The 288,358-nt window shown below is 43.8% G+C and overlaps 2 protein-coding genes across 3 annotated transcripts; both read left to right on the plus strand.

Moving 5' to 3' along the window:
- The first annotated feature begins 100,970 nt into the window (after positions 1–100,970).
- ACVR2B (activin A receptor type 2B) lies at positions 100,971–190,821 on the plus strand. Of its 2 annotated transcripts, none has more exons than XM_072329351.1 (11): positions 100,971–101,453; positions 170,234–170,441; positions 174,134–174,243; positions 175,521–175,672; positions 177,526–177,669; positions 178,684–178,827; positions 179,706–179,854; positions 184,191–184,305; positions 185,339–185,477; positions 187,109–187,239; positions 189,030–190,821. In XM_072329351.1, the coding sequence occupies exons 1-11, from the start codon at positions 101,402–101,404 to the stop codon at positions 189,222–189,224; spliced, it is 1,539 nt and encodes a 512-aa protein (XP_072185452.1). In that variant the 5' UTR covers positions 100,971–101,401; the 3' UTR covers positions 189,225–190,821. The 2 variants fall into 2 exon arrangements, with proteins under 2 accessions (XP_072185452.1, XP_072185451.1); XM_072329350.1 differs by lacking the exon at positions 100,971–101,453 and adding an exon at positions 135,014–135,352.
- An 8,471-nt stretch (positions 190,822–199,292) lies between these two features.
- EXOG (exo/endonuclease G) lies at positions 199,293–218,671 on the plus strand. The gene is made up of 6 exons (XM_072329259.1): positions 199,293–199,507; positions 199,775–199,924; positions 201,701–201,840; positions 203,171–203,247; positions 206,031–206,145; positions 216,745–218,671. The coding sequence occupies exons 1-6, from the start codon at positions 199,303–199,305 to the stop codon at positions 217,204–217,206; spliced, it is 1,149 nt and encodes a 382-aa protein (XP_072185360.1). The 5' UTR covers positions 199,293–199,302; the 3' UTR covers positions 217,207–218,671.
- Positions 218,672–288,358: the final 69,687 nt, after the last annotated feature.

The raw sequence follows: 288,358 nt of genomic DNA on the forward strand, positions 1-288,358 counted from the left end.
CTGGCCTGGCTGTTGATGAGCAGGAAGATAACACTCATTTGGCCTTAATCTATCCCATCTCGGGAGAAGGAATAAAGCAAGCCTCTAAAATACAAGCTGCTCACTTTCATGCAAAGGATGAGTGCTGTGTAAAGACCATCCGCATAAAAATGCCAGTCGATGACAGTCCACATTATTTCTTGGTATTACTTCGAAGTAATTGGACTCTTTCTATTTAAGTGGTGGCTGAGTCTTAAGATGCTATCAGGACAGCGTGTCTATCGAGTGGTGGTATTTAAATACTGCAGTTTGAGTGCCTCCATGCTTAGAGCTGAGGCCAGGAGATGTGTGCCTGGTCCTAAGGTAGGAGCTCCTCAGTTCTTTGGTTGACAGCAGAGATACCTCTGCCATGCAAAGAAGAGAATGAGACTGTTGTGTAGCAAAGGCTCTGAACAGCCTTTCTTTTTTTTAAAGTAAAGCACGAGAATTATAGTAATTAATAAAGCCTTGTTAATGTGAGGGGAGGGATAGAGTTAAGAGTTCATAGAAGTGTTAGTATCTTATTCCAGTTATTATGGGATGCAGCACACTTGCTATATGCTTTCTGCAGCTCTGTGATACCATTAAATAGGGCGGCAGGTTCCCACCTGCAGTGCTGTGAGCACAATATCAGGTTTTCTTCAACCAAACAGTCTCTTCACTCAAGGAACTGCTTTATCCCCACCTTAGTGGAAGCCTTGAATAGTCTGATCCTTCTCAGGCAAACTTGTTCCTTGAGAGTATGAATTTACTTCCGTTTATTCCTTTTCCTTTGTTTCAAGGAAAGAGAATGAGAGACTGGTTCTAAAACCTGGCTGCTTTGGGAGGCTTTTATCTGCTCCCTGTAGGCACAGCAGTGGGTGCAGCTCCCCTGGAGAGATGTTTACCATTGTGTGGGTGCCAGATGCCTGCCAGGTGTAAGCAGCCCCAGCTGGGAGTACTGCTGGGGGAAGATTAGATGATAGGAGGAATTTTTTCCCTGAGAGGGTGGTGAGGTGTTGGAACAGAGAAGGTATGGGTGCTCCATCCCCAGATGTCTTCAAGGCCAGGCTCGATGGGGTCTTAGCAGCTTGATCTGGTGCTTGGCAACCCTGCCCATGGCAGGGCAGTTGGAATTGGATGGGATTTGAGGTCCTTTCCAACCCAAGTCATTCTCTAACTGGATTATTCTATGATTCTAAGATGTAAGGACCTGTGCAGGGACGTTGACCCAATCTGCAGACGGAGATGGGAGGCAAGTGTTTGCCTCCACTCCACATCCACAACAGCTCCTTCATGTATGGAGGCAAAGATGGGCCAGAATGAAGCCCGTCCAACTCTCCGTGAGCCATCTTGTGATTTCAGCTGCCACAGAAAGCCCGCATCCTGGTTAGTTGCTCAGCTTTGTGCAGGAACAGCGAGAGAGCAGAGCCTCCTCAGCAGCACCTTTTCAAAGTGGGCGAGACAGAGCACCGCTCGCCTGAGCAGCTGCTTTTTGGAGCTGTCTCTGGCTGTCATTTTTGGGGAGGGACGGGGGCAGGAAAATTGGGTTGGGTGGCAGATGGTGTTAAACAGGAAGAGAGTCGGTGTTTGTTTGCAAACATGCTGAGGTGTCGTTCCATTATTGCCCGGCGCTCTGACAAAATCAGTGTGGGAGCTTTCTGCCAGCTCCTGTAGCCCCAAACACTGTGGCAGATGAATCATCTCCAACCCAGGAGTAGGTCCCTGTCCCAGAAGTCCTCCCTTAGAGTGCAGTGAGTCTGAGATCTAGGTGGGTATTTACTGCAGGGCCACTGGTGCCACGTATTTTGAGGTTTCAGCCGGCCTGCATCTCTAGATGCCTGTTTCCTCTTTCCCATCCTAAGAGATGCAGAGACATCCACACAGAGATAGCTTGCTGCCCACCAACGCGCTATGTCTCGCGGCACCCACGCAGCACCTTCCATGCACCAAGGACCAGCACTCAGCTCCTGTATTTCACCCCATCCCTGCTGGTGTGATGTCTCACCCCCGGGATGTCACAGTGATAGCACATGGGGGCTCGTATCTGCAGCTGTGGCAGATGTCCCCGTGGGCATCAGGCCACACTGGGGGATGCTGATAGTAACCCTAGTTGCATGGGAAGATGCCTGTATCTTTAGCACCCATCCAAACACGTGGCTACTTCCACAGCCTATGCACTCTTTATACATTGCATCCCATGCTGGCATCTCAAGAGTTGGAGGGGACCTTAAAGTCCATCCAGTTCAATGCCCTTGCCATGGACTGGGTCACCATCCACTAAACCAAGTTGCTCAAAGCCCCATCCTGCCTTGCCTTGTTCAGCATGTTTAGGAAATTTTTTGGCATGTTTAGTCAATTTTTGGCATAATCACTGACTGATGGTAGGGTTGGGAGTGATTCTGGGGATTCTAGCTTCTGGGTCATACTCAACCTACCATAGTATCAATGGGTTTTGTCCCACCACCCCTGCGGGCAGCATGAGACCTGTGGAACTGTGTTAAGTCCCAGGCATTTGGCACCTCCCTGGCCCCAGTCTCGCAGAGTGGTGGTCACGAGGGTGGTAGCACTCTGCCAACCTGCCTGTCCCTGCTGTGGGAGGCTATGTGGGTCAAGGACCAAAAAAAGAGATGGTGGTTTTTAAGAACAACCTCCTAAGCCATCCCAGGCCCTCTGTTTGGTTGTTGTTGTTTTGAGTTTCTGAAAATGTGGTGTTTTAGGATATTGTTGCTTTGCTTCTCCTTTCTCCTGCTGGGAGAGCCAGGACTGATGACTCAGAAATTGCTAAAAACATCACGCTCAGCACTGCCACAATCAGGAGACTGGCTTAAAAATCATGAGATTTCTACAAAACAGAAATCAATTCTTTTCCCCTTGTCCTCTGGTGTTTTTGACACAGAGGTCAACTCTTCAGCCCTCAGCTCTGAGGAACATATTTCTTATATTTTGTTTGTTCTTAATGAAAAATAAGGTTGCTGGCTTGCCTCCAGCATGCTTGGCGTGAGCACTGCACTGAGTCCTCTGCCTCTCCCATGGAAAATGTGCAAGCTACCCACATCTAAGCATGGGGAAATCAAGGAAGAGTGGATGCAAGCAATCAGCTCTGCACCATTAGCACTTCCCAGTAACCAGGCAGTGCTGTAGCGTGTCCACATCTGAGGAGCCAGGCTGCTTCCAGGTCCCATGACTGCTTGCCAACAGGAAAAATGAGTGAACGTTCCCTGGCTGTTTTTCAGGGCTGGATATTGTACTTTAATGAACAATCAGAAGGCAACTAGCTGGAAAATAACTGGACCTTTAACAGCCTTGGTGCTTAATTTACCATGTACTTTTTCTTACGTTCTCCCTCTCATTGCTGACATTATATCAGCATGGCCGCCTCTCTGACACCAGTTTTATTCAAATATTGCTGTTTCATCTTGCCTTTGTTTCCCCAGGCTATTTGGCCATCCCTGCCTCACCTGTCAGAGCAGCCCATTGCTGCCGCCTCCATCCCAACCCATTAGCAGGGACAACTCCATCTCTGTGCTTACATCCCATCACACAAAGCAGCTCCTCCATGGGATCCAGGGCTGCTCACCACAGTGGCGGCTGCTCAGATGGAGTCATTTGAATCCATGATTTATGTGTTCTTCACACTTTAATTGCATGGCGGAATCTCTCACTCTGGCAGTGTCTAATCTCCCGACATTTCACATGCTCTGCCTGTGCAGTGGTGGAAGATGAATAGCCCATTCATGTGGGGAGTGCTTCACATCCAGATACGCTGACTTACAATGCTGATAGACTGGAGCGTGAGATGAAGGATAGCAGCAGGGACTGGGTAACTTGTTGTGCCTGGCAAACCTCATTGATTCCAAAATAAAACGCACTCTGTGTTTATCTGTAAATGATGGCATTTTCACTCGCATGACTTTTTACTTCCAGCAGATCTCTTCCCTGTCTCTAAAGGAGCTGCAAAGCATGTCTTTGCCTTTAGGGATTGTAGGGTGGCGCTCCCAGAGCTAGCTTTGGCAGAACAGGCTATTGAGAGAACCTGAAAGCTCTCTTTAGAATATGTATGTGAATATTATTGCTGTTTGGCACTGAATCCGTCACCTGAAATGCCTGAGATTTTCTTAATGGGGCGTGCACATTTTGCTGTCTTTTTCTCTCTGATCTCCTTAAAATATGTGTGTTCTTGAAGGGCTGTGGGCCTTGATTTATTTATTTATTTATTTTGCATTGTAAAAAGTAGAAAGATCATACCCATCAGACAGAGTGGGTGGGAAGAAGTGACCTTATCCTCATCTGAGGAGCTAATGCATTGGATAACTTGCCCAAGGTCATGCAGTAAGTCTGTGTCATCAGATCAGAGAATTGAAATCAGGTCTTTTTTTCAGAATTCTGATCGTAGAACAAGTTTTACCATTCATGATTGCTTCTATTTTCGTACTGAAATCTATTATTTACCCCTACAACAGATGAAACTTCCCAACAAAGCTTAACTGTAAGGGACATCTTCCTATCTAGTCAGCAAATCCTCCTAGAGTAACCATAGAATCATTAAGGTTGGAAAAGATCGTCTAGTCCAACCATCCCCCTACTGCCAATATCACCCACTGTCCATGTCCCTCAGTGCCATCTCCTTGGTCTGGAACACCTCCAGGGGCATTGACTCTACCACCTCCCTGGACAGCCTGTGCCAGTGCATCACCACTCTTTCTGAGAAGAAATTTTCCCTAATATCCAAACTGAACCCCTTGATTTCCTTTGGTACTTTGTGCATTTGCATTTATGTTGGAATAAATAGAGGACTTCATCAATGCTGTGATATGAAACAGCACCTGCAAATACAGTCATATCACATCAGCTCAAATTAGTAATTAGATTTTTAGAGGCATAAATCTGAACTTGGCTGTGCTGAAATCCTAAGGTGTGGAAATCAACAAGCATGAAGACTCAACCGAGGAAGGAATATGTATGGGAGATTGGTAATCACAGCCTGAACCTCTGATTAATCAGCTGAGGCAAGTATGGGGTCAGCTGTGGGAGCACAGGTGAGAGTGATGTAGCTGTGCTCCCGGAAGGGGTGGAGCTTGACTCCATCCCCTCTGAGACCTCATTTAAGGGCTGACTCCCACTGGAGCAGTATCTCTTGGAGATCGCTCACCAGGGAGGACTGCCTCAGCTGCTTCAGTCAAGGCACCACCGTTGGTGAGTTTTCCCTTTACTCATTCACTTATATACCTTCTGTACATTTTGTTTCCATCTGTACATTTAAAACCAATACATTTGGCGAGCCAGGCAGGAGCCTGCAAATATCGGAAAAAAAAAAAAATGTCTTTCCTATGGAATGTGTTTAGTTGGTTCAAGGGGGAGAAGATCACCCCCTTAGGGAAAATCCTCCCTGGACAAATACCAGGGTTTGAGGCGTCCCCATATTTTCAATTAGCGACGATTATCGAACAATGGGGGCCCTTACGGGTAACGGGCAATATGTCCCCTTACCATCTAACTGAATACTTTCAGGGGTTGCAAAAAGATATTTTGACAACCAAAGAAAGGCAAATGGCTGCATCCATGGCTGCTTGGCCTTTATTGAATGCTTTAAATCAGGCAGAGGTTAAATCAGATAAGATTGAACATGAAAATCAATTATTAAAAGCCCGCATTGAAAAATTGGAGGGCGAAATTAATCTATTAACGGGGAAAAATTCATCATTTTTTTCAAACACCCCCCAAATTAGATATATTACAATGGATGATAGTAAGGATCCTGAAACATCGGATCAAACTAAGGTCACTAAATCTGACCTGGAAGAGCCACTTAAGACGGACTTATTAGAAGTCCGTCCTATGGTAACTCAAAAAACAAAAAAAGTCCAGGAGCGACCAGCAGGGGTGCCTCCTGATCAATGGACCCCTGCTGACTCCTATTTACACGTAACAGCACGTCCATACACACCCACCGAACTTATGGATCTAGTACAGCGCTTCAGGCAAAGACCGAGGGAAAGTGTCCCAGCCTGGCTACTACGATTATGGGACTCGGGAGCAGAAAGTGTAATAGTTAACGGCTCCGAGGTATCTAAGCTAGCAACAATAACAGTCCATCCTGCCCTGAGGCAGAGATTGTACTCAGGGTCCCAGTTCCCTGAAGAGAATCATTCAATCGTAGATTGGATAATGGCTGCCTGCCGTATGGTATGGTCAAATAAAACAGACATGCCAATACATACAGGAATGTGGTCTTCTATGGAAGACCTACAAAATTATATCCGGGAACTAGGCATGCGAGAGGCTGTCTATGAAGATGTATCTGTTAGTCCGGACATGGTGAAGTTTTCCGCGGGAATGAGGGACCTAATCTTACAACAGGCTCCCTCACATATGTATGGAACATTGGTTTCTATATTGAATCCTTTAGTGGCCGCAGAGGCAGCAGTCCAGCATGCTGCCCAATTGGTAGCGGACCTGGGGGAAACGGAGCGCCTGAGAACCAAGCGCAATATTAGAGTAATTGAAGATTCTGAAGTTTTTCCAATAGCCCGAGCCAGGAGATCGGCTCCACGAACCCCTCGGGCGGGACCCATTAGGGTGTCCCGAAAACAAATGTTTAATGATCTACTCCGAGCAGGTGTTCAATTTGCCAAAATTGATGGGCAGCCCAATCACGTTCTGCTTCAGTTGTGGAAACAGCTGAAGGATGAACAAAAATTTCAAAACCGCCCCAAAAGACCGGGGATAAGGCTTATAGAACGACGACCAACAACAGTTTGGAATCTAGAAGACTTTATCGTGCCAAATAGGAAAAAGAGGCCACCTCAGGTGCCTCGGGTCACAGTACCAGAGGCATCAGAGGTAAAAGACTTGAATCTGGCCCAGTTTATGGCGTGATGAGGGACGTCAGTCACCCTAGGGCCTCTAGACGGGACCGGAGGCCCTATGTGGAATTGACAATATATTGGTCCCGAGAAAATGTGCAGAAGGTTATGGCCCTCGTTGATACTGGGGCGGAAACATCTATAATATATGGAGACCCAACGAAATTCAGAGGGAACAAAGTAATGATTGGAGGCTTTGGGGGACAGACCGTTCCAGTCACCCAAACTTGGGTAAAATTGGGGGTCGGGCGCCTCCCACCACGGGAGTACAAGGTATCTATTGCTCCAATTCCGGAGTACATATTGGGAATTGATATCTTGTGGGGTCTGGCTCTCCACACAACAGTGGGAGAGTTCCGGTTGCGGCAGAGATGCATTAGTATCCGGGCAATTCAGACAATATTGAGAGGCCATGCAAAACATGAGCCTATTTGTCTGCCTAAGCCACGTCGGATTACTAATGTAAAACAGTACAGACTCCCAGGTGGGCAGGATGAAATAACAAAAACAGTGCAGGAATTAGAAAGAGTGGGTATTATAAGGCCTGCACATAGCCCGTACAACTCCCCAATATGGCCAGTGCGAAAATCGGATGGAACATGGAGGATGACAGTGGATTACAGGGAATTAAACAAGGTCACGCCGCCCGTTCATGCAGCCGTACCCAATATTGCCTCCCTAATGGACACACTAAGTAGAGAAATTAAAACGTATCACTGTGTCCTAGACTTAGCGAATGCATTCTTCAGTATTCCAATTAGTGAAGAATCACAAGACCAGTTTGCATTCACATGGGAAGGCAGGCAGTGGACTTTTCAGGTTCTGCCGCAAGGGTACGTGCATTCACCTACTTTTTGTCATAATTTGGTGGCGCGTGATCTGGCTAAGTGGCAGAAGCCACATAATGTAAATTTATATCATTATATTGATGACCTCCTGTTAACATCCGATTCATTAGAGGCGGTGAGACAAGCAGCAGATTTATTGATAGCTTATCTGCAAAAGAGAGGGTGGGCTATAAACCCACAGAAGGTGCAAGGTCCGGGGCTATCTGTAAAATTCCTGGGAGTAATTTGGTCCGGAAAAACCAAAGTACTACCCAGTGCAGTAGTGGATAAAGTCCAAGCGTTCCCAGTCCCTACAACATCAAAACAGCTACAAGAGTTCTTAGGTATATTGGGGTATTGGCGCTCCTTTATACCTCACTTAGCTCAGTTGTTGAGGCCATTGTATAAGCTTACCAAGAAGGGTCAATCGTGGAACTGGGGGAAGGTAGAACAAGATGCTTTCCAACAGGCAAAGCTGGCAGTTAAACAAGCCCAGGCATTGGGTATATTTGATCCGACCCTCCCAGCTGAACTAGACGTTCATGTTACCCAGGATGGTTTTGGCTGGGGCCTGTGGCAACGCCAGAGTTCTGTTCGAACCCCCATTGGATTCTGGTCTCAGGTTTGGCACGGAGCAGAAGAAAGATACAGCATGATTGAAAAACAGTTATTGGCTGCCTATTCAGCGTTACAAGCGGTAGAGCCAATAACGCAAACAGCAGAGGTTATAGTTAAAACTACATTACCGATCCAGGGGTGGGTAAGAGATCTAACTCACCTTCCTAAGACAGGGGTGGCCCAAGCACAGACGGTAGCACGATGGGTCGCCTATCTAAGTCAAAGAAGCAGCCTGTCTTCGTCTCCACTCAAGGAGGAATTACAGAAGATCCTAGGCCCAGTGACATATCGCAGTGATACGCCGAAAGAACCAATGGTCGCTCCACCAGAGAAGAGCCCTGTTCAGGAAGGAAGATATCCTATTCCTGAAGATGCCTGGTATACGGATGGGTCCAGCAGAGGCAACCCGAGCAAGTGGCGAGCTATAGCATACCATCCCTCTACTGAGACAATCTGGTTTGATGAGGGGGATGGTCAGAGCAGCCAATGGGCAGAATTACGAGCCGTGTGGATGGTTATAACTAAAGAACCTGGTGATGGCATCCTGAACATCTGTACGGATAGCTGGGCCGTGTACCGGGGGCTTACTCTGTGGATTACGCAGTGGGCTACCCAGGAATGGACTATCCACGCCCGACCGATCTGGGGGAAAGACATGTGGGTAGACATTTGGAATACAGTCAAACACAGGACGGTATGTGTCTACCATGTCTCTGGTCATCAACCCCTGCAGTCACCAGGAAACGATGAAGCGGACACACTGGCCCGAGTTCGATGGATTGGGAATTCACAATCCGAAAATATTGCCCGATGGTTACATCAGAAGCTACGGCATGCTGGACAAAAGATAATGTGGGCAGCTGCTAAAGCATGGGGGCTGCCTGTACAGCTATCTGATATCGTTCAAGCATGTCAGGACTGTGACGCTTGCTCGAAGATGAGACCAAGACCGTTGCCTGAAACAACATCCCACATTGCTAGAGGATATAGTCCTCTTCAGAGATGGCAGGTTGATTACATTGGGCCCCTCCCTCGGTCTGAGGGGGCGAGATATGCCCTGACCTGCGTTGATACTGTAAGTGGACTGCTGCAAGCCTATCCCGTACCAAAGGCAAATCAAGCATATACAATTAAGGCACTCACTAAACTGATGTCTGCATATGGGACACCTCAAGTCATCGAGAGCGACCAAGGGACTCACTTTACTGGAGCGATGATACAGCGCTGGGCAGAAGAGAACAACATTGAATGGCGATTCCATCTGCCATATAATCCAACAGGGGCAGGCCTTATTGAACGCTACAATGGTATTCTTAAGGCTGCCCTGAAGACAGACTCCCAGTCCCTGCAGGGGTGGACAAAAAGATTATACGAAACCCTGCGGGACTTGAACGAAAGACCTCGGGATGGCAGACCCAGTGCTCTGAAAATGTTACACACTATATGGGCCTCCCCTCTTAGGATTCAAATTACAGGTGCTGATAATGAGGTAAAACCGCAGGTTGGTAATGACAATAATCTTCTGCTCCCTGCCCCTGAGAATCTAAAACCAGGAATCCATAAGATAAATTGGCCCTGGAAGGTGCAAGTAGGACCCAAGTGGTGTGGCCTACTTGCACCTTGGGGGAGACTATTGGAGGTGGGAGGTTCAGTTACCCCCTCGGTGATAGGTACATGGCCTACTGACATCGTGGTCAATACTCCGGTCTTTATTGCTAAAGGGACACCCATCATGTCCCTATGGCAGATCAGGACTCCTCCTCTGGTGCCAGATATAGTTATACAGCCACAGATATCTGGCCAGAGGGTATGGTATCGGAGGCCGGGACATAATCCGGTGCGAGCAGAAGTATTGACCCAAGACAAGAATACGGCCTGTATCTTGCCCTGGAGGGCAGACCTTCCTCTCCTGGTACCCTTGAAACATCTGTATTACTCTCCCTAAGATTCTAAGCCTCTAGGACCATCAGAGAACAATTTGTGTGGACTGATGAAACGCAAATGGACCTGCACCTCGAGATGGCTTGTCTCCAGTAACATCTATCAAGCACTGGCCCACGGAAGATCGTGAATACCCATCCAATCATCATTTGAATAACATCAGCATTCGGTGCGACGGGAAATTGTATCAGCGTCGCGTTGGGTCTCTGTGATAAGGGAAAACTCACCTAATCATTGGTTCACGCTGTGAAGGGGTGGAGTGTATGGGAGATTGGTAATCACAGCCTGAACCTCTGATTAATCAGCTGAGGCAAGTATGGGGTCAGCTGTGGGAGCACAGGTGAGAGTGATGTAGCTGTGCTCCCGGAAGGGGTGGAGCTTGACTCCATCCCCTCTGAGACCTCATTTAAGGGCTGACTCCCACTGGAGCAGTATCTCTTGGAGATCGCTCACCAGGGAGGACTGCCTCAGCTGCTTCAGTCAAGGCACCACCGTTGGTGAGTTTTCCCTTTACTCATTCACTTATATACCTTCTGTACATTTTGTTTCCATCTGTACATTTAAAACCAATACAGAATAGAAGGGAATGCGTCTCCAATCCTGAAATTATGATGTCCTGTTTATTCCGACCACCCATTTGATAAAATGTAAATCTTATTTGATTGACTGATAAATGCTAAGTTACTTGTGCAAAAGAGGAGCAGCTTTGGCAGAGCTTGAGGCTTAGCTCTGAGCAGCCGCCAGTCTGGCCGGCACTGGGTAGAGGAGTCTCCTATGTGACCGTTCCCTGGTGTTGTAACACCTCTTTCAGTCTGGAAACTTCCTATCACGTTCATATGAACGTTTTTGGAAACATTTCTGATAGTGGGAAGATCAGTTTTGGGGCATATAAAATCCTGAAGTTTGCGGTCAAGAAACTGTACAGAATGATAAAATCACTTGAGTTGGAAGGGGAGACCATCTAGTTCAACTGCCCTGCAATGATCAGGGACAACTACAGCTCCATCAAGTGCTCAGAGCCCCATCCAACCTGAATGTCTCCAAGGACAGGCACCCACCACCTTGCTGGCCATCCTGCTCCAGTGCCTTCCCAGTGGTTTCTTCCATTTCTGTTGAAATCCCTGAAGTGCTTACAATGTGTGAAAGTAACATAATGATGTATGTTTGAGCAGGTGGAAGGCAGGAAGAGAGGCCTGCCTGATGCAACCCAGGGCTGGACCAGGAGAGGATGCATGGGTTCATCTGGCAGAGATAGAAAGAACTCTTCGCTTTAACCCGCCGCAGTTATGTTCCCAATGTTCATTGGGCTGACATTTCCTGGCAGTGTTTCTCTGCCATTATCTGTGACTAGATGAACTGTCCTGGAAATGTTGAGCAAATATAGCTAAAATGATGTCTTCTCTTCCTCTGAGAGCACATGAAGACATGAAAATATGGATTATTTTTTTAAACATGGGAATCACAGTTGGAAGTATTGGCCTGCGCTTGAATAGACCAGCAAACAACTGCTTTGGGAAGAGGGTTGAGTCTTGGAAGTGGATCTAACTCCTGTTAGAGACTGTGCATTTATCATTGCAATGAGTAACATGATGAGAGGCTGTCTACTTTAATTTCCACTAATTTGGCAAGTTACTAGAGCAACTCCAGATCCAGATTTCCACAAGATCTTGGAGGCTTTTGAGCATGTCTGAAAATCTGATTTTTATTTTAGGTGTCTAAATGGGAATCAAACACTTGTAAAATAATCTAGCCCAGTTGTGGGTGCCAAGCACTTAAAAATCTGACCTTCAGTTCTTGAGAAAATCTGGCTGCTTACATGTTTTAAAGCTGAGAAAAGCATGGCTAGAGCATCAAGCCAAAGGAAACAATTTGTCTTGTAATGACAGGGTTGAGAGGTAGATGATATTCTTTTAAATAAGTACAGCACCTAGGTCTGGATGATCTCTGCTTCCAACTAGATGAGGATATAAAGACACTGATAATGAGATTCATTACAGCAGCTTTCTAATCTCTTTCACTACAAAATACATTACATTTGGAATTTAACTGTGTGTGCAGCACGCCAGGTGGCCAAGCTGCTTTTACTGGGAGAAAATAAAGAAGCTGAAATGCACTGCTATAGAGTGCTCTTAATGCCTAATAATGTCATAGAGGAAGAAGTATGTTCTTGCTCTCTGTTGCTGATGACTGCCGAGCGAAGCACATGTTATACAAAGTCACATATGCTGGAGGATAACGCTGCTGCGGGAGCCCTTAGCTCACTGGTATGTGACACTGCAATGTGATTAGGAAAGAAATTACATGCTGGCAAAGAGCTTTCCCCCATTTTGAGAGTGAGAGAGAAGAATTACCCCCTTGGAAATGTTATATCTAAGTGAATTTACTTTTCCATGGGCTGGTATCCTTCTAAGGAAGAAGGATGTTCTAGCTGCTGCTCAGCAGAATGGGTATTTTTTACTTTATTGGCTCAGGATGGACATGGTGCTATTGGCCAAATTCCACCTTGGGTGAAGCAAAGGAGCCTTTCATCACAGTCAGGGGAATTTGAGTCTGAGGTTTATGTTGCTTTGAATCTGAATATGGAGACTTAAAAATAGGGCTTCTAGTTCACATCCCAGTCTCTGAGGTGTTCTTGCTAACGGTGGAGGTGTGTTGACATGGCAACTCCCTAAATCTAGCCCTGAATGCCGTAAGCTTAGATCCTGGCCTACTAGGACTTGTAACTCTTCAGAATGAAAGACTAAGTTAAGGCTTGTTGTCCACTGAGAGTGATGCTTCTGATTCACATGTGAAGTTGGCCTAGGTGCTTTTCCCCCCACTCTCATAAAAGCTTTCAATAATTTGCATTTAATTTTAATAAGAAGTGAGTGGAACTGCTCGTCTGTAGTATACAGTCAAAATAAAACTGTGGCAAAAACCTTTTTTTCCCCTAATAGTCAGTAAGCTTCCTATGCAACATAATTCTACCTTTTCTCCACCTCCTTTATTATGTTACAGAGTAGAAGTTCTGGTTGGCTTTGGTAGGGAACTGCAGACAGGCTGTGAAGTACAGTGCAAGTATTGAGAGCTCTTCCCAGCTGTTTGTCACAGATCAGATTCACTCTTTGTCATGGGCTGGGATCCAGTTGCAAGACAGATGCTTACAGTTTTGTTTACTGGGCTTGCTACACAAAGGGTTGTGCTCCGCACTGACAGGCAGCAGGTGGCTTGCAGAAAGAAAGAAAATGTGTTTTTGTATTTTTTTTTTTTACTTTTATTTTTTTTTTTCTTACTGTTTACAGATTTTTGTGACATACTGATTGCAGCTGGATGTGCAAAAAGGCAGGGCTGGAGGTATCCACACAGCCTGCCAGCTCGTATCACTCAGACACAAACACTGATGTACCAGGACTTAAACTTTCTCCATTGCTTGGGGATGCTCATGCCATACCTGCGTTCCTGTACTCTTCTCCCATGACTTCTTACCCCTCTCAAAGCTGTGAGCTTTGTGAGTGTCTCTGGCAGTTTACTTTGTTAGGATTTGGTAAGGCATTACAATAGACTGCCGAGGGATAGGAATCACTGTCCCTGGAGGTGTTCAAGAACTGTAGAGATAGGGCACTGAGAAACATGGTCAGTGGGCCTGGTGGGGATGGGTTGGGATTGGACCTGGGTACCTCAGTGGTCTTTTCCAATCTTAATGATTCTATGATTACCCAAGGAGACCCCTTAGGTGTAAACCCACCCCTAAGCAGGTAGTACATTTCAGGTCTCATTTCATGACGTCCTCCATCTCCTGTTGCTTTATGAGGCATCTGCCTGTCAGGGAATGCAGGCAACTGTCCTTTGAGTGACATTCATATTGGATGTCTCTGTCTGTCTTCACTGATATCATGAATGTTGCTTAGAACAAAATTAAAGTTGAAGTTGCTGAAAGACATAGGTAAATGGAGCATAGATTCACTTGAAAAGAGAACAAGAAAATGATAGTACGTTGGAGCTCAATGGCCATGCTCCCTTCATGCCTTCCTGCTTCCTCCATTGTGCCACCACATGTGAGCCTTTGTGTAGCCACAATTTAGGTGCGTCTGACCATAAGTGACTTTAATGAAACACACAAGATGTTCCTCTCATAGGATTTTGAACCAGTACTGAGGTATCTGTGAAAAGCCATAGCCTTGGGGACTCCAAAGGAAAGTGGAAAAGCAGCCAAAAAACAGACATGTTTGCATAGCGATCTACTGAATATCTCCACCATAAAATTTTAAGGTAAAATCCCAGTGTTTGGGGTAGAAATAACCATACAAAATACCAAGAAGTCATTTCTGTCAACGTATTTCCAAGTCTGTATGATTCCCCCATGCTACACAGGCTGTGCAGAGCACATCAGAACTGATTTTCAGCATTCAGTGATCTCTCAGGGACTTTTCCAAGCCATTCCAGCCAGTCGTTCAGAAATGTCCTAAATAGTGGGGCTGCCATATAAACGTGTACTGGAAAACTGCTTTGCTATGTAGTATAACTGCTGTTCTGGTGTGTTTAGCCATGCAATTATTTCTGCATACTGAAGCATGAATAAGTGCATTTTCAATCACGTGTTCTTGCAAAGGGCACTGGTGTAGCCATATGAAATCAACTTGTCCTGTTCTCATCTGATGTAGTTGAAGGTTAGGTTGGGAATCTCGTTCTGGCAGCATGACAGCAGATGAGGATCTGGGATCCTTGACTCATAGTGGTGATGATCAGTGTGCAAGCAATCCTGATGTCAGCACAGGTTTGTATAAAGCAGTTAAACTAATGGACTGTGAATAGGTGTGGATTTGGGAGAAATCCGCCTGGCCAAATCACAAGCAAGAAAATGAGCTGACTTTGTGAAGCTGCTCACAGCCAGTGGGTTGTCCAGCTCTGGGCATGACTGAAGAGCTTCTGTAGAAATTTAGGAACTAAGCAGAGAAGTTGTTTTACTTTAGTATCCAGGGGGGTTAACAGGAGCCCACTGGAACCCTTTTAATTGGCAAGTAGCCCCATGGAGGCTGAGACATGTTAAACAATTGTCCTGGTAATCTAAAGCACAGCGAGACTGAAAGTGTTCACATCTATCTGGTGAATTCCTCAAATAATAAACACTGGACAAAGTTCAATAAACGACCAGATCAGATCTCAGTGAGAAGGCACTAGGAAAGCATCTAGACAGAAGCATGTATGGGGTAATGTTCTGCAAGGAAGGAAAAATCACACAGAGACACAGGCTGGAACTGATGTCTGCTCTGAAAGGATTTCTGGCAACGTGAGGTGAACTGTTCTGGGCAGGGCAGGTGCTTTTTGTTCATGTTCTGAAGAAACAGTTAGAAAACTTTTCCAAAGGTTGACTCAGTTCTGTTGGACTCTTTTGGAGGAACCCAAAATGAATGTCAGCCCATAACATTGCCAAGAAACAGTATGTCCATGAGCTGCATGAAATGGAATTGTGGCTTGTAGAAAGGCAACGTGTTCTCCATTCCTGTCACTAAAGTGCGTGGGATTTGGTTCAGCTGATCTCTTTTAAACAGCCTTCCTCATTGTCCATGAATTTTCTCTGTTGAGAAAGTTTAAGGTTCCTAAATCCCCATTAATACAATGTGTGCCTTTCCTGAATTCTTGATATTGAAAATATGTTAAGCTCCTGGCATTGATCTTACACATGGTGCCTTCTAGAAACCCCACAGGCAGAGTGACCAGGCCAGTGTCTGGTCTCAGGTGAGTTGTTGGGGTTGGATGCTGAGGCAGTATGAGCTCAAGCAGAGACAGCTTTGGAGCACTCATGGGAAGCAGCTGTAATCTATCCCATCCCTCCCTCTCAATAAATCTCAAGCATTGGTGATAGGGCTTCTGGGATGACATGCAGGGATAGGAAGATGTAATTTGTGGGATTTTGCAGGTAGGAGGTAATTTGGATGGGGGGATGTGAGGAATGTAGACCACAAGGGGATCTGTGGGGTCTCATGTAGGAGGACAGTGGTACTGTGCATTGAATTTGGGAAGGTCAGCAGTTCACAGAGAAAACTGTGGAGTTGTGTGGAAAGGTCATGGCCATGGAGAGATTTTGTATGGACACGATGCATCCTGTCCTTGAAATGGAACAGCCTTTAATATCTCTTTTTTAACCAAAATGTAGATCTCTAGGCTTTGTGAATGCAACACACCTGTCATGTTTAACAAGATATGTGTGAAATGCTGGCTTTCCTACAGCCTACCTGCGCTTTCGCCTAAGCCGTGATGCCAGGCCCCTGATCATGCAACACCTTGTTGTTTGCACCTTGCTGATGGGTTGTCAAGTCAGTGCACAGGAATGTCAATGTGCAGTTTATCACTGTGTCATCAGTGTGGAAGCAGGTGGCATTGATGTGCAAGTCTCCTTCCCTGCCCACCTCGCCCTGCTTTGCTGCTCCTCAAGCCTATGACAAACTCCCCATGACTTCTTCCAGTTTCTTTCTCATCCTCTGCAGCAGGAAGATGTGACTGAGGTGAGCTCTGAGTGCTCCAGGTCAATACCACAGCTTGGAGGATAGGATTCAGCCACTCCGTGTCATGGCAATCTGATTCCCAGAGCAGGGAATGGATACCACTTCTCCTGCTCCTGTTCATCCCCCCAAGGCACTCCAGCATGAACAAGGGAGTATTTTGATGTTTCACATGAGCTCGGAAAGGTGAGTCAGCAATGAGCTGTAGGTATTTATGGTAGTGCTTTGTTGGAGGAGTAGTACTCATCCAATCCATAAGGTAGCTGGCAAGGCTGATTGTAAACAAGCTAATGCTGAATTGCTATTGAATCTTGAAAGGACAATATTGTGAGTAAAACACTAGTTTATAGCCGTGCTGGGCTTTGAATGAGGTGACCTCCACAGTGGGCATCCAGGAAATGAGATGAAGAAGATGGATGGTAGATGGGTGAGGCAAGTTTCAGTTATGCCTCTTGAACACAGACAACAAACTGAAAAAAAGACACTAGAAAGGTGAAAGTTAATACCTGCCTTGATTTAAAGCACTCTTTCACTTGCCTCCTAATTCTTTTTAAAACCGAAGGAGAATGTCAGGCCTTTGTCTTGCATGAAGGATGAGTGAATTTCCTACAGGAGTATGAACATTTAACATGACCAGCACAGCCAGCCAAGAAAGCACAGGGCTCTCTGTGCAGGAGTGGATAGGCATGCTCTACCATAGACCCTCAGAATTCATCCTCTAAAAACTTTGGACGAGTTTCTAGCTGCTTCCCAAAATTTGGTCCTTTCCTACTGCATTCGGGGCAATGAAGATTCATGCTGAGGTCCACTTCTCCCTGGGTCCAGCTCTGCAGAGTGTGCTTGGCTGTCTCACAGAGCAGGCAGAAGAGTGGTCATCTGTAGGGGATGGGAATGGGGAGCAAGTTCCTTCTTTAAACGGGATTTACACCCATATAATGTCAGATGAGATACATCTCACATAGTTTCTGTATCTAAAAGACAGAGTCTGAGTTTGAAGCAGTAAGTCTAGATATGGTCTACAATTGAGAGGGAAAAAAGGAGAGTCAGCTCCTCTAAGAAAGTGCCTGCAGAGCCCCTGAACCATTTGTGCTCATGTTTGGCCACCATAAAAGGGAAGCACTGGCCTAGATATCTAATAATTTGTGATTAGACTCAGATCAAGTCTACTCTTCTTGCCTAGTTAAGGGTACAAATCTAAGAATAAAGCAATGTGTTGGCATTTTAATAATAATGCCAGCAGGTTTTCTTCATTTCCTGTGTTTTTTAGCTCCAGGGGGGACAATGAACTGCATGGGTAATGAGTCAAGGTTTCAGTCGTTATCTTCCCATGTCAGCATGAATCCAGTCAAGTAAAGATCTGGTTCAGATTGCTAGGAGGGTCAGAGAGACCTGGAGGAGACCTTGCTTAAAGAAACAAAATTGAGTCACTGCTGGGGGTGTGAGCTTCTTTACTATGAGCTTCTTGACTATTTTTGATCTGGATGTGGCCATTTGGAATCTTTGCATCACCACAGGTAGGTCCCATCTTCCTGTACAGTGTAGCTCAGCTGAAGCAAACTGTGAGCTCACAGGGACAAACTAATACTCTACAGGCACTAGTTGCTGGCCCAATATATTTATGTAAAAGTTTTGCCCTCTGTGGGATTGTGTAAATGTGTCTTTCTCAAGTTGCCCTTGAAAACTAGCCAGACTCCTGGATTCAATTTGCCCAGATCTAGTAGACAATGGGATGACAACATGAAGGATTGATGGGATGTGCCTGGCACATCTCTGGAGTCAGCATCCTCACGATATGGGGACAAAAAGTGGTCCTGGTTGCAGAAACCTCAGACGTGTCTCTGTATCTTGTACCACCATCAGAGCCACACAATGTAAATGTTTATTGCCTTCTTTTCATGGGTCTGTGGTTTGTGCTTTGAGTTTCATGCAATGCTGTAAGGAGGGCCTCTGGAGTGCAGTGCTATAAAAGAGCCAGAGGCCAGAAGCCACATATGAGTCTGTAGCCTGGAGAAAAGCCCCACAGTTTGACTCCTCTGGGGCACTGGGGTATTGAGAACAAGGGAAAACTAAGTTGGCCGTAGGATACCATCCAGTCTGTAGGGTGGACAAATCCATGCAGCCTTGGTGGGGGCTTTAAAAGCAGCATTGCTAGGCTGGAGGGAAGGAATGTTCAGCCGGGGAGCTGCTATAATGGAAGGAGGAGCCTGGAAGAAAGAGAGGAGAGCAGCAGCATTTGCTTTCCCTATTTGTGAACTTGATGCAGGGAGACATTTGTAGTTTCCAATAAGCAGTTCATTTATCTTAACTTAATACCTTTTTACTCCATCGCTAGAAGAGTGATGGCAATTAAGGCAGCACAGCAGGGCTTCCTGTACAAACCTCCGAACACTGCAAGTTACGTTATTTGCTACAAGCAACCAGAGTTATGATCACCAGTGAAAAATAAGCTTCCTCTCTGGCAGCTGGCCAGCATCATCCCAGCAAAGCAAAGGGCTGGGAGAGGGAACGCATTGAAATGTAAAGCAGTTAACATTTCTACAATATGTGTCAGCATCCACCAAGCAGTGTGGGCAATTAAGTAATGTTACATTGTACACTTCACCTTGGAAGAAAAGCTCATTTTGATGGACTAAAACACCCCAATGCCACAGACTCTACTGCTGATTTCACATCTAAAGCAGTGTTTTCCCTTCTATGTACGGCGCTTAGCACAGAATTAAGGGGGAGAAAAAAGCAGCGTGATTTTAGACTTAGAAGATAAGTAAAAGTGTGGGCCCTCTGCCAAGTTTCTCACCATTTAGCAGCACTGGGATGGGATAAAGAGCAGATTTCTGACTGCTTCCCACAGCCACTTCTCCGGTTTTGCAGAGCTGTTTTATATTAGAAAAATGCTGAAGATCTTTCATTACCTCTTTTCCCCCGATTTAGAGGATCTTTGGGTCTCCTCCTCCCCCACTGCCCTTGACCTTGCATCACTGGGAGCTGTTTTCTTGCAGGAGCCATTAACGCTGTTCAGCAATGACCAAGGAAATTGGTTGTTAGTCCCACTGCAGTGATGATTATTTTTTTTAAGGCAGGGATATCCCAAAATTAAGCATGGTAAGACTGCTGGAAATCTTCCACATCACCCCATGGGCTGCCTTGGAACTAGCAGGTGACTGCTGAAAAATAAAAGTGGTATATGCGCAACAGGGCCATTAGTCAGGGGTAGGTGAACTCCTTGAGAGACGAATGGAAATTGCCTGTTGCTTGAGAAGGGAAAACCTGTCTTTCAAAAACATAAAAAAAGAAAAGAAAAAAAAAAAGGATATAAGCCAAAAAAAAAACCTTAGTCTCTGAATTCCTGTGGGTTCTATTAAAATTCTTTCCCTGCTGGCATGTTATTGGAGAGCCTTTAGCATTGAGAACTGATTGTCCGGTACTGCTGGCTTGTCTTTTTTAAAACCTGGATGCTGACTGGAACCAGATGAAAAAATTGAACTGAAATGTCTATTAGGGAACTAATTCCAAGAGGAATTCGACAGTCTTTCAGGCTCGTTTCTGATACACTCGGATGTTGAATTGGTAAAGGCGTACTGATCATGCTGCAGAGCAATAGAAGGAAAGGAATGGTGGAGAACAAAACAGAAAGAACGTGGATAAACCCTTTGCTTGTGAGGTAGTGGCAGCACTTTGACCAAATCTTCTTTTGTCTTTGGTCTGTCAATATATTGAAAGTTATCATTATCTGATTTGTAGTCATTAAACTTATTAGGGTTGTGAGATTTAAGGAACAAAGTTCTATTTTGCAGCTATGCCGAAGCTTCCAAGAGATGCTTTGGATACGCCCATTTTTGGTGTGCAAATGTATATTTTTTTTCCTTTTTCCTAGATCTCTCTGTTCTGCGTAGTGATAGATGGTTCACTATTACCCTTTGGTGTGGTATTGTGGACATTTTTTTACCCAGAGCCTGAACGCTGGCTCAGCTCTCGCCTCTTGGAGGGAACAGGAGACTTGCCTTGATCTCTTACAGAGGTTCTGAACCTATTTCAGGCTGCAGTTTACACAAGAAAATAGCTTGAAGAAAGTGACATTTAAAACTTGATTGTGAACTGCCAAGCCCAGGAGAAATTCTATGTAATGGGAGAGCTGTGAATCCCAGCTTTGTAGAAATTCCCTGCTGGTTGTGCATGTTACACTTCCGAATAGTCTCTGGTCATTCACACTGAAGAGGAAATAGGTCTTTCAGACCTCCCAGAATAGCCTGAAGAGCAAAACTGGATTTCTCAAGCAATCAGGACCGAATCATTCCCATCAATGTCAGTTCTAACAATGGGACAATTATTCAAAGGCAATAGAAAATCACCCTAGAAAAGGACACTGGGACATGAAGAACATCAGAGCCATGGGGACAGCATTGTCTTTAACTGACAAATACAAAATGTCCTCCTGCCACCACTTCAACATGGGTTATGTTTCTTCATCCCTCTAAAGGCCTTGCTGTGATGGACATGGGTGGACATTACTTTCTGGGTTTTGTCTCACATTTTATCTCAGTTTAACCCAATAACATAAAACCTCCTGCTCCTTGCTGGAGATATAGTTATGTCACAAAAAGAATGTCTGGGAGATCCAAGGAACAATCCTGCAAGCCTCCTGGACACAGTGACTTGGTTGAGATGACTCAAGTTTATTGTTAAGCATTCTCCCATGCCTTTCCTGAGATGAGAGCTGGATTAGTAACCAAGACAATAAATTGCTGGTGGTGACTTGGAATGCCAAGTAGCTGGTTTAAAATATTTAGAGGTCTGGGACCTGAATCCAAAGAAAATTGATTTGCTATTTCCATATTCTGAACTGACCTGTATGACACCAGGTTTTTTAACATTCCCTCAATACTCTCTTAATACCTATTCCTTGTATTAAGTGGAAAATGAATGTACTGCCTGGGGGGAACAGCTTGGTTCACCTTCATGGCATGGCTCTGGTTGCATGTCAACTCAGATGATGGGCTAACAGGGTCTACATTTTACCTTGGTCATATTCTGCTGCATTCACAGTTACCTTATTTATCTTTTTGTCTTTTTAATATTAGCAGTGTTCATGCTACTTTGACACAACATTCAAAGACCACTATATCTTTCCAAAAGTCTGTTAAATGAATGTTGCTGTTGTCAATGTGTCCTGCTAAACCAAAAATATCAGTATCATGGGTTAAAAAGGATGATACAGCCCTCTTCTAAACTTCTCTATGTCCAGCTAATTCTCTCCTAATGCCTTTTGAACCATCTGAAATTAATAACAGGAGCAAATCCAAGTACCTTCTCCAACCATTTTTTCCCATAACGCTTCTGAAATAGGGTCTAGGAACATGAACAATGTCTATTATAGAATCACAGAATAGCTTAGGTTGGAAAGGACCTTAAAGATTATTGAGCTACAATAAAAGATTATTGAGCTAACAACTAAATCAGACTGCCAGGGCTCCATCCAACCTGACTTTGAATGCCTCCACGAAAATCTGCCCTGTACCAACTGAGAATTGCTCTAAGAATGAGATGAACCAAGGACCTGTAGTTAGAAGCATGGATATGGTGGACTGGGGGATACATGATCAGCTACTGTGTTTGAAAGAATGTTCTGCTCCCCTAGAAAGCAATTCACATGCTGTCCCTCTGTAAGATTCTTGGTCCATTTAATAGGACCATCCTCTGCCTGACTTCGGTGAGCTTTGTACCAGCACTGTGTAACTCTTAGTGCTCTGTCACAATGGCTGTGGGTTAGGCCAGCAGTGGAAGGAACCACTTTGACATTTTGCTATGGATCACCACTACACAGACAAAACACTACCAGCAAAATGTTCTTAGCTCACAGTGGTCACCCACCACCAAATCCGTATTGCCCTCAATAGGACAGGAGTGTATCCCAGATATGGAGAGATTCCATTCCTTCTATCCTAGTTTCAGCAAGAGGCAACACGAGGCTTGAAGCCTGTATTTGTGCTCACTAATTCTAATTCTCTGGGATAGATGGGTAAAATTCATCTCCACTATAAACATTTTCAAATATTTACATACAATAACAATTATGGACATTTTGATTTAAATGATTAAAACACCAGGCTTGACTAGACACTAATTGCTATTGATTGTTTAATGATATTGTGGAATGGTAATGCAGGCTTCATATTGACGGTCAAAAGCAATTGACCGAAAAGTCATTATCCATTTTTAGCCTTACAAGTAAACTGCCTGAATTTTGATTAAAAAATATCATACTGGTGTAGAAAACCTCCTAAAGAGAAGGGATGAAAATCCTAACCTCTGTATTATTGAAAGCATTTAAATTACTCTTCTGACCACAGTGCGGGAATGCAAGAAGAAATTTAACCTTCATTTCCAGAAGGAAGCTTTGACTACAGTCAGTGGTTAGAGCACTAATCTTTTGGTTCTGGGACTGGGATTTAAGTTCCTTCTCTGATTTTTATGTGCAGTATGTTTATGGCCTCATCTCACTCCTATAATTGGCATTGCATTTCATCACAAAACCATTATACATAATTTAGCTGCATTCTTCATAGGTCAAACCTGAGTAGAAGGTCACAATGGAGCTACCTAAACCATATATACATTCTGAAGATAAACACCAAATCTTGATTTTCATTTTGCTGCCAATTTTTTTTTTCCCCCTTTTTTAATGGGAAAAGAGGAAGGGAAGATGTGAGGAAAACCCTGAAAAAAGCTGAATTTTATCACTAGCAGTATATTTTTAGTGTTCTCTCTGTATATTATTACGCATGCCACTTGCAGCTTAGTATAGAAACCTACTAGGTCAAATCAAGGGTCCACAAACTCACTCTCATCTCTGATCACAACCAGTGTGGGAATTGGGATGATACTTTTAGAGCTAATGTCTCCTCTAATAGGTATGTGAATTAATGTAGAACTGTAGACCTACAGACACGGGGATGATCAGCATTGGACACCGAAAGAGTCAAAATCTGGCCATGTGAATAGCAGTACTAAGACCCACGGTCAGAGCCAAGAGAAAATCTTGCTGTGCATACAGCACAAAGCTTGGCAACCAGAGGGATATCTCCTGAGTATTTCTTTGTCTTTTAGTTGTTTGCACTGGAGTGAGGCTGTCTCCCATACTTAGGCTGATTTGCCTACAGTCAATAGGGAAAGAACTGCTCCACCACTAAACTCAGGGGAGAGAAGCGCAATTTATTCACTTCAAATCATTAGCAAAAACACACCTTTTCTTTATCATTTATTTTGATATTCAGAAATCTTTTTGAGGGAACTGAAACCAGTCACTATGCTAATTAATACACTGAATTATATACTTCAATCCTTGTTCAAAGTATGAAGCTATTTCGTTACAACTCCAAGAGGATGGGCTGCTTAAATAGGATGCCTCAATCAATATTAAATCACAAGTCCTTTTCAAGGCTGTAAGAACAAAAATATACACTTTGATAATTGTGCTGTGACCCCATTATATGACAGCTATAAACCACTGCTGCTAATGAGTTGTTGTGAAATAATATGAAAGCAACCAAATTAATTTATAAATAGCAATTTTGTTTTGAAACAATTCTAAACATATTTTTTTTCCTACACAAAATCATCAGAAATGGTTCTCAAAGACTTTTCCAATGGAAATGTGGAAGATATTTGCATAAGTCGCAATTAAGAAGGAAAATAAATGTTGTAATGACCCACCCAACACAAAACATGACATTTCAGGCTATGTATACCATGAAGCTTACTTTCAGGAAAGACCAAGATTTTCATACATCACTTTCCTCTGGCGGACCTATGAAGTTTAAACCTATTCAACTACAACTAGCCTTTTTATAAGACTGATGAACTTCCAGTGATAATAGAAATTGAGATCAAATATCATAGATTTTAAAGACAGCAAACCTTCAGAAACAAGAAATCAAGCCAAAAATTCTTTGTCAGAAAGACATCTAATTTTGACATGGATAACTAAGTGAGCATATTTATTTATTCTGATAAATTTCTGCACTAATTGAGTTTTAATTGCAGTATTAGAGTCAGACCTAAAAGGAGGAAAATGTTACTGCTCATTTCACAGCAATTACTGTGAGGACTCTGACTGTGGACGCTCTTACTAACCTATGTGCAGCCCTGTGCCAAGGTGGCTATATGATCCCTGGAAAAGAGCTGGCCTGAAGGGCGAGTGGAAAGAAGTTGTTCACCCATCTATGTAGACATGCCCTTAGTCATGCTGAGTGAATCACATTTTAAAGGAAAAAAAAGGAAAAGAAAAAAGGAATTCCTGGATGAGAACAACCAGTTCTTTTGGATTTATGATAGCATAGTCTGAAGTTACATCCAAAATTCACGGCTGACTCTTCCCTCCAATGAATTAAGCCAAAATTCTGGACAGGAATAAATATTCTGGAACTGTTGGAGACTTTGGAATCCAGACCAAAGTTCTGCAACTCACACTCCTCTCCAAGACATTGCAAGGTATTTTTAATTAAAAAGTTGTTTTCTTCAAATAGTACGAGGCCTCAGAATTTATCCTTTAGCCTTCAACTCTGTTTTGTCACTTGAGAACAATCCAGGCTTATACCTTCAGGTCAGGCATTTAAGGTTTCCAAACCCTGCTTTGCAACACTTGCAGGAGAGCTCGTAGCACATGGGAGAAATATATATGTATTTTTTTCCAAGTAAAACTGAAAAAAGAAAAAAATCCCAGGATTTGTATCTGCTAAAGCCTGGCCAGACACCACTACCAAGACAAAAGGCATGTTAACAATTAACAACATAGGTGATTAAAGGTCCAGCGCCTGGGCTTCCTCCCTGACCCGCTTCTGATTTGCTGTGTAGATTTTAAGACTCTGATCCAACATTATGCAATTTTGTTGAATTCTCATGTGGAAACTTGAATGTAGAAATTTGCACAGGGTTAGGTTCTGAATGAATGGTGAGAGAATTACAATGACAGAGCAGCTTTCTCATGGTCAAAATCAGTCCAGAAAAAGTACCAGGAAGAAAATTACATTCTTCTTTCTATCGAAGCCCTCACAAGTGATTCCTTCTCTCCAACAGAGAGGCTACAAGTAGTTCTTTACACCTGGAGATGTGCAAAGAGAATCTCTTAAGGAAGACAAGCAGCTAATTCAGGGACCATCTGGACAACAAGAGAGACAGAAGATGATCAGACCAGAGAGCAGGAAAGCCATCTTCTTGTGTCTCCAGAAGAAAATCCTGCAAGACCTCACTGAGTCCCCTAATTCTTCAGCAAAGGGTTAAGCTCTATAATGACTCCAGCCTAATGGTTACACTCACTGTGAGTAGTTAGGAACTCTTCGGCCCATTCTTCACACTTCAGGAGGTCCCCCTCAAAGCAAATATACGTCAATAGTTTAGAGGCAGAAACTATCAAGTCATGCTGTGTTATTCAGAAACCGAGAGAAGAAACCGGTATAATGGGAAAAAGAAATGATCTCACCTGCTTGGTGGTAGAGAGGCATTTCTCACAACATTTAATCTAAGGACTAGTCTTAGCCGCTGGCCATATCTATCATTCATCATGACTTAATGAGAGAGGAGTTGTCTTGCACTGGGTGCAGAGCTCTGAAACAATAGCAACAATAAACATTTTTGCAGTTAGAGTGGAATTCTCTCATCTTCCTTTTTTTTCTCTTTCTTTTGACATATTCAGCACCACACAGCAGGGAATGGTTTGGCTTTATGTAGAGCTGTACGCTCTCTGTATGCTTTGCAAAGTAATTGATTGGTATAGAGGTAGCGGTACAGTTGTACTGCTTGGACTGTCAGCTCAGCAAGGGCTCAGTTGTGGATGTGGAGCTTATGGAGATGAGGAGTGTTGGCCCCAGAATCAGAGTTATTCTTCTCCTTCAAGCTTTTCTGCAGTAATTTACCAGTGGAATAAAAATATGAGTTGCAAAAATCCCTCTGAACCTCTGTAATCCTTTACATTTGAATGCTGTTCCTGAGGCTGCAGGGTGATGAACAGATGATCCATTGTCAAACAAGCTGCTTGAGGTCCTGGATTCATCTTAGCGGGAGCAGTATGAGTGTCCATGCAGACCTGTAACTATCTGCCTCGCAGTCCTATGGCACTGTGTGTGCCTGCCAAGAGTTCTGGTGTTCTTTTTCTGCTGAGATGCAAATGGTCTTGAGAGATAAGGCAAAACGTCATACTTTGGTCACTTCTCGTTTTTCCTATCTTTCCTGCTCCTATCAGGTGAGCATGGAGGTGTCACTTCATTCTTCCTGCAGTACACAATGTAGCTTCCACAATGCTTTCTCTGTCCAGCCCTCCTGGTACAGGAAAATGGGTAGTCATAACTAAACCTTGATGCAAAGGTCTGGTGTTGCAAAGGCAATGAGAGCCATGCTACCACACAGATACAGTAGACCAGAACCAAAGAGGTATCAGAATATGTTGTTTGCTCTTCAGCAATCTCTAATGCAGCTCTCCAGAGCTTGTACTTTCTGTTTTCTCCACACAGAATGGCAGCCTGAAGTTTTGATAGATATGCCAAAATAGTAGCACCCTGAGTGCTTTTCAAAACATGCAGCCCATCCCTGGGAAGAGAAAGGAATCCAGACCATTCACAAGCTTTGGGTAAGATGGCCTTACCTGCCTGTGCTGCCAATTTGGGTCACAGGGATCACAGTATTTGCCAATGTTCTGGTCCACTTAGACCAAAATGCAAAACAGAAGTTAAATAAACAAAGCAAAAAGAAAAAATGGAAAAGACTCTTGACTTTTTTTATTTTATTTATTGTTTATTTTTATTATTTATTGCATTTTATGTCTCTTCCACAACAGAGAGATTTAAAATACCGAATTTATATATATTTAAAAAATAGACTATCTTAAAAAATCTCAAAAACTTATAAAATAAAGAAAAAAAATGCTATGAAAAATGCCACCTTTAATCCAAAGTGTGAGGTCAGTCTTCCCGAGGAAAGGAGTAGTGTAGAGTGTTGGAAAACAAGAGTGCCAATATTTAATATTAGCATACTGGACTCTTTCCCACCTTTTTCCCAGGTGTGTTTTCAGAAATGTCTGGGCTGCTTTTGATTATATTGAAGAGAATTGACCTGAGGCAACACTTAGTGTGGAAAACCTCTTCTTATTCAACCAGAAGTCTAAGAAATGAAAAGCAGAACATTTTAATGAAAAGCATTGGCTTAGATCAGTAGTATACAGAGTTAGCATCCTAAATGATGATATTGTTCATCCATGCATGAGATTACAAATAACAATCTTTCTACTTAGTAATTATGGCGTATGCATAGGGACTGGTCCAAAATCCCTTGAAGTCCACAGAATTCTTTCTACTGATTTCAGTGGATTTTCACTCGGATTAAGCTCAAGGGGTTGAATTTGTTAAAACAGCTTAAGACAGGAGAATGTTACTTCAAACTAAAATTTGCAAGGTAATTATAAAAATAGTTGCTCGTTGAAGTAATGTACAGGGAAACCACTGTTTGTTAATGAGAATAGCAATATGTGTAACATGTCTAACTGGAGGTATAAAAGAAAACAGCCTCAGATTGAGAGTCTGGGTTACGTAAAGCCAAGGTTAAAGAAGCTCTAATATTCTTACATATGATGTGTAATGAGAATGTATAATATTACAGGTACCATAGGTACATTTGTGAACAAAATATTGGATTTTAAAAAAGAAATTCCATCAAGACTGCAGTCTCATATTATTTAACACAAACATCAAAATTCAGATCTCTTTATGCCCTATTATTACACATCTTGTATAACTCTTTGAGCATTTTGGTGATTTTAATCCAATTCAAACATCTTGCTTTCACCACCCTGTAAATTTCAATCTGTTTCAATTATGCTTGTGGTATAGGTTTCTTCCAATGGATAAAAAAAAATAATCCTTTAAATTTTTGTGGGTGTTAAATGTCTACAGCCCCAGTGCTAGCTGTATAAAAGTTAATGCTATTTTCCGCCCCAAAATTCTTTCATTTGAAATTTCTTCAGGTCTTTTTATTGTGAGCAACTTATTTGGATTTTTTTCCTTTGTTCCCCATATAAATTCATAGACTGTGTGTCTAATTCCTGTCTAAAGGCAGGTGCAGGTCTCAGTCTGATGGTGTCTGGAAATGATTGTTTAGAGCATCAGCTAAGGCAGAGATGAAGACTTGGTTTGCTTGTACGTGGATTACCAGAGGGAATTCTTCACCACAGATTATGCAGTGGCAGATTCCTGACTCACATTTTTCTGTAACTTGGCAAACAGATGAAAAACGGCATTAAACAATGACCAAAATATTGAGTAGCAGTTTAGCTACATAGACCTAAGGCAGGAGAAGGAACAGACTGGGAACAGTTGGTCTTTCTGGAATGCTGAGAGAAATGTGTGTCCAGTGGGTTCCTCTGCCCTTGCTCTTATCAGGAGCTAGGATTCAGACCTGCCTGCCCCGAGATGAACCTGAAAACAACTTTCCTTTCTTCTCCTCCAGCAATCTTGGCTCAAAAAAAGAGTAGAAGGTGTACGAGTGCTCATAACTTGGAGCTGTCTTTTCCATTTGTGAGCTCTACAAACACTCCTACAGGCAGAAACACAGAGAAGACTAAATCAGGAACGTTCTTGCTTTGTAGGTGGGAGATGGGAAGGAAGAAGATGTACCTGGAGAGGTGTTGGAGGGGAAGCTACAAAGCTAATTTAGGAAAGATTACTTATTTAGCGCAGCGTACAAGCACTTAGAGGTCCACACATAGAAACATTTTACCAGTGCCTGGGGTGGAGGAAAAAGCTCCTTCAAAAGAGCATTTTCAGATCATGAAATCATAGAACCATAGAATGGCTTGGGTCGGAAGGGGCCACCCAGTTCCAAGCCCCCTGCCTAGATCAGCCTGCACAGGGCTCCATTTAACCCGACCTTGAATGCCTCCAGAGATGGGGCATTAACAGCTTCTCTGGGTAACCTGTGCCAGTGCCTCAGCAATAAAATCATATAATGGAAGACAGGCAAAAGTGTCAGTGAGTCAGCAGATGGAAACAGTGGGTTCCTCAGGGCTTTCCAGGTGATGGTGGAAGCCTATGCAATAAGAAGAGTCACTACTTAGAAACTGCAGAATGACCTTTGATATCTGGCCAGACTTCCCTGTGCCAAGTGGTCCATTCCACAGCATATATTGGACTTTGAAAGACAACAGCTGAAGTCCACCACTGTTGAGGGGCATATAGCTCAGCATGAAGTACAGTACAACTACAGCAAGGGAAGCACAGAAGATTGTTCTGACCAAGGCAGCTGAGACATCTGCAGCCTTTCAGATGGGCAGAGTCGCTGAGAAAACAGCAAAGATGTGGTTGAGCCAAAGATTTGAAGTTCTAGGAGTAAAGAGAAAGACATTCATGAAGATAGGTCTGACCTGAACGTTTCTGAGCAGCTGAAGCACAGAGGCACCCGCATAAAGAGAGCATCTCTGAACACTGAGCTTTCCCCTTTCTCCTCCAAGCTCTGTGAGCACAGTTCACATCTGAAGAGACAGGAAGCCCTTCCAGCTGTCAGCCTGGCACGTTCACAGCAAAACAGAAATCGTTTGGGCTTCTACATTCTGCATAATCTTCACACTTCTTCAATAAATAGAAAAGACCCTTTTGTAGCTGAGCAACGTGGGAAACACAATTCCCATTGTTTCAGCTATCCCTATGAATAAGTAAAAATACTAATGGCCTGAATGTGGAGAAGGTCGGTGTTGTTCTGTGTCATCACCTTGCTGATGTTAAAAGGACTCAGGAAGGGACAGTGATGCAATACTGCATCCAGCAGACTCTGGTATGATGAATATTGAAATTGTGAGAGGATTTTATAAGCTCGATTAGAGCTGGAGGGGCAGTAAGGCCAGGAAATGTTTGCACATTATCAATACAATAATAATTATGTAACTGTGTCCCAGAACTATGCTGTCATTAAAGTGGACTCTGAGATACAGGAAATCCAGCAGCAGTTGAATTCCAAAGAAACGAATTTGGCTAAAGTCCCTCTCATCGGTAACCTATTCTTCTGACTATTGAGAAAAGACACCGATGATTTTCCTTCTCTTTAAGGATCACCTCCAAAATAATGCCCTTTACGAAACATTTCAATCAGGTTTCAGGCCTTATCATAATGCAGAGGCAGCTTTTCTCAGGGTCAGCAATGATTTACATATGTATGGTGTGCTGATCACAACTTACAGTCAGCTATTTTATTTTTGGATTTCTCATCTACTTTTCACAGGGCAGACCATACAGTCTTGAGCTCAGCCTGGTGAGAAGTGACTGCACAACTTCCAGCAAGGCTTTCGGTGGGTTCAAGCCCTTGCATTACCGCTTCCACCAACAGATTTAGCAAACAAGATGTTTTTGGGTGCTGTTGTTTTTTTTTGCTTCCTCCCACAGCTTTGCCTACCAATTTCCTGAAAATCTAAGCTTTGGGTTCATGCTTCAGTAGAGATAGTATCTTTTATATTGGCAGCTAAACAGCAGTAGGACTGAGATGTGTGTGAAGTTCAGCTGCGTGTCTCAGACCACTGACACTGAGGCTAATGGTAGCACTGAAATCCTCTCTTTCCAACCTAAAGCAGTGTATTCACTGAATCTTTCACTTAAAAGCTGTAGAAATGGGGCTGAATTTTCCTATTGGCTTGTTCACTTTTCTCCTTTTGTTTCATGGTTCAATTGGAAGAAAGACAGACACTTCAGCACTGAAGCTCCTGTTTATAGTCATTTCTGTGTTTTTTGAGGAATGTACTCTAATGTCTGTGACGTAACCATGACTGCAAACAGCCCAGAACCCCAAGAGCCTTACCTATGCCTGAACACATTCACCACCATGGAACATGAGTTTTTGAAATGTAGATATTTTCAAGCCATTCACCCAATCTGCATGGACTCCTATCCCCCAAGCTCCAGGCAGGGAGGGAACATGGCTCCTGCTAAGGACTTTAACTGTGCTACTGTCACTGTCTTTGGGAGAAAATGGTCATAAACTGCTTTATTTTTGAGGGGCTGAGTCTTGTCAGTGTGAGCTACGTATGATCAGTCTTGTGAACAAGGAACACCAAGCATAGGATAGTGCTTGTTGGCACGAGAAGGGATGGGACAAATATTTCCTATGAAGATGTCTTCACTGTATCTGGATCTTTGCTTTATCTTTTGTCTCATTTACAACTCTGAAAAGGAGATGATGAATGTGAAAAGCACTTTAGGATTTAAACAAATCAGGAGTGTTGCTTTTCCCCTGATGCAACGAAAAGATACCTGATGGAAAAGTTTTCTCTCAGAAAGGCTTATAGCTGGGACATTTTAGAGTGATATCTAGAAATACATGTTTTGTATGGCCCAGTGTATACAACCTCTGATTAATCCCAATACTTCAAGATCTTATGTAAACACATGCGTAAGTATCATGCCAAAAGTGGGACTGTGCGCTCTACTTCTTTAAAGCTAAAATGGTTTTAGGGCAAGGTTACCTGAGCTCCTTGAAACCATTTGGAAAACACCAGCCTCACTCTCCCTTCTGTTTCTTACTCATCTGTATCAGAATAGCACCTCAAGGCTTCAGCTATGACTGAGGTCTCTCCTACTTACCTAAATCCAAATAGGAGATTTCTGCTTTGAAGAGATATGGCCTAATGGAAGATGATGTAGAGAAGATTCTGCAGAGAAAGAAGGAAAGAAAATGAAGCTGCACAGAGAGGATGAGGAGAACACATGGCTTAGCAGGACCATTAGCTGCATGTAAAAAAAGCCATAACAAACAAGTATAAATAGTATAGAAGCTCACGGATCTGTTACATCTTTTTCTGTTCTTTCAGTATGTGTTCCAGTTTTTCAAGAGGTGTTGAAGTGAGGTTTGGAGGATGGAATAGGTTGAAGTTTTGAAGAGCAGCATGCTGTTGATCTTTTTTTTTTCCCCGCTTTTATCTTTATAACACCTCTCCAGGTGTCTGGGATTTCTAACAAAAATAAGTCAGTAGGACAGTAAATTCACGGGTAAAGCTCCCTTTGATCACCTTGGAATGGATGTCTGCAGATATTCCCTCAAGTCCCCCGTCCACTTCCCACTGACAGATTTGACTGCAAGTAGACTGTAGGAAGTCAGCATAATCTGCCAAAACTCTTCTTGTTTTTTTTTTTTTGTTTTTTTTTTTTCTTTTCTTTTTTTTTTTTTTTTTAATTTATATTTCAGTAGACACAACTCTTTAGGGATAACATCTGCTTCCCAAAGAAGACTTCCACTTCAGAAGAAAAGCACAAATATTTACAGGCAAAGTCCTTTTCCCTTCCTCCTTTCCTTTCCTTTCCTTTCCTTTCCTTTCCTTTCCTTTCCTTTCCTTTCCTTTCCTTTCCTTTCCTTTCCTTTCCTTTCCTTTCCTTTCCTTTCCTTTCCTTTCCTTTCCTTTCCTTTCCTTTCCTTTCCTTTCCTTTCCTTTCCTTTCCTTTCTCCGTCCCTTTTTCCTCCCTTACTCTTCCTTGCCTTGTCTTCCCTTCAAGACTTTTTCTCCTGCTGTCCTCATGGAGCTGCTGCTGTTGCCCGTAACCTGTAACTCCATCCATGCATGACATTTAGCTGCCAAATGAAGCAATGCAGAAGAGAGCACAGGTCCACTGCGCTGGCTTTACAGTGGGATAAAAAATGGTGTTCACTGTTATACAGCCTCTCAGATAAACAAAGTTTGGGGGCTGTAATTCTTCCCTTCTTTTAAATTAGTAACAGCTGTTTTCTTTTACAAAGTATGTTTTCAAGGTAGGTTATTATGCCTGTATTCATCTAACTAAGCACCTGAATCTCAGCAAGTCTCCCTCAGCTGCCCCTGCAGACAGTGGAGATCTAGTCCAGGGAGGCAGTGATTCATTTCATCCAAAATTAGATACTTTAAGTGGATGAGAGAATCGTGCCTTAGGTGCCTGTTTGTCTCCATTGACTATGTGGGAATGACTGGCAGAGTGACTAACTCACCTGCAGCCATCCATTTACAAGTATCTGAAGTTCGGTGAGACAAACCCTGCCTTCTCCAATTGATTCCTGAGTTTTAATTTTAATTCCATCTGGTTTTGTGACACTTCATTCATTCTTTGTTAGCTTATGAACCTACATTCTGTCTTCTGATGCTGTGAGATGGGCCTTGGAGGATTGGGTTTAATTACTACAAAAATGGCAAATATTTACATTTCTACTAGTGTATACTGGCAGGTGTGCCTTTTCTTGTGGAAATACATCATTGCATTTTTGATAGAGACATCAAAAAATCTGTTTCCTATCCAAATGGTTTTATTTATATCAACTATTGAGAAAACAATCATTTACTGGAGAAATAGTTTCTATTAATATTCATTATCATATGCCTTGAGAACCCATACACAAAATGTAATCACAGCCTCTATTAGTCCTGTAATTTGTGCACCTGACATGCAGTTATTTGAGAATGCATTGGCACTAGTATTGACAGAAGCTCTACGTTTGTATTGTTGCACAGTAAGTGGAAAAGAAAGGGAAAAAAATGGTAGAAGAATATGCAATATTTCCAACGGAGCCTAAGAGATACCCAGATCCGTTTGCAATAATGGAGATCTGCAAAAGCTTTATGTGGGCACTGGAGGAAGAAGAAAGCTCTGATGTGCTGGTGAGGTATGTAGGTACTGAAGGGCTTGATGGAAGCAGAGGAAAGTTGGAAGATTTTACTTCAAGTTTGGAAATGAAGTTTGGAAAATGAACATGAAAATGTGTTAGTTTGTTATGGTTCTGCTGGGGATGGAGGGAAGGTGGAATGATAGCTAGCTTGAGCAATTGATTTAGTGTAATAGCACGTTGGAAACTTAGCAGCAGATACAAAAAGGAGGGGAAAGACTTCAGGGTGAGATTCATCTCTCCTAACTTCAGGGATAGGATCCATCTCACTGAAATGTAGGCGTATAGAGAGTGATTCACTGACCAAACGTAGGAGTCTGCTTTACAGTGAGACACATCGCTTCCTGGGCTCTGCCGACCACGTTGACTAGATCCCCAGCGTCGGCAGTGGGAGTGCAGACTTCCAGCTCACATGTAGACTCTTGCATTGCACCGTCCCACACTACCTCCTACCCAGACTGGCTTTAGGGATGGGATTCGCTTCGTCTAATTTCAGACATCTCCACAGCTCACTTCTACATCAAGCTGGTCACCCTGGGCTCCCTGCGCAGTCAATGGAGAGACACAGGTATTTTTAGGGAATGAGTCATGACAATGCAGATCTCTTCTTCCCAAATGTTGAGCTACAAAACCAAACCCCCTGTTGCTTTCTCTTCTGGTCCCATGATTCCTGCACACTTGTATGTGTTTAAGAAGAAGGAGAATGAGGGCCCTTCACCCCGCTTTTGCTGTAACCTGAAGAACAGGGATCTGCAGGCTCAACTTTGCAGAGGAAAACATGGAAGCCATCTTTTCTCCCTCCTGCCTTTTCCCATCAGCTCAGTTCCTGTATGTCCAGCTCTGTTCAAACAGCCCAGGGGGTGAACTTGCTGCAAACTCTTCCACAGCCCTAATTAAGGCCCCAAAAACTGCAGCCATGTGCGATGTCAGACTGTCATCTGTGATGCTCTGTTCAGCCCATTCAGACCATGAAGAACCTCTGGGCTCAATCTGGTTGACTCTGGACTCAGCCCTGTGCAGTGGCTTCCATGAAATGTGTCCCTGTGTACCTCTGCTGTGGGCACACGTATTTTCTGGGACTTGGAGCTCATCTGGGTCCCACTCTTGCTGAAATGATTACTTTAGCAAAGTATTTGCTTGAGGGAATTGTATGGAAAAACTTACTGTGATTTGAGCTTTATTTCCGTAGAGTTATTAATTTGGGGAAAAGCTGCTTCTACCTGTTCTCAGCTTCTAAGATCTTGTGCCAATAGTGCTCCCAGTTGTGAGACCAATAAAAATGAAAACAAAACCCATCACTTTGTATATCTCTTCTCTCTTCCCCCAGTTCATAAGGTCCCAAGGTGCCTCGCAAAGTGCACATAATTATGCACAGAAGAGCCATTTAGCCATCATTCAAAAGATGGTGACTATTCAGCAGCCAGCTGGACTGCTAAACTGCTGTTTTGGAAAGGAAGCGAAGAAAATTACTAAATGCCAGGGAAAACTGAGGAAGAAATTTAGATAAGTGGGATGTAATTACCTGAGCAGTGACTGAGCCAGGATACTGGAGCAACATGTCTTTATTGTTTGGGTTTGCAGGTGCCATCAAATCTTTCTGGATCGTGACTCTGGTCTTTTGGTATTCATGAGAGGGGTCAGTTCTCTTTGGGCAATGGCACTGTTGGTGGGCTACAGTCTAAGCCACCAACATCACCAATATGGTTCCTTGTAGGATTTCTGTTGCCACCCTCACCCCAAATTTGCTTAGTTCTATTAGAAGTTTGAAATCTATTCTTCTGAACAAGCAGCTGTTGATTTAGTACCAAGCCACAGCATTTTTCCAAGTGCAAAATGCAGAATATAACAAGCTACACATTTGTCTCTACATGGAAACATGCAGTCTAAAGCCACTGGAGATGGAAAGAGCTTATTCAGCACTTTCACTGAGCTCCATTAATCCACATATTTAATACAAACGCAACAGTAGAACTAATTCCAGCTCTGATGTAGAAAGCAGATGTAAAGGGTGTATGTCAGAAAATCCAGCTTTTCATATTACCCATCATTTGTGGTTTGGATGTTAATACGGTTGTCAGACCTCTTAGGATTATCTACCTGTCAAGAAGAGAAAAGTAGTAGTACTTTCTGTTAGGCAAATGTTAAACCACATAAATGGAGTTAGTCCATTGCCAAAGACCTTAGAGGATTGTCTAAAGATCCAGCATGCTTATCCTGTTGTAGAACTAAAACTTGTTTAGTTAAGTGAATCTAATTATTTTGATTATGCATGGAGAGGGAGATCATCAAGGGTGGCTCCATTTTCTGTGCTTTGGTTTCTGATGCTCAGTGAGGTTATACCAGAGGAGGCCAACATTCAGAGGCTGGCAGTGTACCCAGGAGCTCACCCCCACTGAGTACTTCATAGGCTCAAAAAGCTCATGCAGATGTCTAAAGAAAAAGACCCAGAAATGGGAGGCAAAGACCTATAAATCTATTTCCCATCCTTTGGGGCCTGACCTCTTGAATTCTTGTTGTGCCTCAAAGCATAAGTCCTTGCTGCAACAGATTTCTATTTGCTTCGGAAGCAAAAACGTGACAGCAAGATGTAGAAGTGTAGAGATTTGTCTATTGATGGCAAAGCTGGGGCTAGTAGCTGAGAGATGATGGGATGAAAAATACAGCTGGTTATTTCAAGGGCACAGAGTTCCCTGAAAAAAAAAAAAAACAGTCAGAAAGCTCTTCCTCTGGCTCAGTCCTAACCAAAATCTGTGAAACACTCCTCACGTGGAGTCAGCCACCATAGCCTGGGCTGGCTGGGGGCAGTAGATGAATCCCTGTGCTCTGTAGCACGCTCCTCTGCTCCTGGGAAAGCCAGAGAAAACAAAGAGCAGCATTACCATAAGGTAAAAATTCTAGTGGGGGAGGGATATTTAGTGCTGGTTCTTGTGATCTTTACCATCTGTAGAACAGATGGAGCTTCATTATGAGGAAGGGAACACCTTGAGAAGCATTATAATCTCACACCAGCCTGGAGAGAAGCAAATCCTGACTGTAGTCGAGATCTCAGGAAGGATTTTGACTTGTTTTTATGAAGGTTTAAGGAGCAGTGAGAAGAGGTTAATGAATTGTTGGCCAGAAATGAAGCAGGCATTTATTTTGTTACCATCTGAGACAAGAAGAGCAGAAAAAGCTTTATTTAGATCTCTGTCTGAAATAGCGAAGTATGTATTTTTTTAATCCTCATAGTTGCATCTCAGAGCTGAAGTCAGCTGGGTGGTTTTTGTTTGCAGGGTTTGGTGCAAATGCTTTTATTTTTGTTTGTTTAACCTTTGTGTCTGCACCCTTGATCTGCCCTTTGGAGCATCTCCGAATCTGGCATTCTAACAAATCCCCAACTCACAGCAAATCTTAACTCTGCCCTCTGTGTTCTTCCTGCATTGCCATGCAAATAAGAAGGAAATTGCAGAATTCATCCAGCTCAAGAGAGGTGGATGAAGAGCAGATCTGAAGGGAGGCTGTACAGGCATTCCTGCTTCACGTAGAGGGAGGGATCCTGCTGCAACAAGCCTTGTAATGGGGGACTGGCAACCCCTTACCCCCCTGGCAAGTCTGCACCTGGCTTCTGCACTGTAAAGCCATAAATCAGCTGCGGGACACACCACAGGCCCTTGGGTTCCTCCACCCTCCTGATAAAACAACAAAACCCAGCTGAACTTCAAGTGTGAAATGAAATCCAGGTGAGTTGAAGGGCTGCAGAGACAACAGCATAAAGTTCCAGATCCCTAAAAGGGTGATGAAATGAAGCTTTGGAAAAGCAGCCTTCACACTTGATGATTTCCTAAGATTCCCTTTGGGTGGTTCACAGATATTCCTGAACCCCCAAACTGGTGCCGTTTGCATAACTCAGTTTATTCTTCTTGCTGTTGTATATTCGCTTTGTTTTCTGAGAAGCTGTTTATGGTCTGCTAGATACACAGTAAGGGACTGAGTATCAGGAGCCCAGCTATGGGTATTCTCTGGCTTTTCCCTGTGACTCAGTTCCTTACAACTCTTTAGCTCTCCTGTCTCTTCCTCTGTGTTTATGCACTGCCTAGCACAACAGAGCTTGGGGCTCAGCACAGCCTCTAGGAAGCAGCACCACAATACAATAAAGACATGCTCCTTTCAAAACTCTCCCACCTCCATGAATAGATGTGAGCTTGGTTCTGATCCAAGCAACCTTATCCGCAAAGTACAGAGAGAACCTGTCATGGTGTGAAATACTGAACTCTGCCTCTATTTGGAGGAAAGCCACAATTTATCAAACTAGCACCACTAGGAGCAGATCCGTCTGCCTACCTAAATCCTCCTTTCTAGCTAATAGCAAGGCAGGGAGTTTTGTCTCATATATTTTTTAGAACTGAGATGATTATTTATTCAAAGTGTAATGACTGCAATAGATGGGACTTGTAACAGATTCAGGATTAACATAATGATATTTGATAATAATCATAACATTTCACAATATTGATTGCAAGAGAGAACTGACAGCACAAGAATATACCAGCTGTCTGTACGTGTTGCATCTCCCAGCTTTTAACTTTTTGTCTCCCAAAGAAAGTTATTGATTGAGAACTTTTTTTATTAGTTCATTTTCTTATTACTTTATATATTTATATAGATTGGATTCAGACCCCCTTGGATGTATGTTGGTGTCCCACAGGCTCCAAGAGTCTGTCCCCAACCTCATGGGTGGTTGCCCAGTGAGGTTATGGATGTTATCACACTGGAGGTGTTCAAGGCCAAGCTGGATGGGGCTTTGAGAAACCTGGTCTAGTGGAAGGTGTACCTGCCTATAGTGGGAAGTTTGAAATAGATGACCTTAAGGGTCCCTTCCAACCCAAACAATTCTATGCTTCAATGACTGTGGTCCTGCGTGGTGCCAGGGGTTGGACACCTTGTGAATCCCTTCCAACTCAGGATATTCTATCACTCTGACTTTAGCTATAGCCCCAAGAGGCCTGGCATGGCTTGTATCCACATTGCTACCTTTTTTTTTCCTCCCTTCTTTTTCTCTTTTCTCACCATCATCGTGGCTGTGTGCACCCGGCCTCCTGCCCACAGCCAGGGAAATGAGCTCCTGAGCCATGCCTGGGAGAGAGCCAATGAGGATGAACCTAAATCCAGTCCAGGGCTTGCGCTCCTGTTGCAACCATGTGGGTCACCACAGGCTACCACGTGAACCTAGGCTCACTTTATGCATACACGTGGAGCCTGGATATCTCACCAGTCCTGATTCAATGGCCCATGTAATCCTTTGCTGGACAGAGCTGCTGCAGTAGTGGGAGACATTTTGTGACCTGTGGCTTCCTCACAGGGAGCAGAGGGGCAGCTGGGGTTGAGAGAAAGGCTTTGCCCCAGAGAGCGGTGGGCATAAAGTGGGCTGCCCTGGCTCAAGAAATGTCTCAGAGCTCTGAGACATATGGTCTGATTTTTGGGTGTGGAGCCAGGGGATGGATTCAATAACCCTTATAGGTCACTTCCAACTCAGGGTATTCTGTAATTCCTTCATTCATTTTTACCATGCATGTCTGGGGATGCCAGGTAGGGGTTTAAGTTTTCAGGTTCTCAGCAGCTTGTGAAAATGTATGTGCATCAAAAAAAACTTTCTGAATCACTGATCACATCCATTGAAGGGCCACTATAATGATGATGGGGTCCTGGGGCATTTGTGCTGTAGGAAACCACTGCCACTTCTATCACGGCATAGAGGTAGAAGTACTTCCCAATGCTGAGAAACAACTCTCTGTGAGCAGAGACATATGTGTATCAGAGAGCTCCCTGGAACTGTCAGCCCCTTGTTTCAACACTTTACCTACATTCTGTCCTAAGTTACATTGCAACCCTGGAAATTATCAATGAGGAGTTAGTTATGTTCATGGAACATAAGGATGTTGTGGCAACATCTGCGGTTGGCACTTTCTACCATACGATGGAGTTTAACAGCAATGTGAAATTGGGTTGAGATGCATTACTTGGGAGAGAGAATGGGAAGAAAGCAAGGGGGGGAGAGTCTGTTGACTTAAGAATCCCTCCAAAGAGCATGGGATAAGAAAATAAGGAGGCTGGTGGGACAGTCAGTCCCTGTTTGGCTAGCTGACTGCAGATTGAAAAGATCAAATATTTACCTGTACTCCCAGTGCAGAGGAATTGCTGGATCTCTGGCTGAATGGGAGGAAAATGATTCCGAGAGCTGTTAAAATAACTTAATGCTTAATGCATAATACAGTTTTTCAGTCCATACTCTAGTATTCAGCTACACCTACACTGGGGAAAACTGTTTGTCATTGTAATAATTTCCCTCCTTGGAGAAAGGTGAGCTGGGGAAGAAGATATACATTGGGATGCTTGGCTTCTTGGGCTGGTGGATGTAAAACAAGCAGGACTGCATCAAGCATTGCGGGTGAAAGAAGAACGAAGCTCAAAAGACATGCTGTGCTTGAGCGTGGTATGCTCTGGCCTTTTAGAGTCCGGGTGAAATCCTGAAGCTTTCACCTAATGTTGATTTGTCCTTGCTCAGGGAAAACATTCTCTTATTGCGGTGGATAAGTTGCCAGAGGAAATTCTTAAGGATTTGCCTGATAATGAAAAGATGATCGGAATGGCTGTGTAAAAAGCCTAAAATGGTGAGAAAGTAGCAGCAGAGTGCTTTGAGAATAATGCATTCGCTTCTCTCTATGTGTAGCTCCACAGCATCTTTTGTGTAGATTCTCAGCATTCCTGGAAAAGGAGAATATCAAGCAAAGGTGACATTTCCAGGAATCTCTTTGAAAAGAATCATCCTCGTATTCATTCACTGGAGACTGCCAGTATACTTGTGTGTGAAATTGTAAAGCCTTTTGAGAGAGCAATTGAATTAAAGTTTGCAGTTGTTGGTCTGCGAGACAGGGAACTCTCCTAAATATGTTGCGCTATAGTCGCTACCTCTCCTTTTCCCCATTGGTCCAAAAGTTGCTGCTAGAATTGGTAACACTCAGTATTAATTAAATAGTTGTTGATTTTAAGGAATTGGTCTCTGCCCTACGTAGTTTCTATTAGAAACTAGAGCTGAACTAGCTTCTAAACACAAGAAATGGCTGATGTTGAGCAGAAATGGCTAAAATATTATGTAGTGAAGACATAAAAATGTTTAATGCAGTGTTGTTTTTTTTTCTTTTATCTATCTTTCTGTCTATTTATTTATTTTGGACGTTCAAATATGCAAAGCAGTATATTAAACACACCCTCTGGTTATTTCTTTGTGGATCCAATAATTTAATATGTGACCCAGTGGTGGCAGAACACAAAAATGGAGGGTTCATGACTGAGAATGAGGGGGGAGTTTTTTGCTCTCAGCAAACTCTTCCAGGCTTAAATTCCTGCAGCAGGCCATCGGGTCACGGTCCCCACCAATGAGCTACAGCCTACAGTTTTTCATGCAAAGTACTTTTAAGTCCCGTGTGTTTCAGTTCTCTTGAGGGACTATGGAGAAGGCAGTTGATCTGTTGCCATTCAGCCTGCGTACAGCTGCAAAGTTCAGTTGGAATCAGCCCTCCAGTAGGCACTGATTTATTGAAGAGGACTGAGTACACTAGAGATAGTCTGTTGGAGAAGAGAGAATACATAAAAACAGAGAGAAACACTAGAGAAACCACAGTCAAAATGGAAACCAGGGCTGGTCTTAGCTAATATCCTGAGCATTGTAAGAATGGCAGGAGAAAAGGTGATTTGGGGATCTTTCTAAGCATGCAGACTCAGTAGGATGGTCAAAGTGCTTTAGATACCCTTGATAAATATCAGAGAGATAAATGCACTTGTGAGGACAAAAGTTTGGTGTATGTGAGATCTGAATGCCTTGTTGGAGAGCTCTGCCTCCCTTGGTTACAGAAGCAGCCTGAGTTGATCAAGCTTCCAACTTGGATGCCTAGAGGAGAAGCCTAGTGAGGAATCCTGAAATTGCTTTGTTCCAATACTGGTTCCAGGAGAGGATGAGTTGAGATCCTTGCTCTTCCATATAGAGATAGATCCCCAGGAGCAGGAGAAGTAAAGCAAAAGCAATGCAGAGGGAAGGGAGGTTAAGTGAGCGGCTGAATGCACCCTGGTCTCTGCTTCTCATGCTAAGAAGCAATTGAAATATTAAAGGTAATAAAACATGATTTAGTTCATGCTGTGAACTTCAGTTATTTACTTCAGTTCACGCTTTGCATTTTATCTGCTGGGCCTCAGACTGTCTATGTTGATAAATCACAGTGTTCCAAGTACAGAAGGGGGGGGGGGGTCGGGGGTGGGAGGGGGAGTAGAACTATTTATTTTATAAGTATTCAATTATGAAAGTAGGGGAGGAGGGGAAAATGCATGAATCAAATATATATATATATATATACATATATATATATGGAGTTATAAATAATTCTAATGCCATCCTTATTTTACCCTTTCTCAGCCAGAGATCCTTATCACCATTTTAAGGACAGAAATAGTAACTTGTCCAAGAAGGTAAGAATAAAAATGAGGTTTCTGACTGTTGTTGAGTTTGTCCCCTCAGTAAAGTATTTTCTGGAAGGCTCTCAGCTAACTCAGATGCTCAAAGAGAAGCTGCTGCTGCATCTTTAGGGGGCTACCCTTAAAATGATGAATGGTGACACTAATTGACGGAGGCCCTGATAATTAAATGGAAGGTTGAAAGTGATATCCTTTTTTTCTTGTATTTCTGTCTTTTTGCCACCCCCAACAAAGGACAAAATGTCACTCATAAGTTCTGCTCTGCAGAGCTTCATCAATTTATCTCTGTTTTAAATGTTACTTGAATGTTAGATCTTTACATTTGCTTTTCTTCGTTTAAGAAAAGAAGACAAACCAATCATAATAGGCATGAAACTGTCATGAGGTCATAACTTGCATATTGCTTACTGAAAGAAAAGGGACATCTCCCGTCCTATCTGTTAAATAAATACTGAAGGAAGTCTATCTTGCTGGTGTTTATACATTCTCAAGTGTGCTCAGACTGGTACAAAGAGCCAGACTGACAACTCTGCTTGTTGCTGAAACAGTGACAGCATAGACTGAAGGCAGGGTGAGACACCATCATGCTAATACCTTTCAACCCTATTTTGGACCAGGTTGGGATGAAAGGCAATTTGCGCAGTGGAAGAACCAATGTGTGGCCCGCAGAATTGTTTGTCTCTCTTTAGCCTAACATAGATGGTGATGGTATGTGCCAGATTACAGGGGGAAGAAAAGGAAAAGGAAATGAAAATAGGAAAACAGAAAAGGAAAAGGAAAAATGAAAAAGAGTAAGAAAAAAAAAAAAGAGATAAAGAAAAAGAGAAAAATAAGAAAAGAGAAAAAAGAGAAAGAGGAAAAGGAAAACAATGTAAAGAAAAAGGAAAAAGAAAAGGAAGAGAAAGAGAAAAGGAAAAAGAAAATGAAAAGAGAAATGGAGAAAGAGAAAGGAAAAATAAAAGTCTTCATTAGAATAATTACTAAGCTAAGGCTTGGCCAAGACTTACAAATACAACCATTGGATGCCACAATTTGTGTGTGCAAACTGAAACACCTTAGAGATCTAATTTTCCAAAGCACAGAACACTCCTTTTCTATGAAAGTCATGCTCCTTACACAGCATGCCTCTCCCTCAAAACCTAAATAACCCTTCTGGATATCCAGCTTACATACAAACAAGACAAGAAAAAGCCAATAGCCTGTGGGAAGTACGAAGTTTCTCTCTGTAAATTGCCTTTGGATCGTACCCAACTAAACATTAATTAAAGAGGAACGAAATCCCTAGATCCACAGCTTTCTAGAAAGTCCTTTTGGAACCTGAATGTCTGCTTGGGGCTGAAAAATATTCCCAGCTCCTTAGTGAGTGAAATAGGTAGCTTAGTTGGTTTTCCTGCTGCTCCTGCTTTTGTCAGAGTGAGGGATTTAAAACTGTCCAGAAACTTATTAGTTCTACTGAACCGAGGTCCAGTCCATTATGCTGCCATGTGAATGTTTCCACAGACATGAGTGTATGCACAGGGGATGCACTCCTGTGAGATCTTTACCAGTCAAAGCACCTTCAGAAAGGGGATCTCAAATGTGTTGCTTCATCAGCTCTTGCAATTAGTTGCATCTAAATGTCGGGGAAAGCAATAGCAACTACTGAATAAATGAACTGGCAAGAGGTGATCAAAGAGATAATGCAGCTTTCAAACCCTAACAACTTTGTGATATGAAAGGAAAGAAAATGAGGAATGAGCAAATATCCATACCTTCACAGCTTACCTTCCCATCCTCAGAACTGAAACAGTTGGAGCGTTCAGAGGAGAGTTCCTACAGAAAGTGTAGATCACATTTAGCTCTACTTGCAAGGCAAGAGTCTAACTAGAGTTAGACCAAACAGTCTAAAGTTAGACCAGACTGTTGCATGTGCCTAAGTTCCCTTTGAATGCTTAAGAGTTAGTCTAGGAATTCATGATCACCAAATACAGTCCCCTACCTTTTAAATGACCTGTTTCCAAGCCATCTTCAAACCACAGGATATTTTGCTTAATTCTATTCTTGCTCATTACTGACCAGCTGCTTTCACATCAGGAATGCCTCCAGCTTACCCTTTCCTGAGTTGCAACATTATGGCCAATGATTATCACAAAATCTTCTCTCAGGTTCTTTTGTGGCCTTCTCTTTTACATGTTCTTTTTGTTCCTGCTGATGATAAGTAAGTCTATGCTTCTGGGAAGCAAAACACATTCATATGGCATGATGTCTCCTTTCTTCTTTGTGATGGAAAGAGGCAAAAAAAACCCCAAAACTTGGGTGCACAAATGAGCCTGAAATGAAAAACTGTAGATTGAAATGCTGTAGACAAAATGCTACCCATCCAAAAGCTATGAGCTCTAGAGACCATCTTACAAAGCACATGCTCTTGGGGAGGAATAAGTATTGATATCTTTCCTGGCAGATATACAGGCAATTTCAGTTCAGATGTTGTGTTTGTACCCACCAGACACTTTGCCAAGTTCCAGTGAGCCAAGGAAATGCTTGGCTGAATATACGAGTTATTTGGGGTTTGAGTCATGGTGGAAATGAACCTCCCTGAACCTTGAGGCTCAAGCCAGGATTGTGAAATCGCTGTGTGTCTGGAGATCTCTCCTCTTCCATGAATAACAGCTTTGCTCAGTTGACTTTTGGAATCCATCTTTTTTGTCCTAATAATTCTACAGCAACTTCTTGGGGGAATTTATCTTAATCCACAACATGCTCATGTTTCTGTTTGTCCTAATCTAAATTTAGGCTAAGAGAAAGCTACAATCCATCCCTACTGAAAGAAAAGCTAAGAGGGAGCTTTTACTATTTGCACAGGCTAATGGAGATACATCTCCTAATTCCCTCTTTGCCTCACAGATTGAAGCTGCTTCTTGCTTGCTGTTAAAGCTGGTAACTGATTATAAAGGTAGCAATTATTTTTACATCCCTGGATGCCCAGAACAGAGGCTAGGCAGGGAGCCTCATTACTAAACAGTTTTAAATATTTATTCATGTATGTAAATTCCACCGGTCAAAATCTTGACACATTCACAGCGTCACGTATTTCATTCAGTTTATCCTCTGTAATTGTTAGCAACTGCTCAACAGCTCTGAACGATGAGTCCCATTGAGAGCAGGAGGTACAATAAGTGTAGTGACTGTTGCTACATAAATTACCTGCGAAGCCTGAGGACTGCAAAAGTCCTTCCTAGATTTGAGCCTGGAGCTCAGAGAGTGCTGCTGGAAAGTAGTTTGGTGGTTTTGGCTTTCACACCCAGTGTTTACATGTGTGTTTTGTTACCCAGTCTTCTTGAGGCAAAGATGAATGACATAAAGAGGTACAGAGTACACAAGGTAGAAGAGGTCTATGAGACTCATTGCTATAATCAATAAATTTGATGTTATGATTCCTCTTTTTATTTTGAAAATTTACAATACAAAATCACAATGTGCAGCTAGCAGGAGCTGATCTAGAAAGCCATATGAGCATCGTATTTTAGGAGCAAAAATTTTCATAGGGACATACACAAGAATGGGAAGAGACTGAAAAGTAACAGATTAACATAACTTATGGGGTTTTTTTTGGTTAAAATTTATCTCCTGATTCTTCATCTCTGGAAACAATTTTGTCATGACAGACTACAATCAAAAGGAATATTTCCATGAAACTTCAAGGCCTTATTAGTTCAGAATCTGAAACGGTGGGCATTGCAGCACCCATAATTTTCCTTAGGCTATGCTCGCATCAATGGCCCTGGCATCATTGGAAACACCTGGCAGCTAACCCTGAACTGCGTGGCACTGGTGCTGCAGAGCCGGCAGTCCTCTGCAGTGTGCAGCCAAACATAAGCCCATGAAAATGGTGTTTTTGCATGTAACTGGGGCCGTGTGCTGTTTACTTCTTGGATATATCAGTGGTGAAATTACCCACTGTGTTCTCAGTGCTGTGCCCCAACATGCTGCCTGCCTCTTACAGCATCAGCCAGTTCAGCCAAGGGAGAGAGAACCCTTGGAGAGATCTGAGCATTAATAAGACTCAGATTATGCCTTCCACCTTCACACAGGGCAATTTGGAAGACACTACCAAACATGTTGATAGATGAAATAAAGAGTTGAGTTTTTTCACGAGGCCAATCAACACCAGAACAGGAAAGAAGAGCAAAACACCCAAGGTTTTTTAACATATCTACAACTTGCTTGTTGCTTTAAGCAAGACACAAGCGTTGAATTGAAGCCCAGAGAGGAGGTGGAAGAATTCAAACATTATTACTATGTGCCACAAGTAATCACAGACTAGAGACTTACACCGTGGAACCAAAAAGTGAATGGCTGGAGTCCCAAGTCCAGACAAGTGAAAAGTAATCAGGAGGCTGGATCTCACAGAAAGAAAATAGTGAAGAGACTTGCACTCCCATTGAAAAACAAACAAAACTGATCTTGGCACAAATTTTATCTTGGCCTTATTATTACTGCCTAAAGTTTAAGAACTGCACGCTAGTGATTATCATTTCATTGTGGAAGGAGAATGACTGCTTCGGGCTCTGGCTGAAATTATGGCATCTTGTCTCCACATAGCACTCCTCTGCATCTCCAGGCATGTTGCTTATGTGGCAAGAGGCTATCGCTGAGACCTTGACACAGCCACCATTTGCTAGAGACAAGACATGCTTGTTGTGCTGATATTCATGGTTCTTTGACATTTGTTCTTTTTTTATTGTTTTCTTTGAACTTGGTGATGTTAGAGTGAAAGCATATGTTGTCTGTTTTTATAAAGAAAATCATGACCAACCAGCTCATATAAATTAGAGCTGGTCTCGTAACTTCTCATTAGCGCGAGTGAATTTGAGAGCATGTGGCTTGTGCTCACTCTGACGAGGTTCTTACATCGTGTCTGTCTCCAGAACAGGCTTCCAAACTAACGAACGAGTTTTGTCCTTCTGCTCTCCCATGATGTAACCTGGCCTGTCCACTGAGTTCAGGCTGCATCACAAGCTTAGCAGAAATTACTGCAAAGAAAAGAGTGCATAAATGATTAAAAGGAGACTTCACCAGATAAGATGTGAAAGCATTTGACAAAAAAAGTCCATGTTGCTGTCATAGTAATTAATGGTGAAGAGCATTTTGGTGCCATGAGTATTGTACTTAAGGAATTATATCAACATGTTAAAAAATGCATCATGAGAGGGCACATTTCCTTTGACTTACTTTCAAATAGTAACAACTAATAGTACAGAGACATAAAAGTGTGTCAGCAAGGAAAATCATCCTTTCTTCTTGTAGTTTGCTGTAACCAGACACAATTATCAGAGGTCTGAGGGTGTGCCCTGTGGTTAAATTTAAGCTTATCAAGATTTTAGCAGTACTGTTTGGTGTTGCAAACAACATACTGGATGTCACAGAGGGGCACGCTCAACAGAAAAATCAAACCTTTGCAAAGATTTCACATGGAAGTGATGGCGTTTGGCCACATCTTTCACATGAACGGTTATTAGGAAAAAAAATCATCTCCAGAAGAGCAGACAAGCACTGGCACAGGCTGCTCAGGGCAGTGGCAGAGTTACCATCCCTGGAAGTGCTTATGGACCATGGAAATGTGGCACTGAGTGACATGATTTAGCGGGCAATATTGTTGGTAGGTGCGTGGTTAAACTATACAATCTTAGAGGTCCTTTCCAACCTTAATACTTTATAATTCTATGATTCTGTGATACTATGTGCTGTCCAGTTCTCATCCTCCAACTCAATCTCAGAAAGTCTTCAGAAGAACTATAAATAAATGGTGATAAAAACGTGAGTAGGTTGTTTAAACTATATTAATTTTTATTTTATTTTATTTTATTTTATTTTATTTGTACAAGGAGGCTCCATCTGCACTAGTAAATGAAATGGTCCAAATCTCTAGGGACAGGCAGCCCAGCTCTCCTGTGTGTAGCTAAGCACTTCCACCACAAAACAGCCAGATCTGCTCTCTGCTGCCTCTTGCCAGTTCCTGCTTTGATGTGTCCTGGTGGAGGCTTAACATCTTCACTAAGGGAGAAGTTAGAGGACAGGTGAAAAAAGTCAGTTGTAGTTCAGCTTAACCTGAGCCTGCATTAGGACTGAGCATCTTTCTTCCAGCCCCAGAGTTTTCATTTCTGTCGGTTTATAAATACATCGCCACTTACTCTAAGACATGCTGCAGTTTTTCTCAGTATTTTTCAAGTTTTACCTTTAACCCACTTCTGAAGTGGCTGCAGGAGGTGGTGAAGTAATCCTTGTTCATAACAATCTTTGTATTGTATGTCTGCACACAGTGTCCCTTGGGATCCAGCCCCGGTGTTGGATATGTACTAGACATGACTATTTTAGCCATCACTTTTCTATTCAGGCTGTAGGATGCTGCTCTGCCCTCTCTTTCATTTGATGGCATCACCTTCTTCCAGATTTTTTGTTTTGTGTTGAGGAATGTTCCTTGTTTCTGAACTGAATACAGAGGTCACTAATGGAAACTCTGCATCGAAATGCTGGAGGTGAGAGAAAAACTAGCCAGCTTTGAGTGACAACTTCTGGTTGTTAGGATATGTTATGAAACTAGCAAGGGAGACCACCATGTAAATACAGTGATAAGACAAGCCCAGTCTGTGCACATCAGCTTTCTGTCTAATTCTCCAGTGACCTGTTGCTTGAGCAGTGAGTTACACTAACCACGGTGTGCTGGCATTTAACATCTACTCTGTGCGGCTATTGATCTTCACAGGACATCAGCCCACTGCCTGCACAGTATCATGAAATCATTAAGGTTGGAAAGACCACTAAGATCATCTAGTCCAACACAGCATATTAGAAAAGAAGTTGAGAAAGGAGTATGAGTGACACCAGGGGACAAAGCTGCCATCTGGGGGCTGAGGCCCTGAAAGAACAAACATTCTAGTTGAGCTTTGTGTGCTTCCCCACTAAGTGTTAGATGCTAAGTCTGATTAATACAGTCTTCTCTTGCTTTGTCATCAAAACCTTTGGTGGTGTCTAAATTCATGAAAAACATGTTTCTTTTACCAACAAATTGATTTGATTTTCTTTGATAAATTATGAGTTACCATAAAAGAAGAAGCACTCTGTGTGCCTGGTGACAACTTCCTTTGAGGTAGAGTGTATTAATCTACATACCACATGTGCTTTGAAGTCAGAACAAAATCCTGAATCGTGATGTGTGTGCATGATAAAGAGACAGACGGCGAGGTCAATTCTGCTCTGCTGTATCTGTGTAAATTCAAATCAATGCCAAGGCTGCAACTATGATCAAGATTGGGCCCACTGTGTTATCTCCAGGCATACCCCATGCTCAGCAGGATGCAAGAGGAAAGAGAGAAGTGAAAATTCCCCATTTTAGCTGTATGCCATCTCCTTGGTGAAATGTGCTTTGACCAAAGGATGGTCTTGTACTTTAAAGGTAATATTGCATATCTGTGTAGAACAGCTTAAAGCGAACTGGAAATAAAGAAACTCAAACAAAGCAGTTATGATTGAAAATATCAGTGTGACACAGGTGAAATAACTCATAATCCTTTTTACTGACAAAGCGTCAGCAAGATATAGAGCCTATTTCTCCACTCATACCAGTTTAGCAACCTCATAACTCACTAGATGGCAACAGAAAAAATCTTGATTTGTGCTGGCTCAAGATGCAGTTACCCAAATTTCTCTGTCCAGCTCCTTCATTTGCTTTTACCATAATCTATCCTTCCCAATGCTGCTGTTGCTGAAGCCTGTTGCTCCTGCTGACAGGTCCAGTGCTGCACACAGAAGCTGTGGATGTCCCATCCCTTAAGGTGTTAAAGGCCCTGGGCAATCTGATGTAGTGGGTAACAACCCTGACCACAGTAGAGTGGTTGGAACCAAATGATCTTTAAGGCCCTTTCCAACCCAAGCCATTCTATGTTTCCACTACTCATTCATTATTCCTCACTTTTCTTGCTGTGATCTCACACTCTCTCTCCTTTGGCCAAAGCATGTACCTCATGTACAGCACTACTGAATTGGGATATAATTTGCCTTACGATTTATACTTCCCAGGTGTCTCCTAGCACACCTTGGTCAAGTAAAGCTACTGGGGTAGAAGGAGGTGGAAAAATGATTACAAGTATATGCTTGGATAAGATGAGAAAACCACAGAATAAAATGCAGAGGTGGGGAAATCATTGGAAAGAACTGTTTTTGTTACTGTCATTGCTGGGATCCATACAACAGCCCATAATACTCAAAGCCACAGAAGCAATAAATCCATGTGCAGTGTGCAGGCTCTCACATGCAGCCTGGTGAGGATGTGCTTTGGGATGGATGGAGGCATTGTATCTCTACCCAGCACAGAATCACTGGGGCTGGAAGATGTCTTTGGAGATCACTTGGTCCTATCCCCCTGCTCAGAGCAGGGTCAGCAAAGGCAAGATATGCAGGGCCTTGTCTGCTGGACTTTTGAGTATCTCCAAAGAAGGAGATGCTACCAACTCTCTGGGCAACCTGAGCCAGTGTTTGATCAACCTTAATGTAAAAAGGACTCCTTTGAGTTTAATGGAATTTCCTGATTTAAATTTATGCCCATTGCCTCTTGTCCTGTCATTGGATATCACTGAGTTGAATTTGGCTTTATCTTCTTTACACCCCAGTAGGTATTCATACACATTGATACAAAGTCCCTGCTCTTCTCAAGGTTGAGCAATCCTAACTCTTGCAGTCTCTCCTCTTCAATTCCTTAATCGCTTTTATAGCCCTTCAGTAGGCTCACTCTAGTACGTTCCTTTCATACTGATGAGACCAGAAGTGGACCCAGCCCTGCAGATATGTCTGAGTAGTGCAGAGGAGAAGGATCACCTCCTTCAGCCTGCTGTTGTTACAGGAAGATGTTGGCTTTCCTTGTGGCAATGGAGCACTGCTGACTTATGTTGGATTTAGAACCCCAGATCAGTTTCCACCATGATGCCTTCCAGCTGGCTGGCTCTCAGCATTTAGTGGTATATGAGTTTGTTCCTCTTCAGATGCAGGAGCTGAAATGTCTCTTTGTTGAAGTTCATGACATTCCTACTGGTCATTTCTGTAGCCTGTTGATGTCTCTCTAAATAGCAGCAGAGCCATCAGCTAATTCTCCCTGTTTTCTGTCATCTGCAACTTTGCTGATGGTCCAGTCTGTCCAAACATTTGGGTAATTATTGAAGCTGCTGAACAGTATGGTCTCCGCTAGTATCTGGCCTCCATTTTGTGCTGCTGATCACAACTGCTTGGCTTTAGGTGCACTGCCAGGTCTACCTGTCAGTCTACCTCACTATACACTTACCTAGCCTATACTTCATCAGTTTGTCAGTATGGATGTTATATGAGTCACCATCACAGGCCTTGTTAAAATGGCAATTAACAACATCCACTGCTCTCTCCTCAACCACCAAGCCAGTCACCTCATGATAAATGACTATTAGTTTGGTCAGACAGGATTTCCTCTTCACAAGTCCAAGCTACCTTCCCCCAGTCATTTTTTCATCCTTCTTATGGAAATGGCTCCATGAAGATTTGTGCCATCATCATCTCAAAGTTCAAGGTGAACCCAAATGGCCAATGGCTTCCAAGATCCTTCTTTCCTTTCTTGGATTCAAGAATGACATTTGTTTTCTTCCACTCCTCAGGAACCTCTCTCAGTCACCAATGACTTTTCAAAGATAATGGAGTTGATGCTCAGTGTCATTGATCAGATCCTTCAGCACTCATGAGTGTGTTCCATAAAGTTTTATGGACTTCATTTTAAGTGTTTCCTAACCTGATCTTTCTGTATAGAGGATGGGTCTTGGTATCTCATCAGTCCACACTTTCCTACTGGTCTCATGGTCCTGGGATTCCTGAAGACATGACTTAACAGGTAAGAACCAGTAAAGATCCTTCAGCACTATATCCATCTATGAATGAAAACTCAGATTCCCTTTTTTTTCTTTATAAATAGTAAAAATAAAAAAAGAAAAAGAAAAAAAGTATATAAACGGGGATTAAACTAAGTAGCACATAGAAGCCAATTTTAAGAAGATAATTATTCAGTTAGATCCTCCCTAGTGCTTGTGAGATTGCCAAATAAATTCTTTTCTTATTAGAATAGGAATCTCTTTGACTTATCAAGAATGTTTCAATGACACAGTCTAGTCTTCTGCATTTTCCTTCCATGCCTATAAATACTGTAGAGTCTCGTTTATAAATACTGCAAAGGCTTGCCTATAAATACTGTAATCTTACTTACGCAGAAGTCAGTTGGGGTCTTCAAATAGTTTCCCTTTATACATACCTCATGGTATTATTTGGGGTTCTTCTCAGCATGTGATAGCAAGAGAAGCAACCAGGAAGGCAAAGATGCAATCTGTACGTTGGATCTATTTCAGCAATTATTTTGGTGTGTGTTATATGTAAGAGATCGTTTGCATCTACACCATCTTTGGCTTTTCATTTATTTATTTTTTAATATAAATATATATATATATATATATACATATATATATATTTGAAGGGTGGGTGAGAGAGGAAAGAATTTGTTTGGGATCTTATCAAGAAATAAAAGAACACACAATACATCTTATGAAAGAAGAAGCATACTGTGCCTCTTTTTTTTCTTTCCACTGGCCTACTGCCTAAGGGAAACATTCACTGGCAAATCTAAAACTTGTTCAAAACCTTTTGGAGAAGCAGACTATTATTAAATTATTTATTTTATCTTTGAAGTGCTTCCATTTTTACACTGTTAAGGATTTCTCTGTAAAAAGCCAGGGTGCCTGAGAATGTTTGGCCTGTAGTGATCTTTGAAACATAAGCCTCTTTTTTTTTTTAACTTTTCTTTTTCTCCCCCCCTCTCTGTCTGTTCTTCTCCCCCAGTTTCTCAGTATGAATGATGATCTGTCTGATGTCGAGTGCCTCTACCCACTGGGGAAATTTTAGGAGACCTTTAGTAGCTGGAGACAAACAGCTCCTGATTTGGTCCGTGTTTGCTTAATTTTTTTTATTTTTTTTTTTAAGAGAAACAAACCTGGCAGAATCAAAAGGGTAGGAGACATATTCAAATGCTCTCAAGCGATTATTAAAATGTTATGCAATTAACTGTTAAGATCATGCCTGTAGCAGCATCTTTTGAAATACCTGTTCTAGCAGCGCCTTCTGAAAACAGCACAGGAAAATAATCCATTTGCAAGGCTACCTGCCATTGAGGCATGCACATCGAAGACCCCATTTAATGGGAGAACTCCCGCTGACTTGCGTGGGCTTAGATGGAGCCTGAGGAGAGCTCTGCTGTAGTTCCTCAATGTGATCTTTGCAGACTCAAAGAATGGAGAATCACACTGCTATATGATGAGTGTAGTGCTTCATGCTGGAGTTACTCTGAGGTGACTGCAGCAGAGCTAATGGGGCTGAGCCCTCTGCGGGTGATGTGTATGGGGAGGGATGCTAAGCTGGATGCTGGATGTGGTGCTGCTGCCAACAGGAGCTGCACTGCTTGAATACACCAGGACCATCACTGGTTCAGCAGGGTTTCTTACCAGGCTGAAGAAAAAAGATGACACAATGTGCAGGCTAGTGCGGGAGCCTGATAGAAAAATGTCTTTTATAGCAATATTATGGGATAAAGCTGCCCTCAACAGTGAGAAATTAGCACACTGGTAATCACAGGATAGATTTGGTTGGAAGGGATCTCAAAGATCAGCCAATTCCAGTCCTTCTGCCATGGGCTGACCGCCCCCCATAGGCTCAGGCTGCACAGGGCTCCGTCCAACCTGGCCTTGAGCATCTCCAAGGATGGGGCACCCACAGCTCTCTGGGCAGCCTGTGCCAGTGCCTCACCACTCTCTCAGTGAAAAATATCCCTCTGACATCTAATCGAAACCTCCCTTCTTTTAATTTAAAACCATTCCCCCTTGTCCTATCACTATCTACCTGTGTAAAAAAATTTCAGTTCTGCTTATAAGCTCCCTTTATGCATTGGCAGGTCATAATGGGAGAGGTAGGACATCCCACAGCAAAGGGGTTGCTGAAGCAGTTGATGTTGCTGCCTGCAGTGTGTAACATGCCAGCTTGTACCAACCCATAATGCTCACTGGTCTTCACTGAGATGCGTTGTGGGGAATTTCTAGCTCCCAAGATTACTGGTAGTGAGATGCTTTCCCTCTTATCTAGCTCTCTGATTGAAGGGCACAGCTAAAATGCACTGAAAGCTTGTACATTTATATCTCTGAACTTCATTTCACAAGGGAGAGCTTCGGCCTTGTTCTGTTTTGTCTTGTGCAACCTCCTTCTTGCCGTCTTAACTGCATATGATGATTAGGTAAATGAGTCTCTTCTTTCCTGTAAGTAATGGGCGTTTTCACTCTTCAGAGCAGACTGGGTTGCACTGGATCATCTCACGCTTTTTGCACTCAGCATATTGCCTGTCATTAGAAATCTGCTCATCTTCTCTTCATTTCTAAGGCCAGTTAAGTGCACACGGCTGTAAATGCCTTCCAGGTGCTGTCTCTTCTCCCATAGCTCTACTTCTTCAAAATATTCAGAAAGTAACATACTGGAAGCTCAGCTTAGGATGGCTTGCCCTAAGTCCAAAGCCATGCTTTCAGGTCAGATCAGTCACCTCTGCAGATCTGAATTTGAGCAGATATTTGTCACATAACAGCCAGGATGGAAATTATCTTCGCCGTTATGGGAAGCCTAAATCCATGGTCTGGCAGAACAATCTTTGATATGAGGTTAATCTGTGAATAGTTCTGAACAGCTGTCGAGCCCCTGGCAGACCAATGCTGCATGTCCTGTGGTCTTAAATCCAGCACTTTGACCCCAAAGCCAGAAGGGGCCAATCATCTAACCAAGGCTTAAGGCTGCTACAGATTCTGTATTATCTGGGAGTTGGACTAGATGACCTTTAATGGTACCTTCCAACTCAAGCGATTCTACGGTTCTGTGACTATGACGAGAAAGCAGGGGCCTGCAGTGCTAGGTGTCCACGTCTTATTTCTCATGACATAACTTCAGCAAGTGCAAATAACAACTGTGGGACAGAAAAAGCAATATTGAAACGTTAATAATTCAGAGGTTTGTGTTACTGTGAGCAGCCAAGACAACAGGCCAGCCTGTGGTTTCTGAGAAAGCAGTGAGAATTGGCGAGGTCACATTTCAGCCCTTAAAAAGGACGAGTTTGGAAAAGTCCTGCTAAAATCGTAGGAATTGCATGTGCTTGTGGGTGTCCCTAAGGCAGCTGCTTCTGATAGACTGAGAGGTTGACAGAGCAGAGTACAAGGAGAGAAAAGCCATTTTCCTCATGTACAACATAAAACCCAGAGCCAATAAACAGCATTATATTTATGTTCCCCAAATAACGTGTTTTTTGTTTTTTTTTTCTTTCAGGTTTTTAGCATTTTCATCTGCTACTTGCAGAGCTCGACACTCAAGTTCCCTCTTAGCAGATGGAAATTGAAGGAAAAAAAAAATTAAAAAAAAAAAAAAGAAAAAAAAGAAAAAAAAAGACGGTATGTGCTGGCATATCCATATGGCATTCAAGTGAGAAATCACTTGGAACACAGGGCCTCTTGTGGGTCACAGCCTCCATACGTTCTTTGATGGGTGCAAAGGGTCCAGAAACTTGTTGCTGCCATAGCAGCGGGGGAAAAGGTTTGGTTCAGCACAGGCTGAAAATCACTGCTGGAGGAGGAGGAGAAGGCATGAACTATGAACAGCCCTCAAGGTATTTAGATCCCTACCTGCCCTTGAAATCTTGGGCACCATTGAGAATCTGGACCTGAGTGCTTTTGAATGATTTCCAGCCTCATGCTGAAAGACGATAATTACAACAGAGCAGATATACTCTGGCTTTATCATGTGTGATAAATCCGATCTGAGTAAGGCTCTCCAGCACAGAGGATCTGCAGAGGATGCTGCGTGCCGTGTGGGGAGAGTTTGGGCGATTCGGGAGCTTCATGTGGGCTTTCTGTCTTATTAGGAGGACGTGTGAAGACTGCATGTGCTACAGAAAGAGAATGAGTGGATAAAAGACACCTTCACACATTGTTCTGAGAAGCTCAGCACTCTGTTCGAGTCTTCTGAGCAGCTACATGAATGCCAAAGACTGACTTTGAGCAGTCTCTTTTCTCTTGTCCCCCTGTGTTATATAAACTTGCTCTACAGTCATCTGGTACATCCATCTTCAGAATTTCATTGACTCCAGCAGGTTTGGCATCAGTCCTGCGTACGTATAGATCTGTCTGTGTAACTCTCCTATCTGTTTACATATCTGTCTTATGTATTTATTTTCCCTAGTACCCACCACTGCAATGTCTAAGGCAGGAATCATCCTCCACAATGCCAATTTCTTTTGGCTTCTTTCCTGTACGTGTTTGGCTTTGCACTTTTCCTCTGAAATTGTGGCTGGGATTCTCAGCTATCCTGAGATGTTGCTCAGGCTCTACTTCAAGGCTCTACCGCCATCTTCCATGGGAGTAGACCCAAAGTCAGGATGAGCTTTTCTGGGTATTCTGCCCTATAGCAGAGTTTGGGGTTACAGTGTGCCCTCTGATCCTGTAACAAGCAAAAATAAGTGGAATGTGATTTTTCCAGAAAATCAGAGAGGCTTCAGAGACTGCAGATGCTATTCCTATCTGGCCAGGCTTAGTATCAGTTGTTGCTTCTCTTCTCAGGAGTTAAAATAGCTGTGAGGAATACATATTTTTTGAAGACAGAATAGAACAGAATTTGCAGAAAGAAAACTGTGCTCAAAACTTTGTTCTACATCATAAACACAACCCTAACCTGCCAAGCATATAAATGTGATGAGGGAAAAAATCCATTTGTTCACATTCAGAGTGCCAAGGGGAGGTTGTGAAGTCCCAGGCTGTGGAGAGTCCAAGGCTCTTCAGGAGGCTCAGCCTCTCAGCAGCAGATTGCTATGATCCTTCCCAAGCTTCTTCACAGCCAAAACCCACCACTACCAATGCCCCAAGCCCACTCATGCAATGGGAAGCCTTGGGCTGACCTCCAGATCCATGGAAAGCTTCCAGGAATTCAGCATTGGCCATTCAGCTCCAGGACAGCTGAGAGACATAACTCCGTGCCCCTCAGAACTCCCTCCCAAAAAGCTGCTTGTTTACATGCCATTATGTTAAAGACTAATCTTTGTTACAAGTGCTGACACAGACTTTTCATTATTAAGCACCTCTGAACTTGAGTGGCTCCAGGTCAAGTCAGTTGTTACTTCTAATTTTTCAAGAGGAAAGAGCTTTTTGAAATAGTGCCCTTCTCTATTTCTTTGTTTCTACCCTTTACTCATGTCTAACTGGCCTTTAAAGAGCCTTATCAGAGATGTGCACTTATAAAGATGAGGGGCTTTTTTTGTGATAACTATGCAAAAGACAGCAAAATCCAAATGCAGCTAACACTTGTTTGTGCATTGGAAGTCCAAAGAGCCAGTCATTATATATGGACAGATTTATACCAGACGTAAGTATTGCTTGGCATGGGTCCTTCTTTAATTGCATTATACAAACATAACAGAAAATTGACCCAAAGGGGGAAAACAATTTTATCCTTAGAACACTCTTCTGACTAAGTACAGAGCTTTTAATTAAATTCCCTATACAAAGTGACTGCCTGTCTCTCATGTTGAGCCTAATTGATATCAAAGCCATCCTTAAAATCGATATTTTTTCTGGAAAAAAAAGAGCAACTACCCTCTCCACCCCAACAGAATTCAATAAATAATTTGATAGTACTTGACTCCTAACTGTAATCTTTGTCTCATTTGAGCAGAATATAAAGTGAAAATTTGTCCCCACTGCCCCCCCAGCATTCCCATTGCATTGCAAATCAGTCACCGCAAAATGTCCGTATCCCAGATCTGCTGCTTCCATTTATTTGCACGAACCACGCTGAGCAAGGGAGGAATTTAAAACCTTCAAGTGGCAACACATTTACGCCACTTTTGTTACCTATTTTATGTTTTTCACTTATTTGTGATTACGGTTGCAATTGGATCCCATTAGAAGGCTCTGTAAGATCAAAGGCTTGTTAGGGCGGGCGGTAGACAAATCCATGCTCTTTCAAGCCTGCTAACGGAGAGTTTGCAGTGCACCATACCCTGCTGCAAACCCATAAGCAGGTGCTTAACTGTGCTAGGAATAAAGGCATGTGGGGCTCCAAAAGACGAGTATCAGCTTTGATGAGGCAAACACAAATCAAAGAAGCGAGCCTTGTTCATTACCTTTGCTTTCTAAACAGCCTCTTTCATCTGTCCTTCTACCCTGTCAATCTGTCCCACCATAGCTGGCAAAAAAAGCTGGTCCCCTTCAACAGGAGTGGGTTAGAAAATGGATGGAGGAGAGCAAAAATAAAAATGAAGGCAAACATTGGTATTTCTTGGGCTTCTTTTCTACCTTTTTTTCCAACAAGAATAGCGCAGTGCAGTGGGGAGCTGAAAGTCTGGCCTTGCCTACTGCCCCACCAAAAAATGATTGAAAGTCAAGGCAGAATTAATGTGTGCAGCCCTTTTGCATTGCCTATTCCTGATAAAAGCAGGAGACATCTCTGCAGAGACCATTGCTGAGTGAGGGAGCACGTACTTGAAAGCTCAGCCCTGATTCTTCGTTTTCTGCTCTGTAATGTCTCTCTGTTGATATTGGCCCTTGGGGACTCTTGCTACAAGCACAATTTTCTTTCAAGAGCGTATGCTAATTGTGGCATTAGGGGTGTATTTATGATCCCTAGCTGGCTGTGGCAGGTAAGATGGAGAGGGAAGTGATACTGAGTCTGCAGGCAGACCGTACTCATAAAGCATGATTTTGTGCTTCCCATGCTCTGTGACATCCTGAAGCGCGAGGGATTAGCATAACGAGTAACCTGCCTCAGTGGAATAAAAATTCATCCATGATTTAGGCAGGTGAACCAGCTCCTCAGACCTCAGTGTGCTTGTGCTCCAGTATAATGATTTGAGAGATGGTTTTCATAGGCAGACAGCAAAGCCTATCTTCTGTACTGGGCTTTGGGAAAGAGGGGAAACTGTGGGAAGGTTGAGGGGATGGAATAATTTTACTCTTTTGCTATGATGTCTGTAATCTTTTATTATAAATATATATATATGTATATCATTTATTTAGTCCTGGAAATAATTTCGTTTCTTTCTAGAGTGGTCTTGTGCCCTCATACCTACTCTGTGGTCTACCTCAGAAGAAAAACGCCATGGCCAGAGAGATAGCAGCCAATCAGCCCTCTTTAATGGCTTTCAGTTGCACCACAAGAGATTCAGGTTAGGTATTATGAAAAAATTCATCACAGAAAGAGTGGTGATGCATTGGCACAGGCTGCCCAGAGACGTGATGGGGTCATTATCCCTAGAGGTGTTCCAGAACTGTGGACATGTGGCACTGAGGGACGTGGTTAGTAGGCATGGTGGGGATGTATTGGTGATTAGACTAGATATTTTAGTGGTCTTTTCCAACCTTAATGATTCTGTGATTCTATGACATGCCTCATTTGGGGTCTGCATCTCAGAGACCTTTTAAAGATTGGCTGCCAGCTTTGCCAGACAGATGGGATCAACACTTTATTGCCCACCTGGTATGGCAGCCAACCCTAGAAAGCAAAACCAACCCCACCACAATGCAAAGGCCCTTGTGAATGGCATGTGTTCACACACACCACTATTTTCCATTTAAGATAAACTTTTTCAGCTACGTGCAATACAACTAAAATATTCAGCAGAGGTTGTCCATACGTCTGAATGCCATGAGAAAGAGAGAAGGGCTGGAAATAAATACTGATGTGAAGGCTCAGTGTACCTCAGGTGTATGTGTCACTATTTTATATGCTCTGCTAAAGGTTTACATCCTGATTCTGCTCCCAGCAGCACTGATGGAAATCTGTTTATAATGATGGGCCTGATGTCTGAATCCTACCACTCCAAACATGATGCGTATTTCTGTCCAGTAGGCCGAGCATTTCAGTGCTGTCAGGAAGATCTCTCTTCCTATTAAGCTGGATTTCTTAGGTATCCTCATAAAGATTGCCACAGAATTTCTATCAATGATCTGGGCCTTAAAGTAACAATTTTCAGGCTATTGTTATCATTAGTAGACATGGTGTCTGAATTAGTAACTTAATTGTTATTACAACCAATAAATCTTGCCCTTCTTGGTCCCGTAAAATGCAGCCAGTGGAAAACCCCTTAATAAGAATGATCTCAGTTTGGAGGCAGATCTTGGAAAATCCCTGCAGTGATGGAGGTACTAAAGGGAACATCCATACCCACCCAGAAGGCAGTTCCTGCACTCTCTAACATACTGCAGAAAATGCCTTTTCTGAGACGTATTCTGAGCATGGGCACAGGTTGCCCAGAGAGCTGGTGGATGCCCCATTGCTGGAGACACTCAAGGTCAGGCTGGATGGGGCTCTGAGCACCTGATGGAGCTGTGGGTGTCCCTGTTCATCGCAGAGGGGCTGGACTAGATGGCCTTTAAGGATCCCTCCCAACTCAAACAATTCTATGATTCTCTGGTATTTCGATTTAGAGAAGAATTAAACTGTCATTTAAAATTGTTGAGATGTATATGGATATACAATAAATTTTGTTTTGTTAAATGTATGGCACAGAGGCCTCCAGCATAACTGGTTAATTTTACCATGGATAAGTTGCTTTGAGTTAAGAGAAACACTTACTGGAAGAGTCTCTGTTGTCACAGCAGCACAGGTGGAAAGAAGAGTGCATCTTGGCCAGCCCTTAACATGAGCCCAAGAGATAAGTGTTTCCAGTGCTGCATGCCAGTGATGTAGGGAGATTTGTCTCCTGCCCAAGCTAATGGCAGAGCCATGTCACCATATGTGTGGTTAGTTTCCAGCAGCTCCTCACTTTTTCAGCATGAAGGGAGGATGACAGATTGTGTATTAGACAAATTACTCCTCTCTTGAAAGCAGCAGTCATGGTGATATCCAAGTGCCTTCTTCACTCTCTCTTCACCGAACAATTTCTGCACCATCACTCAAAGCTCTCTGCTTTGCAATGAAGAGGTGGATAGTAAACAACAATTATAGCCCAGCTCCTTTGCTCCCAGCCAGCACAGCCCAAGGCGATGCCTGTATCAGTGAAGGCAGAAGGCTGCAGTCCATTCTGTGATTCTCAGTCCAGCTGGCATGGCACGATGGCCATGGACCAATCATTTTCTGGAAAACAGGGTGGCCACATCCCAGCTGCCTGCTGAGAGCAGCCACAGACAAATACCTGCTAGGGAAGATGGTCATAGGGACAGTGACCGTGTAACCTTACTGCACTTTGAGCTTGTATCCTCCTGACAGAAGTGACTCTGAGGGTCTGCATGGATAACAGGGAGGAAAGCAGTCATTCTCTGCCTGTTGAGGGCTCCCAGGAAAGCCTCCAAACAAGCAGATTCATCAGAATGATAGGCAGGAGGCAGGAACTGATGTCCTCAGGGGAAGCTGAGATGACTAAATATCAGGGTGGACATTAGGAAAAATTTCTTCTCAGAAAGAGTGGTGATGCAATGGCACAGGCTGCCCAGAGAGGTTGTGGAGTCACCGTCCCTGAAGGTGTTCAAGGAACGTGGAGATGTGGCTCTGAGGGATGTGGTCAGTGGGCATGGTGGGATGGATTGGTTGCATGTGGGGATCACAGTGGTTTTATCCATCCTTAATGATTCTGTGTTTCCATAATGACCGGTGTGTCAGGAATAACCCTCTTGAGCTGTTCTCCTCTGAGGACAAACCCACAGTTCCCATCAGCCACATATTGCCAGGGTTTCAGCGCTCCATGTAACCCTGCTCTTTTGTGTTTGCTGTTGCCTCATATCATGCATCTTCCAGCATATCCTTTAGGCACCACCCCAGTCACAGAACTGATTCTTGGATTACCTCTTTAGCTATCATTTCTGCCCTTCTGTTTGCCCCCTCCTCAAACTCCTGCTGCTACTCTGTCACTGTGGATTGTGCATTGCCCTCTAATGGATAGATTTCAGACTGAGTTCCTCACCCAAACTAAACTGTGGGCAGAGTCCTTTGACCCACGAATGAGACACATTACCCATGTCTAAGCCACTTTCTATTCCCTGCTCCTCTTGAATCAAAATAATATTTATATATATATATATATATTAGTGCAGACATCAGTCTGAATGTTGCAGCTATTTTTAAGAGCAGGCCATTATGAATCCTCATTCCTTCGTGTTCATGTATGCTTTAATTGGCTTCAGATGGGAAAGCATTAACAAAGCTGATTTCTGTGATTCCGTGGATCTGGATTTCAGGGTGGTTTTTTTGTTCTTTTTTTATTTTATTTTATTCTTTTTTAGCTTGCTTAATCCTGCTTAAAGTCTTAAGATTTATTTGTATGTTTACAAGATGCTGCTTTTCTCATTATATGTGCATTATAGTCACCATTAAAATAATACAAACAAAAGGAAAAACAGAATGGACTTCCAAGCAGCTAATAATTAATTATGAAGAACTTTTGAAAGGGTGGCTTAGCATCTTAAGCTATTCCTTCTGCTGCCAGATGCATGGGCTTGTTTTATAAACTACAATCAATCTGCCACCGGGGGAAAAACTGCAAAATGAACTCAGTCATCTCTGCTCATTTTCAGTTTCAAAAACTGAAAGGCTTTGGAATATAAAGTATCCTCTTCTTTTAATGTCAGTAAATAAGTTGATCTGTTTATATGGTTTTCAATACAAGTAAACTGCTTGCCATTTAAACAGGCTCAATCAGCTGTGAAAATTGACATTTTTAACCATAAAATCAGACTTCATCCTACCATGATATTAAATATTAAGGAATCATTTAAAGGACAGTATACATTTCAGAGACCTGCCTGGAGAGATGAATGCAGACACATACACACAAAAACAGCCCGCTGGCTTGGGCCCTGCTGCTCCGTAAAAGCCACCTACCAGACTCATTCTGGCATGGTACATCCATATTGCTTTGAGTAGACATTCAACCTTCAAGTTCAACCCTTGGATGGCAAAACCACATCCCTGAGACCAAAGTCCAGGAGGCGCCTGCCTGCCCATGCAGGAGGTCTCTGAGGTTTCCAGTTGGAAACAGGGCATTCCTGCTATCATTTAGACTTCACGACGTCTGTGCACAGTCCTCTGAACCCTGCCTTTTTTTCTTTTTTTTCCCTTTTCCTTCCTTTTCTTCCCGTTTCTATCCAATTTTGGGGACAAAAAAACCCGCATTGCTTCTGAGCAGACTTACAGCTGGCACATCTCTTCACAGCTCAGCACCTCCAATGTTCTCCCTTTGCCAAAGGGGTCTTATTGTGTAAGGGGTTTCTCTCTGAATAGGGTAAAGCAAAACGGCAAAGCAGTGGGATTACTGGGCTGCTGAAGGCAGACAATGGGGAAACAAAGCTCAGAGCAGTTAAACATTTATTTTTCAGAGGGGCACGGATGCCTTTGCACAATCCCTTCTCAAGCACTGTGAAGTTTCTCTAAAACAACCCAGTCCTGCAGCTAGATGCAAACCCAGTGCATCCAAAACCCTTCCATTTCATTTTTAATTCAGAAATCGCACACCTATTTACTGCCACAAAGTTTAGAGGTATTAAGAATCTCACAACAGGCTTTGATGCTTCCCTGCTACAGCTCCTCTGGGCATCTCAAACAACAATTGGTGTAGGTAGTGGATCACAGAATCATAGAACCATAGATTGGCCTGGGTTAGAAGAGAATTTAAAGATCATTGAACTCCAATTCCCTGCCATGGGCTGGCTGCCACCCACCAAATCAGGCTGCCCAGGGCCCCATCCAACCTGGATTTGGTTGCCTCCTGAGATGTGATACTTTCAGTGCTGAGCAGCTGTGGAAATTCAAGTGGGTGCAGTTTGCAGTGATGTGCTTCCATGCTGACCAAACACATCTTCTCTCCACTGTCCCAGACTGACTTGCTTTTGGTTTCCTCAATTCTATCCCTATGCCTGCTCAAAGAGCCTGTGGCTTTTCCTCTAGGGAGCAAGGAAAAGGAATAGTCTCCTGTTTATGGCTTTGGGAGCGATCCATATCCATGGTGGAGTGTGACTCAAAAGAAATAGTCATGTCTGGGAAGCTGGCAGTGCCTGAGTTTGCTTTCTATCAATAAGGTGGCTGTGACTGTGGTTGTTTCCCTTGTAGAAATTTGCACTAGAGTCCCCATGCTGAAAGTTGGCCTGAGCATCACTCACTGATCAAAGAATCATTAAGGTTGGAAAAGACCTTTAAGATCACAAAGTCCAACCATCAATCTATCACCACCATGACCACTAAACCATGTCCCTCAGTATCACATCTACCCTAATGTCTCACTTTTCACAAGCATAGCCCCGCACATCAGGCCTTGGCTTCCTGTTTGCCAAGCTTCCCCACTCTAAGGGTAGGAAAAATGCTAGAGAGAGGGCACTAACGTGTCCCACAGGATCATTTGCTATAAGGCTAGCTCTTGGCGGTCCTTTGTTCCACTACAAAGGCATGTGAGATGGGGTGAAGCCAGTCCCATCACAAGCAAATAAATGTACTGAGTGAATTTTTTTTTAATGGAGTCATAAATAAAGAGCTGTCACTGGAGAAGTCCCTAAAGACACTATTTATACTCTATTTTTTATTTTTTTAATGTTGCCAGCTTCCACAACTTCTACAGAGATGTTAGAGTAAATAGCCTGTGATCCTAAAGATCTTGTAATTGTCTTTAACAACAAGAAGATTTTTATACTTTCATATCAGATGAGTTCCCAATAGACATTCTATTCTGTCTCCTTATTTTATGTAGTGTAGAAAAAAAAATAATCCCTGTCCACAGTATATCTTAAAATGTACATCTTTAGCAATTTCTGACTTAAGGAAGAAACAACTAGATGCCTTTGGGACAGAAAACAATCAGGGTTACCTGGGATTTGGAGCATCCCATAATTCCTGTGCTAGCCACAAGTGAGGAGGGAGGGAAAGAAATGATTATTCTGTTTAATTTAACAAACAGAAATTTAAGCAAAACTTAATCACAGTGTGCAGGTAAATTTCCTGATATGCTATGAGAAGGCTCTTTCATCTTGCAGATTAAAGGCTACCTGGGGAAGCTGTTGCTCAGGAACTTAAAGTGTGCATTAACAATCCTAGCTCAGTGTGGAATGAACCATTTTCACTTTCAGACTGGAGCAAATTTTCTCTCAAGAGAAGAGTTACTACAAGGAGCATTTGTACAGTGTGCTATATGTTTACATCTTGCATTTGGGGCAGAGTGGATTACTTCTCATGCAGTGAGATCCATTAGTGAAAGCTAAATCTCTCAAAATTCAATCCAGAAACAAGTATACGCTCTGAACCATAAGGACTTTAAGCTCCTGGAACAACTTGCTTAAATTCCTCATCATTTGACATCTTTAAATCAAGTCTGGAAATGTTTGTAGAAAATATGCTCTAAATCAGCTCAGAGTTAAGAGCCTGGTGCTCGATTCCCACTGTGGGGATCTCTAGCCTTTGTTATATTAGAGGGAGCACCAAGTGAGCAGAATGGTTCCTCTTGTCTTAAAGCTGCTGAAACCAATGCATCCCACACCACTCTTGACCACCTGCATCAGCCTGTGGAGTATTTTTGATTAATTATGGTTTCTTTATTTCTTAATCAACCTCTGGTTTCAACTCTTAAGTTTTCCCCAGATTCCACCCTTTCCTAAATCTACTTCCAAGCGAATATGACTTCCATTCAAAGTATCTTTGCTGTTGTCTGCACTGTTGATACTCCCCTGATCCAGTCAACTATGCACTGTGGAAGGGAGAGAAACACATCTTTAGATATTGCGACCCTTCTGATGAACATTAGGATGATGTGAAGAGTGCCCTGGAATCCACTGTCTCTACTACCTGGCAACTGGGAGTGTCAAGACGTGCCCACTTCTTAGGATCACAGTTTCCTGCAGGAGCTGTATGGGCAACTCTGTGCTTCCCCTAGCAACAGCTACCACCACTCCTCTCTGAAAACTGGCTTTCTCTCCTCCTTTCCATGTATGTGAACCATCATCAGAACCTCAGTGTTTCATTCTATGCTGTAAATAGATATCCTGCTATTTTCACGTCTGTGTTTAGCCTGTATACTTTTAAACCACCGCTTTTGTGGATCTCTGTTCTCTTTATTTCAGGCTATTATCAAATCAGTGCAAACTCACCATGGAGATGCACACAACACTTCACAATGAGGTAGGAACCATTCAAGCTCTAATTGCTTCTGTTTCTGCTGGAGGTCTATACAAAGACACAAAAGGAAAAAGAAAAAAGAAAAAGGTGTGCTAAGATATGTTCTTTGTTCTGTCTCTCTACTGATAACCTTGGAGGTTATTAAAACAGAGAGTAGAAGTTTAGAAGAGAGTCTGTAGCAAATTTGGAGAAGGGTTTGCAACTCAGATGGAGACCTGAAGAGCCTGGGCAGTCCACCGTACTCCTGGGGGGACTGTAAACTTAACTCGGACTGGTGCATCAATGTGTTTTGCCCAGTGCTGTGTAGTGTAGCCAGATTGTGCAGAAGTACATTAGGCATCTCACTTTACACAGCATGCCCACACCTTGGTGTTTATAAGACTATTTAACAAGGGCAAGCCTGGGCCAAAGGAATGGCAGTCAAGAAATCTCCTGACAGGCAGATCTCTTATGCTAGAGAATGATTTCCAGTGGTTGGTAGCTCTTTTTCTTGGGATATTTAAATCTAAATTTGAAAACAATAAAAATCAGCAGTGGAATATGTCCACCCAAACTATCATAGAAGCACAGAATCTGCTGAGTTGGAAGGGACCCTTAAAGGCCATCTGGTCCAACTCCCTGCAATGAATGGGACACCCACAGTTCCATCAGGTGCTCAGAACTCCAGCCAACCTGACTTTGGGTGTCTACAAGGATTGGGCATCCACTGCCTCTCTGGGATGTTGTAAATCTTCCATCTGTACTGCTATCAAAACCACATGTGGAAAAATGGTAATAGATTTTACATCCCAAGCTATTCTGAAGCTGGCAGATGGCACTGGGTCTGATGGGCAAGGATCTACACAGCCACCTTCCTCCTTACTCCACTACGGGACAGTGGCTTATGGCTGCTACCATAGGAAGAAGCATTTGTTGAACAAGGTGAACAAAGCTGCCTGGATCTTCAGCTAAGCCACTAGGATGTCATTGTGATGCCATCACTGCTTTATATTATCCTGTGCCTATCTCTGTTGACACCTGGAACTGTGACATCCAAGGGTAATTCTGTTGACACCTGGAACTGTGACATCCAAGGGTAATTCAGTATCAGACATTTTAGGTATATAATGGGGTAACAGGTTTTATTAGCAGCATCTAAAGCCTCTATATACAAATTTAATTCTTTTGTGCATAAAACTTCAAGAGTGATCTTGCTGGTTATTGTATCTTTGAAGCACAGAATAGCCTGAATACCAAACTCAAAAGGCAAGTACCAACTGGAAGCAGATGGAATTAGAGCTGCTTCATCGCATGGAGATGTGAAGTGAGGCTGGGTTCAGACAAGGACCTTCTTGTTTACGCTGTTCAGTGTTACTTCTTTTTGAGCCAGCCAATCCATTGTAGTCAGGTCATGTGAGCTCCTGATTATAACAGTAGTCAAAAGCAGAATTGAGAGACTCCAAACAGTAAACGAGGGCACCTTTATCTCTTGACCACTCCTAGAATGGTTATTTCTATGGAATATGCAGATGGAGAGTTATAATGGGGTCCCATCTTACATTTCCAGTTCAAAGCAATTTTTGTTTATCTTAAGCCAGGTCCTAGAAGTTACAGTCTGAAGATGATGGCAGCTGCAGTGGGTCTATAAAGTTACAGATCTTTTTAAAACAGAGGAGAACCTTTGAAGAAAGCAGAAACAAAGAGGCTGAATATAGGTCGACTTCCTGATCTGTCTCCCTCCTACTTATCAGGGCTCACACCCTGTCTCATTCCCTTCATGCTCTCTATGCTTCAAATGGCTGAATAGTTACAGTGAGTAAATCTGTCGTTATGGCTTTACTCAGCATTCATCTCAGCTTTCCTGTGGATACCACTTGTGGGATCCTAACACTGCAGACCTGAGACGACTTGCATAATTTGTGTTCATATGAACAGAAGCTTTTGAAATGTTACAGAATCAGAATGCATTTTGAAATGTTACAATCAAATAATCCCATCTGTGGTTGGGAGCTTGTAGCCGGCTGACTTACAGTTGCCTTTTTGCAGCAATTACAGAATTTCCGTGGTAGGAAGGATTTTGGCTGAGCTACACCTCCATCCTCTCAGCTTTCAGCGTACTCACAAGACGAGATTCATAAAGACAATGGGAAATTCTGCATTTTGCATTTTAATTATCTCCAGGAAGACTTAGTGACAGCATCTCCTACTGCCTTCAGAACCTCTCCAATCTCCCATACTTCAAAATCTCTGTGAACTTCCAAGGTGACAGGATGGGATTTTTATCTCTAGACTTTCCTTTACTTTTGGGCAATTCAATTGCTTCATTAAATACAGTGAAGACTCAGAAAAAAAAATCCTCCTCTTCTTCCAATTCAAGCTTTGCTCATCCTGCTGATAATGAAATACGCTGTTGTCTGGTTCCTGCGATGAGTGGCATTTTTGACTGTAAGTGGGACACAATGAAGCCTTCATCAGCATGGCCAATTAAGATAGAAATGTCCCGCTGTGTATCTGGACTGTATTTTGGAAGTATAGGTAAAATTTTTTTTACAAAATAGGTTTCCGTGGATCTGGCTTTGAGATCTGAATACAGGTTAATAAGGGCTTCCTGAATGCTGGTCTCCTCCTCCTGACACTGGTGAGGGCTGCAAAGTGTTTCTGAAAATCAGACCCATTGCTGAAATGTGCTGCCAGACAGAATTTGATAGCTATTGTAAAAGTTCATTAGACTGAAGCCAAAAAAAATCCCCGTCTGGTTTGGTGCAAAGCTCCTGTTCCCCTGAGTGCCTTTGGCTACAAATTCTGCATATTCTAATTTTAAAGTACCATTCATTTTGTATTTGGTGATAAATGCTTTCCTGCATAAGAGCCTTTTGATTGCTCTGCTAATTAAAGTGGGTAGTTTCCTTTTATGCTAGGTGGCTGGGTTTCTGGGTAACTGCGGTGCACAGGGAACAGAGAAGGTTATCTGGCAGCGTTTATTACCTTCCCTCTCATCTCCAACAGGTACTTGTTCTGGAGCTCCACATTCTCAGTAAGGAAATGAATCAGGGAAATGAGGAATTTACCACCCATCCCTCCATGCCCACTAACCATGTTCCTCAGTGCCATATCTCCACGGCTCTGGAACACCTGCAGGGACTGTGACTCCACCATCTCCCTGGGCAGCTGTGCCACTGAATCACTGCTCTATCAGCATTTTCCTTAATATCTAACCTAAACCTCCCCAGACACAATGTAAGGCCATCACCTCTCATCCTATCACTGTCACCTAGGAGCAGAAGCCAACCCTCACCTCACCACAACCTCCTCTCAGGCACTTTAGAGAGTGATGAGGTCTCCCCTGAACCTCTTATTCTCCAGGCTGAACAACCCCCAGTACCAAACAAAGCACCAAGGTGCAGCCTCACCAGTGCCAGTACAGAGGAACAGTCACCTCCTGCTCCTGCTGACTGCACTCTCTCTGACACAAGCCAGGATGCCACTGGCTTTCTTGTTCCTCTTGGCTAGTAAATGGTTTAAAAGCCATTTGATGGCTTTGAAGTCCTGGAGACAGAAGTAAGAATGGAATTTCCACATTGTTCTTTTTTTGCCTTGAGTATCTATTGTGGTCAGCATTAATATTAGTGGTTGTGGCATGCAAACGTGATAAGAAACTCATTCTGAATTCTGCTTTAATTGCCAAGCTATAACATATCTTCACTTCTGCAAAAAAATGACTCTCTCTTGATCTGAAATATTAAGGAAAACATAAAGGAATACCCAGAACAGAAATAACCATAGCCAGCCAGGGCAATCTCTTAAGAAAGTCTCTGGGGATGGAGGTGTTGCTACCGCCCATTGTTCTTCTAGGCTGGACTTCTCTCATAGGTATGAGGGCAAGCTATCAAAGAAGGGCCTTGAAACATCTCAGGTGGTTATCTGATAAAGGGCACTTCTGTAAGCAAAGGGAAATACTATGACTAAAACTTTCAAGCGAATGGGGCCTACAGAAGGCAGAACAAACTGTCAAGGAGAACATGTGATAGTGCTTGGGTCTCTCTGGAAGGACACGGCTTACATCTTCAGCATGCTCTGCATGTGAAACCATGTTCCTGCAGGTCTCTTAGTCTGTTCTGTAATCTGTGTAAGGTGTTCACGTGGCTCAGGAGTGTTGTTATAATGCAGCATTACCATCTTGATCCAAAAAAGCTAAATATCATGCTCAGAACCCAGTTTCCCACCCTGAGCAGCAACAGAAAGCGTGAGCCTTGCAGGCAGCGAGGGAGAGCAACCATGGATGCAGTATCTGTATATAGGGTAACTTCTTTTGGTCAGATCCCTAAAGCTAGAGAGGCCATAAAGTGAAATTTTTATAACAGTGCCATTTCAGGCTCCAAAGGAACAGAGGGAACCCAAACTGAAACTCTTTATATCTTAAATGCTTTGATCTTCCCAGGACTCTACATACATAAACTGGGAACATTTAAATCTTCCTCCCCAATTGAACAGATTCTTTGAGCCTGGATGTCGGTGTGTGCTGATACTCCATAACTGTGTCTGCTTGAGATCATGTAAAAGAAGAAAAAAAAAGGAAAAATATTGCCCTGTTATTGGAGACATCATTCCCTGCTTGATGTACGAGATGGAATCAGTCCTACACGCCATGCAACATACTTTAGAACTAATGCAGGCTGCATAGCATGCTGCATTAGTTCTAAAGCCATACCACATGCACTGCACTGACTTGCCCATAGTAATCAGGTTTTTTCTTTTATAACCAACACACCACAGATTGTCTGTATTATTTCCCCAGCACTATCTCTCCTGTTGGTTCTGGGGCAGAGCATCATCTGATGGAGAGTGGCTCATCCCTAAAGACTTTGATACCGTAGATGTGATGCCAAGAGGGTTAAATACCAGGTTCTGAAACCTCCTGTAAAACGGAGAAGGAACCAGGGAAAAAGAAGAGAGTGTGAATCTAACAGTGTGAGTCTAACCCTTGACCATTGTGGTCATGATGGCTGTAGCAATTCATCATTACCAGACAATCTTACATAGGACATAAATGTTGCTCACTTTCCACGGACATGATGCTACCTGCTCTGTGGAGGTGAATGAGCTATTTTAAAGCTGCACTTCCGAGTAACATGTTGCTAATAGGTAGCCAGCAGGCCCGGGATAATAAATATTCTGCCAAATAATTCCAGAAAGCAGAATTTCTAGGATATTGTGGAATCATCACAAATCCTCCTAATAACGCGTTTCAAATCTGGCTGCATTTGTTCTCTGTAACAGTAATTTCAGAGCACCCGCAGAGCTGATGTGGATCTGGGGAGCTGTTTAACACATGGCTCCTTTCAAAAGCTGGGTGAGAAGAGCTGCCTGTTGGATACTGGACAAGAAGTCATGTAAGGATGTGTTGGGTGTTCAGGCAGCCTTCCAACCCAGCACACTTCTGGATTGAGTTCCTGAGCCTGATCAACTAAAGGTAATGGTTAATATGGAAATATGTAGATCAGAAAATGCTACAGTTTTGGTTCAGGCAGGTTTCTAACCATAGGAAGAGGAATGGACAGAGGGCTTTTTTAAGTCTAAGACAGCAAGATTGGGCATGCACCCTTCTAGTACCTAAAGGGAGCCTATAAACAGGAGGAGAGTCAACTCTTAGAAAGGGTAGTTAATGGCAGGACAAGGGGAAATGGTTTTAAGTTGAAGGAGGGAAGATTTAGGTTGGATGTCAGGGGGAAGTTCTTTACTATGAGAGTGGTGTGTTGCTGGAACAGCTGCACAGAGAGGCTGTGGATGCCCGGTCCCTGGAGGTGTTCAAGTCCAGGTTGGATAGGGCCCTGGGGGGACTGGAGATTCATGATCCTTGAGGTCCCTTACAACCCAGGCCATTCTGTGATTCTGTGAGAGATGAGTCACAGGCCAAAACTCTGCTACTAAGGTGTAAAGTAGAAGTAGTCGCAGGCTCTGGGGACAGTGCTATTGTCTGGATTAGAAGAAAGTTCACTTCTCTGATTACCTAATCGAATCGTGTAAGCATTATTGTATATTTTAGGGAAAGAACAATATCATTCTGTATTTCTTTTATAATTCAGTCAACGTCTGCATCCCATTATGTTGATTTTCCATGACTGGGTACTGAGGTCACCGGGAAAGCCATTACAATCATCTGCAGCTCTGCTAAAGCCAGGAAAGTTGGACTCGCTTAAAATAGGTTCAAGATTTCTTAGCCTTCTAATGACTGTAAGGATGTGGTAAGGATGTGGATCCCCATAGGACCTTGTTACTTAGATACTCAACAGAGGTGATGTGAAGACTTTTGGTCTATTCCTCCCTTGTGAAGTTTGAGCATTGTTCTTCACCTGCATACAGCTTAGCCCTTATAACATCTAGTCCTTGTAAACACATCTCATTGGCAGTGAAACCCTTATGCCATAATGGTTTTTTGCCTTTTGAATGTGAAGGTAAGCTCATTGAAATACTCATAGCCACATCTTCGAGATTAAGTAGAAAAAGTTCTCCTTGGCTTTGATGGACAGTAGTTTGTGATTCATGTCATGCAGTCCAAACAGGGAGGCTAATTTTGGAAGAAATGGTTCTTTCTGTTCAGATCCCACTGGTCATTTCTCATAATGACAAGCACAAGTGAGTTGGGTGCCTTTCCTAGACATGGACACATTTCCTGTAGGATGCTTAATGATGCCCTAGTCAGAAATCAGACAGACCCCTTAATTCTATTGCTAGTACTGTGAACAGGGAAATTTGCTGTACTAAGAATGTAACGGTAAAGAAATACAAATCAATATACATCTAATCTAAGTTAAACGGAGCTTTAGGGATTAATCAAATCTTAATGATAGTCCAAACCACACAGCTATAGCTATTTCTAAATTCACAGGCTGAGCATTCAGAAGGGTACTGGGAACCAAATATCACCTTTTTGTATTACTGTAATTAAATATTACACATTCATAACCCTTTCAGATGTAAATTATTAATGTGTGTAGTTGTACCTTTAATGAGGACAAACTCTTAGGGACAGACTCTACTGCTGTTATTTATCTTGTCCCATTTTCCACCAGGAGTTCTCTTAACTAAAGTGGGATGGTTCATCTGAGAAGATGCTATTCATTTGTATTTATTTTTGGAAGAGTGCATAACATGTTAGAGTATGCATTCAGTGAGGGAACAGAGAGGTCTGAAACAGCTTGGAGCCCAAGATCAACAGGCAAGAAAATATAAAATAAAAGAGAAGAAATGGTGGTGCAGGGAAAAAAAATAAAAAAAATAAAAAAAATTAAAAAAAAAAATGGAGAAGCATAGTGGTAAAATTTACAGCTCACATCACTCCTATGTCCAGAATAGGTGACAAAGAATTTCTGAAGGTCGTAACTGAATTAGGTGACTGGACACCGTGAAGGTACATGACAAGTTAGTGTTAGCAGTAGTATTATTTTGTGGGCTTAGCTGTGGATCAAGGTCTTACTTTGCTAGGCACCATATAAACCCAGCTCAAGGTGAGAGTCCTTGCACTGTTATCCTTCAGTTAAACCAGTGGTGAATGTAAAACCATCCATATAAAAAGTGAAAAGGAATTTCAGTACATTGCTTATTTACAGGTGCAGCCCTAACATAGGAGTTGCAATGATAAGTGGCAGGGGATCTAGAGCTAATTCAAAGATTGACTTGATGAGGTTTAAAAATCTTCTATTAATTAAAAAGCATTAATTAAAAAGCATTAATTAAGGCAAAACAAACTGAGCTATGTTGACTTACACTGGCTCAGTACAAGTCCTCTGCAGGGGCTAGTGAATGTTTATCCCTACAGCCACTAATTACAGGTGCCTCATCCTCTCCCACCTGGAGAATCAGAGCTGCTGTCAGCGATGAAAGGGAGCTAACAGCTCCCTGGTTGAAATAATGCACAAGGAAAGATTTGTTAAAAAAGGGAATGCAGAAAGCTTCAGAAACAATGAAGCATCCTAGTCACAACACTGACCAGAAAAAAATATAAATATCTGAACTATTATTGTACTAATCTCTCTCACCCTTCCATCAAACAGCCCAACAGAAGGTTAGGATATGTTAGAAATAGGATGGAGTAAATTTCAGTGTGGTATAAAACCAAGGCTCCTCTCTCATCTGGAATGCTATATGTCACTGCCAAGGGAATTAAAGGATGTTCAGATAAGGATGACAAGAATAATTTGAGACCTGAGGAAAAAAAAAAAAAATCTTATATGGTGAGAGATTGAAAAGATAAGTGGTGTTTACAGTAGAAGGGAGCTAAATAAGAAGGGCTGTGATAAAAGCTCATGCTGTCAGGGCTGTGGGAGGGGAATGGGGAAGAGGAACCCAGGAGATATGGGCAGTGGTGCCACCAAGCCTGCTTGGAAAGGAGTGAGAAAGGGTGGAGAAAAGAGTAAAAGAGTACACTATCAGAAGCAGTAAAAAAGGTATTTAGTGGTCTCATTATTTTTTCAATAACTTCCAAACAAAGTCAAGAAATAAAAGAGTAGAAGGCAAGAAATGAAAGGTTAACGAGAAATCATAGAAAGGTTTGAGTTGGAAGGGACCTCCAAGATCCTCTAGTTGCACCTCCTCTGCTGTGGGTAGGATGTAACTGTGAGAAATATGATGGATTTGTGAAGTTCAGTTCCACTGAGTGTTGTAGATATCTAACAAGATTGATAGAGAAACTGACCATTCTTGAAAGTTGGGTGACATACTATAAAAAAGTCCCCCAGAAGTGCTAACTACCTGTATTCTTTTGTCACACAATGCATGCTGATCTTCCCAAGAGGAGCCAGCCTCCAGCATGAGTCTCATGCTGCCTTTGGTGCCATCCTTGCTCTGGTCAGGAGCTCAGTATTTCCACTTCCCCACTTCATTCAGGAAAACATTCCAGCAAGAGGCTAAATTAAGTTTAGCTAAAAGCATTTCATTCAGATCCACTAAAGACAGTTATCCTATGTTGGATAAATACCCACTGGGTTTTAAGAACATATTTATCTGAAGATTAAGTACAAGACGGAGCTGTTTATCCAGTGGGGCAAGTGGATTAACAAAGGTGAAAACTGAAGCATCTATCCTATTATACTAGAGCTGATGACCTAATTTTGTTACTTTTCTGTCTCAATTTATTCTAAATCACCATTCACCTGCTTCTCCTGTCTAAGCGAAGCTGCTGACCTGAGTCTGCCCAGTTTAAGAAAGGGGAACTCAGTTTAAAATTGGTCACTAGGGTCAGTGATATTAAAAATGCCTTGAGAATGTGAGCTGGGGTCTCTCTCACCTTTCCTTCTTTTTGGTCTGCTCCCAGAACCCCATCTTTCTCCCTGTATTACAGACTCTGTAGCCCTTAAATCTTTAGTCTTGCCCTCCCACTGAAACTTAGGTATATATCCATTTGTCCAAAAAGATTCCTTCAAAGTTCCTCCATTCCATTAGCCAGTAGAAGCAAGTGGTTCACAGCTGTTCAGTTGCTTGAAGAAAGGTGTCCACTGCCATCTGAGATGGTCTAACATCTCCTACATTCCACTGAGGAGAATGAGTAGATTTTATATTGTATCTACCAGCTCCATCCTGTTGTCGTGGATGTCTTGGGTATGAGTAAAAGAAATGGGGATGTGGAAGCATTCTGGATGCAAATTTAGACTTTCAAAGCAAAGGAGCTAAGTGTCAACTCCATCAACTTTCAGCTTATTTATCTGAGTTCGTTTGAAGGCAACAGACATATTTCTTCCAAATCCCCATTTGAGGTAATATTATTACACATACCATCAATGGCATGGCATCCCAAACTGGCCACAACAGTCTCACCTGCTTTAATCACAAGTCTAGCAAAAAATCTCACCTTTGTGTATCACTGAGAAGATAATCAACATCTCTAATTTGTCTCTAACCAGGAAAAAGCTTCTTTGTTGTTGTTGTTACTTTCATGGAAGACAACTGGTATCCTAGAATAAGGATTAATTCTTCTAGGCATTAGTAAAATGCATCCAATCCTGAATTTGTTATTGAGTGGGGCTTTGATCAGAAGACCTCCAGTGTTTCCCCATCAACCTAAACTGCCCTCTCATTTTGCTTTTTGTGCAATGATGTTGAAAATGATGAATTAGCTGGAGAAAACAAGAATGAGAAGCAGACTCTAAGGCCAGGGAACTGTTCTGAGGAGGAATCAGAATCATTAAGGTTGAAAAAGATATCTAAGATCATCTAGTCTGACAATCTACCTACCACAAGTATTGCTCCACTAACCACACCCCTAAATACCACAGATACTCATTTCTTGAACAACTAATGAATGATCATCAACTCTGCTGATGGAAACTTCTTCCATGGGGCAGAAGATACAAAGGGTAAAAAGGGGAAAATAAAATATCCCAGTGGCCTAAAGTTGAGAAGCATTGTCAGTAACAATAGGGCTCCAGATATCCATCAGGAAAGCCTGGATTACCTCACAAGTTGAAACTGCGTGGAAATGGGATGAAACTGTAATATCCTGGCTGTATGACCTTGCACATTCCACTAATTCCTGCCATAATCAAAAATTCTACGGATTCACTGAGGCTGCAGAGGATAAATACTTGAATGTTGTGTTTAATCATGTCTGAGCTACCAACGTCATGTCACGTCATGTCAGACTAATGCAATGCTGACATGTATCAAGAGACACATTGCTAGCAAAGATACAGCTGTATTAATGCCATCATACAGGCAGCTGATGAGCCTCTCCTGGAACAGCATGTACAATTCCCGTTGCTGGTGTTCACATCTGATGAATTAAGATTGAAACAGGAAGGACCACTGATCAGGGAAACGAGCAAACTGCTTTAGCAGAGGAGATTGCAAATTCCACTTCTTCAGCCTGGGAAAGACAAATGTATTTAATGGCTGCTTATAAATGTATCAGGGAGGTAAGCATCAAGGGGGATGGACCTATTAGCCTGCAGGACAGCATTACCAAAGGAATAAACAGGAAGGAATTGGCCATAAATATAAACTAGTAAGTAGGAAGAAGCGTGCAAGTGGCAGGAGAAGTAAGTCCCTGTAGCAGCATCTTGGAACTGTGAAGGGGAAAAATCTGGTTAGATGGAAGCTGGAGCATGACCATTTCTGAAAGGGGAGATGAGGAATCTGACACAGCAGGAACTTGTTTAGAAAATAAAATGCAAAAAAAAAAAAAACAAAAAACAAAACAAAACAAAACAAAACAAAAAAAACCACAGAGGTACCTTTTAACCTGGTGTAACCCTATTCCAAGTTTGTTGGAGGCCTAGGCAGCCCTGCCCACAGCAGGGGTTGGAACTCAATGATCTTTAAGGTCCCTTCCAACTCAAGCCGTTCTATGATTCTGTTTATTTGTTTTAGTAGTTCCATTGCTCACAGTAGCACTGCATGGACATGAAAGGGGAAAAGTTAGCTGTAGGATGTCTTCTAGGCAAATCTCCAGCATCTAGGTTAAAACAAAACAAAAAATTCCTCCCAAACGTGTAGCGCTACTTTTGCTTATCTATTTTTAAGTTCCAAACCCGTATGGAGCCCAAGTCCCCAGAAAGCCCCAAAGGTTACAAACTAAGGCAGGGCCTCTTTTTATGTTAGATGCATTTTATGATGTCTCGGGATACTTTGCAAACAGGGCCAAGTCACAGAATTAAATTCACAATATGCTTTTAGCGTTTGGTTGATATATTAAACTGGATTATAGACTTGTATCATAGGAAATTATACTCGCGCTTTAGTTCCATTAGCCTACTTTAAACATTGGTATTAAAAGCGGATACTTACTTAAATACCAAACTGTGCCGGGTTATAATCTGTTTCTCTGATATCGTAGATCATTTGCAAACCACAAAGCCCCTTTGATCTTGTAGAATGCTCAACTGAACTTAAAAGGAAATTAAACGCAGAGCTCAATTTTTCATTAAATTGTCACCCACTGTTTTAGAGTTATGACTCTTCAGATCTCTTTCTTCTAACAGGTGGACAAACAGAATGTTAATACTGTGGTATCTGTGGAGTTATAAAATCTGTACTGTGCAAGACGTTTTCTAATTATTGCCACTTCTTTATTAGCGCCTTTAGCTCTCTTTTTTTTTTTTTTTTTTTTTTTTTTTTTTTTTTTTTTTTTGGCATAAAGTCTTGGGACACAAAAACGCCGCTGAAAAATCAGGTCTTCAAAAAACTGGGGACAATTCTGAAGCCTCAGATGGCTCCAGGCAATAAGAGCTAAAAAGACTTTTATAAAAGTGGAGCTGCAAAAATCAGGACTTATGTGCAATTAAAGAAGTTCGTGATGGGAGCTGTGACTTTGTAAAACAAGATATGCTCCTTAAGATCGGCAACAGAGATGCAGACTTTGATTATGAATCTCAAACTGCCACATTAAATCTTGATAGTACTCCTGCCAGTATCCATCTCACTGAGCCTCACCGAGAAGGATCACAGCAATCATTGTGAACCCAGCACCCCAGCTCCCCAAAACCTGTGCCGTGCCTTCAAGAGCCTGTATCAGGAAGATGGGTGGTAGGAAACATAGGTGTGTGTTTCTTTAGTTTCTTGCTATCTCATCCTCAGAGAAATGATCTGTTGCTGCTCCATCCAGACTGCCTTTGGTGTCTTTAATCCCAAAAGTGGCAGTGCACCATTTTAGGCTTTAAAGCTTCCAGCTTTGGCAAAGATCGTGGTCACAATGGATAAACTTACCAAGCTGCCTATTAAGAACACAGCCTGATGCTGAAGATATGGCAAAGAATGGCTGGAGGGGAAAGAGGGAGAGCAGGAAGAGGGCGAGAAAGAGATCGGGAAGCTGTTTAATGCTTTTGTTTTACTAACATCCATTTGCCTAGACCAGGATTAGAGCTGAGTTTTGCTAAGAGGTAGGCAGATTTAAAAGCTGACTTGGATCTGAGAACTACCCACAATTCAAACTCTTATTTATTCAAACCAGAATGTTTCTGGTGGTGGGGAATGGTTGTGGTGAGCAAGGCTGATCTGTATCTGTAGCATTTTGTCTGAATCAAGCTCATTTCTCTGCTTCTCATTTCTCTGCTGTGTTGCTGGATTTTGCTTGCAACTGCGATTTTTTAACATTATTATCTTTCCTTTTCATTTACAGCAGTTGAGTAGATGGAGGAGTTTTGATGGGTTCTGCCAAGTCCAGTGAGTCTTGTCCTTGGAAATCTTCACTTTTTTTTGGTTGAGATTTTGGATAAATCTCACTCTGGTTACAGAAAACCTCCTCCTTTGAGAAGTTGGATGAGCTCTTGTTTGCTTGCATGGCCCCTCCTCTCTCCCAGGAAATACATTCAGCTCTAAGATTTTACTCTGTGAGCAGCCTCGTTGCCTCTCTGGGCTGCTAGGAACAGCATGCTGGCTGTGTTTAAAACCATAAAATCAGAATCATTAAGGTTGGAAAAGACCACTAAGATCCTCTAGTCCACCCATCAACCCATCAGCTCACTTACTGCTCTTCTGCCAGAGCCCCAGTGCTCTGACAGGTTGAGAAATGGAGAGCAGGAGATGTCTTTGAACTGTGCAAAGAAAGAAACCTAGATGGGGAGACACTCCTTTCATCTCGAATTTCAATGAGTCTGAGAAAGCACAGCTATTACTTCCCCAAAGATTTCCAAAGTACTGGACAGATGCATTTATTGTATCAATACAGTCAATGTTAGTACAATATCAATTACAGGCAACTATTACCTCTGAGTTTGGAAGTGAAAGAAGACATTTTGTGTGCCCTCCTTCCACAATGTGGGAAGGAGTGGTACTTTAGTACTTCAAAAAGAGATGGATTAAGGCGAAAGGGTCTGAATCTCTATGTCCAAGGCCTAGTGATGAAGAGAATTATAAGAGACTGCAAGTAATGATGTCAGCCTAGGCTTGTTTTATCTGAGCCCTGAAGAAACTACAGGTTTTAGCTGTAGCCCAGTGGAAGAAGGCCAAAAGAGGTGCCTTCTCAAGGTAGTAGCTGATCTGAGAAACATTCCAAACCAAATCATTACAATCGTCACAAATCTGTGGATCACAGAATCATAGGATCATGAAATCGTTAAGGTTAGAAAAGATCACTAAGATCATCGAGTCCAATCATTAACCCGTTCCTACCATGCCCACTGACCACATCCCTCAGTGCCGCATCTCCATGGTTCTGGAACGACCCCAGGAATTATGACCCCAACACATCTCTGAGCAGCCTGTGCCACTGCATCACCACTATTCTTAATATCCAGCCTGAGATCAATTCTAACAAATGTCCTTTCCATGCTCTCCACACCTGAGTGAGAGCAATCCTACTGATATGGGCTTTGTTGATCCTGAACAATTTGTCTACCTGGTTGGTTTGAAAACCTTCCATTAAAGGCATATAAAGGAATAACTGTCTTTCTTTTGAGGTTATTATGCCTTGGGTCAGACTCCCATTGACACTCTTTCCCAGTGGAAGATGGAACAAGATGAGGAATTTCTGTTGAGATCTTGCTCATTGAAGAGCCACTGGGCTTCGTCATGCCAGGAACTTGCATTGTGTACAAAGACGCCATCCCTGACTATAAATTACCTATAAGATGAGGCTGAAACCACCTGTGGTTTACCTGTGGGTGCAAACACAGAAGAGAAGCACAAGGCAACAGCATAATACTTATAACTAGTTTGAAACAGCCACAAGTCTCTTGGCCACATCTTCCCCACTGTAGTGTTTTAGCTATTGTGTGCAAATAAAGAGCAGGGAAGAGAAGCTTCTCAAATGGCACTGCAGAAATAATAATAATAATAATAATAATAATCTAAAAAATCTCTACACTTAGCCTCCATTAGTCTTTAGTGTTAATTAGATCTCCTGGGAACTCAAACAGTCTTCCAGAACAGACTTCTGCTGGGAGACAGAGTATGGATTGGAGAGAAGATGATCATTCTTTGGGAACAGAAGGCTCAGAAGCCTCCTCAGATAATTGGCAGGTCTGGTTTACTTACAGGTTCCCTGAAATATACCTGTCGGACTAGGTGGGAGATCCAAAATTCAGAAAATCCAATACAGAGGGTTACCTTTTCCTTTGTGACAAGATTTTTTAGCTTGGAAAACAAAGGCTCTGTACAAACTAACACTTAGCCTCTGTGAGTTAGTTCTTGAAGTCTCATTAGGGCTCTGACTACTATCGATGACGTGTCTGATATGCCTCATGCTTAGGTTCAGCTAATGACCAACAGTTAGGCCTTAACCAGCACTACTGAGACTTTGAAGTGAGATGAGACACCCAGTGCACAGAGGTGCAGCAAGTTTCCTGATACGTTTCTAGGTACTTCAAAACTTGTTATAGCAGGAAATACTCTCTTCAGAGGGATGACCATTTGCATCATGGTGCTTAAAGGGTCTCGACCCATTTAAGCAAGGGGAACAGTTTACTGACAAGTATAAAACTTTACCCAGTCTTCCAGTCATAAGAGAACAAGGCTACCAGTATATTATGCAACTACACCACATAACATCCAGACAGAATATGTTATTAGGATTTATTAGGTTTTAATCCTTTTTTGATTAAAAATTATAAATCAGCTCATGTTTGATGTTAACCTATAAATGCAGAGCACATGTTAAGCAAGGCGCAGTGTACACAGCCCCTGGGCACGCACGGAGAAACCCACCATGCCACTTCTATTGCTTTGCAAAGAATAATGGACCCCATCAAAGAGTGTGGCCCACCCTGTGCTGGGGACATGGCTTTCAAGAGGTTAACTCTGAGAGATGGAGTGCGCTAAGCTGTTGTGTTTGATTTATTGTCCCTCCTTTCTTTTTGTTTCTCCTTGAAACATAAAAGCGTGCAGCCCACAGACTCTTGACATTTCTTTTAAATGCTCTTGTCATTCAGAAATTGCCACAGTCATCTCCCGTAACTTTGCACTTAGTGTTTCCAGCTTGCTTGGGGTTACTTGCAGAAATTGAAAAGGAAATAAGAATAGATTAAAGGGCTCAATCCTGAAAGGTAGAGAGTCTTCTAGCTCTGAACCACCACCGCACTTAACCATTTACTTAACTTCAAGGGTGCGAGAACTGCGGTACCACCAAGTGAATTATAATCTTGAGAATCGAATTGTGAAGATGTCTGCAAAATAAACAACCACTCTAGATGCTGAGGGCAGGTGACACGGTGGGATTTTTAAAGGATCTTGTTGATTTACAAGCACGGTTCTGACTTGCACTGGAACCTGCCACTTAAAAGCTTTTCTAAAAATCTCCCTCCAGATTATTTGGGTTAGGTCCCTGGGATCCTTGAATTCTCTTTTGCAGAGCAGGACTGTTTTTCTGCTCATCCTGACCCATAGGCATCCTTATCTTTGATGGATATTAATGACAGATGAAGAGTCTTCTGGCGCTTGAGGCAGCTGAAGAGGTTTACAGCTTGTTATCCCAGGTCCAGACATCTCAGCTGGTAACTCACACTCTGGTCTTTGTAGTCACTAAGGGTTAAGAATAAAAGTTGAGGGTTAAGAAAATCACAGGCTTTGGGGAAAGCATCTTTATTTACTTCAACACAGAGCAGGAATGCCAGGTGAAGCTTTCATCCATTTATGAGCCATTGAAGTAACAAAACATCCTTTAGCTCTGTTAGCTACACATACGGACAGGGACAAAGGCCATCAACTTGGAAATAGCACTACATGCAATATGAAAGCAAGAATAATATCACCCACAATGTTGACTTCTGAAAGATTGCCTGAGGGAAGACACCTATTGATAAGACAAGAGGTGATGGCCTCAAGCTGCAGCAAGGGAGGTTCAGGATTGGATATTAAGAAACATTTGTTCTCAGAAAGAGTGGTGATGCAGTGGCACAGGCTGCCCAAGGAGATGGTGGAGTCACCATCCCTGGGGGTGTTCAAGAAATGTGGAGATGTGGCACTGAGGGATGTGGTCAGTGGGCATGGTGGGGATGGGTTTCTGATTAGATGATTTTAGTGGTCTTTTCCAACCTTCATGTCTCTATGATTCTACTGGGACCTGCCCCAGTTGCTGCCAGTAAAGGTCCTACTGTTCTGACCAAGTGATGATAATGCTTCGTTTGACTTATCACCTGCTTTCAATCTTATCTTCAACTCATCTCCATGAAACATTCCCAGTGCCCCAGTATCTTTTTTGGTGGAATTTATTTTATGTGACTTCTTCTTCCAAAATCCTTTCTTTTCAGCCATGATCGCTATGAAAACTGAATATTAGCCAGCTCTTCCAAGGACATGTGGAACTCATATTTCCTAGCACAATCCTGACAGTTCACTGGGCAAGAATTTTTATTTTTTCTCAAACATGTCATAAATTGGAATCAAAATCTTAAGTTTTTAAAGTTCCTTGTGGCTGAAAGCAGCAGTTACTCCAATATAAAGGCCATGCAGGAAGAGCATGACAGAGTGGTGGCAGACAGATGGAGGTTTCAGACCTCCTCATGCTAAGGGAAAGGACCCAAGCCTTCAGTTTCTTGGGTAAGTGCCTGAAGACAAAGTTACAACAGAAAATGTGGTCCCTTCTCTTTTCACTGTACTCTTCCAAATGCTGTGCTTCTGGAGTCCAGAGCATTCCTTGCCTTCTGTCTAGGACATTTTGGGCCAAGCATCAGTGCTTGTGGAGGTCACATTTTATGACCCAAATTAACTTAATGAAAACAAGATATGCCCAGACACAGGGAACGGCAAGACTTCAAGGAGTCTCCTAGGAAGCTTTGCCATGGAGATCAAGACTCTTACAACTTTACAGGCACCCATGTGGGATGGCATCATTTCTTCTCACAGATCGCTCGGTTCAACTGAGGCGTCTCTATTCAGTGCAATTGCTGTTTTAAATGCTGCCCTTTGTGATTTGCAAGATGAGGTCTCAGGTGGCTTCAGGAAGCTGTGCTGCAGTGAGGAGGCACAGTTTTCTCTCAGCAATCCCAGGTAAGATAGCAGTGACAAGTGACATGAAAGGTGCATTTTGCATGACGTATGTGGAAAAGCCAATTACATGTAATTAATGTTGGTTAAATGCTTTGAAGATGAAAAGCTTTTATGTAAGTGTGATTAACATCAATTCTGTTGAAATGATTGTCTTTCTAATGTTTTAAGAAGCTTAATAGCATGCTTCAGTTCCTCAGTGTTTGTCTCTGAGATATGATGACCCCATACAAAGCATTCACTGGAAAACTGTACAAGAAATACCTTCAGTGGGAGTTGATGTTGGCCACAGACCAAGAATCAAGACTGAGACACTGTGGTGCAGAGATGATTCACTTGTCAATAGCTCAATCTCTTGCAAAAGTTCCTAATCAGCACTCCAGTTAAGTGATGCTTGAGTGTTGCATTCATACCAGGTCTTAAATTTTGAGTGCTCACTGCAGGATGGCTTATGAAGCCTGCAGAAAGAGTCTGTGCAGATTGGGTTCAGCTTTAGAAGGGGCATGATGAGGAACACCAGCTTACACTTAGCAGGTACCTGGGATCTGGCACAAGACCCAACAGGCAACTCCAAATGGGATTTTCGCCACCAATTTCAATGAACTACATTGCAGCGTGCTCAAAAATAAATGGTTATTGACTGAAAGCTTACAGTCAATTGTCTAACTCTGATATACTTTGCTTTCCACAGTAAATAAAGCGGATTTCATCGTAAACCACTTGCAAGGGATGAGAAACAATGTGGGTCAGACACCGAACAATAGATGTTCTGAGAAAATAGTGATTTCATACATTGGCAGTTGTTGTTATTTTCTGAAAACGAGTGCAGATGTTTTAGTATGCTGAAATCACTCAAGACTTTTATGGCAGAAAGAGGCCATGGAGTAAATAAACTGGTGACAGGTATAATGAAAGGCATTCAGTTTATTTGCTTGTTCAGAGCAGTTTTATTCGAGAGAGCTCTGCTATGCCTACCACAGGCAAAAACTCGAGACCATCTTGAAGAGGTATTTCATTGGAAAAAAAGAATCATGCAAGACCATGTAGCAAACCTAGGGCTTCTGGATGACAATCAAATAGGTTACTTACTTTGCACCTTGTATGGAATTCCTAGAAAGCATCAATTTTTCCCATTTATGAACACTTCACTCCTTATTTGCTTGGGGGAAAACATAAGGGCTGCATTTCCAGAAGTGAGGGAAATGCCATTTAAACCGTTCATGGGGCTGTTGCCAAGAAAAATATCCAGATGTCACCAAACATCATGCTGCTATTAAATCAGCAAGCTAAATGTCGGTGAGGTCTGAAGGGTTACAGGTGTAGGAATAGATCATGCTCCTTCTCCCCATCAGCCAGGTTCCCAGATGAGGTGATCGCCAGCTGGGTTAGGACCTTAAGGGAAGGTGCCCTGAGTTGAGGAATTCAAGTCAGTCTCTTGAGTTTTCCCTGCATGGTGGAGGCTGCAGGACAGCTCAGATCACCTTGCAGGGATAGAGTTCAACCAGCCCTGGAAAGACCCTTCCCTCTTGGCATTGATGGGGACAGTGGGTGCTGAATTAAGTGTGTGCTCACCAAAGCAGGGGAGATGCCCCCAGCTTCACTTGGACCTGCTGGCACACGGAAGATGGATGAGGTCCTCAGGGCTTATCTCTGTCAGCTCACATGTGTTAATGCTATGGCTGCTTTGCCTTTGCTGAGATTTTACCTCTGGCTAATTACTTTGTATTTGCTAATGCCATGTAGGGACATGTATTTTTCCCCCCTGGTGAAACTGCTTCCAGAAAATGCTCACCTTCTATGCAGCTTGCAAAGCCAAGCTACTTTGTCTGTCAAAGATACCTTGGGTACAAATGTTAGCATCAGATTTTCACCCTTCACAAACACTAAATTCCCCGAGAAAAGAATTTTAGAGGAGAGAGCTGCAGCAAAGCCAACCTTTCCCTCCTAGAGAGACGTGTGATAACTTCAGCTTTTGTTCCTCTGACCTGCCCTTGCCAGACTGAAAAGAGCTTTGAGCACACACCCAGGAGAGCAGGAAATCTCCCCTATGGATCACTTGTAAAATGGCCCAGATTGAAAAACATGCTGCAGAAAGAATGAAGCCTGACTGCAAAGGAGAGTGTTGTGGGTTTCTTTTTTTTTTTTTTCCCCTTCTCATGAATAGGATTTCAAACTAGCAGCCAAAGTGAATCATTATACATCCTTTCCATATGCCACTTTCAATCAATAAGGCCTTATGCTCTGCTAACAATCATCCTAAACTATACCTATTAACAAGAACGCACATTTTCATAGTAATATTCCACGCACGTCACTGCACACAGACTGCAAACAGTCAGGAGTGATCACAGCTGAAGGGAGATGGAGTTTCTGGAACAACGGGCTGTGTGTGGACATACACCGCAATGTAGGGGCTGCCGCTCTTTCGCGTGTAGGCTGGTTTTTGTTTTTAGCAGCACATGAGTCTATAGATGGACTTTTTTTTTACTCTCTTTCAAGCTTAGGTTTACTTGCTGACCCTGCCAGTGTCCCTCTGGCAGGTGAGGTGACCCAAGGGTTCCACAGTGGTGGTTGATGTGGCGCAGCGGCAGCCACAGGAGCATTACATCTGGCTTCAACAGGATCATAAAGTGGCTTAGGTTGGAAGGGACATTAAAGATCATCTAATTCCAATCCATGGGAAGGAACACCTCTCATCAGATCAGGCTGCCCAGGGACCCATCCAACCTGCCCTTCAGCATCTCCAGCATATCCACAGTTTCACTGGGCAGCCTTTGCCAGGACTTCACCACCCTCCGAGCAAGTAATTCCTTCCTACATCAAACCTACATTTCTCCTCTTTTTAGTTTAAAGCCATTCCTCCTTAACCTATCACTATCTACCTGTCAGTGCCCCTCCTGTTTATAAACTCCCTTCAGGTACTGGAAGGCCACAATGAGATCTTCCCACAACCTTCTTTTCTCTAGTCTAAACAAGTCCAGCTCCCTCAACCTTTCTTCATAGGAAAGGTACTTCAGCCCTTTGATCATCTTCACAGCCCTCCTTTGAACCCAGTGCAACAGCTCCACATCCCTCCTGTACTGAAGACCCCAGGTCTGGATGCTGTGCTGCAGATACAGCCTCACAGCGGTAGAAGGGGGCAATCACCTTCCTGCCCTGTTAGATATCCCTCCAGTCTGGACAGAATGTACTGACTGCAAAATTCAGCACATATCTGAACTAGCCTCTCTGTGAATATATAGAAAACTGCAATAAAAGAGGTGCAGAGCTTCAGAGGTGTGGTACAGGAGGTGTAGGCTGTGTTTCCTACTGCCTAACCTTGATCACAGAGCACCTCAGTTAGCTAACTACTATTTCGTTTATCTGTTTACATTGCAAACTCTTCATGATTGGTGTTGCTTCTCCAGAAATACTGTGCTTGCTGCGGAAGTTATTGACTGAAATGCCACAGCTCAAGCAGCCAACTCTTACACCATGGCGTAAAGAACTGGGTAGATTCACCCAACTAAAGCAAAAATCTGTATTTAAGTCGGCCACCCATGGCTTCTCTGCTAGTCATTGGAGAGCCACTCAATACAGTCAATGGAGTCTACAGTGATTCATCTCACCCTGAAGTAGATAGTTAAAACAGAGCATCTGAATTGCACAATAAAAAGACTTATTTCTTCTTACTTCCTGAAAGCCCAGTGGCAGCCTGATGGAAATGTCTTCTCTGTGGATTCCCAAAATGAGATAAGTTTAATCTCACCACTGCCCTTGTGACGTTCTTCTGTTCTGATGTTCCACATTCATCTCAAGCATTTATCATTATACCTCTGTACCCTGAGGTGTTCATGGAGTTAGCTGAGGGATGTCAGAGCAAGGAGAGGTGCCAGACCTACATTTGCTTGGCTAAAAGATACAATCCCCAATTGCTCTGGAGCTCCCATGACCTGCTCACGTGTTGTGGACACATGGCACAAAAAGCAACTTCTGAGTTTTGTATGGGGATCTCATCAGCCCTGGGTTCTGGTCATGCAGGAGCTCAGTGTTTTTATGTCCATATATCCTGTATGTCCTCTTCTTCCAGGTAACAGCGACAGGATGAGAGGTAATGGACTCATGTTAAGCTAAGGCAGGTTCAGGTGAGATATTAGGACAAATTTCTTCTCAGAAGGAGTGGCAGTGCATTGAAACAGGCTGCCCTGGAGGTGTTCCAGAACTGTGGAGGTGTGGCACTGAGGGATGTGGTCAGTGGATGATACTGGTGGTAGGTGGGCAGTTGGAATAGACGATCTTAGTTGTCTTTTCCTGTCTTAATGATTCTATGGTTCTATGATCCCAATGCAGCCAAGGCCTGTGGATACTACTGCATTAAAACAGAAACAACTTTTATCTTTCTCTCAGATGTGAATTTAATCTTCGCTTATTTTTATGTTTCATAACTAGAGGCTGTTTCTGTAACCCCTGTGTTGATTCCTCACACATAGTCTATGTGATACCTACCCTTCATGAGTAATCCTTGTGTGTTTTGCACGATTTGACATAAAAGTTCTCTGCTAATCAAAAGCTATTGCTGCTGTGATGTTTCTGTGCTGTGAAATGACCCCCAGTCAATGAAAGCCCCCACCAAAACATCCCTGCCTACACCTACTGCTTTGTGACCTTGTTTCCTGCGGGTGAAGGTGGGAAAGAAGAACATGCTTACCTTTGAGCAAAGAGTTGTGTGACTGTGGGTGTCAATAATATCACCAGAACCTAGCTGTGGTGTTGCAGTGCCCTTTTGCTGGCTTTCTGTGCAAGCGCATATCTGTAATAGCATCATTTGTCGCAAACATTTCACTTAGTTTCTTCCTCTCAGGCATGGTACGTGATCATTGAATCTTGAAGTCATTCCTCAGACAAGTCATCTTGCCTTTGATGAAGATTTGTAATCCTTGAAGGGCTGTTCAAAATCTATGCCAGTAATTTTTCATATTTGGAGGTATTAATGATTTACAAATTCCTGGGTTCAGTACTGGCCAAGCTGCTACAGTCTATTTTATATGTGGAGTAAATACAAATGATCAAAGAAGAACTAGCTTGAAAATGTGCAAATGCTACCATTATCAGTTGAAGTAATTACATGGCATGTACTTGTTTAAATACTCAGTGTAGCTGCTGACCCTATGGCATCATCTCCCTCTTTTGTAACATCCATGGACATTTTGACAGGTTTGCATTTGCCAATGGAGCTCCATCCATCCCGTGTCTCCAGGCATGATGTACTACATGGTTTGGGACATGGGACTGATTTCTTACATCTGTCCTCTCTGACTCTTTAGGAAGGATAGCAGCTATTGAGGTTATTATGTTGCTACCCATATTCTACCCATGATTGCAGCGCAATCTCATGCTCTTGGCTGCTGTTTCAGAAACTGCCAGTGGGGCTGTATCTGCATGGATACACTGAGCAGAATTTGGAACAAACACCAGTGCTTGTGCTGCATGTAATTAGAAGATGCTTCCAGTGGGTGAGATACTGGAGGAGTCCTTTGGCTATGGCAAACCACAGTCTCTTTCCAGATTCAAATCCACGCCCCCAGCAACTACTGAGGGATATTTTCTCTCCTGCACTGGCCACATCTATTAGCATTTGTGTCTTCATTTTTTTCATCCTTCATTTTACTTCACATAGTCTTATTTTTCCCAGTCAATAAAAATGACTTCACTCTTCTTAATTAGATTTTTTTTATTATTTTTTATTTTTTTTTAGGTTTCCCATAGTAATTAATGCACTTTTCTTCAGCACTATAACCTATTACAGTAGTTAAAATATTAAATCATGACAGCTGCCAGATCTAAGGGACCAAGAAGCATAGGTTCTTCAATAGTCACTTTGTCTTTATCTTTTAAATTAGTTTGCAGACTGCTTTACATTTTTGGGTAAGTAATAACATTTGTTGATTTGAATGAGGAGCGATATAAAAATAAATTGCATTGTACTTTTAATTACACAGTCTTAATTTTTGTGGTGACACTCCAGGCTCTCATATAATGTTGTTTAATGTTTGCGTCTCTTTATTGATTTGATAATTTAAATACAAAAAAAGATTGTTTAATTTGCAAATTTCTGCATTCAGCCTTGGGGTACTTTGTTGATTAAGGAATCAGAGGAGTGCTGTCTTTTCCCCCATCTCCACCATGCACATGGAGGCATGTACGTTCCACACTTGCTTTTTTTCAGGCCCCAAATCCCAGCTACCAAGATGGTTTTCTCCACTGCTCTGAGAATGCAGTTCTCCCCCTACTTGACATTTCAAGCAAAAGTATGAAATAAGCTGCTGCTCGAAAGGGCCCTGGTTTTGGTAATCCTTGATGTGGCTGAAGATTGCAGTGGGAAGATCAAGAGCTCCCATTGGATGAGGGGGCCTTGGCAGGTTCTCTCTTCACCCAGCAAGTCAAAGGGCCTCACTGGTCCAAGAATGGTGAGAGACCATCCATCCTCTGTGGAGGACACGGTGGAAAGAAGACCTCAAAAAAGCCAGCAAAATGAGTGGGAAGAGTCCAGTTTGATGGGCTCCTTCTGTTTCTGATTTTCTGCTCTCTAATTATTCAGACCTTCCTTTCTCCAACCAAAATGACTTCTCTAACCTAACTCTTCCATCCACCTTTGCTCCCTTGGAGAGAAGTCATGAGAACTCCTCCATGTTACCCTCAGCACTGCAAGTCACTGTGTCAAAACCCACCTATGGGGGCTGCTTTTGTGATGTTTGTCTTTCCCTTTCAGAACTGCAGGTATATTACAGACCTCCTAGGAGTTTAGCAAAATTCAACTCTTCTTTCAAAATCTATCACCATAACACTGATTTTCAATCTCTCTTCATTAATGATTTACTTTCCGTGGAACAAATGCACCAACTGAGGACAGAATCATTATTAAAATCTCAGTTAACAACACAGTATCATTTTCGTCCTTTCATTTCCTCCATTATTATAAAATTCAAGACTCATTTCATCTATTAATATTAGCAATCTTTTTTTTTTTTTTTTTTTTTTTTTTTTTTTTTTTTTTTTTTTTTGACCAGGCACAAATTAAAGAGGGAATGATATTATGGAATTGACACTAGAACTTAATCCTTTTTCTGTGAAATCTGTGTGTGTTTTTTTCCCTTCCATCACTTCTCTCCTAGCATCTAACATTGGCTTCTTTTGCATCCCAGCGGCTTCATTTGATACCTGGCACTACTCCCACGCAAGTCAACTGGAAGAGGCCAACAGACTTCCCTGGAAGGTGATTAAAATCTAGTGTCAGTGAAGAGCTGAAGGCTGGAATATGGGTTTGGGAATGAGGGAGGTGGGTTCTGGTCTTAGCCCTGTCACAGAATTGCTCTGTGACCCTGAACAAGTCATTTCATTTCTCTGTACTGCAGTTACCGTGTGTTTAAAATAGGGACAAGAGTGTTTGCTATTTATTGTTCAAGTCTCCAAGCAAATAAAATGTGGTATTTAAGAGCTAACGAAGCAAGAAGGCACAAGGCACAGATCCGACTCTCTGGAAATCTGTCCTAGAGTAGCAGCAGACTGTGAGAATGGGGCAGAACAGAGATGCATTTTTCATAGAGCTTACAAATTGCTTCTGTTCCTTTTATAGCAGATCATTGTCACTGCGTTCTAATGAGATTTTCTTTGTGCCACTGTAACACTAAACATAACTGATATATATATTTTTTTTTGCAGCATTTCACACAGAAAAGCTCTGCTTTCGTGCAGTGTTTGCTTGTCAGAGATAGGTTGGATTTGTAATGCCATAGAATAACCAATTTCTGTGGTTATGGCACACGTATTTGCCAGCCTGTGTCTGTACCGCTAGCCATAAGAGCTGCACATAGGCTAAGTATGCGCAGGACTGCTCTTGCAATCTCCTTCATTGCAGGTCTTCACAAACACTCAAGCAGTGAATTCTAATGATTCCATTTGCAACTGGAAGAAACAAAACAAGGAAATCTGACAAAGCTCTCCAGGAGGCCCCTGGTACCAATGGCACACAAACCATCTTGCAAGCCCTTTGACTAAAGCTTTCTGCAGTGAAAACAGCGATGGGTTCTTGTGCTAAACTATTCATAGCACTGGGAAGTTTCTCCTGATGTTGTCTGTTGAAGACTAAGCCCTTTACCCACCCTACTTGCAGAAGATCATAGAATCATAGAATTGTTTGAGTTGGAAGGGACCCTTAAAAGTCTTCTAATCCAAATCCCCTGCAATGAACAGGGACACCCACAGCTCCATCAGGTGCTCAGAGCCCCATCCAGCCTGACCTTGGGTGTATCCAGGGACAGGGAACCGACCACCTACCTTCTCTGGGCAGCCTGTGCCTGTGATTCACTACCCTCACATCCAGTTTTCCTTACATCCAATCTAAATCTCCCCTCTTAAGGACACATTGTACCACTCCTCTTTGCATTTGCCTCACATGTGTTTGGCAGCTTGTTTTGGTCCCTTGGTCCCTTCCTCAGACCACACACTTCTCTCCCTGTCAGCCTTTCCTCAAAGCCAGATTTTCTACACCTCCAGTTTTTTCTCTTTGCACCTCTCTGGGCTTTTCCCAGCTGAGCCATATTTTTCCTGAGGTGTGGAAATTGTTCTTGAGCCAAGGCTCTACTATTGCCAAGCTGAATGGAGAGACTGTCCTGTGCCTCCTGCAGGGTTCCTCTCTGCACAGGCATCCCAGCACCACTGTGACATTTTGGCAGAGCTGGATTCCCACAGAACTCGTAAACATCATGGATCCTTTCTGCCTGGCAGCAGCCCGGCCAATTGCTCCTCATCTTGTATTGGAGAAATTGATTTTAACTCCCCTGCCAAGGAGTGCAACATTTTAATTACTTCTGTGGATAAAGCCCATTGTTCCCATTCTGATCAGGACTTAAGAGATAAGTAAAGCAAAGCCTATAAGAGATCCTGGAGAACCTTGAGCAGGAACCCAGGCCACCCGAACAATTCCATTCTGTACTTCTACCATACGTCCCTCACCTTCCTTGTCCTTGTCCCGTTCCACCGCTGGCATAATTCTTATATCTTTCTCCTCTGTCCCTTATTATTGATTTATATTCAGATCTGGTGTTAGTAGTTGCAATCTATTTAATCTCTGACAGGAGAATAATTAAGTGTCTGTGCACTATCCCTCAGCACAGTTAGGATACAACTGGGAAACATTGGTCACTTGCTGGATTAGTGGTAACTTCCCTGCTGCCAGTTCCTGTTTCCCAACACAAATGAGTGACATTTGGTGGCAAAACCAAGGAATAAGATCGGTGGCCTTTGGAAGCAAGAGAAGCTGGGGGGATATAGGGCCAGCAAAGCTGAGAAATGAAGTGCAACATTCTTTCTGAAGAACAAAATCCCAATTTATTGTACACCAAGATACCTACAAGTAGATAAAACCTTTAGACTGACTGCAAAATAACTTGTTTGGTTCTTCCGAAATCCATGGAGAAAATTATATAATCATGAAGGTCGAAAAGACCCACCAAGTTCACCAAGTCCAACCATTGACCCACCCCCACCATGTCCACTGACCACATCCCTCAGTTCCACAGCTTCACAGTTCTTAAACACCTTTAATGACAGTGACTCCACCACCTCCCTGGGCAACTTGTTCCAACACCTCACCACTCTTTCAGAGAAGTTCTTCCTAATATCCAACCTAAACCTCCCCTGGCACAGCTTAAAGCAATTACTTCTCGTCCCATTGAGAGAGAGGCACTACTCATACCCACCATTTCCATCGTGACCAGCAGGGCTGGTTGCTCTCACTTCTGAATGTATTTCTCCTTGATAACATACCAACATATTCAAGAGCTGAAGGCTGGGAAGCAGACTGGATTCATTTTACAGGCAGCAGTACCTTACCTGCACTCATATCAGTGATGTGTCTCTCTGAAGGATTGATGGAATAGTGATGGAGAACTTAACAGAACAGTTTTTACACCTGGTACTCTTATGACACACAGTATGCTCTGTGCTAGGAAGCTAAGTAAACCACTGCAGAGAGCGTATAAGGACATCTGAGTGCAAAGCAGCTGATAGGAGGGTGAACCAGTAAGACCAAGGTGGGTGCCTGTGAAACTTGTTTGGATGAGCTTATAAGGGAGCCCTGCAGTATTCCAAGGTCTGGCAGTGTAACCAGGAGGGCTGAACAGAGAGAGAGGATAGATGAATTGGCCCACTTTGGCTGAGGGAGACTAAAGAGAGCTCTGATATGCACTACCAAAGGGAGGAGGATGGACAGGGTGACACCTGAAGATCCCTTTCAATGCCACCTCTCCATTCGCACTTCACCAGCTGCCAGCACATGGAGATGGGTCTCCTCCAGACAACTTAGCTCCCAGGAAGCAAAGACTATCATCTATCTCTAAGGTCCCTTCCAACTTGCACGATACTATGATACTATGATACTATGATGATCTATGGTGTAAAAGAAAAAACCTGGACCCAAAACAAACAAAAGAAAAATCACTGCACCAGTGATGCCCAGTTCATTACTCAGTACAACGTAACAGAGCAGTGTTGCAGTTTGAAGCTCAGTGCATCTGCCTTGCTCTATATATACTTGAATGCTTATCACCTCCTGCTAATGGCAGTAGAGTATTTGCCACAAAAACTTCATTATTTACCTTCTCTGGGAGAGTGTTTTTCCTGATTCAAGACTTCAGGAGTGCAATCTAGGATGCATTTGGCCCCACTGGGCATTCTTATACTCTTACCACTGAAATCCAGGACAAAGGCCAATAATCTGGGACAAGTTTTATCGGTCCTTCTACGTGTGCTTCGAGTGTGTCAGAAAGCACAAGGTAAGAGCTGAAAGCCAAAGCTGCAGTGTGGTCCAGCTGGCTGCAGAGAGGTTGGATGGCAGCAAGAAGGATGGGGTTGGTTGAAATATCCCTGCTGGCATGGAGAATTTCAGTGGCACGATGATTCCATATGAACCTTCTCACTGCTCAATTGCTGATGGTTTAAATGGGCCAAGTCCAGCTTTTTAAATAAAACTTGGAATTTGAAGGATGATGCTCTTCTGCCAGCTGAACATCAAGGGAAAGAGGAAGGCGAGGGAGCTGGAGAGATGAGCGTTTGGCTCTGTGTTGCTGTAGTCACCATACACACTGTAGAGTAGCTGTATTTTCAGATCAAATATCAACAAGACAATGTGGGCAAATCTAAGGTCTGACAGCGATAGGACAAGGGGGGAATGTTCTTGAACTCAAAAGAGGGCAGATTTAGGATAGATGGTAGTAATTCTTTATTCAGAGAGCACTGAGGTGCTGGCACAGGCAGCCAGAAGCTGTGGAGGCAGCACCCATCTCTGGAGGTGCTCACAGCAGGGATGGAACTGGACGGGCTTTGAGGTCCCTTCCAACATACGCCATTCTATGATTCTATACTCATTTACAGAGGATGGTAACTGAAGTGGGTGACAGGACATGCAACCAAATGTGTTCTTCTGATTGAAGGAAGGATGCACTCCTGGGCTTCATAAACTGCAAAACCCCATGGGATCTGCTGGCAGGCACTCATTAATGCTGCCCTGACCTGATCCAAGCACACACTGAGCCCCGGCGATGCTTCATGCCTTGCCCTCCACCTCAGCTGTGTCAGCATCATCACAGAATCACAGAATCATAGAACGGATTGAATTGGAAGGGACACATTCAGTTCCAACCCTTCCATGGGCAGATAACTTTAACCACATCAGGTTATCCACAGCCCCATCCAACTTGACCTTGAGCACCTCCAGGGACGGGGTATTCACAGCTCTCATAGTAAAGTACAGCGAAGAAAACACCTGAAAGGAACCTTGTGCACGAGGCAGCCTGCTGGCTTTTTGTCCTGTGTTAAAGATAGAAAACACAGCCCTTCACCAATTGGGCACACACCGTCATTGCAGTCAGTCATATGATGCCCATAATCCCCCTTGTCTGAGCACAGAAGTCTCCATGCTGAGCACGGACGTGCTCTGGTTCCTGGTTGCTGGCAGGGTTGGGGTGTGGATTAAGGCCGGGACTCTGCTTTTTTTGGGAGGCTTTGTCGTGTGGCACTGATGCTGCCTGCTGCTATTGAAAATACAACCAAAAGAAAAACCCCAAAGAAAACAGCAAATTATGGCAAGTCACAAAACTATTGGTCTAAGGGCATCTCAGGAGCAGACCCCTTTTGCCTGCTGTATCCCCCCCCCCCACCCCATCGAGCTGTCAGCACCTGATGCCTTGCTCTGTAGCCCAGAGCTAAGAAAAGCCCTAAAAGCAGCAGTGTGTCTGCCCCATCCCTCACTATTTTTACTGGCCTTGCTGAAGCCAGACTGCAAAGGGCAGATTTATCAGCACAGGGTGGGCTTTTTTAGTGCAAAACCCGCAGGCTTATTCAGACAGCAGCAGGGATGGTGCACAGCAGCGTCTGGAGGTCCTGGCTCTCATTTAGAGCTGCTGCAAATATAGAAATTCCAGTGAAGTTAATTGTAGCTCCTGACTGACAACTTAGGACGCTGTTATACAAGGGCTGCACTGAAAGTAATGCCTCCTGTTTTGTGATGTTGGCCCACGATGTCAGAGGTGAATGTTGGTAGGATGGCAAAAGAGGTTGAACCTTCCCAACCATATTCCATTACATTTTGTTTCCACGTCACAGCTGGACAGAATTGTGTCTGATACAGGAGAGCCTGTGAAACAGAGGTGTGGAATTCAATTCCTCCATGCAGAAAAAAATGGCAGCCATTGACATTCATCAATGCTTGCTGAATGGTTATGGAGGTCTAACAGTAGATGTGAGCACAGTGAAAGTTAGACTCCCTGCAATAACCCCACCATAGCAACTGTGAAACAGTGGGTGCAGATTTGCACAAGTGTGGCATGCAAACTTGTTCACGGCTGGTCAAAATGCATGGCTAATGGTGGTGCCTACGCTGAAGAAAAATAGTGTTTTGTAGCTGAGGATTTGCACTATCAAATAATATTATCGCGCTCTTTATATCAGTTGTAGTTTCCAAGGGAATAAATAAGAGGCATTACTTTTGGAGCAACCGACGTGTTATTAAGACCCCACTCCATAGAATGGGAAGGACTTGATGATGACACAACAGGGAAAGTGAGAATTTATTTGCTCAGGGTTAATCACATAAAGTCATACACACGTATTCATATACACGTTTCTGTTTCTCTTACCCAGAATGGTGCATGCCTCCTATCCTACCCACAGCAATGCATTAGGAACCAGTATGGGAAATGCAGCCAGAACACCATTTTGCTGCCTCGAGTCCCCCAGTCTGTGCTCCTCACTTGTTGCAGGCAATGTGGGTTTTGCTTCACAAGGCTGCAGAGAGATCAGAGGGGTTGCAACATTGCCCTGCAACATGCAAAATAAATCCACATCAGCGCATACAGGAGGAGGTAAAGGAAACACCGGGTCCCTTCCCTCTATATTTTCCATGTTTTATAACACCCCTGTCAGCATACATGGCCATGCACTGCAGAAATTACATCTCACCAGCACTACAATAGGATTTGAAGATAAATGACACACGAGCAGCGCAGCTCTGTGCTGGCTTAAGTGATCCCAGTACCTTCATCATCAGGACCTCCCATGCAGGGTATTGGGATGCAAGGAGCCCCACTTGTTCCAATCCGTCACACGACAAAGATTGAGTGTCATATGACCGTGTGCAGCACAAAACCATCCTGGACATTTGGCTTTCAGAGGGCTTTCAGACCGCGACGTGCGATGATGGCACCTAACCTTAACCCTAATCGCTAAACCCCTCCAGCCCCATTTCCAAAACTCCTGATGGTTGATGCAAGTTTTCAAGTGTCCTCGTGCCCAGGCTGTAACATTCCCATCCGCCGTACAGCTCCTGTCCTTTCACGTTGCAAGAGGTGAAAACATTTTAGCTTTTCAGGCGGGTAAACACCTCCCTGTGAAACAATGTAAGCAAGGCGGGCTGCCGCCCAGGTGCTCAGGAGATAAAGGAGAATCAGGGTGATTGCTTACACGGGGGCAAAACTCACCTTAGGGGCCACAGAGCACAAATTGGGGTGCTGGGAAAGGGGCTCCGTTATGGTGCTGTGATTGAAAACAGGAGGAGTGTTGGTGGGGGAGTGCTTGGGGAGCCTGACCGGAGGGCTGCATTTCTCTTGGTCAGAGCTTAAGGATGAATGCTGATGGGTGTCAGCTTGTTTATATTTTACTGTCTCACCCATTTCTCTATTCTTCAGCTACTTTAGAGTTTATCCTCCAATGAAACAAGCAGCCCTGTAGCAGATGTTGGCTCACGTTTTTTCTTCTCTTGAAGCCGTGACACTCCCTGAGCGTCAGCCAGGAACCCCCTTCTCTCCATGTCCAGCCCCACTGCACTTGTGTGTAGTCACACGATAGAACCATTAAGGTCCAAAAGACTTCTAAGATCATCTGGTCTAACCACCAACCCATCCCACCATGCCCACTATGTTCCCCAGCGCCACATCTTCACGGTTCTTGAGGTCTTCCATGGTCAGTGACCCCACTGCCTCCATGAGCAGACTGTGTCAATGCAAAGAGCAGGGATCAACCTCCAGTTCTGATCTCCCACAAACACATCTCCATCTCATTTCCCAGCCACGCTTTAACTTACCCAGGTGCCATGACACACCTTGCTTTCTCCTGACTCCCCATGGGCTTTGGTTTCAGTGCCTTTTGCTCCATATCTGTATTATTTTGGATGCTTTCCTGCAGCTATACCGGCTGCACAGTCCCCATGACCTCCCCATGCCATGCATGTAAGTTTCCGTGGGTGCCCTCCCTTTCCACCCAGCACACACTTGAGGAGGCTTGGCAGCATGAAGGATACCGGTTATCAGTACCCAGCAGCTCCACTTGGGATCCTGCTCACAGCACAGAGCACGTTCCATGGCTGTTATATACATACACAAAAACCACCTTCCCAGAGGTTACAACCTCTCCCTAAGGTGAAGTTGTTTCCCAAAGGTGAAAAAAAAAACAACAACAACACCCAAACCACCCGAATTTCTCCTCGGAGCAAAGCGCTTCTTAAAGTTTGCAGAGAACGATTTCCATTTCCTTTTATCACCCTGCAGGGCAAAATCCCCGAAGCTCTGGGCACCCAAACTGACCATCCGGTTTATCCACCCCCCCCTTCCCCTTAAGACCCCTCCGGTCTCCCCATGTCCGCACGATCCGTATTATAATTGCAATAAATCGCGGGCGGAGCTCAGCATCCGCAGCGCTGCCGATGGAGAGAAGCCCGCTAACAGCAGAAGGGCCCTAACAAGGACATCGCAGGGGCTCCCCCAGCCCCGCACCTCCCGGCGCAGCGCGGCCGCAGGAGCCGCGGGCGGTACGCGGAGCACCGCGGGGTTGACGGGCAGCGCCGCGCCCCATTCAGAACTGCGGAGCCCCCGCTCCGCTCCGCCCCTCTCCAGCCCTCTTTGTATCAAACATCCGGGTTTCCCCCTCGCTGGCTCCGCTTTGGCTTCTCTCTCTCTCTTTTTTTTTTTTTTTTAGAAGCCATTTTGGACTCGGTTCAGGTTTTTTTTTTTCTTTTTTTTTTTTTTTTTAATAATTAAAAAAAAATCTCCTTTTCTTCCCCCCCGATATATTTTTGTCCCCCCCCCCCTCCCCCAATTTATTAATTGATTTTTAATTAATTTCCCCCTATAGAACTCCCCGCCCCAATCTCTCTCCTCCTTCGCGATGCCGCGCCCCGCGCCCCCTCCTCGGGCTCTTGCCTGGACGCGGATCCCCTCGCAAAGTTTCTCCTTCAAAGAGGGGGGAGGTTATGGAGGGGGGGGGGGGGGGGGGGGAAATGAAAAAAGGAGGGGAAAAAAACCACAATAAATATATAGAGGGAAATAATAATAATAATAAAGAGAAAGGGGTGGCGGTGCGTTGCGCGTGAATTGCGCGGAAAGCCGAGCGGAGGGGGGCGTGTGCGCTCGGCCTTTACTGCTGGGGGAGCCGGAGGGGCTGGGTTGGGTTGGGAGGAGGAGAAGAGAGGAGGAGGAGGAGGAGGAGGAGGAGGAGGAGTGGGGGGAGGCGGTGTGCGGTGCACGCCGCGCTCCCAGCACAAAAGCGCAGCGAAAAGAAACTCTTGGAAAGCGCGGAGCGAGCGGCGGGGCCGGGCGGAGCGGGTCGGGCTCTTCCTCTCCACTGGATACATTTTGCAACTGCGAAGGAATTAAATCCGATTTTTCAGGATTTTTTTTTTCCCTCCCATTTATTTTTCTTTTTTTTTTTTTCTTTATTTTTTTTCTTTTATTATTATTATTTTTCTCGAGAAGAAGCACCGCGTCGTTTCCCTCCTCCTTTTTCCCCCCCCGTCTGCTTCCAGCTCTTTATTTTGAATACGTTTTATATTTCCCCTTGGGAAAGAGGGGCACGCGAGGAGAGAGAGAGAAACAAACAAAAAACCAAAACGCAAAACCACACCGAGTGAAGGAATATGAGCGCTTCGTGGCTGACTTTGGCCGTGCTCTGTGCAACTTTGGGCGCAGGTAAGCGCGTTCCGCCGTGTTTACCTCTACGCTCGGCTTCCCGACCTCACCATTGAATGGGCCGGTGAGGTTCTGGATAGCCTTAAAAGCGGAGCGGAACCCCAAGACCCGTCGGGTTGAACCCTATCCCTCCTTCCCCCCCCCCCAAAGCTGTGAGATGTTTGTTTTCTTGCCCCCCTTTCCCCCTCTTTCACCCCCTCCCCCCCAATCCGTTTTTCCCCAAGCTCTGTGCTGGCAGGACGGAGCCTTGCCGTGCTGCCGCCGCTTTTTTTTTGTTCCCTTCGCTGCCGGTGGGAATTAGAGGCGATGTAAACACGGCGAGAGATCGAGGAAACTTTGCGGCGATGGGCATTGACTCGTGGGGGGGGGAGGGCTGGAACGGGTTGGAGAATGGGGTACACACACACACACACACACAGAAGTTGGGGAGCCGGGGGTGGCTCCGCTCAGGTATTGGGGCCGCGTGTGTGTGTGTGTGCACCCCGTTCCTACCGGGGAGCTTAACCCTGAGTGGAGACCTCCCCCCTCTAAAAGAAACCACATGGGGACCCCTCTCCCTTCCCCTCAGCCCTACAGGGCTTTGCTTGTTTGCACCAACCGAGCCCCATGGGGCTGCTCGGCGCTGCTGGGAGAAAGTTGGGCAAAAGGGGGTGTGTGTGTGTGGTGGTGGTGGGGAGCATCCATCCAAGAGGGGTTTCTGTTGCATTGAGGGGCAAGGGGGGGGGGGGGGGGGGAGAGCGTTAGTTTGTTTTTCATTCATTTTAATTCATTGGATTAATTCCGCCTTAATCGAACCGCTTTGCCCCCAAAGTTCAGCCGGAGGGGGGTGGGGGCAAGGGGTGAAGTTCCCGAAGCGGCCGTGGGGGCAGGGGGGGCAGCGCAGTTGGGAAAGGCAGGGGGAAGGGGGAGCATCCCGCAGCCCTTTGGGGAGGCAGAACCCTGTATGCTCCCCCCACCCCAATAACAACTGCAAGCACGACCACATTTGAAACCCCCTTGCCCTCCCTCCCTCCTCTCCTGTTTCCCCCTTCTCTTATTTATCGTTTTTTATGACTGCTGTATATTCTCCATGTGCAGCGGCTATTTTTTTGTGCCCCCCCCCCCAACCTTGATTCCCACTCAGAGCCCCCTCATTAACCTGGGTGCTGGGCAGTAACTTGTTACGTTCTCTGCAGCCCCAGGGGGGTCACATACGCAGGGATGGGGGACGCGTATATATATAAAATATGTAATGGGAGGGGGGACACATATAAGGGGAATACGTATAATGGGGGGGGGGGGGGGGAAGCACCTTTGAAGCTGAGCGGGTGCAGCGTGTGGGTGGGAGGCAGCGATGCTGCGGCCGTGCCCATCGCGGAGCGGGGAGTTCCCCTCCATCCTATAGCAAAGAAGGATTTGGGGGCAGGGAGGGAGGCGGGGGTGGGGGGTTCCTCGTGCCCCTCACCCACCCCACGCCCCCCCGGTTCGGCTCTTCGCTCGCGGGGGGAGCGGTGCCGGCCCCGGGGCGCTCCCGCTGCCGCTTCCTTTGTTCCGAGTGCCCATTAAATATGCGCTGCCACCGCCTGACTGTGGCACGGCGAGCGGTGCCACGCCGCTTAATTGTCATTATCAGCGTCGTTATGGCTTTATTTCTTAAGGCGCGCCGAAACCTGGAAGGAGGGTGGGAAAGGCGAAAGGAGGGGGTTAAAAAATGAAAGATTAGCGGGGAGCCAAGGCAGCTCGGGTTTTTATCGCATCGCCGGGACACTTGTGTGCAGCTTTGTTTCCATGTGCATGGAATGGGGGTGAGGGCATTTACGTAGCAGGTACTGGGAAGGTGCTCTCCCGGCTGCAGGATTCTATTACATGCAGCAAAGAGATGGATGGACGATGTGTTTTCTTTCTGTAGGTCTCGGAATCCTTTCATCTGGTGTGGTTCGATACAAGGGATGGCTTCCGGGTTGGTTGGTTTGTTGTTGTTTGGGGTGGGTTGGGTTGGTTGGTTGGGTTGGGGTTGGTTTTCAGCACGTTCCTATGGCTGTGCGGAGATCGGAGTTGGAAGAGAAAAGTGGTTGATGGCAAAAAATAATAACTAACCCTGAAAGGTTCCTTAATGGATCAGGTTATAGAAAGGATAATGTGATGGAGCATACCTACACTGACCACCCCCCGAAAATATGATAAAGAAAACCCCGAAAACGATCGCAATTCAGTTTGTTTGGAAGGATCCCCGCGGATCGCTCAATCAGAGCTGGAGCAATTCCCTAAACCCCTCCCTCTCTTTTAAAGCCCTTTCTGCATTTCTTGTGCTATCGACTAGCATTTATTGACACGATCCTCGTTGTCCGGTTTTTCCCTTTCCTAAACTAAGAAGAAAGGCACCGAGTCGCCGTGCCCCAGGTTGGAGCACGTTGTTGGGTTGCACAGCCGGGCTTTGTGTGTGTGTGTGTGTGTGTGTGTGTGTGTGTGTATGGGGCTGTGCAAAAGTGGTGGGCTTTTCGAAATCCACTTTGACCTCCATTGTTGGTGCTCCCTTGGCTGCCCATGACAAAGCCAGCGCAGCCCGCTCTTCTTTGATCTAAATAAAGAAACAAATAAGTAAAAAAAAAACCACAAAAACATAAAGGAAAAGAAATCTGTTACGCTTAATTTTTTTCTCTTTTTTTTTGGAATACTGAGGATTCATTGAGGAAAACATTATGTTCATTTTTAGCCCTTTGTTTGCAAATTTTCTGCAGCCCAAATGTTCCCAAATCGTGTTTGAATCTCGGAGCTGTAGAAAATACAGAAGGTGTAAAAGGATTTGTCTTGCAGAATGCATTGCTAAGGCGCTTTTCCGAGCCATTACATTACTTTTATTTTGGTGCAAGTTTAAGTAATGCCGTGCAGCAATGAACTGTGCTGCAAATGGATCTGCCCTGCTCTTTCACTGTCTCGTACTTATCCTCTTGTGCTCGAGAAAGGGAATAAAACTGGCTTCATTAGCTTGCTAATTAAACACAATGAAGTGCGTGGCCCAAGGTTAATGGCGATGGCCTTTAAAAACACAAAACTCTTGAACAGGTGTTGGGATCTATATATTTTTTTTTAATCTGTCATCAAATCCAGATAATTATACCACAGAGATAACCATTGTCACAGCTCCGTGGAGAAGAAAATGCCGCGGTAAAGATGCGAGCAGGCATTATTTTCAGGGGTGTTATTCATACAGTGCAGCCCCTTTCCCCCCCCCCCCCCCCCCCCTCCTCCTTCCCCATTTCAGAGCATCTTCTGCACTCTGCCCTCGGTGCTGAACACAGATTCCGGATCCATGGACCCGAAGGAGCTGAAGTATTTACACACTGAAATTTCTGCCATTTCTCGTGGCTCTGAGCAGCCCATCCTTGGCCAATTAAAGCAGCCAGCTCCTGCTCCCTGTGTTAAAGCTGTCACCAACCTCCTGTCCGGTCTGCTCTCCATCAGCTCAAACACGCTTGTCAGGTTTTTTTATGCTTGGTGTGACGCAACAGTTGTAGACCTCCCCTGCTGCCTCTGAATAGATGCTGGAGAAGAAAGAAAGAAACTGACCAGCCTGATTTGTGGGTTTTTGTTTGTTTGTTTTTTAATACTTTTTTTTTTCTTCTTTTTATTTATTTTTCCTTTCTCTCCCTACCATCTTCCATTCCCTGGCACTCCCCATGTCAGCAGGGACCAGTGCAGTGCCATGGAACAGGTTGCCCAATGAGGCTGTGGATGCCCCATCCCTGGAGGCATTCAAGGCCAGGCTAAATGTAGCTCTGGGCAGCCTGATCTGGTGGTTGGTGACCCTGCACATAGCAGGAGGTTGAAACCAGATGAGCACTGAGGTCCTTTTCAACCCAGGCTATTCTATGATTCTGTGATTCGTTCTGTGGATGGATGGGTGGCAGCCAGTGACAGTGCTGGGGTTTGCAGGGCTGGTTTCCCCACAGGAGTGTTGTGGGTGAAAAGGAACTAATATCCTTGTTTTAACTGATTGAGACCTAAAGGGACAGCAGGGAGGTTTGAGGCTGGGCACCCAGTGAAAAGGTAGATGCGGCACTGAGAGACGTGGGGCAGCAGGCTGAATGGGAACTATTGAGTCATGGCCTGAATGATTGAGCACCTGGGGGAAGGACTGGGTCAGCCCTGAGAGCACAGGTGAAGGCAATTCACCTGTGTCACTGGAAGGGGTGGAGCCTTGGCTTAGACCTCTTTTCAGAGCTGACTGCCACTGAGGAAGGATCTCTTCCTGGAGATCTCTCCCTGGTGAAGCTTTCCCCTGCAAACCTGTGATCTTCTGATATAGGTGAGCAATCTTCTTCCCTTCTTTTATAGCACTTTTCTGTTGTGCTGATCCTTCCCTCATTATATACCTCCAGTGAAACACCATTTCCCATTGTATATCAAATATCCAATTGCTACACAGGTGTAGTGGTGAAGAGTTGATGGTTGAACTGGATGATTTTAGTGTTCTTTTCCAGCCTTTATGATTCCATGAAGGTGGCCTTGTGTGCACATGGTGTTGCTCATAGGAAGCCTGGACATCAGGAAATTGAGATCTGTAAATGAATAAAAGGAAGAAGTCCAAGTTGCTGTGCTTCTAGGTGCTGGAGTGACAAGTGATTTGGCTGTCACGTTTCAGGGCCTAGTTGCAGAAGTATGTGTGAAACATCCTGTTAATAGCAGTCCACACCTGGAGCCACACTAGAGTAGAATTATGTTTAGGTGGGGCTCCAGCAGCACTACATCTCTCAGGCCTGCCAGAATCCAACACCTCCCAACCCAACGTGCTCAGGAGCATTATTTTTAGCTCAGCATAATAACTGCACAGTAAAAGCTGCAGAAGTTGATAAACTGAGGGGTCTGGAGCAGAAGTTTGATGAGGAGCGGATGAGGGAGATGGGGTTGTTCAGTCTGGGGAAAAGGAGGCTCAGGGGAGATCTCAGTGCTCTGTACAGCTCTTTGAAGGGAGGTTGTGGTGGGGTGAGGTTAGCCTCTGCTGCTGCTAAGCAGTGATAGGATGAGAGGTGATGGCCTAAAGTTGTGTCAGGGGAGGTTCAGGTTGGACATTAGGAGAAATATATTCTGAGTGGTGATGCACTGACAGTGGCTGCCCAGGGAGGTGGTGGAGTCACTGTCTCTTAGAGGCATTCAAGAGACGTGGAGATGTGGCACTGAGGGATGTGGCTTAATGGACAGTATTGGTGGTGGGTGGGCAGTTGGACTAGGTGATCTTAGAGGTTGTTTCCAACCATAATGATTGTATGAATTTATGATGCAGGGCAATTTGCTGGAAATACTTCTACAGGGAGCAGGGAGGGAGGGAGCTCATCCCCATGGGCTGGAGTAATGCACTGTGATTTGGGAGGGATGGAAGCCAGGAGGTGACAACCCATTGTGTTTAGGTGTAACCAAGACTCAAATGAGGGCCTTTTTGGGGCTTTGACTTCAGCCTTTGGAGTGTGATTTACATGTAAAAGCTTTACAGCCTCAGATCTGCTTTGGGAGGGCTTTCTTTTGCTTTTGGGGTGAGGAATGGTGTCGGGAGGAAGACAGCACACTATAAAGGTTCCTGCAGCACCCGCTGTCCCAAAGCGTGCTGGGAAGTGGGAACCACAGTGCAAAATCTCTGCTTTAAAGAGGTGTTGTCTTTCCCTTTTATCCCTCCTTGGCCTTTGATTTTAAAGCTAGCAGGGGGGTGTGATTTCCTTGCCTGGCCAATGGTGCTGCCTGGACTTGAATTATTCAGTGCAGCACTTGGCTTTCTGCGCCCTGCTCCCACTTAAGCTCTTTTTCACTCGTTCCTTCATGTGGAGATTTTCACATCAGTGCAATTGGATGTGTTTAAGAGAGGTGCTGGTGGCCGCAGCCTGCACTGATGCAAGCTCTTCCTTCCCCTTGCCTTTCCCCTCCATTAACCACTGAGGATCAGCTGATGTCTAGTATCTTCGTTATTCCTTCACTCTGAAATACTTCTGGTTCTCATTAGTCATTTGTTCCTTTAAGGTCTATTAAACAAAAAAAAATCACTTTCTTCCCTGCTTTCCTAAATCTTTCTTGTAAGTCTTCTTGGAGCCGCTGAAGTCAAAGGGGGCAGAGAAGTAAATTAAAGATGAAGCACCGCCCACATTCTGCAGACTCAGCACGTTTTATGCTTAGATTTGAATATGTGTTGGTTTTTGTTTTTTTGGTTTTTTTTATAACCAATTTCGTGTTCTTTTCTCTCTTGTCATCATCCTCCTTCAGTGCAGCACAGTTTCAATTCAAACTAAAAGTTAAGAGCACCAATTGTCAGTGTACGCTGTAAAATAATAATATACTCCCTTCCAGCACACAAGTGCCTCTTATTTTGCCAGTATTTGAGTTTTGCTGCTCTGATTATGTTACTGTGTATGGCATCCATCCATCGTGGTACTTAAGGAGAAATACATGTTCCTGATGTCTAGGTGCTCTGGAGAAATACAGCTCCTCTTTCAGGAAGTGATGCTCATGTGGAGAGTGGGTCCTTGCTCTCAAAACACTGAGTTAAGGGGGAGGCAGAAGCACAGGGAGAGGTTGCTGGGCAGTCTGATCTGACAGGGGGCAACCCTGCTCATGGCAGAGGGTTGGAGCTGGGTGATCTTCAAGGTCCCTTCCAACCCAGCAGTGCTATGATTCCATGAAAGGGTGAGCTGCCTGCTCTCATGAATAATTCCCAGCCTGGTGATGTTTCAAGCAGGTCAGATTTCTGCTGGGAGGGGAAAAAGTCTTTGAGTGGGAGGTTTCTTGGATGGGGCTGCAGTGGCTTGACCCAAAGACTTGATTTTGGCTCACTGATGGGTTAAGGGGAGAGATAGAGTTATAGAATCATAGGATGGTTTGTGTTGGAAAGGACTTCAAACCCATCCAGTTTCAATCCCCTGCCATGGGCAGAGCTGCCTCTCCCCACCAGGTCAGGCTGCTCAGGGCCCCATCCAACCTGGCCTTAAGCACCTCCAGGAGTGGGGCAGAGGGAACTGAACTGTTGTTGCAGGCGCTGCTAGGAAATAAATCTGCAGATGTGTGTGTCGTGTTGCTGTATCTCAGTTTATGACACATCCAGAGTTTACCAAATAGTCATGCATTTGTTGTTTTGATACCTTGGACCTTGTAACACCACATTCATATATGTGGTCCTCTTTATTTAAAAATAACAAAGTGATTCCATGAAGAGATGCAGTACTTTGCAGTCTGAGCTATGTTAATCTCCCGTCTAAATGGATGCTTGATCAAATCAAGGCTTAGATTTTGAACTCTGCTCCTCACGGCTGATTCCTTCCCTTGTGTTATAATGGAAGAAGAAGGGGCTCACAGCAACACAGGCAGTGAACGAATCCTTCTCCCGTAGAGCTGCAAGCAGAACGTATTGCTGTTGTCTCATAGAGAAAGTAACAAAATTGGGAGAGAAGAGTGTGTCTGTGGCACTTGTCAGAGCAATCCGACATCCCAGGGCTGTGCTGAATTATCCACCACCACAGCAGCAAAATCTCTCCTTGTAACAAATGTACATAGCTGCCACTGCACAGTAGCATCCAAGGACTTGTGACTGTCTTGACTTTTCTTCTTTTTAATTTAAAGCTTTTCCAGTCATATAACCTGCTTTTGAGCTTTTCTATGCGGAGCCTGCAGTGCTAATGCAATGCTTACTCCTAATTTATTGCTCCAAGGTGTGAGATTATAAGCCTCTTGAGTGGATGAGAGGGATAAAGTTAGCTCCAGTTGTTCCTGATTTATCAAATGGTCAATCTGGGCTGCTCACCCTTCCTCCCTCTGGCATTATCTATTTAAAATGCGTTGTATAATGTGTGCAACTTTTCAGTTTGGCTTTTAGGAATAGCATGCGTGCACCTCATTTACCTCTGCAGATGAGTTTAAGTTCCTGGGAAGGCAAATGCGGGTCAGAAGCGAGGAGACTTTCAATCGAGCTCCATTTCCTTTTTAAAAAGTGATGTATAAAATGAGGGCATTTCAGGCTTTTTGAGCCCTGTTCGTGCTCTGCTGGTGTTTTGCAATTTGCGGGTCACTCCTATGGGCTCGTGCTCTCTGCAGTTCTGCTGAGCCTGGGAAACTGCGCTGCTCTCCAGTGGCTCTATTTGCCATTGATGCTTTCTTTTTTATTTAACCCAGTGCATTCAAGCTTTACAAAATTGATGCTGAGGCAGAAAACTGAGCATCCCTCCAGTGAAGTTGCGAGGAGACTGGTACCAGTGTTGGGATAGCTGATAAGGTGAGCTTGAGGCAGTGACAACAGGCATCAGTGCAGAGATGGAGGCTCTAAGGAATGCCCTGGTGTGGAATTTCTATGCGTGTGTACAGCTTAGCGAAGAGGAGGAGAGCAGATGGTGCAACTGATAGCTGGGGAGGGAGCTCTGTGGGGTGTGGTGGTACTGGGGCATCTCTGTCTGGACTGCCGCATGTGCCTTTGGGTGAGGATGGATCTGGGGATGCTGGGTGAACATGAGCCAGCAGTGTGCCCAGGTGGCCAAGAAGGCCAACAACATCCTGGCTTGTATCAGAGAGAATGTAGCCAGGAGGAGCAGGAGGTGATTGTTGCTCTGCACCAGCACTGGTGAGGCTGCATATCAAGTGCGATGTTCTGTGTTTGGCCCCTTGCTAAAAGGAGACGTTGAGGCCCTGGTCCCTGTCCAGAGAAGGGCAATGGAGCTGTGAAGGGTCTGGAGCACAAGTGTGATGGGAGCAGCTGAGGGAGCTGGGGTTGTTCAGTCTGGAAAAGAAGAGGCTTTTTCCTGAGAAGAGATTGTGGCAAGGTGGGAGTTGCTTTCTTCTCTCAGGTAACAGTGATAGGATGAGAAGCGATGGCCTTAATTTGTGATGGGGGAAGTTCAGGTTGGATATTAGGAAAAATATGTGCTCATAAAGAATGATGCACTGGCTGGAGCTGCTCAGGGAGGTGATGGAGTTATTGTCTCTGGAGATGTTCAGGGACCATGCAGATGTGGCACTGAGGGACATGGTTAGTGGGTATGGTGGGTTGGGTTGATGGTTGGACTTGGTGATCTTAGAGGTCTTTCCAACCTTAATGATTCTGTGATCTTTCTGCCGTTGTTCTATCTGTAATAATAGTCATGAATCCATTCCTTAGGCTTCTGGTGCACCTTTTTCAAGTGCAAGCACAAAGCTGCAGGAAGGGCAGGCTCAGCATGCTTAGCTCTATCAGAGAATTCCCATGTAATTCCCATTTAACCACCTTTCAGCATCTTGAAATTCAGCCTCAATTGCCAAGCTCTGTCCTGTTGGCAATAAAAATGCTCAGGTTAGATGGGATCTTGGGCAGTGTGATCTAGGTAGTGACATTGCCCATGGCAGAGAGGTTGGAACTCAATGATCGTTAAAGTCACCCTCCAACACAGGCCATTCTGTGATACTATGTTAGGAAAAGCAATGTATTAAGACACAGGTCTGATGGACAGACTTGCTGTTGCAGTGTAGCTCAGTTCCCCTCCGGGCTAAAACAGGTGGCACAAAGATCCATCCGCCTTTGTGGGGAGGTGATAGGTGTCAAAAAAGAATTAGAATAGAAATAAACGCTTTCACCAATGGTACCATTGGCTGCCTGGCACTGTGCCTGCTAGCATCAGCAGGGAGTTTATCCCCATGTGTCCCTTCCCCTGGGGCCTTTTAACATTTGTATTGTACCTGAAATAGCTGGGGAATTCCTTTATAGATAATTTTAATGGCTGTAGATAATTTTCCATAGGTAGCTTCTGCTGTTGTCTAATGAGATGGAGGTAGTGCTGCTGAAAGCAAACATGAAAAACCTTTTTTGACTGGCAGTAGAGTTTCCTTTCCCATGCAACCCTGTATGGATTGATTATTTATTCTGTAAATAACAGCCACAAGAAGGCCTTCAAAGGTAACTGTAAACCCTGGAGCTGAGACCAGTCCTACCCTGATGGGTAAGTTGGATGCCAATACATCTTGCCATCTGTCTGTAGTCTACATCTCACCACGTGCAGGCTCCTCCAATGTGAATGCTGATGAAAGAAGAAACCTGTAGGAGAACCAGGCTGGTTATTGCCCGGCCCTTTTTGTGCACGGAAATGATTTCGAAAGAGCCAACGTGCAAAACTTTGAAGAGCAGTGCGATGAGATAAAGTCAGCTAAAAATAGGCCTGGATCTGAAAGGCAGTTGAAAACTGGGAGGGAGGCGAGAGTCGTTTTACAGGCATTGTTGGTCGAGTTTCAGGGTCCTGAGAAGGGAAGATGAATGTCTTTCTGTTATAGTAACAGCTGTTCTCTGTCCATCGGGATCCAGTGTTTGCCCATCCAGCTCATAATAATTAAACAAAAGAGTTATTTCATAGCAGCCGCGGTGGAGGATTATGGTGGAATTTTATCTTTCTCCATTTAGACTTCACTCCGTCTATTAAAGAAAAATACAAAGTTAACCTCTCACCTGGACTGGCTCTGGCTAATTACTACTGGGAGGAAGCCAGCACTTAACTGGGCAGCCAGAGTTATCTTTAAAGAAAAAAAAGAAGTCTCCAAGTGTCGCTAATGCACTTGTCCTTAAAGAACACTTGAGCTTTTTTTGTTTTCTGAGCTCTCAAGCCCCTGTGTAACTCTGCTGGGCCCTTAGTGACTTCCTAGTCTGGCCATTTAGATTTTGGTATCTCATGCAGATTGCTTTATTTTTGAGGGGTTATTAATGTTATTCCCCCATTGCTGTTCGTTCTGAGAGCTAGCAGCTAGTGTGAATAAGCGAGCAGCCCCCCAAGAAGTCCCATAGGTTAAGTGTAGTGGACTGCTTCCCACATCTACAACAGAGCAGAACCATTAAGGTTAGAAAAGACCTCTAAGATAATCTAGTTCAATCATCCATCTACCAGTATTGCCAAGTCAATGGGTACATCCCTCTGCACAGCGGCCTCATGAGACCTGCACGGTAATTCTGTGCCTCTTACCCTTTTCTGAAGGAGAAGAGGCCCAGTAGGACTGCGAGGTTTAAAGCTGAACGGCGCTATGTTTATATTAATAATTTCCACTGGTGAAATATGGATCTGAGATTTTCCTCATTCATTTAAACCTCGTAGTTAATAGGCAAGAGTGGAAATGTACCATGTACGTGATTATCGCAGCGACCTGGTTTCACATGTATTTCTGATCTGACTTCTGTTAAAGGGGAAAAAAAAAAAGGGAAGGAAAGGGAAAAAAAAAAAGAATTATATATAAAATTGATTTTGGGAGCCCTGGGAAGGAGAAGGAAACCATTTATTTCAACCCCCAAATTCCTTTGAGCTGTAGAAACATTGTCAAAGTAATTGTAGCCTTTTCAATTTTTCTGTGTGGATTTCTTTCTGTGTAGTCTAAGAAAAACTGTGCTCTGTTGATGGATGTCACTGGTTTTTTTCCTCTTGACAAATATCTCCCAAGGTATTGTTTGAGTGATGTAAAATTGGTTCGTGTGTAAAACTTGAGCTTTTCATGAATACTTTATTGTGGATACGCGCATGCCAGTTTCTTCTGGATTAAGGTGTTATAGCTTTAGTGGTTTGCTGCGGGATATCATCTTAATCATTTTTTTTTTTTGCTGTAATTGAATCATCTTAATTAAAACTGCATTGAGTTGTGGAAAGTAATTTGGGTCTGGAGAGCAGTGGGTTTTATATTTGTAGGTTGTTTTGTTTTTTTTTTTCCCCCTTGTTAGGAAATGGTCTTGGCAAGATTCTGCTTAAAAATTAGCACAGTGTACAAAAACTCATGTTGCCAAGTTAGTACAGTATTTCTCTGGCTAATTGTGGCCTTGACGGGTATAATATAAAAGGTCATCTTTGTTAGTGAACTGCAGGCTTCTCCTGCGAGACAGAAATCCATGTCCTTATCAGGGATGAAATCTTGGCTCCTTGGTTACACAATTGAGCTCCGCTGTAATTTGGACATCATTAGGCTCTTTATTAAAGCAGCGGAACACTCTAATCAATCTTGGTGCTTAGCTTTCTTAAATGTATGACTGTATGTGAATTTCTGTCAGAGCTTTCCTTTCTTCACATCCGTGGATCCTGCAGAGGGGAAGGGTCTGAAGATGGGATTGGTTGCTGGTATCTCCCATTTGTGAGGCTCTTTGTGGAGAATGTTCCCATTCATGGCTGTGTTTTTTTTAGAGCTGGGACACTCATAGAATCATAGAATGCCTTGGGTTGGTAGGGATATCAAGGATCACGAAGCTCCCACCCCCTTGCTGCATGCAGGGCCGCTAACCTCCACATTTAATACCAGCCTAGGGTCCCATCCAACCTGGCCTTGAACACCTCCAGGGATGGGGCATCCACAGCCTCTCTGGGCAGCCTTTGCCAGCACCTCACCACTCCTTGTGAAGAACTTCCCCGTGACATCCAGCCTAAATCTTCCCTCCTTCAACTTAAATCCATTTCCCCTTGTCCTGTCTTTATATACCCTTGTAAAGAGTTGATTCAGCCACCTCTTTCTCTTCTATTGTAAAGACCTCAGGGGTGGCTGTTCTAGAGGGATCGGTGCTGCTTCTGGTTGTGCTGTTGGGTGGAGACAGAGAACAAAACCTCTATTTGGGTATGTGATGCTGTGGAAGTGGCTGTCCTTGAGATATTCACATGGCTTAGAAATTTGCAGAAGCAGAACCAGCACTTTTGGATCATCCCTGTAATGAATTGCTTTTCTGCAGTGTGTGCCAGTTTCATTGCTGGACATCCTGAAGATGGTGATCCCAGAGTACTACACCAGTGGGGTATGGATGTGCTGTTTTCTGCCTGCACAGATAGGATCACAGCAGAGATGTGCTCTGTGGGAGTGGTGCCCACTTGCTGGTGTTTGGGCAAACTGAAGTCCATGGTCTGATGGCTTAAAGCAGGGATTTGTTCCCTCTAGATCACCTCAATGTTCCCACTGCATGCTAGGACAGGAAAAGCATTTGAGAGGTAAATGCCTACACTTGTTATTGTTTTAATAAGTCTCCATGTAGGTAGCCTCAGTTCCAGCTCAGGTTCAGTGGCAAGCTCCTGTTTTTTGCAGTGGGTTAGGTTGCATGCCATGGCTTCTCTCTGTGTTTTATAGAATCATGGAATGGTTTGGATTGGAAGGGACCTTAAAGATCATCTAGTTTTTTAAAGGTAAAAATACCATCACCTGGAGAAGTGACTGCATTGAACCTACAAGTAAAGAAATGTTGCACAGGGGTGTGTGGCATCAGCATCTCCTTTTCAGGAACCCTTTTTCCCACACTGGCTTTCAGAGGGCTCCCAACTTCACACTCATACCACCGTTAGCAGCTCCTTGCCACGTGGATTCATCCCAAAGTGTTGAGTGGTGGTCGAAATATTTTGTGTATTGCCTCATTTACAGCCCCCCTGCCTGGTGTTTCCCTGCTTTGTGGAGCAGATCTTTGTGCTTTTTCACGGGAGCTCTCCCCAGGCATTGCTGGTTCATACAAAAAATTTGCTCTTCAAGTATTTAGGAGAAGCAAATATTTCATAGAATCATAGAATTACCCAGGTTGGAAAAGACCTTGAAGATCATCAAGTCCAACCACAGCCTAACCATAGTACCCTAACTCTAACAACCCTCTGCTAAATCATATCCCTGAGCACCACTATCTCTGAGCACCTGTTTTGCTCAGAACAGGAGAGCTTTCTCAGGCTGCATGTTTTTAATGAAAGCTTTAGGTTATGAACGTGTCATCATCTCATTACTGTCCTTTACCACTTGGTGTCCTATTGGTCTGAGCTTGTTTTACTGTCTCCAGCCTAAATTGAGTGCTGCTTTCAGTATTTATAAACTCTACAACTGTTGAAACAAATGGAACTTCCAGTTTCAGCAGTGGTATTGGGGTTGAAGACAAGGAGTTGTCTCTAAGGAATAGAGTCTATTATATGTTGGGTATAAATCTACCTCTGACGTGTGGGTGTTGGGAGGAAAATTTCCTTGGGGACTTGTAATCCAGGAGCAGCCTCCTATAAATCTCGTTGGGCCTTCTTCTGAAGTGTGTGATGGTACTGGAGAGATGATTATAGATGGAGACCATGGGTCTGGGAACGTAAAATACTGCCGCTCCTTCCCATCCCACTGCTGTGCTGGACATACGGGTCTGACCAGAAGATTATTGTCAGTGTTAAAAACGATGAGTTTGTTGTCCTGTTCTTTCCCTCCCTCCTGCTAAAACCCACCGACTTGGCTTTAGATATTGGCAACTGCAAACAGAGACCAATGTATGTGGCCTGTGTTTTATTTGCTTTTGTGGTTTCAGGTGTGAGAACGTGCATTGGTGGCCAGGGACAGGCTGGCTGCTGTCAGATGGACACAGCAACACATCAAGCTTGTCCTTGCATGCTTTCTTCAAACAGCTTTTGTTTGGTTTTGCTTTTTTTGGGGGGGGGTGCAGCCCAGTTGCTAGCAGCTTCTTATTGCTGTGGGTTAAACATGCTGATTGAAGGATGGGTGATTATGGGCAGCTTTGGTCCATTTGGGCCTTTCAATGAAGGGCATGGTTTCCATGAAGGAACATAGTCGATGTCCCTGAGCCAATGAGAGATTCCCAGTCATCATCCCTATTTTCTACCAGAAAAATACCTGCAAGTAGGGTGGTTCTGGGTGGAGTTTATAGGTCTTCTGCAGGATCAGGCACCTCCTACACAATGTGGGACTCTACCTCGTGTTGGTCACCTCCTCCACACGTCCAGTTTGAGCGCTGCTTATTGGGGTTTCGCAGCAGGTTTTTTCCTAATGGGAAATGCAGCCACTAACAAATGATAGATAGATGGATGGATGGCTCAGGTTGTGTTTATTTTTAATTTAATTAACCTTTTTTCCTTTTAACATTTCTCATGCAGCTTGTCTGTTTTTTATTTCTCACTGCTTCTCTTTGGATGTGTTCTCTCCACCTTCCTCTGTCTTTGGAAGAAATTTTCTGTTCTGATTTCAGTAAACATTTTCTCACTTGTCAGAACAAAAGCAGGTGAGCCTGGTGGTTGTTTTTTTTTTGTGTGTGTGTGTGTTGGGAACGTGTCAGGCTGTTTTTATGGGCAGCGCTGCGGAGCTTGTCAGCAGAAGCAGAACCGGGAGATCCAGGCTCCTTTACAGATTACATATCTCTGCAGATGTTTATTTCCATTTTGCAGTGTAGGATAGCCTGAAGTCAGTCCGGTACAGATGACAGCTGTAACAACTGTTGTACCTTTGACAATGGACCCGTCCTCCTGCCTATTAGAGGAGGTGATGGGTGCTGTGGGTAGGGATGCTCTCACAGCTTCTCCATTGCAAGAGTTGAGTTGTGTAGTGGTGGTTATATCTGTCCCTCTGCTTGTGCAATGAAAGCTGCTCCTTTGTCCTTCCTGCTATGGATGCACACTTGTTGCTCCTCATGGCTGGAGGAGCCCAACTGGGAATGGAGGAACTTCTCAAACAGGGGAGCCCTTCCATCCCTGTCCTTATGAAGGGAAGACCCTCTCTGAGTCTGCTCCTTGGAGTCTGAGTGACAAATTGCTTGCTGTTAGTCAGGAGTCCCTAAGACTATGTGTGCTGAAGGCATTTTATTTATCTTACTCCTGAATGGCTGTTCGGAGGCAGATGCTTGCAATTCTTTGTGCATATTTCTTCTTCTCCTTCTAATGTTCAAAGGGCCCTGGAAAGGAGCTTTACCAACCCTATGGGGCCAGAGCATCTGTGTCCCTGGAGCAGTTCCCCCATTCACCTTGACGTGTTTCTGCACAGTCTAGGCATTGCCTGCTGTGATTCCATGCACTTCATCTGCAGTTTACAGGTGCTGCAGGACCTGCTCACACATACAGACACTGACACTAATTGCTCCCTGCTCTTCCCCTGTGGTATCTGACACATGGTTATCCACAGCAGTTTGCTGTTTTGGGGAGGATGAGCTATCAGGAGTTAAACCACAAGCAGGCAGAAGGTAACTGCACTAAATTAAGCTGGCAGTGCCCTACCGACGTTCTCTCTTACCTTCGTGTCTTTGGAAGTGCCTTTTATCCAGGCTGCAAATTAAATTATTGTTGTTGATGTCGCTTCAGAGAAGTTGGAGGAGTGAGTTAATGGGAGCTTCTCAGGGAGGTCTCCCAAGGAAATCTCCTCTTAATGAAATGTTAAGGCATCTCTTTTCCTCTCTTCTGTTCTATCATTGGAAAATGAGGGAAATAATCGCTCTGTCTTTTCCACTTGAACTTTTGTGTTATGTTTATAAAGCCCTACAAAAGTCTCAAGTATCATCTTTTCTTGCAAGTTTCATGTTAAAAAAAAATATATTTACCGAGGCCTTGTGGGCTCAAAGTGTCACAAAAGTGACGTTTTTGGTTTTATTTTTAAATGATTCTTCAAGAAAAGCAAAAGGCATAGCCTGGAAATAGATGTTTGTCTGACTGTTTTGCATTTCTCTTATCAGATAGGAATCTGAAAGGGGAAAAGAGCTGTTCCTTTCCGTTGCCAAAGCTGGCCGAGTGGCAGCAAGTGAATGTTTACAATGAAATTGCAGTTTAGTAGCATACAAAGGTCCTCAAATAATAAATAAATAAATAGCCTTCTTGTTTTGTTTTCGTTTTGCTTAATTGCCCTCTTTGTGGGTTCCCAGGGGGAGACAGGAAGGGGGCCATTAGGAATTCCAAACATCAGTGTGATTTGCAGAGGAAGGAGTGGAGTAGTCGAAAGGTTTGCAGGAAGAGAGATGAGGCAGGCTGTTGATGTTTCCTTTCTCCTCTTCCCTTGCTTTTTTGTTTCTGCACCTCTTCTGCTTCTTCATCTTGGTATCATCACGCAACTTACTGCTTTTGATAGCTGCACCTTCTGCAAGTTTGTTTGCTCATCTGTTAAATTCCTGTTAAAAGCATGTAGCGTTTTGGTTGGGCAAACAAGCCAACCGTTAGGTTTATGGAGAAGCAGGAAGGCTGGTGGCATGGATAGCCCTTTGCTGAGCACCTGGGGACCCATTTGCACAGAATTTCTTGCAGATTTTAATGTACAAGCTCTGCAGGGGATAGATTTGATGCAATGGGACCAAAGCTGGGAGGAATTTAGGTGTTAGTATACTGTAATAGAGAAAAAAGTTCCAGGACATTGATGCCCCCTTTGATGTTTCCATGGGTAAATTCATGTCTGTGCTCAGACATAGTGGAAAATCTACACTAGCTGTAGGGTACTGACAGCCTGGAGGATCCCCAAGCACCACATGGGAATCCCTGGCTCAGAAAAGCATGGGGAGAAGTTATCTTTAAAGGTGTTTAGATGTCTCAGGCTGGTATCTTAGCATGAGGAGTAGCTATCTAAATGATTTTTACTATTTCCATCTGCAGCCATAAAGACATGGGGCTCACTACCATCATGAGCTCTGATGGCTTCTAGCCAGGGCTGTAAGTTGGACTTGCGCTGACCCTGAAAATGTTTGATGAGCTAATTCCCTCATTTGTCATTGGAAGTGCAAACTTTGGAAATCTTGCCTTCGAGTCGGCCAAGAAAAGACGAAAACCAGGTGTGGAGAAGGTCTCTGCAATGGAGATGTTGCTCCAAAACTCAGCAACAGCTACTTTCCTTCCCAAGCACCCTGCAACCTCCCTCCCTCCTTTTCAAGTAAAAAATCATCTTTTTGCTGAACGCAAAGGTCAGGGTGTGTGTGTTCAGAGCTGCTGCCTGGGAAGGGAATAGTGTAGCCTTTGTCCTGTCAGGCCTCACCTCAGCTGATCTGTGCTGCATGTCCTTTGAGGTAAGCCGGGTAAGTGGCTCGCAGTCAGAGCAGGGAAAGAGAAATCCCATTTGAGGCTGACCTGATGTTACCTGACGTTTTGCTTCTTTGAAAAGAGGAGGTTCTGTATGGGAAGGACTAGTTCTGGGTTGCCACATTCTCTTGCGACATCTTAATCTTGAGGGTGAATGACAGGTTTATAAAACGAGGCTATTTTTACTCTACAGGAAAGACTTGCACTGTCCACCTACGTCTGCTTCCATTGACCTTGCTCCAGGAAGAGAGTTGCTCCTGCCCACCTCAGAAACTGGCTTGGGAGACGGCTGCTGCCCTATCCCTTCCACATCCTGTGGGAAACCCTTCCCAGTGTGCTGCTGGTGTGGCTTGGTTTAAAATCTCTGCGTGGAAAAGCTGCTGTTGTCCTTACAGGGTCATGTTTTAGAATGCCCTCTAATTTGAAGTTGTAGCTGAACTGAACTTGCTTCTATTCTGTAAGCTCGCATTCATAAAATTCATCCAGATTTTTCTTCCTTTTTGAAAGCGGTGCTACCAGCTTTTCCAACTGTCATTAAAAAATGAATGGGTTGCTCTAGATCCAGTGAGTAGATTGGCTTGGAAGCACCTTCAGAGTTTTACCTGCTGTTGTCCTCCCTGCTTTGTGAGTTGACTTTGCTGTGTTCAATGGCTGGTCCAGCAGGAGAGTGAAAAAGGGGGAAAATTTACTGTAACAGATATAAATCTGATGAGGATGGAATGGGGAGAAGAAAGACCCCATTGGAGACAGGTAGGCTTGTGCTGATCTTCATCCAGGCAGGCACAACTCTGTTTCATCTTGAGGTTTCCTCATGTCTGTCTCAATCTGATGCTCCTGGGCTCTATCTAGCTTCTTTAAATGTTCTGCCTTCCCAAGAGTGTATCTTGGGCACTCTTCAATCATTATGCACAGATGATGATGAACTGCTTGGAGCCTTTGCTGCCTGAGCAGTGGGGACCAACTGTGTGGGTCAGGACCAAGTGTAGAGCAGATGGTGGCTTCAGAATTGTTTTTCAGCCAAACTCTGATTTGTAAACTACAGGTCCTTTTTGACTCCCTTCTTAAACCGTCTTCCTTCAAGTTTGGGTCACCTCTTAATCCCTACATTTATTATTATTATTATTATTTTTTTTTGATAAGGCAAACACAGATGGGAGTGTTGTTTTCCCTTTCTTCCTGTATTAGCTTTTTGTGCTGCACTAGCTTTTTGTCTGCGGTCATAGAATCACAGAATGGCTTAGGTTGGAAGGGACCTCAGTGATCATTCAGCTCTTGCCATGGACAAGGTTGCCAACCACTGGATCAGGCAGTAAATTAGGTTGTCATGTCTCCTACCTGAGATGTATTCACTTGTCTGCAACTTTGTGCAACCAAGTGATGGTGAGGTTAGCAGAGCTGGTGGGATGCTTCTGGATGCATCTTACCCATTACCAAGATATGGAATAAGTTGCTCTCTAGGAACAACTTGAGTTAGTCTTGGAGTGTTGAGAACATTCCTGCTTTGTGTTGAACCCAGCATTTAAAACAAAGCTAAACAAAATCTTCCCCTCATCTGAAAGAAACAAAACAACAACAAAACAAGAAAACCATAACCCCAACAACAGCAAAACAAAAGCAAAGAGGAATTAAGATCAAGTAGAGTGTTGTGAAGTTTGTACCTTCCACAATCGAAAGTAAGCTGTTGCTCAGAGCCAGGGACAGCATTACTGAAGTGAAGGCTTAAGCTCTATTATGAGATACTGGTTCTAGCAGTAAGACCAATGTTACATACCTAGAGTTTAAACCACTAAGTCCTCTAGCTTGTGAAGAGGCATATCTTCTCCCCAGAGACCTCTCCATGCGTGGGGAACAGCAGGTGGGTCTTTGGTCTCTCTTCCTATGGAAAACCTTTATCATGCTCAGGAGGAGCTGCTATCTCCAGCTCCTTGCAGCCTGCCAAAGACATCCTTTGCCTTCAACACTTGTTAGCAAAAGTGAAACTTTGGGGAGTGTTGGTCATTCATTTCTTTTTGCTGAGAGGTCACTGTGTGGTGTAACCTCCTGCAGCTAACACTGCAACACCAAGGTGAATTGTTGAGATGTTGCTTTTGGACTGGCAGTAGGAGGCTTTGGACAACAGCTTTAAACTGGGTCATGCTGGGTTTTTGGAGAAGGCAAGGCAAGTGGGAGCCATGGCTCTGCAGCTGAACAAACATGTTGTTTCAGTGCGACAGGCTTCCACATCCTCCCCTTCTAGAAATGCTCCTGGAGATGAGAACACCAGTGATGTTCATGAGGACGTGGTTAGGCACCTCCTGAGGTATCACATAACTGTGGAGAAAGCTTTCCTTGTATGATTTTAGAGTGGTTTATAGCCATTGTGCAGTGGTTACCTTATGGAAGAAAATACAGGTTTGGGGCAGATTTTACTTGTTAGCTGCTTTAACTTAGCTCCAGTTATAGGTTGAGAGAAAACATCAATTTCTTCCCACAGCATGCAAGGTCAGAGACCCTGCATACTTTGTCTGAAACCTGAAAGCACCCGGGGAACTACATAGCTGGTTCTACTAGGTGTGCTCCAGATTGTGTTATGCTGATACAATGCTGAAAGGGCTGTGTGTACTGTTTGACTGCAGCTCTCGGTTGCATAGTCTGCATACCCAGAAAAGCACTGCTGTCTTGTAGGCTTGGAAAAGGAGGGTTGGGGAAGGGGGGGGGGGCCGCTCAAGTGGCCTTGGAAATCCTCGCCCTGCCTGCACGGAGCCTGGCTCCAGTGGGAGGGACCCTTTGGAAGCGGTTCATAAGCGTGAAATTCTGCCCTGGCAGCATGAATTTCCCCCCTGCCCCTCCAGTGTAAGTTCTGCTCGTGCAAAAATCATGCAACAACTTTTCCGTGCAGTTTTAAAGTGTGCCTTGCAAGCACAAACCAAACTCCCTTCTCTTAGCTGTAAAACATTCTGAATGGGCAGCCTGCTTTCAGAGGAGTTATTTAAGCGTGGAGAGCTTGGTGCTGTAGGTCATCAATGTATTGCACATACTATGGCCATGCCTTGGCATTTGTTTTTCGTTTGTAATCCAACACCCAGCTGCTCCAGCCTCCAACTACAAGCAGCTATTTAGCGGTTCAGCTAGTGTTGAGGAATGCATTGTGGTGCTGTTTACTTCATTACGTGGAAGGCTTGTGTGTAGTACAGAGAGGTTCAATTAAAAAACACAAAAGATGAAAACTCTGGCCGGGAAATGAAAGCTTAAAATAGATGTTAGTGCAAGACAGAGGAGGGGGACTTGAAGGAGAAAAGCAGGTTTCTGTTCTGCAGTCATTGCAAGCATTCTTAATGATGAGAGCAGAGATTACTTACACTATGATAGGGAACTGGACCAAAAGGAGGAGGGGGGGGAAATGTATCCATCTCCTTTCTGCTGCAGCTGTTCTGTTGCTTCTCCATCTCTGGCTGGGGGAAAATAGTGGAGAAGCCACACCCCGAGCAGCACATGGAGCCTTCCACTGGTGCCCTCTGCCAAGCCAGTCTCAGGGCGGCCTGGCTTCTTGTTGGTCCTGATCCAGGTTAATGTTTCAGTTGTGGATATGGCAGTGCAGATGCTCTCACTGAGTGTTTCCACTCCTAGTGCCCCAACTCTGGTTTTCTTGCAGTGATGTCGGACCGGATGCCCCTCGATTTCTGTCCAGCGTGTGAATCACAGAATCATTAAGGTTGGAAAAGGCATCTAAGATCACCAAGTCCAAGCCATCCCACCATGCCTACTGACAGTGTACCTCAGTGCCACATCTCCGTGGTCTTGGATCTTATGAGAATATAAGGTACCAGAATGGTACTGCTGCAGGGCAGGTCTCTTCCCACACGTAAAGAATGCTGTGATGGTGTCTTCTAGGTTGCAAAATGGATTCTCAGAGCGTCATGGAGTGGTAGACATCGGCAGGACCACAGAGTACAATTCACGTGTATTGCGTGTTGCCAGGAAAAAGAGGAAAAATTGGCTTCTTTCTTTTACTGAAAGTGCAGCATATGGTTGTAGCCTCTTTGAAGAGGCACTGCAGTGATACCTGCGAATCCTCCAGTAAATGGGTTCTGGTGCCTAGCAATAGGGCTTAAGGGGCTGGGCTTGAGTGCTAGTATCTGCCTGGGTCACTTTGAGGTTCTGGTGGAACAAGAGCAGAGTGACAGCCTTCCCCCATAAATTGTGGGACCACAGAATTGTGATTTCATTAGAGAATAGTGCAAGTTTAAATTAAGACGTTCAGTTGGAGAGCAGTCATTCCAGGTCTATGCTTGTTTTTTCCATGTTGCCTACTTGTCACTGGGCTTTCTGAGCATGCTGTTGGCCTGGTTAACTTCTCAACGCTTGTGTGTGGAGCAAACAAGGGACCTTTTCTTTTTGCATGGCAGGACTCTGCTCCCAGGTAGGCAGTGGAGAGGCCCCAAGTGCCAGGTGGACATAACTATCCAGTGAAGCAGTTTTAAAATGTGTTTGGTTTTATTTGAGCAAAATATCCCTCAGTATATTCTGCCTCATCTGACGTGGCATTTATTGTGTTAAGTTCAACAATGGACTTTAAAGCCCGTGTATCACTGACGTGGTTTTGGGGATGCTGCTATATCCACCAAGCAAACTATGCTGGGCTCTAGGAAGGGTTTAATGGGAAAAGGTTGGAGAGCTGACCTTTTCCACATCTGTTGTTCTTGATGTGATCCTGCCGTCTGACTGCCCCGCGCTGCTGGCTGGAGTCAGGGTTTTATCAGCCTAACTCAGCACTGCTTATCAAATCCCTGGACGGGAGTTCAGTTTCAACGCCAAAAGGAGAAACTCCTTTTTTGCAGAGGAATGAATTTGAGAGAAACTGGAGAGATGGTAGTTGGTTCCTGCTCTCATTCCCAGGGCAGGGAGCTGATGGAGGCTGGGCAACAGGCGTGGTGCCTCCCAAAAATCAGAATCCTTTAGAAACGTACCACGCTCCTGTGTTAGAAAGAAAGAAAACTGGAAGCCTATTTGTAACAAAGCAAATAGGAAGGAGTGTTTTATTGAGAAGGGACTGAGACATCCCTTAATTCCAGTAAGCTCTTTGTCCTTTACAGTGGCAGTGGAGAAGGATCTTCCTGCCTCAAAGCTGATGCTTCCAGAAGGGCTTCTCCCCACACCACAACAGTCTTTACATCCAGAGAGGTGTCAGATCCTTCAAACATATTCAGCTGCAAAATGGTTATTATCCAGCTATTTTTATAGCGGAGGACACGTAAAAGTGGCTGTGTGGATTTCATTTCCCTGTTTCCTCTGTCAGCACAGGTTAGGTACCTTGTCATATTCTGCAGCGACTTTCATTAAAGTGGTTTCCAGGCAATAGCACTTCAGTGTTTTTTTTTGTTTTGTTTCTTCCTCTCCTCACTTTTCTGGCAGCATGTTTCAGGCAGTTGAAGAAAGCTGGATGTGTTTTCAGTGCTTTCTCTGAGCAAGCAAATCCTTCTGGGTGCATTGGGACCAGCTCCTGCCTGCACCCCATTGCTACAGGCTCCTGAAGCTTCCCAGTATCAGAATTAAAGACTAGCAGATGCCTTCTTATAGGATGGTCTAAAAATAAAGCACTGCCCCTTTCTAACAGAAGCATGTATTATTAAAGGAAGAAGGAATAGATGGCTGAAATGGAATAAAATTGTAGAATCATAGGATCATTTGAGTTGGAAGGGACCCTTAAAGATCATTTGGTCCAACTCTGCTGCAATGAACAGAAACACCCACAGCTCCATCAGATGCTCAGAGCCCCATCCAACATGACCTTGAGTTCTCCAGGGATGGGACATCCAACACCTCTCTGGGCAACCCGTGCCAGTGTCTCACCACCCTCAGCATAAAAGCCTTCTTCCTTTCATCCAATCTAAATCTCCCCGCTTTTAGTTTAACACTCTTTTCCCTTGTCCTATCAGTGCCTGTTCTTGTTGGAGATGAGCATTTAAAAGCCTTAAGCCAAAATATTCATACCTTTTTGAAAATATAAACATTCCTCTTCTGGAACTGCAGTATAAACTGGGACTTTCTCAGATGGGGACAAGGCTGTTGTCTGCCTCTGTGAAGTAGTTACCAGGTGATGGGTGCTGTTCTCCAAGAGGAGCAGCAAGGTTGGAGCCAACATTTTGCTCCCTACTACGTGCCCTTGTGTTTCTGCCAGGGACTCATGGGTGGTTTATATGCAGTGATAACAGGGCCAATTGCATTTGTCTTGGAGCAGTATAAAATGCACCTAAATGGGACTGGTAGCAGCTAACGCTGCACAGTCATTCACACGGTGCTGTAAAACAATACTGAGCTGCTGCAGTAGCATCTTGTAGTGTCTGCTGGTAGAAATGAACATGATGCTCTGTGCCTTTTCTTGTCTGAATGACCGGTCAGGACACATTATTGAAGGGTGTTTGTAAGCTGTAGGCTCTTCTCTTTGGCTCGGTTTTCTGCGTGTTGCTGGTTGAATAACAGTGTGTATAATAAGCAATTAATGCCTATACATTTAACTTTAAAGGACACTGTAAATAACAGGTTTTACTTCCCTCCCTCCCCCAACTGTTGCATTGAATTTCCTTCCCTTTAATTATACTAACAAATGTGGAAAAAATTATAAATATTTATAGTGGACTTAGTGGCTTTATTCCATCAGCGAGTGAACGTCCCAAGGTTGATTATAATCTTCCGTTCAATTACGAATCAAAAGTATCTATTAGGCAACTTCAAGAAGGAAACTCCAAACTTCTGCCAAAGGGAGAATGAAACATAATCGGATGTCAGGAATGCTGCTAGCTCGAGCCGTGGTGTGGCTGACAAACACACGCATGTCGTACTTGATCTGAGCAGCTAAAAAGTGAATTCCGTGGTTGTAATTCTTGTCAGAGCTATTAGCTGGGGTGGCACAGTGCGTTTTAGATGCTGCCAATAACTAATATTTTGGAGAACAAATGCCAAGCGTTGCGCTTTGATGTCGACCTTGATTCGGCGTCTCTTGCAGGGTTTTAGATTAACAGAGGATATTTGGACAGGTGAATGAAATGGTTGGGGTACACAACTATTTCTTCTCCATCTTTTATTGTAAAGCTTCCAGTTTTAGTACTACAGTTACATCTCGTATTTCTTCCCAGCAACCTGAGTTTCTTTCTGTATCCTTTCCACGTATGCTGCTCACAGCAATCCTGGCAGAGCAGGTGGGGGGAACACTGTGCACCCATTTGTCTTGAAGAATATCAGCAGCAAAACCCCTTGCGTTTCCTCAAGAAGCATTTTTAGGGGTTTTCTGCCTTTTTCTCCTCACTCAAGAAGTGCCCTGCTGTTTCAGAGTGCATTCTGCTGCTGCATTGAGAATGTGCAGTACTAAGCAAAGCTGTGGAAGGATTTGAGCATTGATCCCGTGGTGGGATACGGGAGCTAAAAGCATGATACTGGGGGTTTTGCTTAAACGTGGTTTTAAACAAGTTGGTTTGCATTAGCATTTTGCACATCCTTGCTTTATGGCTGCGTCCATCTATGAAAGTAATCTCTGCTAAACTGCTGGGGCTGCTTCTGTGAGCTCTGGTTCCATACCTACAGCAAACAGCTCCACACAGACCTGCTGAGCTTTCTGCAGATGAGAAAAGAGAGAAAATCTAGTTTAATGTGGTACGCTCAGCCTACGTGTGTATTTATTAGCATTGCAGATATAGCCACTGAGTAATAGTCTGTTTGATTAAAATTTTCTTTAAAAGAAAATAGAAGACTTTCAAACCTCCTTTCAGTCCTTTATTAGCTATTCCTCTTTGTGTCAAGCAGCTGCTGTAAGGCAGCCAGGTAGACTTTTAATGGTACAGATTGTATTTTATAAAGAGTCCAGTATAATAGAGTCCTAACTGGAGCCCTTAATAGAGACAGTAATCATTACTGGCAATAAAAACTGGCAAAAACACTGGGAACGTCATGTGATTTTATAACTTTAGATGCCTTTCTTACAGTAGGCTTAAATAAATGGATCTCAAATTAGTAATCGAAGGCTTAAATTAGACTAATGTTCCCACAACTTTCACAATGTTTGTTTTGACTCTGAAGAGCTGAAATAAAACCACTTCAGCCTATCGCTCTTCCCTCTTGCCTTTTTATTAGTGAAGAGGACTGTAACGTCAGCTTTGAAATGTTTTAAATGTGTTTGGATGACATGTTGGTACTGTTGGCTTTCTAATATGTGCTTTCAACAGCAAATAGCTTTCAGCAGAGGCTTGAGTGGAAGACACATCAAACATAGATTTACAGCCTTTTTTATTATTTTATTTTATTGGTTGTTGTTTTGTTTTTTAAGGGCAAACTGTAGTGATGCTGCATGCTCCCCTATGTTGCAGCCCTTGGCGTTTACTCCTTAGGCCTCTCCAAAGCCCTCTGCATCCCTGCTGCAGCCCCCTCCATGGCATTGCTTCTCCAAGCATCCTCTCCATACTCCTTCGCCTTTCAACGTGATTCCTCCACCTCTAACACTACACCGTCTTTCTTTAATCTCCTTTTCCTTGTCTTTAAAGATTTTCTGCGGCTCCATTCCTGGTTGCTGAAGTCATGGGGTACTTTGCCCATTGCTTGTGTGATGCTGGCCTTCACCATCCCTTTGTCTGGCTCTTCTAGGCTGCTCTCTCAGTGTGCTTCTTAAATGAATTTGTGAAGCTGCTTTTTCTTCCTCCAAATTGTTCTTTAAGACTCCCTGCTACCCCAGGAGAGCTGGTATTCACTCATGTCAGGAGAAAGGTCCATTGGGTTTGCTGAAGTAGATCATATAGGGAATTCTGGAGAGATGGTTCCAACATGAAGCTGGGGGCACTGACTTGCCAAACGCCATGAATTTTAGGTGGTGCCTATGTAAAATCACATTAGCTGTGTGTCTTGTTTTGGATTTCTCTTCTTGTCTATAGTGCTGTCCTTTCCCATTATTTTTTCTTCAAGTGAAATTGCAAATTACATGCAGTGCAAAGCAGGAGCAAGGGCAAGAATCTTTTCTTGCGTGCTTAAATGATTCCCACCACAGGGAGGGCTGGATCCTCTTCATATCTTCATATCTTCGGCCCTTCCCATTCAGTGCCATGTGTGATTCCCCAACTGCGCCGTCCATTGGCTGCCTCCTGGAGCTTTCATCTGGCCTTTGCATAGACCACAATGACCTTGTGGTACTGAGAAATAGCTCAATTTATTTTCTTCAGGGCCCTTCCTAAAGATGGAATAGATTACTTAGTACCGATGTTGGCAAGGACCAAGCTGGTAGGGCATATTGTTGCCCAACTCCATGAGTCAAACCAAATCAGTTGAACAACACTCCCTCATACTTAACTGCAGCCTTCCAAAATCACATTGTGCTGGATCTCAACTGTTGTATTGGTGCTGTCTGCTGTGGATGTTCACCATGGAGCTGTTGCTGTCTGCTCTAAAAGCTATATTTCCACCTAGGCAGGCCCAGGAGCCACCCAAGTATGGGCCCTGTGAGAGTGGTTGGGGCCAAGCAGGAGCCAAGTACAAGGAGGAGGAGGAGTGGGGAGAAAGCAAGGTTCTAATTTTTCCAAAGGGAAGCATGGCTGAACACCTGCTGTTCCCCAACAGAATAATATGAATTTGCATCAAAATGAGGTCCCAATCAGTTGTGCTGGCTGCTTTTGAGGAGAGCAGTTGTGTCTGGAGGCATTCTGTTGGGGGAGATGTCTTCCAGTGAAAGCATTTTCCACACAAGGGCAGTGGGGCCCACCCTGCGGCTGGCATTTAGAGAGGGGTGGAAATGCTATTTAAATTTCAAATGGCCTCAAGTTTTCACAGTTGCCATGTCAATAGATCAAGTTCCTTGAAATACATTTTAAGCAGAGTTTACACAGAGCCGCAGGAGCTCGCATTGACTCCCAGGCCTGCCTTTATTGTGCCTCCAGCAGCGGTAAGTCAATATGGCACATTGAAAGCAGCTCTGCTCCGCTGTCGAGTGAAAGTTAGCAAATTCCCCCATCTCTTTCCAGCTCTTTTCCTGGGCAGCAGCATGTTTAACTAGAGCCATTTTGCTTATGCTACACTGAGATGGTCTCAGTTTTTTGTGTTTTTTTTTTTTTTTTTTTTCCCTTTTTTCCTTCTTTTTGACTTATTTTTGGGAGGAGGTGATTAGATCAGGCTATGGAACTCATCACACCTTCCAAAACTCCCATCTAGGCAAAGGGAGAAAAAAAATCAGTGCACACAAGGAAAGGTGACAGGAAAACACAAGGGCCCAGGGCAGCAATGATAAGGGCTGACAGTTGCTTAGTACTGAGCAATAGAAAATAATACTGGGAAAACAAAAGGGGTCAGAAGAGTGGTTGCGTTTCGTTGTGGGAGATGGTAAAGGTTGCGAACCATAACTGCGTGGGTTCCAGGAACAACATCCTCTGGGAGTGACCTGATCTGACCTTCCCTGCAATGTCACTCTTTTCTAATTGTAGATCTTGTTCATTTATCTTTGCTCCGAACCCCAAATACCTTCAAGCTGTATACATCTAGGGCTCGCAATAGTTGTGGTTTGGAGGTGCCTCTGGAGAGCACTGCAGTGGGACCTCTAAGTGTGGCTGGGGGTGGCTGCTCTGGACTATGTCGTTGACTTCCCTAGTCAATGTCAGAGTATGAATGTGTCTGACATAAATGTCATGGGCCAAAACTGCCTGATGTTTATCTGCTTTCTTTTTCCCGTGCAAATGATGTATGGAGAGTTGTACTTCTGTGAGCAATTGCTTATGGCTGATGCTGGAGTGTGCGTAGTGATTCTCTTGTGTCTCTAAACGTACTTCATTTTCCATCATCTGTGCATCCATGGAAGATAGTCTTCTCTCCTTGGTACAACATCTGCCTTATGTGCTGACACAGGTAGAGGTGCTCAACAACCACCTCTTGATGTGCTTTCATGGTCAGTACATGAATTTAAACATCCCCATCTACGGTGAGCAAATGCCACCAACTACTTCTGATTTGTAGTTTGACCTGCTTTGTTGTTTGGCGATGCGACACGTTGCTGACTGGCTGCAGTCCTAGTCTTTCTGCTGTTGTAATGTGAGGAAGCTGGTGCAGTACACAAGCTGGCACCTAGACTTTGAATTTTAAGTGCACAGGGACGAGTTGTTTTGTTTCTACTTGGATTGTGCCTGCCACTTTTAAACACTGGTGCTATTCTACCAGGATAAATTACTCTTGAGGTGACCGTGCATTTCCTGAGAAATACAATCAACTTAAGCAAGCAAACAAATGACCTGGCAAATCATTGTGTGATATTGGACACTGATGATGGAGCCTTTTGTTTTGCAGCCCAGTATATCCATCCCTATCACAGAGCTGCGTAAAATTCTGTGATGCCCCAAAAAAGGTACTAAGGATGGCTAGATTTGCATTCTACTAGAAACAGAGGGTGGCATAGGAGAAACATATGGCTTCATTCCTAAAAGGGGAAAAAAGAAAATATTTAGGAAGAAAAACAGTTCTGTGACTAATTATTTTTAATTGTTTTCTTTATTTAAAAAAAAAAAATAAAAAAAATCAAGATTGTTAAGAGTGTTTCTTCCCCTCTAAAACATCTACAAGTGATCAGGCTACCAAACAGACTAATTAGATGTCAAATAGACTTCAGCTCTTAAATTGGTTTAGTTACACAATGCAAAACATCGCGTTTGGAAGCAGATGGCGTGTCATATTTAATATGTCTAGTAACTTGCCTGAAACCACTTCTAAGTTTTCTTAAAGAAAATGTTGCTGCTACTGACCAAGAGAGATGCCTCTGAGTATCTCTCATCCTAACAGGAAGATGTAGGGCCACTGTCTGGCAAATATTGTGGGTGACTTCAGGGCCTTTGAGGTTTCTTTTAATAAGGAGTTTCTATTCAGAAGATAAGGAGGTAGAACTCTTAGAAAATTGGATCCCTTAAAGGTTGGATGAATTGGACTCCTGGAAAAATCAAGGCTTTAAATATAAATAGTTTTGAAAAGTCTTGATCTATTCCCTGACTGTGCAGGGAGCTAAGTTCCACTGTAAGGCCTTCTGGGCCATGCCTCCATTGCACTGGAATCTAGAAGTTATTTTGAATGGCACTATGGAGAAACAAAAACCCAGAAGCAGCATGGGGAACCGTTAACCTAATTTGCAGAAACATGAAAATGACTCAGTATCTTGTAACTTGAGTCATTACAGCATTAATAAAAACATCATTAACGCTGCCCAACCATTCCATTGCAACTTTAATTACTGAAAAAGTAGTAAATGAGTGCTTGGGTGACAAACAGGTTCAGGATTGTGGTGGAGATTAATACAGGAGTGGAGGGAGAGCTGTGCTTGAGTAATCAAAACTAGGAGATAACCTCAATGGTATTTTGAATCCGTGCCCAAAGCTGTGCTTCAGTGGCCTTGGAGGGTGTATTTGTTGCATAGGTGGAAAAGTCTATGACATGTTGACAGTGGCAATGAAAACAAAGTTAGTAACAGGTGAAGAGATGAGATTTGGTGATGGGCTCTAGGATATATAAAAGGTCAGAGTATCCTCCGAAGATTTAACGCTTGAAGAAACACAGCTCCCCATTGTGGGTTTCATTAAATGTTATTAGAAGAACATCACTTTGAGTTGGGGTTAAAAACAGAAAATAAATCAGTGTAGACGAAATAAGGTTGATGGTTTAATTTTTTCTAATCTTTATTCGTGCACAGCATTAGTTTTGTTATTTAAAATTCGTATTTCTAAAGAAAAGCATAAGTGAAAAGGATTATTTCCAATTTAATATTCTAACCTGCTGTGCAAACTTTAGACGTGTGTTCTTCTCTGATCAAAACCTAATCCGAAATGCTGGAATTTCTTCCTTCCCTTCTTTCCTGTCATTTCTGTGCTCACATACAGCAGGAGGATGGTAAGCTTTGCCACAGGGCGTCCTCTTGTCAGGGATGCTTAATTGCCTCCGAGTCTACTAATCTAATATATGTACAAATACCAAAACAATTAATTGTGTGAATTGAAAACCTATTTCCCCTCCATTCCTCTCATCTTCCCCTCCCCAGATCTCTAGCCACACTCATCCTGTTGGCGACAGACTATCTGTAGTTAAATTGGGCAGCAAATGGATGTTTTTTGGGACCTGGAGGAGATTCTTTGCAGGGTGACAGCTGGCTCAGGAGGGAGCAGGAGATAGAGGAGTTGGTTTGCCTGTGCAGGTGAAGGGTATGAACTGAGGTTTCATCTGAACCCAGTGTTGGATGTGGGACCTTTGGTCATCACCATGGGGAGAGAGGAAAACCAAGTCCAGTTACATCTTCTTTGGGGAAAGAAAAGGGAAGCTGGCCCTTTCAAGTTGTTTTCTCACTCTTTGGTCCCCCTGCTGGTAACGGAGTTTATAATTAGCCTCATTAACATGGTACATGAGGACTCAATCAATCTCCAGGCAATCTCTCCCAAGGATATCGTGCTAAAGGAGTATATGATGAGTGCGTTTGGCACCAGGGCATACTGAAGATTTTTTGTCCATGCCGCCAATTGCTTGTGTCAGCCTTTCTCTGCTGCCAGTGTCACACCAAGCTGGAAATTTTCCTGAGCAGCACTAGGTATCCTTGAAATACGTAGTCTTGCCTATTTTTTAGATCATTTTCTACAGCAATGATCATTTTGTCAGTGCTACTGGGGAGATGTGAGATGGTGCTGTGGGAGAGCCAGGAGGTTAAAGCTGTTTCTCGCCAGGAGTGCTTTAGCAAAATCTGTTTCAAAAAGCAGAGCAAAACCAAAAGTGTAAAACAATAACAACAACAAACAAACAAAGAGTGGCATCACTATCCCTTATTTTCTTTTCTGGCTGCCCCAAAATGGGAGTGTATGACAGCATCATGGTGCACAGAGTTCAAGATACAGAGTAACACCCAGGTGGAGGAGAAGATGTAAATGTATGCAGAAAGAGTGGGATTAGTTTGAGGTTTTCAAAGAAACAAGCATGATAGTGTGATTGACTCTTTCTGCCACATGCATATGAAGTCACTTTCTTTGGCTCCTGATGTGGCTTTTCCTTTGGCACCCAATGGGTTTCATCCTGTGTGGCTTTGTGGAAACTTTCCACATTTTTCCTGCAGATTTACAGGTCTCATGGAACATCTTTAATTATGTTGACAACAGGCCTGCTTTGTGAGATTGTTTCCTTCATCAGTAGTCCCTGTTTCCTTCAGATTCCATGCATCAAAAGTTTGAAACTCCTAATTCTTTGAGGTACCTCAAAGGTGGTGTCTCAGCTGGGTTTTTCTTTTAAATGCAGAGGAAAACTGGAAACTTCATTTTGTTACAGAGGTGTTGTGGCAACTTTCAGCATGACCACACTTGTTATCTCACAGTGGGAGCAAAGATGCTGGACCATTTAAGAGAAATCTGAGGACAAAGTGGGTTCTCAGGTGCCTTGGCTGGATGAAGATCCTGGTTGTTTGCTTGCTGTTGGCTCTTCTGCCTGTCTTCTCTGTAGCTGTGTATTAAGAAAAACTGTTAGGAGGTGGTTCAAGTCTCTGAAGTAATCATGCTGTTTAGAGAAAGTGAGAAAAGTAGACAGTAAGCTAGAAGGTGGAAGACAATGTAATGAAGCACTGGGCACAGCATGGTCTGACAGAAGACTTCGAATTCTTCCTTGCTCATTGCTTTAATTACAAATATTTTACCAATTCTCTCATTTACAATGGGGCAGGACTCTTCCAGAAGCCTTTTGACCATTTGTTGGAATGAACGAGAGCAACCCAAGAAATGTGACCTACCGTCACCTTTTGTTCTCGAAGATATTTTCAGCAAGTGTAGGTTTTGTTTGCACCATGTCTCAAAAACCCCTGCAGCAGCCTCAACTGGTGGGCTCCTGGAGGATGGGAAGGCCTTGTAACCATTTCCCCTATTTTATTTTCTATAAAAGTGCAAGCATTTTAAAGAGAAAACCTGACAAGTCGTTTCCTATCATGCATTGTAATTATCTATTATAATAGGGAATAAAGGATTAATTAGTTTTCAAGCTGCAGATATGATTTAATTAGTTTTCAAGCTGTATCTGAAACACCTGTCTTGGCAAAATCAAAGTTATTTCAGTTAGGGGAATAAAAGAATAAGGGGAGAAGGAGAGGAAGAGAGGGGGAGTCCAAGTCCAGCAGCACTCACCCACTTTAGTGCTGACCACAGCTCCATCATGGGCAGCACTTCTCCATTAGAATTAATTGTGACTTGGGAGAAAAATGGATATAAAAGGGAGGTAGGTTTTACCATGGCATCACCATGAGCATCTGACCCTTGGGGGAAGATTATTGCCCACCGCAGCTTTGCTCTGCATTGAGTGTAGTTGCATCTTTCATCCATAATAATAATAATGCAATTATCCTGCAAGAAAATAAGCTACTTATACAATTATAGAATCATTAAGATTGGAAAGACCTCTAAAACTATCTAGTCCAACCATCAGCCTGTCCCCACCATACCTGCTAACCATGTAGCTCAGTGCCACATCTTCACTTTTCTAGATGGTGACTCCACAGCCTCCTTGGGCAGCCTGTGCCAGTAGGGCATTACCAAGTCTATCTAAGAAGGATTTTTTTCCTATTATCCAACCTACTTCTTCCCATTCTCCCCCCCCCCGGAAATCAAATTTCTGATAGAGATTTCCAAAGGAACGAGAGTTTTGCATTGGAGATGGGGAAGAAATGGACCGATTCTATTCTGGGGGCAATATCAAAAGATTTTTTTTTTTTTTCATGCACCTTTTTACCTTTTTCCCCCTGTTTCTCCCCTATGCATTTATACTGAACGCTGCCTTGCAGAGCTGCCGGCCGTGCTGCAGCGCGTTCTCTTCCTGTAGTAGTAGTAAAGGTCGCTCTTCCCCGCGGTGATTTTTTTTTTGGCCGGGTTATTTTTATCTGGGAGCAGCCCAGCCGTGCTTCTCCCCTCCCTGCAATCACACCCGCACGCCACGCGGCCGATACGAGCCGAACCACAGCCCGGCTCCGTTTGTTTTGCTCTCGCTGTTGTTATTATTCTTCTTATTATTTTATTTATTCCTCTGGAACCGCTGGGGCTCTGCGGTGGAGTTGCGCCTGGTTGCTCGCCAGCAGCTATAAATAGCGTTGTGTACAAGCAAGAAGCGCCTGAATGAGGTTGAGCGGCAGGAAAGGAAAAGCCCCTTTTGGCTTCCAGCTGGCTGTTGGCCAAGCAGCGCATTGCTTCAGCAGCCGAGCGCTCAGAGGTAGCGTGGGAAGGAGAAAGATGGTCGTTCTCCGGTTAGAGGTGCTGGGCTAGATTTAGGAATAATGCAACTATGGGGTGAGGGTAAGGGGGGAGGGGGGGAGGTTCCTGTTTGCCACCTGGCTGGATGTCCTGAAGGCTTTGGAAATGGTGGGGAGGGTTTCTGGCATTGCTGGGAGGATGCTGGTGTGAGTGGGGCTGTGCAAATGCACTGCAAGGAAGCACTCAAAGCCTAAATATTTACATATTTTTCCTTTAAAGCATTGATATTTCTTACTTTAAAAATCTTATATGAATGGATATATATATATATATATTTAAAAAGGTAACTTTAAGTGCATGGATTAAATGACACTGTTAATATAACTGAGGGAGCTGGGCTTGTTCAGCTGGAGAAGAGATGGCTCTGGGGATACTTTATTGCGGCCTTCTGATACTTAAAGGGAGCTTATCAACAGGAGGAACATCAACTTTTTACATGGGTAGATAGTGGCAGGACAAGGGGGAATGGCTTTAAACTGAAAGATAGAAATTTAGGTTATTTGTTAGAATGTCTTTTTAGGTTGTCTATACTCAGAGGGCAATAAGGCAGTGGCACAGATTGCCCAGAGAGCTGTGGATGCCCCAGAGGAGCTCAAGACCAGGTTGGACGGGGCCCTTGGCAACCTAAGCTGGTTTCTGTTCATTGGCAACCCTGACCTGTTCTGGGTAAATCCTGACCTTTTCATGTGCCATTCTTAAGGCCATCCCAATGGGCTTTTAGGAATGGTTGCCATCAGTACGGGTTAGATTCATGGGAGGGAAGCAGGTTGAAGGGAGAGGTTGCTGACTTGTAAGCTATTACAAATAGTGATGAGAAGTAGAAATATCTAGGGAATTGATTAATTCTTCCTTTTCCCTATTATCTCCTTATTATCAGCAAACATAATGAGGAATGTTTCTGCTGAAAAAAAAATAATTACATCCTTCAAGAAGCATGGCCAATGGTTTACTTAACTGGGTAAGATTTCCTAAAACTTCAAAACTGATCAATTAGCACTTCAAGGAAGCTATCAGGACATGAGGGATTGGCTGATACGCTGATGAAGGCAGCATGAGCTTTTAATAGTGCTGGCAATGCATTAATAACTGCTTATATGGCAGCCCAATCCATTGCAATGCTTATGGTCATCTTTGCTGTGCGATGACAGAGATGTCACTGGAACTATTCCCACTCCAAATATTCCCAGATCCTATGGAGTTTGCTTCAGAGGAGTCACATGCTGTGGTGTTTACTCTGTCGCGAGGACTTTTTCCTTTTGAGTGCTTTGTGCTATTACATTGACGATCCCACAGTATAGATAGTGCAGCAGTAATTTAGTTAATAAATAAATCTCCCTCTTTCTGGTTTCATACCTATTCACATGCTATCGCTGCATTATAGTGCTGGATAATTTTTTCTTCCATAATTGAATAGTCTCAAAACGCAGAAATGGCATGCTATTTATTTGAAATGTTTAGAGGGAAATTAATCGGCCTGTTTTTATGACTGGCCCTTTGTGTCACAGTCATATTTTTAATGGGCTGATTTATGAAGCCAGAGTAAGTGGACCAAAAACAACAAAAGTCTCCCTTGCATGGATTGCTGAGGCTTATTTTATGGATCTCTAGGTTTGGGTTTTGTAGTTTCTGCTTTTGTAGCAGGAGGTGGAAAGTTTTCCCTTGTGCTGCAGCCATGTCTGCATGTTCTGGTGGGGCAGAATGTGAAATATCCATGTTTTCCCTTGTGCTGCTGTGACATGCTTTGATCTCCCACAGTGAAACGTGAGATGCTGCAAGAAGAAGGGATACCTGGGAGACAGGGGGTCTTCTCCAGCCCCTTGTATTCCTTGTGCTGGCCATTTCAGGGGGGATCCTCTGGAGGCAGGGGCCAGGTTTGGAGCTGCAGCTGGAAATGCCATTAGGGACATAAAAGCAACGGAGGGCAGCAGAACTGCAGGAGCCCTCCAGGATGATGCCGAGAAGTGTGGATGAGGACTTTTCCCTTGTTCAAAGCAGGCAATTTGTTCGGCTTGTTGGGATTTGCTCTCTGAGATCAGAGACCAAATGCAGAGGGAGTCTGCTAGCAATAGTTCATGGTGCCCGCAAAGAAGTGGAGGTGGAGGCACTACTTGAAGTCCCAGGGCAGCTTCGAAGACTTGTGAGCTGTGGTTTCTAGCACCATGTGTGGCTATGGGAGTTTTCCACCCACGCTGCGGGGGAGCCTCTCCACGCCAAGACCTTGCTACCCAGGGAAACTCTCTTATCTCTCTGATGAAATTCTGCTTCTGTTGTTTTTGGCAAGCAGCCCTCTCCCCTTGCACCAGTTAAACTGTTTGGAGCAGGACAGATGTTTCAAAGAGCCTGAGCAAAGCAAGGTGGTTGGAGTGTTGCTGCTCTGCTCCCTGGGCGCTCCTTCCTTGGGGCATCTGCATGTTTGTGGCAGTGTGGGTTGTTGATGGGGAGGTGTTGCCCTCTAATAACTGAGAGATAACAGATAAGGATGTTTAAGTGGTGGAAGGTGCTGCATGAGAATCCAGCACCGAAAGCGCTCTAGGGGCTGCTGGCTTCACGCGGAGCTCAGCGCACTCCTGGGCTGTGCAGTTCATGGAAAATATGGGATGGTAGGAGTTAGTTCTAGCTCTGAGGTTGGAATTTGGCTTATTATGTTGCAATACCTCTTAAATTTTATATATAAATATATATATGTATATATATATTTCCCGGACTGTATGGATTGCTCCCAGTTTGTATGCATAGAAAGTGCTGCACTGGAAGGCTGAAAATAATACAATATTCAGACTATAACGTGGAGATTATGTATGCATCCAGCAGGTGCTCCTTGAAATTAGCTCCTGGTTATGTGTACAAGAAATTTCTATTGTGCTGCAACCACACGTATATAAGGTGCTCATTTCCTTAGGCGATCAGGTTTTATCACTTTGGGCAGGTCTGAAGGACTGCCAGGTCATGACAAGCATGTTCAGTATGCAAAGGACAAGATTCATCATCCCCGATCAGCAAGTCTTCTTCATTACTACTGTTCTTCTACCTCACTACTGTACTTCTTGTGTATATTTATATGTACATGCATTGCAATCCTGGAAAAGGTGTTAGAGGAAGTTCTTCACACGGTTTTGCAGGGTTATTTCAGGAACAGAGCAGCATGAGTTCACTGAAGAATGCCTATAGTCACTGGAGAGAGTGGGCTGCAAGCATTCCTACAGCATGTTTGCTTTCTCTATTCGAAACTCATACTGTAGCGTGAGATGTACCACGTTGTCTTTCTGAGAGATGCATGGCAGTGTATTTAGGTGTGCAGTGTAATTAGCAGTGTAATTACCCTCCTAATTAATGAAAGCCTTGGTTTTGACATCAGAAATAATGGTCAGAAAGAGTGTGTGTCAGTGTGCTGTTTCCACAGTGTCCCTGCTGCCTGCTTTGAGCTCTGATGGCAGGGGGGGGCTGGAGCTGAGCTGATGTGAATCCCCAATGAGATGTGTAGAGCAGGGCCAGCAGCCATTAGGAGAGCGGAGATGGAGGTGAAAGCATGCTGGCCTCATGCAGATTGGCACTAAACCCTGCCAAATTAAATGTTCAACCTCTCCCTCTGTCAGGGGTTGCATTAACCAGTGGTGTAATTAAGAAAAAAACTAGTAATTTTGCTTTCAGAGACAGTTGAAGGGGGGGGGGGGGGGTCTTGTGCCTTGAGTTGCGAAAGCAAGTAACAGCGGTGTTGATTGGATTGAAGCGCTCCTGCTAACAGGTTTCTACCAGAAATGAGGCAGTAGGGAGGGAGTTAATTCCAGTGCCAAGCAGAATTCTAGATCCTGCTGGAAGAAAAACATAAAATAATAATAAAATAAAATAAAGAAATAAAAAGAAATGGAAAAGAGAAGACAGAGTATGGTTAAAAGGAAAAGGAAAAAAAAACACTTTCCATTAGTGGAATGGCGATAAAAATAGGTTGCTCGCTGCTGATCAGAGCTTTGGCTGTATTAAATGGGCACAGGTTCAGACTGTGCTTTCTTGTTATTTATTTTTATAAATTATAACAAAAAGTTCCCCCCTTTCCTCCCCTCCCCACAAATTAGCACAGCACACATTTTAATAAACAGAATTGTGGAATGGCTTTAGGTTGGAAGGGACCTTAAAGACCATCCAGTTCCATACTCCCTGCTGTAAGCGGGCCTTCCATAGGCTGTACCTCCTGCAGGCTACGTCCACTGCTGCACTGTGGTCTCCTCCATGGATGCATGTGGAGATCTGCTTTGTGTAGTGCCCATGGACTGTATGGGGACATCCTGCACCTCCATGGGCCTCTCCTGGGCTGCAGCCTCTTTCTTCAGTCTGTTCTCCTAGAGGCACAAGTATCACTCATGGCTCAGCTCTGCCCAGCGGTGCATCCCTTTTGGGATATCTGCAGCTGGCTCTGATCTGACCAGGAGCAGCTACTGGGTTTTGCTCACAGAGACCACCCTCACAACTGAAACCTTGTATTGTAAGCTTGAAGCAGTGACAGGTCGCCTGATATCACAGTCCTCCCCTAGTTTACCACCTCAAGTTCTGTGTTCAGTGTTAGGCCCTTTGCTACAAGAAGACACTGAGGCCTTGGAAAGCGTCCAGAGAAGGGCAACAGAGCTGTGAGGAGTCTGGAGCACAAGTGTGATGGGGAGATGGGATTGTTCAGTCTGGAGAAGAGGAGACTTGAGGAGATCTCAGTCCTCTCTACCTCTCCTCTGCTCCCAGATAACAGCGATAGGATGAGAGGTGATGGTCTTAATTTGTGTTGGGGGAGGTTCAAGTTGGATATTAAGGAAAACTTTGAAAGAGTGGTGATGTAGTGGCACAGACCGTACAAGGAGGTGGTGGTGTCACTGTGCCTGTTAGTATTCTCAAGTGTGAAGATGAAGTACTGAGGGACAAGGCATAATGGGCATGGTGGGATGGGTCGGTGGTTGGCATTGGTGATCTTAGTAGTCTTCTCCAGCCTTACTGATTCTGTGATTCTATGATAAGGCCACAGCACCCAGCAAAGCCTTTCCATGAGCAGCCTAGCAGTGCTGAGCAACTTGTGAAGGGCCAAAGTCACTCCCTGTAGCATTGCTGCATCACGATTCACTTGCAGCAAGCAGAAGGTGTCAGCAGTTCTGTTTACGAGCGGAGCCGCTGTCCTCTCCCCTGTAAGTCCTTCCTGACAAAAGGAAGTTTAAAAGCTCGCATTGATTCCTGGCTGGGAGTGCAAAACATCCACACACAGGAGCGGTGCTGAGATTTTTCAAAGCAGTTTGAAGGATTTAAAGTGTTTTTAACATCTCCAGCACAGTGCTCCCAGGCCTTGGACCTTTGCTTTTAAGCATCTGTAAGTCACAAGTAGATTTAGGAGATAAAATGCTGGAGGCTGTTAGTCATCGCAGTGCATATTTTTGTTATTATTTCTTATAGGGAGAGCAGGCATGCTAAATTTACTCTTTCTAATGTTTGGAGATTGATGGTTACAGATTTGGCCTTTCTGCAAGCACGTTGAGTTTTGTCAACAACGCGATGACTTAGAAGCGAGATATCTGGAGACTTTTTTGTGAGTCTCCTCTTTGTCACTGAATAAACTAACCAAAGCGTAGTCCTTCTAGTTTAACACATGCAAGAAACTGAGATGCTTTTAAGACTTTCTATTGACACTGTTCTATATGTCAGATGTTTGGGCATTACTTACCTCTTGTTGTCGTGTTCATCTGCAGAGCATCTACCTAAATAGTGATTGCTGCTCTGCCTGGTTGTTAGTTGGCTCCATGCAATACCCCCATGTCATGCTACTGTGAAAGAGCTCATGGGAGTTTCTCATGGGTCAGCTCTGTTGCATGTTACCAGCTTGTCAAGGACTCGCTTGACAAATTGAAAATTAGCCAAGTGCTTTTCCAAGCCAAAAGTAGCCTGAGATGATGCGCTTGCTTCATACCAAAGAGCTGGTTTTGGTTCTTTAGGTCATTGACTCCAATACACATCAGATTATTAATTGGGCCCTAATAAACCTGGACAGCGATCCTATAAATTTCTACATGTTAGGGGTCAAGCAGTGAAGTCAATATTAATTAATAGTCAAATGCAGTGTTTTATGTCACGTAATCAGCCGCCTGACAGCCTGAGCATCCTCAGAGGTTCGTTATGCTTGAAGAGTGGGAGCGGTGCCAGAGCATCCCATTCTCCATTGTTATAAAACAGGAGATAATCTCAAACTGTTCCAGGTAATTGCTGCAGATTTAATATATCACCCCTGTGGTATGTGCCTCTAGTCTCTTTCATGAGGGTAGATGTTCTGTCAGACCTCATGGAGGCTTCTCCTTGCCCTCCCACCAGCTCGCATCTCACCTACTTAAAGCCACAGACCAGTGCAATGGAGCAAAGTGATGAGGCATCACTGGAAGCTCATACAGTGACTGCAGAATGTTGCTATAGAGGTTATGCATCCTCACGTTGGGCAAGTTGAAGAAGCAATATAGTCATACTGGAGAGAGTAAGAGGGAGAAGCAGGCTTGTATTCTTGGGCATAAGGATGGATTGCAGAGCATGGTGGGCTAACAGGTATAAGCTAAGGATGTTTTTTCTGCCTTTTTGTTCCCTTTATTTCCTGCCTCATTTTTCTCATGGAAGATGCCAAAATTTCTGAGGAGAAAGCAGTAGGAGCAGGAGGAAGGAGAAGGGTAAGGAGTGGCTAGGATCAAGTGGGACAAAGCAGCCACAAAATGTTGGCTTTACCAGGACAGGGAAGGAGTGCAAAGACCTGGGTGTCAAGCCGGGTGGTTGGTGGTTTCAATGACTTTGTGGTGGCAACACTAAGGCAGAAGGGTGCAGGAAGAAATAAAGGGCATATCATGATACTATGAAAGGGCATATCATGATACTATGAAAGGGCATATGGAGAAGCACAGGTGGAAAAGAAGAGGGTCTCCAGAGAGACTGAAGGGAATGACCCTTGTGGAAACACACCAGTTCTGCTACAAACTAAATGACTTCAGAACTGTTTAACATCCACTGTAGAAGATACATTAAGGATTTAAGGTCTTTTTTAAGGAGTGGTGATGTTTGTGTACAAAAATTATCAGATCACTGAGATTAAAAGTAAATCTATTTATTTGGAGCAATATATAGATTTTTCTGCCTTTCAGTAGTTTATCTGCAGCTCCCGGACCTTCCCCATAAACTTTCCTCCTGTAAAAATACCTGTAGGTACCTCAAATGCACACCTTCATTCCCTCCCCCTCCTTGTACCGCTCAAAAGAAAGGGTGAAGGTAAAGAAAGAGGAATAGAAAAGGCAGAATCATTTCCAGGTAGATGTGCAGATGCCTCTTGGCAAAAGATATTTGACAGCTCCAAGATTAACGTTTCATGCAGGTATTTGTGTTTTCTCTCTAATCCGTTATTACAGTGAATTAGGATACCTTTTGGCTGCCGTCTCTTCTCTAAGTGGCAGGCTTCTCATAAGTTATTTATGTGGGAGATGTCACCTTACTAATCGTGTTCCTGTATAACCTTATGGTGCTGATGCAAAGCTTTCCTCAGCTTGGAGGGTGCATATGTGATGGAGCCAGGCTGGATCCACAGCCCTCATCTCTGAACGTGCACCATACTTCATTCGTGCTAAAGAAAAGATTTGCAGAGATTTGTGGCCAGTTAACCAGAGCAGTGTTTCATTTTTGTTGGGAAAAAAGAAAGATATTTGTGGCCACCTGAAGGTATACTATTGGATTTTAAAAAGATTGCCTATATACACATGCGTGCATAAATACAATATGTGCATATAAAATAAACACATTCTCACTGCCAGCGCTACTTACGGTACGTTAGTGTTTTAATTCAGCTGAAATATGTTGTGCCTGTCGTGCTGCTGCAGTCAGAGTTGCATTTTTGGGATCACAGCATCCTCGGTGAAGGATGATCATTCCCTGCAGGGCTGCCTGGTGGTACATCCTCCAAGGAGTCAAGCATTTACTTTTTCCAAGTCAAAATTTCTTTCTCCCCCCTTTTTTTTTCCCTCTCCACCATTGAAGCCAGTTATTTTATTCAAAGAAAATGAGATTTTGATTGAAAACTTCCCATGTCCTGGTTTTGGCCCCAGTTCAATGGAGCACATCTTGCAATTCCAGTTTAGACTCATCGTACGCTTATATATATTGTCCGAATGTCATGTTTAAGGCCTTTACCTGAAAGATATGGGCTAACACATGTCTGAATGTTCTTCTGAATCTGACTATTTTAACATCAGCCAGATGTTCAGCAGGCTGTTTTTGAGGTGCGTGTGCAGATGGAGCGTAGGAGAGAAAAGCTCTTCCTATCATTCCCTGCTTTTCTAATGCTTACGGACATGGTTTTTCATCTTCCACATTTGTGTATCCAGAAGCAGGTGACAATAAATGTTCTGAAAAATCACAATTTTTTGACAAAACTGTTGAAATAATTTCTTGATGGTTTGAGGTTTCTCACCATGAGCGCTTCTTATCCCAAGAGGTTTCCTAACGGGGATGTTGGATGGTAGTGCTGTGTGTCCACTTGCTCTGGTCTCAGTGGATGAATTTTATGAAGGCACCAAGCCTTTCTACATTAACCCTGTGGAAGTAAAAAAAACACACCAACCCCAAAACTCTCTGGGCATGCTGGGTTTGGTGTGTTTTAAGAGACAAATGGATGAGCTTCACTTGAAGGTGCCCACTGATGGGCTCTCCCCATGGCAGCAGTGCTTTCTGCCTCTGAGCTGGGTGATGTTTAGCTGCAGCATACAGGTTATGAGTGTATTTTGTTGAGCACGTTGAAGATCTTTCTGGTTGGCAAAGCGTTTGTGCCTGAAGTACAAATTCCCCAGCACTGCAGTGGATTTTCTTTTTTAGCCAACTGCATCAAAAGAGCTCGGCTGGGACTCTTCTTGCTGCATTAGTGCAAAAGCAGGAGAAAATATCCTAAGATTGATCCATTTGTTTGGGAGCATGGTTTGGGCCAAAAATGGCACGCATGTTCAGGAAGATGTGTTCCTGCAGCATGGCTTTAGCTTCAGCTGCAATCTGGTATGTCTTTCCCTAATAGGAAAGCTGTCTGCCTCCTCTCCCCCATAGCATTTCTTGATCTGTTTCTTGTTGGTTTTGCTCTCTTTCAGCATGCTACTTCCACTAAGCCCAGCAGCTGAGCATCTCTGAGTCTCAGTTGAGCATGTGCTTATGTAGTGCCTTGGAGAGGGGAGGATTTTGGTCCTTCTGAATTGTTGTGTCACTTCCCACACTACGCTGATGTTCCTGGAATTCCACTTGTAGCAGGCACATAAACCTTTCTGTCCCATCTGTGCTTATGTGGCCAAGGAGATGTGCTCTGTCCCTACTAAGCTGCACAAATTCAGTTGGTTAAGTAGCTGCTTTATGAACTAATTTCTTTGTTATGGGGTACGTCTGAATGGTTGGAAGTGAATCGATGCCTGCTCTTGGCTTTGGATGTTTATGCTTATTCATTTTTATGAAATATCTGGCTTAACTGGTGATATGTTGGGGTTGGTGAGAGCAAGAAGCAGTGACTGGGGTCCATAGGGTTCCCCCTTCAGTTGTCCCCTGTACTCCACAATGGGAAAGATGCTGTGGACATCCATCCCCAAAAAATCATGTAAACATTGTGTTGTCTTGGCAGATGTGAGCCTTCCAGCTGGCTTTTCAAAGTGTGTTGCTGATAATTGGCTTTGGTGATATCTGCCCAGGTACATCCACATTTGAGTTTGGTTCTCCATCTAGCTGTAGATGTCCCTGTTCTTTGCAGGGGAGTTGGACTTGATAACCTTTAAAGGTTTATTCCAATTCGAATGATCTTATGATTCTATGATCTTCATGTTTGCTTTTTACTGAGTGCTGAGAGGCTTGGGATGTGACATGTCTTTGTGTTGGTTTGTATTGTATCTGAGGAGAGGAGCTCAGCAGTCACACAGGCAGAGACAGGATTCAGCTTGAAACCTGTCCTAAATGCAGATGGGGCTCACTGGACTCTTTGGCTTTCTTTTTTTTTTGTGGCAGAGCAATGGAGACGTTTTGCCCTACTTTGAAGTGAGAGAAAGGGAATGTGTGACGGGAAGCAGGAGCTGAAGTTGCTAAGGAAACACGAGCAGGGATGCTTCCAGGGCTCTCACCTGATCCCTGCTGCAATCGCTCCTTGGCGCAGGTTGCCTTTCATGCAAGTGTCATGTAGCCTTCTGGGTGAATTCACGGTCACACAACCTGCTGCAGGTGTCCACCTGGGGCTGCTGGGACAGCCCAGCACCCAGCAGGATCCCAGGAAGATGTGGTCAGCGCCTGGACTGTTACAAGGATGCAATTCCTTCTTGCAGCACCCTGGTACCCTGTGGGCTGCTCCCCAAGGGCTGCCTAGAGAATGAGACAAGGGGGATTTTCTCCTCCTGGGATGTCTTCAGGGGAACCGTCAGCTTTTCTTCTATGGGAAAAAGGGCAACAGGTTGGATGGTTTCCATTGTCGTTCCCATAGCACAGAACGTGGGAACACTGCTAAACCCATCCCAGTTGCCCCCACTTCCATTGCTCTCACAGTTGTAGTTCCCACGTCTCCCTCCAGACTACAAATCCCAGCATATTTTGCTATTTGAATAATCTCTGCCTGGTGGCCTGCCTGATGCTTAGCACCATCCATAACAAGAAAGATGACTTTCATCGAATTTATCATTATGCAGGTATTTTCCTTCCTGCAAGTGTTTTATTTATTGCGGTGATTATTGATAGCTGCACTTAGCAATTCTGGTGAGGCAAAACAACCTTCTGCAGCTTGGGTTGTTGGTTTTTTTTTGTTGTTTGTTTGTGCAGAATAAAAATCAATCCTGGCTAAATTTGAATATCTGGATTCCTCTCAGCTTGTTTTATTTTTTCCTTCCCTGTAAAATTTAATAATGCCTTGTAAACGTGTTCATCAGCTTCTCCCGTGTTCTTTAATTGAGCGCAGATGAATCTCGAATGACTGGGTTCTGCGCAGCTGTGTTGCTCGTGTTTCAGCAGCAATCCATTCAGTTTGAGCACGGAGCGCTTTCGGATGGTGGATGTGGGACTGTTTGCAGTGTGATCATTTTCTTGCATTTAGAATTAAACAGTTGAAGAGTGCAGCAATTGAAACTTTCTCTTACCGTCTGGCTCCTCGGGAAGCAGCCTTCTCCGTGTAGGAATTGGAAGCAGCTGGCTTTGCTTTATAATTAATCAAGGGAGTAATTATCTTGCGATAATCTTGCCCCCCTTCATCTCCTGTTGCATAAGTAAAGAGAACTTCAGCTTGTATAAATTGGGTTTTGGCCTTCCACCTTTTGCTACCAGGGGCAAAAATTCAGGCGTGCTGAGCCACCTCCAGCAGCTCTGCCCAGCTGTGCCCATCTCGGTATCCACACTGTGCTGGGTCAGAGCAGGGCTCTGCTAGGAGCATGCAATTGACCACGTCGCAGCCCAGAAGGCATGTGAGATAGGTGTGTGTGGTTGCTGTAAGAGCTGGGCTTTCCAAAGCATTCAGGGCACCCATTTTTTTGACAAAGGCTTTGAGATGCACCTGCTCTGCATGGGACAGAGCCCTGGTAAAAGCTGCACAGAGACGATATGGGGTCTTTGCCATGGAGATCTCCAGAAGCCACATGAATGTGGGCCTGGGCACTCTGCTCTGGGTGGCCCTGCTGGGGCAAGTTGGGACCAGAAGGACTCATAGGTCCTGCCCGCCTCAGAGAGTCACTGTGATGTTGTGCCCTGTGCTTGGATGCTCCAGCATCTTATTCACCTTGCTCGTAGGTTGAGTTCATTAGGGTGATGAGCCTGGATTAGCTGAACTCGTGTCCTTAAGAGCCTTAGCTATGGCTGAATTCCAAGCACAGCTGGCACGCAAGTGGCTGTCAGGCTCCTGGCTCTGCCTGGAGCAGCCCTTTGGTTGGCTGGCCCTGGTGCTACAGGAGACATGTGATGCCAGGGGTGGCATTGCCACCTCTTACGGTCTTTCTGTGTTGCTTTCATAGAATCATTAAAGTTTAAAAGACCATCCAGTCCAACCATCAGCCCATCCCCACCTTGCCCACTAACCATGTAGAGAAAAGGCATATCTAAATACCAAACAGAACAGCTCATCTCTGCTTTTACTCCTTGCCTTTCTCTTGCTGTATCATCCCGGGGATAGGTGAAACCATGAGCTGGAAGGAAGCAGCTCCATGCTGGTTACTCAGCAGCACTGGCACAGCCCATGTGCTGGCCCGGAGATGCTCACTGCTCACTCCTGTTCAAACACACTTGGTTTCTAAATTAAGAGAGGGATTCTGCAGAAATACTTGGCATAAGTGAGTTGGAAGAAGGTTTTAAGGGTAAGCAGGTTATTTATACTCTGCCTTGCGTGCCCAGCCTGCATTTGTGCTGCTAAGTCATTTGTGTGTATTTTATGGAGGAAAATCTCTGCTGTAAATACTCCTTAACCATCATCAGCTGCAGGGCATGGTGGGCAGCGGGGTCACAGGAGTGGCTGTGGAAGGAGCTGACATGGGATACAGCCAAGGACTGCATAGAAACATAGAATCATTAAGGTTGGAAAGGACTACTAAGACTATCTAGTTCAACCATCAGCCCATCCCCACCATGCCCACTAACCCTGCCCCTCCATGCCATACCTACATGTTTTTGGAACACCTCCAAGGACATTGACTCCACCACTCCCTGGGCAGCCTGTGCCAAAGGCTTACCACTCTTCTGAGAAGAAAGTTTTCCAACCTAAACAGTGTAGCCTGCACAGTTCCCATCCATACAGCTGCTAGGAGAGCGAGCTGGGCAGAGTGGTGCGTGGATGGGAAACCTGGAGCAGGGTTAGAGGTTAGGGCATCTGTGTGCCTCCTCTCACCCATTCTAACTTGATTTTGAAGAGGTCTGTTTAATGCAGATTTACCTCCTGGGAGCGTGGGGATGAACTGGCCAATTGGGCACTGAAACAAGTGAAAGGGGTTTGGAGGTACTTCTCTTTAAAGGGTGGAGGAAGAAGGATTACAGGAGCTGAAGCCTGTGAGGCATAAAAAGGAAATCCCCATCTTTCCATGAAATGTCTGCAGTGATATTTATCCTCACATTTGTTTCATGAAAGGTGTTAAATACCAGCTTAAATACCTGCTGCTGCAAACCTCCATTGTGGAGGGCAAGCAGAGGAATCTCTTCAAGGCTTCTTATGCCTGCAGGTAATTTCAGTTTAGTGTTTCCTTTATTCTCCTTAAATCTATAGTGGGGGGAGGGGTTACTGCTGTCATGACAGAGAGAACATTCATCCCTCATTTGTCTCACTGAGGCAGTGGGAAGTTGTATGCGAGGATGGGGATGCCATGTGCTGGCTGCTCCCAGTCCCAGACAGATATTTTAAATAGTGCTTTACTTTGCATTGTAAAAGTAACCCTCCCCTCCTCTCTGTTGTATTTTTTCCCCCCTTTTTTCTTTCTTTTTTTTTTCCTTCTTTTTCTTTTTGCATTGCTGGTTGGTCATTCGCCCACCGCCCCATTCCCAATTGAGACCTGGTGCTGAGGGGCAGATGAGGCAGTGAATGCATTCAGCCCGATGATTTCCACATGAGAAGGGCTCTGTGCTGGTGAAAGACGTGAACTCATTGCAGAAACCTCCCAAGAACAAAGCTTTGGAGAAAGGATCAACCTTATTAGCACATTTCAGGAGAAAAGGGGGTTTGTCACTGTATCAGTTTATGCTTCAGCACATTAGCGCTGTAAATCTCTTTGTGGAAGGATTGGTTGAAAAACAGCAACAACAACAACAACAAAAAAAACCCACCCATATTTGCTTTGCTCCTTAAATACCCAGGAAGCAAATAATAATAATAATAATGCAATTCTCATCACCTCAGTTGCTGTAAATCTTTTCGACAAAGTTTATGGGGTTTGATGGTTTGAAGCCTCCTGTAGTTAAAGTGATTTTTCTTCTTCTTTTTTTTCCAAGGGATCTTTTGGTTTCCCAAGTATTCTTCTGGCCTTTTCACTTGAAAAGGAAAGGCAAACTTTCATGAATTGAGCAGGGGCACTCTTTGAATGAAGCGTGGGTCAGTGCTTCTCCGGGCTTTTCTTTCTATTGTTTGAAGAATACATTGAGGATGGTAGGAGCAGATGTGCTGCTTCTATCCCCGTATATTCTCCCCCTGTTATGGGTATGAGCTGCCTTTGCATTAATTTCTCCAATACTTGCTGCAGTTTAATCTACCTTACCCAATGCATTGAGCCTGTTTGTTAGCAAGGACTAAGGCTCTCCTGGTAGGAGTCAGTGCTTTCCAGTGACACCATCCCGTTTACAGTGACAAAAATAGGATGAGAAGTATTTATGGAAGCAAAAACCTCTTGGTTTGTCGATTTATGCTGCCAGATGTATACCCTGCACGTGTGACCTGTCCTAGCGAGGTGTGTCTGCATATTGTCCTGACACAGCTGGAATGGGAAAACAGCCAGCTGTGTTAGCGCTGAGAGCTGAACTAATGCAGCATGCAGTCATTGCCTACTGAACCTGAAATACTCATAGTACCTGCCACTGGAATTTAGTTACAGCAAAAAAGAAAAGAAGAAAAGGGGGGGGGGGGGGGGAAGACAAAGACCCAAACAAACAAAAAAACAATGTGGAAAGTGAAGGAGATTGCTTTTAAAATAAGTCTATGGGAATGATTTCTCTGTATTTGATAATATAGAGAAAGATTAGCCCTGCCAGTGCTTTGAGCACTAGACTGTTAATGGCTTTTGTTTGGTTAGAGACTCTCAGTCTAAGTGTGCTCTAAATGAAATGGAGAACGGATGCTTGTGGTCACAAACGTTTGATTGTTAGTGAGAAAAAAGATATGGTGTTGTTTTTATTATTATTATTATTATTATTTGGGTAGAGGTAAAGCAGAGCCTGGCTTTGGAGCATCCAGTGCAGGCAGTCAGCAACCTGGAAGGTTTTTTGCTTATGGGTTGAAATCTGTCTTCAGGATAAGAGCCTGTGAGCGTGATGCCTCTTGTAGTGAATCAAAAAGGCCTCCTATAGTACAGCCCGACCACCAGATGCCCTTTATCGGGTCCTGAATTTTAACCCTCACACTCTTATCTGGTCATGGTATATTTTTCATAGGCAGATCTTTGCAGTCTATCCACTTCTTAACATAGAGGGCAACTCCCCCACTCCTCTGGTCTTGCCTACCCACTATAAAAGGCTTGTAACAGTGTCATAGTATTCCAGGTGTGTGATTCGTCCCCATGTTTCTGTGATAACAGCTGGATCATAGTTTTCTAATTGCACCACATTTTCAGTCTCCTCCTGCTTATCTCCCATGGAGTCTACTCCCATTGGAGTAGATTCCTGCTTGTCTCCCATGCATTCATTGGAGTAGATTCTTTCTCCTCCTGGTCAACTGTGTCCCATTTAACATCAACATACCCAGTCTCTCAAAAGTGAATCTTTGGTTATTGATCACCATCAATGCTTCTGTTCATTCAGCTGGTCTATTCCTTCTGCCTGGGTCCCATTCTCCAATCAGGAGAATCAAGGAGAACACTACCTGTGCTCCTGATCCCTTCAACATTTTCCCTAGGGATGTAAAATCTTTTAAAATCTTTTGTAATTTCCTAGTCGTAACCTTGTGTGACCCAGCTTAAAAGAGATGGAGGAGACAGTAGTCCTCTGGTTTTATCATACCTGGTAGCCTCCTCTGTTGTCCCAGATGCCGTCCCCAGGCAGGCAGCAAACTTCTAGAGAGGTCAGCTGAGTGGCAGATGGGTGCCTCAGTACCCCTCAGCATAGAGCCCTCAATTGGACCAAAGGCATGGTTGTCCCTTTGTCACTGCATGGATGTGTGTGTGTTCCTGCTGTTACGATATCCCTCAAGGTAGGTTTTGTCTCAAAGACACACTTCATTGCAGCCATCGTTTCAAGGACAGTATCTCTTTCACAAGGACTGTATCTCTTTCACCCTCTGCATCTCTCATCCTCTCGAAACTGAGCAGTTGTTCGGGTGAGAATGAAGAGTACATGATCATCCTTCCCTGCCAATAGTGATGGAGGTGGATTGTTCTGGTTGGAAAAAAAGGACAGAAAGAGTAAAGATTACTCATCCACTCCCTTTCTACTCCTTTCTCTTTCTTTGTTCACACACACAGTGGGATGTGCCCTCACTTTGGAGAGAAGGATGTGTATTTCTCACTTACTTTACGGTAAGTACATTTTAAAAACAGAGCTAAAATGCAATCAATCAAATCCATCCTCTGGCCAACCTCAGTAAGGAGAATCTTAAGCAGGATTTGTGGTGCATTTGTGTGCTTGGAAGACTCCATGGGATCCTAAGCTATAGGCTGACCATTTGGGGAATGCATTCAGATGATAAAAGGAGAAACTTAGTAAAACAGACTTGAGATTCTGTAGTCTTAAGGTTGTCCAGGAAGGCTGTGATGTGTTAATTGAACCTTCTACATAGCATGAAGGATTTTATCATTGGATACCTTCAGACAGCCTGTTTTCTGCAGGGTACTCTTCGGGTTTAAAATCTGTTCCAAGATAGCGATCTTCTTAAGCCTCTAAGATTGCTTAGCATTCAGTAGAGCTACAAACAGCACGGTTGGCTGAGGAGCAAAATGATACTTGGTGTATCGGTTCCAAATCCTGTGGGGATACCCATGATGTGGCAGAGGCAGTTGTTGCCGAGGCGAAGCTTTGCTGAAGGAGTGGGACCAAGAAATCTGACTGCAGTGAAATCTAATATCCGTGCTGGCGTTTGAGTTAAAAACCGTCTGCTTGAGCTCTCCTGCTATTCCAGCAAGATAAGTCTGTGTGCTTCCAAGAGGAACCGTGCAGGGGTTGTATCATGCATCTATAAATGGAGAATGGAAACAAAGATCGGGAGGTAGCAGTCTTAGGGTAATGGGGAAAAGATGAGTGCTGCAGTTGGAGGGGATGCCTGGAAGTCATATCTAACTGCTGCATATGACTTCTTTAGGGAAAAAAAAAAGGCAATTCCTAATCTCCTACTGAGGATGCACTGAGTTTGGGATTCCTGCTGTGCTGTAGAAATCACTTTGTGCCTTCACCGAGCTTTACTGAGCATTGAAATGCATGAGGAAGAGTCGCTTGCTTTCCAGCACTGCTGTGCCATGCTCTCTACTCCCTGTCCCTTAGGCAGAAGACTTACAAGGTGGGATTTCCCTAAAGCACTCAGGATTGAGTCAGCCCTGCTTCCAGCAGCCAGGGGAGATAGCTGCTGAGGGCCATGGGAAACCCCTCCCAGAGCTGCTCAGGTCTGCAGGGACGTGCAAGCACACTTTGATCAGGCTGCACGCTGCTCTTTGAAATCACGATTTTGTGTGTAGCAGCAGAGAGGCGGGATTCCTGGGGGCTTTGTGCTTCAGTTCTGCAGCAGCCTGTCGTTTGTTATCCTGCTGCAGTGATGATGGCTAGAAATGAAAGACTCGGTGCAACTTGGACACCATCTTGTTTGGCTGTATGGTGGAAAGATGAAGTCAGCATCCCTGGAGCTGGGGTTGAGCTTTCCTATACAGATAAGCTCTGGGTAACAGTGGGTGTTTGTATGCTAGAAGCTGGTGACCTGACACGCTCTATGTAGTTTGTTGTGATGCCTGGAAAGGCGGTAGGGTGAGTCACAAAGAATGCCTTAACCCAGGGAAACAGCACTGTTGGAAGTGTTGGAAAGACTTGGGGAAATAAAAGCCCAAGAGCTGTGTGCTTTGTTCTTAATTGGCTCTGGCCTTGATTTAGCTCAGCCTAGCTATAGAAGGTAGCCTCGAGTGATGCGCTCTATGGTGTCTCTGCGGGAGCGCTGCTGCTGCAGTGGGACCAGGCTGCTGCAGCCTCAGTGTGAGCTGCCTCCGGATTTCACCAGTGAGCTGATACTGCCTCCCTTCTCCCCATCTCACCTTGGCTTTGCTCCTGGAAGGAAAAACTTCAGCATGTTGCATGTGTCACGTAACGTGTTGCTGCCAGAAATGCTTTGGATGCTGCCCTAGGAAGAGCTCTTTGGACTGCTGTTGTAACGCTCTCATTCATGTTTGCCTACCTGGTTTAAAGTTTTACTAGTTCCTGAATACAGAAACTATTAGCAGGAACTTGTTCCATTCCCTGCTCTTGAGCACTGAAACCAATGATTTGGTCAGATGTGCTATTGAAAATAAAATGCAATGCAAAATAAATGGGTAATAGCTGCTCCTAAATGACTACGTAAATGTGGGCTTCCTATTTTTAACCTGCATTATTTCATCACATTCTACCCATGGGGGTAAACTGCAACAAAACGATGTTGTTCTCAAATAAGCATGTTTGCTAGTGGATATTCGGCTGCTGCATCAGCCCCATGTGCATAGAAGCCACCGAGTGATTGCAACCAGCAGTTGCGTGCTGTGATTTGGAGAGGGAGTCCGTGATATGGAAAATCCCTTGCAGCTGATGTGTCAGTCATATCTGAGGACTGGGAGGGAGGGATAGTAGCACCTTTGCTCTCCAGTCGAGGGCAAGCAGTTTGCAAAACACCAGCGATTTCTACATCCAGGCTGGGAGTTACCCGAGCTCAGAACTGCAGTGTTTTTCTTCTGGCTATGTAAGGAGGCACAAAACTCAGGTGCTAAAGAGCACCCATCCCAGTGCACACTGCAGAGGTCACAGCTGGAGTCAGCTGAGACTCAGGTGGCACTTCTCTTGTTTTCTTGGGGTATTTTGTATAAATTGCTTTTACAAATTGGAAGAACCCCAAGAGCTTGTTCTTCAAAACCACAACCCCACTGCTAAAGGGTGCAGTTACCCAGGCTTTGCTGTCTTGGAAAGGGAAGGTTTCAGGTGTCTATCCATCACAGTGTGAGTGGTGGGGAACGAACAGAACTGGTGGAGGTGGAAATAGAATCCAAGAATGATAAGAGTCATCACACCCCTGTGACATGTCCCTGCCATAGGGGAATGGCTAATTTTGGCTTAGTAAAACCTGCTGGGTGCTTTCACTGAGAGCTGCCTGGCTGGGCAGAGTGGCACCGTGGTGGTGGGATGATGGTTGTAGCCCACCAGGTGTATTCCTTATTTCAGTACTGAGCTGCTTCACATCCGATAGAAATCTTTGCTTTTCATCTGGCCCCAACATGATGTGCACTAAAACGGCTGCTGATCAATGTGACTTTCCCCTGAATTCAGGGAAATCTCAGCAGAAGGCTGAAGCCCAGCAGGAAGCAGCAGCAAATGCCATCTCTCCCTGCTAGAGAAAGAGCCTCCTCCTTCCTCGTTAAAAAAAAATTAATAGTCCTGAAATAACTCCTTTGTACTCATAGCTGGTCAGAAATAACTCGAGCATCTCAGGAGTCCCCTCATGCCCTGCTAAAAGCCTTGCTTAGGATACAGAGCTCACTCTGTTCTACAGCAAGGAAAGTGTTCTTTGTTGGGAACGATGCTGCAATGACCTATTGCTCAGATTGGGAAAGAGATCCAGGTGTAGTGGCTTTGTCTGACCCTGGAGGGATTTAGGAGATGTGTAAACATAGTGCTAAGAGACACAGTTCAGTGATGGGATCAGGTAGGCCAAGCTGAACGTTAGTCATCTTGAAGGTCTTCTCCATCATAGGTGATTCTGAGGTTCCATGATCTTGTGTCAAACTCTGCAGCAGGTTTACCTGCTTGGTTTAATGTGCACTGTGCCTCGACCATAATCCTTGTGAGCTCCCAGGGTTGTGGTTTGGCATCAGGTATCTGCATCCTTGCTAAAGCCACAGTGGGCGTGCATGCGTACAGCATTACAAAGAGTTTGGGGCTGTGTTTCTGTAAAGCTGCAGCTGCTCAGTTTGGAAGGATTTGAAATGAAAGTGAAGAGATTCAGGTGTAGGCAGTGTGCTGGTCCAAGGGTGATAGAAACCAGCACTGAAATGTTATATGGAGGGTGATTCCCGATCTCAGACAAATGAAAAGTGAAGGTAAGAGTTCCTCAGAGGTGTGTGCTTTAAACAAATAAGTAAAACCTCACAGAAGCGTAATGCATACCTGAAAGGTCTGAGGATTTAAAGGAAAAAAAATATGCTTAAAAAACCCCCCTCAAATCGTTTGAAAGGCAGATTTAGAAGAGCCATTGGCATGTGTGGTATGTTCTGAAATTGCCTAGGAGAGCACACTGAATTATGGGGGGGGAGGGGGGGGAGGGGTTGGTGGGGGGGAAGGGAGAAGGAATGGAAAGAGAGACTAATTATATATAATCTTAAAATGAATTAGGTGATATAAATGTAATGAAAGCAAATCCTGTTCCTGGAGAGAGTTTTCAGTTTGCATTTTGATATCCTAGGGCAATGGCATGTTGCTCTCTGACAGACAACCATTTGATTTGGAAATATGTGAATAATTGGGAAGTGGAACCTCTTTGAATTTCTTACTTTCCCCTCTAGCATCTGAAGGACTAATTATAGGAAGAGCTGCAGAATGCCCTATGCGGGCATGCATGCAGCCAATTTTATACTTTGCCGGTTGCATGAGTCATTGCACTGCATCCTGTGCTCTTTGATATGTGTCCTTGCTGAGAATATTATATATTTATTTTGAAGATGGAGAGATGACGACATTACATTCTATGTTGCTGAGCCCCTGCAAAACTCCTTACAAACCCATCAAGTTCTCTCCCAGCAGAGACGATGCTCACCTTATTCATGGGGTGATGCAAGGGCAGTTATAACGAGGGATGGATATAAAGCCAGAAATCTGTAGGCAACAGCTGTGCTTCCCAAGCCATGTTAAAGTGTCTTAAGTTAAGCTTTTGTTGACTGGATAGCATGGAAAGTTTGGGATCTTCTGACATTGACGAGTCAAATGTTCCTACTGGCTCATTCCTGATCCGATGTGTAACGTTGGGCTTGGAGCTGTGCCTTCTCCTCCCATTCTCCGCACTCGTGACACCAGCATAAGGACGTATGCTGCCCTTTGTAAAGCAGTGCTGGGACAGAGAGCTGCAAGGGGAACACGGAGGTTCAGATGGGGATGCAGGAGGCTGTGCGGAGAATCCTTTGTCTTGCTCTGTTCCAGTGATAGCCTCTTTGGAACCAGAGACCATAACTCAGTGAGGACCAGATGTAAGTTAAGCCCTTGGGGCCATATTGAAATGCAAATGGAACTGGAATAGTGTATTACATCCAAAAGCAGCCGTGATGGTGCAAAGAGGAGAACGCCATGTTGGCAGAGTGTACATCAAAAGGGGAAAGCTGGGGATTAGTTCTGACAATGCTTTGTGCTGTTGGGAAACCTGCATATAATGCAATGTTGTATTTGGGGTTCTGAGGTCATTGTTACACAGATTATTTAAGGCTGGATGCATTTTTAGCTGGACTTTGTCTAAAGAATAAACATAGCCAGGGCTGTTTTTCAGTCATCAGCTGAACAGCCAGATTGAGGGCTTGAGTCAGCTATCCTTGCTAAACGGTCCTGGCTGTCTTCAAAAACATTTCCTAACCCTTTTTTCTTTTGAAATTGTAATTGTACAATGTAAACAGATGCACGTTATTTTTACCTTATGAGTGATTCTGCTGCCTGGACTTTGCATGCATTGTGTTTCTGTTTCTCACACCTGCACATGGGGCTCTGCTTCCTACCTGCATCCATGCATGCCTGAGGCTGTAGCTTAAACATGTGACTAGTTCTCTTCTAAGAAGAAAGATCTTACTTATCTCCTCCCTAAAGTACAGTGGCACAGGGACAGGAGTTACATTTCCACTAAATGTGTGGCTTATATCAGCACAACTAACACATAGTCTTCATCCTACTGGAAAGAAAAAAGTGGGATGAAGAATATCCAATTTGAGACATTCTGAGCTCTTTTAACCCTCTTCAAGAATCAGACACCTTTTTAAGACAGCTGAGGCTGGTTACCCTGCACAAGCTTATTTTCTCCCTTTCAAACTCTTGGCCAACAACTTGACCAACTCTTGGCCAGCATCTTCTTCCAGAATATCTTAGGGCTACTAAGATGATCAGAGGGCTGGAACACCTCTCCTATGAGGAAAGGTTGAGGGAACTGGGCTTGTTTAGCTTGGAGGAGAGAAGGTTCTGGGGAGACCTCATTGTGGCCTTCCAGTACTTGAAGGGAACGTATAAACAGGATGGGGAATGGCTGTTTACAAGGGTGGATTGTGATAGGACAAGGGGGAATGGTTTTAAACTGAGACAGGGGAGGTTTAGGTTGGATATTAGGAGGAGGTTTTTCACACAGAGGGTGGTGACACACAGGAACAGGTTGCCCAAGGAGGCTGTGGATGCCCCTGGAATCCCTGGAGGCATTCAAGGCCAGGCTGGATGTGGCTCTGGGCAGCCTGGGCTGGTGGTTGGCGAACCTGCACATGGCAGGCAGGTCAAAACTGGATGATCATTGTGGTCCTTTTCTACCCAGGCCATTCTACGATTCTGTGATTGTATGAATGATGCATTCAGGTAGGCACAAGCAGCTCCCTCAGCTTCAACGTAAAGGTCATTTATGATGTGTTGCTAATGTATATTGCATTGTTGTTGATGACTGTTGCATACTTTCCTCTTCAATGAGGCAAGGACCATCCTTGCTGCATAGAACATTACAAAGTGGTTAAGATGGAAAATACCAGAGAACAGTTGAAAATCCCATGCAAAAGCTCTGCCCACTGAGAAGCTGCTCCACTCTTTATTCAGCATAAAGAAGAGTGCGTATCTTTGGGCTCACATGAAGCCCTAGGATAGCTGTAAGAATAGAACATGTTTTGCTGAGGCTGTTGTATTAAATAGTGTAAATCATGTACTAGATTATTTATATTGAAATATTTGAAGTGTGATGGATCCCCATGGGAAATGTCCACATGTGTCAATGGGCTGAAACTCTCCCATGGCGCTATCTTTCCTCTGACCTTAAAAAGAAAGATATGGAAAGCTGCAGAGCTCTCCACATGCTGCAGTGCCTGGAGCTGCTTGCTTGGGTCGGATACATTCACCTGCTTGTCCATGTGAAACAGATGCACGGTCCTGCACTCTCTGAAAAGTTATCTAATGCTTTGTTTGCTCTTCTTGGGTAGCCGCAGCGCATTACCAAAGTTCACAAAAATTGGCTGAAAAACCATACGTTCAAACCTAGCAACTGACTGCTCTTATTGCTCAACTGGCTGTTGTTGCAGGGAAACTTTTGACACTTCCTTGGAATTTTTCTTTTTTATTTAGAGAAAGCTGAATTTATTGATGTTGCGTCTTCCGTTTGTTCTCCCACTGAGTGCACAACGACATCTCATACTGTATCGTTGTATTAGAGAAGTGGGAATATTTTGCAGGGCTCTGTCCCAGGGTGTGTGTGAGCTTGGGGAGACAGTGAGGTGTTCAGGGTTGGAGTTCTCTCATCTACATGTGGCTGCCAGACCTGTGTGTACATACTCCTGCAGGCACCTTTCCCATTCATGAGAAATCAATGAGTGATGATTACATTTTGCTGATGTGATGCTGTTGAGGAGAAAGGAAAGAATTGAGCTGCACCCTAATACAAACATCTTGCATGTTCTGGAGGGAGTATTTGAATGATTTTTGCAGGAGGGTTTAAACAAGGAGGAGTTGGTCCTTGGTTGCCCTCGTATTGAATTCTGGAGAATCGAGAGGGAAAGAAATGTCAAATATCTTCGAGTTTTGAAATAGTTTGCCTTGTTAAGGTCTACTCTCTGATAGCAGGAAAGGCCTCTCCGCTGACTGTTCAGTTTAGCGGAGGGGAGATTTGTGTGTAAAACAGTAGTTTGGAAACGGAGCCACATCTTACGTAGTGCTTCACAGATTTATGCCAGTTGATTTATATACAGGTAAACCAAGGTGCGTGGCATGTTAAGAAGATGGCTTAGGGCAGCTGGTGCTTTGTGGTGAAACCAGGCAGTCGAGCAGTGCTAGTAAAGCTCAACATAAGGTAAATCACCAATGATATGAGACCTTCTCATCACTACAGCAGTTGTGCAATCAAGACTGCCAACCATATTTTGTTGTTTTCCTCTCAGAGACCCAGCTGTCTGCAACCCCTTGTTTCTCATTGCATTTCCAATGCTAAATCCTTCCAAATACTCATGGAGTTCCTTTAAGTGCCCAGACCACCTCCATTTCCTTTTTCTCGTATGTCATCATCAGTTTACATGGGAGCAGCTTCAGAGATAGGGATTGTGAAGGCTCCCAAACCTACCTGTGATTTGGAAGTCATCTGGGAGTGCACTACCGCATTGTCATTTAAGGTAATATTGGAGCTCACATCACCTTGGGAAGGGGGCAAACTGGGAGGAGGCATCTCCAGTTTCCAGGGTGGAGCTGTAGAGCTCACATCATCTAGAAAGCTTGGACACAGATGGAATGTAAATGCTCCTCCTTCCATGCCATGTGTGCACTGTGGTCCAAAGTGTTTCTGTCTTTCTTATGGCTTGAAAACACTGTAAAACAACTGGGAAGAAGAGTAACCGACCAAGAGTACACAGTTATCTTATTGCTTTCTACCTCTGGACCAGGCTGAGTTTCAGTTCTCTGGGACAACTCTGCTCAGAATATATATTTATTTCAGAGTGCAATCCAGATGGTGGTGAGTGTATAATCAAGATAAAAGCTAATAAGGTGATTTCATTTTTTTTTTTCTCTCTTTACATAATAACTCTTCAGCATCTCTTGTATAACTTGCCTTCAGAGAATCGCTGTAGTTATCCAGCCGTTTCTTCTGTGCCTCTCATTATTGTAACAGAAACAATCAGTGGAAATTGCATGATGCTATTGGATTGTGCTACATTCCTTCCTCAGGTCATTTGATGGTTGCTTTTTTTTAATAGACACAAAGGAGAAAGGTACATTTCTGTAAACACGAGACAAGTCCTAGATGTGCTTTAGTCACTCGGGAGATACTGCATTGTAAAAGAGGCTTTTGAAACTGCTGGTGTGGGATTTGCCATTAGGAGTATAAAGGCTGGAGAAACGGACTTCTGATTCAGCTGACAACTGGCTTCTCATCCTGTGAAGAATTTTAGGAATGTCTTTACTTCCTTCTGGAGGGCTTAAGGCTAGTGTGTGATTGCTAAGGCTAGAGAATCACTTTTCTTCCTGCCTCCCTTTTCTTTCTCACTAGGCTCAGCCTCCTCCTTCTTCACTTGAAGCCTGTTAACTCTTCAAATACCAGTGCGCTCAGGGAAAGAGGCTTTCAAAAGGCAGTGCATTTGCTTTCTGTCTATTTGTTTTCCTTCATGTTTATTCATTTTATTTATCCTGTTTTATTTTGCAAAGCCTGAATGATGTGAACATCTAGGAAGTAATGTAAAAGATATCGTTTGCTTCAAGTGTTTTCATACGTAATGTTATGGGCTGAACCTAGGAAATTCTGATTGGGATGTGGTAATGAATTGTTTGTCCTTCATCCTTGTAACGCCAGTTATAAATTGAACTATTGCTTGTGTCATGTTTTTACCCTTTGAGCTAACGTGTAGGAGGTCATCAGAGCATTGGTGATTTGCTCACACACTGGTGGTTGTAGGTTGGACCAGCACACCTAAAACTCTAGAACATAAGTATGAATACAGGAATTCAGTCATACTGTATGTCTTATTATATGAGAATGCTCTTTGTCCCCAAAGAGCTTAACTACCCATCAAAACAATGACCATGCAAATCCAAGCAGGCTGAGGGAGCTGTGGCCTTAGCTGCAATCCATGGCTCTACATAAAGATCCTCTGCGTGATCCTGCAGCATTTCTTCTTTCGGATGCCCTTTGTGCCTCTGAAAGAAAAGTTGGAGTTAATCTTGGAAATAAAGTAGAGACTCCAGGTGAGATCAGCCTACCAGCGTTCATCATCACAGTAGAACTGAGGCTGGAACTTATGCACAGGAAAGGGAGAGACCTGGTAAGACTTGTACTCTGCCATTCTCTGCCCTTCACCTGGATGGTGAGAAGATAAATACCTGTAAAGCAGCAGGAACCTGAGAAACCTGATTTCTAGATAAATCATGGAATGGCTTAGGTGAAAGGGACCTTAAGGATCATTCATTTCCAACCCTTGTGCAGTGGGCAGAACTGCCTTCTACCAGTTCAGGCTGCCCAGGGCCCCATCCAAGCTGACCTTGAATGCCTCCAGGGATGGGGCATCCACAGCCAGTCTGGGCAGCCTGTGCCAGTGCCTCACCACCCTGAAAATAATCTAGTGACAAAGAGTTATGAGATTAATTATTTCATGAATTCAACACTCACTCATGTCATCAGCTGGCAGAGTGAGTCATCTCTACAGTGCATTTGGATTTTGGTTGACGATGGAGTTTAAAACTGATTTTGAACCCTGTCCTGGCAGCTTAGAAAGGCTGTACTGCTTTATTTTCTTTCTTCTTCCGTCCTGCTGAGAAAACTACCCAACTCCAAGCTTTTGATTATTCAAGTGGAAGAGGGTGACAAGAAGACAAACAAACATCATTTAGTTCTTGGGGGCATGCTTTCCTGATGCCTGACCTTTTGGACTTCCAACATCATCTTGTCCATTTACATGCATTACAGTTTTTCCAATTACCAGTGAATTAAATTTGGAATTGTGGTATTTGGAAATGTCAAGCAGAATCAATACAAAAGCACTTGGGGCCCAATCTTAGTAGACTCAGCACATTTTAAAGCATATTTGAAATGTCCCTACTGATAAATCTCAGAGGACCACATGTAGATTATGAATGGAGATGCTGCTGTTTGGGTACCAAAATTCTTAGCAGGTATGCTGTTCCACCATTACTTCAGGTGCATGCATCGTGTTAGATACATCAGCCCCTGTCTGGATGAGACCTTAAAAATAAGGAGCTCTGAAAGGGCATTTCCACAGGTGACAGCACTCTCTGGTGTTTGGTCTGAATTTGGGTAGTCCTGTGTGGAGCCAAGAGTTGATCTCAATGATCCTTATGGGTCCATTCCAACTCAACATATTCTGTGATTCTATTAATCCAAGGGAGGATGAAGATGGTGGGATGGAGAAGGCACATGTGAAATGGCTTGGAAAGGTAGCACCTTGTGGTTATTGCTGCTCTTGATGTCACTGATACACCTATATCCTCATCCCTTTGCCTTGAAGGAAATGGCTTGAGCAGGGCTTGCTTTGAAAGCTTTTCAGAACTTCAGTGTGTGGGGAGAAAACATTTATGAACATACACAATTTCACTTCCTTCTTCCATGCTCTTTCAAGACCTCATGCTGTCTCCCCAGGAACACGGAAGAGAACAAATGATTATGTTTTAAATATCATTTCAGAATTTACTGCGTATTTTACTTAGTGATTTGTGCATCTGGCCAAAATCTTTTCAGGAGTATAGTTGGAAATATCTTTATATTGTCACTGAAATCTAATATTTTCTCACTTAGGCTGAAAAGTTTGAGGGCTGAGACAATGTTCTGAGTAGGTTATTTGCACAGTGCATACCCCATGAGGGTCCTTTTTCATGCCAGACAGTAGTTGTCACTATCCAAAGCCAAATAAAAGGGCTGCATAATGCACAGATTAATGCATTAATGATTAAAGTACAAATCTGGAGGAAAAAAATACCCCAAAACAATGTGCGTGTTCAAAATCTCACAGTCTGGAGGGAAAAATTGGACTAATTTTTATGGAAATCCTATAGGAAGCAAAGCATTTCCTTGGTGTGGCTGTATGGGGGAACCAAGGAGGTGTCTCCTATTGAGTGAGGTCAGCGTAGGAACAGTCAACATTCACCAGGTAGGATTTGTGGTGAGGATCCTGCATACACATTTGCTTTTGGGTGGCAGCATGCTGGGAACACGTGGCTCCATATCTGGACATGCCCAGCAGGGACGTGGGGCCAGTTTTGGTGCAAAGCTCTATGTTAATTGAGGTTGGCTTCATTTTCATGATAGAGCTGTAGGTGTCCCTGTTCATTGCAGGGGAGTTGGCTTACATGGCCTTTAAGGGTCCCTTCCAATTCAAGTGATCCTGTGATTTTGGTTTTATCCTCTTGGGCATAGCAGAGCAATGTGTGCATCTCTCTCTCTCTCTCTCTCTCTCTATATATATATATATATATATTTTTAAAAAGGGCCTTTTTTGTATATTGTTACTAATCCGATTTGAGCGCTGCTGCCCAAATTGCCTCATTTGTGACCCAGAGTGCATTTAAACATGAACTGCAGAAGCACCATGGCATTAAATGCTTCTGATTGATCTCCCTGATGGCTTTATTAAAGAACTAAAACATTTTGGGGGAGACAAATACAGTTAGCAATGCAAAGGGAGAAATCTAATTACATTTTGGCTTTGTCCTTAACTGAAATGATACAAAATAGGATTTTTCTAATGGCTAGCTAAAATATCTATTCTTTAGATAAAATATATAAGAATGACCAGCTGAGTTCTAGTGAAAAAAAAGAAAAGAAAATATACTACTTCCAAAAATTGATTAACTGCTGGTGGTGTTTCTGTCCTACTGCATGCCAGCCCTGCTTCTGTCCTGGCCAAACCTCCTTGGATCCCTCTTGGCCAGAGAAATGATTTACAGAACCTTTTTCTATCCATCCTATTCAATCTAAAGTACCAGGGAAACTATTCGGAAGAATTAAATCTTTACTGCATCCCTTCCCCGAGTTGGTGGGAATGACTCGCAAAGCACTCTATCATAGAATCACCAACGTTGGAAAAGACCTACAAGATCCAGTCCAACCATCCACCCGTCACCAAATAGCTCTCACTGAACCACGTCCGTCAGCACAACCTCTAAATGTTTCTTGAACACTTCCAGGGTCAGTGACTCCACCACCTCCCTCAGCTTCATAACACTAGCAATTTGGAGGACAATTGCAACGAAGACCTAATTCTTTGAAATGATTTCCTTGTTATCTTTTAACCGACTTAAACCCAAGTTAAAAAAGAGATATATGGGAAGGGGATTGCTACACAGATGTCCGTGGAAGCTGTGAAACGTGAGTCATGGTGTGAATATAGAAGCCCTGAGCTGTCATCCCTGGTGAGCTGGGAGGATGTATTTCTTAATATTAAAGTTCCTTTTTTAATTTTAAAAGAAAATGACTTAAAGCCTCCTGTCCTTTTGAGACTGGTTGTCAATGGCATCATTGCAGGTTACCATGGCAATAGATGCTGAGATAATAGATTAACAACCATTGATTGACTAGAAAACTCCAAGCTCTTTTATCGTGGGATATGCCAAATCTATTGACAGAAAACAGAATTCAAAGTAATATCCTCCCTTGGCGTGATGTTCTCAGTGCTTCATGGACTGGTTTTACCTGATCGGGTTTAAAAACCAAAACATTTTGGAAAAAGTTGATAATAATTATTATTTTTTTAACCAGGATATTTAATTAGCTGAGGGGCTGTCCTTTCCTGCCTTAAATGATCTCCCACATCCATGTGGCTGGAAGGGATGAGCCTGAGGTTTGTGCCTGAGTGTCCATGGCGATGTGGATGGGCTGTCAACCCAAAGGTGCAGTGAACTTTTGGCTGGAGCAGCTCATTTCTGGTACATGGGGCTGTGCTGCTTCAAAGCTTTGTGAAAGAGCCAGGGATATAAGCAGTGAGTTTTTAAATCCTCGTGCACAGTTATGTACTTAACCGCAGATGTCATCGCTGGTTTGATGCCTTGCCTAAAAACGTATTTAGGCTTATTATTTAAGTACAGCAGGAATGAAATCATTGTGCTCGGGGAATAAGCGCTGGAGCAACACGTACTAATTGTGGATTCATTATAGGCTCTGCAGAGATGCAACTGGGTGGTCTCTCTAGAGCAACGTTTCCCAAACTTTCCCAGTTGCGAACGTTCCTCTGGCTTGATTTTGCAATCTGAAATGCTATCAACAACAACTTGAATCTCTTTAAGCTGCAGTCTTACATGTAACTTTTGGGCCAGTGGGGTGGGATGAGCTGAGCATCCCTGCAGGCATGTGGCCAGTGGGTGCTGCTTGGCCAGGTGAGCACCAGCTGCCTTTCCTTCCCCAGCCCATCCGAATGCTGCTGTGGTTTGAGGGATAGTTCTTGAAAACAAAACCAAACCTCAAACAAAGGGCCCGACTTTCATAATCACACATGCAAGAATGCATCTGCAGTTGCTTAATTGCTACATGCAATTACCCTCCAAATTAGAGGGCAATTACCCCAATTCAGTGTACAATCTCTGTCATTTTATATTATAAAATTACATGTACAAATAGCTATATAGGGACATAACCAAGTGTTTGCAAATAACTTCAGTTGCATACACAGTTTTGTGTATAAAGCCCGGTGGTTTTGACAGTTAGGCAAACAGGCTGTCTGGGAAATCACTCCGTGTTTATGCAGACTATTTTGACACATCCCATCTTCTCGTATATACTTTCATTTTAGTTTTTAAAAAGGGGACAGGCAGAGATAAAGAGCCGAGATTTATAGCAGCCTTCAGCCTTGGGGAAGATATTCCCTGCGTATCTAATTATAAGCTAGGAGCTCAGCAACTGCTAACACCTAGACCCAGAGCTGCTACCTTGGATCCCGGCTATAATTTAGCAGATGTCGGATAATGACACAGCCCCGCTGATCTGTTGGCAGTTCCACGTTAGGAGAGCAGAGTTTGAGTCTCAGATCAACAGCAAGGTCCCAAGGCTGGAGTCCTGTGGTTCACGAGGACCCTTTTTAATGAGCTTCCTCTGTGCTTGCAGCTCCCAGGTGCAGGAGTGGTTGTACAGTGTTTCAGTCCTCTTCCCATCATTACCTGCCTTGATGGGTGCTGATCTTGCTCAGCAAAACCCTTGTGATGCTGCACTCTTTTGAAGCAGACCTGGACCCAAGGGAACCAACCTCACAACAGCTTCTCAGGGCTGAGTTCAAGAAGCTGGTGGTGGGTGGCTTCCCTCTGTCATCATAATGTTGGGATGATGAGTGTTGTTTTGGTTTGGTGGTACATCATCATCTCCACTCCGCAGCATCCCTAAAGCTCTTGCTTCATGCAGTGGGATGTCAGAAGCACAGCTGCTCTTGTGAAGCCTTAATTCTTCTTTGATTTCAAGAAGGATTTGGAATCATAGAATATCCTGAATTGGAAGGGACCCATAAAGATGATCAAGTCCAGCTCCTGACTCCACACAGGATGACACAGAAATCAGACTGCTTGAGACTTTATTCCTGAAATGAGTGAGTCATGGGATTAGAACCAGTTGTTGCTGCTATGCGTGGAGGGACGCCTACTCTGCTCCAAGCCAACCCTTGTTGCATTAATTCATTAGATGTGTGTGAGTGGAAGGAGAAAAGCGATTCCTGTGCCCATTTTGGGGCAATCCCATCCAATTCTTCTTGCAGACCTCATGGGGCTGCACTCTAATGGGCACATATGTCCCCATGACCCAGTGAGGGAAAAGGAGGCAAGCAGAGACCTGCTCTTTTCTTCTGAGACCATTTGAGCACAAGCAGAAGGGTTTCCTGCAGCTCTGGACACCCAGCAGACTGGGGATGCTCACCAAAAGATACGCTAAAAAATATCAGAAACCGGGTAGGAAACACACAGGGGCTCATCAAGTGTCTCCTGAAGGCAAGCATCCTTGGGAGTGGTGTTAAGGAAAACAGACATGTACTAGTCATCCAAAACTTTGTGCTTGCTTTTGTTCAACTTTGATAGTGGGAAAAGACTGTGAAAGGCCGTTTTCTTGGCGTGGTTGCTGTTTGCAGAGTTGGGTTTTTGTGTGTTTGCAAGCAGATCTTACTCTTAATCTGAAACTTGTTCCAGAAAAGACAACTGTCTTGGGGGAAGGGAGCCTGGGCTGAGCTCAGGATTTAGCAGGCTGAAATTTCTCTTTTCAAAGCACAGTGGAAACCTCAGTTCTCCCTGCAGCTTTGTGCATTGCATCAGCCCTCATCTCAGGTGAAGAAAGCAGAGGCTGCCCAATATTGCTTGAGGTTACAGATGGAGGTAGCTGAGCTGGGATTAGGTTTTGGGGCTGCTTCCCAGGCAAACGGTTCATTAAATCCCTTCCTTTCTGGGAGATTTGGTTGGGAGAGGGAGAGGAAATTTCCATGTAGTGCTGAAGCAGGATTTGGTTTGGGCTGATGGAAATGATATTAGAAAATGTGCTTCGAGGAATGAACCAGAAGGTGATCGTGAGTGTTAGGTATCAGCTGGAAGCCATGTTAAGTATTACAGTGAAGCTAAGATATTTACTTATGCCTTTATAAATAAAAAGATACCACTTCCCCATGCACGCAAGACAATGCTCCCTTGCTTTCCTGCTGATTTAACTCTTATTTAGCAAAAAACCCTAATCTGCCCTAACAAAGCGTGGTGTAAGTATCAGCAGAACAAATACGAGGGCTTTAACAAGGAGTGTCAATATTGACACTGTTCCGTGTTGAGGGATATTGGTAGGTTGTTTTTATTATAGTAAGCAACTTGTCAGAGGAAAACTCAGATGGAGCTTTGCGAGCGCCGATAAAACCTGCAGGTGCTATTGAAATTGAGCTCTTGTTCGTGTGTGCTTTGAATATAATTTCCAGTTTCTGAAACCAGCTTTATGACTTGCTTCTACCCCTCCTCCCTTCCAGTCTCTCCCACGATGCAGATGAAACATTCTTCCTGAAAAAGAGTTATTGAGGAACCAAACACCTCTTCAGAAGACAAAGAGACCTTTCTAGTCTGATGTCTTTGCTCCATACTATGAGCTACCCATCACTGAGGCCAGGTGTTGGCACCAGGAGCAGGTTGGGCACATCACCCCCAGCCTGTTCAGTAACCACGATGGCCGTTCTTGTGACAGGAAATGAGGAAAGGGTCCCAACTTACACCAGGGGAGGTTTAGATTGGATATCAGGAAGAATTTTGTCATAGAGAAGGTGGGAAGGCATTGGAATGGGCTGCCCAGGGTGGAGGTGGATTCTCCATCCCTGGAGGTATTTAAGAAGTGCGTGGACTTGGTGCTAAGGGACATAGTTAAGTGGTGGGACTTGGTGGTTGGTGGTTGGACTTGATGGCCTTGAAGGTATTTTCTACTTAAAGGATCCTGTGATCCATGGTGCCCACTCTTTCCTAGCTGCTTCTTGACAGCTGAATACTGGTGCAGTAGATGAGGCTGCATATAGTAGCTTGAGTGCATTCTTTAGCTCAAGTGGCATCTCCTAGGTGCTCTGCACACTTCTGATCCCTGCAAAACTGGAAGCTGATTCTGGGAACAGTTTGGAGATGTAGCAGCTTCAGAAAGTGCAGACAGGTCGGGCTTCCTCCCTGTTCACTTGGAACAAGTCCTTTAGTCCTCATGCTTCAGCTCTTGGGCTTACAGTAGTGCTTCCTTCTCTGGCTGGGTGTTGTGAGTATACTTAAATTGGCGGTAGATGAGTGCTCAGATAGGCTGACTGACGCTACAGTGTTCAGGGTCAGGAGCTGGTTCCCAGTCCTAGACTGAGCGTTCTCTCATTACTTGGTGTTTCCTGAAGGCCAGACTGAATCAATCACCTTTTAGAGACCTTTCAGAAATGCCTGCTTTGCTGTGTTGAGCAGTAATCAGAAAAGTTTGCATGTAGATTGTCCAGACATGGCCCCGGCTGCTTTAATCTCAACACTGAACGTTGCATACCTTTGAAGAAAGCAGAGTCAAGGAAATACTACAAAATTAACATGCCAGAAAAGTAGTTCTGTGTTTTGCAAAGGTCTGGCTCTTTTTGGAGCTCAGCACTTTCATTTTTCCATCCTGCTGAAGCCAGTCATGCTTTTTACCCACTTGTCAACACGTTCCATTGAGATACCTACATTTTCAGTGACTGCAATCCATCCATATAATGGCCAGGTCTGACCTTGCCTGATTGGTTGGGCAATCCCAAAGAGAGATGGCTGCAGGGGACCTCAGGATTCACAAAGTCATTAGCTTCATGGTGATGTTTCAGGGCATCCTGTTCCAACTCACATGTTTGGTTCCCTTCTTCTTCTCATTTTAAACAAGTCATCAAAATGTCACAAAGCAGAGTATTTCCAAATGAAGGGAGAATTTCTAAGACTTAAGACAAAATATTTCACAGGGAGATACCAGCATTGCCTTGCTTGATTCCTTTTTCAAGCTGGTAATATCTATAGTCTTATTTGTGCTGTGCAGCCTGGTGGTCATGAAAGAATTCCTTCACCTGGGGGACCTGAAGAACTTCTTGGTACAAAGTTAGCACAAGGAAAAGGCTATGGAGAGTCCCTGGTCTGTGTTGGCTAAAAGTCTACTACTGTGGCCGAAGTTGTTCAGGGAACAGAGTTGCTTTTGCTTAAGATCTTGCTTGGGTAGAAAGGGGCATGAGCCATGGCAACTGCAACTTAAAATGTGGCATTTAGCAGCGCCTTACTAAAATAAGCTTGAAACAGGATCAGAGTGAGGAATAAGCATTGGTCTGGCTTTCATCTGCAGGTTGAATATTATCTATTCCCAGTTACGTCCTATCTGCATAATAAACTGTTTATTTTTAGGCGGTGCTTCCTGAAATAGGGATGGAGAGGGAGTGTGTAACTGCATTGTGTGACAGCCCAGCGAGCAGCAAGCAGCACGCTGGGAGGCTGTTGTTCCTAAACAGGATTTCTATGGTTAAAAAACACCAGGTACGGGTTACCTTGTACCCTCCTGTACTAGGGTTCTGTGCATTGCTTGGGCCAGAGGAGACCTATGAGTCTCTGTCAGGCTCTTGGCTTCTTCACAAGGTCCTGATGTGAACTAAGGCAAACCTGATCTCTGTTCTTCACATCCACTGGCAAAGGAGAACACCCTGTGCTGAAGCTTACATCTGTGAGATGCTTATTTTATCCTGGGGAGGGAGCGATACTAACGCATGCATCACCCAAAGCCAAGCCCCTTGGAGCTGTGTCTCCTGAGATCTGTTAATGATATTGCTTGAACGTACTTAGGCTTTGAATTTTGCTTCAGGACCAGGTCACGGGGAGGCAGAGACAAGGGAATGCATTTACTACAACGCCAACTGGGAGCTGGAGAAGACCAATCAGAGTGGTGTGGAGCGCTGCGAGGGGGAGAAGGACAAGCGGCTCCACTGCTACGCCTCCTGGAGAAACAACTCGGGATCCATCGAGCTGGTGAAGAAAGGCTGCTGGTTAGATGACTTCAACTGTTATGACAGGTAATAGCCTAACTGGTTTATCTGAAAGCAGCTTTAATTGTTCCTCTTTGTGCAGAGGCTCATGGTTTTTGCATGGAGGAACCGAAAGCGAGTCCAAGTCAATTGGCCCATTCATTCCCAGTAATTACCTCTGTTGCTAATGCAGCTCTCAGAATTGTCACATTACTTTCTAAATAAAAGCTGCAAAATGCAGTTTTAGTTTTGTTGTGTTTTTCCATTTTATTTTTTCCCTTAGCAAGCTTTGATAATTCTGGCATGCTGTGAAAAACGTGTCCTGTACCATCAAATGAAGAGCAATATGTTCTTCCAAGAGCATTTGGCGATACAAAGGAAAACTTGGAATCATTTGGAGCTCTCTAGAAAAAAAAAAAAAAAAGAAAGAAAGAAAAAGGAAAAAAAAAAAGCACACAAAAAACACAGATATCTGGAGGTATTTTAGAGATTGAGATATTCTGGCATTTGTGATGTTGCAAAAAGTTTTGCTGTTTTTCGGCTGAGTTAAGAGATGAGCAGGGAGAAAGAGTGGGGCAGTGAAAGCAAAACGTGTTTGTGTGTTGCTGCCTATAGTGAGCTGAGAAGGAAAGAAGCTTTGTAGTGTGAGGCCTCCAGCCTCATTAAATAGTTGGGAGAATAAACCAGTCTTTTCTCACTCCCCTTGATGCAGTTCTACAGAGGGGAAATAACTGCACTATAGAAAATGGCTCTCTGAAGTTTCGCGGTTCAAAAGGACAATGCTCAGTGGTTCTGTGCTCAGGCAGGGGTTTCTGCTAAAAGAAAAACAAAACAACAAACACCAACCAAACAAAACCCAGCCCCATCAGTGAGGCTCAATAGAACATAACATTCAAGGGTTTACCTTGGTGTCACACCAGTATAAGATGCTGTCGCCTTTTTCCAATCGCAGCATCCTTCCCAATCAATCAGTCACCGCTGCACATTCTGATTCCAAACGTTTTAGGACAACAAGTCTTGAGTCATGGGACTTAAGCTGTCTTGAGACATGGGACTTAAGCTGTCTTGAGACATGGGACTTAAGCTGAGACCAGCTTTGTCCAAAGGCTGGAACTTTCCCTTTAGTCATTGTGCACCAGCCCTGGTTTTGTGCCTGTTGGCTTGTTCTGCCTGTGAGTAGTTTGTCCTCTTCCTTCTCTTACTAGCGCCGGGGTTACTTTCCCACCACACCTATTCCCTTGCCAGTTGTATGGTTGCGCTCTATAAATAGTGAAATTTTTATTCTTTCCTGATAAATCAATCCTTCTTGGCCTATTAGTCATCTTAATGTCAATCCTTCTGAGAACAGAAGGTCGCTCCAGTTCCCTACTTGCAAGCAGAAGTGTTTACTGTAAACAGATTTCTCCTTTCAGTGCCTGCTCTCGTAACGCAGTGACACTTGTATTGTCACTGAGTGTCTCTGCACAGGGCTGTAGTGCTTCTTAATCTTTGTCATAACGTGTTGCTCTGTTACAACGGTGCAATGTTTCCAGGGCTTCTCACCAGCCTTTTTACAACCGTGGAGTTGAGCATCCATTATCCCGCAGCCTGATTCTTCAAAGTCACAGTTTAGGGCAAAGCAAAAAGATCTGAGAATTAGGAAACGGTGAGAATGATAAAAGCAGCATTTGAAAGAAAGGTTAGCTTTAATTAAATAAAGGCAGTTTAAATTGATTTTTTTTCCTTTCTTCTTTTTTTCCCTTGAGTGCCCTCTCCAGCCATGCAGGTAGTGTTGTATCCCAACATGGTAAAAATGGCTTAAAAGTTGACTTTTGCAATCAGCAGTGCTGTGTTGATTCCTTTTACCTAGAGTACGGCTGTGTGGGATGCTGAGCTCCTTGGGTGATGCTCCTGGAGCTGTCGGGATGCAGCCCTGCTCTGTCTTCCCACAGCATTGCTGGGCTGAGCGCATCAGCAGCACTTGGTGAGATGTTCTGGCTGTTCCATCTTGTCACAGAAAGGTGACAAATGCAGGAATGCAACAGTTGGGATGCGGAGGGTGATGGCTCCTTTCTCTGCTATCTTAAGGAAACAAGAACGTGGCATGCGAGCATTTAAGGCCACAGGGAAAAAGGGACTGTTTAAAAATCAACCGTGCGCTGTTCATTTATCTACATGGGAGAGGTTGTGCTCGCATTCCCTTCAAGACAACTTGAACCAAAACATGTGCTCACTGCCACAGAATAATGTTGCATTCTCTCCCACCGTATCGTTTTTAATATTTGCTAAGTGTAACATGTCATATGTACCTGGATGGCTGCCCTGAGCGCGCACCAACTGAAGGGCAGAGATAATGAACTGCAGATGCAGAGCAGGCTGTTTTCATTCATTAGCTTGATTTCTGAACCAACAGATTTAGCAAAGGATGTCTTTGCTATTGAAGGCTCCGATACTGATGCGGTGAAATCCGAAAGACTTGTTATCTGATTTCAGGGAAAAGCATCTGGAAACGCTGCTTGACTTGTTGAAATAGCTTTGTCCATTTGAATGACTCAAATAGCTGCTTTCTTCTTTGAAGTTGAAGTAGAAAAAGCACCCCCCCAAGCCCACCAAGTGCTTCCCAACTGGGGTGTGAGCCATTTTAGCTAAAGCTGCTTCTTTTGACCCCCCCAAAAAACGTTCCTGACAGAGACCCTGCGTAATGATTGGAGAGAAAGCCCTTTCCATTCTACTTGTGGCATTATGTCAGTGATACCACAGAAAGGGAGGCTTGGCATGGGTTCATAAATGAGTAATAATGTCAAACACATATGATTGTTTTGCTGCTTCCTCTGAGTGGTTGAAGGAAGGAAGTCATGCATATAATTTAGCCGGTCTTCAGGAAATAGTTTGATACAGCTCTGTGTGGAGGGAGAGAAATAACCAAAAGCAGAGGGCAAGCTGGCAAAAAGTGTCAGGGAGGGGAAGCGGGTGCTTAAGAAGCAGAAAGAAATTACTGCCAGGGCACTGCAGAAATCACTGCATCGATCTGTGGGAGAGGGAGGACGTGTGGAAGTACAGAGGGAAACCTCAGTGCTAAGAGGGCTACCTGGAGAATGGGTAAATGAGAAACAGGAGAGCTGCAGCCTGAATTCCTTACAGGCCTTTGTGCAGGTATAGGTTTTTTTTTTAAAGGAGAAAGAGGTGGCACTGTAGATTAAACTCAGAAGGAAATATAAACATGGAAACAAAAAGCCTTGCAGCCTCCCATCTGCCTTCAGCAATCAGAGATGCGGCTGGTGTCTAGTACCCTTGTAGTGTGTGCAGATAGGGAGCTGGGGATGCTCCTGCCTGTGAGAGCAGCCTTCACGCAGCCCTCTTCGTATGTGCTTTATGGCATCAGCTTTACAGCATGCCTAAATTCCCTTCGCCCTCGGCAGCATGCGTGCAGACTGCAGGAACAACACAGCTCAGAGAACGAGGCATCTCTTCATTGCTTTTCTGTTTCTCATTCACTTAGCGGAGCCTGCTGTTATTTATTACTTGCCATCTAATGCCTTCAGTACATATGGAAGCATTTGTTTCCTTTATGGCCTTTTCGAGGGTCCTTGCTATTCACTGGGGTATTTGAGTGCCAAGTTTCCTGCAAGCAGAGCCTGTGGGGCTGTGCTGGTGGAAGGGGACATGGAGAAGACAATTAGGGGGGAACTCTGCATTTGCTCCCGAACATGAGTTGACTGACGTTGTTTTTTCTCTCCCCTTTGCTGCTGCGTGTGATGCAGGCAGGAGTGCGTAGCCACAGAAGAAAACCCTCAAGTGTTTTTCTGCTGCTGTGAGGGCAACTACTGCAATGAGAAATTCACCCACTTGCCTGAAGTAACCGGCCCAGAAGGTGAGGTGTGCTGTGGATGATAAGATGATAGGAGCCTCTTCATCTTGACCTGATTAGCGATGACTGTAGGTTGCTGGATGTTGATCACAAATGCGTATCTGACAGCACACAGGTGGTCGGTTGGTTACACAGCCCATATACTGGGGTTCCTTAAGAATAGCTTTTTAATGTCGTTTCGCTCTGGTTGAAGTGTATTGTACCACCGTCTCATGCGTCAGCAGAGAGGATTCAGTTCCCTTGGTTTGCAGTGGGCTCTTAGCAAAAGCAAGCATGCAAGGAAGAGAGCAGTGTAACTTAGACAAGGCAGATCAAGACACAAACTCATAAAGGCATTCTGACACCTTCAATAATTTTCATTTCACAAACACCCCAAACCTTGTTTTATTGGCTAAAATGCAGCACTATATTGGTCTGGGAATTAAAAGGAAATGGGTATTTTTGGATATATTTCAAGAAACAAATAGTCATAGCAGGTTCTTCTTTAGAGGCTAATAGAAAACTGATTATTCCTTTTGCTGTAGGCTCACAGAGGTATCTTTCAATGAAAATTATTAAAGCAGGTGTATCTTTTCCTTAGGATGGTTTCTTTTGCTATCAACTACCTGCATATACCAAGATATCCCCATAGACCATTATCAGATTTTCCTGGGCTTTCCTGTTAGCTTTTTAATTGTTTACATGATTTTTATTATCTCCTGTTATTAACGTACCCGTAGCAACCTAGTAGCAAATATTCTTTCTCTCATAGTTTTTTTTTGTTTTATTTGGCAAGTCTTGCTATTTTTTCCTTCCCTGTCTCCAACATAGCAACATGGCTCCATTTAGTATTCCCATTGTTTGTATCTCAACTGCACTGATGTAATTTGGAACGAGAACTACTGTGGGAATAGTGCATTTGATTGTGGCTCCTGCAGCATTTTGCTAAAAACTGACATCTTGTCAATCACTGTACAAGGCAAAGCAGCGCTGTGAGGGATTCTGTGTTTGCTTAATATCTTCAGAAGGGTTAAGAGAAGAAAATTTTATGTCTTTAAGTATCCCAGAAAAAATAAATAAAGGTCAGAGGGAAGCTCAGTTCGAAGAGTATGATTTGGACCATTGGATCATTTGTAATAGCAGTGTGGAAAAGAGTAAATGATGTGAGACATACCATTGAGCCTTATAGACTTTAGAGTAGAAGAAAGGACAGTGTTTCGTTATATTTGGACAAGCAGCTGATGGTGTGTTTGCACACCTAAGAAGTCCTTCCCCTCGTTTACCCTGTTCTTTCCTTACAGTCATATATGAGCCTCCACCACCAACACCCTCCCTGCTTAACATCCTGGTGTACTCTCTGCTGCCCATCGCTGTCCTGTCAGTGGCCATCCTCTTGGCTTTTTGGATGTATCGGCATCGCAAGCCTCCCTACGGGCACGTTGACATCAATGAGGTGAGGAAGAAATCTCTGGGTTCTCCAACTTGATCCCCTCTGTTTGGACTTTATGGAGGAGTTTATCACAGAACTATGAAGTGTTGTGGTTTGGAAGGGATGCTAAAGATCATCTACTTGCTGTAGGCAGGGACTTTCACTAGACTATGTTGCCCAAAGCCACATCCAACCTGGCCTTGAGAACATCTAGGGATAGGGAACCCACAGCCTCTCTGGGCAGCCTGTCCCACTGCCTCACCAACCCCGTAAGGATAAATTCATTTACAATGAACGCTTTTCAAGTGGCTTAACTATTCTCCTCCACCTTTTTGAAGTCAGTGCTACAGTAGGCAGTGTTATGAGGCTGATGGGTTTTAACCAGGTTATCATAATTTCCAAAATTCCAAAGGGTTGAGTTACACAACCCTGCTTGGTGATTACTCTTTCCTCAGAACTGTCGAACCCATTGCCTGATTTCAGCTAACTTTGCAGAGGAGTGGAAATTGTAGAGATAAGTAAGTTCCTACCAGTTTTATGGGGTGAGAGGAGATGTTTTCCCTGTTGAAGCTCAGCTTTTATGAGCCATCAGAGAATGCATGCAGAAGGTCATCCTTACAGCCCAAAGCTATCAAGAACTGGTCTTTACTGGCTCTGCTGTGCCTTGAGCATTCTGGTCTCTTGGGGAGGGGACCAGAAGCTACCACTGCCATCCTCCTTCCACCTTTTAGGGACCATACTGTGAGTCTTGCAGATTGCAAGCAGACAGGAGAGAGCTCCATGATCAGGTGTAGGTAGGACTTGTGTTGTTCTCCCATTCAAATGCAGAGTTTAAACAGATGCTATCTTTATTACGCTGATACACCTGTTTACTGCCCATTGCTAGGGCTATGGTAAACACTCCTGATGAAGTGCAAAGCAGCTGGAGGTTTTAGGTGTATTTTGTTGTTGGGTCTCAAAGATCAAAATATTCCTACTTTTGGCAGGAGGCAGCCTTGAGGTCATCAATGTTTTACAGCCTAAAATAGCTCTTGCTTTGAAAACAGTCGAGAATTCAGGTTTTGCCAGCGGATGACAGGCAGAAGTTTGACACACAAAGTGACACTTGGAGGCATAGACTGTTATATATGTTCCATACAAATACCTCACAAAGCAAAACAGGGAATTTTGTGCTGCTCTCACTGTGAACAGCACATCAGTAATTTGTGATAAACAGTATGGTGACCTTGCTCCCTTCCCTGAGGGACATAAAGAGCACTCTCAGACATAGGGTTTGGATTTTGGTTTGTCCTGTATAGATCCAGGAGCTGGACTCAATGATTCTTGTTGGGCCCATCCAACTTGGGATATTCCATAATCCTTCACATCTTTTGCCACACACCACCTTTCCATTCCCCTGTGAATACAGACTGAGGGAGCTGGACTTGTTCAGCCTGCAGAAAAGAAGACTGCCGGGTGACCTCATTGCAGCCTCCCAGTACCCAAAGGGAGCCTACAAACAGGAGGGGAGTCAGCTCTTTACAAGGGTAGATATTAGTAGGAAAAGGGAAAATGGTTTTAAGTTGAAGGTGGGAAGGTTTAGGTTGGATATTGGGATGAAGTTCTTTACTGCAAGAGTGGTGAGGTGCTGGCACAGGCTGCCTAGAGAGGCTGTGGATGCCCCATCCCTGGAGGTGTTCAAGGACCAGGTTGGACAGGGCCCTGGGCAGCCTGGTCTAATATTGAATGTGGAGGTTGGTGGCCCTGCATGAGGCAGGGGATTTGGAGCTTCATGATCCTTGAAGTCCCTTCCAACCCAAGTCGTTCTGTGATTCTGTGATTCCCCTGCTTTGTTTTACGGTCCTGCTACAGCTTATGACTGTTGTTCTCCTGTGCAGGACCCCGGCCCACCACCTCCTTCTCCCTTGGTTGGCCTAAAACCTCTACAGCTCCTGGAGATCAAAGCCAGGGGACGCTTCGGCTGCGTGTGGAAGGCTCAGCTGATGAATGACTACGTAGCAGTGAAAATCTTCCCAATTCAGGTGAGAAGGGCATCACCCTCAAGCTCACTCACAGGGTTGCCGTGCCAGTGTTGAGATGCTCCGAGTGCCCATAGAGGTGTTGTCACTACTATTACAAAGACTGGAGGCAATAGTTCAAGGACCTCGCCTATCCTTTTCTCTGTGATATCTCATTACCAAATACTTCCTGAAGTAGTTGTTGCAAGAAGGGCAAACAAGAACATTTTGAATTTTCAGGTTTTTAACACTGCTGCAAACGTCTGTGCAGTCAGAAATTGGACTGCAGTGCTTGAAGTGCACACAGAGGACCACGTGCTCAGCTTTGTGCGTCCTATCCAGGAAGGCTGTAAACCCAGACCCCCAACCTAGCACTTTTTTGCTCACAGAGAGGCAACCCCGGTGCTGTGCAAGCTCACTGCACTTCAAGTGTGTCTGTCAGCTCACATCTTCTACTTCAGAAAACCTTTGAATGCTCTTGGCTTGACTCTTTAGGAATTGCAAATAGAAGAAGTTGAGCAATCAAAAGTCAAATGAGAGAGGAATGACTGAAACATCTTTGTGCTCTTCCGTGGTCTCCTTATGTGTGTATTTTTTTTCTCCCTGTATTTGTTGTCATAGCATTGCTAAAGGAGATTTGCACATCTACTGTCCGTGCCAGCTGTGACCTACTAGTAAATATTCAATACAGTCTAGATTGGATTTGCAGTCGTAACAGTTTGCTGTGTGCACAGGCTTTATCCTTGACTGCTTTCTTAGAAAATCTTAAGGAAGCTTATTTCTCAGTGAGGTTGGGTTTGGATCCCACCCCCCTGCCCAAACATGAGCTTTAGGAGAATTTTGGAGAAGGGAGATTGGGAACAATGGTTTCCATTCTTCTTCTTTTAGCATCTACCCTGTAGGATAATAGCCTCATTTCAAAGGGGTGCATCACATCTTAACACTGAGGGATGTATTGAGAGGGACGCGAGCAGCTGAAGGAGCTGTTTGCTTTAAAGGGAAGTGTGATCTTCGATGGTGTGTTTCTCTCTGCTTTAGGATAAGCAATCTTGGCAGAGTGAGAGGGAGATTTTCAATACTCCTGGCATGAAGCATGAAAACCTTTTGCAATTTATCGCAGCAGAGAAAAGAGGAACAAACCTAGAGACAGAGCTCTGGCTGATCACAGCATTCCACGACAAGGTAACATATCGTTGCACATTCATTTGGGGGTGGCACAGGGGTGGCTGGCTATGAAGCACAGTATTTGGTGGCTGATATTCTCCCAGAAGCTCCCCCAGTTGGTCTCCCCTTCAGCAAAGTCCCTTCCTTTAGACTTCAAGGCTTTCCTGAACAAACATCGGATTAAGAAAGGTGGGACCTGGGGAGAGGGAGGTGGCACAATAGGCTGCACACAGCTCACGTATTCATTGCTTGTCATCTCATAACATGTGGAGATGAACCAGGGAGAGCTGGGGGCTGGGGCCACTGCATTCCCAACCCAGTCCTTGAAGATAGGCTCTGTGTTTGCTTTTGAAGCTCAGGCCATACCTCCTCTTTCTTGAATTGCTTTAGTTATCAAACATGACTAAGGCTCAAAATAAAACAAACACACAAACCAGGGGCTGAGCCAGCAGCATTATCCCTCTATTTAATCCAAGGTCTACTGAGTCAATCATTTCCACTACCAGTTGATACGATGCAACATCTTCTTGCATGCAGATATTTCCTCTTTCCTAGTTTGTATGACTTGCTCTTTTTGTGATGACTTTGTCCCTTCCTTCACCAGCCTCCCAAGCAGATGAATGGATTTGGGGCACAGTTTAGATATCCATATACTTTTTGTGCTGTCGCAGGCCAAGGATTCATGAATGCTTCTAGGTTTTAATTCTTCTTTTTCTTTTTTCTTTTCTTTTTTTTTTTTTTTTTCTTTTTTAACATTTGCTAGTTATATTTTTTGCCTGTTAAATGAAGGTTCACATTTCTCAAGCACTCATTAAAACTAAATGAAACCGATGAGTCTGCACATCTGTCACATAGCAATGGCTGTGATTAAGAATATGCAATGTCCTGTTTTGCAGGGCTCTCTCACGGATTACCTGAAGGGCAATATCATCAGCTGGAACGAGCTCTGCCATGTTGCAGAAACCATGGCCCGTGGCTTGTCTTACCTCCATGAGGACGTCCCATGGTGCAAGGGTGAAGGACACAAACCTGCTATAGCACACAGGTACAGCCTCTTTTCTTAAGGCTTTTCAGGTTCAAATGTTTATGACCTCTTTGAAATGATGCTGTTGAATAGAGAAGGAGGTTGTGCTTTGGGGAAGTAAATGCCTTTTATCCCAACAAATCCTGTGCTAAGACAGGAGGGTTTTTTACCCATATCTGAAATGGAGAAGAGCTAGTAATCGGTGTCTAGCCTGTGAAATAGTAAGTGTGGCTGGTGGTGGTTTATGGCACACATCTGAAGGGTGGGGACCTCTCTCTGCCCTCACATTGTCTTGATATGTGTTGGGGAGGGGAACCTGATTGCTGCAGAACCTCCTTGAAAGGGGCTGTGCTTCATAAATCACAACATAGAATCATAGAACAACTTCGGTTGGAAAGAACCTTAAAGATATCTGGTTCCATCCCCACTGCCCTGGACAGGGTTTCCAACCACCAGATCAGGGCCCCATTCAACCTGGCCTTGAACACCACCAGGAAGTGGGCATCCACAGCTTCTTTGAGCAACCTGACAACTTCACTGGGTAACCAATACATGTATTTATGGAATGTGTGTTCTTTCCTATGTAAGACTGATAACTCCATGTCTTACCGCAGTTTCTGAACGTGGGTTCCAATAGAGAAAATGCAGAAAATAGCAGCTGTTTGTTGATGTGGTAGTTCTGTGGTGCCTAAATCTTGCTAGGGAGTTGATTGGAGAGAGCAGGGGAAGGGACTGTGCCTCTGAGACCTCCTGGCTCGCATGTGGGGATGGCAGAATCCCAGACAGAACAATGAAACCATCCTCACTGCAACAGTGCTTGTTGTAGCCCTCTGTAACCCTGCATCCTTCTCTTGCCTTGAGGAGGGACTGAAACCCTACGCCCAGCTGCAGCAATTTGCATCCCATTGAGTGGGGCCATCTTCCTCTAAGGCAAGATAATCCTTGTTTTGGCAAGGGTGTCCCTGCCTACATTCCCCCCCCCCTCGCCCGGGACCTTGAGGCTGATGGGAGCTGTGAAAGCTGGTAGCCTGCAGCTGCCTCTGCGCTGCTCCTGGGGCTGACCCTGTGCCCCTGACATTTGTCCCCACGAAATAAAGGCAGCGGTGTATGCAGAAAAATTCCTGAGGGTGGGGAGTGGTGAAAAGCTGCAGAAAGGCTTTAAAGCAACAGATCGTGCTCATTAGTCCCCATCCATTTAGCAAATGACAAAAGATAGAGAATGGGCTACTGGGTGAGCTGAGCACATACCTACAGAAGGGGGATTTCAGGACATAGCGGATTTCCCTTGGATTACCCCACTCTTTTGCATTAAAATGCACACCGAAAACAACCCAAAAAAACAAATGCACAACACAGAATACTTTTCATAGCCAGAGATATAATCGAATGGGTTAATATAATATGTGCAAAGCTGCTGGAAGGCCAGGTGGGACACACTGAGTCGAAGCTCTGCAGACTTTGAGCAATCTCGTAGGACAGTGGCCCCGGCACAGCAGGAGGTTATGGGATCGCTCCTCGGTGCTAAAGTGCCCCCACGTGGAAGTAGAAAATAAAATCTCTAGTGTCAAAATGGGGTTAACACGCAAGCTACTTGTTGTCCGCTCACCCCTTGATTGAAGCGTGACGCTGAAAAGGGTATTTTCTCATTTTCAGGGCACTTTCCTTTATCTTTGACTGTTCTAGGAACCTTTCTAATGAGTGCCGGTGTTAGCGATGTGGGTGTGGGTTGGATCAAGCGTTTCTCCCATTCCTTGAGACATTTGTGTTGAGATCACGCTTGCCAGCTTCGGGTGGTTGTGGAAGGAAGGAAAACAGGGAAAAACGGGGAAATTTGTTGATATGAGGTTCGATATTTGGAAAAAAATCTAATCAGAAAGAGTGGTGATGCACCGGCACAGGCTGCCCAGAGAGGTGGTGGAGTGGGACATGTGTTCCAGACACATGTAGATGCGGCACTGAGGGTCAGCGGGCCTGGTGGGGTTGGGCTGATGATTGGACTTGATGATCTTAGTGGTCTTTTCCAACCTTTCTGATTCTATGTTTCTGTGGTGGGGAAAAATAGAAGCATAAAGGGAAATCCTCATATTCTGTGTCAATATGTAACTAACTGCAGTGCAGGTAGAAAGGAACAGCAAGTGCTGGTGCAGTGATTCTGGTTTCCATTTCACTTCACCTGGGAAAGGTGTGGTTCAGGCTGTGCCGTGTCATTTCTATGAGGTCCTGGCTGAGCCACAGCTTCGCAAGAATCTCGAGTGCAATCTGTACCATCCTGGAGGGCGTAATCCCCTAATGCCGACCCAGCAAAGTCGTTTATCCGTGTCATTAGGTGATGGCTGCTTTCTGAGCCTGTGGGGAAACCGCTATAGCATGGAAGCTGTCAGTCTCTGAGATAACACATATTAGGCGAGTGGTGTTTTTATGTGCAACAGAGATCTACAAATGTTTTACAGGCTCTCAAAGGCCGTCCTGTTTCCCTAGAAACCCCGTGTCCCCAGGAGGCAGTTTGCTGGGGTTCTCTTCGCAGCTGTAAGGGGACTAAACCCACTTCCCCCATGCTAATCCCCAAGCCAGAACTGCCCATCGTGCTACGTTTAGCTCACTGTGAGCAAATCCTTTCTTCTGATGTTTTAAGCTAAGAACGAGGCTTGGGTGACACAAGATGACTTTAACACATGGTGCTTTGCACTGGCATCCAAGGCTATTGCTAGCAGTCCTTCTATCTGGTCCAGCAGTTTCTCTCTTCCCAAGGAATTTTGACAGGTTGCTCTGGTGTGGAACAATTGTATCTGCCCTTGTTAATTATTTTATGCAGGCCTGCAATGTCCTGCAATCAGCAGGGTCACTGAGTGAATTGATGATAGGGAAATTATAATGCTGAGCATACAGGACAATTGCCATCTGCTGTCTAAGGTCTGTAATTTAATTATATTACCAAACATTCCTTTTGAGATGAAAATGCAGGAAGCCTAAGGAACGAAGCTGGGCTGGTCAGGCATCTCAGTGGGATCGTATCCCCCCTCACTGGATCCTGCAAGCTCACCTGAGCTGCCCTGAAATAGTAGTGCTGTAGCACAGGGCTGACACAAATGGCCCTTCATAGCCATCTTCAAGCTCAGAGCCACCATCTCCTCTAGCAGAGGAGAAATCCTGAAAAACTTTGATCCTGGCAGCTCTTCTCAGTGTGGGTTCATCCCCTCCCCTGCTCACTTTCCAGCTCAGGGCAGATCGATCCAGCAATTAAAACACAAGTATAATAGATGGCAATGGCAGAAGTCTGTAGGAGCAGCGAACAGAGTCCTACCAGCATCTGCTGATTTCCAGGAAGATGTCACAGAATCACAGAATGGCTTGGATTGGAAGGGACCTCGAGGATCATGAAGTTCCAACATCCGCCCCCCCCCCCCCCCCCCCCCCCCCGCCACATGCAGGGCCACCAACCTCCACTTTTGATATTAGACCAGGCTGCCCAGGGCGCCATCCAACCTGTCCTTGAACACCTCCAGGGATGGGGCATCCACAGCCTCTCTGGGCGGCCTGTGCCAGCACCTCACTACTCTTTCTGTAAAGAGCTTCATCCTGACATCCAACCTAAATCTCCCCTCCTTCCACTTAAAATCATTTCCACTTGTCCTGCTATTATCTACCCTTTCAGAGAGTTGACTTCTCTCCTGTTTATAGGCTCCCTTAAGGTACTGGGGGGCTGCAAAGTGGCCACCCCATAGCCTTTTCCCATTTGGAATGGAATGGGATGAACATATAGACCTTTCTTTTATTTAGCATGTACTTCTTTTGGTACCTTATGGAGAGGATGAGAGGGATACAGAGTTATCCAGTAGTTTGAAGTCTTACTCAGAGTGCAGGTGAGAAACTTGCTGACCATCCATCTTCTCATCCATATTTTGTTTTGAGAGTAATTTACCCAGGACTTCTGTCTCTTTGTCCCTCCCCGAGGCTGTGCTTTCTCTCCATCCTTTGCCCTTTTGCCATCCATGTGCCCTGTTCCAATCTGAGCTGAGAGAGGGGCAGCTCGACGGGGTTGGAATGCATTCCCCTGGTAGGCATGGCTTGAGGATGCTTGGGGTTTATGTGCTTGAAGTGCAGTGTGAGCTGCAAAGTGCAGGAACACAGACCTTCACATCACACATGGGTCCTAACCCAGCAGCACAGGGCTATCTACTTGCATCTTACATACACCAGCAGCAGGGAGCAGCTGGAGAAGGAAGGAAGGAAGGAAGGAAGGAAGGAACAGATCCACACATGGCTGCTAGACCTAGAGATTAAAGCATGGTGCACTGCACTCTGATTCAGCCTTGTGCCATAATAAACCCTCCCAAACTTGCTTCTTATCTCTCTGTAGGGACTTCAAGAGTAAAAACGTCTTGCTGAAGAACGACTTAACGGCAGTGCTAGCCGATTTTGGTCTTGCTGTACGGTTTGAACCTGGAAAACCTCCGGGGGACACTCATGGACAGGTAATCATTATCTTTCAAAATAACATTGTAAAAAGTCAGGCCTGCCACGGCTACTCCCATGTGGAAATGGTTTGTACAGGTGCAGACTGGAAGCTGAGAGATCGCCTTCATCCCAGGTTAGCTCCTTATAGCTTTCCTTATTTTTGCTCCCTTTCTTTAGATTGTTCTAGCATTTTCCACACTTTTTCACATCTAGAATTCCGCTTGTCCCCACTTCCCCAGGTAACCACAAAATCAGATGAGAAATCCCTAAAGACAAGCTTTAAAAGGCATTTCAATTCCCATGGTTAAAACGTGCTTTCTGCCACACTCTGCTCTTCCTTCTCTACATCACAGCCTACAGTTCTGCCATGTACATCACCGTGCATATCCAAGGAGTTCTATATGGCTTTTCAGCTACAATGAATGCACCCAGATGTACACGATGGTGGAGAGAGGGCATCCTTTCCAAACCAGGGCTGAGTAGACTTCACAGGGTCTCTGCTTTACCATTCCTGTGGATACAGGAGGCTGGTTTTATCCATGGCACTCATGCCTACACTTTTTCCTACCATTTCAGAATACACCGATTTTACTCTTCCTTAATATATTTTTAGTGAAAGGGGCTTGAACTTTCCATGACTTCAATAACTGAGTCTGCCTTGACCTTGAGGTGTTGTGCCTGTCTCCAAGGGCAGCGTTTTCTCAGGCAGAGTGTGCTGCTGGAGCAAGATGCAGTGGGATGCAGAGGATTTCATCCACTCTCACCATGCCTTGCTGCATCTGAATTAGACCCATAGCATACACTGAATGTATATCACACATGTAGTCATGCACTTAGGCTCTTTCCTTTACGTAGCCCATCTAGACTGAAGCGAACCTAACACAAATCGATGTTAGAAGGCACAACCCACTTTTGGTTGCTTTCCAAGCGAGGTGCAAATTTAGCAGAAGTAGCCTACAGGCAAAATGAAGGCAGCTGCCATTCATCTCTGACCAACAGAGGATGACGGGTTCAACTGGAATTTAACTCGAGCTGTTTCTTTCTCTGTAGGTGGGAACAAGGAGGTATATGGCTCCTGAAGTGTTAGAGGGAGCAATCAACTTCCAACGAGACGCCTTCCTGAGAATAGACATGTACGCAATGGGACTGGTATTGTGGGAGTTAGTCTCCAGATGTAGAGCAGTTGATGGTAAGAATAAAGATCTCCTCTGCCCCGGGGAATGGCTTTGTTTCAGCATGGTTTGCTGGCCCAGAGAATGGCCTGACTCTGTTGAAAATAAATTAAAAATCAATGCTGTGTTTTCATTAGACAGCTAAGTTGTTTTTCATTTGCTTGTTTCTTAATGTAAGCTGTTATTCTCTGTGGTTAAGAATCTTTGTAGTGTTCGAGTCTCAAAGTGCTTCTTTTAACACCGCAGTGTTCCCTTTCTCAGGGTTTTTATCCGAAAATGATGTTGCAAAATGGGACTTATTTCCTGTCTGAATGGCACTCTGGTGCCATCCTTGCCATTTGCAGGATTTTGTTCTTCGTCAGGGAGGCTGCAACTTCTTGTGTCAATATAGGTGCTCCACGCAGAATATCAAGCTCATAAATTAATAGTACCTCACCTGGACTTGAAACATTAATCTTGAGGTCTTTGTTTATGGTTAGGTTAGGATGTGTACCTCAATATGTGTTTTTTCAAAAGGTTTCTATGGATCGTATAGAATGCCAGAGGAGCAGGGATGAAGGGGAGTTAAGCTTAATCTCACAAACTCTTTTAATTCAGAAGCGGTACTGTGCAGATTGCATCACTTCACTGAGCAGATCTGTTCCATCATTGCAGTCAGAATTGTGTCTGCTGGACAAATAGTCCCTGTCTTGCAGTGAGCGTGATTTCTGAAACAGTGTTGTCAGTTCCTTTTGTTAGGAGAGGTGGTGAGCGTGGTGTGGGTATCAGTGGGTTTCTCTTGGTCATCACTGGCACAACTATAGCTTTGATTCCTCTTTGAAGATGAGGAATGGAAGGTCACAGACATTATTGTGCCGTCTGTTGGAACAAGCATTTCAGTTTGTTTCACTGACTGGCATCGTGTCAACAAGAACAACTGTAAGATGTTTCAGTGACTGGCTTTCTTGTTGTTGATGTTTTTTGTTTGTTTGTTTCCTCGTTTTAAGTACCTAAACATCATTTTCTAGGTGTCACAGTTCATGACCAGCTAAAGTGGTTGGCTCTTTGATTTTAGTCTGGAAAAGCCTCCTTGAATTATCTCCACTATTGAAAGAGGTCACTCTTTGCTGCTGAGAAACCATTTGTAATGCAACCAAGCATCCTGAGAAAGCCCATCAGTTAAGCTGGGCTGCGCTTTTTGAGAGGGCATCTACACATTGCCAAAGGCCAAATGACGTTTCGATGAGCAGAAGTTATTGCTGCAGTCTGGAGTCAGCACTGATACTCGTAACAGTTCTCACATTCTCTTGGCCCAGAGCAGTTCACAGCCATAACTGGTAGAAATAAAGCATTCCAAAATCATTTTGCACTTTGGAGCTAGTACCTGGGACAAGTACATCTGGCTCTACTTGGTAAGAGGTGACTTAAATCAAGCCAGGTCAAAAAGAGATTGCGAGTGCTGTGCATGCTTGACCTTGCTAGTCAGTGCCTGAAGTGAAATTATGCTCATGCCAAAACCTTTCTTTAGGTTGTTTTGCTGCGATGGGTTGAGGAGCCATGGCTTGTGCATGGGGAAGATGCAGCTCTGCAGAGGCTGTGGCTCCATTTCTGTACTAGCCATTCTGAACAGCTATTTCTTTACTAACCCAATTCTCCACGTGCACTGTAGGTCCAGTGGATGAGTACATGCTGCCTTTTGAAGAAGAAATAGGCCAGCACCCATCCCTTGAGGACCTACAAGAAGTGGTCGTTCACAAGAAGATGCGCCCCGTCTTCAAGGATCACTGGCTGAAACACCCTGTATGTCCCTCTTGGTCAATGGGCAAATGTTTTGTCCCGCTTGATAGGAATAAGAGAAGGGAAAAAATGCAGGAAAATGGTATTCTAGGAATCTGGCAGCCTTGAGGCACAAACTAAACTGCACGGTGACCTTCATGTCCTCACCACCACCTGGTACTGTCCTAGCACAAACTTTGGCAGAGGGAGAGTCAGGGAATGAGGGTTGCATCTTCACGCTTCCCCTTTCCCTTTGTTTCTTTCTGTGTTTAGAGGATAAACCAGCTGATTAAAATCAGCCAGAGCAAACGAACATGGAATGTGTCGTGAAGCATTTGTTTTGCAGGACTCATTGAATTTGGTGAAATAATGGAAGGGAAAGTCCCATTCATTGAGAAGGAGAGAATGACGCGTACCGTCAGAGACGTATTCCTCCCAAGCTAGATAGCATGCAAGACTTGAACCATTTCTTCAGGAAAAATTAATTAGAAGTGAAGGCAAACAGACAATGAAATAATATGCAGCGTGGGTTTCCCAGAGGTAGATCGTTTCAGATGAGCATTTTTAATAAATGAGATGATTTTTCAGACTGGAGAGAACAGATTGTGAAATCTCACAGGGCTGCAGTAGGAAGCTAAATGCCTCTGTTTGGACCAAAATCCTGCTGTTTTAGCTGGACTCAGGTGTACTAATGCATTGCTTGGAAGTCAGGGAGAGCTGCTGAGTGCAGGTAAAGACAACTGTGGTGGTTTCTGGGTGAGCGGGATTCAGAGCTATACTTTTCCAGCAGTATTCATTGAATCATAGAATCACAGAATGGTTTGGGTTGGGAGGGACCTTTAAGATCATCTGATTCCAATCCCATGCTACAGCCAGGGACACCTCCCTCTAGAACAGGTTGCCCACAGCCCCATCCAGCTTGGCCTTGAGTGCTTCCAGGGGGGGGGACATCCAGAGTCTCACTTGGGCAACCAGTTCAGTGTCTTACCACCCTCAGAGCAAAGAATTTCTTCCTCACATCTAGTCTGTGTTGTATTCAGTTATTGTGAGGATTGCTATAGAAGCAATTGCAAACAAAACTACAGTTTCATAGTAACTGATACAGTGCTGCCAGCACCGGTGGTTTTATCATGGGAATTGTAGCACTTGATGTCTTGTCTTCTAAAGCTTTAAATGCTCAATTTCATGATGTACTTTGATGTGGAAAGAAAAAAAAAAAAAAAGTACTTTGGGTCTGTGAAAAAAGGCGGATGTGAGCAAAGCCCTCAGTCTTAGAAACTGGAAGTTAAAAAAAAAAACAAAAACAAAACACCTGAAAACACACCTGTTGAGAGTACTTTGTAAAACAAATCTCGTGATAGAATCACAGAATCATTCAAGTTGGACGGGATCTTTAAGGTCCATCTGGTCCCAACTCCACTGCCATTATGAGGGTGGATAGTGATAGGACAAGAGGGAATGGTTTTAAACTAAGACAGGGGAGGTTTAGTTTAGAGATTAGGAGGAAATTTTTCACACAGAGGGTGGTGACACACTGGAACAGGTTGCCTAAGAAGGTTGTGGATGCCCCATCCATGGAGGCATTCAAGGCCAGACTGGATGTGGCTCTGGGCAGCCTGGTCTGGTGGTTGGCGACCCTGCATGTGGTGGGAGGGGGTGAAACCAGATGATCACTGTGGTCGTTTTCAACCCAGGTCATGCTGTGATCCTATGATTCTATGAACAGGGACACCCGCAGCTCCATCAGGTTACTCAGAGAACTGATCTACACGCTGTGGAGATGAGGCGCTTATCATTCCCTTCTCTCCCCGCAGGGCTTGGCGCAGCTCTGCGTGACCATTGAAGAGTGCTGGGACCACGACGCAGAGGCTCGGCTCTCAGCAGGCTGTGTCGAGGAGCGCATTGCTCAGATCCGCAAATCCGTAAACGGCACTACCTCGGACTGCCTTGTCTCTATTGTGACGTCCGTCACCAACGTGGACTTGCCACCCAAAGAGTCCAGTATCTAAGTCCTGGTTTGCTTTTGTCTTTCCAGACTCAGTGGATTTGAAAAAGAAGAAGTTTAAAAAAAAAAAAAAGAAAAGAAAAAAAAAAACAAAAAACACCACAAAAATCCAACAAACACATGAATGCAGCTGCTATTTTATCTTGACTTTTTATTATTATTGTTATTATTATTATTATTATTATTTTTTGGATTGGATCAATTTTACCAGCACATTGCTCTACTGTATTAACAAATGGACATTTCAGCAAGCATTCAGGTGCCGACTAATGAATGCAGAAAAGGTGCAGGTACCTCAGAACCTCAACAAACTCACTTCAGTTGTTTCGTTGTTGTTGTTGTTGTTGTTGTTTTTTGAATTGAGTTTTCTGGGTTTCTCTTTATCAGTCCGTCTTCTGAGCAGAGCATCTGTGACATAAAGGAAAACCGCCTATCATCTTAGAAAACGCAATGCTGCAAACTTTGGAGGAAACTTAAGACTGTTACATAAGATTACACCTTCCTCAAAAGGATTTCTTTTTTCCCCATTCTGTTTCGTTCCTGGGTTCTGTTCTGTGTTGGGTTATTTTATTTGGAAGTGAGCTTCAAACAAACAAACAAACAAACACAGCAGATGTGTCTTTTACGGATCTAACGGGTGTCATTGTAACATGGAAAAAAATAACCGGGCGGAGAATGTTAATTCTTGGTGGTAGGATTGAAGGGGGGAGCATAGAATAGGGGTGGGGAGAGCGACGTTGGACTTGGCAGCATTTGGGGAAACATCATTTGCTATGGAGCTACTTCTCAGGTAACCATTAGAGGAGGGGAAGGACATTTCTGGGCAGAGTATTAACAGCTGCAGCGTGTGGAGAAAGCAGTGTTAAAGAGCCAGTGGTTGCAAGCAAGGCACTGGTTAGTTCATCCTCCAGTATCTGGCTCTTGGGTGGTAAGAGAACAAAGCAGAACTGTAATTACCTCCTGATTCTCAAATCCATATAGTAACAGGAAGAATGCTTTTTAAGAAGTGTAATTGGGAGAGGTGGAAAAGTGTGTTCTTAGAAGGGAAAATACTGGAAGATAGGAAGAATAGGAAGACATTTGCATCTCTCTCTTCAAGTGTGAGTCAGTGCAGGAAACGTTGCCCTCGGGGTTGATTATCTGCCAGCCCAGCCACCAGCACAGATGGCAGAGGGAGAAGTGTGAACACTGGCTCTGTAATTTCTCTTTGTTCTTTAATTTGGGGTTGTAGGGAGGTGGAAATTACCTGAACCAGTGGCAGATGGTTCCTGTAGCACCCAGTTAAGGACTGCAGAGGTAGCTGAGCATCCTCAACACGGCTCAGACTGGTTTCATTGGCGCTGCTTTCTCCATACTCTACAACTAAACTCTTTTCATCTTAAAGTGGTGCATATTCTGAAATACCATTAGTTATGCCATAAACTCGCTCTAGTCAGTGAATGTTCCTAATGCTGCTGATTCAACACTGAGATATTTTTTTAATTTGCAAAAACATGCAACGTTTAAAAAAAAAAAAAAAAAAGGAAAAAGAGAAAAAAAAATAAAAAATAGAAACACACACAACACACACACAGACACACATTACGTGGCTTCCGAGGCTTAAACTGAAAGAAAAGAATTAAAAACTTCATGACCACAGACCACCTCAAACCAGAAATACCTCAGAATTTTCTACTTGTATGAGTTTTATTATATATTTTGTTAGTTGTGTTGTCTTGTAGTAAGTATATTTTAATGTAAGTTGGCTTTTATGACAAGGGAGTTTTAAAAAAAGGAAAAAAAAAAAAAAAAAAAAAGTTCCAAAATCTTTTAGGAAATGCTACTGTTGTTGTTGTTGTTGGGTTTATTTTTGTTGTTGTTGTTGTTCGTTTGTTTTATAAAGCACCGTTGTAAATAACTATACAGTTGTAGAATAACTGCCTATCTAAGGTACCTGGGCATTATTCACACTTATTTGTGAAGGCTGTTTCCATTCTGTGTTTTATTTTTATCTTTAATTTTGTCTGTTTTAGTGAAAGGACAGTACATCTTTTTCTTATTTTTTTTTTTTTTAACTGTTATTTTCTTTTAATTTTGTTGCTCTTTGAATCTAACCTGATTTCTGTGTCTTGCTAGACTGACAAAGTTATATCCATTGGGCGGCCAGAACTTTCGGATATCTCCTTCTTTTAAGCCAAAATGCAGTCCTGAGCTAATCGTCCTTTGAAAAGGAAAAAAAACAAAACAAACAGCAAAGTAAAAAGTCTGTACATGAATTGGATTTTCTTATCGCTGACAAACTGTCAGCATGGACCCTTGCACATACAATGGAATTTATTAAGCAAACAAAAATTACTAATTGGAGCAAACGTGGAGACAATGTAGAGTAAATTGAAATATATCTCTTTAAAAATATATATATAGCTTTAAAACCTAGAAATCACAAATGAGGACGCGGTCCTTTCTCTCGAAGAGACATTAAGATAGTTGCCTTAATTTGTCTATCTGAATAAAGTCTTAACCTATTCTTTCAAGTTATTGAATGTATATTGCATATTAGTGTGTACACACATGTAATTGTATTTCCGTGTGTAGATCTGGAAGTTTCTGTTTCTTAATGTGATTCTGTTCGGAACACCATGACAAAAGCAGACAGAACGGTACTGGTTGGGCCCAGCTGATGGTGCTGGAGGGGCTGATGTCTTTGGGCTGGTGCTGCAACATGCCCATGCTGAACATGAAGCGTGTAAGGAGCTCTTCTGTTGTCACATTTCGTCGCTTGCTTCATGTTAAGCATGGTCGTAAAGGTTTGCAAGGATCAGCGTTTTTCACATTCTAATACATTTCTGCACTGAGATTTATATTAAAAAAATGTGACTATGTTTTAGAAGTGAAGTGATGTAAAGGTGGGGTGGAGTCTAGAACAGAATTAAGACTGAGCGAATGCTTGTTTCGAGGTGAGCATGCTCTGTGTTCCCCAGGAATGGGAGCTGGCTCACATTGCTGCAGAAAGAAAAAAGCTGTACTGTCTTTTAACTACCAATATCTGTTTGCTGTTCTGGATTTATTATTATTATTATTATTTTCCTTCAGCATTCTGTGTAACGGCTAAAACAGGCTTATTACAGCAGTTGCTTTTTTATCGTGATTTCTTTAAGAAGCTTTAAAATATTTATTGAAAGTGCCATATGATTTTAATAGCCTATTAGACGGTGTCGTAAACCTTCTCTTTTGAGAAAGCATACACAAAAAGTCTCGCGTGTGGCTTATCTGATTGTGGGGAGCTGTGCCAACGTACAAAGCTTGACCGAATGTTGATTGTGTTACCAACTTCCCTGGTCTACTGCTTCCTTATAGATCATCTTGTCAACAGGGTTCAGCAACTGGTTCTTAAATGACTTTCCAAAATGCACGTGTGCTCAGATAGAGATGTTAAATGCGTGTTGGGTTTTGTGTCTTGCTGCCCCAGCAGAGAGGGGTATTCTGAATTTCTGCCTATTTATGAAATCCTATCGGTTTATCTACTGTGGTCCTTTCAGTTGGTTTTTATTTTTATTAATGAAGGAAAGCGCTGATGAACTCACTGGTCTTTCAATACTTGAGCTGTCAAGCAAATAGTTTCCTCACTGCTAACGTAGCATTTGAACTCACAGTGACAACATGATCTTGGTTTTGATCAGTATCACGGAGGCTTTTTCCCAGCCAGCATTGGGCACATCTGTAGGTGTGGCTGTAATAAGCAGTTGTGACTCTTTCCCCCTTAACACTCCCATGAACGTGATGGGTACAACCTGTCTTGTGTTATAAATTTCACTCCCTGTTCAGATTTTGAGGAAATTTGGCTATATGGTTTTATTGTTGACCTTCTCTTGTGTAGCAGTTTAGGTAAATAATAACCTAGAATATTGTGAGCAGTTCTGTCAGTGTTAGAAATTTTCCATGACTTCAGGAGCCAGGATTCCCCTCTCTCTGGTATAATGACCTTTAAGAGCTTATTGAGCTGCCTGTGTTGGTTTCCTTGGCGAAGGAAGTTTGAGCTCACGTTTTGAGGTTGGAAATAGCTAAAATTGCTTTCTTGAGATGACAGAGCTGTGACTTGCTAGTGCAGTTGCATTAGTACAGCAAGGCTGTTAATTGTACGTGGCTCACATTGAAACATATGTTCATGAGTGAAGGTTATAAACCAGTCTAACCATCAGTGAAATGGCATCTGCTTTACTCTTCTGTTGAAGGATTCTAGCTAGTCCTGATCATGGAGTTTTCTCAAGTGAAGACAAAAAGAAAAGCTTTTGCTTTTGCCTCATTCTTCTGCTGAAATTCTCATACAGCATAAGCTATGTTAGGTCAAGTTACACCTATGGCATGTCTTTGTGTTTACATTTGTTTCAAAGAAAAGGGATGTGAGTATCCCCCAGTATCTCCATTGCATTACTTAGGTCTTGTGATTCACAGCTGTTTCTGCTGAAAAGTTATTCATTTCAGCAGCAGCAGCATTGGGTCTGCTCAGCAGTGTTGCTGGTGGGTACTTCCAGGTTGGCTGGATAGGCCTTTCCCATTTGGAATACTGATCTCCCTTAACATTGCCACATAGAAACTGGAGAGCTCAAATTCTGTTCCTCCTGTGCTGCTTTCTGGGTAGACTGTCAGGATTTTCCTGTTCTGCAGGTGAAAGATGTGGTTTCACTTAGTACGGAAGAAACTCTTATTGCAGAGGAAGGAGCTGGTTGATAGCGTTGTGACAGTGCTGTTGTTGCAGCCCTCTACGAGCCACACTCCCCTTGAGAAGTATCTAAGCAGGAAGTGTCCCACAAACTATTATCACTTTTACATACAGAATATTGTTTGGTAACATTGTAAATAAAATAGACTATATGATAGAGGAAAATAAGGACATTTTGACTTTTTTACTTTTGGAGATAAATATATATATATATATTTTAGTTACATATACAAACAAAAATTCTACATTGTGTGAGAATTCTTTTATACCACAAATTATTTTTGTAACGTCTAATATGTTTCTGCAGGGAAAAGGGAGAAGGGCGTGTGTACGCACAGCGAATAAATATATATATATATAACGTTTAAATTAAATGTGCACTACATCAAAGTCTAGAGGATAGAACAAGTTCAGTGTGAGGAGCAAGTCTGGATGTACTTGGACGCTCTTTGAGGGCGGCACTATGTTTAACAGGTTGTCTTGCATGTCACATCCCTTCTGCTAATGATGCTTATTTCTTTCCTATGACCATCTTCAGTTCAACAAGGAAGAGTGTTTTCGTGTATTCATGCAGATATCCGTGTGTGAGCGGCATGTCTTGACATGCGCCGTGATGCTGCAGTGAGTTGTGAAGGCAGGGTGTTAGGAATTTGTGGAGGCCAAACAGGCTGATCTCGCTTGCTGCCGTATCCGTTTATAGCAGCTGCGTCTGCTGCATTGACAATATGATCTGTAAGGAGCTGTTGCCAGCAAAGTCTTGATAAAAGCATTTCCTAGAAGTTCCTTCTCTCTGAAGTGACACAAATAATCAGACTTCACCAGGACACACAGACATGTTCCCAATGGCAGATTTCACTGTTTGGCTTGGCAGCACTAAAAAACAACTCATGTCCAGAGTCCTACTTAGAAAAAGAGCATTCCTAATTTGCATAGCCAAACTATGGTATACTCAAAATATTAAAGAAAAATACTGCAAATGCTTTCAATTGGACTGACTTATCCTGTTGGACCTAAAAGGCACTCTGGTCTTTAGCTTTCCTGGTCTTGACGATACAGTGTCATGAGTGTAAGAGTTACTGAAGAAAACATAAAACCAAGCAATGCGCTGTGCTGCTTGGAAGCTTTTTTGACAGCGTGCCTTCCGAAATTGGTGCTTGAGTGATTGAAAGCAGGCTCCTGCCATTGCTGAATCCTACTTCTGTGTTCTTGGTGAAGTCCTGGCCCTGTGGAAGCTTCCATCTAATTCAGTGGGACCATGAATGTGTTTGTGTTCCTGGTCATTACCCTCACTCACTCACTCACTCACTCACTCACTCACTCACTCACTCACTCACTCACTCACTCGGGACTTCTTTTCTAATATAGTAGTTTTAGGATGAAGCTCTGTTCCCTGACTGAAGTAATAACCTCTCAGTATTCCTTTGTGTCGGGACACGTCCACCGAAAGAGATCATGCTTGTGTTACAACCATCCAGCTGTTCTGAAATGTAATGCTATTCTGTTGTGCCTTTATTTTTCCATGTAAAAGCAACTGCTGTAAGGTGTTGTTGTTGTTGTTGTTGTTTTTCCCCTTTAACTAGTTTTTATGTTTCTTTTTCTTTCTTAAAAAAAAAAAAGAAAAAAAGAAAAAAAAAGAAAAAAAAAAAGCAAACAAACCACTTTTCATTGCCCAGCTGTTATTTCTGGATGCAGTCTGTGATCCAGGTATTTCAAGAACCAATTACCTCAAACCTCATGTTAAACAGTGTTGCTATCTGGATTCTCCTTGATACTACAATATTGTAACACACACAAACAGGAACCTTGCTAATGTATGGGTGTTTATATATATGTATCATATACATATATGCGTGTATGTGTTAGATATATATAAATGGAAAGCGATCCCCAAGGACTGAAGGAAAAAAGCAAAGCTTTTGTTTTCCAACATTGGAACCAAAAGGGCTTCTCTGAAGCTCTATAATGGCATTGTGCTGGATATGTATTGAAAAAGTGTTCTCTGGAAAGTGCTTCCTTTGTCAGCCTTTTTATTTCAGTATTTTAATGGGGCAGAGGATGTGATTAAAACACCGTATCTGCATTTTTTTTGGCCAGTTTTGAAGCAGAGGCCACTTAATCTTTCCAATTGCTATAAAAACCAATCAAACTCGGTATATAACATTCCAGTAAGGTTAGTATTGCAAAACTTGAGTGTATTCTGGGAAGACTTCATTAGCTTTTGTTTTGGTGAAAGGGAAGGCACTGGTCAAACTTTATTCAACTTTTCCAATGTTTTGAGGAACTGAATTGTAACCAGTGCCATCCTGGTCATTTAAAATCCTAATTCAGTATTCAATACCAAAATAAATTGCCAATACCAAATAAAAACCAACAGCTGTAAGCAGGAGGACATTGGAGGAGTCGTAGCTTCTGAATGTGTGCTAAGCATCAGCATAATCTGTTGGATAGCAGGAAACGCATTGGCAAGACCTGGGATTTATCTGGCCCTTTCCTTTTTCTATCTCCCCTTCTCCCAATAACCTTCTCATAAAACCAGGCCTTCAACTGCAACGACTTACTTGGGCAAAACTGTCTAATGCTCCTACAGCTGTTGGTGGTTTATGATTAACTTTGGAAAATTATTGACAAAAATATTAACATCTCCCAGAAAGAAGACCTTTTGCAATGCTGTTGGCCTTCCAGTGGAATAATACTGTGATGCAAAGTTAGTGGATCAGAGTTGAAGGAGGTGGTTACTGCAAACTAAGTAACATTCTTGACCTCTATTCTATGCCATAAGTCTGCACAATGCCATTGTCAATCTACTCTAAACGATCTGCTTATGAATTCTGCATGATCCTCATGATAGAGTTGAAAGCCTGATCTTCCACCTGTTAATATTTTCACATTCGTCCTTAAGTTTGACAAATTTTATACTGTAAAGTTGACCTAAGTACGGTTTGATGTCAATTCTTGTGGAAAGAGCTTTCTGCATGTAACATTAGACACATACAGTTAAACAACACAGCATAGTACAAAACTCACAAGATAATGTTTTGGCACCAGCAGAAAGAAATCTCACCCTGACCATTTGTCATTTGAAACCATCTTATTGTAAGTTTTACCAGCTACTTCTAAATTTGTGCTTTATTTAAAGAAATAAAAATCCTAAGACTTGTCTAGCGTAGTGAAATATGTGTATATCAGTTTTAGGATAAATAGCTAAGTCTTATTACGCTGTGTTACTTAACTTGTATATATAGAGTATACATAAGAGTTTGCAGTAACCTGTTTCTCCAGGATTTCCAGTTTGAATGGATTTAAACTCAAACTATGAGATTACGTGAATGATTTAGAAGATTGCAGAATAAAACGGAGTGTAAATTACAGGAAGCTCTATCAGATGGTGAAATAATTTTTAAAGAGTCTTTTGGTCCTTGGCTCAAATTCAATAAGTACTGTTTGTATACCAAGATATGTGAAATGTAAATGTTGTAGGTTATATTTCACTCTTGTAGCTATGAAAATGTAGAACAGAGATAGCTTGTACTACTGAGTTAACAAAAGTTATACTAAAGTATCCTGTTAAAAAGTATACAGAGAGGTAAGCTCATTGCTGTAACCCCTTTTTGGATTGAAGTGTGCTGATTTTTGTACGTATATTATATATATATTCTGCAAAATAACACGTGTAGATATATATATATATATATAACGTACGTATAAAATGGCCTAATGCAGACATCCATCGTATTGCAGTTATGAAATGAAGACATTTCGGAAAGAACATTGTATCATAGTTCATGAATTTGCAGTGGATCTTTGTTCCTTTTTACTGTGGTATTTTAGAAACGAGTCTCAAGTTTGAAATTGGATCTGCCAAGTTGGAGTTTCGCTGCTTCAGCTTTGCACTGGGTGTCCGAATAAACCAGTATGAATGTAGTATTTGCCCTTTGTGAAGCAGCTACACCCCAACAGATAGGAGGAAAAAATAATAAAAAAATAATAAAAAAAAGGAAAAAAAAATAAAGAAAAAAAAAAACTAGAAAGAACTATTTCAAGTTTATCTTTTTGTATATGAAAATAAACAATAAATTACAAATAATTGCTTCTGTTGTTGGTGCGGCGTTAAAAAGAGAACCACTGCTGTTTGGTAATACTGTTGACATCTAGCTGGAGAATTTCCTTCTTGTAGAAGGACCTTTTGGTGTTTCAGTGCTGTCTGTTGCTAAATGACTGTAGAGGCCTCAGCCTCTCCTCATGGTTTGCAAAGGGAAGAAGGATTTAGCTCAGAGAGCTGTGTCCTTTCAAGCATGTTGCTTCTTGTAGCACTGTAGTAACAGTGCTTGCCATACCCAGCGAAGAACAGTTCAAACAGTATTATGTGCATGCTAAGTTGTTCCAATAGCAAGCCCAGTCGTTCAGCTACAGCTGGCAGTGATGGGAGCTAAGCTCAATGCCAGGACTTTGTATTCTAGCGTCTTCTCTCCTGCTAGCTCTCAGCAAAAGGCAAGCATTGGAGCTGAGACTGGAGCAGAGCTTCTGTTCATCACCTCTGGGCATCCAAGAAGTTTGAGTTAGACAGAGGGTGTCTAGATCTCAAAAAACATTGTAAGATGTCATTAAAAACGGAGCTTCTTAACGTTCTCCCAGCGTGGTGAGTTATGTAACTCCCAAAACATGAGGCAGAAAGGTATGACGCTTCCAATGGAAGCACAGCTGGCCTTCACTCAGCATAAGAAAGGCACGGAGCTGTTTTGGTGTGGGTTCAGAGGAGGCCATAAGGGTGCTCACAAGAACACCTGTGCTATGAAGGAAGTTTGGGGGAGCTGGGCTTGTTTAACATGGAGAAGACAAGGCCTCATTGCAGCCTTCCACTACTTGAAGGGAGTTGATAAAACAGGAGTGGGAGCAACTTTTTACATGGTCTGATAGCAACAGGACAAGGGGGAATGGCATTAAACAAAAAGAGGGGAAATTTGGGTTAGATATCAGGGGGAAATGCTTCACTCGAGGGGCAGCAAGGCACTGCTGTCAATAGGGGTAGGTGCTCGGGGCCAGGCTGGGCAGCCTGAGCAGTGGGCAGGCAGCACACAGCAGGGGTTGGAACTGGGTGGGTTTCAAGGCCCTTTCCAACCAAACCATTCTATGATCCTTCAGGCAAGCGATGGTGGGAGGTCCTAGCTGTCATATATTAGTGGTTTCCATTGCTAAACTGATCTTTTTTTCTGGCTTCTTTTTTTTTGGCTTCTTGGGATGAGCTGCTGGTAGTAGAGGAAAACCTAGCACTAATCTGTTTAATTTCCTGCTGCGTTACTCCTCTGCGTTATTTACAGCTCTCTAGGAACTCCCTTTTAAACTCGTTACCGGCGCGCTGCTGTGGTGGAGTTGAGCTGACGCTGCCATGGCGGGCAGACAGAGGGCGCTGCAGCCCAGCACCGCCTTCCTCCGTCCCTCCATCATGGCGGCCGTGCCCCGCCACCGCCGCTTCCTGGGCGGCTTCATCTGTGGGGCAGCGGCGGGTGCCGCCGCGTCGTGCTGGGCGGCGTGGCGGCTCCTCCGGAGCCAGAGCCAAGCGGAGCCGAGCTCCGAGCGAGCCCTGCCCGAGGGTAAGAGCTGTGGGCTGAAGGGAGCCCGCAGCGCTCATCTCGGAGCGGCCTTCCCCGGCTGGTGGGGCTCACCGTCCCTTGGAGGCGTTGCAGAGCCGTGGGGATGTGGCACCGAGGGGACGTGGGTGCGGTGGGGTGGGTTTGTGTTATTCTGGAAGTAATTTCAAGCAGTTTCCTGTACAGCACGTTTATAACCACGGAGATGCATCCCTTCCTGTCCCATTTCTGTTCATCTTTGCATCAGTTTCTGTTTACTTTTCTCCTTAGAGCCAGTAGAAGAGTCTCTGCTGGAAAAATACGGATTCCCTGAAGCTGGGACAGAGACCAGGTGTTACACAAATCACGCGCTGTCTTATGACCAGGCAAAACGGGTGCCTAGATGGGTGATTGAACATATTTCAAAGCAGAAGATGCTGGGTACGTGGGTCTTTATTTCTTTTCATTTATGGTGCCTGGAATGAGATTTGCCCGTGGTGGGCCCATGAATATGCTGGGAGGAATAAAAAACCTGTAGGGATCTCTGGATATGGATTTTTCTGCTCGCTCGGAATCCTACAAGAGGCAGTGGACCTGTGTGTCAGCTACTTTACAGTGTTAAGGTTGATGTTGATAGTGAAATTAAAAGCGATATGGCACTTTGTTTGCTTGTTTGCATCTGATTCAGACCTGTGAAGTTCAGTCTTGTTGCTGCAGTCCACAGCATTGCTCTCTCTTCCTTAGCGCATGTAATTAGTTCAGTGGGCCAGTCTGTGCCAGCTGAGGTAGTGCCCCGCATGAGTCAATGCCTGTAATAGCTAGGCAGCTTTGTCTACAGGTCTTAAAGAGGTTTGCTTAGAATGGAAAGAAGAGATGAATGTGTGTTTGAGATGAAAATGGAGTAGAGGGCATCAACAGCTACAATTGTTCAGAGCCAGATAATGCATACCTACTCCCTGCAGTCATTACCTACTTCCCTGCAGTTCTGCTGTGTTTTCTTATGTGCATTATCTAATACGCTCTGCCTCGTTCTTTATGCAAGACAAATGCTCAGTGATTTTTGCTGTCAGAGCTGAATGAAATATGAATGGCGTGCAGTCATTATAAATTAAGTTTATTGCATTAGTTCGGTTTTTATGCAGCAGATATTAATAATGGAGATAACTGTGTGATTGTAAAATGTTTTATGAAAGCTGTAGCTCTCTAAATATATCTTAATCATTGTCTTCAAATTACCTTTCAAAATTAAAATGGTGATCCTGAAAATATTTATGGCCACCCCCTAAGTAGCATCGATTCCACTTCTTTCTGAGAAGAAAGCAGTAATTCCAGGCTTACTTTCAAGTGGGACTTAGAATTGTTCAAATGCTTTCCTAGTGATCAGGTGCAGCAAACAGCAAATTGAAGTTAAACATCTCGAGGCGTTCAGCTCAAGATTTATATTTGATAACTATTGAAACTGAGATTCGAGGCATAACTCGATGTTGTGTTTGCCAGAAAATCATTGTGTTTTTAGATTATATGATGGGGAGAGGAAAGAAAAAAAAAAGAGAGAGAGAGGAGTGAGAGCTCCTTCCTTCTATCTCAAAAGATAGATGGCATCAAATGGCTCGGGCATAGTCATCTTTATGCATTTCATCCAGATATCTGGAGAGGCATCACAGGAATCCTGGAGAGGAATAGGAGAGCTCTTCACTTAGTTCTATACATGCGAAGAAGAAATAACAATGTTCTTTTGAGTGGGCTAATTTCTTTTGCCAGCTGTAATTGTCTTGAAACACAGCCATTTTAATTTCCAGGCTAGACTTGGAAGAAGAAGAGATGCTTGTAGTTTGTTCAGACATTAAAATGGAACTGGTGAGGGTCTGTGTGTCTTCGTGGTCCCAAAGAGAGTTTCTGTACTGGTTTATATCTTTAACGGTCTTACCTTTAGCATTCATCTGCCTTTATGGTAAGGCTAAAATATTATGCTTTTGTTTATCTCTGTAAAGCAGAAAGCATGTTAGTGAGTCTGCATTAGGGAAAATAGGGAAGAGCTGTGGCGAGGAATGTAGAACCGGAGCAGGGATCCGTGAGCAGATTCCTTCTCTTCTGTGTTTGAGGAGAAAAAATACTTCATTTAGAATCAGTTCAATGGGTTGAGTCCTTAAATGTGGGTGGTTTGGGGAGATGTTTGTTGTTAACCTAATGATAACAATTGTGTGTGCTATTCCTTAGGCAACGCAGACCGAAGGCACTGTAAATTCCGACCAGATCCTAACATCCCTCTGATGTTCAGTGCTGTCAATGAAGACTACCTTGGGAGTGGGTGGTCACGAGGACACATGGCACCAGCAGGAGATAACAAATTTTCAACAGTAGGAATTTTGTATTATTATTTTTTTAAAACTGTGGGGTTTCTTAGAAGTGATGCATCATGTTCTGTTTGTTGTGAGATGGAATATGGTCTCTTTGTTGATACACAGATGTCAACTTAGACTCTACTTGACCTGAGTGCTGTAGGATGCTCTCAGAGTACTTTGGGTGTCTAAATTGAGTGCCCTAATTGTCCTGTGTTGCCACACCTCTCTGCATTGAATCAGACCTAGGTTAGCATGTCTGGCAGAGGTGATACATGTCTCGTACTGTATAGTGTTGAACAAGTCTCCTAGTCCTCTTGAATGTCTCATTGTCAGTGTAACTAAGGTGAGAACATTCACCAGCCAAACCACAAAAGTATCCTCTGAAGCTCAGGTAAAAGGGAGACACGGAGAGATGACTTCATTCTGCCCAACAGGTGTTGAAGCATTTAAGACTAGATTGGGCAATGCAAATGTACCGCTAAGTACAATCCCACATTGACAAAAGGATTGACTGGATGATTTACGAAGCTTTTTCCTTTCTGGCAGTGTGCACGAGGTAAATTAGAACCTTCTTTTGCCATAGTTCTTTCAGTCTATAGAATGTCTTCACCTGCCATTTGTTTGAGTTGTAAGAAAGGCATGCCCTAATGCCTTGGCTGCCGAACAAAGCAACTTGGATTTATTGGGTCCTCTTGTGAAATGTGCCTAATGCAGGCAATTTGTCAATTAAGTAGCAGTTTGAATTTGTATTTCTGCTCTGCACTCTGGGGCACAGCGACAGCTCAGTGGCATTGGGTTGGATGAAAGAACCACTCGTTTTATTCCTCCTGGAAGTGTCCTTGTGTGGTTATTTGTGATACCTGGGGTTTCTAGCAGGTGAGCTAAGTGGGCAGGATGATCCTCCTCTTGCTTTGACGTGCACTGACATAATACAGTCTTCCCAATACGAGCAGTGTTATAAAACCCTAATTCCACAGTTCAATCAGTGCAGATAGAGTTTGCCTGTTACTCTAAGCAATTCTGTCAGCCCCTTTGCTTGGATGAAGAAGTATCTGAAAAACATTGACAAGCATATAGAACCTATGAAGATTTTAGGTTAAGGTTTTGGATTGTTTTCTCCCATATTTTCTTGTGTGTGTGTAGCTGTTGGACCCCCTTACTTTGCACTTAAGTTATGCACCTGTTAATCCAAATCTGTTTTTCTAGATATTCTGACTTAGGTTTTTTTATGTTGATATTGTTAAGAATGAACTACATAGAAAAGGTTTGTGATCCAGAAGCTTCTGAGATGTATTTACAGCTCAGGTGTTTCAATGAAATGATACTACTTTCTTTCTTTACGCAGAGAGCGATGGCTGAAACGTTTTATCTCTCTAACATTGTGCCTCAGAACTATGAAAATAATGCTGGATTTTGGAACAGGTGAGAAGTTAATGAGAACTAAGCGAAAAGCGTCAGGCCGAAATGTTGCATTTATAAAGCTTCCTCATGTCAAAGTATTTTAAAGCATTTTATGGGCTATCTATAGAGATCTCTGTGTATTCAGAATCCAATTTATTCTGTCTGATGTGGGTAAAGTTACCTGACTTAACTTCTGTGTCCTTAAGGAAAGCTCAGTAAAAGTGAAGAAGGGGTTTAGCTGTTTAGATCTAGTTTTAATCTCTCTCCCCTCCCTGCCCCCCAAAAAGGAGCACTTCCATTTTCAGAGTACAAGGACAGCTCAGGTGTTTCTTAGAATGCTGGCTTCCAAGGGGAGGTTCTCTGCATCTTGTGAATGCTGGCTGGATCAGCTTTGAGGTGAAGTGAGTGAAAGATAAATATTACTTTTCTTTGTGTAAGTTTTTTATTCTTCCCCAGAGCAGGAAAAAAAACACCCCACACTAATAGAACTAGAAGTCATTCTGTGCTTCTCGTGTAGGACATAGGAAGAGAAGACTTGGAAACAGGAGAGGAAAGCAATGAATTTTACAAGGTTTGCACAAGGGAAGGTTAGCAAAACTATGTGCAGCATTGTACTAGAAGTCTATTAAAAATGCATCATCATTCAACAACGCACTGCATTCTGATTTTACAAGAATGCATATAAAATCATATGAGGCATTCAGTAAGGTTATACTATTTTTATAGACAAATAAAATGCAATAACATTTTAAGAGATGTTTTTGTATTATTTTAACATCCCGAGTATTTGAGCATTACATTTCCTTATTCCAAAGCTACGTGTTTGAACCAGTTTAGGACTGGAATCGCTCTTTATTTCTCTTAAGCAGAATCGGTGCCTGGTCAGGAAATAATGGGGAGCATTTCAGAATTGCCCCTGGCACTGTCAGCCCCACAATTTAAGCTGCTGTTATCTCTTTCTGCCAACATCAGTGCCTTATCCCCGCAGTTTTAATCCACAAAACAGGCATTCCTGCCATTTGTTTTGCCAGTTGCTCTTTTTAATGCTGTGTGGTTTTAAGAATATTTTGTGCCATGTGTTGTATTCTTCCTGGCTTTAGTATGTCTTTCCTTTCTCTATTCTTAATTCCTTGCTTCTAGAATTGTCTTCTGAGGTGCAGACAGCTTAGTTTAAGTCTGTTGCTTTTTGAAGTGGTGTTTGCCCTTCAGCCATGTGTTTTTGCTGCTTTTCCCCATTCCAGCTCTGATTCTTCTCTGAGCCTATGGTGAGTTGACTCTATTTACTAACCCAGTTAAGCTGAATCACGTTTGGTTGGTTACCTTTCTACAAGATCAGTAGATAGGATCAGCTGAAGAGATGAATGCCACAGCAAACGTGCAAGATGTTGCAGGACTGTTCAGGTGGGGCAGGCAAGGGGGGAAGTGTGAAAGGAGGGAGAGCAGGACTGTGTCTTTCAGGAAGCTATCAGATAGTAAGCTGTTAAATTCATTTGATGATGTGGTCTAACTGCACCTTAGTGTTCACTCCTCATTCTTTTCTTACCAATAGGGAGATTTCTTTCTATTGTGGTGTTTCACTTTTATTTTCTGTCTTGAGTGCATTTTTATATCACTGACAGAGATATCTGATCTCTGTCCCTGTTGCTGCTAGCAGCAGCCTGTTTCCTTGTTGCATTTATTCCCTTTCTTCCCTTATTCCGGGTGGTGTTTGTATTGCCACGTGGTCAGGCAGCCAGGAGAGCTGGGTGTTTGGAAGCAAAGCTGATGACAGCAGAAAAAACGTAGCTTGTGGTCAGTGCATTTGCTTATCACTGTTTGGCAGCTCAGTGTCACCAAGGAAGGAACGTCTCATTCCTGTTCGTTCTGCTTTGTGTGAGTTCAGTTAACTTACTGTCTGGTTTTACTTAGTTATGAACAGATGAGGACTTCTGAAGGTGACCCAAGTGACACGTACGAAGAACAGGAGGGAGAAGGAGATGAAACTCTCTTAATGTGACTTCTGTAGTGTTTGGGATGTTAGATCAAAGAGAGGCTATAGCCTCCCATTTTGCAAAATACAGGTGTGATCCAGAAACACCTCTTTATTTGGAGGAGTATTTTATTCTGTAAATTATAATATAAATTAGCTGCTTTAGAAAATGAAAACAATGTTACTATTTCAGGAGAAACCACTTAATTTTTAACCATTTTTATGCAAGGAGCATTAAGTAGACTTAGCAAAAAATGTCAGGTCAGAGTTTTCATAAGTTCTTTGGAGTGGGTCCAGAGGAGGGCCACTAAGATGATCAGAGGGCTGGAGCACCTCTCCTGTGAGGAGATGTTGAGGGAACTGGGCTTGTTTAGCTTGGAGAAGGTTCCAGGGAGACCTCATTGAGGTCTTCCAGTATTTGAGGGGAGCGTATAAACAGGAGGGGGTACGACTGTTTACAAGGGTGGACAGGGATAGGACAAGGGGGAATGGTTTTAAACTGAGACAGAGGAAGTTAGGAGGAAATTTTTCACACAGAGGGTGGTCACGCACTGGAACAAGTTGTCCAAGGAGGTTGTGGATGCCCCATCCCTGCAGGCATTCAAGGCCAGGCTGGATGTGGCTCTGGGCAGCCTGGTCTGGTAGTTGGTGACCCTGCACATAGTGGGGGGTTGAAACCAGATGATCATTGTGGTCCTTTTCAACCCCGGCCAGTCTATAATTCTACAGGAAGAACTGTTGCGGGACATTGATTCCTTGGGGGCATCACAGCAATGCAGTAATGTGGTAGAACCATTTGAACTAAGAATCTCATGGTTTAACAAATGTGTTTCAGGATGGAAATGTATTGTCGGGAATTGACGGAAAGATTTGAGGATGTTTGGGTGGTTTCTGGACCTCTGACCTTGCCTCAAACAAGTAATGATGGAAAGAAGAGTGTTACATACCAGGTAGGTATGTGTGCTGCTGGGTTAGCAGCAATTACATGATGCATGTGCTCCACTAAGGACAGTTTCAAAAGCAGCCACTTGTTAATACTCCATACACATCGCTTTAAATCTCAGTTGCAGAGACCCATCTAAGAATATCAGCATCAATTACAAGACCTCATTCATTTGGGAAGCATTAGGTGAATACGGTGTAACTGCTGATGGTACCTTCCCATTTTTATTACTTGCTTTGAATACTCTGAAGGTTTGCATTTCATCATGCATGGGCTCTAGAAACCATTGCTGACAAACAGGAGAGGCTATCATGTTGATAGGTGAATTTATTGTTACTTGTCTTGATTTAGTCTTTATAAGGATGTGTTCACGCATCTGAAGAGTCTGAGCATAGTAAGGTTTTAAAAGGACCTTACTACATTCTTCTGCCCCTACTGTAATGACATATTATTGTTGTTTTCAGTTGCTAGATGCTAGCTTGCATAATGCAAATAATAAATACAGTATTTTGCACCTCTTGAACAAACACTTTGCCTTGAAAATAAGTATTCAGATTAACAGCAGCCTCAGCTTGCAAGTGATACATTTGTCCAGCCCATTTCCTAAGGAGCAATGAATGAGGCTGCTTCTGTTAAAAAAAAACAAAGAGAAAAAAAGCAAAAAACAACAACCCTGTTTCAGAGGCATGTGAGAGTTGCAAAAGGACGAGATGTTGATATTTTAATGCTGGCTTGTTCAGCTCTAAGATTTAGGCACTCTTTCTCTACTGTAAATGTACAGCTGATTTCTGTTTGACTGAGCATGGAACATGGTTGGGAAAGAATCTAATTTTTAATGCTCCCTTTTAGGTTTTTCTTTCTTTAAAAGCTATCCCATATATCACCCACACATCTGTAACCTTGACTGTGATGAAATCACAGCTTTTTTTTGTTTTGTTTTGTTGCTGTGTTTGTTTTTTTTGTCTGGCTTGCTTGTTTGTTTCTCAGCCAGTCATGTGTTACGCACATAAAAGTACAGTGGTGATAATGCATCTTTTTCATACCTGGTGGCAGTTCCAAACTTCAGCTCTTGCTTTAGCCGCGTGAGGAAGGTGACAAATGTGCTCACTGTCAGGTGGATAAATAAGTAGTAGTTAGGGGATGTGTCCAGTGTCATGTATTAAGTTAGTGGCAAAGCTGACTTCAGTCTGGCTTAAGTTCCTCGCCACCTAAAGTAGAGAAGGCTGATTTTGCTGCTGCCTACGATACTTAGCAGTCCTCGACCTTGTCTGCGCGTGTTGGTTGTCAGTTCCTTCTATAATGTGCTTAATTAACCAGTGCAGTAGAGAACTGTCCATATTCAATCATTTTCTTTGGGTTTTGGCCTTGTTTTTCTACTGCTGTTGAAAGATGCATCAGTGCACAAAGGAGCTGAAGTGAGTACTGGTAACAGAGTGAGGTACATGGCAAAAGCACAGGAGGAGATGTTCTCTTTCAGCAACACTGAGCTGAGCATTCGGCTGACTGTTGCATGGAATTATACCCTAAGAATTCCCCAGACTTGTGCAGAACTTGCTGGATTCATCTCCCTTGTAGTTGTCAGGGTTTTTATCTTTAAAAATGCATATTAGTGTTAGATTGAGATGAAAATCCTGGGCTGACTTGGAAATGTTATAGCAGAAAATGATTTTCCAGGAAGCGGTTGAATCATCTATCAACAGCACCTATTTACTTATTCGATTTAATCTTGGTCATCTTTCTCTAATTTTTCTCTGGAGAAGGTGTTTACTTAGGTTACATTCTCTGAAAAACGATCGTGGCTCTACATTTGGGCTTTGAAATGTGAATGTTAGTGTTCTGCAGGTAAAAAGAAGGGCAAGCACTACATCTTACTGCCTTTATTCATAGTAACTCGATAGTAGGATACTGTGATAGCAGTGGCACAAAATGTCCGTGCCGCTTTGATTATCGTACCGTTCCGTTCTTGTCTTCATCATCTCTGGGTTTGATGACAAAACTGATCTTTTATGAATGTTTTATCAGTTTCGGTTTTAATATAAACTACGAAGCGAAGTTCAGTGTGGAATTGAAATCGGTGGAATGATCAGATTTGTGTTTTCATTTCACCATTTGGCCGCATTCATAAATCCTTCAGTCATCTCCCGGGGGTGAAATTCATTCCTTAGATTGATTTGTGTTTGAGCAGTATTTAAGAACAGATAATGCTGTCCACAGGTGGAAAAGTGCTATGTTGAATTTTTTTGGGGGGAGGGTGTTATGTGTATGTGTATGTGTGGGGTGTTCTTTTAAAGACCCCATTATTTGAGCTGGACCCTCTTGGAGTACCCTCCTAAGTATGAATAAACACGGACTGAGAATGGTTTTGTTACTTTGGAAGTTCCTTTGTTTGACATGGGAGTTCTCTTTTAGGATGAGCTCAGGGTGGAAAGGTATGGGGTTTTTTTTCCCCTTTCTGTATCATCACACGCTCTTAGAAGAGCAAACATAACCTGTCAAAGCATTGGAGGGAAGTTCTTTTCAAGCATATCTGAGGTGTAATTGTCATTGATTTTGGTAGTCTGCCCCAAAACAAGAACCTTTGAGTGTTTCAACACAATTGGAAGGGGACGTAGCTCATAGGAGTGAACTGTGTTAGGTTTAAACAAATGACTTAGTAAAGGAAGGCTTTTAGTCCTCATTCTTTCAGCTTATGAAGCTGATGGTGGGAAGGTGTCCTTTCTCTTTGTGTGTGCTGTTTAACGAAAGTGCTGTGGTATACGTGAAAGCACTGAAATTCACAACATATAATCTGTCGATGTAACTGAAGGCTGAGCTCGTTTCTGATGTTTCTCTCCTCCTTCAGGACCAGACTTGTGGAAAAAGGAAAACTGCAGTGAATGTGTCTGCATTGATTTGTTTCAGATCCTCTGTTCAATCGCAGTTTCCTTGTTTTTGGCTAAAGAAGTGAGGAAATATGTATCCGTGGCTTTACAGGCTGGTGTTTTTCTCATCAGACATCCAAAAAGGTTATTTTTAGATCACTATAGAGGAAAAACAGAGCATCGGTCATGGCATTGTTCCCAGTTCCTGCTTGGACTCTGGTACCATTTGCTGTTTAATTCCAGAAAGGGAATTAACCTTGAACTCCATAGATGCCAGCGTTGTTCTATCTATTGGCTGAACTTGCTGTATCCTCAGATATGTTCTGTCATTTCATCTGTCATTTCATCTGTCTCCAGCAGTGGCTTTTATTGCGTAGAGTAGATTGATGACCGTGCTTGGTATCTGAGAAATACATTTTTGAGTATATATGTAAAATAGAATGCCAACAGGAAAAATCTGTTCTGTGTCATTGCAGAGGCAGATGCAGGTTTTCTGTCTTTGTCCAGATCAAATCAAAATGACAGCGTCTCATTTTATACGTTCCCCATTGACTGTCGCTTCAGTGATTTTTCTCTGTCAGCAGATTTGGAGATTGAAATACAGATTCTGCAGTAATTCTACTGGGTCGTGCTCAACTCCTTACCCTTTTCTCCCCTTGCGCCTTCATAGTAAACATTAAGAAAGGTTTTGCAATGCTTGACAAGGTGAAGTACCATTTATATGTTTATATTTACTGTTTGAAGAAGACATTTTCTTCTACTTTTCAGTGATACCCTGAGCTCATGTTAGTTTTCATAATGGAATAACTGCTTTCCTGGGCTGGACAGGGGGGTTGCACAGCAGCTTTACCAGAAGGTACACTTACTTGTCACCTATTGCTGTGGCAAATAAGTCCCTGGGAAACACAGTGCTCCTCTCCAACAGAAAATGGCACTTAGGGTTTTCCCTAGTCAAGAAGTAGCTGAGATTGTCTCCTAGCTGACATAGCATGAGAGAAGCAGTTTTTGTTAAAGGTGGAAACAAGCCTGGGGACTGTTGCCATTTGTTGGCTGCTCTAAATGGACTCAGGGCTACGCAGACCCCTTATGGATGTAGACCTGGTACACACATCCCATAAAATCAGAGGCCTGGATCTTGGGTCAGCTAATGTCAGTGACTAGAGCTCACTCAACCCTAAATTTAGACATGATGTACAAGTGAAAATAATAGACACTGGGTTAAGATGGGAGGAGCAGAGACACCAAAGGCAGGGTAGATTTACGGGGTTGCTTTCATTTACCACTGTAACCCTCCTGAAGGTTCTTTGGTTATAGGAATTGTGGTGTTAGGGGCTGTAGTGGGCTAGGTATTACTTCACGTTAGGTGTAACCCACATGGATTGTGTGGGAGCAGTAGTCTGTCATCATGTAAATATGGCATTGGAATGCCTATACACTCTATTTAAAAAGGAAGTAGAGATGAATTTTAGTGCTGTTATTAGGCACAGCTTTTCTTTTCTTTACAATCTCTTGTCTCTTTTTTGTCCTTTCTTTTTGAGATTGCTGAGTGATTTGGCAGTGGCAGTCGGAGCAGCCATAACAAGTTTTCCTGAAATGCACACATTTGAGGAACTTGGCTGTGAATTTCTCTAACAGTTTGTTAATGTGGTTTTTTTTATCTGCATTTTCTGTATTACTGGGGCTGCTTTCATACCTCTCCTCAGTGCTATCTGATGAAGTTCCGTCACATATTGAGGAAAAAACACTATCAACAGAATCAGTGCAGCCTAACACAAATCCAGAATGAATCAGAGTGAAGGCAGTTAATGCTGCAGCAACAATCAACTAAGCAGAATTGTGCTGATAGCAAAGGATTTTTATTTTATATTGCCTGATAGTCAATCTGTGTCTATGCAGAATTTAATAGCAAACTTTAGTAAAGCTCCTGTTTGTCAAACCTGAGGTGGTATCAGCAGCAGTGATGCTCCATTGCTTGGTCCGTATCATGCCATAAGTTACAGCTGAAACAAAGCAGAGCTTTATTCAGAGAGATCTGCAGTTTTGTTTTGAGCAAGAGGAATGATGCCCTTGGAATTTTTACTTGAAGAAATGTGAGGGAATCTTAATTTTGTTAATGGCCAGATGCTGTGTTCTGTGGGGAATTGAGTGCTTGCTTGTTTCCAGTCTTGTAGTAATGGTGGCTTTGTTCTAAACTCTGGTTATTAAGCAGAGAGGTGGGGGGGGGGGGGGGGGGGGGGGAGAAAGCAGTTACTGGAGTGCAGAGGGAATTTTTGGAGCTATCACTTTAATGCATTTGATGTTGGGATTCTCTGATGCAACGTCTTCCATGTGTGCTGGCAGTTAAATCATGATTGAATGTGATTTCTGTTTACCGGGTTCTACAGGAATCTCAGATAATTGCCAGCCCAGTGCTGGCGCTCGCTGATAAAAGACAAATCCCTTTGGCTAATTTTCTTCGTGGCTGATTTTCATTCTGTAGTCACTAGGTGGCAAAATACGACTTTGAAATTCATGAGTCCTTTCTTTTAAAAGAAGATAGCTGCCCAGAGTGGTGAGAAACCTGTAACAAGTGCAGTGTGAAAGGAAAATAAGGTAACTTTTGTTTTAATATTCGGAATAAGAGCCACAGTTCTGCTATTCTTATAAGTATTTGACTATTATGCTGTTTGTGTAAAATGGAATTTACTTTCCCATAAAACCCAAACTATCATTTTTAGGGACTGCTTCTTCCTGTCTGATTGCCCCCATGAAAGTGACATTATTTAACGCCATAAGCTTAAATGGTGTCATTGGCAAATGGCTTCATTCTTCATCGTGTTACCTTAGCACTTTGCAAATAGCAGGTTTTGTCCTCCTTCCCGTTTGAAAAACACATCCTACAGGCATAAACAGTTAAATGATCTGGTCAAAATTGTGCAGAAAGCCAGTCTGAGGAAGAATCCCCATCAAGAGACTTAACTATGAGGTTGAATTTACCAAAGCTTACTGAATTCTCTCTGTTCTGAGAGAAATCTTGTTCCTTCTGTCCTTATATTTGTCCCTGTGAGCTCCTTAAGCCTGTAGAACATCTAACCAACATGTTCCTTGTTTTAGCAATGTGCAAACATCTCCAGATGTCAGGAATTGCATGCATTTTAATAGCCCATTCTTGTGACCACTGTCCACACTTAATTGGGAATAACATCGAGCATAACAAATTTTTACCCACTTGCGGAATGTTAGTAATAAAAAAGAAAGAAGCACCATGCCAAATATGACATTATCATAGTGTTGCAGTGTTAGATGACACCAGTCCAGTGGGAGAGCTTCAGCCAACACGAGATCACCAAGGAAAACAAGAGCAAAGCAAAACCAAAGGGAATGAGCAGAGTGTGGCTCCAAGAGGTCAGAACAATAAACAAATAGCAAACCCTGGCCATTCTGTGATTAAAGTTTTGCAGGAATAAAGAAAACTCTCCCTGTGGCCTGTTCTCAGTGTGAAGTAAAAGCATGTGGGACAGCAGTGATTTTCAATATGCCATAGCTGTGTTTTTCTAGGCTGTATGTATTTGGTGTTTTTGAATCATGTATACTATTAAGAAAAACTGTTCTTTTCCAGCTGGAACAGATAGATGTTGTGGGCATTGATTGCTGAAAAATCATGTGCTGCCTGTGGGTAAGCAGGCACAAATGAAAGTCAACATCTGTACATGGGCAATCTTAAACTATTTTCTCTTCTGTTACAATAGGGGCATATGTTCTCTGCCTGTTTGGCATGCATCAAGATAAATGAGTGGTGTAGGTCAAGGAAGTGATTCAGACCACTGTAGATGGGTAGGAAAATCCTCTAGGTGGCAATAGGAAATGATTTGTTGAGTTTGTTTTTCTTAACTGTTGCTTCAGCTGCAAACTTCACATCTCCAGAATCACGCTGTTGGGCTGTGTATGGGGGACTTCTCTGTACTCTTCTGCACCTTCTGTGTCTACTCCAGTAGAAAAGCAGATAGTGATTTATTGCAGTGCATGGTGATGTAAATACTGCTGTGTGCTCGGCATCTATTTTAACAGGAATCATTAGCAACATAGGTTATTGGTGATGCATTCTGCGTGAAGTTCACTTAAATGTTGACCTTCCGGAAAAAGAAACCAACCAACACAATTATTCTTTGTCAGGCATCCTCTGTTTTCCTTCCTTGATGGTATCCCCTACCAGCAGGACGTGCTGGGGGCAGATTTAAACCCATTTGGGTAAGGGAAGGATGCCATTGTGGACTCCAGCCTTTGGCAGACTGGAATTTGTCTTAATCACTCTAGCAGTATTAGAACTTAGCAAAATAATGGCAGGAGTAGATTATTGCTATTCAGAGGATTGGGATAAAGCCTGTACACTATTTAAATTTTATTTAAATTCTCAAAGGAGAACTTGCATGGAACTGAAGTAGTACATAAATTACATATATGGCCATTGCCTGTGTACAGCAGAGTTGTATTTAGAGCTGCTTTTCTCCAAAGGCCAACCCTTCCTTTTTCTCAAACTAGTTCTCTTCCGTTCTTTTCTTCCTTTCTTCATATGCTGTGCATAAATGTGCATTATTTTGCATAGAATATATATATTTGCATAATATTACATAAGCATAGGGTCTGTTTTCCCTTAACACCTACTCCAGGCATTCAGCATTTCCATTTCATACCTAAGTATTCTGTGTACGACTCTATTAATTCCCCAGCCTTTCTATCCACCCACTCAGTCCTCAGACTCAATCCCCTGTTCCCTCTGCTAGTTCACTCAACACACACTCACCTGTTTGTTTTACATGTGCCACATATCCCCTAATTGGAGACACTCGCTGTAGCTCCATCTGCATGTTCTCCCTTCCTCTTGTCTTTTATGCGACAGAAGATGCTGGTTTGCATATGTGAGGTGTTGAGAGGGGAAGAGGGGGTAGCTAAGGAGGACCTAGGATGTATACACGTATTCATAGTCAGGGGGAAAAAGAAGCATGTGGGAGCCCTGGCAGTGCCACACTACACAGGGGTGCTGCTGAGGAGTAGGTGGTTGGCCCAGGGAAGCCTGGGGAGCAGGGTTTAACCTGTGTGCTCTCTTCTCCCAGGGAGCTGCAGAAGCTTCAGGGAACAGTGCAACTGAATACAGCCTCTTTCTTCTCCCCTGCCCTGCCCTGGGAGTGAGCAGCAGGTGGGAGTGTAGCACAGGCTCTACCAGCTTCAGGGAGAGAAAAGAAACCCCTGCCTTCAGCAGCATCACCCACTGCCTGTTCTTGGGTGAATAGGGAAAAACGAATCCCCTCCTCCTCACCCCCCTTGGGGCTTTTCATGCTGCTTAGTTCCCTTCTTCCCACCCCCAGTACATCACATGTACCCCCCCCCCCCCCCCCAGTTTGAATGCCAGTGCTCTCAAGTAAGTTACACACCAGCACCATTCATTTTTACAATTGTTTTAACCTACCAGGTATAACAGTGGGTTGATGCTGAATTTTCAGTGTATTTTAAAATTACCAGTACGTCAGTCAGTTTTGATTACTTATGCAGTTGATCCTGAGGAGCTGTAACCCTGGTTTCACCCACACTGAATGCTAAATGCAGAGTGCTTTGACACTCAGGAGTTCTCATTTCCCTATCAAGACATCTGTCGTTGTTGAAAAGGAGAGTAGCTTTGGCATAAGGCATTTATTTATTGCTTACCAGTTTCAGTGGCTGTTACATGTCTAAGCAGAGCTTTATTTAGGAAAAGCAAGATGATTGCTGTACAAAAGTATAAGCTACAGCAGTGCTGTTAAACAGCCTCGTATAGGGAAGTGGGGAGGAATGCTCTGTTTTTGGTAACAGAGTAAAGGAAATCTTAAGAGTATATTTGCCAGAGATGACGATAGTGAAGTTACTACTATGAGAGTATACGAGTCATGGAGTAAACACACTTAGGGGTTTGTCCTTCTTCTGAAGGTTCTTTCTCCAGTTTCAACCCAATTAGATTTCAGGAGCTGTCAGTTGTAGAACTGGCAGCAGAGGTAGGAGACACTTCGTGCACTAAAAGAATTAACAGTTGGAGTAGACTGAAGGAAACTTTTCAGTCCCACAGGCAAATTTCAGCTTTAAAAATGCATTACCTTTTACAGAAGTGCTGAACGCTTTCAAAACGAAGCGTGCATGGAAAGTGTTTCTTCTGGGTTTGAGTTATCCTGAATCCAAATGGACGGAGCACGTCTGAACTGATATACCAGCATAGTTTGCAAAGTGCTTTCAATTATTGTGATAGATTCTGGCAGTGAAATAAATTCCTGCTTTCCCTGAAATAGCATTTTAATTGTACCTAACAAAAGTTGTCACAAGAATAAGCAGCTTTTGCTCTTGCAAGTGTTGCAAATAGTACCATATTATGGGATTGCATTTAAAAACACAGTGCCTTTGTAGTTCTTGTAGAGAGCCTGCATCTTTTTCTTCTGTTGCCTTTGGAAGAAGTGAAGTGTTTAGAAAGATGATTGTACAGAAGGGTTATGCAAAGCTGAAACTTGCCATGTGTGAGCCTGTTGTACTTTATCAGCATAGCAGAATCCGTTCAGCAATACTGCAGAGGGGGGGGGGGGGGAAAGCCCAATACAGTGCATGTAAGTCTGCTGGAAAAAATTACATTTGTCATCAATATGTGTATTCCTTTGGACTATTGAGTCAGAGTGGGGTATATGCATTGTAGATATGTGAGTTCGTAGCAGGTTTCATGTGAATTCCAAGTCCTCGTCATCTCTTGTTGCTTCAGTTAAATTTCTGAATCCTGGTGTGTGTGACGCAGCAGGAAATCCAAGATGTGCAAGCCCTTACATTGAATCAGAGTGAAATGTGGGAGAAAAAGATGCATCGCATTAAGCATTTGCTTTGAATAGATTCTTCTCTTCCAATGTACATTGACAAAGTACATTCAGTATGTATATCCAGGCGCTCTCAAAACAATACTTTTTTAGGTAATGTAGCTGTTCAATACAACCTGTGTAAGGATTATAGAGGGACAAAAGGAAGAAGGTAAGCTGGAGTTGACTTGAAATGGGTGTTTAAAAAGTGCGTGACTTGGAGCTGACAGATCAGGAATTTGAAGTAAAACATATAGAGCCTTTGTTACTAAAAACAGCACTCAAAGTGTTAACGATGTGATGCAGTATGACAGGAACCTCGGCCATCCCTTTGTGTCGGTTACACTTACAGATTTGCACCAGAGGATTAAGGAGCTGGTGGTCTTGGCTGACCCCCTGTTTCCAAATATGCTTTTCGGATTCGGTTCCAGTTCGGTTTCATCTATAACTGAAGTTGCTCTGGTCTGCAGCTGAACGGAATAATTAAACTGAACTGATTTCTTCTACCAGATCTTCCAAATATATAGACAAAGGTTGGATAACCTTTTGGCCTTTTGTCTGCACTGTTTTTACCAGTACAATGGGAGGTCAGTAGTGTTACGTGACGGGCTGAGAACCTTCTGGGAATGTCTTCTGCCATCAGTGGCCAAATGGCCCTGCAATGAACCATTCTCTGCCCAGTTTCTGCTTGAAAAAGTGATTCAGATTTGGAACAGCTAGCTCAGTTCTGACCAGCTGGATGAGAAGTCGCAGTGAAATTGTGCTTTCCATCTCATCTGGTCTCACAGTGTTACATGTGATTTCGGTGTGTAGTTAGGCCTTATGACTCCTTTTGAAAGGTGGTTGCATTGGTCTCGTGTCTTTTTCTTCCCCCTTGACTGATTAGATCTGTATCTTTTCTTTTGACAGGTAATTGGAAAGGATGATGTGGCAGTGCCATCCCACCTCTACAAGGTGATCCTCGCCCGGCGGACCCGAACATCCACGGAGCCTTTGGCACTGGGGGCTTTTGTGGTGCCAAATGATCCCATAGGCTTCAGTCACCAGCTGACTGAATTCCAGGTCAATATTGAAGATCTGGAAAAAATGTCTGGTTTGGTTTTCTTCCCCCAAGTGGACAAAACTAAAGATGTTAAAGATATCTGTGAGGTGGACACCTGTAAACTGATGGGATTCAAGGAGTTTACATTGTACATTGTTACCCGAAAAGTACAGAACGCCCGGACGTTGCACCGGTTGGAAAAAGCCATGTCAGAGTTAAAGGAGGCAGGAATTGAGCCTGATGAGTATCTTCTAAAGCTTCACAAGAAGAAGGAGGAAGAATTACAGCAGGAAAAACAAATAACAGCTAGAGAGGGGAAGGCTGGCTGAGTACTTGGTTAGGAAGATGCTTTTTATGTACTTTGAGGGGGGAGCCAAGGCAAAACCATGGCTTTATAAATTACCCTTTTCTGAATTAGGAAAACAATAAAGAAACATTTGGGTGTTGTTGGATTTGGAATAATGTTCATTCTTGTGTAACGTGATGCCCGCACGTGGTTTTGCTGCAGTATTTAGATGTGGGAAATGAAAATGACCCCTTTCTGGCATGAATGGATTACAGGCACCTCCAGAAAAGGCTTTGTGCTATTTTCCAAGCCAGACGTCAGACTTGGGGGCTGTATGGAATCCCTTCTAGGAATACAATAAAAATAGATGGTAGACACCTTGGGAGTATAACTGGAACGTGTCTGAATGTAATTCAGCCAGCAATTGTCTTTCAGTGCGATGCTATGGAAACGGTAGTTTCTGGAAGTTTGTAAATTAAATCAATTAAGAAATATTTTATTTAACTTTCAACAGAGGCTTGTAAGGCATAATCTGAATCTCTTGCAATCTTTATATAGTTGTGGCATACAAAACAGATTGTCCCTTACCTCTCCTGACCTCACATTGTGTGAATGCTTCAGCATGCCAGTAGCTGTCAGCGGTTGTCATTTGCAGTGGGCTTCTTCCATTCATGCATAGCCCTCCAAATTAAAACAAAAGACAAAGAAAACCCAGAACAATTAGCACAGAATTTACACTGTAGGTTATATCTTCAGGAATTAATCTAAGCCCGTTGTTTCACTTTCATCACTAAGTTTGGATAAATGTGTGTTGTTTATTGTTTGAGAGGTGAATGCTGCTCTCTTTTGGTTTGTGGTGGTCACTCACTGTCTTGTATGCATCTTCAGACATAAATCAGCATCCTATGGGATTGCCTGGAAGGGAAGTGTGAAAGCTGGCAATATTATTTGCTCATGGTAAGAATCTATATGGGAAGAAACTTTTCATAGTTCTAAAGGTGAGAACTGACGGCTTTTGAGGAGGATCTTGTACTGGGTAGATTGGGTTGTTTTCATGCAATATGAATCGGGAGCATTATTTGGATGTTGTGAATCACTGATGTGGATGTTCTAAGAACAGTCTTGTTTCCTTTGTCTCAGCTCAGAGCACAACCCAAAAGCAGATCGCTTTAGAACATGAATATGGTTCCCATGATACTTTCGTGTTTGCAAAGAACACTTTCACAAAATCCAGACATTTTAAAACCAGGAGAGCATTCCTAGCTAAGGCTATCTTAAAAGCTTGCTACCCACATAAATTGGAGAAAAATGGGGTAAAATCCACAGAAAACATTAGCTCGTTTCAACTTTAGCCCTTCCTCTTGCATTGCACAACCTAGATGTCAGTGTATGTTGCCTGGTGTCGGCCTCTATGGAACAGGAACTTGGTCATTGCTTTTTGCTTTGTCTTTCTTTTTGCCGTGTTATCCATGTTACTTACAGTTTTAATTAAACCTTCCTGCTTCCTCTTTGTCATTCATTTTTTTTCAGCTGAGAGGACAGATGCCCAAACACTCCCAGGTGCAGCTGAAGACAGATCTTCGTACTTCAGATATGTGTCCATCCACAACAAAAACCTGTTGTTGGTAAGGCACTCCCTATCTTCCCACTACAGCAGCAGAAGCGCCAAGGGTGACTCACCTGATGGAGGCCAGCAAATGGAGAGCAGCTGCTCCCTAACAGTGCCTCCTTGGGCTTTCTTTGCCCCACTGAATTTCTGCAAGGCCCATTTGCCATAGTTGTCATACCAGGTGAGCCATCTCCACAAGAAACTGCTTCAAGATCCTTCATGAGTGGTGCTTGTGTCCCTGTACAACTTGTGTATTTGTTCTTGCTTGCATCTGTAGTCACAGTATGAACCTTCTGATGCACCTAAGCACCAGGAGTCCCTGAAATGGACTTTGTTCCTCTTTGTTCCTCTGCTGCTTCAGTGTGTTTGTTCCTAAATCTGAATAAGCTGACTAGCAAGGGAAGCTGACAACCAGTCTGGCCATGCCCCGATATGGTAATTTTGTGATGTTCCATTGTCTGCCTACTCCTGATTGTTGCTGCTAGACTTGAATCAGAGTGGAAGTGGTGTTGAACAGGACAGTGATGTCTGTAATATCACAGTGAGAGCTGCTGCTGTACCCAGGGGCTCTCAGCTCCTGCCTTCACCCCATTTCAGGGCTGCTCACGCTGCAGTCAGTCCCAACTCAGTGCGCTTTTGGGCTTTGGCCTTTTGGTGGCAGGCTGCTTCTGCAATGTCAGCCTGGGTGGCCAGAAATAGGAATCGAGAATCTCTGGCCCATGATAACAGTCTTTCTGCTTGTGATACTGAGATACCCGTTTAAAATGAATTGTTTCAAGTGTTGTACTGACCTCAGGACAGTATGGAGCTAATCATTTTTCCTGGACAAGGGTTTTGGCAGTAGTGTTTGAAAGTGCCTTTAGGTTGACCAGCCAAATAGTGTATCTGCAGAAGAGATGATTTTGAGTCCAGCTGCTTCATGAATCTCTTGCAAGGTGAGGATTTAGCCCTGCAGTGCTTCTACTCTGCATCCCTTAATGAGTTTTCAGTTGTGCTCTTGATTTTTGTGTGTTCAGCTCACTTTGGAGCACTGTTTTGTGATTTTCAGTTTGCACAACAGTGGAAAAAATGAGTCTCATTTGTTAGTTGTGCTGTGCCGACTCATGGGGAAACACTCCCTGTCCTGAGAAAAGTAATATGTGTATTAGATACGGCAGGCAACAGCTGAAAGGGGAGAACCTACATACCCAGAAACTTGAGGGTTTTGTTCATGAAAGGGTTTCTGAGGTGTTGCAGCACCCAAATTTGCGTCCTGTCCATCACTGGAATCATCTCCCCTGATGGTTGGGTGACCTGTCGAACAAGTGGCAATGTATCAATAGCAAAGCCTGGGATGTGTAGAAGCTGCCAACTTGTCCAGCAGTGAGTTCACGGGCACTGAGTTTCACAGAGGTTTTGTTGCTCACGAGCCTTTTTGTGGTATTGGTTTTCGTGGGGAAATGATCCCGTAGAGGCCCTTCTGGCAGTACACCACCCAGCTGAGATGGTGGTTGGGATTGGGCAGAGAGGATGAAGCCAAGCTCGTGTCAGTTGTGCCCAGTGCCAGGATAAAAGGCAGTGGGCACAAACTGGAGCACAGGAGGGTCTGCCTGAACACCAGGCAGCACTGTTGCTCTATGTGTGTGTGCTGAAGCCTCAGAGAGCTGTGGGCTCCCCTCCTTGGAGATGTCCAAAAGCTGCCAGGACATAGAGCTGGGAACCCTGCACTAACATGGCCCTGGTGGGACCAGATGGACCCAGAAGTCCTGCTAACATCACCCAGTCTGTGGTGCTGCGTTTTAACCGGTTGGAAGTAAACCCCAAATCCTTCCTTGCCCATCCTGTCCCCGTGTGTTTGTTACCTGGCAGTGAATGAAACTCGGGAGGAATTATGTATAAACCCCGAAGTATTCCTGCTAGTAGCCTGGCTCAGTGGGGAACCGAAGAGCAATTTTGCTGTTATTTTTGAATGTTGAATTGTCTTCTCCTGCAGTCACACAGGAAAAGCTTTTCTCACCATGCAGCGAAGCAGATCAGCAATCGGCGGCCTTGTGGGAAATGTTCCTTTTTTTTTTTCTGATTCAGGTCCATCTAATCAGCTCCACCTACGCAGTGGCGGTAGAGCCAGTTCTCTCACATCCTAACAGCTATCTGCCTGTGCAGTTAATGGCTTATCTGCTTTTGCCATGGCTTGGAAGAGAAGGCTGAACAAGAGCTGGAAGTATTTGCTTAAAATATCAGAAGCGTTTCTGTGGATGCTCTGAGGTGGATGCTACAAGCATCCCTCCCTCCCTCCCCCTTCCTGTGCTGTAAAATATTACAGAGCAATTGGCCGTTCCCGCCGTGCCCTTCAAACAGGGCAGGTTTCCCACCCGCCATGTGAAAAATTAATGACTGTGGCAACATAGTGTTCCCAAAATACCCACTTTGAGGAGCTGAATGTGAGGCTTTTGATGCTGGCTGGAAGGGCTGGTGGTTGGCCTCCCAGCTTCCCTGCTGGCGCTTCAGCGGTTGAGGACAGAAGTGGAAAGTGGAATGAAGTGCTTCCAGCTCTGCTTAAGAAACAGAGTGGAGACGGTTGGGTGATCGCAAAGGTAAGTTTGGTTGTTGCCAAGAATAACTATTTTCTAAGAGAACAAATAACAGACCCTTGCATACCTTCTCAAGCAGCTTTCAGCAGCTGATGGGGCAAGGATTGGCATCAAGCTTGGCTGGAGCTGGAAGCAGCATCCCTCCTGATGCTGCTCATAGTCCCAAGATGGAAGGGACACGTAAGGATTATTGAGTCCAACTCCTGTCTCCGCACAGGACCATGCAAAAATCGGGTCATAATAGAATCATAGAATGTCCTGTCTTGGAAGGGACCCATGAGGATCATTGAGTCCAACAGTGCCAAGTTCCATCCCAGATGCACCCTTCTAGAGTAGACCAGCCTATCTCCTTGACTGTGAGCCAGGCAGCTTGGATCAGGCCATCTAGCATCCCTGTGATCTCCCGTAGATGGGTTGGTGTTTGTGACTTCCTCACTGGGAATGCAATACTGCAGAAAAGTCACAAAAGTTGAAGGAAGAGCAAATGAGAGCCCCGTGTCTCAGTATGATTAAAATCACACATGGATTCTACTTAGTATCGCAGAACCATAGAATAGCTTGAGTTGCAAGAGACCTGAAAGATCATTGAGCTCCAATTATTTGCCATGGGCAGGGCTGCCCCCCACTGGCTCAGGCTGCCCAAGGCCTCATCCAATCTGGCCTTGAATGTCCCCAGGGATGGGGCACCCACTTCTCTCTGGGCAGCAGTGCCAGTGCCTCACCATCCCTATGATCTCCCTCACCCTCCATACACACAGCTGCCTCTTGGCTTTGTTCTCACCCTGCTGTGCTCCCCCTCTGTCGGAAGCTGCCATCACCAAAGTGAGCGCCTTGCTCTCACTAATAGCAAAGTAATCAATTTGAGTCACTGTATACATTAGTAATGACCATGTAATTCTAGTGCAAATTAGGTTTGGGCAGGCTGTGAAGCCTGAGACATCTCGTCTTCCTGAGCAGAGCTTGGATTTACAGTCCTCTGGGGAAGGCCGTGGTGAACACCCCCCCGCCCCCTCGCAAATCCTTCCTTGATTGGATACAGTATGGTTGTCTGATTAAAATTGTGCAGTGGTTCAGAAAATGATTTTCAGCCAGTGCTTCACAGTAAATTACATTTTTTTCTATCTTTCTTTCTTTTTTCTTCCCGGACAACAAATTTTTACCTCGAGGACAGACGGATGCTGAAATGCAAAGTTCAAGAGAGGCAGTGAGATGAGCAGGGAAAGAGGGCAAGGGAAGCACGATGGTGGTGGCTGCCTGCTGTGGGCCACCTACGGTATGCAGATGTGAACCTCCCATGAGCCCTAAGACTTTGGCTCCTGTATTGATGCCACCCATTCAAAACCCATCATTTTCCTTTCTTTTTCCATTAAAGTTTGCTGGTGTCATGAGTGGGTGAGTTGCATGAAGATGTCCCAGGGACTCATGTTTTCCATCTTAGCATCCTAATGACACGTTGGCATTAGGATGCTAAGGTCTAACCCGTGCTGGTTTGTACATCCTTAGCACTTCTGATGTTCTATATGGGGAGAGCTCCCTCCCTCTTGTATTGGGGGTTTAGCAGGAAGGATGTAGCAAAGCCTACATGAATCTCCCACATCTTTTTGTATCAGAAATTATGTAGCCAGCAGGAGCAGGAAGGTGATCATCCCTCTGTGTTGGCAATGGTGAAGCTGCACCTCAATCACTGTGTTCAGTGTTGGGCCCCTCGCTACAAGAAGACATTAAGGTCCTGGAGCGTGCCCGGAGAAGGGCAATGGAGCTATAAGGGGTCTGGAGCACAAGCGTGATGGGGAGCTGCTTTGAATGTGACACTGGTGCTGATGAGTGTCTCACTTTCTATGCATTTAAGTCTCATGGAACAGCGAGGTGTAAAACCCAGTCTTCCCTCATGGATTTTCACAGCCCTTGAACCCACCCAACTGATGCCAATCCAGAGAAAGGCACTGGGCATCCAGCACTGGATCCTGTCACTCACCTGGCACCATATGAGCCTGTCTCCAAGCAGCCCCCATCCCATAGCAGAGGGCTAGGAGGTAGGATAAGGAATAACAGCAACATCATAATGACCAATTTAAATGTTTGAGAAGGAGCTGGTGGAGAAGAGGAGCAAGGATTTTTAAGTTAGAGATGAGTAACTTATTGGCTGTGGGTCCCTGTGTGTATTGAAGTGTATTTGAATGTGTGCTAAGGCATTTCATCTCAGTGGTGGTCACATGCTGAGCTGAAGATCTGCATTTAAGGTCCTTTCCTTTTCCTAGAGGAACTCCAACAGCCTGCAATGAGTATAACGTACACTGTATTTATGTGTATGTCTGTGCTCAAATAAATGTAAAACTGATTTCCTCCCTTTGTTTGCATGTGGTATAGGCAAGTGGGGAAGACTTGTCCCAAACGACATCAGCTCCCCACCTTCCTCCCAACACAGTTTCTCCCCTGCACTGTATTGGCTCCTTGGGAAAAGGGTGATTACGGTGGAGGCAAAGGCTGTTATTTAAATAAGAAAATCTGTTTCACAGTGTATTGGCACTGAGACTGGAATGGTGTGGTTGCCCACTCCTCTCTCAGTCCCCACGAGTTGGTTCCTCACCGGGGATTATTGGTGCCTTTGTCTGTCTAGTTCGAAATGTCACATTTCCTCCTGCAATTAGAAGGAGCTTTTATCCGTGGGATGGATGTGTGTCTGAGGGGGGTGTTTTCATTCCCACTAGGTGAATGTTTTAGTAAGCAGTGTCCAAAACATCACACAAATACTTGAAAGGAAACGTTTTAGTAATACTAAAAGGCTGTTATTTCAGCTTGCACGACCTTTCAGAGATTGCTGAGAGCTCACAAGATGGAATGAGCTTATAAAAGGAAACGTGGTCTTATTTTTAAGCTGGGGCATAGGAGACAGTTGGTTTAAGTGTGCTCAGATCCCACAGGGAACCACTCTTGCTCTTGCAAGGCCAGTGCCACCCCTCATGAGGTCCCTCTAAGCAGCTGACCACAAACTTCTGCCACATTTTGGTGGAGAGAAAGCAAAAGATGCCAAAAGGGCACAAACCACGTGTGCAGTAGCCCATGGCAATACACCAGTTCCATGTCCAGCTCCAAGGGTGTCAGCACCCCAATGTTGGAAGAAGATCAGCCCACATATTGGGGATACTTGAGCTGGGAAAGGGACTGGAGGATTCTGTGGCAATGGAGAATGTGCTAGGAAAGTGCACAGGCCAAAGACAAGGCTTTATTTATTTACTTTATTTACACCTTTGCTTAATTGAACACCCCACTGGAGCTGTGTTAGGCCAGGGTGGATGGGTCCCTGTGCAAACTGATCTACTGCCTGGTTTAGTGGTTGGCAACCCTGCCAATGGAAGAGGGTTGGAATTCGATGATCTTTGAGGTCCTTTCCAAACCAAGACATTCTATGATTCTGTTACTACAGAAGCACCTGACTGTGCCTTGAAGTTCATGGAAGAACAGCCTTGTTAAAGGAATTTACACCTTTCTATCGGTTTCTGATTTGACAATATACCTGCAAGCACAGCATGACCTTTCCAGTCTTACTAGTACAATATTAACTATTGAGTAGACACACTCTTCTTAATGGAGCAAGGTGTAGCTCCAGGGGAGCCCACATGGCCTTGACTACAATGTGTAATTTCACAGGATTATAAATTCACTTACTGCCTTTTGTGTCTGTGTGAGAAGATGAGGCTCCAACCCAATTGGACTTAGAATTTCAAGGCATGGTCCTACAAGCCTTTATTCACACAAGTAGTCTCAATTAATTCAAAGGGGGCTCTTCACAGGAAGGAAATTTGCCTCCTCAGAGGTGAGAAGGCAGGAAATGAAAACACTGAGTCAGTCATGGGGCACCACCTATATAATTTAGGGTAGACATTTAACAATATAAGCACTAATATGTTGGGGTTGACGGACAAGGCTGAAAAATTAGAGTGCTAATACCAGCTCTCTTCAGCTGTATTTGAACTTGAAAAACCCTGAAGCACCTGGATACAACAGCATATACCTGACTTTAGGCATGTGAAAGGCATGCTGACTTTCAGGGCATTATTTGGGCTGAAAGTTCAGTATTCTGTGAAAGTCAGGGGTCTGAGAAAGTGCACTGTTTTTCATCTGTGCCATATTTTTGTCTGCTGCGGTTACTGTGTGGGCTGGTGAATTTAAGCAGTCTGTATAGGATAAAATGGATGTGCATCTTTAGTCATAAAGGTTAGGAACCATGGATAGAGAAAACATTGTATGGGTTGGGGTTAGATGCTGTTGGTCTAGCAGGGAAGGAGGGGTGCAGTTTCAATAGGAGTGTCCCTGTGGCTCACACCTGTGGCCGGGGATGATGCAGCCCTTAACATGTGGTTCCTCAGCTCAGTCGAAGCCAAAACATGAAGCCTTTGCTGCATTTAGATGGAAACCTCAATTTACATGGCTTCTGTATATCACTCTGTAAGACCAGCTCCCCACTCTCCTACTTTGTATACAAAAAGGTTGGATACCACCTTACGTGGGCAGCATTACTTCGCCTTCAGTCTTAGTGATAATGGGGCCTGAAGTGGATCTGCAGTTGACCTGATATTTATAAGTGTGCTAATTTTAAGTACTGGCACACGAAAATTCTGTCCTTTATTTCCAGAATAAAGTCGAGGTAAAAGAGGACGAGGGAGAACATAAAGAGAAAGGAATCTGTGAGGGGAGAACAGGTGAGAAAAGGGTCCAAAAATCATGAATCCACCGGCAGATGTAATTGTTTCACTTCATAGCCACTTCAGTTCAGAGCACAGGACAAAAGTTCAAAACTCAAAAGACTTTTGTGTTCAGGTCAGCATCTTTCCTACAGCTCTCATTTCATGTTGCCTGATGTGTCTGCGTGTCCTACTGCAACGTTTGGTTGCGCCATGGGGTGCGAGATGTCACATCACTTCTGGGGTGACTGCACATGTCTAAAGCAAGGCAATGACCTGAGCTGCTTGTGGCTTGCAGGTATTACCTCCCCCCCCCCGGCCCCTCCCCCAAATCTCCTTCTATCTTGTTATTTTTTCATATAGTTTTCCCTCTCTTGCTCTCATTTAATTTGCTCTTCACTTGTTCCTTGATGTTCTGGCACTGCCTTCACCACACATCTCACGAGGTTTTTGTGCAGTTCTGACAGGGTTGTTCTGCAGGGAAATATAACAGGATTTTGAATATACAAAAGAAAAAGCATGAAGCCAGACATGTTAGTAAGGGGCAGGTTTTAATTACCTAACCATTATTGGATTACTCCAGAGTAGAGGAAATATGACTAATGCTATGTCTGTGCTTCTGGCATACAACTGCTGTCAAATTCAATAAGGACTTATTAAACATCACAGAGGTGTGACTAAAGAAAACGATGAACAGAATGTGGAAAATAGCAATCATGGTCCTATTGTGTGCACTATGAATTTCTAATCTAGGAGGTGGGAATGTCTGTGGGGGAAGATCTGCGAGAAATTGCTGTATTTTATCAGCAAAGTAAAACAAAGTTAGGTTTTGGGGAAGGGAATCCTAACTGTAAAAGGATGAGCAATCATAGAGTTACAGAATCGTTTGAGTTGGAAGGCCCTTAAAGGCCATCTGGACCAACCTCCCTGCGATGGACAGGGACATCTACAGCTCTATCAGCTGTCCAGAGCCCCGTCCAACCTGACCTTGAGTGTCTCCAGTGATGGGATGTCTACCACCTCACACGACCTGTTCCTGTGTATCACCACCATTAATGTAAAGCAATGCTCTGACCCTGGTGACCATGGGGTGCTGCTGAGTCTCATCTCATAGCCTTCATGGATGCTGATCCCTCCTTCAAGCATGACTTATTCCTTTTAGATGAGACAACTGTTAGCTGAAAAACTCAGGAATGTTCTTGACATGAGAGACCACAGCAGTTCTGTCCTATTGTGTGTGCTTAGCACTTCAGTATGATGCTCTCATTTTCCATCTCTCTGGACTGGGCATCCCAACTCCAGCTGCAGACCTGGACATGGAGAAAGTCCATCTTTTGGCATAGCCGTGGCCTGTAGGAGGGCTTTCCCTCACCCAGCTGGCAGTGCTGGACCTGGTCCACCCCAGGGTATGGCTGACTCTTTTGTCTGCCAGGGCACTCTGTTGACTCGGATTCAACTTGCCATCAGCCAGAACCCCTATCTTGATCTGTCAGCACTCAGCACCAAAATATACCCAACCTACACAGGCTGGATGGTGGCTCACTGGTGGCATATTGGAGAGCTGGAGCTCCTCTTTGATAACACATGAGTGTGAAGAGGCTGAAGAATTCCAATTGGGATACCTATGCTCCAGGAGATGCAGGACTTCAGGGACATGCTTGGTGTTGCCTACCAACTTTTGACTCCTATTGGATTCTCCTCAGATTTCCAGCTTCATCCCTCAGAGGTGTCTCTCCTCCCACTGGAGGCATGGGGAGGTGCCCAGTGCAGGCAACCTCAGTCATCTGAGGAATGCAGGTCACCTGGTATTTTTGCTGTAACTGTGCTTATTCTAAAAGCTTAAACAGGTCTTCAGCATCATGCCTGGAGCCTCCCAAATCCAGCTCCTCCAAGATGCACTTTTATGTAGGAGATGGTACTGAAAACTGCTCTGTAGAGGCAGTACCTGATATAAGGCATGTAATTTACTCTTCAGAAAGTGGAGTGTTTGTAGAGCTAGACTCACTGCTGATGAAATAACTGTGGTGACCTCATCAGAAGCTTGCCAGCCCATGCCCACAGCAGCCAACTTGTCCTTGCCATGTCTCCCCTTGCATTACCAGCCCTATCTTTGAAACAAAAACAGAATTGACAAGTGTTTGTCCATTTTTGTGGATAAAACAAATGGAATGGAACATACAGGAATGCGTTTGTATGAGGCAGGTAATTGATCAAGTGCTGGCCACCAATATCCCCATAATAATAAAATGATCAATGGTGATGCTACTGATTTACTAAAGACTTAGAAATGAAATCATAATGGGGCTTGAACTCGATTGGGTGTAATGAGCAGAGCTGTTGGAGCAGGTCCAGGAGAGGGCTGTGAGGATACTTAGAGAGCTAGAGCACTTCTCCTTTGGAGAGAGGCTAAGGGAACTGAAAGAAGGAGAGGGAGAAAAAAGGCCCTGGGGGAGACCTCCCTGTGGCCTTCTAGTACTTGAAGGGAGCTTATACACAGAAGGGAGACTGACTTCTTACACAGTCTGATAGTGATAGGACAAGAGGGAGGGAAATTCAGGTTGGGTGCTAGGAAGAAATTCTGTACTCAGAGGGTGGTGAGGCACTGGAACTGCTGCCCAGATAACTGTGGGTGCCCCATCCCTGAAGGTGCTCAGTGCCAGGTTGGATGGGGTGCTAGGCAGCTTGAGCTGGTGGGGGCAGCCAGCCCATGGAAGAGGAATATAAATGGATGATCTTTAAGGTCCCTCCCAATCAAAACCATTCTATGATTCCATGATTTCCCTGTATACAATGCTACAAACCCTGTTTGTTATGTACAGGGAATACCATGCATCAGATGCTCCTTGTGGACTTAGGCAGGACAGCACATTTGCAGCTGTAAGGCAGGTTGTAATTGGGAAGGCAAATGGACAGACAGACACATCTGTTGGGTCAATGAAACGCGGAAGTCCTGGCCCTGTTTTGCAGGCTCAGCCACTTGATCATATTATCGCACTGATTTTTTTTGTTCTCCTTTTCCTGTTGTAATGCTATTATTGTCTACTTAATAAACTGCATGCATTAATGACCCATTAACATCTTCCAGAAAAATGAAATTATTTGGAAGTTTCAATCTCTTGAAACTTCAACCAGAAACCTAAAAGTAAGAACCTTAAAGACTCAAATTCCAACATAACAGAGGCCCTCTAATCTATAACTCCATTGCCAGCTAATCTGTAGGTACCCACAGTGGCCTGTTTCTTTTGATCTGTATTTATCCCTGACTTCTGAATTTATACTGAATGGGATATAATGCTTGAGTCCATCAAAAAACTAAAATCTTATAATAAAATATTTTGTTTCAGGTGCTTTCATGTGTTTCAACACAATTGGTCTGGAACTGTTTCCATCAGGATTTGGATGACAGAAGTGTGAAGATGTCTATTGAATTTGTTTTTAACTGCATCATCAGTGCTGATCAGTGACAGTTCTCTTACCAAGAACACAATGGTGGGCTGTAAAGCTGTTGCAAAACATCCAAGAAACATAAAAAAAAAGAAACCAACCCCAAAACCAACAACAAAGAATCAAATTTCTTTCAGCTAAGCCCAGGAAATACATTACACCCCGCTGTAAGGAATAGGTGTATGGCTGAATCATTGCCATCAGTGCGCCCACAGCTCAGACTCTTATTTTAGGTGTTACACTTCTCAGCTAAATACACTCTTATGTCCATCAGATGAAGTGAGAGCAGGAGCACGAAGTTCAGCTCTGTAAAGTCTTCTTTTCTTGTATGGCAGCAGCTGTGTTTCAGTGATTTTGCAAATATTCAAGCCAAATCTTTTGGATGGAAAAGAAGCGAATCAGGCACCTGTAACATGGAGATAGAGATCAAGGCGTACCTGAAATTCGTGGTTGAGTAAAGGGAAGAACCTATAGACCAGCATGACAACATCCAGAGGTAAAAGAGGCATTCATCTGAGTACCACGCTTCCCTCTGATAGTGTCTTGTTGGCAGCTGTTATAAAGTAAATTACTTTGGTCAGTGGGAGGACACCTTCCCATCTTATTTATTTTGTACAGTTTGTGCAAAAATTTCAGCAAAACTCTTGCGATTCTCCTCAGCTTGCTGAGGGGAGCCAACGTGACTGTACATTATTTTTCTTTCCAAACCTGTGTTTCCTTACTGTTCTGAAGATATTTTACGGTGGAATGTTGAAAAAAGATCATAGCAGCAAGCTAACTGAAGAAGTGCCCTTTGCTTTAGCCATCTTAAGATTTCAGGATCTGTTGAGTTCAGCCTAACACACTGAAACAAGTAGTCCCAACGCTGATATTATAAAGCAGGAGCAGATGGGTATGCTTAGAGGCTAATGCATTAGCACCGACTGACCATCTGAGATGGATGCCCCATCCCTGGAGGCATTCAAGGCCAGGATGGATGTGGCTCTGGGCAGCCTGGTCTGGTGGTTGGAGACCCTGCCCATGACAGGGGGGTTGAAACCAGATGATCTTTAAGATCCTTTTCAACCCAGGCCATTCTATGGTTCTATGAAATCTGGCACTGATACCTTGAAATATTTAGGGCCCCAGCTTATCAAGGAAACTTCACCGCTTCCCATAAAGCCATCCATGGGAAGAGATGAGGTTTCTCCTGCTTTCCTGTTTTACCCTTTCTTTTTCATACTTACACAACTTTGAGTACAGTCCTACCAGCTCACAAGAAGGGGTCTCTCACAGCTTGCTTTGAGGTTTTCAGCAATTGGGACTTGGCAGCCCACTTGTTTTGTGCTCTGGGAAGCTAACGGTTCAAATCCTTCCTAAAGAAATGTGAGATGAAAGGGTCAGCAGCCTGCATCTTTCTTTCTTATGAATACCCGCTGACTTCTGGCATTGTGGAAGGAGGAAAAAAACAAGCTGCTTGCCGTGCTGGCCCTCTTCAGACATCAGTTCACAATCTTTCTCCTGACTCGAGGACTAGCCTGAGAAGGAAAGAGAGATTTCTGAAGTGAAAAGTGCCCTGTGATGAGATACTGGAGCCAAAGAGACACAGACTGCTCCTGGACTCCCTGCCTGTGGATAAGAAACTCCAGTTGACACTTATGAGTGAGTGGGGAAAAAATGCCTTAAACCCATGTGACACTTATATAACTTCAGGCCCGGGATGTTTTTCTCACAAAGGAAGGACAAATATTGCCAGGGGCAGCTTTCATGATAAAAGCAAGCCAATAATCTCTGAAAATGGAGAGTTACTAAAAAAATAGCCTTCAGGAGAAGCCAGGACATTCCGTGTCAGGCTTGTGTCCCTCTTGACTGTAGTAGGGCAGTGAGTTTGGGCAGCTGCTGGTGAGTCCCAAAAGTGCTATAAGTCTATGATTACAAGTATTGTGGAGGATACAAGAGATGGAAAAGCAGGATTTCATAGAATCATAAAATGGCTTGGGATGGAAGGGACCTCAAAGATCATCTAATTCCAAGTCCCATGCCATGGATGGGGTTGCCAACCACTAAATCAGACAGTAGATCAAGTTGTCCAGGGCCCCATCCAGCCTGGCCTTGAACACCTCCAGGGATGAGTGTTGCTAGGGAGGATGCTGAAGACTGGATGTACATGAAAAGAAGGAGAGGAAGGTGCCATGCTAGGAATGGGAGCTGACACCTTATCTTCAGAGCAAAGGAGCCCTCACTTTGCTGAGTGAGGTGAGCCTAAGGTGGTAGTTTTGGTGGGAGCTTCCTAAAAATATCAAGTCTTCCATATTCCTTGCATAGCTTTTGCTTGACCACAAGGAGCAGACTGGGAGAGCACAGGAGGACTGTAGCAGACAACAACCTGAGGTCCCTTCCAACCTGTACTTTTCTTGTTCCTATTGGTGTGATGTAAAGAAGTAGATGCTTAGATGCAGTCATTGCAGACTTCACAGAATCAGAGAACGTCACAAGTTGGAAGGGACCCATAAGGATCATCAGGTCCAACTCCTTGAGTTGAGTCTAGGAGTTCTACAAGACTCACGTCAAAGACACATTTCCATCTCAGCATTAAAGTCCTACGTACATGCTTTCAGCTGCTTTGCAACTGCTTTCTTGCCATATTGCTATGTATGCTATCCTATGTGGAAACTGATACCAGGTGGCAGGAAACCATGCATCACGCATGTGTCCTGCACAGTGACAGCTCCCTTCCTTGGCAAGCTGCAGGCTGCCTGAGCCTGGCATCTACGTTTTAGTCACTCTTGTATTCCTCCTCTAAATCCCTACCTGAGGTCAAGCTTTGAAAGAAAGGTCAGCGCTATTTGAAAGCTGCTCAGAAAGAGACTGAATCACATAGTGATGAGTCATGTGAAAATTAAATTGATGCAAATGTTAATTTGACGACTTGAAAGTCTGGAGAGGATTCCGGCTGCACCATGAGTTTGGTGCTCATGCAGCTGTGCTTCCGTTCGTGTGGAGGAGGGTTTGCAGCAGGTAACAGGGTGGGAAAGGTGTTGTTAAGCCAGAACAACCATATTTTTTCCCCTTGAGTCTGACTCATCACAGGTTTCTTGCAGGAAGGGAAGCTCTGCAAAGAGTCTCTAGCATGCCTACATCACTGCATGGCAGCACGCTGGGTGTGTGGACTCAGTTCTGGGTTGTGTGACCTTAATTCTGGACTTTGGGTTTTTGTTATCAGCATCCAAGGTGCTGAGTATGGTGCTGCTGGCTGGGCACTTCCAGCTCTCCTTATACATCATTAACTACTCCAGAGTGATCGCTGATGCGTGCAAGGATATCAGCAATTACCTCATGCCCTAGAGGAGCAGATCCTGTTGGACAAATGAGAAAGTATCTGGGGATAACCATATAACTAGAATAATTAAATGCTCTTTTATGCTTGTTAAATTCAGGGTTATATTCATGATTTTCCCCTCACCCCAATCAAACTGGGGGTAATTAACTTGAAGGCATCATTACCAACACTGACTCACCTCAGTGATTGCATGAGCACAGTGGAGCATTGATGGGTTTTATTGCATGGGCATGGATGTAAAAGCGAGTGCAAGGAAAAAGAGAGACAGAACGTTTGCCACATAGAGAGGCAAGGGAGAATCTTCAAGTGGTGCACCGAGCTCCCACCTGTTGGGAGATGGCACCATTGAAGATACTCTGCAGCACTGTCCAATGGATGCTGACTTCTTCTCAGTGCTCTGAGAGAAATCCAGCTAAAGGTGGCCACATCAGATTGCCACATCCAGTGGCTTTTGAAATGCTCTATTTTCAGATTGGGATTTAATGCAGAAATGGGGTTGTCAGGATCAGAGTCTACTTCAAAAGCCTGAATTGTTTCTTGTTCTTTTTGAACTGGCCACCAACCCTTGGGAGTTCTGTTTGCCCTTTGGAAAGTTCTGTCCTGCTACACTTGTCTGAATTGTCTTCTTTTTCTTCTTCTTCTTTTTTAATTATTATTCTTTATTGTCTCACAGCTCAGAAAGCAGATGGAAAATACTTTCCAATAAGATTTATTATATTACTTGTATACCTAATTAGGCAATTGCTATGCATTTCTTAATCATGTATATTACATTATTTCAGCACTCTGAATACCATTCACTCTGAATACCATTTCTGGGCATCATTACAGGCCTCCAATTAGTAAACAGGAGTTGAGAACTTAATGGGTTACATTCATAATCAAATGCTAAGTGAAACACAAACAGCTTCCTTAAAGACAGCACAGCTGTAACCACAGTGTCATCGTTATATATGTGAACTTTGTCCCTATTGATATAAGTACGCACAGAGGACTTTGTAAAAGCTCTATAGATTTCTTACATTCTCAGTTTCTACTTTTTCCAGCTGATCCAGGCTGAAGTTAACTGTGTTATTACTTCATTTAGGAACTGACAGAGTGGGGCAGGCTCAACGCAAGTAGTTCTAAATCTTGGCAATCAAAAAACGATCTTTCTGGTGATTTCAGTGCTCTTGTAGACCTCCTCTCCCCAGTCTGTTTCTCTGTTTAAGCTGATTTCTTTGCTCTGGAGGAGGCTGTGTGGTGTTTTCAGGCTGGAGCAGAAGCCCTGGGATTCCCATGGGAGAGGATGAACTCAACACGTTTTCCAGCCAAGGAATGTTCAAGCCAAATAATTTGGACAAAACTGGAAGTACTAAGATAGAACTGAAATCTCTGATAATCAGCCAAAGCTGGGGGAGCTGTTAAGTACCAAGGGACAAGTTCTGCTCGTCCAACATCATCTCACTCTGCAAATAGCTCCCCTAACATTCCTGCAGGGAGGGCATGACGGGAACAGCCACGATTTAAAATAATTGTTCTGCTTAAGCAGGAAAGCAGGATGAAGCAAAAGTTTCTCAGGCTAAACAGGCCTTGTCAGTCTGATTTTATCCTAGAAATAAAAAATAAATAAATAAAGACATCATAAACAGAACCTACAAGATGTAACGTCAAGAGTGGAGATTTTCCTTTTTCCGTATTTTCCACCCAAGAAGGGAAATTTTCTGGTCTCACTCAGTCTATCTGTTTCCATTCAGTAACAAGCCATGTTGCCAGGTACCAGGAATTTACTGTATATTGCAAATAAGCTGATGTGTGGCTTGGTGCTCCCAGTCTCAGAAGCGCAGAGCTCAGCTTTCATCATGAACCCTGGTGATGGAGGTGGAGTATAAGGATTCCGGGCTTTGCCAAAACCCAAATTCCCCTCAGCTAGGAGACAAAAAACTACAAATGAAAAGCACGTAGAGTCTCAACACTGAGATCTCAGTAGCTGAGTAGCTGTGTTGGTGAAGGCTGGGATGGGGAGGATAGAGTGAGTATGGGGTGGGAGCAATAGCAGGGTGAGGAAAATGCACGAGTGCTTTGTGAAAGCACAGAGCATCCAGCAACTCTGGGCACTTAGGTGTGCATTATTGTCCCTGCTGCCCTCTGCCTTTTAACTTCCATATTTTTTTTTTGCTTTCATTTTGTTTTATTGGCTCTTGCTGGGCCTCTGTAAGAGAAGGGAAATGCGTGTGGGAGGAGCGAGGGGGAGGTTATGGCAATGCTGCTGTTCAAGACAGGGCTAATGGCCCAGAGATTTGATAAATAATTCCATTTAATTTAAGCCTCAGGAGCTTCTAATGGAATTGTATCACCTGTGGTTCTACTGCTTTTTTTCCAAGACGGAGAGAAGGAAGGAAAAAACCTGTTAGAAAAGGCTGACCTTTGCTACCAGCAGTGGTGAATGGAGGCTTTCCAAGCCTGCACAAACCTTGGTGAAGCTGAAGGGATATGCAGTGTCCATAATAGCATTTTGCCCTAGAGAGCCCAGAGGATGGATGCTGCAGCCAAGGTGCTGTGGGAAGGATCCAGAGCAGCTGGTGAGGTTATCATGGAACAAAGGCAGCCAAATACACTGCAGAGGGATGGAGATCAGCAGCTCTACGTTGCTCAGTGGTCTCCCAAAAACTCAGCCCAATAGCATAACCCAGCTTTTGCATTTCTGTCCGTCAGCCCAGAGGGAATGTAAAGCTAAAGGTGAAAGGGTGAGCCTTTATGCAGCTGACATCCAACTGTAACATGGATAGGGAAAGAACAGCCCATCCTGTCGTGACAAGGGCTACCCAGTATCAGAGTGTGGTAGTTCCAGTGCTTTTAAAAGGAAAAGCAGGGATTTCAACCAAAACACTGACTTCTTTAAGATGTGCTTCTGTACACAGGTTGAAACTGGGATCTGTGTCCCAGGAGTTACCTTTTAGCAATGCTTTGAAAACACCTGGGACCTCAGGCTTGGGAAGCAAAGCCTGAAGGCTGCTAATGACCTGGAAGAGGACAAAGAATTATCCTCACTGGACTTACAGTAAATCTGAAAGGAATAATTGCATCTCTATTTTAGCATCTTAGTGCAAATTCTGTAGATGTCCAGCTCAGTATCAGAGGGTTAAATTTGTGGACAAGCACCTTTTTTTTTCCCATTCTGCTTTATTCAGAGCTCTCCTAAGGTGGGAAAGGGCAGAACACAGTGGCCCCAGAAGAGGCCTTAGTCTCTGATGCTCACACCACCCATCAGAGAGTTATCACTCTCTGTTAAAACTGAAAATCAGCCAGGAACAAGGCAGGCTGCAAGCACTGTGAGCTAAGCTAGAAAAAGGCATCCTTATTTTGAGTTAAAAATAAAAAAAGGAAAAGAAAGAGAAGTCATCAGGGGACTAACAGCTGGTCCTGTCCCTTCAGAGCCCCTTTGAGGGATGTTCTTCCTCTGTTAAGACCAAAGAGTGGGGAAGTCCTTAAAAAGAAACCTACCCCATGCAGCTCCACACAGGGCTGTCTGCTGCAATCAGATCAGGACAGGAAAAAGCCTGCATCCAAACTGTGATGCATGGGCTTTTGGAGATGCCATGTGAGAGCAGGCATCTGCCTTCAGGAGCCAGTCACAGGGTGAGGAGTGGGGTGACTTTGATTTTAGCAAGGACAGGGACAAGGAGAGACCACAGTGATCATCTGATTTGTCTTTCTGTGCAGAGAGAGGTCATGAGAATGCACCCAGCTGCTCCTGCATCCATCCTGCGCTTTTTGGGTGCAGCGATGGGCACTGGGGACATCACTTATAATTGCTTCCCACCTCCACGTGTGTGCATCTTCAGATTTCAGAAGATCACCATAAAGATCATCACACCAGAGATGTACAGCCTGCATGGCTGCACCTGGGATGTGACACATTCTGGGGAGGCTGAGCACATACTCATGCAACGCTGACCCTTTCATTTGCCTGCCATCAATATTTTAGAATCACAGAATATCCCAAGTTGGGAGGGACCCATCAGGATCATTGAGTCCAACCCTGTCTTCATACAGCAGCACCCAAACCCAACCCTATGTCTGAGAGCAGCACCCAGGGCTGTGCCCACTGCGGTGGGTATGCTGTTCCATGCCCACCACCTTTCCCTCACCCCCAGCTGCCCCTCCCCTGACAGCTCCATGCAATTCCTTCAGGCCATGTTGCACCTTTACATCATAAGCACTGCCCATTCATTTTGGTGCTGGTGAATAATTCAAAAAAATGCAGCCCTGGTTATACCTACTGGACTTCCCCAGGAATATTCTGCTCATAAATATCCCGAGGCCAACTACGCCAACCATAAACAGCCTTCAATTTGAAGCTAAATTTACTTTCCTTTCTTGCATGGCAGCCTATCTGAATTATTGAAACCATCAAGGAGGTGGATGATTAGTGCAGCGCATGCACCCATATTTCAGTTGCACTTAGCTAGCTTCCCAAAGCAAGCTGCTCTTTCCGAAGCAAAACAACCCTAAGTTTATTTAAATGAAGCCAAACACTCTATTAAAAATAAATAAATAAATGAAATAAAGACTGTGAATACGATCGTTATAATCCAATTCTAGAAGAACTAGGACAAAGATCAATCCATGAATTCATTAAAATCCTTCTTTGTCAGGATGACCTTTAAGGTTTGCTACTCATCTACATTTTCAATTTTTTAAGCCTTTTTTTTTCCCCCCCTTTATTTAATACAGAACCTTGCAGTGAGCATAGAAACACAAATCCTACTTGTTGCTTAGCAAATGGGGGAATTCTGACTGCTTTATGTCTGCATACTTCATTAGGCATGAAGTTAACACTTATGGGATATGAATTGCAGGAGAAAAATGTGCACTGGAAATGCAGTTGTCACGAGCTCTTCTTGCACAAGGGAGAAAGAGCTGTTCCAATTGAAGCATCAGGATTTGCATCTGCCATCCAAAGCCCTACAATAACTATGGACCATGTTTTCTTCCCTCTTTTGCCCACAGACTGTTGTAACTGGGCAAAGTTCTGTCACATGGTGTGGTATCTCCTGTGTGTCCCAATCCTGCTCAGGTTAAGATATTATTTTGCCCACCTGAATGCAAAGTCCTAAGGCAGCACGCTGACCTTTGAGGTCCTTGTTGTCATCCCTGCTAACAACTCCTATGAACAGCGATTGATAAGAGGGGATAATTAATATTTGCTTATCAGATATGAAATGGGAAAGATCTGCCCTCAATCACCTAAAAAGTCTGGAAACTCACCCCACTTACCCTTCCTACCCACTCCCATTTTCTGTGATGGAGACTTCTGCTGTCAGAGAGAAAGCATCTGATTGATAGCACCAAGGGGTGAGCCCTACGGAGCAGGTACGGACCTTTTACAAAAGGACCACCTGCTAAGCCCTCACACCCCCCACCATGGCTATTAATAACCACTTCCCGTGATTTTCATAGCTTTCTGATGTAGACATTTGACCTCTTATAATTGCCTTCAGCTTCCCTGCTCATGTTACACAGGATATCCAGCAGCGCAGGCACTGGGGAACAGGCTGAGCATCCCCTCCTTGCTGCTCATCCTGCAGCCCGCGTGCTTTCACCACTATCCCTGCTTCCAACTGAACGCACTTGACGTGCTGCCTCTCTCAGGGCTGTGCTGGCAGCTCTCTGTTATTCCAATTTAAACACCAGGCTGCACCTGTTAGCTTAGCTCTTCATTGAGAGGAACCGAAGCAGAAAGTGACCTCGCATGTCCGGCGAAGCAATCCCTCGCTGCTAATGGAAAAGAGCTGGCTGCACTAAAGCCGGCGGCGTGTTCCTCTGGGTTATTTGTATCACTGGTGTTTCTGCCTTATTGACTGCCTCCTTGGAAAATAATTCTGTTGCTTAATTGATTGTAACATTTCTTTATATTCCCCCTCCCACCTTCCAGTCCCTCAGGACTTTGTTTCTCACTGGTGTTTGGTTGTTGCTGTGCAGAAGTAGCTGTGGTCAGCATGGTAGGAAGCATACACCTGTCCTTCCCAACCAAACACTGGGGATTTTGATGTTGTTCCAGCACAGCATCTTTCCTTAGAGTCATAGACTCACAGCATCATTTGAATCATAGAATCACAGAATCTCACGATCACCAAGGCTAGAAAAGACCTTTGAGATCATCCAGTCCAACTGTCTGCCCATCACTGATATTTCTCACAAAACCATGTCCCTTAACACAACATCTAAACGTTTCTTAAATTCTTCCAAGGTCGGTGACTCCACCAGCTCCCTGGGCAGCCCATTCCCATGCCTGACCACTCTTTCATAGAAGTAGTTCTTAAGTTAGAAGGGACCCTCAAAGGCCATCTGGTCCATCTCTTTCAGTGAGCAGGGACACCCACAGTTCCATTGGTGCTCAGAGCCCCATCCAGCCTGACCCTGAGCGTCTCCAAGGATGGTGAATTGTTGCTGGAAACCAAGTGGATTTTACACAACTTGGGCTTTCCAGGTCAGTCCTATTCACTGCTATCCTCTACTTTACACAAAGTCTTGTGTTTTCCAAAGTTCTTTCCTGATTGTTCAGTTTCCTGTGTATCTACGGGTGGATCCCAGAAAAAGGGGATTTAGAATGGAAGGATGTGAAAAGAATGCTGTCTGGGGACATTCACTCATGCAGCACACACAACAAGAAGCTCACAATGCCATATCAGCACAAAAAGTGGATCCTCCCTGATGAGAATAGCCAGCAGCCTACTGGAGAGAGCTGGGTCCTTCCAAAAGCGCTTGAGGGGGAAGAAAGAGCAATGCATTTTCCATTCCTTCTACCTTAAAAAAACTGAGATCTCTGAAAAGTTTATACTAAGCAAGCCATTGGATCATTTTCTTGAAGCCTGTATCTGGATTGCTCACAACATGCAATAAGGAGCTTTCAGAGAATCCTCAAGCAAGCCTTTGCCTATCTCTCATCAGCCAGCACCTCCTCAGTGTAACTCAGCTCAGATAAGAGACACTCTTTATTCTCTTTGGGTTTGCAGTGTCGCATACGTATTCCTCACAGTCCTGCTGAAGAGGGATGATATCATGTGTACTAGGCAATGAGGAAAGCGGAGAGGGACAGCAAAACAGCTCGACAGCTGCTGCTCAAGTAGACCATCAACAGCTGTCTGACAGCAAATTTAAAGTAAATCAGGGAAGAATTGCGATTTATAACTTTCCCCCATTTTTCTACTGGCTAACAGGGAGGTTTTTGCATCCAACAAAGTAACAAGCATTTCCATGGGCTGCTTATTTGAAAGGACATTGGAGGAAGGTGAATGATTAGGTCTTCAGGGTGCTAATGGGGTCATTTCATGCTGTGGTTATTGGTGGACTGATAGAATGGATTATGCACCTATAATTATCATTTTTTGCTGCTGGGTGGTCACCATTTCCCATTGTAATCTGCTTGTCAAGGCACCAAGACATTTTTCTGTGGGAGTTTCTCATTGTTATTTAAAGGTAAGGAAATAATTTCAGAAGTGCAAATTAAGCTTGGTTGCCAACAGGAAGGAGATGAAGTTGGCTGGGGAATAAAACCAAGCAATCCCCTGGGGACCCAACAATCCTTCCCACGTGCAGGCATGCTCCTGTGGGACGGGGGATGCGGGGGCTGCTTCTGGCCCCCGCATTCAACTCTGATGCAGAGAGCCAGGAATCAATCACTTTGATGTCTTATCTCTACAGATAGATAGGAGGGGTGGGTATGGTGGCTGCTGCAGCACCACTTCAACAGGCCCTTTTGAAGTACTGGAGCTCTAGTGGCTGTTGCAAGAGTGGAAAAGCTGACACCAAGGCTGTTTTGGGACTCACTGGGGACACTGGGTGAGTGATGGTGCTGAGTGGCATCTTTCCTTATTACCCATAGATGTCACAGCTGTGACATTGGATGGGTGGGTGGCTTTGTGTGAACATCTCTGATTTACGTATGCCTCTGCTCTGGATGCATTATGGCTCCAGCAGTATTTGGTTTAGAGGAAGTGGATGGAGTTTCTGAGCATAGAAATGGTGGCAAAAAGTTGGAGGGTCTGCAAACTGTTTCCTCTCTTTCGTGGGGCTTAGGTATTTCATCAGCACTTTGGATAACCAAGCTGAGCTACTATCTTGCGGAATCCAAATGGTTGAGATTGGCGGGAGCTCTGGGTCCAACTGGTCCCATCAGAGACACCCAGAGCAGGGTTCCCAGCCCACATTCAGGCAGCTTTTGGACGTCTCCAAGAAGGAGACCCCACGGGGACCCCCAAGCCTCTGGGTCCCTGTGTCAGGGCTCTGGCACCTGCATGGCACAGAACTCACAAAATCATAGAATGGCTTGGGTTGGAAAGGACCTCAAAGATCATCAGGTTCCTACCCCCTTGCTGCAGGGGTTGCCAACTGCTAGATCTGGTGTTCAGTGCTTCTTGATGCCTTTACCCTTTCCAAGTATCTGTGGACAACATGAACTGGGCTGCTATCAGTGCTCCCAGTGACACTCACCTTCTATCCTTCCAAACTCTCTTCACACCGGCTATTTCTTGTTACATACAGCTTGTTCTTCCTACCACCCAGGAGGTACAGTCAGCCCTTTGCTCGCACGGTGCTAAAAGCCAAAACTTAGTTCCAAGTTTACGTTACCTAAATTTGCAACAACCCAAGGAGGGCAAGCACAAATCTGTTCACAGCATTTTCCCACACCTTTACTCTGCTGACATACCTGCGTGGTTTTATCTTTCCACTCCTTTGCCTTATTAATTGCATCAGTTAAGGAATCTAAATTTTTAAGGCCTTTGTAGCCTGTCCACCATCACTGCTAGTTCTCAGATCCAACCTACATCATCCTCTGCTTCTCACTGGCATGATTTTCAAACAAGCACCTTTCTGTTTTCTGGTGGACACAGAGACTCTGCAAAGTGCTTTCATCACCCTCCTTTGAATGTGCCTTTGTTGCAGGATCCGCTTTGGTAGTTGCTGAGATGCTGATGGATGTATTTCACAGCTGTCATGCTGATGGACACCACTTCATCCTTCCATAGTCATCACACCTATTCTAAAACTTTTCTTCCTTAGGTTGGAAACACTTGGGATCATTTTTTATTCTGTTTTTACAGTGAAATCTTGTAATCGGGTTATCTAGATTTATCCGTGATAGAGGCTGCTGCCCCTAGAAGGGGAGAAATGAACAAAAACAACGGCAGCAATCTAAGGAAAGAAATTATTTTACTAAATACGAGACACAATATGATACAATATAACTACAACTACTATATCAAACAAGGCAGAGAAAAAAGAAAGAGAGAAAAAGAGTCCCGGAGAACCGGGGGCCTACTGCAATCTCTAGGCGACAGGCTGGAACGTTGCTGATAGAGCGAGACGGCAGGGATGGAGCGCTCCAAAGCGAAAGACAGGGCGAAAAGAGGGACGTTCCAGCCTGGGAGCGAGATTATATGTGTGTCCTCCTCCTCTGGTGATTCATCTCTGGCCGCGTTGTCCCCTGGGATATGTAGTTTCCTCCAAGGGCTGAGTACTCGGGATGCTGCCATTCCACAGATCTGGAGCATGAACCTTCCACACTTCCGCATACCCTCTGTTACACTTCCACATACCCTCTATTACACTTCCACATACCCTTTGTTACACTTCCACATACCCTCTGTTACACTTCCACATACCCTCTGTTACACTTCCACATACCCTCTGTTACACTTCCACATACCCTCTGTTACACTTCCACATACCCTCTGTTACACTTCCACATACCCTCTGTTACACTTTCTTATACCACCAAAACAGTTCATACCGCACATGATGTCATGATGTAGAATATTGACAGCACAAAACCATGACATTCCACCCCTTATTCTACATTATTACATCATGGTTACACAGATACATGGAATTACTGACTGCACTCCCCCAGCATCAATTTGCCCTGTGGTACACACTGAACATCCCCATCCTTCTGCATCACCCACCAGGTGCACCCAGGTCCCTGGGCAAAAACAGTTCCACGGACAGGTTTGCCATTTCCAGAGGCTGGAAGGACCCAAACAGCTTTTCCCAACATACTCTTCACATGCACAACAGGGACTTTATCTCCTTCTATGGTGTGTAGGGGACTAGATCGGCTAGGACCATCGCGATTGACAGATCCTCTAGTATTGACCAACCAAGTGGCTTCTGCCAGGTGCTTCTCCCAGTGCTTAAATGTTCCACCACCCATTGCTTTCAACATCGTTTTTAATAACCCATTATATCGTTCAATTTTACCAGAGGCTGGTGCATGGTAGGGAATATGATAAATCCATTCAATGCCGTGCTCTTTAGCCCAAGTATTTATAAGTGAATTTTTGAAATGTGTCCCATTATCAGATTCAATTCTTTCTGGGGTGCCATGCCGCCACAGGACTTGTTTCTCAAGACCCAATATGGTGTTTCGAGCGGTGGCATGGGGTACTGGATATGTTTCAAGCCACCCAGTGGTTGCCTCTACCATGGTAAGCACATAGCATTTACCACTGCGAGATCGTGGCAAGGTGATATAATCTACCTGCCACGCCTCCCCATATTTATACTTCTGCCATCGCCCTTCCTCCCAGAGAGGTTTCATCCTCTTGGCTTGTTTGATTATAGCACACGTTTCACAATCATGAATAATTTGCGCAATAGTGTCCATAGTTAAGTCCACCCCTCGGTCTCTGGCCCACTTATATGTTGCGTCTCTTCCTTGATGGCCCGAGGTCTCATGGGCCCATCGAGCTAGAAATAGTTCGCCCTTATTCTGCCAGTCCAAGTCAATTTGAGCCACCTCAATTCTGGCTGCTTGATCTACTTGGTGGTTATTTTGTTGTTCCTCTGTTGCTCGACTCTTGGGCACGTGGGCATCTACATGACGCACCTTTAGGGCCATATTCTTTGTTCGGGCAGCGATGTCCTTCCATAGTTCAGCGGCCCAAACAGGTTTACCCTTCCGCTGCCAGTTGTTTCGTTCCCATTGCTGCAGCCATCCCCATAAGGCATTGGCCACCATCCATGAGTCAGTATAGAGGTAAAGCACTGGCCATCTCTCCCGCTCAGCAATGTCTAGGGCCAGCTGGACAGCCTTTACCTCTGCGAATTGGCTCGATTCTCCTCTTCCTTCTGTGGCCTCTGCAACTTGTCGTGTAGGGCTCCACACAGCAGCCTTCCATCTGCGATGTTTCCCAACAAGGCGGCACGATCCATCAGTGAACAGGGCAAAATTCTTTTCGTTTTCCGGAAGTTCATTGTATGGTGGGGCCTCTTTGGCGCGTGACACCTCTTCTGCTGGTGATGTTCCAAACCTTTTACCTTCAGGCCAGTCCATGATCACCTCTAAAATTCCTGGACGATTGAGGTTCCCCATTCTTGCTCGATGTGTAATCAAGGTAATCCACTTGCTCCAGGTGACATCGGTAGCATGATGGGTGGAAGGAACCTCCCCTTTGAACATCCAGTTCAGCACTGGCAGTCGAGGTGCCAGGAGGAGTTGTGTTTCAGTTCCAACTACTTCAGAAGCAGCCCGAACCCCCTCATATGCGGCTAAGATCTCCTTCTCAGTTGGAGTGTAGCACTCTTCAGACCCCTTATATGCTCGACTCCAAAATCCCAGGGGTCGGCCTCGGGTCTCTCCTGAGGCTCTTTGCCACAAACTCCAAGTGGGACCTTTCTCTCCAGCAGCAGTGTAGAGGATGTTCTTTACATCCTGTCCCGTCCGTACTGGCCCCAAGGCCACGGCACGGGCTATCTCTTGTTTTATCTGCTCAAAAGCCTGCTGCTGCTCAGGGCCCCATGTGAAATTGTTCTTTTTCCGCGTTACGTGATAAAGGGGGCTTACAATGAGGCTGTAGTTTGGAACATGCATCCTCCAAAAGCCCACCACACCCAGGAAAGACTGTGTCTCTTTCTTGTTAGTTGGTGGAGACATGGCAGTGATTTTGTCGATCACATCTGCTGGGATGTGACGACGTCCATCCTGCCACTTGATACCTAGGAACTGAATTTCCTGGGCAGGCCCTTTTACTTTGCTTCGCTTAATAGCAAAGCCGGCTTGTAGAAGAATGTGAATTATTTGCTTTCCTTTTGTAAAAACTTCCTCTGCTGTATTGCCCCACACAATAATGTCATCAATATACTGCAGGTGTTCGGGAGCACCACCTTGTTCCAGCACAGTTTGGACCAGTCCATGGCAAATGGTTGGACTGTGTTTCCACCCCTGGGGCAAACGGTTCCAAGTATACTGAATACCCCTCCAGGTGAAGGCAAACTGTGGCCTACATTCTGCAGCCAAAGGAATGGAGAAGAAGGCATTAGCAATGTCAATGGTGGCATACCATTTGGCTGCTTTTGACTCCAGCTCGTATTGGAGTTCCAACATGTCTGGCACAGCAGCACTCAGTGGAGGTGTTACCTCATTCAGGCCACGGTAGTCTACAGTTAGCCTCCATTCTCCACTGGCTTTACGCACTGGCCATATGGGGCTGTTAAAAGGGGAATGAGTTCTACTGATCACTCCCTGATTCTCCAGCTGACGAATCAAATCGTGAATGGGGAGCAAGGAATCCCTGTTAGTGCGGTACTGCCGTCTATGTACTGTCTTTATAGCAATTGGTACTTGCTGTTCTTTCACTCGTAGCAGCCCCACAACAGACGGGTCCTCTGACAGGCCAGGCAAAACAGACAGCTGCTTAATATTGTCTGTATCTACAGCAGCTATTCCAAAGGCCCATCGATAGCCCTTAGGATCCTTGAAATGCCCCCTTTTGAGGTAATCAATACCCAGTATACATGGAGCCCCTGGACCAGTCACAATAGGATGTTTCTGCCAGTCTTTACCAGTGAGACTTATTTCGGCTTCTAACACAGTCAACTCTTGAGAGCCCCCAGTCACTCCAGAAATATGGATTGGTTCTGTCCCTTCATGACTGGAGGGCATTAGAGTGCACTGTGCGCCAGTATCCACCAGTGCCTTATATTCCTGTGGTTCCGATGTGTCAGGCCATCGAATCCACACAGTCCAATAAATTCTATTATCCCTGTCCCTCCCCTGACTGAGGGTAGGGCCCCTCTATTGGTTACCTGTGATAACCGGAGCAGCTCTACTGGTGGTTGGTCTATTCTGTAGTTCTCTCACCCGTGCTCGCAGTACAGAAGTAGGCTGGTTATGCCACTTCCTCATGTCCTCTCCACAGTCACGTAGGTAGCGCCACATGGAAACACGTGGTGGAATTGTACTGTTATTCCTTGCTCGAGCTGGGAAGCGTGTGCGTCTAATTGCCGAGACTTCTGATCTTACAGGTGAGGAGTAGTGTTCATCACCTTTAATTAGTTTGATCAGTTCCTTTAATAGACTTCCTTGATCGTTCTGATCTTCATTGGACACTGCTGATACCTGTATGGGTTTGTCACGATTGGTCAATGGAAATAGTTTCTCGTGCATCTCATCCAGCCGGTCTTTTACTTGTGAGATGGCAGAAATAGTGGCGGTGTACAGTGGGGACAACTGATGTTCGAAGTATTGAAGTGTCCTAATCAGTTCACTAACTTCGGGCCTTCTGTTGTGGTCCACATATTCTTTACACGTTGTTGCCAGTGATGACGCGTATTTCTCTGGTGCTGTACTTGTAGGGGTGCCTTACTTTCACAGCTGCTAAGAGTCGCTCCCAGAGGGTGGCATCTTCATCTGAACATCTGCTAATCTCTCTGTCGATAGCTGTGTCTCCGGAAATGTTTCCTAGCTGGCGTGCCTCATTACCATCTAGTGACAGGCTGTGGGCCCCGTTGTCCCAGCAGCGAAGCAACCAGGCAAGGATACCTTCGTTTTGACGCCGTATGAACTCCTTTCTTGAGCCTTGGATCTCAGTCAGCTTTAGAGGTCGACGATAAACAATTTCCTCCTCATCAGCCTCTTCTTCACGCCTCTTAGTCTTTCTTTTTGCCTTTCTCGGTGCCGATCCAGACGAGGTACCTTCTTCTGCTTCCTCTTCTTCTGCTCCTCCTTCTCTTCGTTCTAGACGCGTGGACACCCGTCTCCATTTCTTGCCTTCCACAGGGGCAACTGATATTGCTACTGATGCCTCCCGTGACTGATTAGAGTCGACCTGGATATTATCTTTGTTGGTCTGAATCTCAGATCGGAAACTCTCTCTCTCCAGAATAGTATTATACAGAGCACGGTATGCGTAAGCCAAACCCCAAATAATGTTTACCTCCTTAGATTTCTGACCCAAGTACTCACTTAATTTCTCAGGGTCCCTCAGGTGTTCAATAGTGAAATCCCACGACACTGCGGGTCCCCACGCTTCTAAGATCTTTCCTAAACCTTTCCATATTCCCTGCCAGTCAGCATTCTCTGGTTTTGGAGGAGACTTCTGCATAGAACGAATGTATAGGAATACATATACATTCACTGATATTGATAACATGAACATGAGTATGAGACCAAGAATTAATATTACCTCGGCTGTTGAAAAGCGTACGACAATCTGAGAGTACAGCCTGTACACTGGATTGAACATCGTGGTGTCTGTTAAATTAGCTATTCCATCTGGAATGTATGTGCCGACAATTAAATTATACCACACTGCATATAAGTACCAGGCAGGTGTCTCCATCACGGTTCTTATTAGGTTATATAGATACAGAATTCCGCAAAAAGAAAGCACGTATGGACAATATGTTGAGAGGATCATGATTGCTTTCAATCCCCTAAACAGAGCGACTGGAATGAAGAGTGGGTTCATAGCTGATAGTAGCTAGCAGGCCCTGTGAAAGTCAGAGCTAACTAGCTGTGCTCTGAGAGAGCAAGAAATCTCTTTGTTTTCTTTACAGAAGCAAGATAGTAATGCTCAGAGTGAGCAGCTAGCTCAGACTGTTGACAGTTCGTCTGGAATTTCAAGGTCACGCTCTCAGTGAGCAGCTATGAAAAAATAACACTCCTGTAACAAAGCTTTTAGAGAGCAAAAAGAGAGTTGTTCTGGAAGCTAAAAAAGCAGCAGATCTAATCGAATCAGATTGCCCGCATCCTCCACCAAGATAATGTAATCGGGTTATCTAGATTTATCCGTGATAGAGGCTGCTGCCCCTAGAAGGGGAGAAATGAACAAAAACAACGGCAGCAATCTAAGGAAAGAAATTATTTTACTAAATACGAGACACAATATGATACAATATAACTACAACTACTATATCAAACAAGGCAGAGAAAAAAGAAAGAGAGAAAAAGAGTCCCGGAGAACCGGGGGCCTACTGCAATCTCTAGGCGACAGGCTGGAACGTTGCTGATAGAGCGAGACGGCAGGGATGGAGCGCTCCAAAGCGAAAGACAGGGCGAAAAGAGGGACGTTCCAGCCTGGGAGCGAGATTATATGTGTGTCCTCCTCCTCTGGTGATTCATCTCTGGCCGCGTTGTCCCCTGGGATATGTAGTTTCCTCCAAGGGCTGAGTACTCGGGATGCTGCCATTCCACAGATCTGGAGCATGAACCTTCCACACTTCCGCATACCCTCTGTTACACTTCCACATACCCTCTATTACACTTCCACATACCCTTTGTTACACTTCCACATACCCTCTGTTACACTTCCACATACCCTCTGTTACACTTCCACATACCCTCTGTTACACTTCCACATACCCTCTGTTACACTTCCACATACCCTCTGTTACACTTTCTTATACCACCAAAACAGTTCATACCGCACATGATGTCATGATGTAGAATATTGACAGCACAAAACCATGACAAATCTTGACCTGGGCTGGGACTCTCTCAAGAGCTGTAGAAATTCAGGTGATGAATGGGATAATAGTAATTTAAAGCTGACCATTTCTACGTTGCTTGGTGATGAGGATAAAAGTCAGCCAGGTTCTGGAGCCAGCATGCTGAGATGTGACCAAGCCTCATTCACAGTGTATGCTATTTTCCACCAGAAAAACTTTTGAATGCTGTTTACTTCCTTGCATTAAAACATATTGTTGTGAGATGCATTCATCCAGATCTCACTTTTTTTTTTTTTTTTTTTTTTTGTCTGGCAATAGTATTTTCTTGTGAATCACTTCTGAGAAGGGTTTTTCTCAGTTATTTTGCATTGCAAAGAAAAGTGATTTTGTGGCAGGATCCCTTTGGCTGCCTGGCCAGGACTGATTGTATTTTTTTTCTAAATTACTGTTTAGAAATCCAAAGATGTTCTCTGCTATTTGCTGGCATGTGAAAAGGCATGCTAAGCAACACTTGGGGGTTAATTTTCATGACCCTGACTCTACCTCTCAACAAGATAGATTACATTTTCAATTCTATTCCTCGGTGTATAAGAGTGAATCATTTTGTAGAAAATGAGAATTGATCCAAATCTTCACCCTAAAGTCAAACTGCAGCTTTATTGACCAGAGAAGAAAAAAATAAAAGAAGAAGAAGAAGAAAAAAGGATGCATTTCTTTAGAATACAGCACCCCCCCTTGATATCCCTGGTGCCAAAACACCATCTAGAGAGGGGCAGGCCATGCATGGGGGCACAGCTCAACAAAACCTTCACTACTTCTCATCTCTTCTTGCAACTTCTTGGCTTGTTGCCTTCCTGCCTTCCTACCCATTTGGGCAGCAGTCAGAGCCTGTGTGGCCCAACGAAGACAAAAAGCCAATGGGATGTCCTTAGGTGCCCGTGGGAGTTGAAAGTCCCACTGAATGACCCACTGAAAAACCACAGGAGCTGGTGACCACATTGTCCTTCATGAGCAATGTCCTATGGGGACAAACTGTAGATCTTCTCTGGAGAAAATATACAAAAAAAACAAAACAAAACAAACAAAACCCAACCAGTATGTTCCCAGCCTTAGTGCTGGTTTTCAAAATGTGAGCCTGCAAGGTGAAACAAGCCTACACAGCTCCCTAGCTTGACACCGAATAAAAGCCCTGGGTTTTACTTCCTATAGGGCTAAACACTTGCGCTCACCCCTGGCTATGAACATTTGGGTTGACAGTACCAGTGCTGAACAGAGCATACCAGTGTTTCACTCTGTGCCAGGCTTGCAGTATACCATCTTATCATCCTGATTCTCAGGAAAGGAAAAAAGCCTGCAACCAACAAATCCCATGGATGAGAACAAAGCCTTTCTCCAGGAGGCAGAGGGCAGTGTTTGCACACACATAGTAATTATGAGACAAATGGGTCAAGTTTGTTCCTGCTGTTCTCCCCACTGGAGTGAAGGTGGTGGCATGCTGGGTTTGAGGAAGATGACTGTTGGATTTATGTCTGGGCATGCATAGCTGTGTTCAGAGAACCTCACAGGGGCTGAGATATTTGCTGTTGCAAAAGAACACTACAGCACTTCTCAAAACATGGGGACCGCTGCTCCTCCTTGGGGTCAGAGCTCTGGCAAGGGGTCCTGGACAATGGGATTATTTTTCCAGCTGAGGAAATTGCCTGCAAATAAATGTGAATTTCATGGTGAGAGTTTGGGTCACAAACCTAGTGGGTGGTTTTGTCTTCACAGAAGTCTTTAATGCTGCTCTGTGCCTTAAAGATGAGCAAAGGCACAGAGCAGAGCACTCACAGCCCTGGAACATCCAGCGTGGTGTAGGTCTGACACCATCACTCTCTTTGCCCTCAATCCACTGACTCCCCTTGCTACTGGCTCCTGCTCTTCCCCTCCAGGAACTGGGGGCTTTTTCAGGATCATAGCCCATCTAGAGAAAGAGCTGGACATCGAGGTAACCCTTCTGGAGATGCTGTGTCTAAAGGAAATCTTGATGGAGAACTGAATTAAAACTTCTTTTTCCAAGCCGAACTAAAGTATGCATTTACAAATTGGTCTGCTTTAGAAAAACTAATCAGTTTCACATTTTCCTGCTGGTGCTGTCAGGGGAAAAATATCTGAAGCTCTGTTCCTACAGAAAGAATCATAGAATCATCTAAGTTGGAAAAGACCTTCAAGATCATCAGATCCAGCCACTGACCTGGAAGCTATGTTAAGGCACATGGAAGACAGGGAGGTGATAGTGATCATTCAGCAAGGCTTCACCAAGGGCAGGTCCTACCTGATCAACATAGTGGCCTTCTATGATGTCAAAGCTGCATCAGTGGACAAGCTGCTGATGTCATAGAACCTTATGAAGAGAATCTCATAAGGTTCGACACAGCAAAGTGCAAGGTCTTGCACCTGGGTCGTGACAACATCCACTATTAGTTCAAGCTGGGAGATGAAAGGATTGAGCACATCCATGTCTACTTGGGGCTACAGGTGGATCAGAAGCTGGACATGATGATGTTGGATGTGAGCAACATGTCCTTGCAGCCCAGAAGGCCAACTATATCCTGGGCTGCATCAAAAGCAGTGTGGCCAGCAGGTTGAGGAAGGTGATCTTGCCCCTCTACTCTGCTCTGGTGAGGCCTCACCAGGAGTACTGCGTCCAGATGTGGAGTCCTCAGCACAGGAGAGACATGGACCTGTTGGAGTGCATCCAGAGGAGAGTCACAGAAATGATTCAAGGGATGGAACATCAACCCTGTGAGGACAGGCTGAGAGAGCTGGAGAAGGCTTTGAGGAGACCTGGTAATGGCCTTTACGTATCGTAAGAGGTACTATAAGAAAGAAGCTTACAGAGTCTTTAGTAGGGTGTGTTGTGATAAAATGAGAGGAGATGGTTTCAGAATAAAAGAGGAGATATTCAGACTGTGTGTATGAACTAAGTTTTTTATGATAAGCAGACAGAAGATCTGGAACAGGGTGTGCAGGATGGTGATGGATGCCCCTTCCCTGAGGACATTCAATGTCAGGCTGGATGGGGCTCTGAGCACCTGATAGAATTGCTGCTGATCACTGCAAGGTATTTGGACTTGGTGTCTTTTAGGGGTCTGTTCCCACTCAGGTGATTCTCTAATTCTATGATGTTAGCGAGTGCCATCACTAAATACACATTTCTGTGATGCATTCTCAGATGAACATATCTCTTAAATTCCTCCATGAATGGTGACTCTACTAACTCCCTGGGCATCCTGTTCCAATGCCTGACCATTCACTCCAAGAAGAAATTATTTCTGTTATCCAATCTAAACCTCCCTTGTTTCCTCATGTCCTATCTCTTGTCACATTGATTTACGCCTACAGAGACCATTATAGTTTGCGTTCATCTTTACACCGAGTACATAACATATTCATTAGCTGCTCTTTTATGTCACCTGCAGCCTCCATGACAAGCAGTATCCTTCCCTCTATGGTGGCAGCTAGACTTCACGTTATGGTAAAAACAGTGAGATTATTCTGCCACTGAACACTAACCATCCTCCAATTCAATTCATCCTTACTTCAGCTTCATTGTACCACTGGAGCTGAATCAAAGGTTAATTTATCCTGCACTGTTTATGAGTCCTCAAGAGTTTATGGCAGAAGAGAGATACCCTGTATACTAACTATACACTTCAAATGATATAGGAAAGTCCAGGGTAGTTTTAGTCTGGCTCTGAACTGAGAGGGCTGCAGTAGGAGAATGTTGCAGTGGTGATATTTAAAAAGATGTGTAACACAGCCATGTCTTACTGGTTGTTAAATCACACTCTTGAGAAATGCCTCATTAGCTTTGAGATAACATTTCATATCCATCACAGACATGGCGCTGCTTTCATTTAAGTGAGGGAATTACTGTTCTCCATTTTGAGACATGTAACTATCAGATATTGAGAGATCCTTGAGTCACTTCCACTGACGACAGAAACTGGTGATAATCAGATATTTCTGTGATGCATTCTCCAATGCACATGGAAACGTGCTGGTATCCTCAGCTCTTTTGGAACCAAAAAATGGATACTCCAAGCACTCTATATCCAACACCTCAGTCTTCACCAGTTATTTTTTACTATGAATCTCTCTAGACTCTTCACTATGAGGATGGTGAGGCACTTGCCAGGATGCCCTGAGAAGTTGTGGTTACCCCATCCCTGGAGGTACTGAATGCCATGTTGGATGAGGCCCTGGACAGCCTGAGCTGTCCTAGAGCAAGGGGTTGGAACCAGATGGACTTGAGGCCCCTTACACTCCCAAACCATTCTATGATTCCGTGAAATCCTCTCCAAAATTGTGTCAGCATAGCAGAAATGCTAAGTTACAGCTTCAAACAGTGACTGACCACCTGGTGGGAAGGCAGGGCCAACGCAGGGGAGCTCAGGTGCATGCAGTGGAAGGGGTGGAGCCAGGTTCCACCTCTTCCCAGACCTCATTTAAGGGTTGTCAGTGGAGCTGAGGGCATCTTGATCCCTGCCTACCTGAAGCTGAAGGTAAGCAGAGTCTGTCATTTCTGTGCCTGTTGTATTTGAGTGAGTCCTCGATTGCTGCAGCTTAGGACCTTGCCACTCTGCTATCATTGCTGTGTGCTCTCCATTGTGTTACAGTCAGCTTCACATCTATCTGGGTGATCCATGGTAATAACTCAGAATGCAGGTTTGGGTCTAGCCACACTCTGCCTAGATGTTCACTTGTTCAGGTAGCACTGGTCCTCTCCCATAGCTTATCTATCTTAGGATTTCTACTTTCCCTTCTTCTAGGGTTGTGGGATCATATGTTGTTCTTGATTTTTAAACATTTCATCATTTTAGTTGTCTTCCTGTGGAATTATTTTAGCAAAACTAAAAATCCTCAAGACCTCTGTAAGGATTTGGAGGAGGATGAAGACTGGGAGAGCCTTGTTTGTTTTGTTGTAAATTGGTGAGGGGGGTAAGTGGTGTGTTCTCAGGACAAAAACAGCATTTTGAGAAGTACCAACTATGCCAGTGGGAGGCTTGAGAGGGATCAGTGAGGTAGGAATGGAGATCCAACATCTTGGAGGTGTTGGAGGACTTGAGAGCAAATGGGTTGACTGTTCCCTCTCCACTGGTATTATAGGTCTTCATTGAAGAGAAGAAGGAGGGAAGGGTGTGTGAGCTGATAGTGGTGGCTGGGGCTTGTCCATGCTGCTTTATAGCTCTTTTTTTATACTACAGTGCCTGTAGAAGGCAATTCGGACAGGAAGCAAACAGAGTGAGGAACAACAGGACCCATCGTCCCAGACTCCTCTGATGTCCCCTGAACAGGCAGTTTGCTTCTTCAGGTAAGTACTTGTTTAAAGCATGTCAGTATTTCTGGCCCATCGTGCTTTCAGTTTTAAGTACCTAAAAGCTCTAGCAAAGCTTCAGGTGAGGTAATTCTGGAGGAACAAGTCAATTAAAAACAAAACATTCCCTACGTATTTCTGTGCATCTGTAACATCTGGCCCAGTGCTCATCCCAGGATGCACCAACTTTGAAGTGGTCTATCTCCATTGTTGACTCTGCATCTCCAGGCGTGTTGTGTGTCAATATCTGCACTGTGTATACTTGCACCTGCTAGATAAGGACAATAGCTTTTGTTGTTGGTGTTGTACAAATAAGGCAGGTTTTTAACTTGCAGTCTTCTGTATTTAAAATACAATGGCACATCATAAACAATAAGGCATTATAGCTCCCAGAAGGCATCTGCAAGTACTTTATTAGGTATCACAATTGTGCTTTATGTTGCAGCCACTGCTCAGAACTAGACATCCCGTAATTCCATTACTCTGTAAGTAGCCACTAATGAGGGATGTTATTATAAAGAGCCAATGCCTTGCAACTATACTGCAGAAAAACAGGAGTGAGTCCAATGAAATCAGTGTGAAGGAATGGATTTGCCCCTATAAAATGAAAAGCAAAGTTAATTTAAAAAAAAACAAACTAAGTTTTGAAAGATGATTGTGAGCTTTGTGAAGAGAAGTGTGATGAAATCCTGAGTTCCTCTTTCCTGCTCTTCTCTATTATCTTCTCTTCTCTGCTCTCATCTGTCACTCACATTGAGTAGTATCCTGACAGCTCTGCCTGACGATTAATGCTCCTGTTCTGTGGGTTTGCATAGTGCCTCCTGAGTACTTAACAGGTCTTAGAGAGTTCAGTTCACTAAGCTCTCAGATTGTCTGGTAGTCCCCAATGGCTTAATAACGTAAAATCATAAACTGGACTGCAACTGATTCCTCTTCCCTGTCTATCCTTTTATCAAGGACTGCTATGTGGGATCTGGAGGACGGAAAAATAATTGGATGTGTGCTGAGTGGGATTTCCCTTTAGTAAGCACAGTTCTGACCTCTAGCTCAAGATATAACTGGGGATTTGGGGGAGATGGATTTTCTGGAGATAATAGCCCTTCCTTTACTGTAGAATCAAGTTCATAAAACAGCTTCTTATGTACACAAACATTTCTAGCCTTTTTCCTAAGATACTGCTTACTTAGATATAGCACTTTCAACTTTGTTCCAAGGGTATACATTTTCATAGCATATAATTCAGGATGCAATGTCTGCATGATGTAATCTAAAAATGCCCTCATCCTCCTTAAAATCTGTATTATTCAACCAGATTCCAGCAGATAGATTTATTCTTAGCCTAGAATGACATTATCTCCCATAGTAGGCTAGGAGACTTGTTTTTGATCTCTGCTGATTAATAATGTGTGTTTCCAGAGACCAAGCTTGCTGTGCATGGGAGGACAGGTCTCTCCATGAGCATGTGTATATGTGCTTTGTCCTTGTTGACTGCATACCAATCCTGCTAACAAGGCACAACCAAATTTGCCCTTTCCTTTCAACTGAATGAACACCGTTACCTCCTGCTGATGTTAGGAGGGATCAGGTGATGTCTGGGTTGCTAGTCAGTGGTAGTGAAGCCAGAACCAAAGTGTTTTTGAGAACGAGGTGCACTAAATGTGGTCTCCTCTTGTAAGGCAGAGGGATACTGTATCCCAGTCATGACACTGGGATGATGCTGGAACTGAATCAGCAAAGCACAAATATGCCACACTAAGACCATACTTAAGCCAGAAGTGCTATAAGGGAGCCAGCAGCAGGGCATCCATCCAAACCCACCTTTAAGTTATGGCTTCTGCACTCTGAAGCAAATGGACCTCAATTCAGCAAAACACGTCTGAAATAAATTGGGTTTCTCTGGGGCTGCCCAGGAAGTTGTGATACTTCCATGTATTCTCCAGATACAGGAATGGTCATTGTTGGACTGGTTGACACCCAGCTATATTCACAATGCTGTAACTCCAAATCAGCACCAAGGATGGACAAAAAGAATGAGGTGCAAGAGCTGCGTATTCTGGAGGCACTCGCAGGAACACAAAACAAAGCCTTTTCTTTAAAGTTAAGCAGTGACATACTCAGTGCACTGGCAGCCAGCTACCCTTGCTCCCATAGGAGAACCCTAACCATGACGCTATGGATTCACACTTCAACTCTTCTTCCCAGCCTGTCCCAATTATTATTTCATTTTTTTCAAGGGATTGGAACAGCTCCAGGGAATGAAACACACATCACTGCTCCAGCAGGCCCTATGCTTTTGTGACCCAGAAAATGGTTGAAATCCCTATATGTAGTGTAGTACTGTTTCCCATAAACAGTTTTCCTCAGCAGTTACCCTACAGGAGAATAGTGAGGAAGCATCAATTTTGGAGGGGACAGAGCCTGGTCTTGAGAACATGCTCTGAGCATAATTACAGCCTCGGTCCCACCAGGGAGCAGGTTTGTGCAATGGGATAAGGTTGAAGAACCAGCTGCACACAGGGAAGTGTGGTCCTCCAGAAACCATGGAGTGCTATTGGCAGACCTGAAAATGGTAATGTAAAAAGACATTTGCAGCTCTGAATGTTGGAGACTTAAGAACTTAAGTTGTGCTCCAGCAACAAAAACAAGACATCAAATACCTGAGGTCCCAATTTTTTTAGTGTCTAATTATGGGGGGTGGAGGGGGGGCTGTAAGAGAGAAGGAGGAAGATGCTTTGGCAGGGTCGTGGAGGAGATGTAGGTAAGGGTAGTGAGGCAGTGGTACAGGTTACCCAGAGGCAGTGGATATCCTATCCATGGAGACACCCAAGGTTAGGCTGGCCCGGGCTCTGAGCATCTTATGGAGCTATAGGTGTCCCCATTCACAGCAGGGGAATTGGACCAGATGGCCTTTAAGTGTCCCTTCCAACTCAAATGCCTCTCATTCTATGAATTCCCAATGCTGAATGTGAAATCAGACTCCTTTCCCTTTGTTGTACAGATGTACACAACTTCTACCTTTTCTACAGAAAAGCTTAATATGTTGCATTTTAAAGACACTACCGTGTTTTCACACAAGTCATTGTTTTACAGCTTAACTTTACTATTTGCATAAAACATCTCCTTTTTCAGGTAACTTGTACAAGGTCTATTTGCTACCCATCTCCTCCCACTTGGAGCAGTGAATCACTATTCACTGAATGCTGAATGGAGCCACTAATTAAATATGTGATTATTTATTTATTTTTTATTTTTTTTAATTAGGCTCTAGGCAGGCTATGCTTACAATGCTGTGTTGTAAATGACTTGTTTGTACAACTCTTTAACACATCTCCTGCCCCTTTGCAACTGCTCTGAGTGCAAACAAGTCTGTGCTCACAAGGCATGGTGGCCAATTCACTCTAGATTCATGGCTTTGTACACAGATCCAAATCCTCAAGTAAAAAAGCCTGGAGAAGTAATTACTTGGCTGCTTGTGACTCATTTGGTTACTCTGAAGTAGCTCTGAGGTTTGAAAGGTCTGTCTGTGCTCATGCTGAGCTGTTTGCTGACTTTGCAAGGAGGTCGTTTAAGCAAATGCTGCATACTCACTCCTGTGGTCACATCTATGTGCAGAAAAAAGTTGGGGTGGAAGCATTGCTAAAGGCATGGCCTGATGCAGGTCCTCATCGTACAGCTCAACCAAACTTTTGGCTCCCTGCAAAACAAACTGGCTGTGGTGAGACCTCAGAATCATAGAATTGAGTGGGAAAGGACCCATAAGGGCCATCTGGTCCAACACCCCTGCAATGCACAGAGACACCCACAGCTCCATCTGGTGCTCAGAGCCCTGTCCAGCCTGACCTTAATTGTCTCCATGGATAGTCAATGCTTGATGAAAACCAAGTGAATTTCATGAAGCCCGGGCTTTCCATCTTGACCTTGGTTGCCTCCAGGGACAGGGCATCCACCACGTCTTTGAGCAACCTGTGCCAGTGCTTCACCATCCTTATGGTAAAGATTTTTTTCCTTATGTCCAGTCTAAATATCTTCTCTTTTAGTTTGAAGATATTTCGCCTCGTACTGTCCCAACAGATTCTGCTTAGGAGTCTGTTTCCCTCTTTCTTACAGCCCCTTTAGGGGTACAGAAGGATCTGGGGGGGGTTTCTGTGCAGTAGGGGAAAAAGAAAGTGGGGGAAGATAGGAAAAGGAAAACATCACTTCACTGTCCCTTGTGACTGAACAAATTAAATATGCAAAAAGATGGCATCACAAATTGCTGTATAAGTTTTTTGTTTTGTTTTTTGTAAACCATAAAGCCATATAATGACAAGAGAGAGAGAGTTTGTGGGGGAAAGAAAAAACAAAAAACCTCAGCTTCTGTTTCCCAGACAAATGCTACTTTATAATGTGGATGTGCGCTATTTTCTTATGGCTTTTAAATTGGTTCCTTGATTTGTTTCTTTATCTGCTCCCTGAGACTTTCCTGATTAGTTGAGATTTTTGCACTCACTAGTTGATTAAATAATGAATACATTTGTTTGATTTGCAGCTCCTTACTTAATTAAAATTTCTTTTCAGTGCCCCAATTTTCATTATGATTTCAATTTTGCATTTAATCACTGTGTTGTTCTTCGCTGCCACCTCTCTTAATAGAGGTCTACTCTCCTGTCAGACTCATTGCAGATCTTGGCTCTGGTCTGCACATGGGCACATGGTAGAGAGAAACCTCTGCTAGTGAGCTTGGTTTAGATACGAACCAGCAACCCAAGGGGGAGCTATGGGGAAGCTGAGTTGGCAAGGATAACCAAAGGGATCCTGTGTGTTTTAGGCTAGGAAATAGAGCTAGATCCTTTCTAACGCTGCCTGGTTTAGGAGCATCACATTTGGCTGAGGAGGAAGTTGAATTTTATATTTAACAGTATAAAGGCAGGTCTCTGTCCTGCGGAGCTGACATAGGGGTCTCCAGTGCTGGTGGGCATTGCAGTGCTCGGAGGACACATTCCTCAGCAGAAGGGATGCACTGAGGGATGTATTTAGTGCTTCACTGTTACTTCATCTTAGGATACTGCAAGTTATTACATAATTTTTAATTCTTTCTCACTTTCCCCACCCCCCATCATAGAGTCTTTGAGTTGGAAAAGACCACTGAGATCACTAAATCCAACCCCAACCCACCCCCACCATGCCCACTGACCGTGTCCCTCAGTGCCACATCTGCATGGTTCTTGAACACCTCCATGGATAGTGACTCTACCACCTCCATGGGCAGCCTGTGCCAATGCGTTTTTACTCTTTTGGAGGGTGCGATTTTCCTAATGTCCAACCTGAACCTTATGATGAATTTCTTGGATAGTAAATTATTGACTCTATGTTCTGTCTGCTGAAGTATTATGGTAAGACTTATCAATATAGTCCAGTCTGAAGAGGATGCAGATCAGAAGGGTTGAAGGAGACAGGTTCCAAGGATGGCAGATCCTTTGGGAAGCTGGGAGGAGGAAATAACCTTTAAATCCTTATCCATCTGGGAGATCTCTTTAACTTTACTGAAGTGGTTATATGTTAGCTTACAAATCATAAGGACGTCTGGTTTACGTATTGGAAGAAGTGAGTTTTTTTTTTTTACGGACTCAAATTTTGCAATGCTTCCATGCATGCAGTTTTTAATTCAGGAGGAAATATGAAAGCATCCTCTATGGCAGTCCACAAATAACAGCGACTCCTCTGGATTTACGAATTATTTGTGCTAACACCAAAAGCAGTAGGAACAGTTCTTGTAATCTTGACAACTGCACACAATAAGCCTGTGACAAATGTGCCTTTTCATAGAAATGAGAGATCAGCTTTTCATAACAAAAAAATGGAGCTGGAAGAAACCTTGAAAACTCATTTTCTCCAAATGTAGCGCTTTTGGGAGGCAGAATTTGAGCAAAAGCCTTCCCTTAGGAGAACACTCCAACCATTACGGCTGCACACTCATGTCGCTAAATGCTTTCTTGTTTTTAAAGTAAGAGATACAGAATAAATGATCAAAAGAAAACAGCTCATCCATCACCTGTTCAAGAAGGGGCTACAGTGTATTGACTCTGCAGAAACGTCATGAGGATGTTTTTGGAAGGTACATAGTGTAACATGGACTTCTAAAATAAATACGTGACATCAGCTACACTAGCCCAGTGCAAGCAGGTGCGTTTCCTTGTTCTGGACATCTCAATAGCTCTGTGAACCAGAATCAAAGAATAGCTCTCTTGCTTGAGGAGCAGCAGCTCAGAGCTTTCCTGCTCTGGTCTGTGATTTTGATCACCTTTGTGGATGGACCACAAGCAATAGACAAACAGGTCTTACCACTCAGTGTAAGACAGCCACGTGCAGCATGGAAGGCAGGAGCAGTACCAAGCTGCACAAGCTGAACGAGGCTCTGTCTCTTGTTTCATTCAGTCTTTCCAGGTGGAGTTTCCTGTAATACTGTTTCATCTGAAGTTGGGTGCTGAAGGTTCCATTAGCAATCAGTGGTGAGTGGAAGGTGCCTTACAAAGGACAGTTCATCACCTCCTGATTTAGTTATCTGAGAATGAATCAGGCTCTACAGGAATTTATCCCTTTCCACTGTCTGCTTAGGTGCTATTGATAAAGTAGTCTGAATATTCAGCTTTTCTGAGCAATAACAACAGCAGTATGAAACTTCTGGCATCTAAGGCTTTGACTTAAGGTGCTGGCAGGCACTTTGTTATAACCACTTCCATAAATCTGAGAGCTAGAATGCAAGGAAAGGAAATCAATATGATCTGTGATTTGATTGTCTTTTAATTCCCTCTGCATTCCTATTGCCATGTGTAGCAGCTTCTTCTGGTATAATGATCCCTAAAAATATTCCTCTCTGTCAAGAACAGACTTGTTCCCTCATATACATCCATGGAGCAACTGAACAGATGCTAATGTTCCCAGGAAAGCCTTTTTTGACTTTGTATTTATCAAAATCCAAAGCACTGGCAGCCTTAACCTCTCAAATTTAATTACCTCTTCTTAACACAGTCCATAATTCTGATGGTTTTGTTGTATGTCAACTGTAACAAAATAACCTCAGTCATTTTAAACTCTTACTGGAGCATATACTCTGTGCTTTGGCAAGTACTGATAGAAGTTTCAAGATATGGACCAAGATGGAATTTTATCTAGGACTAGTAGGGTCTCAAGTATTCCTGATCAGTACGTTCATTATGGAACAAAATGTTTATATATATATTGTTTAATGAAAGGGGATGCTGTCATCATCTAATCTGATCAGTGAAAACACAATGAAAAAACATAATCCCTGTTGGAGATGTCTCATTTGGAAAATATCTGGAGGTATTTGTGCAGCAGCGTGCTTCTTCACATGGAGGAAACATTGTCCTAACCCTGCTTTCTGGATGCACAACCCATCCCTCATATGTTTGGGTCAGCCTGGATCAGTGAAAGTATTTGTGGAACCAGATGATCTGCAACCTGATGGAGCTGTAGGTGTCCCTGTTCATTGCAGGGGAGTTGGATTAGATGGCCTTTAAAGGTCCCTTCCAATCCAAAAGACTTTGTGATTTCTAACAAAAGGATGGTTGACATGATTTGGGGCTTTGGTTATATTGACAGCCCCTGGAAGCTGCTTGGTTTTGGAGCTGTTCTTTGCACCAGGGCCCAGATGCGCTACAGCGCAGACAACTTCTGAGAGGAATCTGATGGCTTTTGTGGAGCTGAACCAAGAAACTGAAGTATGACAGATGGTCATGTTGTTATGGAGTCCCACAAGCAGAGAGGTGGGGAAATACGGAGGGAAAGCCCGAGCACTGTGAAGGAAACGAAGAACAGCTTTTGGCAAGAACAGATGTCTATAAAGTGCTTGAAAACCATGTGTGACTGAGCACAACCATCCCTTAAATAGACATTTTGGCTTATGTTTACACATGGTGGTTAACAATAAAGGAAACAGAGACTAGCACTCTAATGAGCTTTTATTCCCTGAGGCATACGCTGCCTTTCTTCAGGTAACAGCACTCTTTTCAGTGCTAATGATTTTCTTCTGCATACCAAGGTTGAATTTTGTGCTGTTACCATCCACCTATGCATGACAGATGGTGCAATGCACAGTTTTGGGAGCTAGTCTAGAGTGCATGAGCTGATATGCATTAGGCTCACAAATTCAATTGTGTCTTACCTGTCTGCCTGAGGAATCCATCTACTAGAAGAAGTGAAGAGCCAGAGAAAGGCAGCAGCTTATGTTTGCTTGTTGTGTTTTTCTTTGGGGAAAAAAAAAAATTGCCTTTCTGCCAGAACTTTAAATCACTTTTCAACAGAATATGTCGAGGGCTTAAGGTCATCCTCTTAAGAAAGCATAGACAGAGAGTCTGGGAAGCTTCAAACTGAAATAAGGGTTTCTGGTCTTGATAAGTTCAGGGAATGAAGCAAGATGCTCTGCTCGTATGGATTTAGGCCCAAAGCCTGCCTGCTCTGAAATATTTAACTTTACGAGTATGATCAGCTGAAGACTGTGCATCCATTTCCAAGAGACAGGCTGGGCACATGCATAAATAACAGTAAATCAGGTACAAATCAATGCTTTTCAGCTTCTTCAGAGGGTTGTGCCTGCTCACTTAGTTATAATGATAGTTCCAGTTGATGCTCATAAACCCTTGATTTCACTCCGATGGAGGACATGTGGCTGAGACTTGAGGCAATCTGTTGACCCATACATGACCCACAATTGAACTAGAGACCGACTGGAGCAGCATAACATTGTGCGCACTCCCTGTTTTGCTGTGTGCAATATATAAATATATATTTTCTGCAGAATGTATGGCCTTCTAGTACATGAAGGAAGTTCACAAACAGGAGGGTATTTTACATGGTCTGATGGTGATAGGATAAGGGGGAATGGCTTTAAACAAAAAGAGGTAAAATTTAGGTTAGATGCTAGGAAGAAAATCTACCCAGAGAGCTGTGGATGCCCCATCCCTGGAGGTGCTCAGGATCAGTCTAGGTGGGGCCCTGGGCAGCCTGATCTGGTGGGAGGCAGCCAGCACACAGCAGGGAGTTGAAACTGGATGGGCTTTAAGGTCCCTTCCAACCTAAGCCATTCTATGGTTATATAGACAGCAATACTTTGATGAGATCACCTTACATGCCCAGAGGAGATGAGCAGCACAGTCCTAGACAAACCTCTGGTGCTTTTGTCCTCTTGCTTAATTAGAAGAAGAGCAATTAGGAATGATGGCAAGACATGGTGTGTCCCCATAAAGCAGAACAGGATAAGATGAACCAATGATTCACACTTTTTGTACAAGACAACCCAAATCATTTCACAGAATCACAGAAATTTTCAGGTTGGAAAAGACCTAGAAGATCATCTAGTCCAACCATTACCAATACTTCCCAGCTAAACCATATTCCTCAATGAAACATCCAAACGTTTCTTGAACACTCCCATGATTTTTTCTAAATCAAGGAGCCAGGCAGTGACCCTCTGACCTCCACTTGCGCCAGTGCAATGTTGTTCTGTTTCACTGGAAGGAGTTGCAGTGCAACACAGCCCTGCAGTAGTACTGCAAGCGAGTTATGGGAGGTCAGACCTACAGCATCTGGAAATTAGCTTGCAGGAGAAATTTCCACAAAAACAACATTAAGTGGGAGTGAAATGGAATGACAAAAAGTAAAAATTCCTGAGTGAAGGTCTTGCAATCTCAAGTCACAGTAGCTCTAAGCTCACTTTTCTACTTCGACTCAGCATGGAGAGAGCAGTCAAAGTTTGGGATGCTCTTTGCCCCAATGCAGATGCCAAAAAGTAAGGCTGTTCCTCCTGCTTTCTCCCTCCTCTGCCTTGCAGCAGCTTTCTCAGTGTCCTACCAGACACTCATTCCTCCACGGAGAGCAGAGCTGTACACAAGATGGACAGCAAAGGAAAAATCCTGGTAATAATTTTTAATGAAAAAATAACACAAGATATCCAAATGTCATTGTTTCAATGGAATTTGTAGAGCAGCTGCCTAGTTAACTTTCATTGACAGCTAAACAAAACAGCGAATTTCTCCTTCTCCCACTTTACTGCATACCCAGAGAGGCACAGACCATTCTAAAGGCATCATTTCATTCCACTTTTCTCAAACTGTGTTTTCCAGCTTCTGGTTAAAAAGGAGATGCCATTGAAGTGAAAATTCTCTATAGTTTTGGCTAGAAGCCAGATGGGAATTAGTATGTTCTTTCACTCACATTACTGTGAGCCAAAGCAACCAGCATATGAGATGTAGACCAAGCTCTGGCCTGTATGGATACTAAACAGAGCTGAAAGTACAGGATTGTGACCTTGTGTAAAGCAAGGTGCCACAGAGTCCATTCCTCTGGTGATTAATGGGGTTCTTGGTGACTCAGAGATGTTGTGATGTAAAGTTCCACTCATGTCCAACCCAGTAGTCATCCAGAATGCAGTTCAGTGCAGAGTTTAGCCCAGGATTTCCTGGATATGAGCTGAGTACCAATTTTAAGGAATTAGTCACTGCAAGATAAAGAACTGAAATGGTGTAGAATAGGAATTCATTATAAGACAGAGAAGCCCAATACTGATGTCCAGATGTTGTCTTTCTCCATGACCATCTGATGCAGCCTCAACTCTTAGCATAGATGCCAAACCGCAAACGTTAAAATTTATTTTGATCATCCCCCTTATCCAGAGTATTCATCAATCTTCTCAATTCTATTCCAAAAAGAACAGGAAGATTTAGTGCACCCTGAAGCTTGGAACAAGAATGAATTTGAGTTTGGATCATGCTGTTATCTGTGCTGGCATAAGACAGGGTGCTCCCCTAAATCCTGACCCATTTGACTAATCGCAGTGAGGAGTGTGACACAACCAAAAGTTCACATGGGCAAACACAGTGCTGAAATAATAAATGGGCTGACCTTTTCTGCCTACCTGATCTCATGTGACAGCAGAGGTCTAAGGGAAAACCTTGTTCATTTTCCCTTATCCTTTGCTGCTTCAGTGTTTTTGCTCTCTTTCCTGTTCAGCACACACAAAGCTTCTTACTTATTCCCTGCCACTGGCACCCATAGCAAAGACACTGTAGGTTTAACTGCTGCCACTGAGCAGGAGAAACAAAACATGGCCTCTGAGCAGATGCAGCTCCATGGTGTAGGATGATGGTGCCAGGGCTGGACATAGGTGCAACACATTGCACCTGCTTTGCACCAAATGTTATGACAAGACAGTGGAGAGCCTTGCTGAAGGAAAGGGAGTGAGCATGAGGTAGCCAGGAGCAATGCCAGTTTTGAGAAGCTGGCTACTCTACAGCATCTACTTTGCCTTATTGCACATCTTAAAGCATCACACAGCCTTGTGGGAACAGGCCTGTAATTCAAACCGTATTTGTTTTAATTGCCTCTGACTTTCCTTGCCATTTGGCATATGTACAAAAGGAGGATATAAGAGCTTTTATGGGAGTAAAATTATATAATTAATCACTTCTATACAAAACAGACCACATAGTAATGGGGGTGGGATGAGAGAGTTGCTTTGACCATGGATTGTTTTGTGCCATTCACTTCTTAGCAAGCATCCCAGGAATGAAGATGGCTCACAAAGTATCTCCTTTGCTGAGGTACTGCATTCTTACCAAGAGTTATTTAATTGTAGTGTGTACAAAATAATTCTGATAGTCCGTTTTCCATATGTTAAATTTCACTGTAGCATTTCCATGACAACCAAACTGACCATACCGTTTTGTGGATGGTGATGGCCATGTTTGATTGATGACTTCTTCAATACAATATAGCTACAATATACTCTAGAGCTGATTTCATATCCTGTGTCCAACCCTTTGGCATTACCTATCTGACACTCAGTCAAGGCATCTGAAAATTATCTGATCCCAGCTACCCATTTTCCAGAGGAACGTTCATGCAAAAGGACTGGAGGGTGTCAAACCACAGAGGGAATGGGTTCCCACACCAACTGCTGCAGCCATCTCAGCATGGGGAGGATTTGGGGCTGGAGCCAACTCCTCACAGGCGCACACTCCTTTCGTCACTCCCAGGCACGAGCAGATTGAGAAGCACAGCCCTTTCCCAGCCCCTTATATGGAACAGATTTCAGTAAAAGAGATAATCCAGTTCGAAGGGGTTACACAGATAATACCCAACAGGCATCATTCAGGCATGCTCTGCTGAAATCCCCTTATATGGTGCAGCTGAATAGACTCAGATCTCCCAAACATCTGATGTATGAGGTCACGCAGTAAATGGTAAACACAATGCAATGGCAGTGTGCATCTTCCAAACACACTGTGTGATGCTGGACCCCAGAGCACTGTGATCTCTCTTCTATACCAGTTTCCTGTGCAGCAAGGGAAGCTGCCCCTGAATTGGTGCTTGGACAAATGCTGTGGGGCTGCGGAGCAGCAAATTCACCACATATGTTTTCTATGGGACATGGTGATGCAGTTGCGTTTGGAGGACTTAGATGTCTTAGATGTCTTCCATGCAGACATGCACAGAAGATCTAGCCACTTTTTGGAGTCACTGGTGAGAGACACACACACCAAAAAGTGACTCTGGTTGGAAGAGAACTTCAACAGTCATAGGTCTTAATTAAATATTATAAGGGAAATCCTCCTCTTTTCAAGGAAGCAGGACACTGTTCCCACAGAATCATAGAATCATAAAGGCTGGAAATGATTTTTAGGATCATCAATACAACTATCAACCCATCCTCACCATGCCCACTGAGCCCACGACCTCCATTCCTTCATATCATTTCCAGTGCTCTACTACTTTTATCCTGCATTGACATGAAGTATCAGAGTATGGCATCTTGACAACCAGTAATTTTTAAATGGGGTCATGACTTGGATTGTCAGTCCGGAGGAAAAAAAGAAGTAATTAGCTGAAATAATGTCAGAAAGATATCAGAAATAAGCCTGGCATATTATTAACCCCAAGTCTACTCCAGCAGTGCTTTGCTCTTGAGTCATTGCAAAACTTATTCCAGTAGTAAGGATTTAACAATGTGTCCTGTTTAATTGATAATCATCATCATGGTGCACTCTGTGAGATGAAAAATCTGAGCTGTTCTGAAACTTCTAAAATTCCCAGACTGACATTTTCCTTCCAGATTTGCCATGCAATGGAAGAGGAGCTGCTCCTTAGGGAAAAGTGAGAGAGAACTGTACAGCAATGGGCCTCCATCTGGGAATTCCAACGGGGAAAAACATGCTGAAACATTTCAGAACAGCATAGTAAGTGTTATATCTCATTGTTCGCTAATTGTATAATTTGTTACTCAGAAACTCAGTGGTTTACACACTCTTGTAGTAGTCGAGTCTCCTCTGCAGGTCCTATTGCTCAAGCTGTTTATTTGTTCTTACATTAAGCAGCCAATGCATTAAATCTGTAATAGCACCAGGAGCACAGCAGCCCATCTCTCACAGGGGAGATGGATGCTTCTCCAGCCACCTCCTTTTGGTGGTTTCAGTTCCCAAACCTGCCTACATCATATATAGACTGGTCCTAAACAATGTCCCATGCGTGTCAGAGTGGCAACCACATTGCTCCATGATGTACTGTATTCCTCTGAGCACTGCTCTGCATTAATGTTTAAAAGTGTAAGGGTTATATGTGCTTGCAGCTGAATAAACACACAAGGAAATCAGAGATGCAGACAACATTCACTTGTCTGTGCCATGGGTGCATGGGTTCCCTGTGTGAGCAATGCTGTGTTTGAAGCAGATGTCATTGCCTCTTTGCATGGGTACAAATGCGTGCGTACTGAACAGGTGCCCAATCTAAAAATGGGTCCGCTCAGTTTTGTGCTTTTCATTTATGCTCCCTTAATAATTTTACCTGCTAAACAACACATCAGAAATGCACAACGCTCTTCGAAGGCTGCCTAGCAACTCAGTGGGATGAACAAACTCCATTTCACATCAGCGTTAAACAGTCTGAAGCGCGGTGAATTTATCTTACGTAAATATTGGAGGGTTTAATAACAGGTACAGCAAAACACAGCACTGGGGTAACAATGATGATGTCTTAATATAATGAAACAGGCTGCCCGGCGTGATGGTGGAGTACCCATCCCTGGAGGTGTTCAAGAACTGTGGAGATGTGGCACTGAGGGACACAGTTAATGGGCATGGTGGGATGGGTTGTGATTGGATTTGGTGATCTCAGTGGTCTTTTCCAACTCAAAGACTCCATGATTCTATGAACAAGCTCATATTTGGTGTTTTTAAAACTGCAGTTTGACAAGTTTCCTAAAAGTACATATCTACTGAAAGAAGGGGATTTTTTTTATGAGCTTTGCCTTGGTAGAGGTGTGCAGATTAAGCAGTGACTAGATCACTGCACACAGTGTGCTCATGTGAGGCTCAGGATGTGATCCACCCAGATATATCTTTAAGTTCAGTAGTTGCTGTTTATGAAGAGAGGAATTCTCATTGGGAGGCATTTGGCTTCAGCTTATTAAATGGTTGATTTGAGACAGTGGACATCCTGCCTGGGATGGACAAATGTATGTTGCCCAGAGAGGTTGTGGATGCCCCATCCCTGGACATACTCAAGGTCAGGCTGATGAAGCTCTGAGCACCTGATGGAGCTGTGGTTGTCCCTGTTCACTGCAGGTGGGTTTGATCAGATGGCCAACTCCAATGATTCTGTTTTTCCATGAATATATGAAAACTGTACAGAAAAGCTAAGTCCACTGCAGTCTGTGAGCATCCCCTTTTCATGGATGGTTTAGTAATATTAAAATGAGTCCAGAAGGAGAGAACTGGAATGAAAGAGAGTAGACCAAACTTTAATATAAAAATGTATATGAAGAAGGCAACGAATTCACAGCTTGTGCACCCACTTGCTTCAGTTCTTACTCAGCAAGCAGTAATTTTCTTGGAGGTCACTGTTGTGCCAGGCTGTGGGGAATGAAGACTTAGGAGGCTGCTATCTTGGGATGCAATCAGCTCAGTTCAGGTTGAACTTAACGAAGTTGCTACAGCAACCTGGGATGTCTCCTGCATAGTCCTGCATGACCAGTTTGCTTCAGAGATGTGGTGAACCAGATGTGCTGTTGGGAAATGCCATTTCCCAGGCACCAGGTGTGCTCCCTGGATGTGTTGGTCTCACATTCACTATTCACCAATCCCTTTTCATGTCTACATACCCTTCTCCCATCAATTGCTCTGTCACTCATATTCCATCATGGGATACGGTTTGGCTTGGGATACACTGCTACTTTGGCTTTTTGCAAAGCCCCCACAGCAGTGTTTATTACTTTCAACATGTGGCAAAACACTGCAACCGTTCAGTGAAGTTTTTGCTTTTCCAAAGGAAATTCAATCAGATTTAATGTATTTCCAACCTGCTCTATGTAACCTGTGTATGTTTCCTGTGAGAATAATACTTGCCTTTCTTTTCCAGGTGCTACTAAAATGACAGCAAAATAAAGAGGCATATTAAATTGTACCTCATGTGTTTTGGATTCCACTCTCAGTCTGAACAATAGAAGCTTTTCTGGTTGATTCTGACTTTGAAACAGGACATGTGGGTGTAGCTGAGTGCAGCTAGATGTAGAGTGTGACCAACTCTATGACCATTGAGAAAGAAAGTGTTAACCATGTCCAGCCTCTTTGACTTCCATTTATCTCACTCAAAAAATCCTCTTATTTGATCCTTATGAAAAAAAGGTAGTCAAGGATTTGACATCTGTTAAGGTGTATTCAGTTTAATTACAAGATATGTGTATTTTGATTTCATCTCTGCCTTGGGGTCTGATCCCAAGTACAAATATTCAGATGAGTGTATTGTGATCTGCATTTAAGAGGTCCGTTATAGAGCACCTTGCCATCAGACAGGCAGGATGAGGGCTACCACCTCATATTTTCTTAAGAAAAAACACACCCCACATTGACCAGAAATGGGGAACTGAGCAACAGAACCTGTGCAGGATGCAAGTTGGAGCAGATTGTCCTGGGATGAGATAGTCCCTGTCCCTGTAGATTTCCAAGTGATATGTAGATGTGACAGTGAGGGACATGGTTGGTGGGCATGGTGGCAATGGGTTGGTGGTTGGACTAGATTGCCTTAATAGATTTTTCCAACCTTAATGATAACAGGACTCTGATTCTAAGTGAGACATGAGGTACACTTCTATTTGCTACCACAAACTCTGATCAGCAGTGACCACGTGGTGTGAAGCTGTAATTTGCCTCTCCCATTCCCTTTCTCCTGTCACCTCTTCCACTCTCTTTTTCAGCCCATAGTTTATCATTAAAAATAAATAAATAAATAAAAAAGAAAGAAAAGAAAAAGAAAAAGAAAAAGAAAAAGAAAAAGAAAAAGAAAAAGGAGAAGGAAAAGGAAAAGGAAAAGGAAAAGAAAAAGAAAAAGAAAAAGAAAAAGAAAAAGAAAAAGAAAAAGAAAAAGAAAAAGAAAAAGAAAAAGAAAAAGAAAAAAAAAGAAAAAGAAAAAGAAAAAGAAAAAGAAAAAGAAAAAGAAAAAGAAAAAGAAAAAGAAAAAGAAAAAGAAAAAGAAAAAGAAAAAGAAAAAGAAAAAGAAAAAGAAAAAGAAAAAGAAAAGAAAAAGATGCTTTTGTTCTAAGGACTTTTCTCCCTTCCTCCTCCAAGTCCTGCTGCAGTTTGGGACTCAAACTCTTTCTACAGTGAGAGTGGGTGATATCAGAGGCAGAGGACCATGACCTTCAAGTGTGAACAAGTCAGAGGAAGAGATAAGTTAGAAGAGATTTCCAGCATGGAATAATTCAGTGACAAGGTGTTTTGAGGGACAAAATAGACACAAATATAAGGACTGTAACTTTGAAGCTGAAAGGGGAGTCCTAAATGATCTTCAAATACAAAAGCATTAACTAAAAAGCGGCTTCAAAACCCAATGATTGCTTTTGTTAGACAAGAAGTATGCTACTTCAGTACATATGGGGATAATATAGTGTAGAAGCAATGGCAGATTACAAGCAATGCTGGCACTGCCTTTGAAAAGCCTAAGCTATGAAAGAGTGAAAATAAAGTCATATAAGTAGACAGGAAATAATATATATAATCAAGACAATAAATACTAGTCTGAATGGATTTGTTGAATTTTGCCTCCACTAAAAGCAGAGCACTAGATTGCTTCAAATTTCACTAACTCTGAAGACACACGTAGGTGATCAGTCTCTAGAGTGAATCAGAAGACCAAGACAGTCTGAAGATAACTTTGGATTTATCAGCTTTTATTTATTTATTTATTTATTTTGCTATATTCACTATCCATATTTCAGAGCCAGCTTCTTCACTTTAATGATCTGGAACAAAGTCAGAGGTGATGTGTCAAATTTACATAGACTTGACTGAGAGCGGGATTAGGGTCATCTTGTGACTACATTGTACAGGTCCATCAAAACTAAACAGCAACAAAAGAAAGAGAGAAGAAAATGGCAACTGGTCACCATTAAGGAGGCTGATGACCTAGGGTGCTGGAAGTGATTTCAGAAGGACTAGAGTCAAGTAGTAGACCCACAAGGGTTTTTTTATGCTGTTATATCAAAGATTAATGCTAAGTCTTAATCATAAAATCAAAACCAGGATTTAGGTAATTAATAGGATGCAAAAAAATCTGTGTTCAGCTACCGTCCTCAGCCCAGACTCCATGGGTACTCTTGAACAAGCCACATAGGCTTTACATCACACATGTATGCTATTTTAAGACTTAGTGGATAAATTGCCTAGTCATCCATACAGTTTCCCCCTATGAATGCCAAGCAAAGTTTACAATTACAGTCATCCATATGGAGTATATGGATGGGAGAAATGGCTTGCTGCTGGAAAATATATGTTGTTTAACAGAACTGAAAAAAGTCCCATCATACTCCAGACATGACACCTCTCCTGATCAGTAAGTATCCCACCCTTGCCTACAAATGTGAGCAGGTGCCCCACATCTGTTGCCACAAACCCTCTGCCTTGCTTTCTCTGGACACTTCACATACTAGACTTTGCACCACTGCTTTTTGAACCCACATTAACATATGCAGTATCCTGCAGTCCGGGCTCCAAAGCTGAAGTGCATGGAGGGTGCAGAATATCTCATTTTATTTCCTTCTCACCCACCATGTGTTGGCTTGTTTAACACCTCTTCAGACCTTGGATCAGAGAAATAAGAGCTGCCCTCTCTATTCATTTTTTCCAGGTCACTCTGGATTTTATTCCCCTCTATCACATCCTCCTTCAGTTTATCTGCCCTGCAGGCAGAAGACTCCCAGTCTCTGTCATCCTTCCCTGTCTGGGAGCTGTTTCTCACCTTTGATCCTGCCCTGTCACCCTTTTCCATGCCAGCAACATCCCATGGGTAAATGGGAGATGGGAACTAGGCACAGTGGACACCTTAGACTCTCCCAGTGAGCCTAAGAGCTTTCTTTTCCCTCGTGATCACTCTTTGAACTGATATTTCTTAGAATGCTCATTTCAGCCTTAAGGTTTCCTTCCTGAAGAGCTATTTCTTTGAAATAAAGGCATGCTGGTGGCATAGGTGATTTCAGATCAGCAAAGAGGAGGATTAGACACCTCAGCTTCTCTGCCCAACACAGGGAACAAGGCTGCAAGCATATGGATAAATCAGTGACTGTGCTTACTGATTAAAACTGCTGCTACTAATGGACACCAAGGGCACAACTGTAAAGAAAGCGGACAACTCCATGCAGACTCTGGAACTGGGTTTACATAGGTGGAAACCTGATCCAATGGGGCTTTTTGCTACCTTGCTCATGAAGGGCCTGGGGCATTTATTGCTATTTTCAGCCTGTGGGATGAGGGGGGACTTCCAGAAATAGTCCCCAAGTCTGGATTCTCCGCACGGTTTCTCTACTGCTACCAGCGTCTGGAATTCAATCTGTGGGGCTCTACGAGCAGCCCCGGTGCCAAGCACATTTCACCACCCTGTAAGGCTGACAAACAGTGGGTTCTTGTAGAAAATGCTTTCCCTTCCCGTAGCACATGGGTTACCAGAAAGATCCGGGGCTGTCAGCAGATGATCGCTAGAGCATTAGGCAGTCTCATTTCTTTTTTGAGAGGTCAAATTCCTTCTTTGAGCAGTCTGGTTTCTTCTTTGAGTTTTCCTGAGCTCTGGAAGGGTTGTAAAATGCGTCACCTACCTAAATAAACATATATTTTTTCTATTGGTTACTTTTTCTTGGTGGAAGAAATATCATAAGTTTGTGCTTCTACAGCACCTTTCACACAGGGATATCAGAAGAGCCTTATAAACCTTCACTAATTAAGCCATTAAACCACACAACACCCCGCTGAGTATGTAAGGATTTATAGGGATGTATACAGTAAGAAGATTAAGTTTTACTCAGTTGTTGGGGTTTGTTGTTGGTTTTTTTCCTGAGAAAGAAAAAAATAAATCCACAAATTATTTCCCTCCATAAATGACTTTAACAGCCTATAATCAAGGTAATGTCAGCAAATCAGAGACAGGATGATGGAAGGTGGCAAACCTCAATGATGATCTCCTCCTCTTGACAATGATCACGACCCAGTGTCAATTAGAAATGCTACTCTTTGAAGAACAGCAATGCCCACCACTGTGGCATCTTCCCCGTATCCATCACATTAAGGACATCCATATTGGAATAACATATGCACTCACAAGCTGATGTTTCATATATCACAGAATCACAGTATCATTTGAGTTGGAAGGGCCCCTTAAAGGACAACTAGTGCAAACCTCCTGCAATGAATAAGGATACCCACAGCTCCATCAGGTGCTCAGAGCCCCATCCAGCCTGACCTTGGGTGTCTCCAGAGATGGGGCATCACCACCTCTCTGGGCAAAATGTTCCAGTGCCTTATCACCCTTATGGTAAAAATCTTTTTTCTTACATCCAGCCTAAATCTCCTCTCTCTTAGTTTGAAATCATTTCTCCTATCACAACAGACCCTGCTAAAGAGTCAGTCCCCTTCTTTATTATAGCCCTCTGCTTTAGAAATTCCTTCATAAAATGCATCTGACAGCCTGGAAGGGAGGAGAGGGGCAGATAGAGTGGCTCAGAGGAGCAAAAGTCACCTCCCAATCTTCAGCTGTGGGAGGATGCCGCAGTCTCAGGAGAGGATGAGTCTCACACTTGTCACAGGATGCCACCAGACAGAAGTGGTGGCAGGTCTCAGAAGCCACCACCACGTCATCAGATCTGCCTCAACAGCTCGTTACAAGGTTTTGGGTTCTCAGCCACTTTGGTATCACACCGAGGCACGAAAGCTGTTGGTATCGTGTCTGCCTGTCATCTGCTCTGAATCAGGGTGTCAGGGCTGATGGCCGGGAAACTTTGGAAAGTTTTTCAGCTGGCAGATAAACAGCAGCAAGTGTTCTCAGGACAACACATTCTGGAGCCCCTTATCTTATCAGGGCACTTAGGACACAGTCTGTATACACGCTTCAGGCCAGACAGTCAGAGTATACAAAGCAGCTACGGAGACCATGTTGATGGCTGCATTTTTTGCTTGCTTGCTTGCTTTATTTTGTTGCCATCCTGATATAACAGGCAATGGTCCATGAGGCTGGTAGGAGAGTGCAGATTAAAGACAGCTTTGTAGAGACTGATGCAAGACATAATGGGGCTGGGTGCCCCTAAGTGAGTTATTGTGGGAATGGTGGGAGAGGAGAGCGTTCCAGATTGTACATTCGGGTCTAAGGAGGGAATGAGAGACAATTTTGAGTGCAGCACATAGCTTAGAGGGAGTAGTGCCCAGCAGCTGGGGACAGAAGCTCACTGCACTGCTGGTGTGTCCTGCATAGTCCAGTGTAGGGCCATGTGTCCATGCCAGTACCAATGTGTCTGTGGGGCTTCTTTTATTGTTTTATAATTATATCATTTTATCTTTTATCGTTTGGCTCAGTGTTGGCAAAGCAAGCTCAAATCTGTCTGCAGTGAGTATTGTGAACTCAGCCTTGATCCCCTCTTAGCATGCAACAAGTGGTTGTGTCATCTTTAAAAACTCATCCCACTGCTGTGACTCTGAGAGCTCAAAAACACAAGAAGCAGAAGCCAGCTCATATTTTAAAAAGATTTCAACAAGATCAAGTCTCTTTTCATGGCTTTTGTTTGGGTAAGTTCAGGAAGGTATAATTAAAATATGTGCACTGCAATTTGGAACTGGAAAATCAATGTGTTTCACACCTACATGCATGGTGCTACCTAAAACACCTCCTCCTTCTTTCTGTCTCTGCCTGGAGACTTCCCTGCTGCTCATTTCCTGCCAACATATCTCTGTGATCTTCTTCTATCAAAACAAGCTCCCCCGCTAAATTCATTATAGGCAGAGGGATGCGATGGATATGCACCCACACATCTCAATGAGCTTCTTCCACACTGAAGTCAGAGTTGGTCTACAGACAAACTGCAAAATTTAGTGGGAGGGAGGGTAGGCCGTGGCTGACCCTTGACTCCTGTTTTCTGCCCTTTTGTTTTTGCAGTTTGAACAGGGCACTGACATTTGTGTGCCTCCGGTGGCGCAGTGGTAGAATTGCTGCTTGCAACACCAGAGACCCGGGGTTCAAATCCCCCCTGTGGCGCAAGTGGCAGAAATGCTGCTCTGCTACACAGAAGGGCTCGAATCCTGGGAGTTGGACTCGATGATCTCTAAGGTCCCTTCCAACTCGCACAATACTATGATACTATGATGATACTATGATGACTAGGTCTGTGTAACCATACCCCCACCTCCTCTTCCCTGCTGCTTTGGGGTGGAGATGTGGCCAAGATCAGAACGAGCATCAGACTGATAAGGAGCATGAGGGGTCCTATGCAGCTCATCAGAAAACAGGCTTAAACATTCAAAAGGCCAACAATGAAGTCAAAGCTTACTTTTTTAGGCAAGTGGTAAGGACAGATTACAAGGGGAAAGGCTGCCTCATCCCATTGCTCCTCACACCTTATTCCTGCATTGTTTCCCCTAAAGACAAATATATATATATATATATTTTTTTGCTGTACGTTTGTAAGTTCAGAGCTCCTAGAGCATTTCCTTGTCCTGTTTCATTATTGTAGGTAATGAGTGTTTGTCACGCTCTTTTTGCAGCAAGAATGTAAGGTGAGATTTGGCCAGCTGCAGGTTGAAAGCTGAAAGTCAATTCACAACTCACCGTAGGTAAAAGATTGCATTTTACGGTGATGTTTGTGCTATTCTATTCTGAGTTGGACGTAGGCATGACAGCACTTCCTTTAGTGATGCTGTATTGCTTTTGAGTATTAAGTATGGACCAGGCTCTGAGCAACCTGACTGAGCTGTTGGTGTCCCTGTTCACTGCAGGGCAGCTAGACTAGAGGGCCTTTAAGGGTCCCTTCCAACTCAAATAATTCTATGATTCTACTATTAAAGAAGCTGCTAGGGATGCAACTTTTAAGTTGGAATACTGAGCATAAAACACTATTGAGTTATTAGCAGCTCTTGGTTTTTTTTTTGTTTTTTTTTTCCTTCATTACTTATATTAAGATACCCATTTTTTTTTCCAAAATAGTCCTCTTCCCCTCCAGTCTTTTCAAGTTAAGACAGATTCTGCCACAATCTGCTCCTCAGTGCACCAGGACAGATACAGTCAAAAAAGGACATCACATAACTGTTTCCTGCACTTGCCTGTTCTCTCCATGACATAGCTATATGAGCCTCATCTGTAATCCCGAATTGTTATCTTGCATAAATCGGTCTCATTTCAATTTATTTTTAACTTTAATGTCCTCAACTTACTCATACTTCTCTCTTCATCATCTACCTTCTCTCCTTCCCTTCCTATTAGCTGTTTGCATAAATCCTTACATGTCCAAGGTCACAAGGACTTGCTCTTGCTATGACCAGATCTACCTTCTGGGACCTTGCTGGTTGCAGCCTTCTCTGTCCAGTGGTGGCAGGACTATGAGAAGTTGATCATTGTCATTGGCAGTTGAATGGGGCCCTGGACATCCTATTCTAGTTAGGTATGTCAGACTGGGTGATATTGAAGGGCAACCTGATCTAGTGCCTGATGTAGTGGTTGGCTACTCTGTCCAGGGCAAGGGGATTGGAACTAGATGATCTTCAAGAGCCCTTCCAACCCAAGCCAATCTGTGATTATGTGGTAATCATCAGGGGGTACAGTTCTGTGGTGGGCTCTTCACAACACTTGTATTCTTTAATTTGAATCTTTAGCACACCAAAGGCCTTGCATCAGGATTCCAGCATGGGAATACACTTAAGGTATACATCTGTCTGAGGCTTATCTGTGAGAAGATTATCTTCACAGACAGCAAGGGAAGAATACAGGCATTTATAACTTTCCTTCTGTTAAAAAATTAGTTTAAACTTTACATAATCCAAATAAAGCAGCACAACGAACTTAATGCAACATTCAATGAAGTTGTGTAAGAATTTTCTTCCTGGGGTACGAGCTGACCTTTTTCCAAATAGACGAATGCCAGTGGCTCCTGTCAGAGGCACTCTTGAAAATGGCAAATATAGGTGTTTTTAGGCTGTCCCTCCCCACTGTAGGAGCTGGTTTTCTCAAGGCCTGATTATACTTACCCTTATAAAACTCCTGAAGGGAACAGAGACGCAATCATTCTCAGTTTACTGGTTGGAAACCAAGAATTAGAAGGGTAAATCTTGAATTTTGAAGCCATTGCGGAACAGTTTAGCTGGGAAGATAACAAAATGCAGGAATGAGTCCAAGCATGTAGTGCATGGGTGCAGACCCTAAAGTCTTTGGACATGATCTTGTAGTCCTTAGGGTGGCCAGATGGTGAATCATCTCATGTGAGAGACAGTATGTATGTCAGTCACATGCACCTGTAACAGCTCCAAGAGAACACGATCATGGACAGAGCCAGGATGAGACTCTTCAGCCCAGGGACCTCAGCTGAACTATCACTCCAGACTGTCTTTAAGTTAATGGAGAAAAATAGGTATGTCTACAGGGTGATTTGTCTTCTCCTAATATGACTGTCAAGAGGAATTGCTCTCTGAAATTGCCTGTTTCTATGGACTTTCCTTGAGTAAAGAGTTGCTATTCTGGACTGACACACTCAGTTTTAGGTGAGAAACCCAGAGCCATGAACTGATCTGATTCAGGGGTTCTAACCCCTGAAGGAACCTTCCCTTGCATTTGTCAGGACACGTTGATCCTCTTTATTAAAGCAGGTAATAAACTTTGAGTACTCTGAAACCTCACCACTATGGTTAAAGTGAATTAAATTCCACAGTGAAGAAACCCAGCAGGTCCATAAATGGGCTACCTGCCTTTTAGAGGCTGTATTCTGAAAACTGGATGTTGCTGCCAGTCCTTCCCTATAAAGAATATTCTGGATTTACATGTACAAGCCATCTCAGTCTTGGGTAAGTCACAGAAAAAGAATAGAGCACACTGCAGTGACACTATCCACAGCCAAAAGAGAAGTGAGCATCCTCAAAAGGAATATCATGCACTCATCCAGCATTAAACACATTAGGATAAAGAAACACAATATATGCCTAAATTCTTTAATCCCACTAAAGTTTAGATTCTCTGCTATTTCCTTTTCCCTGTCATGATGAGCATGATGCACTTTCTGGTGGAAGATATGCTGAGGGGGCAAAAATTTCTTGCTTAGAAATTCTAGTGCATACTTGCACTGTAGAATTGAATGGGCAGTGCAGGACAGGGGCACATCCCCAGTGCTGGAAGGTGAGGATTACAATATCTGCCAGCCCACATGGGAAAGTCCACACTGATGGACAGTGCTCCCCTGGCAGTCATTTTCTAGCAATGCTCCATCGAAGTGGCAACAAGAGGTGCTGTGCCCCAGTCATCTCGAAGGCCAACAGGAACTTTTGTTGTTTGTTTGTGTTAATCAAGGTTTAAACCACTGTTCCCATAATTGAGGATTCCACAAGAGTCAGTTTTCATCTCTTGTGAAGTTGTCTGTATTCTGAACACCCTGATCTATATTCAAGCATATAAATAACACTCTGGAGACAGGAGATAAAAGGACCCAAGAGGTTATGGCCTGTAATGGCCTTAAGTTGTACCAGGGTGGATATTAGCACAGGCTGACCAAGGAGGTGGTGGAGTTGTTCAAGAAACGTGAAGACGTGGCACTGAGGATGTGGTCAGTGGGCATGGTGGGGATGGGTTGACATTTGGACTTGGTGATCTTAGTGGCCTTTTCCTACCTTAGTGATTCTGTGATTCTGCTTTTCTGATATCAAATGCTGTAGCACTGTTCCAAGATATCTCCTTTGAGCACACATTATTGCCCAGTAACCTTATTCTGCAGTCATTCCTTCCTGCACTATCACCTCTGATTCCAGGAAAGTTGCTTTATTTGTTCAATAGGAAAATACACAACTGAAATGAGCCTGCCGAAATGTTCTCTCTGAAGCGACAGTCCAAATACCAGAAAATGCATCCAGTGGCCCTGAAAGTCCTTCATCTCTTTTGTGTGGTACAGTCAGTATGTGGTCCAGATAAAGAGAGCCTGAATTCAGCCTTATATGCATACAAGGAGTTCTGCACCCTGAGTGGCCAACAACTCCTTCTTTCCTGCTTGGCAGGATGCCTTTCCTAACCCCAGGACCATTGATTCTTCAAAATACAACAAATAAGGGTCAATAGCTTTTGAAGAAGTAAGACCACAGAGCAATCCTGCACTGACACTCGAATAATTCTGGTGCATGAAAAGTTAGAGCAGCTGTAGCTGCTTCTACATGCACAAGTAATGCGGCTTGCTTGCTGCCAGAGAGCCTTAATCCTCTTTGAACTCCTGACTTTACATATCGGATGGTTGCTCCATGCAGTAATATCTGTGTATTACTGTCCATTCACTGTAAGTATTTTATAAAGCGATACAAAGTCGGGAAATGTATTCTCAGGTGGCACAGAAGCAAAGGTTACCCAATGCAAATCAGATATTTGCGTCGGCATTGGTATCTGGCGTGTTTGTAAAACCAGGAGCATGGTATCAAGTGTTAAAATGGGAAAAATTCTCTCTGCATCCTGTGAAAATGCTGGCAGCACAAGGGCAGTGAGTGCCTGTGGCTGTGGTAATTCAGTATGGTCGCTGCTTGCTAAACAAAGTAATCCTCGTGGCCGCCAAATAAAGGGATAAAACCGCTTCAGCAGGAAAATGGAGTCTCTTAATCTGGGGAGAAGAAACAGAAGTCACTAGACTGTGTGAGAAGCATGGGTGAAGGAGCTTTGTTAGAGCTTGCTCCTTAAGTTACCTATTCTGCAATAGTTATTGTATTTCTTAAAGCCCTCCCTTCAGAAGTCCAGTGATTAAAATATGATCATAAATGCTAAAAAAAAAAATAAATGAGAACAAATGGAAGATGAACAGTTTTTCCCTAGTAACAGAAAAATATGAAGGGTAACAAGGAATGAGACAGCTCTTGGAGAAGGTCAGCCCCTGTCCTCATATGCTATGCAGCTGTGATGGCACCCACTGGGCATCACCTGAAGGCAAGTGTGATCCTGGCAGCAATAAAAGGGATGATTTTCTACACCTTTAAAATCCATTTCTGAGATCTGCAATCTGTGGTGGGGCAACAACCAAAATAAATTCAGACGGCAGGGATGTCCATTCAACTCAACCCAAGATAAACATCGAGGAATCATGGAATCAGAAAAGATGGAAAAGACCTCTAAGATCACATAGTCCAACCCTAGCCCACCCCACCATGCCTACTGTCCACATCCCTCAGTGCCACATCCACACAGTTCTGGAACACCCCCAGGGATGGTGTCTGCACCTCCTTCCTGGAACACTGCATCACCACTGAGAAGAATCTGTTTGTAATACCCAGCCTAAAAGGAGATGCAGTAAAGGAATAAAAGCCAGAAATACTGAAAGTGTAACTCATTAACATAATTATTCACCAGGAGAAGTGCCCTGCTGATGTCCTTGCAGACTGACTCACATATGGAGTAGAAGAGATTTCTTTTACCTAATGGAACAGATCCTGAATGATGAAAAGATGCTGGAAGTACAAGGACCAAGGTAACTTGAGGCCACCTTGTGTAGTGATACAGCCATGCAGTGCTTGCATCTGTGAAATAGGCAGGAAGGTTTCTATCCTCACAGGTGCAAGTGTCAGGAAAAAGCATTTATGGATGAAGTAACATGGAGGAGGAACAGAGGGCTCACCTGAAAGCTATAGGCACAGGCTTTCTGGCAGGAGGTAAATGGAAAAGACATACTGTGAGCTGCTCTAGCTTGATTTATATCCGTGCCAGGATGCAAATAACTTTACACAACATCCCCCCTTCCCCAACAGTGAAAAAAACATGTAGTGCCCTTCTTAAATTGCATTTAGTCATTTGTGGTTAAAGAGGAATATGCTCCAGCTCCTCTTACAGACTAATGTTGCAATTAGGCATGTGTTGCAGAATAACTCCCCCCAGCCATCCCTAATCGGCCAGGCTGGAGAGGCAGGGCAAAGCCATCAGCGGTGGTATGCAGCTGCACAACCCAGTTCCCTGGCTGCCAGCCAGGGCGGGTAATGTACATTTATTTGGTAGGTGTTCCTCTGACAGACCCCAGAGAAACTTCCTGGAGCGTTAGCAGCAATGGAGCAGCACAACCTCTGACAGATATTGCCAGCCCCCTCAACTCAAGTGACCCTTGCTTGAAGGTATTAACACTTGTCCTCTTCCCTAGCCCATCACCAAATGTACCGCTGCTGTCCTTGGCGCAAGGGGCTGCCCAAACACAGCCGTCTGAATCCATGTGGTTTTGTTATGGACACAATTCCAGGTAGTGTCGTTGTGACCCATCAATTAGAGAGGTGTTTTGTCCACAGGCTGGAGGTCAAAGGAAGGATCTGGAGTGGATCTGACTTTCCCTAGTGCTGTGGATTCGCTGCTTTAATGGATTCAGTGCCAAAGCCTGCTTCTGCCACAATTAAGAGGCTTCGGTATGAAAGGACTAAAAATTGTCCTTGCTTCCCTCAGAGGTCCAAGGGTCAGACACTGACAGCTGTGCTCTCAAGGTATCACAGAGCTCTCTGTTATACATTCACATAAACATGAGGAAGAGCTGCAATGGAGATCAAGCTCAGATTCTGGATGGGGCAAAGACAGAAGTCACCTCAATCCTCATTGCTTTCTTTGTGCATCCTTCACCTTTTCCAACCAAAGTACCCACCCTGATGCTGGTATTTTCAAGAGGCCCTTGATAAAACCCAGTACCAGTGTTGCCGGTACAGCTCTGTGTGGGTGAGAAGTACCATGCTGATAACAACTAATGAGTTTGCAGAGTATCTCCAGCATGATGGCAGCAGCTGCAACTGATCCCAGCGACATCCCCCTGCCACCAAGTGAGCCAGCAGAATCGTTAATCCTGGAGCATTGTGATCTGAGGAGGAGATGTTGGAAGAGACAGGAATATCAATACCGAGATCCAAAGTCTAGGGCAAGTGGAAGCAAGTGTTCCTTATGGCTGGGATCCTGCCCACAGCTCTGGTGGTAACTCCGGCTGTTCCCCAGCATCTAGTGAAATACCAACAACACAATTCCCAATCTCTCCTCTGACGTACAGGGCTCTATTTCTGCATGTTAATGATTGCCTGAGATGCCAACATGTATTTTGAATTCTTCTTTTTAAATACATTTTCTCTTTGGGAAGATAGTGCACATAGAAATGCCAGATGAAACACTACTAATCCCCCAGGACACGCTGAGGAGCATCACTGAAACATTCTCATCCTTGATCCACAACAGCACGTGACTTGCCATGCTAAGCATCATCATCATGGCCTACCTGTTGTCAAGAGAGGCGTTGTCAGGTTGGATATCAGTACAAAATTTCTCTTCAGAAGGAGTGGTGATGCAGTGGCACAGGCTGCCCAGGGAGGTGGGATGGTCACCATCCCTGGAGGTGTTTCAGGACTGTGGAGATGTGACACTGAGGGATGTGCTCAGTAGGCAAACTGGGATGGACTGACAGTTGGGCCACATGATCTTAATGTTCATTTCTAACTTTAATGATTCTACATTCTATTCTATGAATCATATTCCTCAACAGAGACAGGGGAGGGCCAGACCAGCGCATAGCATTCAAATTAATGGGTTTGATCTTCAGCACACCGCTGGTAGCCCATGGAGCAGTGTGCTTCAAAGACGCTCTAGCCTCTGCTGACATCCAAAATGCTCCCATGGTATATCTAATGTAAGGCTTAATGCTTTAGGGGATGCCTGCACTGTGCAGCTCTCCCACAACATTCACTTTCACCAGGTGTGACGTTTATTTTCTGAAAAGACAATCATTTCAAATCCTTGGGCACTGCAGAAAATAACTAGTTCTTTTTTTTCTCCCCCCCCCCCCCATGGGTAATTAAACTTCGCTTTATTCAAAGCCTTTCAAAGAACAGGTGGCAGAAAATAAACCCTCAGACTCCAAGAATAAAGGAAAGGCTGTTTTTACAGAGATGTCTGAATTATACACGCTTCAAAAACAGAGCACCGGAACCAGCAAAGAGGCGGCAATAAATGCAGTCCCTGGTTTTGTGGTTGCCAACGAAGATATCACTGTCACTGGACAGTGCTGCAAACTCATTTTTTAGGTCAATATAAACAGCTTTTTGAAATCTAAAGAAATCTTTAAAATGCTGTCAGATTTAGAGTAAGAGAAAAATTGCATTTTTGTTACATTGAAAGCTGCTCTACAAAGCCAAGGGGAATGTCTCATGGCTTTGGCTGCATTTGCTTCTGCTAGCATTACTCTTCATGTCTGGCTTGCAGAGAGTCATGCTGGGATGCTGTTCCTACCAGATGCATCTGCTGAGAGTAAACATATGGAAAGGCCTTCCCTTCAGTAAGGATATGTCATCCTCTTGCTGTGTGATGGGCAGCATCACTATTTTCATCTAATTCCGGAGTTTTTCAAAGCATGGTAGTGTTCACACTGAGCTGGAGGAGGAGGAGGGGGATTAGGCACAGCCTAATAAATAAATAAAATAATAATAATAATAATAATTATTATTATTATTTTATTTTCAGAACGGATCCTCCAATCTTGCATGCCTCTGACCCTTTCCATAGTCATGTCCCATAACTGACTCATTACTGTGGGTAAGGAGGACAGGAGAGATGTTCAGCCATTCAGCCCAGATTGATTTAATTAGTGGCACTTTTAATTAAGCTTTGCCATTAAGTTGTAGAGGGAGCACACTTACTTATAGAAAAACCATTTAATGAAGATTTTGTTGGCATCAAGAAGAAAGGTGTGACTCTAGCTTAATTACTCAGACTAACAGAAGTAGAACTGAGATGCCTCTGAGAACCAGTTGCAAGCAGTGTTCATAATTCAACCACTAAATTAAAGCTGCAAACAAAGGTATTTACCATGCACCCCGTGGCTGTCCTGCCATGTTTACTGGCACAGTGGCTGTACAATTGGATGACAGCTAATACATAGCTCTGGGGATATTTTTGCAGTTTCCTTTAAATAATTGATTAGAGACATAATTACACTGTGATAATTGCTAGCCACGAAGATAGACTTCTGCTGTAAGCTGCAGGTAGTGACATATACTGTAATATTAGGTTCCTTAAATGGAGAGCCAGATTTATGAGTTGCCCAGACAGTGCTTCTATGAAGCTAGGAATGCAGTACCTTGTGGATCCTATCTCTGTTGTTGAGCCCTGTTGCAGGAAAGGAATTGGTAAAGGTCCCAGTTCCTGGTACTCCTTTCAGAAAGGAGACTTTGGTCTGTGAGTCACCACTTGCTTGGAAGTAACATCTAATTTGCTTCCTCACTGCCAGACACATCCCCAAGCTCATCATTTTCAACCAGGAGGCAGAGAACAGCCATTAAACCCAGCAGTGAAAGAGGAAAATCACATGCACAATTTGCTGCCCGTGCCTCTCCCCTGGGACTCCAGGGTTTAATGCAATTTGGTGTATCCTGGCCAGTGGTGCTTTGCTGCTTTTAATTAAAAAAAAATTAAAGGATTTATGTTGGGATTAAATGGGATAATTATTGATTGATCTCTGCCTTCTAAATTGAAAAGCATTTGGATTAATCAGCTTTTAAGTAGGAAATCACTCAGCTCTGGACAGGAAACCAGCCTCAGGCCCTGCACTTTCCATCTAACAGGGCTTTATTTGGTCCTCTTTCCTAAAACCCAGTGAGAAAAGTTTTCCTTTCTTCTGTCCACCTGAAGCATCTTGGCACATCTGGTCAGGAGGTCTGCCATCCTCCAACACCTTTGTTCTGGGGACTGGGAAACTCTGGTTGGTCAAGTCAGCACTGGGATGCTTGATGGATGGAAAGATACAGTTGTAGAGACACTGTCCTGTAGATCAAATAAAAAACAGATGGCCAAATAGACAGCTCAACCATCAGAAGGTACTGGTAAATGCAAACGTGTAAAGCTTGCAGTTGGTTTAGTTCTAGGACTGTATATACCCCTCCATCTACACAAGCTGTTGGAAATGAGGTTAAACAGGTGAGGCTGGTGGTAGGACAGTGTGTACTAAAAATAATAATGGCACGCTGAAAATGATAATATTTAATGTCCTCAGCTGCAAAAGTAGGATGCTGACCTAAGCACTGTGTGTCCATGTTTCTGCTTATATCCGGAGCAGAAATAGCATGTTTTGTGACCCCCATTTCCACTTGGATTATTCCACTGAATGAAAATAAGGAATGCTAACTCACAGGAAATGCCAAATGGAAAATTTAGAAGAAAAACTCGCCATTTCAGGAGATGGATTATTTTTGAGAATGGAGAGTTTTAATGGGATTTTCCCCATTGGAAAGAAATTCCAGTTCCAAAGAATCATCTTTCCAGTGCTAGAGCTTAGAAGCAAGTTTCAGCTTTCCCCTTTGCGAGTGAGAGTGATGTTCACTTCGAAGTCTTTGTCTTCTCATTTACTCCATGCTAGTAAATTTTCTTGTTTTGTTTTAAAAAGCTCCTCCTTCCTCAAAACAAAACAAAACAAAATAAAACAAACAAACAAAAAACCCCAAATCTTTAGGTGTTTTTTGTTGTTTGTTTGTTCGTTTGCTTCTAAATGTTGTATTTTTAAAGAGTCTCCATGAAAAGAAAGGAATACTTCCTCAGGAAGATGCACACCCAGAGAGTCTACGTTGTTCTAGGAAGCATATTCCTGCTGTAGTACTTTAACCCACTGAGCTGCCAATCCAGCACTGACTCACATGTGAACCTCATCCACATCTCATCTACCAGAGGTAGGTGACCTGGCAGCACATTGGCAGATTACATCCTCATGCAGCTGTATGGTAATTCATACTTGAAAGGATGATTTGAGTTCCCCACGCAGTAGTCAGCTCTATATTAATTGGAACAAAAGACTTTGCTTCATTGTTGACAACTCAGTGAAAGCCTCTTTTCTGTGGACAGCTGAGTTTGGAGAGAAAAAGCACCCATGTTATCTCACTCACACTGTTGGAGCACCCTGAAATTATAACCACACTGACCCTTGAACAATTCCTTCTGCACGGCTTCATTAGGAACATCATGGGTGGATCAGCGTAGCTCACAAGTGTGTCAAGAGTGATGGATGAGATTAGGCACTGATGATAATGATATGCGTGAAGTCAAATTGTTTGTCACATACAATCTAGGGGAAAGAGTTAGAGCATTTTATTAAGTGGACTGACCTAAAGATGTTGCTTTTCTTGAGTACAGAGCTCCTGTAGGATGACTGCAATTGGATGAGTTGAAATGAATGAACTCCAGCACATGTTGTCCAACTCCAGTGGGGCCATTTAAGCCTCTCTGCACCATACTCCCAGTGTGAGTACTGTAATCTGGAGATTAGTAGGTTTGTCAAGGCCAGGCCTTGTGCAACCTAATCTGGACGGAAGTGTCTCTGCCCATGTCAAGGGGTTGAACTAGATGGTTTCTGAGGTCTCCTAATATCATAGCCTAGATGTGCTAATTGGGTATCAGAAAAAGGTTCTTTACTGAGACATTGATCACGAAGTGCAACAGCTTCCTCAGGGAGTAGCTGTGGTACCAAGTTTTCCAGAGCTCAACAAGCATCTGGGCAATGCTCTCAGACATGCAGTCTGATTTTTGTGTGGTCCTCTGTGGAACCAGGAGTTGGACTCTCTAATCCTCATGGGTCCCTTCCAACTCAGGATATTCTGTGATTCTATGATGATTCTGCTCTCAATGAAGGCAAGGAAGTGTACAGTAAACTCCTTTTCCCAAAGTAAACAAGTGGGAAAAACTAAGGAACAGATTTAAGACATTAGAAGAGTGCAACATATGATCACTTGCTTGAGTGAAATAATCTTGCTCAGGATCTCTTTAAATTACTGCAGTGTGCTAAACTCCACGGTGAAACTTTAACCTGCTCTCAGATCTGTTAGTCAGAATTAACTGCTGTTTGCTTAACACCTGATAGCTGACCAGGAGAAAGCAGCACATCAAACCTCAGTCCCAGATCAGCTCCTGAACACCAGAATAGTTCCCTTGCTCATTTTGAGATTGAAGTCACCAGGACTACCAGTACAGTCCATCTCCATTTCCCAAATCAACACATGGCAAAGAGAAGCTGAAGCGCTCCTTAAAAATCCTGGTTGGACCAGTCCTGAGATATGGAGGATTGGGACAGGACTTTACATAAAAATGCATAGTAGGGTATTCTTTTAACTATGTCCAAAGTCAGGTTTCTTCTCATCCTTTAGTTAATGTGCTTACTGGGAATCTGTTGTTGTCACCTTAAAAGGAAGAGGCACAACCCTACGAGTCAATCAATGACCTTTTTGAATTTCCTGCTTTCTGATCTCAGAAGCCGTACATACCAGACACCACATGCCATTTAAAAGCCTGCTCATGTGCCAGCTATCACTTGCACTGAAAACAGGGGAGCTGGAGGACAAGACTACAATTCAGCTGGAGATATGAGCACTCCACAGAGTGCCCCAAGAGCTAATGCAGAGTTCTACACCTGCGACAGAATAACCCCAGATAACAGGACTGGATGAGGACTGACTTTGGAGACAGAGTCATGGTGGCTAATAAGTTGAACAGGAGTCTACAGACATCCCTCATGGCAACAAAAGTCTATCACAAATTGTCTGTAAGGGTACAAGAGCAGGCAACATACCCTCAGAATTATATTTTTGCATCTCTTGAGCATTTTAAGGCCCTGTGTCCACATTCAGGCTTTCAAGTTCAAGGGAGGTTGGACCAAATGGAGCAGAGGAGCATCATAGTGGCTGGAGTAGTGGAGAACATATTGTATGAGGATGAGGAGGTAAGAGGTTCTCCTCTGCCTGGAGAGAAGTAAAGACTGATTAGGGATCACACTGCTGTTTTCACATACCTGACACAGTATCAGTGAGGAAATGGAGCTGTATTCTTTTTCCTAGGAGCACATGGGAAAAAAATAGGAAAAAATGAAACAACAGCATATGCTGCTAATACAGCAACTGAGCAAATGTCCCTGCAAGTGATGTGGCAGCAATAATCCCTTATTACCTCCTTGTAGGCAGAAACTGAGGAATCTCTCTTGTAACCTGCTCAAGAA

The sequence above is a fragment of the Excalfactoria chinensis genome, chromosome 2, assembly GCF_039878825.1.
Source record: "Excalfactoria chinensis isolate bCotChi1 chromosome 2, bCotChi1.hap2, whole genome shotgun sequence".
NCBI lineage: Eukaryota > Metazoa > Chordata > Aves > Galliformes > Phasianidae > Excalfactoria > Excalfactoria chinensis.

Bases quoted from the DNA above. Each gene is read 5' to 3' on its own strand.
- EXOG (XM_072329259.1), top strand. From the start codon at position 199,303: ATGGCGGGCAGACAGAGGGCGCTGCAGCCCAGCACCGCCTTCCTCCGT. The intron at 199,508-199,774 runs GTAAGAGCTGTG...TTTTCTCCTTAG, and splicing joins CGAGCGAGCCCTGCCCGAGG to AGCCAGTAGAAGAGTCTCTG. The intron at 199,925-201,700 runs GTACGTGGGTCT...GCTATTCCTTAG, and splicing joins TTCAAAGCAGAAGATGCTGG to GCAACGCAGACCGAAGGCAC.
- ACVR2B (XM_072329350.1), top strand. From the start codon at position 135,259: ATGAGGTTGAGCGGCAGGAAAGGAAAAGCCCCTTTTGGCTTCCAGCTG. The intron at 185,478-187,108 runs GTAAGAATAAAG...CGTGCACTGTAG, and splicing joins CAGATGTAGAGCAGTTGATG to GTCCAGTGGATGAGTACATG. The intron at 187,240-189,029 runs GTATGTCCCTCT...CTCTCCCCGCAG, and splicing joins ATCACTGGCTGAAACACCCT to GGCTTGGCGCAGCTCTGCGT.